The 214,190-nt window shown below is 43.6% G+C and overlaps 1 protein-coding gene, 1 long non-coding RNA gene and 1 other non-coding gene across 3 annotated transcripts; 2 read left to right on the top strand and 1 right to left on the bottom strand.

Annotated features, from left to right (window-relative positions):
• Nucleotides 1-58,512: 58,512 nt before the first annotated feature.
• Nucleotides 58,513-211,505, bottom strand: Parva (parvin alpha). The gene is made up of 13 exons (XM_076846900.2): nucleotides 211,248-211,505; nucleotides 114,512-114,601; nucleotides 114,358-114,428; nucleotides 110,751-110,853; nucleotides 89,721-89,861; nucleotides 84,263-84,378; nucleotides 80,276-80,334; nucleotides 77,897-77,916; nucleotides 76,728-76,789; nucleotides 76,152-76,220; nucleotides 73,712-73,813; nucleotides 72,956-73,028; nucleotides 58,513-60,592 (listed from the first exon to the last, which is right to left on the bottom strand). Exons 1-13 carry the CDS (start codon nucleotides 211,381-211,383, stop codon nucleotides 60,516-60,518), a joined length of 1,119 nt encoding a protein of 372 aa, XP_076703015.1. The 5' UTR covers nucleotides 211,384-211,505; the 3' UTR covers nucleotides 58,513-60,515.
• On the top strand, nucleotides 85,732-85,804 carry Trnat-agu (transfer RNA threonine (anticodon AGU)). Its single transcript has one exon. It is a non-coding gene; the product is annotated as a tRNA-Thr (tRNA).
• LOC143392806 (uncharacterized) lies at nucleotides 210,897-213,809 on the top strand. The gene is made up of 2 exons (XR_013090412.2): nucleotides 210,897-211,093; nucleotides 213,362-213,809. It is a non-coding gene; the product is annotated as an uncharacterized LOC143392806 (long non-coding RNA).
• Nucleotides 213,810-214,190: the final 381 nt, after the last annotated feature.

Raw genomic sequence — 214,190 nt, 5'->3', positions numbered from 1 at the left:
AAGAGATTTATATAGCTCACAGTTTGGGAGATTGAAAGTCCAAGCAGCATGACTCAGGATCTGGAAAGTATCCCCCCTTGGCCACATCACCTTATGGCAGATGGCATTGGTAGAAACATGAGTGAGGAGGAAATCACATCTCCAAACAGGAAGCCACTAAGATTGGAGTCCTACAGTTGCTTCCAAGGGTACAAGCCCAATGACCTAAGAATCTCCCACCATACCCATTTCCTAAAGGTCCTGAATACCTCTCAATACCATCACTCTGGGACCCTAGCTCCCAACACATGAAACTTTGTGGAAAAAACACATCCAAACATGACATCCATCTTTGCTGCCTGAGAATTAAGTTGATACAAAGAAAGTAGAGACATAAGATGAAAAAAGGCAGGTTTCTGAAAACATTGTTTGAAACCTGGATCTTCCTGGACCTGAAAGTGTATATTTTTGGGAACTTTCACTCACATGAGCCAGTGATCCCATATTTTGGCTGTAGGTATTTTGAGCAATATGCATCTCAGCTGAAATGGAATTTTAGGTGGCTGTCTAACATCACGAGGATAGAGCATGACTTACTGAATCAGTCCTCCGTGGATGGACAGTTCAGTTGTTTCAAGTTTCTGCTTTCATACAGCACCTGGGGTGGGTGGAGATGAGGGGAGCAGAGGAGGAGGGTGAGTAGATGGGAGGGCCTGCTGTTGGGGAGCAGCAAATCCATCCGGGGGCTACTTGGAGCCTGAATGGCTGAGCCCAGGTGAGCGGTTTGTTTCAGGAACTCTGTATTTGAAGAACTGGGAACCTCTGCTCCAGGGCAGAAGAATGGCCACCAAGGATGTAGGGGCTGTCCCATGTATCCCAGTCCTGGTGCCAGGTGACAGGAGAAAGCAGAGAGGCAGAGGGGTGAGGCAGCTGCCCTGCCTGTGTGCTCCCAGGATGGGCTCTGGTGATGCTCAGGATCGTGGCCTGGCCTCAAGCCCTCTCCTCGTTCTTTCTTACGTACCACATCACAGCCCTCTGCAAAGGTGACCTGTGGACCCTGCCTTAGTTTGGGCTATTCTAACAATACCATAGACTGGGTGACTTACAAACGACAGACATGTATTGCTCACAGTTTGGGAGGCTGGAATTCTCAGATATGAATACAGCATGGTGAGGTCCCTTATGGGTTGAATCCTTATATGGAAGAAGGTGACAACGCTCTCTGAGGTCCCTTTTATCAGGGCACAAATTGTCTTCTTGAGGACACCCATACTCATGACCTAATCACCTCCCCGAAACTCTACTTCCGCATGTCATCACAATAGAATTAGGATTTGAACATATGGATTTTGGTGGGATGCAAATATTCAGTCCATGGTAGACCCTGGAAACACACATAGCAAAAAAGTCTGAATATAAAGCTCTCAAGTAAAGCCCTGCTATTATCAAGGTTCATTTGGAAAGTGAGACAGTATCCTGGAGAGAGAAGAAGGTCTCAGCATGATCCAGGGTCAAAAAGATCTCAACAACTGAACTAGATCAAATCTCTCAGGAAGTTATTTCTCATGCCTCAGTTTTGAATCTATAAAATGGGGAGAACAAGAACTTCCTCTAGTTTGTCGTGAGGATTAAATGTGCTCATTTGGGGCAGCATGACACATGATAAGAGACAGTGGTAACGGATGTTATTTTCCTGAGCCTTTGCTCATTCATGCAGCCATGTCCCAAAATTCACAGGACCAGAGAAGTCTAGAACAGTCTTGAATTCAAGACTTCTGATTCTCTCATGACACTACACAGCCTTGACCGTTCATTCACAGCAGGCTCAGTGAAGGTAAAGTGGAGACTGATTTTCCTTTTTCCTTTCTCAAACATTCTGCCAATCCTGGTCTATTTAGAATAAGATCCTCACAGGCATTGACGGAACTCCATGTCTGGATTTCCTACCACAACCACCTGGTTTCCCAGAGCTTCCTGCCCAGGCTCCCCCTAGTGGCTACTGGGGAAAGGCACCCGGTGCCAACTGGGACAGGAAGCGTTGGTGCCCATGGGGAAGAGGGGTCAAGACACGGGGTGGCAGCTGTTTGTATTTACTAAGCCCAAGCAGAACAAACACTTCACAGAATGTACCCAGATTCTGAGGCAATCCTTCCCCAGGGGGAGAATGCACTCATTCTGCTCTAGGAGATTCTGGGGCCAAGAGGATAAACTGGTAGGGGACAGAGCTGAGGCCTCCCAGGAGGAAAATGGCTTAAGGAACAGGGCAGAGGTCAAGGCCTTTAAGGACCCTGCTCCGTGTAAAGTAGCTCATCCACATCCCTTTGGGGGGGGGGTGGGTCATAGTGCCACAGTGTTTATCTGACTTGACTGAGAACATTCTTGTCCAATCTGAACCTGTCCCTGGAGACTGCTCCTGAGCTCTGTGCAGCCTGTACCTATGTTGGTCACCCAGATGCCAGTCTTTCAGAACCCTGTCCCTAATAGATGTCAGAGGACGCCTATGCCCTGTCATAGCCAGTACACCCTGTGAGCTAGATTCTTTCATTTTCCCTGTCTTAGGGATAAGGAGACTGTAATTCAGAGATCCCGACTCTCCTGCCAAGGATCACATGCACGCTGGCATGGAAGCTCCCTACTTCTGAGAACTTCAAAGCCTGTTTTCTTTCCACCAGGCTACCCCGTACTGAACACAGCAACTGTTTGTTACCTACAGACGCCATCAATCACAGAACCGAAGAAAAAGCTTGGAGTCACAGCAGAAGGCAAAAGCCTCATTGTCCACAATTCTGCTTGTATCTCCTTTCCCTAATTCTTACCCGTCTCCCTCTGTCCCTCCCTGCCTCTGTCTTTATGGTTTGTTCTACAAGCCTGCCTTTTATCTGAGAACCACTGCCAAGCCACAGCTTCCTGTGTTTTGTCTTATTATCCAGGGAAGAAAGTAGTGTCTGCTGGCCTGATCTGTAACTTGGGGCCATAATTACTTCTGGACTGTTTGGGTCCAAAGGACTGGCTACCCATCTCCAAGAAATACCACAACTTTCTGTCTTTCATCTCTTTAATGGAAGTTAAATAGAGAGAAGTGACATTACTGGAGCCAAACTAAGTATCATATTCTGAGTGTGTGTGTGTGTGTGTGTGTGTATGTATATATACATACACACACACACATACATATATGTATATATATGCACATATATATTTGTACAAATCATATATATACATATATATATTGTATAAATTACATATCTATAAGTTAATTTTAAGGTAGGCAAATTCTTAGTATACAGAAAACTAAGGATCTGGGAGATGAAGTGATCTGACCAAGGTTGCATTTCTGAGATAGGAGAGCTGAGATTTGAACCTGGTTTGTCTGACTACGCGTCTATCATCCACTTCCTGTGATTATTCTTTCTCCTCGTTTTCAGTTTTTCTTTTCAAATCATTTCTGGTTAGATAATACTAACTTACAGTAAAGGGTACCCATTTTAAGTGTGCCGTGTGAATTTAGATCCTTGCCATCAGTACTGTAATCAAAATACAAAATATTTCCATTACCCTAAAAATTCCCCTTATGCCTCTGTGTGGTCAGTTCCACACATTCCTCTAACCCCCCAAATCAGGTAACTGCTGACCTGATTTCCATTATTTAATTTTGAGTTTTCTAGAATTTCATATAAATGAAATAATACAACATGTACACTTTGAGTCTGGGCTCTTTGGTTAAGTATAATTTTTTGCAATTTGTCAACGTTGATGCATATATTGGTGGGTTTGTTCCTTCATTATTGCTCAGTAGTATTCCTTGATGTCCATATACAATAATTTGCTTATTCTTTCTTTAATCCTTTGGGTGGACATTTATGTGGTTTCCAGTTTAGAACTGTTGTGAAAAATCCTGTTGTGAACATTTTTGTATACTTTGTTTAAGCATATGCTTTATTTTCTATAAATGAGTCTGTATTTTGTATGCAAAGTATAATATTTTGAGAAACTGATCCATTGGGTTTTTTTTAATATTTATTTTTTGGTTTTAGGTGGATACAATATCTTTATTTTATTTTTATGTGGTGCTGAGGCTTGAACCCAGTGCCTCATGCATGCTAAGTGAGCGCTCTATCTCTTGAGCCACAACCCCAACCCCATGCCCCACTGTTTTCCCAAGTGGTACTATCCTGTATTCCTAGTGGTGCTGGTGGAATTGCAGTTGCTATACATCCTTGTCAACACTTAGTATCATTGGTGTTTTAAATTTCAGCCTTAACACATAAATTTTAGTTTATATGTAGTGGTTTCTCACTATGGTATTACTTTGTGTTCCCCTGAACATTAGTGATGTCCAGCCTGATTTTCACGTGTTTATTGGCTACACATATATCTTCTTTTTGTGAAACGACTATTTTACTCATATAAAAAAAAATTGGGCCATTTAAATTTTTCTGAATGATTTTTAGGAATTTTTTCTATTCCTTGTCAGATGAATGTGTATGTGTCTGTGTATATAAATTCTACATAGATATATCTAAATGTATATGCACATGAATAATTGTGCATCTATACATTATACACATTTGAAATTTGCTTTCATGTTTAAGAACCATGTTTTTTAAAGACCAGAGGTTTCTAGTTTTGAGTAAGTGCATTTTATTAATTTTATTCTTTTGTGCTTAATATATTTTGTAGGGGAGGGAGAGGATCATCAAAGACTTTGATGATTCCAAGTTTGCAAATTTTTCTCGTGTCTAGAAGTTTAATCATTTTAACCTCTTTGTTACAGCCCTGACAATTTTGGAGTTAATTTTTGTGTATGTTTGAGTTAAGGGTTGAGGTCATAGATTTCCAATGGAATATGCAGTTGTTCCAATGCTTGGGAACATGCTAGACGTATGTTCTACCACCGAGCCACATCCCCAGTCCTTTTAATTTTATTTGGGACAGGGTTTCACTAACTTGTCCAGGCTGGCTATGAATTTACAATCCTTTTGCCTGAGCTAGGATCAAAAGCTTGTGCCACTGAGCCCAGTGCTTAACAGAAAATCTTGAAACCAGGTAGTCTAAGTCCTCAAACATAGTTATTTTCCAAATTTCTTTGACTATCCTATGTTCTTTTGTTAATTTTGGAATAAACACATCAATACCCAATATGAAACAAAATTTAATATTGTTACTCTTCCCAAATTAATTTATATTTTTACTCAATCTCCAAATCTCAGAGATTTGGAAATAAATTTGGGAAGAGTAACAATATTAAATTTATTCTTAAGTAGTTCCTCTTTTGAATATTTTTATAAATGATATTTTAGTTCCTTTTCTAAATATTTATTGCTAATATATACAAATATAATTGATTTTTGTATGTTGGGGTCTTGTGTCCTACATTCATGTTAACCTATTTGTTCTTGTAGGAAGACTTTTGAGACTTTCTAGGTATAATCATGTCATCTATGATTAGACATAGCTTTGCTTCTTTCTTTCTAAATTGTATGCCCTTGGTTTATTTAAGATATCTAATATACTTCCTTATTCCAAATTTTATGGGGAAAATATTCAGTTTTTCACCATTAAATATGTTGTTTTTCTCCTTCTCCTTCCTCCTCTTCCTCTTTTCCTCCTCCTTCATATGAAAGAAGTTCCTTCTCCTAATTTGCTGAGTTTTTTAAATTGATTTTATTTTTTAAATACACAACAGCAGAATGCATTACAATTCTTATTACACATACACAGCACAATTTTTCATATCTTTGCATATAAAGTATGTTCACACCAATTCATGTCTTTATACATGTACTTTTTTTGCATTACAATTCTTCACATATATACCACAATTTTTCATATCTCTGGTTGTATATAAAGTATGGTGACACCCAATTTGTGTCTTCATACATGTACTTTGGATAATGATGTCCATTATCCACTTTCCTTGCTAATCCCCTGCACCCTCCCTTTCCCTCCCACCCCTCTTCTCTATCTAGAATTCATCTATTTCTCCCATGCTCACCCTCCCTACCCCACTGTGAGTCAGCCTCCTTATGTCAGAGGAAACATTCGGCATTTGTTTTTTGGGATTGGCTGACTTCACTTAGCAGTTTTTAATCATAAATGGAGTTTAAGTATTGTGACACTTTTCCTACATCTACAGAAGTGTACCATATCCTACTAATAAATTAATTAATAGATTTTACCAATAGAAAGCCAAACTTGTATTCTAGAAGTATGCCCCACTTGATTATGATTTACTTTCCTTTAAAAAAAATTGTGGATAAAATTTGCTACTTGATTTTGAAGGATTTTGTATCTATGTTCATAAAGGACAGTGGTCTATAGTTTTGTTTTCTTGTAATGTCATTGAAATATTTTGTTATCATTTTCTATTTTCTGAGAGAACTTGGGTAGGTTTTTGTATTATATCTTCTTGAAATTTTGAACATTGAATGTGGAATCCACCAGGGAAGCCAACTGACCCCTGAAATATCTTTGTGTGAAGATGTTTAATTATAAATTCAATTTATTGAATAGGAAATAGGTCTATTTGGAGTTTCTATTTCTTCTTGAGTCAGTTTGGTAAGTTATGTTCTTTTAGGGAACTTTTCCATTTTATCTAAGTTTTCTCATCTGTTGACATTGTTTTTCATATTTCCTTATTATCCTTTTAATAGCTGAAGTATCTATAGTGATGTTTCCTCTTTAATTCCTGATATTAGTAATTGGTCTACTTTTTTATTTTTGAGAAGTCTAGAGTTTTATTAATTTTATTGATCATTTTAAAGAAGCAGGTTTTGCTTTCAGTGATTTTTGCCTATTACTCATTTGCTTTTGTTATTGTTTTCTGCTCATAGTTACATTATTTCTTTCCTTCTACACATTTTGGATATAATTTGTTCTCCTTTTTCTAGTTTCTTAAGTGGAAGCTTAGGTCATTGACTCCATGCTGTGCTATTTGATTCAGATTTACATTTTGCCTGCTTCATCTTTGATAGCCAGTGTGAGGTTAAATGCTTTCCCCATTATTCACTTATTGATTATTTTGGAGCATGTCCTATTTTCTCAAATATAGTCTGTTTAGATAACTTAAATAGAACCTCACCTTATTATTATTATTTGTGCTGTACAAATGCTAACATGGTGTTCTCTAGTTTCTGGGTATTAAAATAATAAACAACATTTTATTGTGTTTTCAAGCACCAGATTTATATATGCAAAGAACAGCGTACCTAAGATGAATTGGGTTTAATATTTCTAGTTGATCACCAAAAACCAGCTCAGACATCTCTTCTTGGAAGGAGAGTCTACAGCTAGAGACACATTCTGTTTTGACTATCATTCATTCCATTTTCTTAGCCTTGTGTGTATTGCTATTGTTGCAACTATGTTACATCATAATATTTTTTAAAACTAGCTCATAGGTCTGTCTTTGCTATGGTAGCCTTAGTTTTTCAACAAGAGGAACCAGGTCTTGTTCCTTGGTGCCTAGTACAATGCCTCCCACTTAGAAATCATTCAGTAACTGTTTGCTGGGCGAATGAGAGTACAAAGGCCTTTCTCTGCCCCTGGAGTCTGGTGAAAAATTCAGAACATATGCAACAATCTGTGCATGCTGTTGTGCTATATTTCGGGGAATAAACATGCAGGCCTATTGTGTTTTTAAAATGCTTCTTAAATGGAAAAATATTCAGCATATGTTGTAAGTTACTGCTCTTACTCAGAGTGGGGTCCGGAATCAATCAATGTCTAGGACCCAACAGCAAGTGGATAACACCACCACTCATCCTTCACTCTTCCGTTTATCTTGAAAGAAGAAGAACAACAACAAAATGGTTTAAGCCAAACTAACCTCTCCTGTCTTTGTTCCCAGAAATGCAGCCTTGACTTCACAAAGAAAAAAGGGGCTGCAACTCCACGACTTCAGAAATACTGAATTCAGAGCACTTACATAATAGGAAATATCCCTAAACCCCAGCCAGATCAATTTGTTCCCCCTCCCCAGGGCTGTTATCACAGTGCCCCTGCCAAAGCTCTCCACAAGTCTTCATAATCTCTTACATGCTTGGTTCTCAGTGGAGTTTTCCAAGCACTTTCCTACCCATTATCTTTTCTAATCGTCACAACAGCTGCGATGTGTTCCAGAGGGCACTGAATAAAGGAAAGAGAGCCAGCTCTGGAGCCAGGCAGCACCGATTCAGCTCCTGCTCTGCCACGTACTGGTGCGTGGCGGTGGGTGAATGTCTTCAGCTCACCAAGCCTTGGTTTTCTCATTTGGAAAAGAGGGAATGGTGATGTTTACCTCAAAGACTTCTGGGTAAAAGCATTGATCACCATGTCTGACACAGGGCAGGTGCTTGATACATGGTAGGCATCGTTGTATTGTTTTCATGTTTATTAACACTGTAATTATTGGGGGGGGGGGGTCCTGCAGCATTTTAGGGTAAGGTTAGATGAGGTGTAGTAGTGCAGTCAAATAATGCGGATGGACAACCTGTATGTTGCCAATCAAATGCTTTCCGGGATAGCATCTTCTGGAAGCAAGGTGTTTTAGTCAGCTTTTTCACTGCTGTGAGTAAAAGCTGACCAGAACAATTTTAGAGGAGGAAAAGGTTATTTGAGGGCTCACAGTTTCAGAGGTCTCAGTCCATAGATAGCAGACTCCATTCCTCAGGGCTCAAGGTGAGGCTGGATGTGGTGGAGAGGGAAGTGGCTCACGTGATGATCAGGCAGCAGAGACAGAGATTTCCACTTGCCAGATACAAATATATACCCCAAAGCTATGCCTCAAAACCCCACTTCCTCCAGCTATACCCCACCTGCCTTCAATTACCGCTCAATTAATTCCATCAGGTGATTAATTCACTGCTTGAGTTAAGGCTCCCATAACCCAATCATTTCTTCTGTAAACCTTTTTGCGTTGTCTCACACATGAGCTTTTGGGGCACACCTTACATCAAGCCATAACACAAGGGTAGGAGGGATTTACAAAACAAAAACACACACAAAAATATACCTACATGGGCGTAGTGGTGCACACCTGTAATCCCAGAAACTTGGGAGGCTAAGGCAGGAGGATTGTGAGTTCAAAACCAGCCTCAGCAACTTAGTGAGGTCCTAAGCAAGACCCTGTCTCTAAATAAAATATAAAAAGAGCTGGGGATGTGGCTCAGGGATTAAGGACCACTGGGTTCAATTCCCTGGTAGTGGGTTGAGGGAAGACAAAAAGAAAAAAAAATCCCAAAACCCCAAATCTAAATGGAACAAAAACAGGCTCTTTCATTTAAATATTGCTGGAGAGCAACTGTCTCCATCCTGGAATCAGTAGAGGTGTCACTGCTTGAAGTGGTTGCTTTGGAGACTTTGGTATTCGTTTATGCATTCCAGTGAATAATAACTTAAGAAAATTGAACTGGCACCTATGTTGTGCTGGATGCAAACATTAGAGAGGTAAACACATAAACCAGTCATGGACACAGATCTTTGCTCTGTACAAAAGAGCACTGAGGACAGAGCCACTAACTCTGCCGGAAGAACTGGAAGAGGTCCCACAGAAACCTCTTGAAGGGTAAGGTCAGATTTTCCTCCAACGGTGTCAGCTCCAGCTCTTAGAGATGTGATGAGGCTTTGTGAGCTCAGTTGTGGGAAGTGAAGTTACCGAGACCTCCACCCCCAGGTACATGTTCATTCTCTAGTTAGAACTTCGTGAGAATCCATGCTGTGTTGCCCCCAGGAGCTGAGGAATCTTGAATGAGGGGCTCAGTGCTCACCTTTTTACTCTATTTTGCAGATTTTAAGGGATCAACACTTAATTTGCTATCTTCCCCATTTAGGTTTGGAACTAATTGAGAGGGCAGAAGTTTGATAGGTATGAAAATGTCAGCTTAGTATGACTGAAACAGCATAGAAAACTTTCATGCTTAGAAACGATGGGCTTCCGAATCATGTACCCAGCATTAACCATCCCCAGGAGGGACAGGCAGAAGTGGAAACTGTAGGTCTCTCAGCAATAAGTGTGACTGAGCCTAGTGAGCAGACCAGAGCACATTCTTTCTCTAGGCAGGCGGCTCAAGGGATGACCCAAGAGGTGGCTGAGCCAAGTGTGGCTGGTTTCCTCTTCCCAAGTAACCAATGGGATGAGGGACTCTTCCCAGGGAAAACGCGAAGGTAAGAAAAAACTAAGGGGCTGGGGATGTGGCTCAAGCGGTAGCGCGCTCGCCTGGAATGCGTGCGGCCTGGGTTCGATCCTCAGCACCACATACAAGGCGGGGATGTTGTGCCCGCCGATAACTAAAAAAAAAAAATAAATAAATATTAAAAAAAAAAAAGGATTCTCTCATGAGGTGACATATGCCTAGTACTAAGCACAGGGCCTGTTCATAGGAAATACTTTCTGGCAATAATTAGCAGGACCCTATATGTTGTTGGAGGTCCTCTCATCAACATAGCCTTGAAGCCATGAAATATACACACTGGAGGGGATGGGAGGGTGGCGAAGTGTCAGAGCACTCACCTAGCACGTGTGAGGCTCTGGGTTCGATCCTCAGCACCACCTAAAAATAAAATAAAGATATTTTGTCCAGTTACAACTAAAAAATAAAAATAATTAAATAAAAAGAAATACACACACTGAAGGCTAGAGAGAAGATCCTATGCCAAAGACTTCAGGGAATTTCCTCCAGCCCTTCCATAGATCTACCCATTTTGGGTGACTACTATGGTTTAGACGTGAGGTGTTCCCCAAAAGCGTATGTGTGAGACAATGCAAGAATGTTCAGAGGTGAAATTATTGGGTTATGAGAACCTTAGCCTAATCAGTGCATTACTGATGGGGATTAACTGTAGGCAAGTAGGGTGGTGACATGCCTTTCAGGTATACATTTTGTCTCTGGTGAGCGTAACACTCTCTCTGCTTCCTGGATTGTCATATCCTGAGCTAGCTGCTGTTCTCCCCACCTCTCCGCCATGATATCAGATCTGCCTCACCTTGGGCCCAGAGCAATGGAGTCAGAAGTCTATGGACGGAGACTTCTGAAGCCATGAGCACCGAGTAAACATTTCCTTCTCTAAAATCCTTACTGTCTGGTCTTTTGGTCCCAGCAGCAAAAGAGCTCACTAAAACAGTAACATTCTTCTTTCTTTAGAAAGCATGCAACCCCTTTTAGGAAAGTAGGGCTTTAAACTGATCAGAAATATCCACAAACATCATGTAACTACATCCCTACATTCATTGTGGGGTGTCATCTTTTGAGCTTGATAGAAGTGGTCTTCACCCTTCAGTTTCATAAATTCTACTTTGCACACAATCAGAAACTGCAGTTTTCAGGATATGTGATGCATTACATCCTGAAGTGAGTAGCTATCTAAGGAAAGACATCCTGGTAGAAACGGTAGGTTTCCAAGGAAAGCACAATAGATAGGGGCATTGATGGAGGAAAAGGCAGGAGAAAAGGATGTGGTCTTTTTATGCTCCATCTGACAAGAGCACTAAATGCATCTGACCCAAACATAGCAAGAGGAGGTTCACTGGAACCCAATGCAGTCAACTGAGATGATTGTCTGCCCAGCCCAGGCCTAGACTGAACACATCCACTCCTACTATAAATCAAAATTTTAAAGAATACTTTAGCACCCAAGGGGGCAGGGAGAGAAACCAAGGAGATCCCATGGCCTCTATTTGTTGGCATAAATTGGGTTCTGTTCAAAGACAAGTCAACAGTAAATGAGTGCCCTATAAAAAATTACTGTGGCATAAAGAAGATGGGAAATTATTGTCTAGGCTCAGGGGAAAAATGTAACTCTCAAAAGTACTCACTACAAAGTCGAACTCTTTGAAGACATTTGCTTGTTGTTTTCAGTAAGAAACTGCCAAAAAACTTCTAGAACTCATAACTGAATTCAACAAAGTAGCAGAGTATAAAATTAACACCATAAATGCATTGCATTCCTATACATAGGTGCTGAATCAACTGAAAGAAAAATTAGGAAAACTACCCCATTGAGAAATAGCCTCAAGAAAATAAAATATTTGGGAATCAATTTAACAAAAGAGGTGAAAAGACTTCTACAATAAAAACTACAGAACTCTTAGAAGATGAAAAGATCCTTAGAAGATGGAAAGATCTTCCATGTTCTTGGATAGGCAGAATTAATATTGTCAAAATGGCAATGCTACCAAAATCACTCTATAGATGTAATGCGATTCCTATTAAGGCTCTGATGATGATCTTCATAGAAATACAAAAAGCAGCCATGAAATTCATTTGGAATAAGAGGCCCAGAATAGCCAAAGCAATCCTCAGCAACAAAATTGTAGCAGGAGGCATCACAGCATCAGACCTTAAATTATACTACAGAGCTATAGTAAAAAAAAAAAAAAAAAAGTGGTATGGTACTGGCACCCAAAACAGACCTGAAGACCATTCTTCAGAATAGAAGACACAGAGACAAACTCACATAAATACAGTTATCTCATACTAGACAAAGGCACCATAAACATACCTTGGAGAAAAGATGACCTTTTCAACAAATTGGTGCTGGGAAAGCCAGAAATCTATATGTAATAAAATTAAATTAGATCCGTATCTCTCACCCTGCACAAAACTCAATTCAAAAGTGGATCAAGGGGGCTGGGGTTTTGGCTCAGTGGCAGAGTGCTTGCCTAAATGCATGAGGCACCGGGTTCAATCCCGGGCACCACATAAAAATAAACAAAGGTATTGTGTCAGTCTACAACTATTAAAAAAAAAATCAGTGAATCAAGGACATAGTCATTAGACCAGAGATCCTGAGCATACTAGAAGAAAAAGTAGGCCTAGTTCTCCATCATGTCGGCTTAGGAACCAAATTCCTCAACAAGACTCTGAAAGCACAAAAAGTAAAATCAATAAATGAGATGGTATCAAACTAAAAAACTTCACAGCAAGGAAAAAAGATCATGAAGAGTCTACAGAATGGGAGAAAATCTTTGCCACCTGCATCTCAGATAAAGCATTAATCTCCAGGTTATATAAAGAACTCAAAAAACTTAACACCAAAAACAAACAAACAAACAAAAAACCCCAAATAACCCAATCAACAAATGGACAAAGAAACTGAAGAGACACTTCACAGAAGATGAAATACGAATGGTCAACAAATACATGAAAAATGTTCAACATCACTAGCAATTAGAGAAATGCAAATTAAAACTACACTGAGGTTTCATCTCACACTAGTCAGAATGGCAATTATCAATAATACAAGTAACAATTGTTGGTGAGGATGGGGGGAAAAGGCACTTGCATACATTGCTGGTGGGACTGCAAATTGGTGCAACCATTCTGGAAAGCAGTATTGGAGATTCCTCAGAAAACTTGGAACCACCATTTGACCCAGTTGCCCATCTCTTCAGCACATACCCAAAGGATGTGTGATGTGACACAGCCACATCAATGTTGAGAACAGCTCAACTCACAATAGCTAAACTATGGAACCAACCTAAGTGTGCTTCAACAGATGAATGGATAAAGAAAATGTGGTACATATACACAATGGGATATTACTCAGCCATAAAGAAGAATAAAATAATGTATTTGCTGGCAAAGGATGAAACTGGAGGCACTTATGCTAAATGAAATAAGCCAGTCCCCCCAAAATCAAAAGCTGAATGTTCTGATATGCGTATGCTGAACTCACAATAGGCATGGGGGGAGCATGGAGTTTCTCTGGATTGGACAGGCGTGAATTGGGGAAGGGAGGAGAGATGGGAATGAGAAAGACTACTTGGACATGACTTTCCTATGTTCATATATGAATACATGACTGGTGTAACTCAACAACATGGACAATCACAATAATGGGAAGTTATATTCCTTATATGCACAATATGCCAAGCTACTTTCATGTACAACTAAAACAAAATTTTAAAAATTGCTATTTAAAAAAGATGTCATAGTCTCCCTGAAAAAGGATTCACATAAAACGGCGAGAGAGGAAGAGGAGCCCAGAGCCAACACCTAGAGCAGGACTCACATTCACATGGATGTGCACCATGATCTTATAAAACGGAAGTGTTCTGTAGGTGAAATTAAAACAGGATAAAGGTAAATACGCAAGTTTATTAAAACCTATGAGAGAAAAGGATAGTATTTGGAGATTAATATGGTTTGGTATGTTCCAGGTGACATTAGTATTTATTCCAAGTGACTGTTTTAAATTTTTGAGGACAACAAAGTTTTTATAAGAATCCATGCAACAAACCACAGGACCAAAAAAAAAAAAAAAAATATTATCAACAAAGGAACAAAAATCAGATTTCTCTTTGGCAACGCATCTGTAGTTTTGAAGGGGAAAAAAAAAAAATGTGACCCAAGAAATCAAGTGAGAGGGGAATTGAAATTCAAGAATGTTAAACTGTAACACAGTTGAATAGGTGATAAGCACGGAAAAACAGGTGAACGAATGAACATTAACTCAGCCTCCTGCTGGGAAAAAGAAATCACAGATAAACAGAGGGAACTTAACCCAAGCCATGTTACTTAGGGGAATGGTCTTCCTGAAGACACGAAGCAGGCGTTGATTTTCAAACTTTAATGTGTATTCAAATCACGTGGGATATTTTTACTTGTGGTGCTGGGGATTAAACCCAGGTCCTCATACGCATGCTAGGCAAGTACTTTACCACTGAGCTACTCCCCCACCTATGTGGGATTCTTTTTTCTTTTTTTAATACAGACTCAAATTTGATAGTTTGGGTGTGGGGCCTGAGATTCAGCATTTTTTTATTTTTTGGTATCAGGGATGGAACCCAGAGGTTCACTTAACCACTGAGCTACATCCCCAGCCCTTTTTATATTTTGAGACACGGTCTCCCTAAAGTGCTTAGGGCCTTGCTGAGTTGCTGAGGCTGGCTTTGAAGGTGTGATTCTCCCACCTCAGCTTTGCTGAGTTGCTGGATTACAGGTGTGCACCACCCGGTGAGATGCAGCGTTCCCAGAGAAAGTCTGTGCTAATGGTCCCTGAACTGTATTTTGAATAGTTGGGAGGTAGAAGAAGTTAGGGAAACCAGAGATTAGCAATAGCAGGAAGCCAAACCTTCCCTGAGGACTGAAGGAACTTGGGAAGAAGCTGTTTCAGGGCAGGGAAGGCTAGCTAGTCATGGGCCCAGGGCTTCCTGATGGGAGCGGGGCTGAGGTGGGGAGGGGGGCCTGTCTGCCAGGATCTGCAATCACAGTGGAGATAGAGTTGTTGCAGGAGGGAAAGCCCTTGGCTTCTCCTCCCTTCTAGCCGCTGATCTTCAAGTTTTTCCTACTACTCTATTTTTTCCTGTTTTTTTCCCCCCCTAGTCTCACTGGCTACCTGCTTCCTCTGGTAATGAGCTGGTCAATCAGGTTGATATTATTCTTTCTCTGGGTCACCCTTAAACACCTCCTTGCATTAATATGCTGAGCCATGAAGCTTGATCACAATGTCTCCCTCTAAATGTGTTCGGTCAAATGAATTCCAGGACCCACCCTCTCAGCAAGCGCTGGATGTGGGGAGTGAGTGGATGAGTGAGGGAGAAATACAAGACCAGTTTACGTTAATAACAAACGTAGGTTTTTCAAAGTGCTACTACACTAGGTAGCTCCTGTCTCTCAGTTTCTAGAACATACCAAGATCTTTCCCTTTCAAGGCCTTGGCAAAGGCTGAGCCCTTTCACAGATGCTCCCCCACCCCCCAGATCTCTGTGGCTGGTCAACTCCTGCTTATCATTTAGAGCTTGGCATTAATTTATTAACAGAAATCTCCCCTAAGACTCCGGGCTACAGAAGAGCTACCTAAAATAATTTCTCACAACACCGTTTTCTTGTTCTTTCTGGCACTGATCGCTAAATGAAATTATATATTAATGTAATTATGCTCTATGTCTTTGTCCCCACTAGACCATAAATTCCATGAGGGTAAAAATTAACGTCTACTTCATTAGATGCTGTATTTCCCATGCCTGGAAAACTAGATTAATAAACGCATGCACCTTTCCAACTCATTAGTATGAAAAAGCAGGTTGAGTAGTTTTGGTGGTTAATGAACATATTCCTGATTTTCATGTTTATGAATATCAAGATAATGGGATTTGGCATTTTGACATAATGGAAGGTACTTTGCTCTGGTAATGAGCTGGTCAATCAGGTTGATATTATTCTAAACTTTTGCAAGCTGCATCATACATGGAACCACATAAAAGTGGCCTTGTGAAACAGATAATGACAGCTACCCTTTGTTGAACACTTACCCCCTGCCAAGCACTGTGCTGTTTTATAGACGTTGTTTTATTTCATCTTCACAACCACCTAAGAGATGGTCGTTATTCCCATTTTACTAATGAGGACCTGAAACTCAGCGCAGTTGAATGATGACCTATAGCTCATAATGCAGTAAAGCAAAGACGAAGACCCGTGGTTTTCTGTGTGTGTCAATCAACTAACTTGTATTTATAAAAAACTAATTTCAAGTGTAATGTATTTTTCCCCCTTTTCTAACTCACAGGAAGAAGAGAAAGAAGACCCAAGTTGTAAATATCAGAAAATCTCCAGGGAATGTTCTTGCCTAGGTGGAAGGTAAGTTAAGCAGGGGTCCAAGGGTAGGGCAGCCCCTGGGAGGCCCAGCGTGGAGCGTGGGTATCCCCTAGCTGCAAGGACCCGACAGAGGTCTTTGAGGGAAGTTAAATGTGGATATGAGTCATAAGAAAGTTTGGGAGGTGGAATCCAGTGCTGCGCCAGCTCACAAGAGCTGACGGGTAAATTCTCAGGAGATTTGTAAATTGATTATTAGATGCGAGTCGTTATCATCATTTTTCTTTTTTGTGAGGCTGAGAATTGAACCCAGGACCTCACACATGCCTCCTCAGGGACTCTCCTACATCCCCAGCCCCAGATGCAGTCTTAAAAACTTAAAACCAGAATTTTATATTTAAAGCGAAGGTGACAAACACCCCAAACATGTCACTTCCTGATTATTGTATTACATTTCACTCTTATCTATGCTCTTGAGTTGTTTACGTCTGCTGAAACTGAAGGGTGAAAATTCTCTGCATTGGTATGCCCCTGTGCGTTGCTTTCCAGGGATGTCGCATGGGCAGCTTGAAATCGTCTATCGTGTAGTGTTTGCACCATGGAAATGGGCAAGGGTTGTGGATGTCCCCCACCCTCCTGAAAGCTGATGGTCACCATCAGCATACCACTGGTTTAATCCCTGGGGAAAGGGCCAAGTTCAGACTGGTATGTCAAAGGCCAGATTAAAATATCAGTGGCCTGGGGTTGTTTTCCTCTGTTATTTGGGACAGCTAGCTGTCAAGGGGTTGAAGAATAGGGTTTGATATATTACAAATCGAAACATTAGAAAGGAGCTCTGAGCCTGCCAAGTAGACAGCATGAGCAAAGCTCACCCTCCTGAGATGAGAAACAATTTATGGACAAAAGGTTATCATTGAAGTCAAAAGGTGACAGATATATCTAAGGAATATCATGGGGATTTGACCCCTGTGTGAATCCTGTGACAGATGAATATGCGGCAATGGCAACAGAACAACATTGGAATGGTGGTGGTAAGAGGAAGAGAATGATCATGTTAGAAGCTCTGGAAAAAGCATAACTAATGGCTGTTCAATAGGGAAATCCGTGGCTCCTCTCCAAAAGAACTGTCTTACTATGATGTAAACATTCAGTCATATACATTTTCATGTTAAACTTTGTTAAATTAATTTTTTAATAGTAAAAAAAAAATTGGCATAGGTATCCTTTGGTTCAAAAAAGATGCTGATGGGCTGGAGTTGTGGCTCAGTGGTAGAGCACTTGCCTCATATGTATGAGGTGCTGGGTTGGATCCTCAGCACCACATAAAAATAAATCAATAAAATAAAGGTATAAAAATTTTAGAAAAAAAATGCCTGAAATGTTAAAAGACGCTAATGAGAATGTAGTTATAAAGTTGAAATTAGATATCATTAACATAAATTTAATTGGTAAAATTTTTAGGGAACAAGGAAGGGCTGGGGATGTAGCTCAGGGGCACAGCACTTGCCCAGCAGGTGCGAACACCCGAGTTCAATCCCCAGCACTGAAAACAACAATGACAAAAAACATCAAATTGTTTTAGGGACTAGTGATCTTATTAGTATATTAAGTTGTTACAGATGGGATTATGGGACTATTTTTTTTTTAATCTTTTTGATCTAACTGAACTTGGAGGTGATATGTGAGGTTTGATTGATGTTTATCCATTTGACACTTGCCCCTCCTGCTCCCAACTTGTTACTACTTTGTCCCGGGCTATACAAAACTCTTAAGATGTTTGTGAAATTTTTGGAAGGTTTATGGCTTTTTGCTTTATTTGGAAGAGGGTCTGGGATGTTGTCTACAGAAGCTGAGAATTATTCACAAGAGGTAAAAAGCTAACTGTGAATGGGATGTGATAGTGGGATTATAGTTAGTCACTGTCAACACCAGTATTTTGGCTGTGCTTGTATGGAAGGTTTTTCTCAAGAACTTTAGTTGGCTTTTGAAATCTGATTCTCAGCAACCCACGCAATATGGCGAAAGAGAATGAAACTTTATGGAGTCGTTCAGTTTGAATCACTTGGATGAAGCTGGCTAGCCTGGATACCTAGTGCATTTTTTTCTGGCATAGCTTTTCTGGTTGTTTAAAAGTGTTACTTATTTTAACGAATTACAAAGTAATATGTGCTTATTGTAAAAACTCTCATAACATAGGCTATGAATATCTTACAGACTCAAGAGCTCGAAATCCTGGAGGTAGCACCCCATAAATAAAAGTTTATGTAAGGTTCCAGAATTTTTCTACTGATATGCACTTAACACATACAAATATGAAAATTAAATGAGATTATATTGCTCTCAACCTGCCTTTTTCACTGTTTAAAAATGGTATGATGTGAAAATTCAGAAGGTGTTATAAATGGAGGTGTACATTTTAATAAATTATAATTAAGTGATCGTTGGTGCAATCTCTACCCAGGCTAAGAAACTGTTACAGCAAATCCTTCCCTATTTTCTTTAAGGCCATTGTGATTATTCTTGGCCCTTTGTATACATTTATCCCCCACACACAAAATTCCCACCCAAAGACATTGCTGGAGCTTTGATTAGGGTGGCATTGCATCTATAGACCAGTGTGAGGAGAAATGACATCATTGTGTGTTGAGTCTCATAGTCCATTAATGGAAGTTGTATCTTGATTTTGGAATTCTTATTCATTTCTCTTGTATAGTTTTTTCTAAGTGTATTACTGTAAGATTCATTTCTGGATATTTTTATGCTTTTAGAAGTAGCATTTGAACCAGGTGCATTGACACAGTTCTGTAATCCTGATCCTTAGGAGGCTGAGGCATGAGGATTACAAGTTTAAGGCCAGACTGGGCAACTTAGCAAGACCCTAAAAATAAAAAGGGCTGGGCTTGTAGCTCTGTGATAGTGTCTCTATGTTCAATACCTAGTACTAAAAGGGGAGAAAAAAGATTTGTATTTTTGTGATTTGTTGCCTGTAAGTAAAAATACAATTAAGGTTTGTTGACTGCCTTTGCAATCAGCAACATTTTATTAATTCAAGCATATTATTTCTAATTTATCTGTAGGTTTCAAAATTTTTCTATACACACAATCATAAAACCTGAGTAATATCAGTTTTGCTTTTGTTTGTCATCATGCATAGTCTGGGATTTCTAGTATAATAGAGGTGATAATAATGGGGCAGTCTTTTCTTACTCCCTGCTATGGTTAGATTGAGTGTCCCCTAAAGACCCATGTGTTCAAAGGCGTGATCCCCAGGGTGGTGTTGATGGAAAGTGGTGAAGGTGTGCCATTGTGGGATGTTCTTGGGAGCATGACTTTGAAGGAGATTATGGGACCGCAGTCTCTTCTTCCTCTCTGCTTCTTGGCTCATGATGTGCCACCATCATCAGAGGCCCAATGACTTGAGGCTATTTTATGTTGAACTGGAATCTCCAGAAGCACAAGACAAAATAAGTTTTTTTTTTCTTTATAAGTTAAATGTCTTGGATATTTTGTTATAGTGATGAAAAGCTGACTAATACACTCCCAATCCCCAAAATAATGTTCCCTAGTTCAATCACAAGTATAATGTTTGCTGTTAGTTTTTTGTCTCTGTATTACATTCTGTAAGATTGATGATTTCTTTATGTTTGAATCCTAACTTCATGAGTAACTAGCTGATTGATCTTTAGTAAGTTTCTTTACCTCTCTGCTCATTGGTGTTCTCATCTTGTATTTAAAACAAGATGCTTAGAGAAGTGCCCCCAAAGGAATGTCCTACTTTAGATTCTATAATAAATACACAACTGGGACTAAGATTAACTGCTGATGTTTTAGGTAAGAGGTGCAAGCCTAGGCCAACAGGAATGAGTGAAAAAGGAAAAGAAGACAGGGAGTTGTGGGAGGGACGCAGGGATAAGCCTTACTGTGCTGGCCGGACAGCTGTCTTGGATTAGTCACACAGCCATAACCAGCTGCTCAGCAGGTGAGTCATTCATCCACAAAGTCTCCCCAGAGACAGCAGGATCATCTGGGTCTCAGCACCTTCCGTGGCAGGAGAGAGATTTGGGTTCCCCTGGGTTTTGTCTATCGCTGGTCAGCATTTGCCTCAATGGGAGTTAAGGTTCCCTCAGCTCTGGAGTGTGGTGGACAGTGGCCGGTAGTCAGTCCTATACCCTGTGGAGGGGTGTTTCACCTGCGAGTGGAGATCATGGAGGGAGCAGAGACTTGAGGTGGCTGCTGCCCTTTGGTTGAGGTGGTGAGTGAGGCCAAGCCAATGGCTGCAGGTGAGGCTGAGAGGACCTGAGGAGGTGCATAAGGGAGGTCAGCTCATGAGGCTCCCCACAGGACTCACCTCCTGGGGGTTGTGCTGTCAAGTAAATACTTGTACTTAAACAAGAGGCTTAGAGAAGTACCCCATATGGAGCAAGCTCTCGGATGCTATTAGCTGAAAGGCAATTCAATTTATAATCTTTTTTTTTTTTTCCAGTAGACACTGATCTTTGTGAAATGCTTAAAAAAGTCTTCCCCACTCAGCTATTATAAAAATAGAATCCATCTGGATTTTATTTGGGTATAAGAAGTGAGGTCAGAATCATGCTTTATGTTTTTCCAAATGATTTGACACCGGTCCAAACACCACGTATTGAATATTTCATATTTTTTTTTCTTTTTGCTTTGAAATTTGATTTATAATGCATCAAGTTTACATACTTATTCGCTAATTTATGAACTTTTCTGTTCTGTTGATATATCTATAAATTCTATTGTACTGTCGTAAGCATCGTAGCTTTATGATAATAAAGCATTTAGGGAAGTGTTTCCATTTCTCGTTCCTCTTCTTCTGTAGAGGATTTTCTTGGCCTTTTTCACATTTTTGATTTGACATGAAGTTAAGAATCATTTCATGTTTCTTCTAAAAAAAAAAAAAATCCTACTGGGATTTCAATTATGAAAACATTGACTTTATGGTTTAAATTTGGAAAAATTTACACGAGTGAAATAAATATTTATTCAAGATTTAATATTTATTGATAGAATTTTTATAGTTTCCTATAAGTACCAAGTATTTCTTTTTATATTATTTCCATATAACTTAGGACTCTCTATGGTTCTGAATGAAATGCTTTCTTCTATCTTTATTTTACTTGGCTATTGTTTGTCTAGCAGGAATCTATTACTTTATTTTTAATTTAAAAAATTTAATGGAGTTATATTTATAGTATTGTACCCACTTCAAAAGTACAATTCAGTGACTTTTAGTAACATGGCTAAATGGTACAACTATCCCACATATTAGCTTTAGAATATTTTTTCATTATCTGATAAGATCTTTCATGCCTCTCTGCAGTTAATCCCAGTTCCCATTCTTCTTCTCAGGTCAATGGCAATCTACATTCTGTATAGATTTTCTGAACAATTCATGTAAATGGAGTCTTACAATGTGTAGTCTCAGTGTCTGGCTTTCTTTAGCATGTCTTTCAAGGTTCATCTGTGACGTGGCATGTGTTAGTATTTCTTTTACTGATGAATAATAGCATTCAGTGTGTGGTTATACCACATTTTGTCTCTCCATTCATCGAGGATGGATATTTAGACTGTTTTCAGTTTTTGAACTATGATGGTTAATGTTACTGTGAACATTCATATGAAGTCTGTGTGGACATGTTCTCATTTCTCTTGGGTAGCTACTTAGAAGTAGAATTGTTAAGTTGTATGGCAGTTTTTACATTTAATTTTTAGAGAAACTGCCATACTGGATTCCAAATGGTTATTCAATTTTTACTTTCCCATCAGCAATGCGTGAAGGTTCTCCATGGACTTAAAAACATTTGTTTTGTAGATCACTTGTTTATGGTATACACTGTTTTACTACCTAATTGTTTTTCTGTTGATGTTCACATTAGTTATATGCTCTTATTGGAAGTGACAGCATTCCAACTCAAACTAGCTTAGGAGAAAAAAAATTGTGTTGGTTGATATAACTCAAAAGAACAAATGAAAAGTTAACATACTTAACTAGAATTGAGGAACTTAAAAAGAGAATTAGGAGGTCTCTCCTTTGACTGTGCTTCTTAATTGTGAACATCTTGACAAATAATGCCTAATGATGACACAGTTTTTGTTCTTTGACTTCTTTATATAATGGATCATGTCGATCAATCTCTTGTTATCATGCCATCCTCGAATCTCTGAAATAAGCCCCATTTGGCCATATTTTACTGCTGTTTTTTATACTGCTGAATTTTTTGCTAATGTTTTGTTTTAAATTTTTCTTTCTAAATATGTACCACCTAACATGGTCTTTTTTTGTTTTGTACATCTTCAACCAGTTTGGTTATTAAAATGCTTATTAAAATTAGTTGAAGTTTCTAGACTTAATGCATCATGGAATAATGTCAATAGCATTATAAGAATTCATCTGATAGCTTAGCTAAAGCTCATTTCTAAACCCACTTGAACTCTTGCAATTTTCAGTGGTAGATTTCTTGTTATTTTTCAATGGTTTTAATAATTGGTTTATTCAACCTTACTGCTTCTTAGGTTAATGTCAGTAATTTTAATCTTGTTAGGAAATTATTTTCTGTAGGTTTTACCATTTGTGGCTATAGAGTAGGATGTGATTCTCTTTTACTCTTTATTAGTTTAGTTAGGATTGGTTAAGAAATCTATAGTTCTGCCTAAAATATAATGGAATTTGTTTCTTTGCGTCATCTTCTACTCTTGATGTTATCCAATGATAAAAGATTTGCCATGTTGCTGTATATAAATTCTATTACATTTATTTCCATTTCCCTGATTATAAGTGAAGGTCAAAGCATCTTCAGGAGTCGATCAGACATTATGTTTTTCTGTCATTGTCCAACATATATTTACAACCTTTGCCAGCCTTAACAATTTATTTGTGACTTCTGGTGCCGGCCAAGAAGAACAAAGTCCATGGTTGTCTGTCTTTCTCACAGAGTACTACTGGTAGTTCTGGATGGAATTTGGAAACATACAAATCACCTGAAGATGCTAATAGTAGTCAGGTTGGGAGGTAAGTCAAATCTTGCAGAACAACCTGATTAAGAATGAATTTCCTGGTTTTGTTTCCTTCTTTATCTCCCAGCTTTGACCCAAGGGTAGCCCCAGCTGCAGGACGATAACAGTTACAGACAGCAAAAACGCAGAGACAATCTATTCCTTGTGACTTAAGTCTAAAGAGGAGATCTTGGCAAGCCACGGGAGGGTCCGGGGTTCTTCCTTTTTCATCTCTTTCCCCCTCCTGGTTCCTCCCCAAGGATAGTCCCGCTTACAAAGCCGCTCTGCTGTAGCAGTGGTGGCACAGATACTTACAGGTCTCTCTCTGACCTGGAAGAAGTTTCCGGGGGTCTAGGAGAGGCACAGACTTCCTCCATTTTCTCTCATCTTTTCACTCTGGGTGTGGCCCCAGTCATGTAAAATTGCATGAAAACTCAGGAGGTTAAAAGAGAGAAACTTGTATTTCTGGTCAAAGAAACAAAGAAAGGTAGGATCTTGGCTCCTAGAAAGGGTAGAGGAGGAATTCCGAGAGAGAAGAGAAGTAGGGAAGAGCATCTGCTAGTTACCCAGCCCATGTCATCCCTCAGAGGACCCAAAGAAGGAGAGCACGGGATCTGAACTACCATGTAATCCACAGCCCAGGTTCCGGATTAATATAAGAGTGGAACAGGCCTGGAGCAAGCACAATAGAGCATAGCAAAGTCTTTAAAATTCAGTGAACATGAGAGGCACAGTCTGAGGAGATGAAGCTGCATGCACAGTTTGAATTGAACAGGTTTACTGCCAGAACCCTCCTTCTCCAGGGTTGTTTCTAGTGAGTTATCTTTGTTCCCCCTTTTGTTCCAGATCTGAGTGTTTAAAAAAAAAAAATTGGCTACTCCTAAATTTTTTCTTTATCATTGGCTTTGGACAATTTGACTACCATGGGCCCTGGTATGATATTCTTCCTGTTTTTGGTGCTTAGAATTTGTTAAGATTCTTGGATCTGTGGAAATTAGATCCAACTGAGAAATTCAGAAAAAAATTATAGCCACTATTTTTTCAAATGTTTTTTCTGCTTCTGTGTTTTTTCTTCATAGATTTCATTATGAGTATTTTAGGCCACTTGAAGTTTTCTCATGACTTGCATTTTTAAGAAGTTCTTTTTCCCTTTTTAAAAAAAGATGATTATTACACCTTCAGGTTCATCATTTTTTTTTTTTCTTCTTCAAAATCTAATATGCCAGGCTGGGGTTGTGGCTCAGAAGTAGAGCACTCATTTAGCATGTGTGAGACACTGGTTCAATCCTCAACACCACATAAAAATAAAATAAAGATATTGTGTCCACCTATAACTAAAAAATAAATATTTTAAAAAGATCTAATTTGCCATTAGTGCTTTCCAATGTGTTGTCCCACCCATCATAGATTTTTTTTTTCCCTTTGGAAGTTTTATTTTGTTATTTCTTTATAGCCTCCACATCTCTAGCTTTTTAAAGACATGTGGCTTATAGTTATAGTAACTGGTTTAATGATTCTGCTTGCTATATTGTCAGTTATGGTTTGGTTTCAATTTACTTATTTTGTATTATTACAAATTGTATTTATCTCATTTTTGGTATTTGGAAAGTTTTGGTCAGATGCCAGACATTGTGAATTTTTCTTTAATGATGCTGAATATTTTTGTGTTCCTATAAAATGTTCTTACCCCTCATTCTGAATTAAGTCCACTTAGTTAAAACAGTTTGGTCTTTTCAGGTTTTGCTTTAAGATTTTTTTAAGCAAGCCAGGTATAGTGGAACCTGTCTGTAATTCCAGCTACTCAGGAGGCGGAGGCAGGAGGATTCCAAGTTCAAGGCCAGCCTGGGAAACCCTGTCTCAAAATAAAAATAAAAAGAACTGGGACTGCAGCTCAGTGGTAGAGCACCCCTGGATTAAATCCCCAGTACCAAAAAAAAAAAAAAAAAAAGTTATATTAGGCAAATCTAGAATAGTCCTCAGCAGTAAACTAATTAAATATTCTCCACTATTGAGGTTAAGACTCCACTATTGAGGCAAGTCTTAGAATCAAGGCATTTCAATCTGTTAGGAACAGGAACCATACCTCACTGTGTGTGAGATGAAGCAGTGTTACTTCTAAATCTTCTAGGCGGTTCTTTCCCCAACCTTTGCTAGTTTTCTCATACGCATGTGCTTATCGTACCCAGCTGGATTCTCAGGTTTCCCCGAGAATGTTTCAGACACTGGACATCGTTGATGTCCTCAGATAACACGGAGGGTGTAAACTCAAAGTCCCAACCTACAGATGGTGATGGTCCATGTGTTCAAATTGCCAAAAGAGGCTTTTCCTTTTTTTCAACCCAGAACCTAAGAAACAACAGACAACCTTCCTCATAATCTTGTGCACTGATCCCTGCCCCACCTGGGAAGGTGCCAGGCCTCAGGTTCAGCTCCCAGCACTACATGTGCCTTTTCTGTCCTCACGTGGGAGTGGAAATCTGAATCCCTAGCTTACTGAAACTTGTGTTTCTTCCCTTACTGTAGAAATTTCACAGTTTCCATATTTATTATTCTGATTTTCAGATTATCCTTCATTTCTAAGACATGGAAATGTCTCCTTGTTTCTTATTGTATTAGCTAGTTAATTTAAAACTGTATATGTATGTAGATAGATACATATATAATTTATGTATAAATAATTTTACATAAAGAAATAGATACAGAAAAAGTAGATATTGAAAGATTTTATACATATTTACAAAAAGAGATGAAATATATAGCATAAACTATATTTTATACATTTTTATATTATTACATATACACATACATTTATATTTATTAAAATGACTTGTTCAGGGTTGTATGCTGCCTCCTTTAGGTGTACAAACCACATATGATTCTTGTTAGAAAGAAGTGTGAGGGTGAGATTATTATTATGTTTTTGAATGAACTTCTTGTTCTTGAATTTCCTGTTATTTTGTAGCAGTATGATGCTGTTCATACCTATATACACGTGTGTGTGTGTACACACACTCACACGCGCACACACACACACACACACACAGTCCAAAGGGGCTTTCAGTGATGAGGATCCAGGCTATATGTGCTATCATATCTGTCTGATGTGGGACTTAGCTAGCTGCTAAGTCTTCTTCCAGCCTCATTCCTGAGTTTGATCAATTCCTACAATAGGTGACTGTGGTTATTAATTTCTTAATAATCCTTTCTTTGGATTTTTATGCATATGCAGTCAAGGGCATATAATGTTTTTCCTCTCTCATTTATACATAGGGGACAGAAAGCCTTTTTTTTTTTTTTTGCATCTTGCTTTTCACTTAAGTATATAACATGGTGATCTTTTCATGTCAATCCATAGAGCTTTTTCATGTGTTTTTGCAACTGAGGTTTTCCCTTGTATGAATAGCCATGTTTTATTTAATCCTGATTTTATTGACAGACATTCTAATTTGGGCTACTGACAATAATTTTGCAAAAAACAACTCTGTCCATTGGTCACTTTGCATGTGCCCAACTACATAATGAATCTCAAGGAGTGAATTTCTGGGTCAAAGTTTATGCCCATTTGAATTCTGGTAATTATGGCTAGTCTGTCTTCTAGAGATTGCAACAATTAAAACCCCTGATAAAAATGGGTTAAAGGACATGTTTTCTCATGGAAACCTCACACTTTTCCAAAATTTGGAGGGATTTTGCCAGTCTGATGAGTGAGAAATAATATCCAACTAGAGCTTTAATTTGTATTACTCAATTTTTGTGTGTGCATGTGTGGTGCTGGGGATCAAATCCAGGGCCTTGTGCATGCGAGGCAAGCACTCTACCAACTGAGCTATATCCCAGCCCTGTATTACTCTTCTTATAAATAAAGTTGGGCATCTTATCATATGTTGTATGAGTTGTTCATTTTTTTCTGTGCCTTCTTCATATCTTGTCTTTGGTTTTTCTACTGGAATTTTAGGCTTTTCTTATCCATGTCTAGAGCATTTAATATCCTAGGAAGATTATACCTCTGCTCTTATATAAATTGAAAATATTTTCTTGATTTGTTGTTTATCTTTTGCTATTTTGATTACTTAATAAATTCAATTGGACTTTAGTTATAATGTTTTTGTTTTTTTTTTTTTTGCCTTGAAGAATTAATTTTGCTTTTTCACTCAAGTCAAATTTAACAACTTTCATTTGTGGTTTTTGGATTTTGTTTCAATTAAAAGTCTCCTCTGTTCCGGGGTCACAAAAAAAACTCTCTACTATTTGCTCGACTCTTTTATTTTTCCAGATTTGAGCATTTGGAATCTATTCCAGTACACCAAACGGGGGACAATTCTAACTATAGTCTATCATCACTATTCACAGATTCTGTATTTACAAAATTACCTATTTGCTAAAATTTATTTATCACCCCAATTCAATACCTGTGGCACCTCAGATGGATGAGGAGTGGCGTGCCTGTTGTCTAGGTTACCAGCTGAAGCTGAGCCGGGCTCCACAGTTGTGTTTCAGCTTTTGTTCTTTAAGCCAGTGTCCTTTTCACAGTGCATTTAGTACCACATTTTTCACATCTTCATGCTGTTCATTGGTGCCCAAGCCTAGTGCTGGAGTGCTATCTTGTATTCTTAACCAGAAGCAGGCTTGGATGTGCCTTACAGAAAAACGTAATAGTAAACTTTGTTCAGGCACAAGTTATAGAGGGGTTGGCAAGAGTTTGATGTGAATGAATCAACAATACATATCAAATAAGATGCCTTTGAACACACCCAAAACAAGATTCTGCGTTGATCAGTTGATGACACTGTTGTGACCAGAGGCTCAAAGAAACCTAGCCCTGCCTTTTCCTAGTGGCCACAGTTCAGCATCCACTAATTCTGTATTTGAGAAAAACTGTTAATGAGAGCAGACTATGTTTTCCTAAGGTAGCTTCCTGGTACCATCCCTGAGATAGCCCATTTTCCCCACTGATGGGAGGTGTCACCTCCATCCTACCCTACGGGCTTCCTTCTTGCTCCATTCCACTGACCAGTGTGTGAATTCATGCACAGAGACTACAGCGCCTTAATTACTGAGGCTTTATAAAAAATTTAAAAATCTGCTGAGTTCAGTTCCTTGCCCGTGTCTTTTAGTTTAAAAAGTTTCCCTGGATATTTCTGTTATGATTTCCCATATAAACTTCAGAATCACCTTGTCTTGTTCTGAAAAACTCCTTGGTATTTTTCTTGAGTTAATTTACTAATTAACGGAGGGCTAATTGACATTTTTATGACATGAGGTTTTCTACTCATGACTGTGGTTTGTCTTTCTACTCAGTCAAATCTTCTTTTGGGTCCTTCAGGAGGGTTTAAAATTTCTTCCTATAGGATTTGGAAATTCCTTTAGTAATATCATCACTTAAACTACTATTTCTGTGAGACTCATTGAACTCTACAGGGCTGTACAGAGGAAGGGGGAAAAGCATGTATGTTCTGAGCCTAGTTAATTAGAGCATATTTTCGCATGAAAATTTAAGGAGGGAGAAACATGAACAAACCAGTTGTTATATGGAACTGAGGGAATGACAGATTAATGGAACACAGGAAAGGCTTCACGGGTTGGTTCATTTATTTTAACTAACGCTTCCAGCATTGCACTGTGTCAGGCACTGTTTTGAAGTAGTTTTAAGTTATTATATTAGTTCATTTAGTCTCACAACAACCCCATGAGATAGGTATGTCATCACTGTCACCCCCATGTTACAGATGAGGAAACTGAGATACCAGTGACCTGAGGTTGCACAGCTGGTTTCTTTGGAGTTGGGAGAGGAGCTGGGATTCAGACACAGCAGATTGGCTTCAGGGCCAGGCTCTTTATATTTATATGTTTATAAATATACAAAGACAAAGACACACATATACATACAAACATATATATAATCTTCAATTCTAATTGACACACGGTGTTGTTCATATTTGTGGGGTACAGTGTGTCATTTCAATACAGGTATACGATGTACAATCATCAGCTCTGGATAATTTGCATATTCATCACTTGAAGCATTTATGACTTCTTTGTTTTGGCAACATTCAAAATCCCCTCTACTATTTTGAAATATTCAGTTAATTGTTGTCAACTGCAATTATTGCACTGTGCTACAGAACACTAGGAATTATTCCTCCCATCCAACTGTACCCTCATCAACCCATTAACCGTCCTCTCTCCTTCCCTCCCTCCCCTACACCCTTTCCCAGGCTCTGGTGAACCACTGTTTAACCACATGTTAGCTCTCACCTGTAAGTGAAGACATGCCGTGTTTGTCATTCTGTGCCTGATCTATTTCTCTTAACTTGATGTCCTCCAATTCCATCCATATTGCTGCAAATGACATGCTCTTGACCACATGTGTTATATGAAAGACAATTGGGAAGGGGCAAAATGGAGTACTATAGCCCCAAATATTAAAATATCAAAATGGGTAACTTGTAGGGGAAAAAATGAGATTATTTATTATTTGGGAAGGATCTAATTGTGTCACTGGCACTGTGGAGACTGGAACTGGACTTGAATATAGTAACCGAAGAGGCACTTTATTTAAAAAGGAAACAGTCCCCGAGAAGGGACAAGGATGGCAGACCACATGGCCATGGGAGACACTGAATGATGCCATCCTGACCCAACGAGAGAAAAGGCACAGGTGGCATGCATGGCCACCATGGGCAATCTTCTCTCTGGTCCTTTCCCCAAACCTCAGGTCTCTGTTGATAGCAATCATGATTGACAAGCAGCTTTGGACGTGACTTCATCTTCAGGAATGCTAAGACACAACTTGAAAAAATTCAACTCTGTTAAGTCCAATCACAAAGAGTGGCTAGTTTAATAGGATTGGAAGGAAGTTACACACACACACACACACAGCGCCATATAGCTTTAGAAATGATTTAGTTAAGTGACTTCATCATCTCATTTCATTAGACATCAGAGTAGTCAGATGTGTACCCTAGAATTTAGGGTGAGAGATTATAAAAGGTAAAAAAAATAACATCAGCGTAATTCTGTAGGTTGAAACTGTGGGAAGCATCTAAAAAGACTGAAAAGAGACGAGGGAGATAGTTGACATTAATTATGTGCTGACTGAGCCTTGTGCTTCATGTATGTATTGTGGCACACAGGAATAGATGAACAGGACCATGAAGCAAGATGGAAAATCTAGAAATAGACTCTTGTATTCATGGAAATTTAATATATGAGAAACGACACATCACAGAATAGTGATGAGAACACTGGGTTTCCATGAGAGCCCAAGTTATACCTACCCCAAAATAGATTCCAGATAGAATATAGAATTAAACATAAAAGTAAAACATTTAGTGGGGAAAAAAATGGAATATTGTGGACTGGAAAGGCCACAAAACTCAGAAACCATATGTAGAAAAAAAAAAAAAGGATGACTTTGATCACATTAAATTTTTTTCCAATGGTGAAATCAACGAGGCTTTTTGCCACATTTATAAAGTAAATAATCAATAATTAAAAAAAAAAACAAAGAGCCCAGTAGGAAAAAAAATGGGAAAAGAAAATGAACAGGAAATTCATAGGAAAAATACAAATGGCTAGTGATCAATGGAAAGAAGCTCAAAGTTTCCCTTAAGCAGAGGATATAAACGAACAATAAAATATTTTTAATTCAAGTTTAAATAAAGATACTTTTTAAACCTATGTTTTAAAGCCTGATAATAACCATTATTGGCCAAGGTCTTGAGAAGCAGGTACTCCCCAACACTGCCAGGGTGAATTAAATTGACGTCGTATTTTTTTGGAGTGAAATGTTCTTTCCTTCTGACATCACAGTTCAATTTCAAGACACTCATTCAAACAAAGGAGCACAGGGAGACGAAACTGGTCTTTGGAGCAGGGTTGCTTTCTTGTCATTCTCTGCTCCAGATCATGCAAGCTCACTCTTTTGCAGTTCTGTCATCTGAAAACACCCATTTCTGATAGCTGATGTATGAAGTAAGTTAAAACGTACAGAGCGCTTAGATCTGCATCTGTATCATAGTGTGCACTGATGGTAACCGTTATGCCAACACAACGGAGCTAGAGTGTTCACTATAGTATTGTTTATAATGGTCAAAAAATTTTATGGGCATTAACCCAAATCATTGCTTTAGTGGGGTAAGTGTAAATAAATACTATTGAAGACCATGTAGTCATGTATTCTTGAGAATCGTGTCATTCATCAGTTTATTTATTTAGCTTAGAAACTTAATAAAGTTTCTCCTCCAGGTTAGGCTATGTCTCAGTGCTGGAGATGCAGCGGTAGATAGAAAGGAATCTTACTAGAAAGGAAAATGTTCCAAGAAATATTAAGAAGGCAGTTGCAAAACAATGTGCATAGAATGAGTCTGTTACTGATGAAAACTAACGGCCATACCATCATGGGCATGTGGCATGTCAAGAAAAATATTTGGCAAGAGACTCAATACCCACTGTGCCTGATTTCTCCTGACACTGAGATTGGGCTGTATCTTACCATCAATGGTGTTTCATGTTAGACAAAATGTGGCATTCACTGGCAAGGTTAGCTTGGAGGGAGGATGTATGATCAGGTAAGTACGATGAGACCCTTCCATGTTTTCATATTTGTATGTTGTTTGACACTTTGCTGTGAGAATGTGCCTGTGGCTGACTTGTGTAAGAATGCCCTCAGGAGCTAAGGCGAGGGGCTCTCGGGCACGTCTGGTGCCTCATGGTGCTTTTCTCTCTAATTTTGTTTCTGTTTACCTGCTTAGTTCCTTCTTCTCCCTCTTTAGAGGGACTTCAGGCTTCTCTATTTTAGGATAGAAGATGGCCACCCACTGTGACCAAGTCATATCTGTTTAGTTCAGGGGAACAGCAGGGACAACTAACACCTGTGAATCCCAAATCTGTGCTCCTGGGGGAGAGAATCTGACTCATTCTATTTGGGTCAGGTGTCGGCTCCTGGTCAATTGGCTGATTTTTTTCTTTTTCTTTTTTTTGGGAGGAGGGTACTGGGGATTAAACCCAGGGGTGCTGTATAGCCATGGCTCTTTTTATTTTTTATTTTCAGGTAGGGTCTCCATAAATTGCTTGGGCTAGTCTCAAATTTGTGATCCTCCTGCCTCAGCCTGTGGAGTAGCTGGGGTCACAGGTGAATGAGACAGCTCCGTGTCACCTAATCCCCTCTGTCCTTTCCGTTCAACTCTCTAGGCTTTGGTGTCCTGGGGTAACAACAAAAGCAGGATGACCCTTCCCGCCCTAAGAAACTACAGTTTGTCCCCCAAATGGTCCCCCCACGTAGGTTTCTCAGACTGCCTTGCTAGGCTTGGAGGATTTAACTAGTTTTGCTGTCAAGGGCATTAATTAGGCACAACTTCACAAACCAAATCAACAACCTAGTGGCTCCTCTCTCCATCTTTGGAGATGGAATGTAAATGTGTCTTTTTGCAAACACTGAGGATAAGATTTGAAATGGAGAGAAAAAATAAACTCCCCAGCTCCAAATGGCCTCGGCGTAATGGCACTAGATAAAACAGTCTTAACCAGAGTCGCAGAGTCAGTGTCTAAAAAGTTTACAATTCCCAGGTGCCATTGCCACCTAGTGGGAAGGTGAATCAGAATAAGGGGTTGCAAAGTGGGGAGCACTCTCAGGATGATTGGCATAGGAGGTGTCTTGCCCCAGCCCCGGGTCTGAGTGGTTGGAAAATTCTAGGCTCAAGCTTTTCTCTTCCTTTCCCTTCCCTCTTTCTTTCTTTCTCTTTTTCCTTCCTTCCTTTTTGAGGTCCTGGGGATGAACCCCAAGGCCTTGTGCATGCTGGGTGAGCACTCCCTCACTCAGTTACACCCCAGCTTAAACTGCTTTTTAAAAGTGGTTACAAAGAAACTTACAAGAGCTCTTAAGGGGAAGATGGGCAAAGATCATGGTTTCTAATTTTAACCTGAAAATTCACCCCTGTCACCATCCTCGCCATCCATCCTAGCCTTTCCTAAAAGCTGAAGAGCGTTGTAATGCAGAATCCTAACGCGCTCACCTGGTTTCCAAAGCACCTTTGAAACTGTAAGAGGAAGTACTTGAGGAAAATGAGAAATGCTGGAGGACACTTTCACAGGGAATGACAGAGAGCGCTGGGGAGGGAAGGTGAAAGGAAGAGGGGCTAGGCAAATTCCTGTCATTTTCTTGAGTATGAGATCTAAAGGAAAGAGTGGGAAGGTGAGTTGGAGGAGTAGATTCCTCTGTGAGAGGCTTTTGGTGGACTCCCAGCCAGTGTCCTGTAGTGGTCTGTATAGTTCAAGGCCTGGCCATCTGTAAGAAGGTTCAGGACAGTGCCGGGTCCTGTCCCATCCTAGATTTGAGCTGGCCCTCTGCGGAGCATCGTTGGGCCAAAGAGGCTCCATGCATTTTTCCAGGACTTTGGATCATTTGCAGTTTGCCCCATAACTCCCACACATTTGCTTCTTAATGTCCCAAAGCTCTCATTGCTGCAATGTTCCCATAGGAATGTGGCCGCCTGCCAAGCGACCTCATGTGCATTCCATTCATCTCCTTGGCTGGGAGGCAGGGGAAAGCCAAGTTGGCTGGTTGCTTAACTCTTTGGGTCCCAAAATTCTCCCTGAAAGGAATCACCAGGCTTCTTGGACTTTTTCCATAAACACAAAGTAAAAGGTAAAGGAAGGTAAAACAAAACAGAAATATTTATTTATTCCTAGGATCCGATCTGAAAAAAACAACTATTTTTAAAGGTAGCCCTAATAACAACTACATTCTTTGGTTTGTTATGAAATCTTCCTCTAGGAGAAGGGTGTTTTGAAGTAAAGAGGCTTTGTGAGGTGTGACTAAAAGCAATGTGACTATTTTTTTTTTCCTCCAAGTGAGCGCGTCATAATACAGCCATCCAAAGGAAGGTGGTGGCTTCCAAGTAATCTCACTGGGCTCTTGCCCGGCAATCCAAGATGCCCCAACGCCCGTGCGATGCCTTTAAGGGAATCACTGGCCAGTTGCTCATTGTTTTCTCTCTGTTTGTCATTCATTCAGCATATCTTCAGCACCTCCCTTGTGCCAAGCACTCTGTTGGTCCTTGAGGATAAAGCATTGATGAAGATTCGGTCACATTGAGGGTTTGATCCTGGGGCTTCCTGGGGGCCAGTGGAAAAAGTTAGCCCCACCTGGGTTTGAATCTCAGCGCAGCCTGATGTGGATTGTGTAACCTCAGGCAAGTTTCCTAGACTCTCTGACTCATAGGATCCTTGTTTCTAAACTGGAGATGGTAAAATCAACTTCCTAGGATTGCTTTGAGGAGAAAATCAGATGAAATATGTAGTTGGTAGCCTTCACCAGAGGGGGATCCAGATAAATGCCCAGCACGTGAGAGCTCTTAGGATTATAATCATTCCAGTTATATAGCTTGTTTGACCCTTTTTTTTTTTTAATTTTCCTGATTAGATTCTGAATGTACTTTCTGAAAAATCATTGCTTTATTGTGTGTATGGGTGACATTAAGTATGAGACTGAAGGTGTTAAAAAATTAGTTGACAATGAAATCTTTTTAATTTTTAAAGGAACCTCTGTACTGTTTTCCATGATGGTTGTACTAATTTGCATTCCACCAACAGTGTGCAAGGAAAAACCTTTTCTCCACACCCTTTCTCACCAACACTGCCTGTCTTTTTCATAGTAACCATCCTGACAAACGTGAGGTGGTACCTCGTTGTTTTTTGGTTTGTATTTCTCTGATGATTAGTAATATTGAGCATCTTTTTAAAAATGCACCTGTTGCCATTTGTAGATTTTAAAAATCTCTCTCGGTACCTTTGCACTTTGGGATCATATTATTTGGGCACTTTTGGACATTGAATTGTATGAGCTCCTTACATATTTTGGATATTTGCTCCTCATCAGATATATAGTTTGAAAATATTTTTTCCCGTTCCTGTAGGTTGTCTTTTAATTTTGGTGATGGTCTCCTTGCTCTGCAGAAGCATTTTAGTTTGATGTAGTTGCACTTATATATTTTCATACTTGTTGCTTGTTCTTTTGGTGTTGTATCCAAAAAATGTCATTGCCAAGACCATTGTCAAGGAATTTCTCCCTAGGCTTTATTCTAGAACTTTTGTGGTTTCAGACCTTATATATATATGTCTTTGATTCATGAATTTTTGTTAGTGTTGTAAGATGAGGGTCCAAGTTTACTCTTTTGTATTTGGATATCCACTTTTCCCAACACCATTAATTGAAGGCCATCCTTTCCCTATTACATATTTTTAACACCTTTGTCAGCCATTAGTCTACTGTATAAGCTGGGGTTTGATTCTGGGTTCTCGGTTCTGCTCCATCAGTCCTTACATCCTTGTATGCCAGGTCCACACTGCTGTGATTACTCTAGCTGAGAAACACACTTTGAAATCAGGAAGTGTGATGCCTCCAGATTTATTCTTCCTTTTCAGGATTGTTTTGGCATCAAACAAAGACCCTAGTCAGGGTCTTTGGTTTTCATGAGGATTTTAGGAATGCTGTTTCTATTTCTATGGAAGATGCCATTGGAGTTTTGATAGGGATTTCCTTGAAGTTGAGTAGTCCCTAGAGTGGATGTATCATAATTGACTTAGCCACTCTTCTATAAATGAATATTTAAAGCATGTCTAATCACTGGCCATGATAACAATGTGGCAAGGACTATGTTAGTCAGCTTTGTGTTACTGTGACAGAATAGCTGAGAAAGTCAACTCAGATGAGGAAAGATTTATTTTGGCTTATGATTTCAGAGGTAGCAGTCCATGGTCACTGGATCTATTGTTTCTGGGCCTGTGGTGAGGCAGAACGTCACAGTGCGGATGGCAGGATGGAGCAAAGTTGCTCAGCTCATAGTGGCCAAGAGGCCTGGACAGAGAGTGCTTTTATAACAAAACCCCTCCTTGCAAGCATGCTTGGCTGCAAACCTATCAGTGGACGAATCCATTCATGAGGTCAAAGCCCTCAGGCTCCAATCTCCTCCCAGGGCCCCACCTCTGGACACTGCTGTACCGTGGATCAGGCCTTCAACACGTGAGCCTCTGGGGGACCGTGCAAATCCAAACCCTGATAGAGACCTTTCTTGTTCTTATCTTCTACCACTTCCTGTCCAAGAAAAATAGCAAACCCAAGAAATACAATAAGCTCTTTGTAGCTGTTCCTGGAAATGTCGTTGGAATAAGGTGACTGCTTGGAAACTGAAAAATCCCTGATGTGATTGGCTGCATCCTAGATGTTTTCTCAAAAAGCTTCTCCCTATTCTACTGCTAGGCTACTTATGTCGCCCCCAGAAGCCACCTATTTGAAAGGTGCAAGGTCTATGTAACAATATTATAAAAATGGTGGTATTATAGTTCTAGGCATAGCTGTCTCGAAACCCTTCTAAGATGTAGAATAAATGGACACGTGTGTGTGTGTGTGTGTGTGTGTGTGTGTGTGTGTATGTGTTTGGCAGCAAAGAGTCAAGGATGCAGAGATTCCAGACAGCCACTCTAGAAGCATCTGTTAAGAAGATTCACACTCTAATTTGCTGCCACAGCTTGAAACAGTGAAATGTATTAAAATGTGCCACATCGGTTAACATGGGTTCAATTAGACGAAGGTTGCCAATTTGGAAGGAGGGCAGATGGCCCTTGGTGGCTGTCTCTGCCGAAGCACGAGCCTGCTCAGGCTGTTCACGGAGCTGTTAGGGGAAACTTATACGTGAGATTCCGGTGCCATCCAAACACAAATAAGACCCAAGGATTAGCTTTCCCGGATGAATAATTATTCCCGAATCACGAGCAAGGCACACGTGGAAAGGAGGCAGGGGAATGGAAGTCTTTCTAAGAAGTTCCTGCTGTCAGAGGCGCAGATCCTCAAATGAGCTCTGTGCAAATGAAAACCGGTCTCAACATCACTTGGAGCCAAAGAAAATTCATGGTTGAGGTTGAAAAAATGTCAGATAAATAGTTTCTCCTTGCCTCTCAGCAGGCCCCAGCTATCACTGCAATCCAGATCTGGCCCCTAGGCGGTTCTGGCAGGTCTAGTTGGGACCAGCTGCTGTGGGGGAATTGGTGATTCCAGGTTGCCCTCGACTCTGGGCTGAGCCAAAGGCAGTGTGGGTTCAAGCATCCTGCTTCCTTCATTGCCTCTTAGCCCAGTCCCTCCTTGACTTCTAAGCCTCTGATTTTTTTAAATTATTTTTTTGTACCAGGAATTGAACCCAGAAGCACTTTACCACTGAACTATATCTGCAGCCCTTTTTGTTTTTTAATTTTGAATCTGTTTTTTTTTTTTTTAAGTTGCTCAGGTTGGTCTCTAACTTGTGATCCTCCTGCCTCAGGCTCCTGAGCAACTGGGATTACAGGTGTGCACCACTCTATCTGACTTGAAGTTTTTGTGTTTTAACCTCAAGGGTCAGGAGAAACCTTCCCAGGTACATTCAACAGGGAAGTACTCATGCTGTCTTGGGGTTCGGGTTTCTGGGTACTGTGTCACAGGCCATGGAGAAACCTGCAGTGTGACTCGCTGGGGTTTAGGGAGAGAGGCTTACTATGTTTTTGTAATGCCTTTAACATAGACATCCTGGGATGGATGGGCCTCCGTGCTTAGCCCTCCCAACCCACTGTGACTATGGGGTGCCAAAAAAAAAATGACAGAAGGATGTTTTTAGGGCACAAAGCCTCAACCCAGAGTCGGGCAATGGACTCTGAGCAGAATCAGTCTCAGCAGCCTCCAATACCCGAGCCCCACGCATGGCCAGAGGGACACTTCTGAGCAGAGCTGGCCAACGGATGTCTTTGGATTTTGCCTGTGGCTCACCCCGGGGCAACTCCAGAAGGTCTAGCGGCAGAAACAGAGGCCTGGCATTTACAAGGGTGGAAGTGCTGGATTCTGGAAACCACTCACCAGTGATCCTGACCTGGGGAAAATCCATTATGAAGAATGCCGAGAGATAGAGAAGAAGCATCGCACACCTGCTCCATGACCCTGGGCTCTCCCTGGAAGAAGGCTCCCTTCAAGGGACGGGAGACACTTTCATCATTGAATTATTTCAATGGAAACTTAACGCCCAGCATTCTGATAGTCCAGAGCAGCTGAAAAAGATGCAGCTGCCCGAGTTCGACTCTCTCAGTAGGAAAGTCTCCGCTGAGCGGAGTGGGACAGTGACTTTGGAGACCTACATATCCACGTACTGGCTTCGTGTTGGACTTTATTTATGATCTGGGGCCGCCGGCAGGGTGAGAGACATTCAGAACATGATTTGCAGGGGAACCGTGGCTCTGAGTTACATGGACCTGAATTTGCTTTTGGTGTGACACTAATGAGCTCTGTGACTGTGGGCAAGTTCCTTCTCCCCGCATGTCACTTTCTTGTCTGACAATGGAATACAAGTAATTATCTTGAATCTTGACACAAACATCACATATTTTTCAAAATTCCAAATGCCTTAGTGGGCTAAGTGTTAGTGAATAGTGATAAGAAAATATAGAAAAAAAATAGATAATGTAAAAATAGTGATAACCAGAAGGTTCCAGGTTGTAGAGATGCTGGATTTTTTTCATCTTTGTGACTCTAGCACCCCAAAAACTTCTCAGCACATAGTAGGCCACCCCTTAATGTTTGCTGCATTGAGCACAGCATGTGTGTAAATAATTGTTTCAGATACTCCTGGTGTTAGAGAAGCAAATGAGAGACCAGTAAGTACAGCAGATAAGAAACCAAGTCAATTAGCGCTTCTGAGCCTTGGTTTCTCCACCCATAAAATGGAGAAAAGAGACACTGCTGGGATCAGTGATAGCTGGTCGGCTACTTTTTCTTAAGGTTTGGGCCAGGTAAGTCAGAACGTGTTCTGCCCTTTTTCCTGATTGCCGTGGTTGAGCCCTGCTTGGGTGTAGGGACCAGGTCTTCCCCCTGTCCTGCAGGGGCAAATCTTCATTACCCCATTAGTCAGTCTGGTGATGTCATTCCCTTTGCCTGACATTGGTTTAGGACAGTGACCATGAAGCTCTGTTCTGGACAAAGAGACATGAGGATTGCTAAAGGTTGCCAAGAATGATTTTGTTGCTTTAAACATGAGGAAGAAGATGACCTATAGGAGGGAGAGATGCACACAAAACATTGCACACAAAACATTATTTCCTTTATCACTGGCTATTAGTGAGGATACCTGTGATGGCTGGAAATGAGCAGCTGTATTGAGCCTATGTGGACCAGCCCTCTAAGAATAGAAGAGCTGAAAGTTAGAAGGAACCTGAATCCTTGATGACATCACCGAGCTTCTGAATTAACCTGCCCTGGAATTCTTATTATGGAGGTGATTTTTTCCTTACGGTTTGGGCCAGGTAAGTTAAAACGTCGACTTTCGTACATGAAGGCAACCCACACAATACACTGGTTCTCCGCCTTATGTCTCCTGGGAAGCAGGACAAATCGTCTTCCAGGAATATTATAGGAGGAATTCTTGCCTGTTGTGGTTTGAATGAGTGTCCCCAAAGGTTTACGTAAACAGACTTGGTCCCTGGGGTGGTGGTATGGGGAGGTAGAGCCTAGGGGGTGGTCTCTAGGTCACTGGAGGCATGCTCTCCAAGGGGATCTTGAGGCCTAGTCCCTCACTTTACTGCTTTCCTCCTTCCTGGCTCAAGATGTGAGTACCCACTCTTTTGTGTGCTTTTGCCTTGACAAGTCACCCTAAGCCAGTGGGGTCACCTGATCTTGGACTTGAACTTTCATAACCAAGAGCCAAAATAAACTTCTCTTCACTTGATCAATAGCCTGTCTCGGGTATTTTGTTACAGTGGTGAAGAACTGACTAATACACCACCTGTGGGAAATGCAGTAGATCCTTTCAAACTTTGGTGTTTTCTGCTCTGAGTTATTCATAGAGCAGCTCCATTGGAGGGAGCTCCTTAGGGGAAGGCCAGGCAGCATGGAGAACTGGAAATAGTGAAGGATGTAGAGACAGAAATCCTGAGTTTGGTCCTGGCAATTCCTTTCAAGTCTTGCAGCTTTCCCCCAAACACATGTCCTCCCGTGGTTTCAAGCTTCTTATCTGCAAAATGGGGATAAAAGCAGTCCCCCTGCCTTAGGAGAAGGATCAAAGGAAAAAACGTTGAAGTGCTTTACAGTGTGTACCCCTAGTCATAAATAATTACTCTAAAGAAAACCCATGAAGCTAAACAAGAGCAGGAAAGTAAGCTTTTTGTGTATCTTGCTGGATACAGAGATAAAATACATGGATATTTGTTGGAACGCGATTTGGGGGCAGCGGAGGTCCTCTCTAGGGGACATTTCATGACCTCTCTCCTGTCAGCTTTGCCAAACAGCACGGCTCTTTCTAGGTCGTTCTACAGAATAGCAGCTGAGAACAGAGGGGAAAGGCCGCGGAGTCCCTTGGACAGTGACCTGCTGCTACCCACTATTAATAGCCTGCAAATCCTTGGAGTGGAGCCGGCAGAGGGGTCAGAGCACTGCCTGATATGGTCTGCAGAACCCTGGCGGGCCTCGGATTTCTGCCTGTTCAGGATTTTGTTGGCCTGCTGGGCTGGGCCTGCTGAGCTGCCTCCTGCCGAGACCCAAACCTGAACTGCTGGTCAGGTTCACGGTCAGTGAGCATTAGCTGACCTCTTTCTGGATCTTCAGGCCACACAAGTGGCCTTGACACACATTATCTCACTGCACCCTTGCCACAGTGAGCAAAGCCGTTGTGCAGAAACAGAACCCAGCTCACGGGCATTGGGGGTTGGGGCGCAATCAGCCTGTGTCCAAGGTTAGTGTCCTGACATTTGTATTCCATCCAGAAATCTGGGAGCCTTTGGGACCTCCAACAAGGTCACTTAAGTCTCTTGATCATGCCAGAAAGAATAGTAAGGGGACCACGTGGGTGAACTGTGCTGGAGAGCACTGACCCATGGCTGGCAGCTGGGCTCTGAGCCTGTGGGCAGACTCTGGTGTGGAGTGTTGCTGCCTGGGGGCTCCAGGAGCTGTGGGAGCGGGCAGGGCCTCTTCTCCTCTCTTTGCATGGTCACACCTGACCTCATCAATTCTGGGCTTAGAGAAATCATCTGGGCCTGGTATCCAGAGAGGGGCAAGTCTCCAGGACACCATCTTTGCAGACAAAGAGTAGGAAGTGAGCAGCTTGAACGATTGGCTTATACTGAGAACCAGGCTCATTAAGTTGATGGTGAGGGTCTTCCTGGGTTGGCTCCCCTTATTGCCGGTACCTGGAGAGCGCCTGTAGGGCTAAGAGAAGGGTGTGCTGGGAGTGACTGATCCCAGCTCTGCAGGGAGCTTATCTGCAAAATGGGGATAAAAGCAGTCCCTGCCTTAGGAGAAGGATCAAAGGAAAAAACGTTGAAGTGCTTTATAGTGTGTATCCTTAGTCATAAATAAATGACCCAGCCCACCCTGCGTCCCCTGCACGCTGGTGGGGATGGGGAGTCTTGTCCTCCTGGCTCAGGCAGGATTCCTCTCCTTCAGCTCCTGTTGTCCCCAGCCTCTCATGCATGGCTCAAGTGTCTCTGGGCAGCTCCCTCTATGGATACGCAGGGGATTTTCAGTCTCTGCAGTGGCTGAGTAGTCCTGGTGAGTTAATTACCATGGAGGTCACATCTGTCTAATCCACCTGCCCTACCTCAAGGCCCCAGAAAAAATTTTCTCCCTGTGATCCTGGCCCCAGAGTTTTGAGGTCTGGATGTCAATTGGTGTGAGTCCTCTCCTGCTCCAGGGTTGGGATGGATGAGCTCTTCCCTGTCTTTGATGGAGAGAGTCTTCTCTCCACTGTGGCTTCTCCATTGTGCTGCAGCAGCCTCGGCGTGGGCAACGCCTGGCATTGCTGTCTGACCACGCCACCCTCTTACCTGCTGCCCCTGCTCCTGCTGAGTCCTCATGGTGATTCTGTGAAGTGGAGACATCATCCTTCCTATTCTGTACTCTCAAAGGAGACTCAAGCAGAGGCTGCACCCAAGTCAGGGCTGGAAACCAGTCTGGAACTGCTGGCTCTGCATCCGGGGCTTTCCTCAGTGCCCAATTCATGTCCTTCAGTCAGCTAGTGAGGAGCCGGGCCCTCACCCAGGGCACAGCACACACTCAGGGGCTTCCTTCTGCACCTGTCCTAACCACCGGGGCACCTGCTTGCCCAGACACTGTAGATCAGCTGCCACGGGGACCTGGGGTTTTGTCTGGGATGTGCTTTGGAACAGAGTCTGGGCCATCTCTGTATGGTGACATCGGGTCACGTTAGTCTCGTGGTCCCTGTCTTCAGCCCTCTGGTGTTCTTTCAGCCCTTCCCTGGTCCTCTTCTAGGGGGCCTGGCTTCATGATTGCCCCCCTCCTGAGGAGATGTCCCCTAAGGAAGTTGGTTCCAACTGTGGTGACTTCTCATGCTCCAGTTCACACTGAGCTCTGCTGCATCTCTAGGCTGGGTCTGTTGGGCTCCCCCGACATGCAGAACCCTGCTCGGTCCTTCTTTCCAGTGTTTTACTTACTGAGAATCCCAAAGGGACTTCAGACCATTCCCCTGCTCCTAGGGCTTGAACCTCCTGCAGATTCTTAGAGCCTTTGGGGAGGTGAGCCTGACAGACACTGTTCTTTTTGGATGGAGAAATGTTTGCAGAGGGGTGTTTGGCTCTGCAGTTCCACTTGCAGACTTTCTCCACTCCTCCAGGGTCTCAGGAGGCTGACCTATGGACAGCAATAGCTGGGTGCCCTGGCCTCTGGCTTTCCCCTGAAGGGACTGGCCAGAAATGGAGGGTTGGAGAAGGTCAGGGGTGTTTCTGACCCTGTTCCCTCCCCATCTAGCAGCAGAGAGTAGGTTCCTCCACAAAGTCACAGCTCCTGTCCTCTGGCCCTTTCTTGTAGCTATTGATCTTGGATTTAATCACAGTCCTCTGCCTCTGGCAGGGTACCAGCTGCCCATGGCTGTGATCCCCTGGGGCCATATCATCTCTTTGCGCGAAGTCCCTTAACCCAGTCCCTGCTTTGAAAATAGCCCTTCCGTTGCATTAACAGTCTCATTGTTAATTTTTCTCCGCCTGTTTTAGTGGTCTGTCCATTTCCTGCAGGGACTGGACTAAGACAGAGGTGAAGTGGCCTGCCCAAGGTCCCCCAGCACCTGGGAGCTGGCTCTTGAACACAAATCTCGGGACTCCTTTTCCAGTGATCACCTGGGACCAGCCCCAGGCTCCAGCCTGAACACTTTTGCCCAGATCTTTTGTCCGTCTGTCCTCAATCCTCTCCCAGGCTGAGCACCTTTATAACTTGTCTCTTGCAACATTCTTGGGGGTGTGCCATTGCCCACCCAGATTACTTTTCTGGGGACCAATGACTCTTGGCTCTTCTCAGGCACATATCACTGAGTGTCACAACACCCCTAATTATTTGCCTTGGCTGGCTCCACCTTCCCTGGAGCTAATACTGCTGGCCCCGAAGCAGGTCAGTCCTTCAGCCTAGGGGTTAGAGCCTTGAGGCCTTTTCTGCCTGGGGCTCAGCCCTGAACCCTGGGGACATCTCTGCAGCTTCAGATCAGCTGAACTCCTTGTCCACAGGTAGCAGGTGGTCAGAACCCCTACTTTCTGTCTGATGTTGGGTACCACGTCTGCCTCCAGGATCGTTTCTTGCCAGGCCCACTCCATCCAAACCTTGTCTGGGCTTCAGAAGCCCTGTGGCACCGCTCCCCTCATACCGTCCTCTGTGGCTGGGCACTGGTCCCAGACCTCTGATGCCAATGACAGGGGCAGAATGCTGGGACCTCCATCCACCACCAGTGGTCAGATTCTGGAGCATAAATACCGACATCCCCATGCCTAGCCCTTTGGAGGAGGAAGCCGAGAGCCGAGTTTGGGGTCAGAGCCTCAGTGGAGAAGTCTGGACCCACGGCCAGCAACAGGTCCTTTGGGGAACAGGAGGTCCAGGCAAGACCAAGGAGGCAGCAGCCCCAGCAGCTGGGAGGGAGAGAGACTGCTGCTTGGGTCCACGGCCTCTCAGGCCTCAGCACCAGGCTTGATGACATAACGGCCCTGGGTGCTGTGGTCACTGCAGGTTCCTATGACTCAGGAACAGCAGATGCAGAGCGCTTGCCGGTGGGAGCCTCATTACTAGAGACACCCAGTAGGTGCAGGGCTGTGGGGACGGGAGGTCTCTCCTCCTCCTTTCCCCCACTTCCTTTCTCTTGTCCCCTGGCTGGTGTACAGTAAGTTCTTCTTTATTTTTACATTAATTTTCATATTAGTGTTTTAAATGTACATGTTTATGGATGACAGCGTCATGATTCAATACATGAACACAGTGTGTGATGATCAAATCAGGGAAGTTAACGTTTCTTAAGCATTTTTAAAAAGTTTTGATTTAACACGTCATCATTATATTAGAAGTGAGATACAGAGTGATATTTCTATTTTTTTTTTTTTTTGTGGTGCTGGGGATATGGTGATATTTCAATCCACATATACACTAGGTACGGATCAAATCAGGGTAACTAATGTTTCCATCTCCGTGTTCTTGATCGTGACTTGGTGTTCGGAGCCCTGAGCCCCTCCCTCCTGATTATTCATAAAAACACAATGCATTGTGAACTGTATGTGTCCCCACACTGTCCTTATGCTCCTGTCTCCTCCTGGGCATCGTTCTGGAAGGTTCCTAGTGCCTCCCCCATGTGCCACATCTTAGACCATCCCAGTTCTGAGTTGTGTATAGAACATGAATGTGACACATTCCTGTCATCCCTGGGCACATACCTGGGAGTGGCAGGGCCTTGGGTTTCGGTCCTGTCTCTACGACCTCTGGGTCTCTACGACCTCTGGCGTGCCTGGGTGCTGGCCTCGGGCTGCCCCCGAAGAAGAGGTGGGAACTTGACTTGCTGAAGAGCAGCTCACCCAGGACACTCTTGGGGCAGGGCCTGAAGAGATGTGGGTGTGTGGTGTGCCACCCTCCCCAGAGGCCCTCCCCAGGGGGTTCCAACTGTACAGAGGTGCAGGGGACCCGACCCAAGCAGGTCTAGCATCATAAACAGACCAAAAGAGCCAGAAGCACTGTGGCTTCTGGAAGGACATGCGCTCAGGGCTGGAACGGATGTGGGCTGGCTTTTACCCGCTGCTGCCAAGCTGTGTGACCTCGGGCAGCTCCTTTATGACCCCTTAGAGCCTGTAAGAAATGAGGTCAGACCCACCGCACAGCGCGGTTGTGACCAGCAGGGAGCGGACGGCCTCTCACCAGGCCAGCAGTGCTATCGTCACTCCACGAAGGAGGAGACAAGGGGGTCAAGAGGCGCCTGATGCCAGTCTTGTCACTAATCAGCTCTGCCACCTGGGGTGAGCTGGGTCCCCCTGAGCGGTATGGGGCTGGATTCGATGGTGACTAAGCGCTCTGGGCACGAAGCCCCCAGGAATCTCGTTCCCTTTACTTGACATGCGGCCTTGTGTAGCGTCTCCAGAAAACAGGCTCTGAGATGGAGTCTGCCAGCAGGAGGTTATCGGGGCGTGAGCGTGGGAACACCTGTCAGGGTGCTGCAGACACCCGTTGGGGGCACCCGTCACAGCCACAGTGTCTGAATGACACAGAGAGACTAATGTGACACGAGGGTAAGACAGGCCAGCCGTTGGGTCCCAGGGAGGATGTGTGGACCTGTTACTAGGCTGGGTGGCTGATTTTAGCAGAGGCCCAGGACAGAGTGGGAGGCAGCTCTGGGAGAAGAGGAGAGAGGGAGTTAGAGAGGCCTGGCCCTGGGCAGGATTTGAGGGAGGTGGGGAACCTCTGCACCAGCCCTTTCTGCCTCTAGACCTCTCTAGAGTCCAGCCTCTGTCTGTTGGCTTCTGGGTTTTGAGCCTGGCCTGACCTGGCCTTTCCCAGTGCAGGAGAATTCAGAATGTGTCCATGAATACTTGTCTACTGCCTGGGGCTGCCAGAAATTTGGAAGGCAAAAGCTGAGGAATTCAAAGCATTTATGACTTAGCAGATCCCAAACGGCAGGCTTCTCCAAAGAGCCTTCTGGATTTCATTGTGGTTGCTCCTCCGCTCTTAGGACCCGGCCAAGTGCTCCCTGGGCCCACTCTTCAGAGCCATTCTCCGGCTGCAGGGGTCATACTAGACCTGCTTGGGTCCAGTCCCCCGCCACCTCTGTAAGGTTGGCTGGGCTGTGTGTGTGTGTGTGTGTTTGGTATCTTTGCCTCTGAGCCGCAAAGTAAGAAGCAGGGGAGCTGGAGTCCGGGGCTCTACGCCTTTGTGTTGGGTCACCTTGGCCCTGCCCTCAGCCTATCTGGTTTTGCTGGCTCATGTCTCACAGGGGTGTGGTGCTGCCCTCAGAACTCGGGGAAGGGGCTCCCCTGGGCAGATCAACATTCTACTAGATGTTTCCTTCACTCTCAATATGTAGTCTGAATGGTAGCTATGACCTTCTTATAGATTCTGCCTCCGTTCTCATCCCGGGCATGACAATTGTTCCCGGGGTGGGCATCCAGCACTTTTTTTTGGAGTCTTTTATTATTGATGTCCTATGATAGACAATGTGTACCCAATCACAATGACAAGTAGCTTTCCTGTAGTATTCCCACCTCCCTCCCACTCCCTGCAGACATCACTAGTCGATCTGCGGGAAAGGAGTGCTGGATGGATTAGTAGTGTCTGCCACAGGTGTGTGGGGGGCAGTGGGAAGGGTTCTGTCTGCCAGCCTGGTCTGACGTGTGCAGGAATGACGGGAACTGTGTGAGCTCAAGTGTGCAGTAGAGCTTTTGGGTTCACACTTGTGCTGATGTCCTTACTTGGTCCCCTTGAGGGCCACTGGGTTGGAGGATGGTCCTCCCACCTGGGGAGGACAGCTTCAGGGGGATGAGATGAGGGAGTGACACCTTCAGACCCAGCAGCCCAGTGCTCACCATGCCCCCTCTCGTCCTCACTGTGGGTAGAGCGAGGCTCAGAGAAGGCAGCTTGCCCTCTGTCGCACAGTGGCCAGTGCCGGGGCTGGAGCCCAGGCTCCCTGCTTCTCAATGAGAGGTGCAGGGTGTGGCTGTGCCTATAAAGTATTTCTTACTCTCCTCCCAGGACTTCTCCTGAGTCCACCTTCCAGCTGCCTGACTCACTCCCAGTTTCCACGCTGGGAAGTCAGAGGGGAAGGTGGTGGTTGCGTGCGAATCGCTTTATTTTTGCCCTGAGGACTCCATTTTGAAATGTGATCTCAGAGGGCTGTTGGGGACATGCACAGATGCCACATCCTTAGCTTTTCAAACAGCACTTAGACAGAGGCTGGTGGGAGTAAACCTGAGTCAAGAACTGAGGAATCAGAGACCCTCGGTGACACAGGGGTCTGCCAAGGAGCTGTGTGTCCCTAGGCAGAGCTCGGGGCCCGCAGGGACCATGTCAGGATTATCATCATCTTATTTTTCCAGTCCCCCATTGCTGACTTCAACCAGATGGGCTAGCTGGGCAGACCAGGGGCAGTCCTGCAATTAGAGATTCGGAGTGTGGCTGATGGCCGCAACCTCTTCCTTTGTGCTCATGTCCAGCTTATGGACCTGAACTCCTGCCTTGGTGGCCTGCAGGGCACTTCCCCAGCAGGCTCTGAAGGCCCTGATTCTGACTAGTCCCCTTCCTGAGGTCCCAGAGCAGGCCGGCCCCTGTGTGAAGGTGCCACTTCCCTGCTCTCCAGCCTGGCTTGCTACCTGTGGCCCCACCTGCTGGGCTCCTCCTCCTTCCCACCCCCTCCTCCTACACCTTCCTGAACTGTGTCCCGCCTGCTGTGAGACCCCAGTGAGCCAGGCCTCTTCCCCGGGGCCAGCACTGGTCCATGGGGTCACTGCTGGGCCCCTTCCCCCAGCCGCCCAGACCCCGGCTCTTCCTTCCCCACCAGCTCTAGCCCAGAAGCTCAGCACAGCCTTCCATCCTGCTCTCTGTGCAAGGGAGGCCTGAGCCCCAGGCGATGGCGGCTACCTCTGTGTGGGAGGGGAGGCCAGGTTCCTTCCGGTGCTCAGCGCCAGGCCTCTTCTCAGCATTCCCCAAATAGCCAGGTGTTTGGCCAGAAAAGGCCCAGAGTGCACCCTGGGAGCCTTTTCGAGTTTTGTTACATTTTGGAAATTCAATTTCAGAGTTTCTGACAGCCAGGGAAGGATAGCCTCCCCACACCTCCCCTCTGCTTGGCATGAACCAAGAAATACAGGATACATAAATTCAAGGGGAAACAGAGTTTCAGCTTTTAATTTTTTTGGAAACAATAGCGGTGGTTTTTAACAGAACACTGATTCGCTGACACTGGTCTTAATCTCCCTCCAGCCTGTGTGGCCTGGGGGAGAAGAGAGTTAAAGGAACATGAATATTGCAGGGTGTTGTGGGTGGAGAGAATGAATACTTCAGAGTCAGAGCTGAGTTTGAGTCCTACCTGGGAACCTCTGGGAACCTCTGTTTCCTCTTCTATATAGTAGGGATAACAATAGCATCTACCTGACAGGTTAGTATCTACCCGATAGGTTGTCATGATGTCCATAGGAGGCACTTGCCTGGCAGCAGGTTGGAGTTCATAGTCTTCCCTTTACTGCTGGCTGTCATCACTGAATCACTACTTCCTGAGCAGAAAGGGGCTGGGGGTTATCCTTCACAGGAGGGAGTGTCATTCCTCTCCTTATAACATCTGGTTTCAGGACAAGGCTGCCTCAGGGGGATTAGCAGGTCCTAGCAGGGATCATGGTTTCAGAGGATCAACACCCTACAAAAGTTCGGGAGGCAATACGGACAGTTCCATGTGGAGTTGAACTGGGAAGGTTAGAAGAAGCTAGCAAGGCTTGAGGTCACCAGTGCATGAGCACATGGGATTGCGAGCATCTCTCTCTTATTTTTTGGTACTGGGGCTTGAATCCAGGGGCACTTCACCACTGAGCTACACCTCCAGTTATTTTTATTTTTATTTTTATTTTAATTTTGAGAACAGAGTCTTGCTAAATTGCTGAGGCTGGCCTCATACTTGAGATCCTCCTGCTTCAGCCTCCCAAATCGCTGTGATTACAGGCCATGGCATCTGGCTAGCAGCACATCTATCTGTCTTGTTTGCTCTGCAGGGTGTGGCATCAGAGGAGATATGTAGATATTTATTGAATGATGATGAATAAATGAATCAATGACAACCTAATCAGTTCAGAGCCTGGCCACTCTAGGAATTCCTTTGGAAAGCCAGGCAGAGGGAACAGATGCTAGCAGGAGGTGAAGGTTCTCCAGCAAACAGAAAGGTTCATCTGGATGGGAAGAGTGAGTGACGGGTCAGGTAGGCTGGACCTGGATTCTGGAGGCTGTGAGCGGCCTAGGGATTCTGGTCTGTGGATGTAGAAGGCCATAACGTCCTAAGAAAGCTATATGTGTACCACTCTGGAAAGCAGTATGGAGATTCCTCAGAAAACTAGGATAACCATTTGACCCAGTTATCCCACTCCTCAGTTTATACTTTTTTTTTTAATCTTTTTTTTTATAAGAGAGAGAGAGAATTTTTTAATATTTATTTTTTTAAGTTTTTCGTTGTTTGTATGTGGTGCTGAGGATCGAACCCGGGCCGCACGCATGCCAGGCAAGCGCGCTACTGCTTGAGCCACATCCCCAGCCCCTCCTCAGTTTATATTTAAAGGACTTAAAATCAGAATACAACAGTGATGCAGCCACTTCAATGTTAAGCAGCTCAATTCACCATAGCTGACTATAGAACCAACCTAGATGCCTTTCAACAGATGAACAGATAAAGAAACCCTCTGCTACATATACACAATGGAATAATACTTAGCCATGAAGAAGAATGAAATTTTGGCATTTGCCAGTAAATGGATGAAACTAGAGACTATTATGCTAAGAGAAAGAAGCCAATTCCCCCAACCAAAGACTAAGTGTCTTCTCTGATAGGGGGATGTTTATTCACAGTAGTGGGGCGGGGGGCTAGCGAAGAATAGAGGTACCTTGGATTAGACGGGAGGGTGGGAGAGAAGGAAGGAAGGGGAGAAGAGGAGGCATAAGGGTAGGAATCAGAAATTACTCTATGTGCATGTATGATTACCCGATCTGTGTAACTCTGCATCATGTACAACCAGAAGAATGAGAAGTTCTGCTCCATTTATTTATGATGTATCAAAATGCATTCTACTGCCATGAATATGTAATTAGAGCAAATAAAAAAAACTGTAAAAAAAAGTTAAAAGAAAGTGTTCAAATGGTTAGAACCGGAACTTGGGAGCCACAGTGCCAGGACTTAGAGCCCAACTCTGTCACTTAAAAAGCATGTGACCTGGATCCAGTCACTAAATCTCCCTGTGCCTTTTTTTTTTTTTTAAATCTATACAATGGGAATGATAGTACCTCCCCAGGACTGTTGCAAGGACTACCTGAGGTTATCTGTGTCCGGGGCCCTGTGAACGCTAAGGAGGCATCGCTGTGGGTGTTGTTAGGAAGGGGGGGGGCGAGGTAGGACCCGGGCTGTGCTCCAGAAAGTTTACATCTGGGAGCATGTGCATGTGGACCAGCCAAAGAGAAGAGTCCAGAGGCCAGCGCAACGTCCAGGCACGAGAGGGTGAGGCCGAAAAGAGAGGAAGGCCTGGGACTCAGTGCAAAGCAGGCAGCTCCTGAGAAAGCACACAATAGGCTTGGGGCACGGAGCGGAGCAGAAAATTCAGAACTTCCTTGTGGGAGAATGGGGTCCTAGTTAGAAAAAGATCTAGTCCATGCTTACATACTTATATCAAAGTGGATTCCACTGTCCTTTATCAGGGGAAGATCTACTCCATGCATGTGGCATCTTATCAAAATGGACTCTGCTGTCATGAATGAGTAAAAATGAGCGATTTTAAAAAATGAACTTCTTTGTGGGTCTGAGAAGGGGATGTTACAAAGAGAGGTAGGATTGGGAGGATCAAAACTCAGTGTGGGGTGTGTCAGCAGGGACCTACGGAAGCCTGCTTAGAGGATGCTGAGAGGCTGGAAATGCTCACCTGGGCTTGGGGGGGGGGATGGGGCTGGAGGGAGAGCAAGGAGTGGGACCAGGAGAGATGGGAGGGGAGCACATGCACAGGTAGGGGCTGCGGAGGGCAAAACTCCACCTGAGAAGCAAACCCAGCAGCAGCTGCGGGAGGGTGAGGGAAGCAGATGATTGTCATTAGTGTCTCTGAAACCATGGCAGCCAAGTTCCTGGAGAAAGGAGAGGAGAGCCATCCAGCAAGGCCAGATGCTGCGGAACCAGGCCATGGGGGCCACCTCCCTGCTCTGTGATGTTGCTGCCTGCGGCTCAGCTTTACAGGTGGAAATCCTCCTGTCCCCCACCAGCCCAGGACCAGCCCAGGGAATTGGGAGCCGAATCTTTAGAAAGCAATTGTAGCTTCTTTCAAACTAGAGGCAGCTTGCAGGGGGACCCCCCCCCCCAGAAGAGAGGGGAAAGGGAGGAAGTGGGAGCCCCAGGGATCCGAAGGCTTCCAGGGGAAAGTGGAACTTGGTATCTGCCAGTGTTTGCAGAAAAGGCTGGGGGAGGAGGGAGTTGGAGGAAGGCAGGTGGAGGAGGGGGCAGCCTGGAGTGAGGCAGTGAGAAGCCTCACGAGGTGCCCTGGGAAGAACATGGAACTTGGCGAAGGAAGAGGTGCAGAATAAGGGGCGGGAAGTGAGAAGATGGGCACGGGAAGCAGGAGGGGAAGAGGTCTTTGGGGAGATGAAGGTGATCCGCGAGAATGAGACAGGGCTCTCCGGAGTCGGATGGTCCTCGCTCCACGGCAATGGCAGGATGACCACGGAGCCGGCCAGCCCATGTCCACGCTGGGGTTTTCAGCAGTGATGCTGACCTGGGGAGTAAAAGTCGAAACACTTACAAGGAGTGGGGGGGACCAAGAAGTGAGTTTAGGGAGGCAAAAAAAAAAAAAAAAAAAGTTAGAGTGAGGACAAAGTTAGAATAGCTGGCAGTTGAGTCCAGGGTAGACTTGGGGTCTTTGATGGCTGTGGGGAGTCTGTGCCATAAAGACAAGGATTTTCCAGCCACAGATGAGACTTCAAAACATCATGGTGAGTGGTGTGGTTGACTGTTTAAGCCAGCATCAAAGCCAGTGCAGAGAGGTGTCCCTAAAGAGTGCACGGTGGCCGGGCTATTTTCTGAGAGCATGTAGCTGGCACCCTCCATGATATCTAGTGTCATCTCGTCATCGGTTGTTTCCAATGAGCTGTGTCCGTCGTCGTCATTAGGATGGAGGAATTATTTGGGAAGGGGCCCTGCATTTTCTGTTCCTATTTCTGTGCATAGAAATGGGTTGAACGTGGAGCAAGCATTCCATAATCATTCTGATGTGACGGCACGACTTGCTCAGGGGCGTTCTGATGGTGGCGAGCCCAGGGAGTGGACTGGAATTCTCCTCCCAGGGTGTACGGAGTCCCACTTCATTAGTGCAAGGTGGGCCCGTAGTGCCATGGGTGAGAACATTTCATGTGGCAACTGGCATCATCACGGTCAGATCAGGAGAGAAAGCTGTCTGTTGATAAATCACACTGAAAGTCCGCAGGTCAGAGAGTCCTTTGATCTGCCAGTGAAGACGTGAGGATGCTGAACTGTACAAACCCATGCTATCTGGAAGACCCCCGAGCTTGGTTTCTCACCAGCGATGACAGCCTTGGTCCTGGTTCTGGACAGTGTACGGTTCCGACGCAGGACAGTAGGGCGTTGTGGGAGTTGGTTGGGAGAAGCAGCGATGCACCAAGCATCGGCTCAGGTGAAGCTCAGAGAACACAACTGCCCACCAGCCCCCGGCAGGGATCAGAGAGCTCAGCACAGAGAAGGGAGAAGGAGGGAAGGGAGTCCATGGCCACCAGTAACCAAGCTTAGGGCACCGTTACTTGTCACTTCCTCACTGTTCATTATTTTAATCCAAATGTCCCCAGCTCAGTGAGCATTTATATTCTCCAATACCAAAACAAACATGGGCAGATGCGGTAACCACTGTAGGCTGAGCAAAGAAAGGCTTCCAGGAGCCGCTTTCAGAAATACTGACAAATATTTGTCAAGGGCAGACACTGTGTTTCTGCAGGTGGGTGGCAAGGCCATTGTCAAGGTTTCCAGGAAGACTTAGAACAGCCGGAGAGTTGTGCAGCCCCAACCCTGGCTCCCGTACCGAGTAAACGTGCAAGAGATTAAATATTTATCTATTGTCCTGTCCACCTCAATAAAACATCACACTCTTAAAGCGATTGCCTTAATGACGTTTGTGTGTCTTGGAATGCCGCCCTAGGCTAACCAATCTCATCTGAAGATGTGAAAACATGAAAATCAATAAAAAGAAATGAAAAGTCCGTTTCATTGACAAATGTTATTTATCTTAATCATCGGGGCCTCTCAGAATTTCCTAAATGCTGCTTTAAATGCCAGCATCAAAGCCAGTGCCCATGAGCATGTGGCTAAGATTTAGGGGCACTGAGGCAAGAATACAGACTGCTCAGGCTGTGGGGGCCACCAAGGAGAAGCATCCTCTGGGCCAGGCACCCACTGAACTGGTTTCCATCCAAGGAGCTCTCAAGTAGGGATTCCCAAGGATATTTATGGTATTCAAAACTCCCAGTAAAAATAATAAACCTACCTATGAAAGACACCGCACAAGGTACTCTGAAAGGTAAGTGACCCCCATTTGGTAGGCTTTATATAATGTGGTAGGCATTATAAAGATTATAAATAATGCTGATTAGTAATTAGCATGAACTTGGAAAATGAAACTATTGTTCCATATCCGGGAGGCTAACTGTCAGCCATCCCTGTTTGTGGGTTCTGCACCCATAGATTCAACCAACGGCTGGTTGAAAATATTCAGGGAAAAAAATCGCATCCATACGGCACAGGTAGAGACTTTTTTTTCCTTGTCATTCCCTAAACAATAGAACATAACAATTATTTGTATAATGTTTACATTTGTATAATGTTTACATTATAAGTAATCTAGAAATGATTTAAAGCATAGGGAGGATGTATGTAAGGTTATATGCAAATACTAGGTCATTTTTATATCAGGAACTTGAGCCTTTGCAGATTTTGGTACCTGAAGGTGGTCCTGGAGCCAACTCCCTGAGGATCCCCAGGGACCGCTGTGCTTTATCCTACACATTAGCCGGCCATGGGATCCACGTGGGGATGGAGCAGGGATCCTCCTCCTCACTGAGGAGGTTGGAGGCACTGGTCCCTGTGGATCGAGTTCTGTCCTGGTGATCTTCTTCTTTCCTTTGTTTCACATGCTCAGCTTCAACCAGTCTCTCAGGTTCCCTTAGCTCTTCTCAGAAGACAATATGTTGGGGACGGGGGTCAGGGATGGCCTGGAAGTTGCTGCCATCTCTGTAGCCTCAGGGGAGGTGGAGTGTGTCACTGAGACCAGGTTGGGGCTGTGGGCGGGCAGAAGCCTCATCTCCTCTCCTGGTCTCCTTTGCTGTTCAGCCATGACCATGGTCTGGAGACGAGGACAGTCCCAGACTATTTACATGGCCTTCCTTAGGGTCCTGACACAGTGGGAAGGTTTTAAGTGTAACTTCTCCCCATTTTTCTTATTATAAAAATCTGTACTTCTTCGAATTGTGATCTGATACCCCTTCTTCCCGGGTACTCGTTCTGCTGTTTCCTCCAGGGAACCAAGCCGCCTTCTCCTGTCTTGGGACACTCCCTCAGGCTGTGCCTTCAAATGGCCGGCTCTTCCATTGCGAGGGTCCAGGTATCATGTGTTATTTTTAAAATGTCAGTTTTCCAGAGATCTCTTTTGATCTCAAAAATCTAAATTAGATCGCTTTTTATAGTTTTGAGTACAGTGGTCCCTTTGTATCCACGGGGGACTGGTTCCAGGACCACAAGCAAGACATCTACATCTGCAGATGCTCAAGTCCCTCATATAAAACAGTGTGGTATTTGCATATTACCTGTATGCTCCTCCCCTATTCTTAAAATCATCTCTAGCTTTCTTATAATACCTAATATAATCTAGATGCTATGTGAATAGTAGTTATGCTATATATTTTAGGCAATGATGAAATAGTCTGGATGAGATCAGTAAAGATCCCATTAAAAAATTTTTTTCTTTTTCAATTCATGCTTGGTTGAGTCTGTGGATATGGAACCCATGGATAGAGGGCAGACTGTTCTCCTCCATAGGGGTAATTACAATTTGTAACTAACACTGATGGGTGTGTGTGTGTGTGTGTGTGTGTGTGTGTGTGTCCTCCTCTAGACTGTGAGCTCTCATTCAATACATACTTGCTGAATATATGGCTAACTGGTGGAATGGGTGAGTGCTACAGAGCACTCATCCTAGAAATTTCTCAGGGGTCAATGGGTTTCATGGTCAAACAAGTTTGGGTCTCAGTGTAGTCTGCCTTCTGTTAGGAGTGCTGACATTCACTAGTGTAGGAAACCCTGAAATGGGCTCCAGTTAGAAACAACAAAAAAGTATAAGCTAGTTTAATTTTCTTAGCTTTATGTTCCCAAACTTGCTGAGTGTGACATTTTCACCTACTGTCTATTAATATCCTACTGAATGTACTTTAGGAGATGCTGCACTGGCCGCTTCCTACCTGGGAAGCTACAAATTCTCAAGATGGTCAGGTGTGGTTCTAGGGTGGCTCCTTCTGCATGCAGCATCCTCACAGCTGCATGGCTGTCCTGAACACACGTGCACATAGTCAGATGTTTCACTACCATGGCAGGAAGGCCAGGGCGTCGGCAAGTTTTAGAGCTGGGCTTATATTTGGGATAAGGAAATAAAAAAAAAAAAAACAGTAGAAACCCTGCATATAACCTTTGCAATTACGACAGCGCACAACTCCTAGCAACCCATCTTTTGCTAAGACTGAATCTGCAAGTATTTGGGATGCGGGTGTGTGGAAATAGGACCCTTAAGGGTGAGCAAGACAACCTACTGATCAGCACTGCATCTCAATGCAGTTCTCTTGTTCTTAGTATTTGCAGCAACTCTTTTGAATTTTTCAATAGACCTAAGTGACTTTTATGGAGGAAATTTTCGTAATATTGGAATTAGTAGAAATTTTAGGATATGTCCCTCTTGCATGACTAGGACATGCTATAAAGGTAGGATTCCAATAGTGAGGCAGTATTAAAGGTAGTGGATCTCAAATTATTTTTAATCACCCCCCTTCCTTGGGGCAAAACTGACCTACTGACTCCATCTAGTCTTATTTTCCGGTGGAAAAATAAATTAGTGCTAATTTGGGGGGAGTGGATTATGTATGCATTTGCTTTAGCACTGGAGTAGAATGATTCCTATTGGAACCACAATGTATACATGTTGTAGAATCTACTTGTTGGAAAATTATAGCCCTAGAATACTGTTGATGCAAATAAGCTTCAATATATTCTAGAGGGTTAACCAAGGACCCACAACAAAATAAACTGATAATGATAAGCTAAGCTAACAGTCATTCATAATTAAAAAGCTCTGATGGCAGCAGTTGAAACTTGCAGCTAACTCAAGGCCACGTTGCTGATGTGCTGATAAAGCAACCTTCTCCCAGGTTTTGGAAATGTCAACTCTATAGCTGCACATGTGAAATTGGAGCCTTTTTCGGGAGCAGACAAGCACTGAGGGCTGGCGGCTGGACATCACAGCAAGGGCTAGTAATGTGCAAAAACACATTAAAAACTTTGCAAGTGTTCCCATGTGTTTTAATCAAATTGCACACAACGGGGCTGGAGGTGTAGCTCAGTGGTTGATCATGGGTTTAGATTGACTAAGACCTAAGTTTGATCCCCAGCATGTCCCACACCCAGAAAAAAGTTGTGCACAATTTGCCATAATGTGCCCAAATAGGACTTTAGAAAACAACACATTCAGTTCAAGGCCTTCTCCTCCTTTGGCTAGGGTTTTTCATTCCTAACTGAAATGGACTAGATGTGCATTTAGATTTACAAAGCGCTCAGATTGTCATTTTAAAATGCAAGAGGATCTTATTTATTTATTTATTTATTTATGGTAACAGGGATTGAACCCAGGGAGGTTTAACCACTGAGCTACATCCCCAGTACTTTTGTTATTTATCTGTCTCTCTCTCTCTCTTTCTCTCTCTCTATTTATGTATTTTGAGACAGGATCTCGCAGAGTTGCTAAGGTTGGCTTTGAATTTTACGATCTTCCTGCCTCAGCTTCCCAAGTTGCTGGGATTATAGGGCGATTTCTTCTAATGCCCTGTATAAAACAATCTCTAAGGTAGACTATGAAGTGAAAAAAAGCAATGGGTATGACAGTATGTCTAAGAGGCTATTTATATTTTTAAAGAACCCAAAGATTTTATATGTATGTGCATGCTCCACGTACATGGATCATGTCTGAAGCATGCATGAAAAATGGCTCCAAACAGTTGTGTCCATGGAGGACCATAGCTGCTAGGAAAGAAGAGAACGGAGACTTGGGCTTTTTGTTAGATACCCGTTCATGATTTTTGAATCTTGTATATTTATGTATTAACTAATAAAAATAATGAATTTAAATTTAGAAAAGAGGGGAAAAACGACTCAGCCTACAGAGAACTCATGATCTTTTTCCTCTCACTGCTTTGGGGATGGAACCCAGGGCCTTGCATATGCTAGGCAAGTGCTCTACCACTGAGCTATACCCCACCCTCAGTTTCTTTTTTGTTTTTTAAGAGATGAAGGTTAAGTTTGGCTTCTTTTTTTTTTTTTTTTTTTAGTCCTGGGGATTGAACCCAGGGCCTTGTGCATGCTAAACATGTGTTCTACCACTGAGCTCCAGCTCCAATCCCTGGCTTATTTGTTTTCTGATGCTTCTTTTCCATGTCAAAACTATGGTCATGTCTTAAGTAGGAGATTCCAGAATCTAAAGGAACACATCTAAGTGAGATGTCAGGGTTAGAAAACCAGACCCAAGTCCTGGGATTCTGGGCTGAGTTGAAGATCTGCCCTGAAACACAGTTTTCTGATGCAATGCCTATTATTTAAAAATGTTGCAAGTGTTCCCATGTGTTTTCATACTGTATATATCTAAGACACAAAAAATGAAGGGCACTTGACATTTGCAACTTGAATATAAGGGGAAAATGACCAAAGAGGAGACAAAATTTGTACAGCAAAGCATGTTTAAATGAATGCATTCCTCTCGTTTCATCCTGCTTTAGCCTTGCACAGGGAGACAAGGCAATTATTTATCTTGATTTGCTACCTGAACTTTAAAAGAGAGCGACAGAAACATTATACTATTTAGTGCTTCCTAATGAAAAATACACTATCTCACTAGTTAAGTAAAAAAGAATTGTATTCTTGTACATAAATTGACACAGGACAGTACACTGCCTTTACGTCTTGAATGCTCATTATGCCGAGTAACAATTCTTTCTTAGAGCGAAATATCCAAAAAAAATACACAGTGTGACTAAATCTCCGGGTTGAGATTTAGTGGAGTAAGCTACAAGGAGAAAGGCTGCAGGAATATCTTGGGACAAGTGGGGTCCTGACTTCGGGTGGTGGAGAAAGAGATCACAGTGAACTCCTCAAACCCCAGGTGGGCTTGTGTGGTGGCGTGAAGCATGACAAGGCAGTCACAGACTTCTGGAGGAGGCCACACAGGCTGGTGTCTATCAGATGCATTTATGAAAATTGTATAATGACGATGTAATATCAGCACAGGTGATTACTGCAAGGCCTCAGTCAATTTAAGGGCACGAGGATTAAGTACCATAAACCACACGTCTCTGTCTCCGAAGGTATTTCCCTATATGCTACGTGTGCAAGCGTCTCCCCCTGCTTCGTGTTCCCCTTGCTCCTGCCCTGCTCTGGCCCCTTTCCTTTTCTGACAGGACCTAGCAGCAGCCCGGCATGAGCAGAGCTCTATAATTCAGTCCGGTTCACATAGAGGAGATACAAGTAACCACAAGCCCTTGAGTCACCCACGCAAGGAAACAGCTCTGCTTTGGTCTAAATGACTTACATTTTTCCTCGCCTGAATTAGCCAGTAATTACATGTGGGCAGTCTTAGCCAGAATGGTCTAAATGATCAATTAGAAGGCAAAAAGGAGTTCCTTTCTTTAAAGTTCAAGGGTCCCCGCTGAAGAGCCCTACTTCCCAAGCGCTGCTTACTCGGGCTTGCGCCCAGCTCTCTGCAGGGCCTGACTATATTGTACATTTGCCTAACGATAATGAATTGAGTACTTATTTTGCAGGAAAATATAGGGCATTTCCATTACATGCAATCAAGCAAAAAGGCTGCAAAATGTGCCACTCCATTAATTCTAAACAGAATCCTTCCCAAATGTCACTGTGAAACCAGAGTATGGGGTTATTATAAATCTGAAGGAATTAAGACTAATTTTCATTTGTACAAAGGATTTGAGGGACACGACTCCTGCCACACACACACACCATTAACTGGGTTAAATTCAATTTGTCAATTTCAGTGTGAATCACCAAGCCCTGACCTGGCCTGCCCCAGTGGTGAGATCAGTGCTTCCGGTCTTCTCTGAGGACTCAGGTGTGCGAGGGCGCATGCATGTGCACATTCGCTTTAGAATGCTCAGTGGGGGCACATGCCCAAAGAATGTGATGTAATTGATGAGTTATTAACAGACACGTTGTTCAGAGAGGAAAACCAAATGCCAACTTCTGGTGAGTCACTCGACCTCCAAGCTTCAGTCTCCTCATCTGTAAAGGGGGATTATAACATCTCCTCCAGTGGAGTTGTGAGGGCTAGTGAACTTGAACACGGGAGAGGACTTAGCGTGGGCCTAGCATAGTTTATACCCCCTAACAGGGACTGTGATCTGTGCATCTTCTGGGGACCATGCCTGAGCTGACTCCTGAAGCACCCACAGGGACGTGTGGGCCTGGCACCTGGCCAGGTCCACTCCCCCAGCTCACTGCTGGGTAGTCCCCAGGGCCTGGGAGGTCTGGCTTAGCCCACCAAGATACTGGTCATTTCCTTCCTGGTGTCCATTCCCACTATCTCTGGGCAGTCGCTGGGCTTGTGGAGAGCACACAGCAGGGCACGGGGACAAGCAGGGTAAGGCGGTTCCGAGGCTGGTCCAGTCTGCCGGCAGCAGGAGCTGCCGGGCGGCGGAGGCCCAGGCCTTCACTCCACGTTCCGGTACTTGGTGAAGAGGTTGTACAGCACTCGCAGCGTGGACTTCAGGTCACAGTTGACGATGTCTATGGAGAAAACAGAAAATGGCAACTGCCTCAGTGGGGGACATGCTCTAAGGTGACATTCACTGTCCTCTTTCAGCCACCACTCATCCCCATCTGCCCAGTATGGGGGTGGACCCTGGGGCCTGTGGGTGTGGAAGGAGGGACAGAGGGTGCAGTGGGAATTCAAGGCAGGGGACAGCGAGGGACAGGAACGGGGGCACAAGGGTCTCACCTCTCACTAAAATAAAGCAGCCCCAGAGCACGCAGGCTTCACCCTGGAAACATTTCTAGACAGGAGGGCTACTGGCCATGTCCCCTGAGTGTCCCTGTCCCCTCTGCCCTTGGCTACTGTGCCTACTTGGTGTGAGAAGAAGGGGACAGTGGGAAGGAGGTGGGGAGTCAGGCCCCAGGCTGCCCCTTCCTTGGCCAGGGAGGCCCCGGCAGGCAGGACGCAGGCAGGCAGTCCCACAGATGGGTTTGAGGCACTGGAGGGTAGCTGGAGTGGGAATGTCCTCTCAGGAGAGTTCCATCAGGGTTCCTGAGCTTCTAGGGAACCCCCTCTTTCCTTCCTTCCTGGGACAGAAGGCCACACTTGAATGATGACATAAAGCCGCAGGAGCTTGCCAGGTAAAGAATCTGGCCAAGAGCTCGGGGGCGGGGGCGTGTGGGGGGCTGTTACTGTGTCTTGCTAAACCTGAGGCTGCTCTGGAAAGCTGCAAATAGGTGAGTTTGGCAGGAGAGGTGGGTGTGAGGGCTGCATCCTGGGAGGTTTCCAATTACACACTATGGCGCTGAATGATTTTGGAAGCTAGAGATTGGATTCAGGCAGCTGCCAGGCTGGACACGACTCACTGACGTGTTTTGTAAAGTTTCTCCCCTCCCCATCCATCCACCCACCCATCTACCCATCCACCCACTCACCAACCTATCCACCCACCCACCCACCCATCCATCCATCTCCATCTTCTTTGGCTGCTCCTCTAACCCCTGCGGGTTCCTCCCCTGTCCTTCCCTCTGACAAGGTTCCTCCACTGTCCTCCCTCTGCATTCCCTTAGAGGATCATGCTGTAAAGAATTAAAGTAAATAAATAGAAAAGGAACTCTATTAGGAATGCATAGAACCTCCTTAGGCTCCCCTCACCTCAGAGCCCCCTCTGCCTGTTCCCACCCAGGCCAGATCCTGCTCATACACCAACCCTGCTCTGTCCCGGCTGAGCCCAAACTTACACTAAATTCTCTTGTTGAGAGGCCACAGGTGCCCAGGAACCTCCCGAGAGGCCCTGGGTTCACAGTTTCCCTGTTGGCTCTCATGCTGCTTCATCCACTGGTCTGAGCCTCCACCTGCAGCCCCACTGGCTACCAAGAGGAATCCCATGACCACTGGGCTGATTCCTATTCTCCCCTGACTGCTTGGTGTTGGTATTTCTTGAATTAAAAAAAATTTTTATGTGTTCTTTTTAGTTACACTTGACAGTAGAGTGTATTTTGACATGTCATACAGACATGGAGTACAACTTCCCATTCTTGTGGTTGTATATGATGTGGCGTTATACTGGTTGTGTATGCATATATGAACACAGGAAAGTTATGTCCGATTCTTTCTACTGTCTTTCCCATTCCCATTCCGGCTCCCTTCCCCACACTCTGCCCTGTCCAATCTGGTGAACTTTCCCTTCTTCCTCTTCCCCACCTCCTCCTACTGTAAGTAGTATTTGCATATTAGAACCTTTAGCCTTGTTTTTTTTGGGGGGAGGGGATTAGCTTATTTCACTTAGCATGATAGTCTCTACTTCTAGTCATTTACTGGCAATTGCCATAATTTCATTTTTCTTTATGGCTGAGTAATATTCCATTGTGTATATATACCACATTTTCTTTATCCATTCATCTGTTGAAGGGCACCTAGGTTGGTTCCATAGCTTAGCTATTGTGAATTGAATTGTTATGAACATTGATGTGGTTGCGTCACTATAGTTTGCTAATTTTAAGTCCTCTGGGTATATACTGAGGAGTGGGATAACTGGGTCAAGTAGTAGTTCCATACCTAATTATTTGAGGAATCTCCATAGTGCTTTCCAGAGTGGTTGTACCAATTTGCAGTCCCATCAGCAATGTATAGTGTGCCTCTTTCCCTATATCCTTCACCATCATATATTGTTACTTGTATTCTTGATAATTGCCATTCTGAATGGAGTGAGATCAAGTCTCAGTGTAGCTTTAATTTACATTTCTCTAATTGTTAGTGATGTTGAACATTTTTTAATATTTGTTGACCATTCACACTTCTTCTTCTGTGAAGTGTCTGTTCAGTTCCTTTGCACATTTGTTGATTGGGTTATTTGTTTTTTTTTTTTTTTTTTTTTTTGGTGTTAAGTTTTTTGAGTTCTTTATATATCCTGGAGATTAATGTTCTATCTGAGGTGCGTGTGGTAAAGATTTTCTCCCACTCTGTAGGTTCTCTCTTCACATTCTTGATTGTTTCCTTTGCTGTGAAGCTTTTTAGTTTGATACCATCCCATTTATTGATTTTACTTCTGGCACTCTAGAGTCTTGTTGAGGTATTTGGTTCCTAAGCCAACACAGGTAAAGAATTGGGCCTATTTTTTCTTCTAGTAGGTGCAAGGTCTCTTGGTCTCATGCCTAGGTCTTTTGATTCACATTTGAGTTTGAATTTTATGCAGGGTGAGAGATAGGGGTTCAATTTCATTCTACTACATATGGATTTCCGGTTTTCTCAGACTCATTTGTTGAAAAGGCTGTCTTTTCTCCAATGTACGCTATAGTGCCTGTGACTAGTATGAGGTAACTGTATTTATGTGGGTTTGTCTCTGTGTCTTCTATTCTGTACCATTGGTCTTATGTCTGTTTTGGTGTCAATACCAGGCCATTTTTGTTACTATTGCTCTGTGGTTCATTGAAGTTCTGGTATTGTGATACCTCCTGCTTCACTTTTCTCATGGAAGATTGCTTTGGCTATTATGGGCCTCTTATTTCTACAAAGAAATTTCATGACTGCTTTTTCTATTCCTATGAAGAACATCATTGGAACCTTAATAGGAATTGCATTTAATGTGTATAGCACTTTTGGTAGAATGGCCATTCTGACAATATTAATTCTGCCTATCCAAGAACAGGGAAGAACTTTCCATCTTCTAAGGTCTTCTTCAATTTCTTCCTTTAGAGTTCTGTATTTCACCTCTTTTGTTGGATTGATTCCCAAATATTTTTTGGAGGCAATTATGAATGGATAATCTTCCTAATTTCTTTTTCAGTAGATTCATCACTGATGTATGGGAACATAGTGTTAATTTTATATATCACTACTTTGCTGAACTCATTTATGAGTTCCAGAAGTTTTGAAGTAGAGTTTTTTGGGTCTTCTAAATATAGAATCATGTCATCATTAATTAGTGATAGTTTGATAGTTCTTCTTTTCCTATTTGTATCCCTTTCTTTCTTTTGTCTAATTGCTCTGGCTAGAGTTTCAAGGATGATGTTGAATAAATGTGGTAAAAGAGGGCATCCCTGTCTTGTTTCAGTTTTTAGAGGGAATGTTTTGAATTTTTCTCCATTTAGAATGATGTTGGCTTTGAGTTTAGCATTAATAGCTTTTACAGTGTTGAAGCATGTTCCTACAACCTCTAGTTTTTCTAGTGTTTTGAACATGAATGGATGCTGTATTTTGTCAAATGCTTTTCCTGCATCTTGAAATAATCATGTGATTCTTGTCTTTAAGTCTATTGATGTGAAGAATTTGTTTATTAATTTCCATATATTGAACCAACCTTGCATTCCTGGGATGAATTCTACTTGATCCTGGTGCACTATCTTTTAATATGTTTTTGTATGCAATTTGCCAGTATTTTATCAAGAATTTTTGCATCTATGTTCATCACGAATATTTATCTGAAATTTTACTTCCTTGATGTGTTTTTGTCTGGTTTTGGTATCAGGGTGATAATAGCTTCATAAAATAAATTTGGAAGAGTCCCCTCCTTTTCTATTTCATGTAATAACTCGAGGAAGATTGGAGTTAGCTCTCCTTTGAAGGACTGGTAGAACTTGGCCAAGAATCTGTCTGCTCCTGGGCTTTTCTTTCTTGGTAGGCTTTTGATGGTATCTTCAATTTCAGTGCTTAAAATTGATCTGTTTAAATTTTCTATGTCCTCCTGATTCAATTTGGTAGGTCATATGCCTCTAGAAATTTGTCAATGTCTTCAAGATTTTCTATTTTAGTATAGTATAAATTTTCAAAATATTTTTGGATTTTCATCTGTATTTCAATAGTGTCCATTATGATATTTCCCTTTTCATCATGAATTAGTATTTGAGTTTTCTCTTTCTCTTCATTAGCTCAGCTAAGAGTTTACGAATTTTATATATTTTTTCACAGAATCAACTTTTTGTTTGGTCAATTTTTTGGATTGTTTCTTTTGTTTCAATTTCAATGATTTTAGCTCTCATTTAAATTATTTCTTGTCTTATACTGCTTTTGGTGTTGACTTGTTCTTTTTCTAGGGTTTTGAGATGTAATGTTATTTATTTGTTGACTTTCTATGCTTTTCATGAGTGAGCTCAACACAATGAACTTTCCTTTTAGCACTGCCTTCATAGTGTCCCAGAGATTTTGATATGTTGTATCATTATTCTCATTTACCTCTAAGTAATTTTTATTTCATCCCTGATTTCTCCTGCTATCCATTGGTCATTCAATAGCATATTATTTAGTCTCCAGGTGTTAGATTAGCTTCTATTTTTTATTTTATCCTTGATTTCTAATTTCATTCCATTATTATCTGATAGAATGCAAGGTATTATTTCTTATTTTATATTTGCTCAGAATTGCTTTGTGGCCTAAGGTATGATCTACTTTAGAGAGGGATCCATGTGCTGCTGAGAAGAAAGTGTATTCACTCATTGATGGATAAAATATTCTACATATGTCCATTAAGTCTAAATTATTAATTGCATTTTTTAGTTCTACAGCTTCTTTTTTTAGTTTTTGTTTGGAGAATCTATCCAGTGGTGACAGAGGTGTGTTACAGTCAGGCAGTATTATTGTGTTGTGGTCAATTTGATTCTTAAAGTTAAGAAGAGTTTGCATCTTAATATACATAAATGCTCCATTGTTTGGGGCATAAATATTTACAACTGTACGTCTTGTTGATGCCCTTAAGCAGTATGAAATGTCCTTCTTTGTCCCTTTTGATTAACTTTGGCTTGAAGTCCATTTTATCTGATATGAGGATAGAAACCCCTGCTTGTTTATGAGATCCATGTGAGTGATATTTTTTTTTTTCTTCCATTTTGCCTTCAGTCTGTGGATGTCTTTGCCTATGAGGTAAGTCTCTTGGACACAGCATATTGTTGGCTCTTGTTTTTTTAATCCAATCTGCTGGTCTGAGTTTAGGCCATTGACATTCAATGTTACTATTGAGATATGATTTTTATGCCCTATCATTTTGATTTATTTCTGGTTTTTAATTTGAATGACTTTCTTCTTTGATTGAATATTCTTCTAGAGTATTTCCTCCATTTGCTGGTTTTCATTTCTATTTTACATTTATTCTTCATGAAATATTTTGTTGAGAATATTCTGTAGTGCAGGCTTTCTAGTTGTGAATTCTTTTTAGCTTTTGTTTATCATGGAAGGTTTTTACTTCATCATCAATTCTGAAGCTTAATTTTTCTGGGTACAGTATTCTTGGCTGGCATCCATTTTCTTTCAGAACTTGGTTTATATTATTCCAAGACCTCCTAGCTTTGAGGGTCTGAGCTGAGAAATCAGCTGAGATCCAGATTGGTTTCCCTCTAAATGTGACTTGTTTTACTCTGTCAGCCTTTAAAATTCTACCCATATTCTCTGTTAGGCATTTTCATAATAATGTGTCTCGGTGTGGGTCTGTTGTAATTTTTTATATTTGGGGTCCTATAAGCCTCCTGTATCTGAATTTCCATTTCATTCTTTATATTCGGGAATTTTTTTGATATTATTTCATTGAAAAGATTGTGCATTCCTTTGGTTTGCATCTTGAGCCTTCATCTATCTCAACAAATCTTAAACTTGGTCTTTTCAGGTTATCCCATGTTTATTGGAAATTCTATTCACGGTCTCTTAACATTTCTCCGTAGTCAACTTTATTTTCAAGATTATATGTTTTGTCTTCATTGACTGAAACTCTGTCTTCCAAGTGGTCTAAACTGTTGGTGGTGCTTTCCACTGAATTTTTAAATTTGGTTTATTGATTCCTTCATTTCAAGGGTTTCTGTTCAATGTTTTTTTCAGAATCTCTATCTCTTTATTGAAGTGATCTTTCACTTCCTGTGTTTTCTCCTGATATCACTCCTTCCATTGCTCTTTACAATGCATTTCTTAAATTTTATTCAAGTCAAACATTAGGAAGTGACTCTGGGGGTGGGGGAAACTGCTGTAAAGGCAGGGGGACAATAGTGAGCTCAGCAGGGGAGTGTGAAGGAGAAAGCAGAGGTGCATCAGAGTCCCTGCAGCAAGCTCCTGGCCAGGCTCCTCTGACCCTCTCCATTTAATTTCATCCAGTGCAGCCTGACCATCAGGCTGTGCAGTGTGAATGCTTCATAACCCAGGGCTCTCCTACAGACTACTGTGGCATAAAGGGTGTCCCTTGGAGTCGTGCAGCCCACAGCCATTTCCTTGAGGTCCAAATCTTCAACCATGGCTTTGCAGGTACAACCTGACCTGGTCTAGCTTTCCAGCTCATTCCCTGCCACACCCCTCCCCATTCACTGTGCACTGCTGCTACACTGGCTTCTATTCTCTGCCTCCCCTTGAACTGTGCTCAGTCTCTGCCCATGTGGTTACCATATCTAGGTCATTCTTCCACATGAGTTGGCTGCTGATCTTCCTGCAAACCTTGGCTCCAAGCACCAGTGCTTCAGGGAAGCCTTCCCCAAACACTGCCAGTGATGGCTCCCTGTTTCATATTTTTAGATCCCCATGGTCTTCCTTTCTAGTGCTCCCTCTGGTTCTCAGTCCATGACTTGTGTGCATATTTGAGCATTTGCCTCTGCCCCAGGCCTGGACTGTGAACTCCTTGAGCAGAGAGAGCCTTCCTCATTTGCTGGCATGCCTGGCCTGATGTGTGGCAGGAACAGACCCTGCAACAGGGCCACATGCTACCGAGAGGAAGAATAGGGGTGGGTTCTCAGGGTCATGGCCCTAGCAGGTGGCTTGGGAGAGAGCAAGGCCGTGAACAGGAGAAGATAAAGCATTAGCAGAGAAGCAGCAGGCAAAGAGGACAGAAGAAAATAAAAAACAGTGGAGGAGTTTGGGGCCTGAGGAAAGATGTAGATGGAGGCTGGAGGATTTGTTTTCATCAGACCCTTAAAAAAAATTTTTTTTTTTTAAATATTGCTGGGAATTGAACCCATGGCCTTATAGAGGCAAGCACTCTACCACTTGTCCACATCCTTAGCTTGTTTTACCTTTTAAAAGACAGGTGAATTCTGAGGCTGCTAGAGAAAGAAATATCCAAATGGAAGAACATTTCAAACTGGCCATTTTATTTAATATTAATGACTGTTAAGGTTTGGATACTACAATTCCATTACCTCTGTGTGACCCTGGTAATCTAAATCAGTTTTCTCACTGGTAAAACTGGGTAAAAACTTTATGAAAAACACCTGGAACATATTAAGGGTCCTTTAAATAGCAATTTCCTGCTTTCCCATTTTTTCCTCATGAATGGAGCTCTTATATACAGTGAGCATTGTGTGCTCTGCACAACTCCAGGGGTCACCATTCACATGGACTAGGCCCTGTTTCTTAGGAAATCCGAGTTTGATTCTTCACCATCACCACCTTTACCACCAGGTGGGCTGGGTAAAGGGGAGTCTTCAGTCAGAGATGTTGCTTATCTATTCTTCTCAAGAAAGCCAATAGCTGGCCTTCCACGCAGTCCCAGGCAGACGAGTAAAGGAGTATGAGACTGAGCTGCCTTAGCTGGGAGAAGGGTTCCTAGGACTGTATCGTGACTCCACAGTATATAAACAGCCTGCATAAAGCCCTGGTCTAATCAGTTGTCTGGTTAGCAACTGCTGATTGCCTCTGTGCTGGCCTGGGTCCCTCTCTGAGAGCAGAAAGGATGGTGGCTCCTTTCAGAGCCACCAAAGGCTATCTGGCTGGTTGGAGCAAAGAGACAAATCAGGCCCAAGGCAGCTCAAGGACAGAACAGCCTCTGGCCATCGACTCTGGCACCCACTGGCATTAGTGACTCTTTTTGATTGGCACATAATAATTGTATGTCATTATCAGGTACAGTGTGATGCTTTCATTCAGGTATATATTGTGCAATGATCAAATCAGGGCAACTAGCGGACTCATCACCTTAAATATTCATCATTTCTTTGTAGTGAGAACATTCAAAATCCTCTCTTGGAGCTATTTTGAAATGTACAATGCATTCTTAACTGTCTTCACTCTACTGTGCAAGGGAGTAGCAAGAACTGACTCCTCCTATCAAATAGTAACTTTATATCCCATGGCCAGCCTCTCTCCAGCCTGTCCTGGTAACTACCAATCTACTCTGGTAGCTATCAATCTACTCTGAATTTGTACAAGATCAGTGCTTTAAGGTTCCATATATGTGTGAAATCATGCAGTATTTACCTTTTTGTGCCTGGCTTATTTCACGTAACATAATGATCTCCAGGTCCATCCACGTTGCCACAAGTAACAGGATGTCATCCTTGCTACGGCTAACAGTATTCCGTGGTGTACGTGAAGTACATGTTCTTTATTCTTCCACTGATGGATGTGTAGGATATTTCCATTTCTTGGCTATCATGACTGGGAGTGTGGAAGTCTCTTCATCATACCAATTTCATTTCCTTTAGGTGTACACCCAGGAGTGGACCGCTGGCTCTCACAGCAGTTCTGTTTTGTTTTCTGAGGACCCTCCATACTGTATTCCAGGTGGCTGTACCAATTTACATTCCCACCAACAATGTCTAAGAGTGCTCTCATGGGTCTTCGTGGACTCGTCTCCTGTTGTGTGGACCCGTTCACCCGTGAATGGAATGGCAGCCCATGGGGCACACTAACTTCCTATTACTGCTGTAACACTACCGCAGATCTGGTGTCTTAAAATGACACCGATTTATTTTCTCAGTTTTAGGGATCCAAAGTCCAAGACTGGTCTCTGGGAGGCACTCAAAAGTGTCGTCATGGCTGGTTCCTTTGGAAGGCTCTAGTGGAGATGCCTGCAAACTCACTCCTCCCAGCGTTCAGGGGCAGCCTGCGTTCTTTGACTCGCAGCCCTCTTCCATCTTCAAAGCCAGCGTTGGTGGGCAAGCCTTTCTCAGGCCATGTCACTGACCCTTGCCTCCCTCTTCCGCTTACAAGCACTCTTGCAATTACACTGAGACGACTTAGATCACCTGGGACATTCTCCTCATCTCAGGATTTAATATCTGCAAACTTCCCTTTGCCACGTAGGGGAACTTATGAACAGATTCCAAGGTTAGGAAGTAGTTTATTTATTTTTTTTGGTGTGTGTGTGTGGGGGTGGATTATTTTGTCTACCACACAGGGTATTACAAATCTCCAACTACACTAGATAAAGACACAGAGGTTTCCAAAATGGTTGCATTGATTTGTATTCAGCAGTGACTGTGGCTCTGCATCTTTGCCAACACTTGGTATGACGAGAGTTTAAAATTTCTGTCACACTGCCTTCCAGGGAGATGGGGAAGGGAGGTGAATGGTTTCCACATTATCAGCCAGTGACCAAGTCCTCCCCAAGTCAGCTGACTGCCTGGAACCAGGCTACCACCATGTGCTTGGTTTTTAGCATCCTTTGCCAGTCTGCTTCCAGCTCCCATACTCCTTAAATTGTAGATATTCCGTTGGCCACTGGCTGTGCTATGGACCTCAGTCCTGCCTGGCGCTAGATGACTTCTGGGTCCCCACTGTCCTGCCAAGCTGGGTTTTAACAATATGACAAGTCTCCCTGAGTGGTGAGAGTGGAGGATGGCTATGCGTTTGAAGATACATGCAGCCCTAAATTAAAAGGCCCCAGCTTCATCCCAGTATTTTAGCTGCTCTGCTTGTCATGAACTTGGTACTTGCCTTGGCTTATGGTCATCAGATAACTAAACGGTTGTAAAGCCTGGGCAGTTGGAATCATCGAACATGCAGACCCAAGGCTTCCGGGGGAGTTCAAAGTCTAACGACATGGTAGAGAATGCATTTTCCTGACCTTGCACACATTTTGCATGAAACAGAGCTCCACCACAGCCAGTCGGATCCTGAGACATCCGTGAACAATCACCCACATTGGTACCTTCTGCAAAGTCTGCAGCCTTTACCATGAAATCTCACTCTCCAGGGAGAATCCCAGAAACTAGAGGGAATGCCGGGAGACACTTCTCACAAAGTACAACTTTATAAAACACCATTTCAATTCCCCTTTATGTGCTGCAAATTCTCAGCCTGGGCACCATGCCCAGTGTAACAACAAATAAAACAGATGTGTTTTTCCATTTGCATTGTTCAGGAAGTTTCATATTAAGTAGTGCACAAGATATGTCATCTCTATGCTGAAATATTCTTATAGATTGACTGACACTGGGAACATCATCTGTCCTGAGGGAAACAAATGCCTGAACACTCAAATACCAGAAAAAGTGTTTCCAATCTGTAATTGAGAAGTCTCAGATTAAGCAGTTCAAGAAAATGGCGGCAGAAGGAATGGTCAGCACTCTTCTGCTCTGTCTCTCCTACTCAGAAGCAGGGTATTCAGGGTCTGCTCCAAGATGCTGCGAGTCTTCCTAAAGGTGTTAGGATGTTGAGTGGCCTTGCTAGGGGCAGAACCCAGGGGTCACAAACCATGCTAGAGCTCCTCCCCTCGAGGTGAACAGAGGCTTAGGACCAGGTGGGAATGAACAAGAACAAGGGCTGACCTTGGTTGGTTGGAGCTGATCATTACCAAGGTCTGTCCCCAGGTCTGGCTTTGGCTCACTCCTCCATCTTAATTCCCACACATCAGAACCCTCCCCAATCCCTGTCATCTAGCCCAGCTGTCACCATCTCCATCCTACATTCCTCACTGCACCCAACCAAAGTGGTCTCATGGCCTCAATCCTTATAGCCTTAGCTATACCTCTTCCCTGGCAGATAAATATGGCTGTCATTCTATTTGGGTGACCAGGTGCATCTTTTCTCTGGTTGTCTATAAAAGCCTTGAGGTCAGAGATGGTCTTAACCCTCTTGACTATCGTGATAGGGTCTCTGGCCCCATAAGCCAGAGCCCAAACATTCTGTGTGGAGTTTTGGGGGAGAAACTCAGAGCAAAGGCAGCAATGGGATATGAGCACACAACCTCCGCTGGTCCCCTTGCTTTAAGTGGCCAGAAAAGTGCAAGCAAAGGGCCCAGGACCGGCCTTCTCAGGGTTCTAAATGGACATAATCAGACATTATCTGTGATGCAGCCTGGTAAAACACTGTAGTCAGTAAGGGCAGGAAAATAAACACCTGGACCAAGAAGACTGCTGAGAGAAATGTGCCTTCTGCACTCACAAACATACACACACACACACACACACACGGCCACATGGGAGCACACGGGAGCTGTGGGAGCATCTGTTCCTTTTGTACTCCCCCCGAGTCTCAACCAGCCAGCCCTCTGTATCCATAGGTTCTACTTCTGAGGAATCAACCAACTATGGCTCAAAAATCCTCAAAGGTTGCATCTATACCAAACGTGTATGGAGTTTTTTTTTTTTTTCCTTGCCATTATTCCCTAAATAATACTGTATGCCAACTGTTGGTTAGTAGTATAAGTAATTTAGAGATAATATAATGTGAAGGACATGAGCATCCTCAGAGTTTGGTATTCTTAGGGAGTCTTGCTACCAATCCTCCAGAGATACTAGGGGCCTACTCTATTTGCAATCCAAACCTCCAATTAAGCCTTATCCTGGGGCACAGTTGGAGCTGGCAAAGCTCCCCATCTGTTGGGACAGGGGAGGCAACAAGGGTCAGCACAGAGCTGTCTAAGCTCTTCCTTCATCCCCACTGTACCAGCAGGTCAGCACTCTGCAGGGATAGAAAAATCTGGAAATTTGGCATAGGGTAGTTCCTGCAGCAGCACTTCTACTTGGGCCCTGATCCCAGTTGTGGATTTCAGATTCTTTCTTCCTGTGGTCCTGTGTCTTGCGGTTCAGTGTCTTCAAGGCTGAGAGGCTATACCCAATCCTGCCTTCACCGGTAAACAGCACCACAGAAGCCTTCAGAAAAGAGACTCTTCCCCCTGCTACAAAATCTGAGCCTCTCCCTGAGTCCTGAATATTCGTGTGCAGGGAGATGGTTGCGCCCTGTGGTCACAAACCCAGAGAAGAGCCCATTACCTTCTGGCCGAGGTTTTGGCTTCTCTAAACCTCCATCCTGCATAAGCTCAAAGGCGAAGGAGACATTCAAGACCTGGAGAGAGAGAGGCAGGGTACACAGGGTACGTCTCAGTATGTGTCATCGCATTCTCATCCTAGACCCTGCGGGCTCCGAGACCTGCTCCCGGGAAGTGAAGGAGCTCAGCACTGTAGCAGAGGGGCAGAGGCTGAGCTAATCTGAAGCAGCAACATGGCTACAGAAGGGGCAGGCCACGTGGAGCGTGGGCGGCTGATCCTGCCTGCTGGTGGAGGAGCAGGCTCTTCCTTTCCTACTGTGCTCCTGTGTCAACTGTCAGGACTTCAATCTTGGTGATGTCACTGCACTTTTTGGGAAGGGTCAGATAATAACACAGGTTGAAAAGGCAGAGAAGGATCTCTGGACCAAATGCCTCTTATCTAGCAAGCAGGATGTGGCAGCTCACAAGAGGCTGTCTGAGCCAGGCTGGGCATGGGCCTCAGGTCTGACCGGCCTCACGGCCACCTCTCCTGTCACCTCTGGAGAGTGATGCAGCTGGACGTGCCCTTGGCAGGGGCTCGTGGCTAGAGGAAGGGAAGGTCTGTTTGGGATGCTCAGACTCTACATGTGGATCCTTCTCAGCTCAGCAGCTCGAGAATGGGCCTCACCTCCAACCATTGAAGACCCGACAGCCTAGTGAAGGGGAGGGCAAATCAGTTGGATGTGGGCTATGGGCTTCCCTTGATGCCCCTGCCCCTTACCTTCTGTTCAAAGCTGTCTGGGGTCAGGAAGAAGCTGTGCAGGGGCACAAAGTAGCCCTCTAGGAGCCCCATGAGAAGCACCAGGTACACTCCATCTGCAAACTGGAGGTAGAGAGCCAGGTGAGGGAAAGAGGCAGGTGAAGGAGAGAGTCAGATGATAGTGCTGACCCAAGTCTGCCCACCAAGCCCCATCCAGGGGGCTCATCAGCTGCCAAGTTATCTCACCCAAAGGCAACCTCCCCATGCAGACTGCGGGTGGGGGTGAGGGTGGTGGCCCAAGGCGGGCAGTCTGCTCTGTAGTGGCCTTCCCCAAAACTGGCTGGTCCAATACAGGAGCCACAGGCATAGATCCCCATCTTAGTTGACTGGCATTTACAGAGCACTAACAGCATACCCCTCCTGATTTGGGTGTGGGGCCTGGAGTCCATCAGGTGTGGCTCCTGCCCTTCAGAAGGTCACAGTCCCATGGGAGATTGCTGTGAAGGCTGTGTGGCAGCTGCCCTTAGAGACTGAGAAAGGCCACCCTCCTACTGAAGGTGGCAGAGAGGTCTTCTGGGAGGGGTACTGCCTGAGCAGAGATGCCAGGGATGAGGAGGAGCTTGGGTGGGTGGGGCACAGGAGACATGACAGCTGGTGATCAAGGTGAATAGCACTTGCTTTCTGAATGGAGAAAGAACTCTGGTGTCCTACAGGCCTGGGACTAACCCAGCTGACACATGCAAGGTGCTTTGAACTGCCTGGCACACGGGTGCTCCTAATAACTATTAACTACTGCCATTGTTGTCTGGGAAACAACAGCAACCAGGGCTGACTTCCTAGCTCTTGGTGGCAAAGCAAGAGGCTTAGAGCCTGGACCCTTCCCGGATGTAGTGGTCAGAGGGGTTGGGGAACCTGGTCCAGGGGATAAGAGCTTCCCAGGCTACGTCCTGCTCCAGGGAGGGCAAGGACTGTGTGCTGGGGGATCAGGGTGGGCTGTGGGGGCAGCGGGGGAGCAGGCTTAGGAAGGAGTTGGTGTTCTAGGTGGAGCTGTCTTGAGAAAGAGATCTGGGGCACATCTGATATTCTAGAACCTTTCAAAATGGGCTGGGCCAGCACATGCTCATGGGTGCCAACAACAGTTTCTGGGGTTTGCAAGAGGCCCAATTTCTTGGGATCACTGTAGGAAGACTAAGGTGTGGGAGTGTGGGCCAGGCCAGTGCATGTGCCCACTGAGCTCTGCAGGATGGCCAGCCTGGGCCTCTGCTCAGCCTCCACTGAGGGCTAGAGAACATGAGCCTGGTCCTGACCTAGGGTGGTGCCTCCCTGCTCCTACCTGCCACCTGAGGTGGGTAGGGTCTGAGTGTAGCTCATCTTATAGTACCCATGGTAGACAGGAGAGCAGATCTCAGAATCTCTGTCAAAATCCATGCCCTCTGGCTGGAAGCCAGTCAACTGGGCCTCATCCTTGTTGTGGCTGGAATAGGTTGAGGGTAAAAGAATTCAATCTGTGAACCCAGGAGGGACCCTGGGTTAGGGGAGGGGCAGCTCCTACACAGACTGCTCCCCACCTGGGATGGCTGGTTCTGCCTAATAGGTGGGAACAGTGCGGGAAACCTACAACAGACCCCAGAGCTCTGGGCTTGGCTCCCTGCCCTGGAACGCAGGTGAAAGTTCCAGAAACCTGTTCTAGCCCCCTTGAGGAAGCTTCATTTTTCTGAAGTGTTTCTTATTTCCTGAAAGAGTACACTAAGTTCTTTCCACATGGGAAGAACTCAGACTCAGCAATGGCCTTTACAGATAACGGGAGGTGGCGGCAAGAGGAAGCCGTACTTTAGAAGTTCACCTGGAAGGAGAGGATGTGGGGAGTCAGGGTACAATCCATTAAAGACGAGTATAGACAGTAGAAAAAGAACTCTCTAGTAGGTTCTAGTTGGGGAATCTGGTGGGCACCACTTTCACCAGGGGATTCCAGTCGCCACCAGTTGTGGGGCTAATGGACACAGGTGTCATCTCTGGAGGCACCAGGAGGCGCAGAGCATCACTTAGTGGGTACTGGTACAGAAAACACACCCTGAATCTCATCACGAGAAGAACAATCGAGGGGTATCCTATAGTTGCCTTCATCTGATAATGGTACTGTGGTCACCTAAGAGAATTTGTTTTAAGAGATGTATGTGAAATATTTAGGGGTACAAAGAGAGAAAAAGATGTGACCAAATATTAACAATAGGTGTGTCCAGGTGAAGAGCATACAGGTATTTGTTCTTGCAACTTCTCAAAATACAAAGCTGGGGAAAAAAAAAAAAATCCACAGAGCAATCCATCCAGTTCAGCCCTCTGAGGAGCACAAGTCCCCCATCATGTCTCAGCCTGGAAAACCCTCCTGGCCCAGCGAGGGGTACTTGGAACACTGTCTGGCAATCAGGGCCCTTCCCCCACCCACACCTGGGCTGTCACCCACCTGGGTTTCCAATTCTGTGACCTCCAGGTTCAGTTTATTCAGATGCTTGTTCACAAAAGTGATGAGTGTCTAAAAGAGAAGTGCAGGGACACTGAGATGCGAGGCCACCCCAGGACTTCCCGTGAAGATGGGCATCCTGTGCAAAGGCCCCAGGCCAGCAGGGAGAGGTACAAGTCCCTGCACAGCTCCCACATGATGCAGGGCTGAGAGGAACTGCTAAGTGCCAAGAGGCAGGACGACTGGTGGGGTGTCTGAGCCTGGGGGCGGGGGGAACAAGGGGAGTTGGGAAGGGGCCAGAGGCAAATGGTCCTGCTGGGTCCTTCCTCTGGCCTCTTCTTTGCAGCAGCTGCCTATGCCCAGGGAGACAGAGAAGTGTGCACAGGGAGCAGGGAGGCTGGGCTCAGTGTGGGGGGAAGACAGGGAGGGCATGCGATGGGAGAAGAAAGGGCCCGGATGAGGCACTAGTGAGGACAGCAGGTGAAAGACGTTGGGGGAAGCCACCAGCACCGCCACCACAGGAGAGGGTTTTCCTAATGTCGTGGGCATCCCACCTCCCCCGAGGCACCCCATTCCCACCTTTTTCACCACGTTGAGTTTGTCAGGCGCGTGGTCGAACAAGGTGTCAAAGGCATCGCGTTCTGAAAGAGGGAACCGTAATGTTGAGCACACGGTGGCTTCTTAGAGGGAAGGCCCAGCCAGGTTCCAGAGCCATGAGCCTTTGAGGGCTATCATCAGGAAGGCTCCGGGTTCAGGCTGTTCTGGGAACGTCTGCGCCTGTGGCTGAGCTGGGTTGATTGTTACCCTCAGGGCCTTTCCTGTGTGCGTCTACCCTGGTGTATACAGGGCCGAGCTGGGCGTGGGGGCTCTGCCAGGCTGTGACCTGGGATTAGTCGTATCATGATGTAGTCATGGTTCTACAGCGTTTCTGCAGCTATCTGAGGTAGAATGTTATCCACATATCAAATCATCCCACCCTCTAAGTTTCAAAAGCAGGACAGTCAGAAAAGCATTCGGGCAGAGGTCACAGACCAGAGGACGCGCGCCGGGGAAGCTCCAGGTTGGAACATGAATGCTTCCTCCTGAGGGATGTAGGTCATGTTAATTCTCTGCCTCAGTTTCCTCTTCTGTAAATGAACCTCCCCCAGTTGTCATGAGGACAGAAGTGCCCTAGAAACTCCAACGTGTTCCACCCATGCACAACAATGCATTGTTTTCAGCATGACTGAAACATTACGGAGTAGAACCCAGGGCAACCATCAGCATAATACTAATAACACGGCCGCCACGTACTCCCTGCATGGATTCTTACTGCCGCTTTCTCAGAACCCAGGGGTGAAATGATGGGAGGGGATCTGAGGCAGGCACCAGGAAGAGTCTCCAAGACAAACTTGGGCTGAGAGGTCTTGTGGCCCGAGGCCTGCCTTTTCGCTCCCCTCGACATCAAAGGGTCAACCTGAGAGGCTACAAAGGTGATCTCTGACGTTCACCAAATCAACAAACAAACCCAAGGTTCTGGGACATAGGGAAGGTTGAAGCTGCACTGAGAGAGCAGGGAGAGGGGACAGTCCCTAAGGGTGTTTGTATACCTCTTCCTATACTTCCTCACCACCACCCAGCAAGACTGCCTGAAGGCGCAGGGGCTGAGCAGATGTAGCCAGCAGTTGTTCTTCTCACCAGTTAGCTGCACCCCCCTCCCCCAACCAGTCTGCTGCAGACAGACACACGTCCAGTCTCAGGCAACTCACCATGCCTTCCGGAAAGAGCCCTGGAGGAAAAAGAGAAAGAAAGCAGGGTGACTATTCTCTTGACCCCTTAGGAGAGGCTAATCCTGGGAGAGGATCCAGACCCTCCCTGCCTGTTCATGGTTGAGGACTTCAAATAGCCTCCTTCCGCTGCATCTTATACTGCATTGTCTCCGCTTCCTGAGGCTTTACTCTTGTTACCACCTCCTTCCCCCCCCTCCCCCGCTACACTGACCTACTGGCAGGATGCTGCTTAAAGGACCATTTCTTGTCTTAACTAAAATCACATGACTGCCTGCAGTTACAAACAAACACTGGTCTCATGCAGAAGATTCCCAATGAGGAAATCTAAGGATTCTTAGGGGCAGAGATCAAGCCACCTCTGATGTGGAGGGTCACTGCCCAAGTTGCTGTGGGCAACTGCCTGGGGAGGTCAACCTTGTCTCTCCTGTCTGTCCTGTGATGCCCCCGAATTGCACCTGCCATTGATGCAGGATAAGTTTCTCTCAACAGGCCAGCAACTAGAATCACTTATAGCAGAGAAGCAGCAAAGTTTTAAAAGCATAATCATTAGAGATAGAAGACTTCGCCTTAAGTACCCCCCAAGCCATTTTGTTTTGTTGTGTGATCTTGATCGAGCAAGCTACTGAACTTCTCTGGGCTTCAAGTCTCTTATCTCTAAAATGAGAATAAAGGTAAATATATCAGTGGGGTATTGTGAGTGTTTAATATCTAGAAAAATTTTAGCATAATTCTTGGTGTACGGGAAATGCTCAAAACATTTTTAAAAATACACTTTTGGTTCTCATTAGGATTCTTACGATATTGGCTTATCCACCTGTGCATCTATCACCCACTAAATGACGATTTGTGAGCAGTATCTGGGAAAGAATAATGAACTTAGATAACTGCTGGAAAGATCAATGATACAATTTCCTTCATCACCTTTGGGCTTGGGCCTTTGGGCATATAACCATTGCTTCCCAGGTCTATTATGAACATCAGTAGGTACCAAAGGGCTTTAAGAGTTGCACTGTATTCTCATTACTGGGAGTTGTGCCGTATTTATGTACTGCGGAAGGTGTGGCAGAGAGAGGGAGAGGCCAGAGGAAGCACAACATGCAGCTGAGAGATGGTTCTGGAATCTGAAACATCACACTCCCTGACTCAGAAATTCTTTCTGCAGGCCATGCTTCTCTCTGGTTTGTCTTCCTCTTTTCCTGAAAATAACACAGTGACAGAAACAAACCCAGCCAGGGAGGGAGGTAGGACAGTGAGAATCTCCTTCCCAGCAGGCTTAACTCCTAGAAGCTCTGCCTCAGAACCAAGGCTGGCTTTCATGTGAGGCTTCACTACCATCACTGGCCCTTGGAGCACCTCTCCGTGAACCACAGACTGGGTCTCTAGGGAAGGGCCACTCTACATCTCTGCCCCTACCCTTGGCCTGAAATGCACCCGAGGCTTTTTAAAAAGACACACACACACACACACACACACACACACACACGTCTAGACATGCAGAGCCTCCAGCCATGGCTGGAGTGGGAGGGAGCTTGGGAGGTGTGGTCAGCTGCTTTCTGGGCAGGGGGTGCATAATTGCCAACGCACTGAACCTCACTATGCCTCTGGGTTAGGAAGTGCTCCCACTCAGAGATGAAGACATTGAGCTCAAGGGGTTCAGGGGCTCAAGTCAGGCTGGCTTAGAAGGCTCAGTTCTTTTCTCTCTGTTGCTCCTGTTCAAAGGGAACAGAGAGAAAAGCTGGGTATCAGGGACGGCTGGAGACCGACTTTGCCCAGCTCTGCTCAGGTCCTGTCCAATGATCCCAACCCATCCCATATAACAACCTGTTTTTTTCTGCTTAAGAACAAAGCTCTAGTTCCAAATAGCAATCCTTTTAAATGTCCTAATATTTCTAATTTCTAAAAGTAAACTGAAAAACAAATAACAAAAACCCAAAAGACAGTGCTAAGGTAGAGAGGGACTTTCTGGGTCATGGCATGTGACCAGATAAATCAGATTCAGAAGAGGAAGAAAAACGTCCTTTTGAAGGTTAACAATTTAAATTCCACCCCGTGTTTATGGCATGACGATTTCATGCTGGTTGGCTTTTTTTGGGTACACTTTTTCCTGGAGTGCCACAAAATTAGAATTTTTCAATCACTGCTAATTCCCCTCTCCCCACTTCCCCACCCAAGTTTGTACCTTAAGCATCAAGAGGCATGTTTTGAATGCATGGAAAAGGCTAAACTATAATCATTGGCTGCAGGCTAATCCCTCCTGCAATCCCAATAAATGAAAACTAAATATCAGCAAATGGATGAATTTCGGAGAAACATCTGTGTTCCATTACAGACTCGCTGGCAACAATGGTGTTGACATACTCTGTGTTACCAGTTATTTCCTCTTGGATTTGCCGAGACTGGAGGATTCCTTCTCGTTTCTGAAATGGGGGTGGGGAGAAGGGTTGGGAGGAGGAGAGAGAGAGAAAAAAAAAGGACTTTAGAAAAATACAGAAAAACTGATTAGCATTCCTGACACTGAGAAAGTTACTGCTCTTTAAGAAACACACCCAGAGAAGCAACAACGCTGGAAGTGAAAAGAGGTCCTGATTTTGGGGGGACTGGACTGTACCATTAGGATGTGAGTGCATTAGTGTGTAGTCCAAACAAGTAGGCTGTTTCTTGGATGAGGAGGCTTTCCTTTTCTTTATTGGAAGACGTTCTGCTGGAAGCAAACTGCCTCCTGGAGTACACAGTAAACCAAATGGAAATAAAGGCCAGGGTGTGTCTGCCCTCCAGCTGAGGCCACTCGGGGAAGCTGAGAAACACACTTCACTGCAGGGCTGTGAGGGGGAACCCAGGGCCAACTCCAGAATTCACACAGAGGCAGCGGGTTTGTTTGTTTGACTTTTTTAACCGATGAATAGGGGAGCTTTTAAGTAAGTCATCCGATCCTCCCCTAAGTATCAGGTTCACTCTTTGAGAAAAGGTTAAGCACCCTGGAGATTCGCTCCGTCCATCACCTGTCCACCCCTCTCCCATCAATTCATCCTCCTCTTTACCTACTGAACAGTGCCTTCTAGATATGAGGCCTTGTGCTGGAGGCCCAGTAAATACCGTGGAGCATATAATGGGATTTTAGGCCTTAAGAAACTTGGAGTAAGATGGGGGTGGGGAGGAGGGTCCCCCTCGATGGGCCTGGTTCATGCCCTGTGGATGGGGTCTCTTCTATTCTCCAAAGTGTTAATAAATGATGTGGTCACTCTATGCAGAGAGAAAGGGCTGGAGCAAGTATTTTCAGGTCAGAGGGTCAGGGAAATCTTGCGAGGGGAGGGTGTCCTGGAGCAAGAACTTTGAGGGAAGATGGGATTTGGCTGCACACTGGGGAGAGGTCATTCCAGTGGCAAGAATGACCCCAGCCAAAAGGCAGAGTTAGGACAGCACCAATGTGTTCCAGAGACTGACTGGAGGCGGGGGCGGGGTCAGTTGATGGGTAGCTTGGAGCACCTGTTTGGAGCGTTTAGCCCTCATCCTATGGACAAGGAACCAAGGAAGGGGCATCAGGAGGGAGAGTCCCTTTCCTGGGTCCCTAACACAGCCAGCAGGATACTCCAAGGACCTGGCCGTGGCATGGGATTGACAGCAGATTCATCTTCCCAAAGGCTGAGTGTTCAGAAGGGGCCTCTGGGCCTGGGGGAGAAGGGCCCTCGGCTGCCTTCTTGAGCCTCCTGCCAAAGCTTCCAGAGACGTCCCCTCCCCTTGCGTTCCCGTAGCCACAGACAGGAGGGCCCCTGCAGAAGGCTGTCACTTAGGGAAAGGCAGGGCTGGGTAAAGCAAGCATCCATCCGAATTAGATGAGGAAGAACGGACTATCAAAGCAAATAGGAAGTTAAGAAAGAAAAAAAGGTATTTAAAGGGAAACCAGGTGAAAATGAATCAGGACTTTATCCAAATTCAGTTTTAAAGTATCCAATTTTTGCACAGATCTAAGGGAGTGCTGTATCTTATGGGATCATTCACAGACCCAGAACCTCATCTTCAGGTCCATGAGGAATCAAACGCAAACGGAGAAGAAAAACGTGGGTTCAGCAGCCCCTCTCGCGGCACCCTGGCTCAGTGGCATCACACTCGTCCCCTAGAGAGCTCTCCCTACAGTTTGGCAGCGACTTTCTGCCAATGTGGAGTCCTGCTTGTTTGCCTGCTCTCCTGAAAAAGCAAAACACCCGGTAAAACCTGGCATGCACCGATGCTACTTGACGTATGAGTCCCCTCACCCCTGTGTCCTCCTGCTAACAAAACTGCCCATAGGAGAAAAGAAACCAACAGCAGCCTTCCGGTGGCCCATAACTGAGATCAAAGTAAGGCACGAGCAGTGGGGCCTGCAGAGAGCACTCTTTCAAAAGGAGCCCCTCTCCTTGCTCAAATCTTCAATTGTTCTTGGGTGTGTTTTTTTTCCCGTAATCCCAACTGGCAGATCTTATTATTTCTGTTAGAGGTCTGTTTATTCAAGCTGGTAAGAAAAATACTAAGATGTTCGATACATTAATGGATAGAGAATGGGGACGGACTGTCACAAAATGAAGTAAAAGGCCAGTTGGCATAAAAGTATTTATCTCCACTAGCCATGGAAGACCTCTGCATGAACAGAATGGCAGTATGCTTAGTTGTGAAAACCATTTTTTTCAATGTTAACGACATCTAGTCACCAAGGTACTCTTTTATGAATTACTCCAGGCAGCATGATTTTAAAAAACAGACTGGTTTTATTTTTAGAGCAGTTGCAGGGTTCACAGTGAAATGGAGAGGAAGGTGCAGGAACTGCCCCCTCATGGGACCTATCTTGTCCACTATGAACAACTTGCAGAACAGTGGGATACTGTTCAAAATGAGGAGCCTGTACCCCTACATCCATCTCATCCACAGTCCATGCTTTATGTTGGGGTTCACCTTGGTGCCGCCCTGCTCAATCTATTCATCCCTTCTTCCCCAGTGGTAGTTTTTAAAAACAGAGTGAGATGGGTTAGGATAACACAATGGAGATGGCCTGATTCTCTAAGAGGAAGCCTGTCCCAGGACACTCACAGCGTACATAAAATGTCAAGCACGAGGCCTGACACAGGCGAGGAGCTCCACAAACAAAGACAGTACCTGGTGGTCAGCTGCACTTCGGGTCTGAGCCACACAGCTTTCTGCTGGCTGCTGACAGCCCTGTCTGCTTCCTATCTGTGGTCTACCCCCTGCAGGCAGGGCCAAGGCGATATATTTCTATTATGCTCTCTTGATGCTTCATAGAGTTAAGTCCAGAAGATGTGGAAGAAATGCTTTTCCCTTACGGCCTGACTGATCAATTGCTTAGGAGCACAGTGGTGTCCTCCCCTCCTGCCAACATTTGATCCCCGAGAGAGTTCAGCTCAAAGTCCTTTTGTCCTGGACACTGGTCTGAGGAGGCAAAGTTTACCAGCCCTCAAGTCTCTCCCTCACTGAGGGAAGGCAGAGCTGCCATCTTGATCTCAATTCCAAGAACCCTGGCTAGTCCTGGACGTCCAGCGAGCTGCTTGTATGGGGAGCTCTCCCTTGTAGCATGTTTATTTGGAAAAGAACAGAAATGAGCAAACAAAATGATGACCTTTTGCTAAATGGGCATAAAGCTGGAAAATAAAATTGCATTTGAATACTTAACAGGGTTAGAAGCAGAGGGAGATAGTCCTGGGGAGCGAGCACACCCTCACTGTGGAAATTACACAGCCATATGCGAATGGAAATTCCATCCAACAATCTGGAAAAGATGACTTGAAGTCCCAGCTGTGCTTCACTGGGCAGTTGAGAAGCAGCAGTGCCTCCGGGACTGACCTGCCAGTGGGGTCTCTTACACACACACTCCCTTACGTGCACCACACCTGCCTCTCCCAATACCTGTCCGTCATTTGTTTAACTTAAATACACACACACACACACATATTCTCTGTGACATGTAGGGGACTCTGCACACTCCTGTACACAAATGCACATATAGCATGTGCACATAGGCATACATCCTTCTGACCCTACCACATACACTATATAAACATACCCAACACACACTCTTAGCTGCACATGGCACAAACCATTCCTTTACAAAACACGTATACCCCAGGCACACACCTCCCACAACACTATACTGCACACAAGCACATTTCCCCCTGTCCTTTGCACACTTGTTAGGGATAGTGCAGCATGCACTGGAAAGCTCCCCTGGGTGCCTCTCAACACACTTGCATCCGTCCAGCTGTACTTCCACCAATCTACCCAGCATGCCTTCACTGTCACAGGAACTCAGTCTCTACAACTCTTTAGTGGCACAGATGCTTGTGGTGGTGGTGTCCGTCTTACCTGGACCACGACCACTTGGATGGAAACATGGTCTGGGAGTCGGATTGGTGCTCGGAAATACTGAGACAGAGCAACCAGCAGATGCAAGATGGCCACCAGGCTCTTGGCGTGAACAGCTGAAATGGAAGAGGATTTAGAAATTAGGAGTCTCAGGTGCTAGGCAATAGAAGCAGAGATTCAAAATGCAGCAGTACCCTATCCAATGCTCCCTTAACCCTAAAGGTTAAGGGACACCCTTGGTCATCACATGCCTCACCCTGGAACCCTCAGTTTTTGGTCGTCTTGGATTGTATTATTGCTGGATGTCCAATGTGTCACCTATACTCTAATCCCAGGATCCCATCAGGACCCTGACAACTGCTGAGTTCTGAGCTCAGATCCGTCCCCGCAGCCCCATGTTCCTGTTTACTCCATTTGGATAACCATGAGCATGTCTGCTCTGCACCCTCTCCCTTCCCATGTGACTCTGAACTCTGGATTATCACCACTATCTCTGCCCCTAGGCTGAACATGAATCAGACCCTCAACAGATGGACACTAAGTCGGGAACCCCTCCTTTGTTCAGGACTTTGAAGATCCCTAGAGGAAGACATGAGGGCTATCCTGAGGCTGTTGCTGCTCTCTCAGTGCAGGCAATGCCCTGGGGGAGCAGCTGGAAGGGATGTTCATGACCCAGTAGGCGTCCAGACCTGCTGAGCCAGGTGCTGAACGGTAAGTCATTTCTACTAGGGAAGCCTGGCCCTATTGGGTTACAGTTTTCTCGGTAGAGGAGAAGAAAAGGACTGATTTGATGAGGTGCCTATAGGGTCAGGCTGCCTGCACCTTAAATTCTGACTTCATTAATTCTACCATCTATCTACTGGCTACCGACCTTGGGGTGGAGAGTATTTACGTAGATACACAAGTTGTAAGGATTTCCAAAGACAGATAAAGCTCCTGGAACACAGCAGGTACCCAGGAATGACAGGTATGTTTTTATTATAACTTATGTGAAAGTACCTGGCACCTCGGCAATTAAAACATGGTAGCTTTCTCCCCCACCTTTCTCATAAAAGGAAGACTCGCCAGATACTTTACCAGTCTTCATGGTCCTACCAGATTCGTGGCTCCTCATTACAGAGAACATTTAAGGGAAGAACCCAAAGTGCCCCTTTTGTGCACTTAGCATGCACTGAGGCATTATTCGGGGTCCTTCTGTCTTCCTTAAGAGCAATAAGTCTGCTTTAACAGCAGTTTTGAGAAATTACCAAGAAAGGAAATGATTCAGACATCCCTTTGGCATTCATTAGAGTTTCTGGTCATCAGTGCTATTTCAAAGAAGGCTTTCTGCCGACTCTGAGTGGCAGCTCAACATTTACTACCAAACAGTAGACAATGGCTCCAGACTCCCAGCCTTCCAGAAGGATTCAGTTCTGAGCATTGACTACCAAGTTTTACCTAGAGTTAAAACCTCAAAGAAGGCTACTGTCTGGAAATGTAACTCAGTGGTAGAGTGCTTGCCTAGTGTGCAAGAGACTCTGGGTTCAATCCCCAGCATTGCAAGAGACAAAAAAATAAAGCCAGGATATATGGCTGTATGGGGGCTGACCCATTGGTATGACATGGCCACTGAGGACCAAGACATAATATGGTCACTGAGGGACAGAGACAGGGTTTGCACTTCTGGTCATAACTCATGCCACCTACAGGCTTGACCCTGAGGGTTGTAAGCATATTTGCACATGTGCTTTTAATGACAAAACATTATGCTGGAAAAGTTGTGGGTGAAGAAGTTGTTCTTATCACCTGTGACATTATATGTCATCTAGACTGTCTTGGTGAGTGACAGAGCAATATCGAAAGCATCACACCCTTTCAATGAATGCTCTGCTCTCCTGGGAATTTTTTTTTCAAAAGAAAGAATCTGTGTCTGTCTTTCTGTCTCTTGTGCGCACGCGCACACACATACACAATGTAGACAAAGATGTTCACTACTGTGTAATGTATCATTAAAAACACAACTCTGAAAGACATTTATATCCAGTACAAGAGAATGGTTTTAATTTCTGTGGTTTCAGTTACCCACAGTCAACTGTGGTCCAAAAGTACTTAAAAAAAAATTCCAGAAATAAACAATCAGCGTAACATTGCACATCATTCTGAGTTGTGTGATGAATCTTGGGCTATGCTACTGTCCTGCCCAAGATGTGAATCAACCCTTGTCCAGTGTGTCCATACTGTATATGCTACTCACCCATCAGTCACTTGTAGCTATCTCAGTTATAAGATCGATTGTCTTGGCATCACAGTGCTTGTGTTAGTGTTCTTAATGATGGCCCCAAAGTGTAAGAATAGTGATGCTGGCCATTCAGATACGGCAAAGAGAAGATATGAAGTGTTTCCTTTAAGTGAAAAGGTAAAAGTTCTCAAGAAAAGTATATGCTGAGGTTGCTTAGATCTATGGTAAGAGTGAATGTTCTTTCTGTGAAATCGTGAAAAAGGATAAATAAATTCTTGTAAGTTTTCCTGTGGCACATCAAACCACAAAAGGTATGGCAACAGTGATGACAAATGCTTAGTTAACATGGAAAAGGCATTAAATTTGTGCATGTATAGGAAAAAAACACACATATAAGGTTTGGTACTATCTGTGGTTTCAGGCATCCAGTGGGGGTCTTGGAACATATCCTTCTTGGATAAGGGAGAGCTACTATTTTGATGTGTGTGTGTGTGTGTGTATGTTATTATGTATATATTATATACATTATATGTATATTATACACACACACATATAAAATATCATACACACAAATTACTTTTGCACAGACAGACACACACACTATTTGAAGGAGCACTACAGTGTTCACAGCGCCTAACCCTGGGTGGACAGCTTATGGGCCTGGATGTGCAGGCTTGGTACCCAGGGTCTGCAGTGGACTTTCTGGGTCTGACTCCTGGCTCCATTATTCATCACCCGTGTGACCCTAGTTAGCTACACTCCTTTAGCAATTATTATTGTACTTAATATGTGTCAGTCATTCTTCTTGGTTCCAGGGATATAGGAGTGAAGAATCAAAACCCCCCTGTCCTCATGAAGCTCATATTTATAATGTCTTAACCTCTCTATGCCTTGCTTTCCCCATCTGTGAAACAGGGGTAACAAGTTCTTACTTCAGAGGGTCGAGAGAGGAGTATTACAAGGATAACAATGCGAAGTATGAAGAAAAACACGAGGGACACATTGAGTGCCACAGCATGTAGTAGATGTTAATATCTAACTTTTTTCCAAATGACCTGGGTTTTCTAAATTTTCAATAATGAAAACTCAGAGCAAGTTGACTGCTTAAACAATTTAATGCGGTGTTATTCTGTTTCTCTTGCTTTTTCAGAATTGTGCTTTGGAGACTGGGACTTAGAAAGATTGTCTATTTCTCTGTATATTTATAAAATATGTGAGGGATGAGGGGAAAAAAGAAAGAAAGAAATCTGCTGTTATAAGTAGAAGAAAAGAAATCCCTAAACACTTAGATCAAAGAGCTTGGTAACCTAGCAGCCCCTTCCTGCCACCCTTGGCCTGAGCACAGTGACAACATGATGTCCCCAGATACACAGCTAGTGCTGGTTACAGTGAGGAGGGCTGGAGCCTTTCTCTCTTGGAGCCTGCAGGTTCCTTACGGAATGAACCAACCACCACCCCTTGTCTTCTGGAAGCCCTGAGGCGCCAGAAGTAGCTAGCCCCTGAGCCGGTCATTCCCTCTGACCTAGTAGTTCGTCTCTGTTCCAGAGACCAACCTATGGGGATAACTTAGGAAAAGCAAACAGAGACACAAGTTCAGACATTGAATTTGGCACTATCTGATTTTAGCAATAGGTTGGAAAACACTCTGATCAACAGCAACTTGGGGATTACTTAACTGTAGATCTACCCCAGCAGATAAAAGCATTGTCAAAATTATAACTGGGAAGACCACAAGGACACAAGAAATATATGTATGATAAAACATTAAGAAAAAACAACCACACAGTGGTTCCATGACTTAACCAAGTAAAAATATACATTGATGTGGCCAGTAGTGGGGGAAAAACAAAAGTAGCTAAAACAGGGTGGTAATATGAGTAATTATTTTTCTTGTGCACACTTCCCCGTAAGAAATTAAAGTAAGCACGAACCAAAACATTCATAGTCACTGAAGTCAGTTCTTAATGTGGCTTTAAAAAAAATTCCATCCTTTTATCTCAGTCTTTCCTAAATTGGGTGCCATGATAAATTAGAAGTGTTTATTTTGTTACAGGGGGACAGACAGACAGATGACCATAGGCAAGGGAGTGGTAAACAGGATTAAGCAAAGCTAAGTGGTTCTTTCTTCCAGGACTTCTCTAATGTTTGTCTCTACTGAGGATTTCTAAAACACAGATACATTCTCCAAACCAGGAACTCCACCCCCACGACCAACCAGCCCACCCTAATAACCCTCACCATCCTGAGGGTGGAGATACCAGCAAACAACATTCAGCCCTACCTGTTGTTTGTTTGTTTTTTAAGGGAGATCTCCATTTTAAGTTGTGTCAGTCAGATATAACCGAGTATAGTGCTAATACTTAAAGAGAAAATAGAGTCAAATCATTTTATTAATCTAAATTCTACTTTTAGGGAGAACAAAGCAACTTTGGACTCCCTCATAAGAAATAAGTTGTCATTGCTAGACTCTGCGATCTGCAGATTCAATGTGGATTCAGATATGGGCTCATCATGTCTATGTTAGACAGCAGGCCCTTAAGGCAGCCAAGGAATTAATGATTGACACTTTCTGAGATCCTTGAGCTATGCTGCCTGTGAAAGGCTGAATTTAAAACTCCTGTTCCAGGTCCTGTGACCTCAGATCCTCAGCTGTATCTTTGAAGGGGGTGTGGCTGGGCTTGGACTGTGGACAGACATGGCTGAGTCTTGTTCACTGCTTGTCGGCTGCACGGATGTGCAGACCCCAGGGTCCCAGAGACTCTGACACTGGAGAAGAGAGCTTTTTCAAGAGGCTGTGCTGGGTCTCAGATGTGGCTCAGCAAGTTTGTTCCCTTCTCCCAATCTCACGTGAGGTTTATACAGAAAAGCCTTTTATACCAAAGGGACACTGCATTTTGACATCCTTCCCACATTCCACCAGAGGTAATTCTGACAGATTCTCTAAGGAAAAGAACATCTCATTTAAAGATGGATGGGTTCACACTCAGGGCCTGCCAGTTTAGGGATGGCTTCCTGGTAGAGACCACAGTGTTATATAACAGGTCCCTTTCTTTTTATTTTTTCCTTTTTTAAAAAAATATGTTGTTTTTAGTTGTAAATGGTCATGATAACTATATTTTAATTATTTATTTTTATTTAGTGCTGAGGAAGGAACCCAGTGCCTTGCATGTGTCAGGAGAGCATTGTACCACCGAGTCACAACCCCAGCTCCAACAGGTCCCATTTCTTTGTTCAACTCACAGTCCACATTCCACTTGATGCTTCTGGGAGGAAGCTTCAGGGTTTCGTTGATCTTCTCCAAGACGGTCTGGAGCTTTTGCTTCTGCGCAATCTCTGACTGGGTAACCTCAGCGACATTTAGCTTCTCGCTCTCAAGTTTCTCTGGGTGAGAAGGGAAGAGAGAGCAGCTGTTATTCTGGGCTGCAGACAACCCTAATTCATGCACTTATTCACTCATTCACACACCCACTCACCAAAACAGGGGCCCCCAGTATCTTTGGGAATTGGTTCCGGGGTCCCCCTACACATACTAAAGCTCACAGTGCTCAGTCCCCTATATAAAATGGTATTATATATATATATATATATATATATATATATATATATATATTTTTTTTTTTTTTTTTTTTTTTAAAATTCTCGGCAGACACAACATCTTTGTATGTATGTGGTGCTGAGGATCAAACCTGGGCCGCATGCATGCCAGGCGAGTGCACTACCGCTTGAGCCACATCCCCAGCCCTAAAATGATATAATATTTGCATATAACCTGTGTACATCCTTTCATACATTTCAATCATCTCTAAGCTACTTATATTACCTAATAAAATGTAGATGCTATATGTTGTTACGCTGTGCCATTTGGGGATTAACAAGAAAAAAACATCTGTACATGTCCAGCATAGACATAATTTTTGTTGAATATTTTGGATCTACACTGAGTTGAACCTGCACAGATACAGAGGGCTAACTGTACTGGCACCTACCAGGGGAGGAATACTACTGCCCATCTGATGTTGGTACTAGTGGCAGCATTACTGTAAAGCCTTTTGACTGGGTCTTGAACACCCAGGACCACAGAAGTGGGGCACTTAACCTATTTTGTCATATGTGAACTCTTGTCCATCATTCTTGGGTGTCTCCCTTCTTTTCGATTCTGTCTTTTCCAAGGGTATCCCTGTGCCAACTGGACAGCCTCTCTGCTTCCCCTGGGCAGAATCAGTCGGGTCCTTATTCAAGACATTCTGTCCATTCCTGTACACGATGTACACATTTGATCATATCAATTGGATTTGAGCATCTTTTTCTTTAAGGCCCACCTGGAAGGTAACTTATTTGACATGTCATATTTCATCAGTTCTAAGACACACACTTTTCACATTATAATGTACCTAAAATCAGGTTGTATCTTAAAAGTGATGGCATCCTACAGCTGCTGCCAGCCAGGTGGAAGACATGAGAGTTATTACTGCCTCCACACAGGTGAACTTGGCTATAGCTCTTGAAATACATCACCTACTTCTAGAGTCACCTAATTCATCCTCCACAACTCATTCAGGATTGACAGAACTGACACTCTGAAATGAGTTTAAATGGCTTTCCTCTGTAGTTTTGAGTGCTGCCATACAAACAAATTAAACTTGACATCAGCGGTCCCTTTAGTCCTTACTGTATTTATTTTGAGCAACTGTAGCTTATACAAACCAAGTGCTCCTTGGGTAATTCTTTGAAGATGAGGTTGCCCACTGGGGAATGTCTGTGGTTCTGTGATTTATCAATCCTTTTCAGCTTTCCAATAGAACCATTTCAGGTGGTTCCCATCTATGATGCCTGAACAATTCTCTTTCTCTTCTTTGTTTAAGTCATCCTTCTTCATTCCTGAAGTTCCAGGGATTTAACAAGCATAGATCTAAATGTCTCTCTTGACTGGTAAATCTTGAAGAGAACCTGGCTGCCTTTCCCTTTTTCAGGCTAAATTCTTATTTTGGATCCTCTCCTACTAAAGAAACAGTAAGCTGTTCCCTGCCGCCCCCCCCCCCCCTTATTTTTAGATGATGTGACTCTCTGATAGACAGAAGCCAGTTGTTTTCTTTGTACACTGTAACTACCAGCACTGGGGAGAAGCTGCCTAAACACTGGGCTAAGAAACTTGAGAAGCCCTATATTGGCTTGGGGGAGAAGACCGCTGGGATAGATTAGCGATGACTTGTCTTGGGAGTGGGCCGGGTAGGCGGGGAGAGGAGGAGTGGCATGAGAGCCACTTATTTGCTGGCTTTGCTGTATTAACATCGTTGTCTATGAATTTTCATATTCATAAGCTTCTGTTGGCATTGGACTTAAGAGTGAAAGGCTTAGAGTTCTGTTTTCTAGGTCAACCATTTTTTCTTACACTGCTGTCCATTTCATTCTTACTCCTTTAAAAATTGGTGTGCCATAGTGAGAAATATACATTTGGTCTTCTCACCCACCCACTTCCTGCCACAGAGATTCTAAGAGCCCTGTGACTTCCTGGATGGAAGGCTGATGGAAGCACCTTTTCTTTTGTTGTGGTTGTTGTTTTGTTTGTGTTCCCCAGTTCCTGAAAGAGCTCTGGAGTGATGAAGGTTGCCAGGGGAACCAACCATGTGATTCAAGCACTGGTAGTTTCAGTCTACCTACATCTGGGGGTGGGAGAGCAGGGGATTGAGTCAATCCCCAGTGGCCAAAGCTTCAGGGTTGGTGAACACACCAAGGTGCTGGAGGGTGGTACACCCAGACAAGGATAAAGGCTCCCTGGCACTTCTGTCGTACCATACTCTGGGTATTCCTTTCATTCAGCTGTTCCTGAGTTTTATCTTTAGTAATAAACTAGTACCCTCAACTGCCTTCCTGGATTCTGTGAGCCACTTTAGCAAATTATTGAATCAGAGGAGGGATAATGGGGAGCTCTGGTCTACAGCCAGGTGGTCAGAAGTATGGGAGGCCCAGCCCAGACACGTGATTGCCATCAGAGGTGAGGAACTGAGCCCTTTAACCAGTGGAGGGCTGTACTCCTTTAGGGTAGTTAGTGACAGAATTAAATTGGAGTCCTCAGAGAATTGCTCGGTGTGGAAAACCCACTCATTTGGTGTCAGAAGTGTTGCAAGCATAGAGAAATCAATTGGGATTTCTCAGTTTCAACTTTACTTCTTACCTACTAGAGCATGCACTGTTTTTCTCTTTGTACCAATTTTTTATTTTTAACGAAACTATGATAGTCTAAATTAAATAACTAAAATTGTAATGCATTCTTCCTAGAATTCCATTTTTAGCATCTGCCATTGCTTATTTAGGAGAAGGGTTTTTAAGGCTTTGCTTTATTTCTTTTGCATTATAAAGATTTTAAAAAATTTAATTCTGCTTTTTTTCTACTTTAGTCATTATATTTTGGGTTTATCTTCTTGCTTTTAATTTTCGTTGGATATTTTATCTTAGACATTGATATTGGTATTAAGTGGATTTTCACAGAGAACATATCTCAAAGTAATCTGTATTAACAAACATATAGAAGAGTTCTTCATCTCCCTTTTTTAAAGAAGGAGATTCCCACTCCACATTATATATCCAATGGATTTAAAATCAGCATAATAAGTGATGTAGCCACATCAATGTTTATAGCTGCACAATTCACAATAGCTAAAGTATGGAGTTAACCTAAGTGCCCTTCAACAGATGAATGGAAATGTGGTATATATACGCAATGGAGTATTATTCAGCCATAAAGAATGACTTTATGATATTTGCCAATAAATGGATGTATCTGGAGACTGTCATGTTAAGTGAAAAAAGCCAATCCCCCCAAACCAAAGGTCAAAGCTAACCCACAAAAAGAGGGGGAGAAGAAGAATAGAAATTTAGTGGATTAGAAAAAGGAAAATGAGGGAAGGGAGGGGGATTGGAAAAGAAAAGACAGTGGAATGAATATGTAATATGTAATTTTTCTATGTACACACACACACACACACACACATACACACATACACACACATATATATATGAATACAGTGAAACTTATCATCGTGTACATCCGTAAGACTGGGGTCCTAATTAGAGTAAGATATTCCATGCTTATATAATTATATCAAAATGAACTCTACTGTCATGTGTAACAAAAAAGAACCAATTAAAAAATGAGATTATACTGTGTACATATTTTCACTACTGACTTTTCCCCACACAAATGTATCATGAGTATATTTCTGGGTCAATACACATGTATATATTCATTCTTTTAAAAAACTGCTTACTATGTCATAGGGCCTATTACATATTTAACCATTCCCTTGTAGAGGTATAGCTAAGTTATATCCCATTCTTCCTCTATTTGCAGTAAAATTGCAATAAACATCCTTTATGTATTGCTGATTATTGTTGGTAAAAATAGAAACTATTTCTTTACAGATTTTCTTCTCATATCTAGTCATCTTACCAAATCCTCTCATTAGTTCTTTTAGAGTCTTCAGCATTTTCTGGGTATGCACAAATAAGACAAAACAGTTACCTCTATTTTGCAAGCTTATGTCACTTATTTCAAAGTGACATCTCAAAATAAAAGATTTGAGAAGGTCTTGTGCTATTCCTATCTCTTTCTTTAAAATATTTAAACCTCAAACTTTAAGAGGCCCGCTCAAATACTTCTATAGTTAAATAACAATTTTATTTAATGCTACCGAGGATTTAAAGATAATTTCTTTTTCAAGACTCCCAGTTTCCCTCTTTTGTTCTTTTAGGCTAATATTAACTAGCTTTTCGAATTTTCTATGGCTGGAGTTTTATTCTTCTAGGAAACCATTCTTGCATGTTTTCACAGTTTTGCAAATTGCTCATAATTAGTTTTAGCTTCTTACAAAGTAGTAGGTATTTTTTCAAAATAGGAAACGATTTAGTAATTTTTCTCAGATTATTCTGTGACTATTTCAGTTGTCTTAATAACACTGTACTAATGTAATCACCCTTCAAAGAATTAGAATATGTAAAATAATACTCTTTCCAGTATGAATGACTCCTGAATTTCGATTTTTTTTTTTTTTTTTTTTTTTTGCTTAAAAACGGGGAACATTTGGTTAGAAAATTTAAATTGCATCAGAGAATTTGGTCTGTTGACTAATTTGTTGAAATTTGCTTCATGGACATAGTTAGATTCTGTATGAGTTCCATGTGCAGTTGAAAAGAAATACACACTCTGGTATTTCCTTTCCCACTCTGGTTTGTAGGTGTATTCTGTACTATATGCAGGCCAGATTTGGTTAATTACATTGTCCAAACTTTCTCTATCATTATGAACTTTTTCTTAACATATTAGGAGAAGTGTATTAAAGATCTACCACTGTGATAGTGGATTTGTCAAGCTCTTCTTGAAATAATGATTGGAATTTTTTTTGTTTTTATAAGTATCTTATAATTATACATAATAGTGGAATTCATTGTGATATATTCATACATGCACATAGCACAATTTCCTCTAATTCTCCAGTACTTTCCCTTTCCTCCTACTTCCCTTTCCCTCTTTCTCTACTTTCTTCTATTTATTTGTATGTATTTTTTTCCCTTGGTCCATTATAATTATACATAAAAATTGGATTTATTTTGGCATATTCACACATGCGTATAGGATGATTTGGGTCAATTTTTATTCCATAGTTGTTTTCCTGTACCTCCCTTCCTCCCTTGGTCTCCTACTTCTCTCCCTTCTGTTGTTGTGAGATATCACTTAAAAAAAAAAAAATTCCTTTTTGTCTCTCTAGTTTCTGCACATGAGGGGAGATGTTTGACCCATGACTTTGAGTCTGGCTTATTTCATTTAGCATGATGTTCTCCAGTTTCATCAATTTTCCTGCAACTGATGTAATTTAATTCTTATTTAAGGCTGCCATTGTGTATATGTACCACATTTTCTTTATCAATTCATCTGCTGACGTACAGTTCCATAACTTGGCTATTGTAAATTGTACTGCATTAAATATTGGAAAGCACACATCTCTATAGTGCTGATTTCAGTTCTTCTTGGTAATTACTGAGGAGTGAAATAACTGGGCCATATGGTAGATCCACATTCCTAGTCTTTTGAGGAATCTCCATACTGATTTTCACAGTTGTGCTAATTTGCAGACCCACTAGCAATGTATAAGCGTTCTTTTCTTGCCATATCCTCAACAGCATTTATTATTATTTGTATTCCTGATGGTTGCCATGCTAACTGGAATGATACAAAATCTCAATGTAGTTTTGATTTTAATTTCCCTGACTACTAAGGATACTGAACATTTTTCCATATGTTTGTTGGCCATTTCATTTCTTCTTTTGAGAAATATCTATTTAGTTTATTTGCCCATTTATTGACTGGGGTTTTTGTTCTCTTGGTGTTATTTTTATTTTTTTATTTTTTTTAGTTCTGTATGTATTCTGGGATAGGAAGAGTAACCGGCAAAGATTTTCTCCCAATCGACTCTTCCTTCATGTTTTTGTTTCCTTTGCTGTACGGGAAGCTTTTAAACTTGATGCCATCCCATTTATTGATTCTTAGTTTTATTTCTTGTGCTTTAAGGTTCTGGTTAAGTTCGTGCCTGTGCCAACAGGTTGGAGTGTTGACCCTGTTTTCTTCTCGCAGTTGTATAGTTATTGGTCTAATTCCTGGGTTGTCATTCACTTTGAGTTGGCTTTTGGGCAGGGTGGCAGATAGAGGTATAGTTTCATCCTACAAATTGTTATCCCACTTCCCAGCACCATTTGTTAAGAAGATTGTCTTCACTTCACTTTTATCACCCTTGCAAAAATGAGATGACCATATATATACCTGTGGGTTGGTCTCGTCTTCTGGTTTACTCCATTGGTCTTCATATCTGTTTTTATGCCAGTACAGGGCTGGTTTTGTTACTCTAGCCCTCTGGTATAATTTGAGGTTGGGTATTATGATGCCTTTAGCCTTGTTCTTGTTGCTCAGGATTGCTTTAGCTATTCTGGGTATTTTATTCTTCAATTGAATTTTAGGGACTGTTTTCTTTAGTTCTGGGAAGAATATCATTGGAATTTTGATGGGGAATGCACTGAATCTGTATATTGCTTTTGGTAGTATGACCATTTTAACAATATTAACTCAGCCTATCCAAGAACGTGGAAGTGCTTTCCATCTTCTAAATCTTCTTCAATGTCTTTCTTCAGTGTTTTATAATTTTCATTATAGAGGTCTTTCACCTCATTGATTAGAGTTATTTCCAGGTGGTCTTTTTTTTGTTGTTGTTATTGGTGTATAGGAAAGTTACTGATTTTTGTATGCTGATCTGCTACTTTACTGAATTTATCAACTCTCAAAGTCTTATGATGGAATTTTTTGGGTCTTCTAAGTATAGAATCATTTCATTGGCAAACAACAATAATTTGACTTCTTCTCCTGTTTGTATCCCTTTAATTTCCTGATCTTATCTAATTTCTCCATCTAAAATTTCAAGAACTATAATGAATAGGAGTGCTAAGTATGAACGTCTTTGACTTATTTCTGATTTTAGAAGAAATACTTTTAGTTTTTCCCCATTCCGTCGGATGTTGGCTTTGGGTTTGCCATATGTAGCTCTTGTGATGTTTAGCGGAGTTCCTTCTATCCCTAGTATTTTCAGAGCTATTAACATGGATGGGTGCTGAATTTTGTTGCTTTTTCTACATCTGTTGAGTTGATTATGTAAATTTTGTCCTATTTATGTGATGAGCTACATTTATTGATTCATGAATACTGAACTAACCTTATATTCCTGGAATAAAATCAACTGATCAAGGTTTACAAACTTCTTAATGTGTTTTTTTTTTTTAAATGTGAATTCCTAAAGTTTTATTAATGAATTTTGCATCTCTGTGCATCAGGGATATTGGTCTATACTTTTTTTCTTTGGATGTGTCCTTATCTGATCTTGGTATCAGGGTGATTCTGGCTTCATAGAATGAATTTGGGAGTGTTGACCTTTCTACTTCATGGAATAATTTGAGGAGGGTTGGTATTAGTTCATGGTTTTAAAAAATTTTTTATATATTTAATACAAAGAGGTGCACTTAAGTTAAATTTTCTGTATTTTTCTATTGATTTTAATTGTTTATCAATATACTCTCTGTAGTAAGACACTTTTTGTCTGAAAGGCAATTTTGCATTCTTTTAGTCAGTATTAGTCTAGCATGGATCATTACTTCCACCCTTTTTCTTTCTTTTTGTGTTCTCATTTATTAAAACTGTCTCTTGTATTTATAATTTAGCAATATTTTGTTGTGCTATTTAGTCTGATCATCTTTGTTCTTTAAGTGGATAAAGTCAATGGTTTTAATTGCAGATTCAACTCTACCAGCTTGTTTTGAACTTCCTAGTTATTTTGCTTTTCCAGTTCTTTCTCCCTTTGCCATCTTTGCCTTCTTTTGGATTAAGGTTTTTAGTCCTCATTCCTTTCTCTCCCTCACGGTGGCAAGGAGGCTACACATTCTTCCTACCATTTTACTGGCTACAATAAAAAAATTTATGCATTGTTCAAGTCTTAATTAGAATCTTTACTTACATGTTGAACAACACAACCCCCTCAGTTCACGCTGACTCTAATCACGTTTCCTCACTTATATGCTACAGTCATATGGAACTCTATTTTCATTTTTTAAGTTTAACAAATCAGACATTATTGTGATTATTTTATGTTTGTTCAGTTATGGCTTTTATCTACCCACCACAGTGATCTTTCCTTACTGTTTTTTTTTTTTTCTCCTAATTCATGTCACATCTTTCTTTTGGGCTCATCTTTCTTCCTCTTACTATACCTCCTTTTTTTTTTTTTTGTAGTGGGGATTGAACTCAAGGGTGCTTTAAACTGAGCTACATCCCCAGTCTTTTTTTTTTATTGGTTGTTCAAAACATTACAAAGCTCATGATATATCATCTTTCATACATTTGACTCAATTGGGTTATGAACTCCCATTTTTACCCCAAATACATATTGCAGAATCACATCGGTTACACACTCACCTTTTTACATCATGGCATATTAGTGACTGTTGTATTCTGCTACCTTTCCTATCCCCTACTATCCCGCCCTCCCCAGTCTTTTTTGAGATAGGGTCTCATTAAGTTTCTTAGGGACTCGCTAAGTTGCTGGGGCTGGCCTTGAACTTGAGATCCTCCTGCCTCAGCCTCCTACATTGCTGTGATTATAGGCATAAGCCACTGTGCCCAGCTCTATGTAATTCTTTGATTAATACTAGAAAATTCCCATTCATTATGTCTTTAAATATTTACCATACTCCATTTGCTCTCTCTTCTCCTTGTAGAATTCCAATTGGTAATAGGTTGGATATTGTTAGAATGAGGTCTATGTTTTAATTTTTCTTTCTCATTTTTTACTCTGTAGCTTGCTATATACTGCATTCTGGGTGATTTCTTCCAGCTCATTAATTCTTTCTTTGGCTGTGTCTAATCCACTGAGGTTTCTAATTTCATTATTAAATGTTTTTCCATTTGTAGAAATTATATTTGGTTCATTTTCACATTACCTGTTCAGTTTTGAAAGTTTCTTCTTCTTTTACTATCCTTTTAATAGGTTTTTAAAACAAGTCGAACAAGCTTATTGTGTATTATATTATTGAAGAACTTCTAATATAGTATTTGCGAGGTAACTATAGTTCAGCATTTCTGTTGCCATTGCTCATAGTGGCTTTCTACTCATGTCTTTGGTGATTCCTAATTTTGAGTTCGTTTTCCTTAGAGAAACTCCTTGAGGGTTCTTTGTTGCCTGGGTTTTGGGTTTAGAGCTCATTTGTCTTTAAAGGAAGGAAATATATTTCCTTTTGGTTTGGACCACTGGTGACCTGGGATGACTTTTAACTCTATTTCCAGCTTAGGACTTTAAAAAACCCCTCTTTTTTCATTAAAATATTTTTACTAGTGCATTATAGTTATACATATTCATGGGGTTCATTTTGACAATATTCATAAGTGCATATAATATAATTAGCTCCATTTCAATCCCCAGTACTAACACCTATCCTCCCTTTCTCCCTCCCTCAATTCCCTTTCTCTACTCTACTGGTCCTCTATTAATTTTTTAAGTGGTGTATTATAGTTATAGATAAAAGTGAAATTTATTGTGCTGTATTATACATGTACATGGAGTAGTCTAGTAAATTTCGTTCTGCAGTTCCTGCCCTTTCTCCTCTCTCCCCCTCAAACCTTTTCCTCTATTCCACCATACTCCCTTCTGTTTTCACAAGATCACCCTTTTAAAATTCCTTACTTCTCTCTGCATATGAGAGAAAACACTCAGTCCTTGACTTTCTGAGTCTGGCTTATTTCATTTAGCAAGATGTTCTCCAGTTCCATCCATATGCAAGCAAATGACATAATTTCATTCTTCTTTACACAAAATAAAATTTCATTGTGTGTGTGTGTGTGTGTATCTCACATTTTCTTTATCCATTCTTCCACTGAGGGACACCTAATCTGGTTCCATAACTTGGCTATTATGAATTGTGCTGCAATAAACAGTGGTATGCATTCATCACTACAGTATGCAGATTAAAGTACTTTGGGATGAATACCAAGGAGGAGATAGCTGGTCATATGATGGTTCCATTCCTAGTCTTTTGAGGAATCTGAATACTACTTTCCAAAGTGGTTATACTAATCTGTAGTCCCATCAACAATGTGAGTGTATCTTTCCCCCATAACCACCCCAGCATTCATTGTTATTTGTATTATTGATGATTTCTATTCTAACTGAACTGAGATAAAATCTCAGTGTATTTTTGATTTGCATTTTCCTAATTACTAACGATGTTGAACATATTTTCATATATTTATTGGCCATTTGCATTTCTTCTTTTGAGAAATGTCTATTTAATTAATTTGCCTATTTTTTTAATTAGGTTTTTTTTTTTTTTTTTGAGTTCTTTATATATTCTGGATAGTAATCTCCTGTTGGAAGAGTATCCAGCTCTGGACTTTTAATGCCACATTTGCAGTGTAAATCCTATCCCTAAATCCATGTGAATACAGACTTGGATAAAGAATTATCAGGGGCAGATTCTCCTTTTCTCCCCTTCTCTCCACTCTTTTTCTTTTTTGTTTCATTTACACCCAAGGCTGAGATAAACATTTACCCTTATTGCCTCTCTCTTTAAGACATGATTTTCTAGTCTCCCCACTGAAAGCGCTTTCCTTCAAAGACTGGCTTTATTCACTGGTCTCTGATCCAGTCCCCTTTCCTGCTTGGACTTGACTCAGGCTTTGTCTCCTGATGTGGATGTATAACCCATTACACCTCAGGCTGCAAACTATTAGGAATTAGCACTTATTCCATGGGATTTACACTTCCTTGTTGCTTTTGAAACCAGAGGAATTTCTTCCCCTTTCAAACCAGTTTAGTCATGGCATATGAAAATGTTTTTAAAGGCTTATCTGGCTTTTTAAAGTGTGCTCTACTAAGATTTGTCTGAACATCTAGTCATCGTAGTGTTGAAAATAGAAATCTGCTTTCATCTCTTATTACAATAACTGGAATCTCTAAGATACTTATGGATTCAGTCCTTATTTCTGACTCGTTCCTAATGCCATGTCTTTGATATGCCACTATTTAATATGCTCACTGTTAGGTTTTGTTTAATGGTCTTAACCATATCTAGTAGTTTCCTTTCCTTCCTGTTTTATTTGGGATAGCTGCTATTGAAATGTATCAAATATTATTTAATATCAACTGATAGATTAATTCAGTTTCACTCTAAAATATACTTGTCCTCAAGTACTTTTTATGAGCATGGAAAAAATCCAAGCTATTGGGCTGAGGCTGTGGCTCAGTGGTGGAGTGTTTTCCTAGCATACATAAGGCACTGGGTTCAATCCCCAGAACTACATTAAAAAACAACAACAACAAAAAAACTAAATAGACAAAATAAAGGTATTGTGTCCATCTACAACTAAAAACATTTTAAAAAAATCCAAGCCATGAAGATTGTTTATTCATTTCATTGCAGCCCCCACATCCCCTGGTCCCATTCCATAGAGAGAATTACCAGAGATAGTCTACACATACACACGTGTAAGTATAAAATATGTCCCTTACATACACACATATGCAGAGGGACATTACACAAGTGGTTCTGTGCCATGTTTCTTCTTTTTTTCTTTTGTTAAACAAACTTAGATATTTTAAGCTGGGTGTAGTGGTACATGCCTATAATCCCAGTGGCTTGGGAGACTGAGGCAAGAAGATCCCAAATTCAAGGCCAGCCTCAGCAATTTGGTGAGGCCCTAAGCAACTTAGCAAGACTCTGTCCCAAAATAAAAAATAAAAAGGGCTGGGAATGTAGTGATTAACTGAAATAAAATAAGGAACTTCTTTACAATTTACTGATAAAAGGAGAATAATAATAAGCTTTCATCTGGCTTTTGAGTTTTAGGGGGACAAGAAAACCCCTCCTACAGTCTAAGTGCAGCAATATATATTATCTTCGACAACTGTAGAACCGGTGAGAATTATAACAGGACCACCTTAGGGCAGTGCCACCCAACAGAACTTTGGCTGTGATGGAAATGTGCATTTCTTCACTGTTCAGTATGGCAGCCACTAGCCACATTTGGTTACTGAGAACCTGAAATGTAGCCAGTGTGATGGAGGAAATGGATTTTTAATTTTAATTACTTTCAACAGCTCCATGTGGCTAGGGTTATCCTATTGAACAGCTTGGCCACAGAGGCTTATAAGTCATCCTCCTGGTTTCATACAAAAGTGATCTGAGCTGCAGAGGTACGTGCTAGTAGTGGAACCAAGACTGGGAACTCAGATGTCTTGTCTGCCTCTTCATTCCTGTCTCCATTTTAGCTCCTTCAACCCAAGTACTTTTGGAAGCAACCCTCAAAGCCAGCGAGATCAAATTCTTCAAGAAGCTGTGCCTCCTGGGTTTTGTGGAGTCAGTGCCACTCAACACCTCCACATGGAGTCAGCCTGGTTTTTCTCTAGCTGCTCATGTCCTAGGACTTCTTAAGCCTCTCCCCACCCACATTGTGTCTCCTCTAGTCCAGCATCACTCCTGCCTCACAGGGAAATGCTTTGCTGGTGTTTCCTCCAGCGCCTCTACATAGCCTTCCTGCTGCTCCCAAGTTGTCTCCCTAAGGCCCCATTCCTCACCATGTCCCTTTGCTCACAAGCCATCAGGAGTTACCACTGCTCAGTCAATAGTCCACAACTCCTAATTTCTTGTCCTCTGTTAGGTGGGCAAGAGAAATTTATTTTAAATATTTAAATAAAATTTTTAATGGTTTTTAGATTTACTGCTAATGGCTTCCATTATATAGTGCATTTGGTCCTGGGTAACACTGTGCATGTAACAATTAACTAACTCCACACTTTTTTTTTTTTTGGACTCATTAGTTTTTTCCCTAGTGTCCTCTTCCTGTCCCAGGAAATGGTCCAGGATGCCACTGTTCTTCATGTCTCCTTAGGCTCTTCTAGTCTGTGAGCTTTTCAGACTTTCCTTGTTTTTTTGTGACCTTGCTATTTTGAGGAGTGTTTTTTTTTTTAATCATGGGTAGACTGGAGCTGTGGGTTTGGGGAAGAAACACTACAGAGGTGACGTCCCTTTTGTCATACCCTTCCCAGTCCCACTACTTCCCCACTCTAATCAGTGACAGCCAGTCACTCAAGGGAAGGGAATTATCTCTACCTCCTTGAAGGGGTCATTTCTACAGAAATTATTTAGAATGTTCTTGGAAGGAAGAGTTGTCTTTTTGCTCCCATTTACTTACAGAAGTATAGATTAAGGGTATTTACTTTGGACTTTGGGTTATAATTCTATTGTTATTCCTGCTCCCCACCTCATTCCAACTCTGGCCATTGGGAACTCTTGCACATTGGTCTTGGACATTTTCAACTAGTAGCCCCATAGATGTATGTTTTATTTATTTATTTCTCAGCACTTCCTTTTGGCACTTCAAGTGCTCCAGGCTCATATTCTGTAGTCCCTGCCCGGCCTTGGGATGAGCCATTTGAAGAAGCCCTAGTTCCTGTTATTGGAGGATGGTGTTAGGAACCAAGATTTAGGTGCTGAATCTCATCTTGGTTATGAGGCATCCATTCCACTCAGCTGACCCTGATGGGTCCCTGCCCACTTGCCCCTTGTCTTTTCAACATCCTCCCTCTACCCACAGTGGAGCAGCTGGGGCTACCCGGCAACTCTTGTAATACTGGCTAGAATGTTTTTCTCCTTCCTGATCTGTTGAAGTTCTCCTTCTGTAAGACTTTATTCAAAATAGGCCTCTTCCTGGAAGCCTTTCCCAGACACCTACTGGATTTCTCATAGCCCTTGGGGCAACCAGGTTGTGAGTTACCTCAAGACAGCACTATGCCATATGTACTTTTATATCCCTAAACTCAGCAGTGAGCGTGAGGCAAGGCAAATGGAGTTTGCTCAGTGAATATTACTTGACTAGGTTAAGAAAAGTGGGTATATCGGGGTGGGGGGAACCCACACACATAAACACAACAAAAATTCCTCCTATAGAAATTTTATGCCTAAGGGCCTTCTTGGTCTCATACCCAAAGATGTCCTATTTCAGTCATGTGCTATTGTGAAAACCAGAAGGAAGAACCTTGTCACCTTAGGACTCTCATCCCTCAAAACAGGTCTTGTCTGTTCTCAGCAGATGCACATATTCAAAGATTAGGATCAGTGGAAAAAAACACCATAAAGAAACTCACGTGGCCACCCAACTCAGGAAACCTCAATAAGGAGCAGGCTGTGGCTCATGTTCAAATGAACTGATTAATTAGGTTGTGTAGGCATATCCTGGAATTGCTTATTTCCTGTCTCTCTTACTTCATGTGTCGCCTACATGTTGGGGATACAAATATGAAGTAACCATGGTTAGGACTGTGTAACTGAGATACTGGGAAATGTCCCAACTTTGAGTGATTCTGTGACTTTCTTCTCTCATGGGCAAAGAAGAGCCTCTGAGGAAATAGAATGTTGCCTCTGTCAATCATCCCCAAAGCCTGTAATCCTGGGACAGGAATGAGACAATCTTTGGCATGGCGGAGGGAGGCACTTCCTCCACACTTAGGGGTTGGAAGCTCTTGTTCTGAGGGATGCAAAGGGCTGCATCCTGTAGAAGGATGGAGTGTGCATCCTGAAGAGGCTACCGGCTTGGCCCACAGCTGATGTCTTCTCAGTAACATGGAAAGTACATACAGATGGCTCACGTCAGGAGGAACAACCTCCACAGTGGGGGCTGTTGTACCCTCTGGACAATGTTGATGCCCCTTTCTAGAATTCTCTGGCCTTATCCACGTTTACCTGCAGCTGCAGATACCTTTTACACACTGCAGGGTTCCACCTCTAGCCCAAGGTTTGCTGTTCTGCTGTGATATGAGTGTAGCCTGGAGGTTTTAGTTCCTGCACGGGTAACCCTCAATCTCAAGGTGATGGGAGCCATGGATGAATGCTCTTGTCTCTCTGTCCTGGGAAGGGTGCTTTTAAGGTGTAATGTTACCTGGTTCCTCAGGGGGCCTGCGTTGCAAACAGAGCTGCCAACTCTATTCATGCACTCTTTTTTGGGGGGGGCGGGGTACTGGGGATTGAACTCAGGCATTCAACCACTATGCCACATCCCAGCCCTATTTTGTATTTTATTTAGAGACAGAGTGTCACTGAGTTGCTTAAGGTTTCACTAAGTTGCTGAGGCTGGCTTTGAACTTGGAATCCTCCTGTCTCAGCTTCCTGAGCTGCTGGGATTACAGGCATGCACCATTGTGCCCAGCTTGTTAATGCACTCTTAATGGGCATTTCTCTCTCCCCTTCTTATTACTTACTTGGTTATCTGTACTTTATTTGTATAGAGCTGGGGACTGAACCCAGGGTCTCATGCATGCTGGGCATGATCTCTATCACTGAGCTACATCCCTGATCCCTAGTTATCTGTCCTTTCTAAGATCCCCTTCCATGAAACTTCCTCCACCAGGTCCTTGTCTCAGCATCTGCTTTTGGAAAACCTAAATGAAGATCTGTTGTCAAGGAAAGTGAGTAGACCCAGAAAACATAAGCATTAATGGGGAAGCTAGATCTGGTAGCTAGGAAAGAAGGACTGAGGAGAGGTTATTCCCAGGGAGTCTACCAGAAATGCCTGGGGCTCTGAGAGGGCTGTTTTCCTATAAGCAGTCCAGACACTGCTGCTGAGCAAGGAGCCTCTGGCCACACAAAGGTCCAGCAGGTCTGATGCTGTTTCCCACAGGGCTCCTGACCAAAGCACACCCAGCTAATCCTGGTCAGCAGAGTCTAGGCACCGTCTCCAGGGTGCAAGCCTGTCCAGACTTTACCAACACACCGAGCACTCTCAGGCCCCTGCTCATTTTTTTAGGCCCCAAGCCTTCACTCCATGATGTCACCAATATGGCTTCCCGAACCACCTACCCCTGTCCTAATGTCTGAGGAGTATGTGCTCCCGGACTACCCCAGCCCCTAGGCCACTCCCATTATCTTCCAAGGGCTGGTGTTTCATAGTTTAATAATCTCACACTCCAGTCCCTCCTAGTTTTCATGCCCAACCAACTCGGTATAGAGGACACTCAAGCCCCAGGACATTGGAAACTGAATTCCTTCCTTCCTCCTCCTCCTCCTCCTCTTTTTTGTGGTAATGAGGTGCACTTTACCACCAATTATATTTGTGACAAGATCTTACTATGTTGCTCTCAGCAACTTGGGGGGCTGAGGCAAGAGAAAAAGACAGCCTCCACAACTTGCCGAGGCCCAAAGTAATTTAGCAAGACCCTATTTCAAGAATAAATAAACAAATAATAAAGGATGTGGCTCCATGGTTAGGCAACCCTGGGTTCAATCCCTGGTATCTCCCTGCCCCCGAAAAAGTAAATAATGATAGTATTAAATTATAACCCAAGGTATAAAATATCTTTATGTCTATCTTGATATAACTAAGTAGCTAAAAAAGTAAATAAATGGAATTTATTTATTTATTGCTTAGAGAAGAATTCCAATTAATAAATTTGGAAGAAATAAGGAAAAGAAAGAAATCACCATTAGAACACCATGTGATAACTGCAGCAGACACGCTGCACCAAAGGATGCTCAGATTAGTGGAAGAAGTTTAAGGAGAAACAGGTTATACTGCATGATCTCAAAGTATCTCTCCTCAGATGAATTAATTATTTAAAACAGTAACTTTATAGTGATGAACTGTGGCAGATAACACCGTAACCATGTGATTGAACATTGTGATAAGTCATATATATCCACATCACATTCTCCCTGACATGACGCACTAAGAAGGCTCCTCATTCTGTGGCATTCCTCCCCAAATGCATGATGTCAATCTAATCATGAGAAAATATCAGACGAGGGCTGGGGATGTGGCTCGGTAGAGCTCTTGCCTAGCACACATGAGGCTCTGGGTATCAGACAAATCTAAATTGGGTGCCATTCTATAAAGTAACTGACCAGTACTCTTTGAAAGTGCCAAAGTCATGAAAGACATGGGAGACTGAGAAACTGCCGTGGACTGAAGGGAGCTAAGGAGATTTGACACTAACAACAATGTAGGAATCTGGATTTGATCCTAGAACTAAAAGGATCTCACATGAAAAACTGGTGGAGTCTGTAATTTAGTTGAGTATGGTTCTAAGGTTTATTTCTTAATTTTGATATTAGTATGATGGGACATGAACATAGGGGAACTTGGGAGAAGAGCATATGGGAATTCTTTACTACATTTGCAAATCTAGGCCTAAAATTGTTTTCATCAGATTTTGAACTAAACAAAGTGACAAGTGTCTTATTAATTTAAGTATTAAGACAATTTGTGAAATATAAGTAAGATTTGGAAGTTAGAGTTACAAAGGGAGGAAACAGCGTGATACACAAAAAGGATTTTGCAACCAAAGAAGCTAAGAAAAATGAGAGGTTCTGCTGTAAGGTAGCCATAGTGGGGCTGGAGAATAACTGAGAGCTAACTACCTAGCAAGCCAGGCACTTTCCTAAGGGCTCTGCATACAAACTGAGACAAGGGGCGGGCTTGATGCACTGTCTGTGGGAATACAGTTGTCAGGGACACAGGAAAAGGAGCAATCCAGGATGACTCCTAAGTTTCCCATTTGAGCTACTGGCTGTGTGGTGGTAATACCATTCATCAAAGTGGAAAACAGAATGGATTTGGTGGGGAGGAGGAAGACAAGCAGCTCAGTTTGGGGCAAGTTGATCGCAAGCTAGCTGTGGAGCATCCGGGTGGGGATGAAGACAGAAAACAACCTCAACAGCTTCAAGGAGAATACTGTTCTGGAGATACAGACCTGAGAGTAATTACGGTAGAGGTGATGATGGCAACTATGAGAGTGGATGGAATTGCCCAGGAAGTGGATATGAAAGAAAAAAAGTGCAAAGATGGAAGACCAAGAAACCAACCATGACTAACAAGGAAGAGCACATGAAGATGGTAAAGAAGGTATCAGAGGTAGACAAGAACCATGAGGGTGTGAGGGTACAGGGGAAGGGATGAGATGTTCAGTCAAATGCCAGCAGACGAGGAAGTCTGAATTGGCACTGATGATCTTGGCAGGAAAAGTCAATGGAAAGATGGGGAGTCGGCCAGCTCTACTGAGGAAGGGGCTGGGTAGCAATGGGGAGGCAGAGGGAGTACAAGATGATCTTCTGAGAAACTTGGCTGGTGAAGAAGGGAGTTAGACAAATAGCCAGAGGGGAACCCAAGGTCATAAGGGTCCCTGACAACTCTGTCTTCAGATCAATTCCTGATCAGCTCCTGTGATCACAGCTTTCTTACTGTGAACTGGTTCTCTCCACCAGGATGTGAGGTTTGGAATGTGTATGTCCAGACTTAGACCCATATAGTCTAAACTGAAGTTTACAGAAGAAGAATGACCACTGTAGCCAACCCCCTTCTTGACACAAGAGTAGGAATCTGGATCCAATCTGGATGTGATCCCTGACTTGGGGCTGCACGGATGTGACGCTGGACTGCTCTGTAACCCTTCCTGGAGGCAAGATTACTCAAGATGACGTCCCATTACTCTGTGGCCACGCTGCATCCTTGCTTTGAAAGCCTAGCACAGAACATTTCAAGCCAGTTTCAGATCCTGATTAGAAACTTGCTGGAGGGGTTAGCAGCTGCAGTCACTGGGAGAGATGTTCAGTGAGGCTCCCAGCTTCCCCATGTCTACATGTGCCAAAGCTTTTTCATTTCCATTCTGCATTCAGTAGGAGTTTACAATCCTTAGATATTAACACTCATTAATATTGATGTTTGAGTACCAAATCTGTTTAGCTTCCTAGAAATTACTAGATTTTATATTAGCCATTCATTCATTCATTCAATACACATTGAATTACACTGATTAAGTGCTAGGCAACCTGAGAGTGCTGGAGAAGCCTGAATAAATAAAGAAGAAATGGCCTTAAGAGGCCCATATACATTTCTATCCATGGCTACAGACAATGTGGAAAGTCTTAAAACAAGGCATGGATATACACAGTCTATATACACAAACACGTGTGCACATTCAGATACATATTTATACAAGTTCAGTATCCCTTATCCAAAACACCTGGGACCAAAAGTGTTTCAGATTTGAGATATTTTGCAGGTTTTGGAATATTTGCATAAGGAGATGGGGATGGGACTCAAGTCTAAACATGAAATTCATTTATGGTTCATATACATTTGGGGTGCTTATACAAAAACTGAAGGGTAGTTTTATACCATATTTTAGTGCACCTGTATTTTGACCATGACTTATCACATGGGGTCAAGTATGGAATTTCCCACTTGTGCTGATACTCAAAAATTTTTGGATTTTGGAGCATTTCAGTTTTTGGATTGAGGATGCTCAACCTGCAGTATATACACATGTACATAAATAAACATGTGTATGTATTTATACATTCCTTCCTGTACATGTGGGGGATGAACACAGAAAAGCACATGACTATTTCTCTTAGCTGTGACCATATTATACAGGACATAAAAGGGAGGTACATGAGATAAGAAGGATGAGCAATGGTGGTTTGCTGGTAAATAAAGGAAGAAGAAGGGCCTCAGGCAGAAAGAAGAGCATGGGAAAATGTATCAGGGTGCGACTATGCATGACATCCGTGATAATGAAGCAAGGGTGAACACAGAAACTGTAAAACCAACAATGGTGACAGGCGCTCATCGGGCACTTGCTAGGTGTCAGGCATTCTTCTGAGAACTTGACGCAAATTGCCACTTTGCGGGAGCCATATGTGTGGGATTGGCCAGAAGTGAGGCTGCAAAGATGGCTGGGGCGTGATAGGTTCTGAGCGTGGGGCGAGGGGGTCTGGACGTACTCTGGCAGGAGAGAGAGGCACTGAGAGTTCTCAGTGAGATCAGAGCTGTGATCTAGGAAGGGCCCTCGGCTAGCTGTGTGGGCAAGGAACTGGAGGAGGTGATCTGGGAAGTGAAGACAAGAGTCTGGAAGCTTTTTCAATAGTTCAGAGCAAGTCAACCCTGTAAAAACGGCGAGAAGATGGGTTCAGGAGGCTTTTGAGCAAGAAGAAATGGCCCTGGCGATTCTTGCACATGGGGGAAGACTGGGAAGGAGGAGAGGAAGGAATTCTGCTCACTCAGAGAGGAAGAAGCATCTTTGGGAAAGTGGATGGACTCAGCTTAAGGTAGAAAGGGCTAGAGGGCAGCTGAGTATTGAAGTGTAGAACTGGAGAGGGAAGGTTTGGGCTGGAGGTGAAGGGAGGAATGGTGAGGGGACCCACCTCCATTCAAGTTGATTTGTTCTTTCTACCCTAAGATCTCCCTGAATTCCTCTTTCCTTCCCCTTTGGTCTTAGATTTTCATATCAATAGCCATGAGGTGACAGAGGACAACACATGTAGGCCCAAACAGCACAGGGACACAGTCCCACACACTGGCACCTAGCCCAGAGAGGGACACACAGAGAAATGCAAACATACAGGTATACAGACAACCATCCATGCGTACTATTCTAGACGACAGAGGGATACATTCTTGTCTGTGGATGACAAAGACACACACACACCCCTATACAGGTTCACAGACAACAAGGGGACATGCATGCACACTTCTGTAGATGACAGAGCGACACACAGAAGTGTGGGTCTATGGATGACAAAGGTCTAAAAACACAAACACGCATGAGAACATCTAAAGCCCTCATTTCGCTGTATGCATTCAAAGCCCATCTCTGCGACTCCACAGTCACCCACAGCAACACTCAGCTCTCCTCCTACCAAAGAGCTTCTGCAGGACTTGTCCATCATACAAATCTTCAGCCAGGTCTTTCACAATGATTCTTTCTCCAACCAACACATCATTAATCCAGTCAATTAATACCTACAGAGAAAGAGCAAGAATAAGAGAAAAGTCATGGGGTATTTTCTTGTAGATCAGCTTTCTTATCCTGGACAATTAAAATCTAAATGAACTTCAGATTTTAAAAGCAGAAGTATCCACCTGTGCAGACAGGCAGGTGTGGGTGGGAGCCCCTGGGGTTTTTCCCGTGTCAGCTTTCTGGGGATGACAGCACCAATGTCCCTGCTGATCTCTTCTTCCTTCTGTAAAGGCCAGCAATACTCTCACAGTGGGGGCTTCATGCCAGGCACAAGCATGGGCTCTGGAGTTATGCAAACCCCAGCTCCACCCGCTAACTGGATTGGGTACCACTGTCATCTACAGGTGTGTGTATGTGTACCGGCTTGTGAACATGTGCACAGGTATCTGCTCCTTCATGAACTATGGCACAGGTGCACATCGTCATCTGGGAACTTGTGTGTGCATCTGTATGATCTATGAATCTTCAGCAAGCTGGTGGTCTTCTCTGAGCCTCTGGTTTTCTATCTCTAAAACTGAGGATGAAAGAATCTTGTAGGTCAGGTGGTGGAAAAGAATGACTTATGACAAGGGTTGAATACTTGATTAAAAGCAGATCTTACTAATGTATAAGCACTCTCCCAATGACAGTGGGTGAGGCAATTCCTTCCTCTCTGTGCCCAGGAGGCTTTATCAGCATGGAAGGAAGCAGATTTGACCAGGTCACAGAGCTCATGGGGTGGAGACAGGAGTGGATCATACATAATGAAATTAACCAGTTTTAAGGATATAGGGATGAATTTTGGTCATTGCACACGGTTGCTTGACCCCCCCCACCACAGTCAAGATGAAGAACAGTTCCATCACCCTAAGTGCTGTGAGGGAGCTTGGTGGCTTCATAGTGCATCATTTTGTCTCAAGGAAGGATGATGGCAATTACTGAGCACCTCATATGGACCAGGCATAGCCTATATCCAATACCATAATACCCAATCTGTTCAAGAGAGCAGGGAACCAGTCAACCAAATGATTATAACATAAAAGGCTGTGATCCAAGAGGAGGGGAGTCTGTGGTGCCATCGGTGAGTACAGAAGCCCCACCAGGGCTGGGGATAGAAGCAGGAATGGGAGGAGGCTTCTAGAAAGGCTGGTGTTTGAGGACATTCTTAAGAGAAAACTAGAATCTCAAGGCGGGCAAAGTGTCTAGATCTAGGAAAATTGAACCTCTTCCTGGAAGCAAGAAGGTGGCCCCAGGTCAACAGTATAGCTAGCACCCCCCGATTCAGATCTTATGTGCATCTCCAATCTTCCTCTCCCTCAAACTGAGCCCAGATCTAGGTCTGGGATCAGTGCTGAAACCCTCTTGGAGGTCTCCGGGGCAAGCAGCAGCATTGCCCGTGCCAGCATGGTCAGTAGCCTCTGGCAGAAACAGATCAGAGCCAGACATTCTCCAGTACCTTTGCCCACACAGGCCCAGCACCTTGGAGAGGCTCAGTGACAGGCAAAACCTCAACCTGCAGCTGTTCCACCTTTTCCCTGCACAGCACAAGGGTTCCAGGTCCTACTGGGTAGCATCCATGGGTGCAGCACAGATACTAGCAAGAAAGGGCCAGACAACCAACATTCACATCTAGGCCACCCATGGGGCTGATTACAGCCCAGGATGTAAGGGGTTGTATGGGCCCAGCCCAGGCTACCTTATTTCTGTTAATTCCCTGGACTCTGGGGTAAGGCACAGACTTAGGTGAGAAACAGACAGAAGAGATATTTATATATCTCCCTTGAAAACATTGTCCTTAGTCCTCCAGTATCTTATGACATGACCCAAATCTCATGTGGTCTTGTTCCACTAATGAAGCCACAACCATGGGAATAACATTCCTGATTCTGTTTCTGAACAGCCTAGCTACTTTAGAGAGCCCTTCCGTCCATCCAGTGCTTATTAAATACTGCTGTTTGGGACATTCTGTGCTAGATCCTTGGGGTACAATGATGGGGAAAAAACAGAGTCTCTAACCCCAAGAAGCTCACCATTGGGTGAAGGAGAGAGAGAAGTGCCCGAGCAGCTGTACTATGGTGTGGAGACTAGGATGGAATTAGCACAGGGGCCACTGCAGCATACAGAGGCTGAGCCTTAGCACTGGCATTCAGAGGAGGCTTCCTGGAGGAAGTGGCTACGCTTTGACTTTCAAATGAAGAGCAGTTAGAGGCATCCAGGTGGAGGGAGCTGCACAAACAGAGGCCTGGAGATGGCAGTGCTGAAAGCAAGAATGGTCTGGTGTCCCCAGAGGCTGAAGAGCCAGCTAGAGCATGGACCAGAAATCTCACCTGCAGGACAGTGGACTTCATCCCACAGTTGATGGGAAACTATAGGCAGGCTCTGAGCAGGGAAAAGACAATGAATGACTCACTTTCTTTCTGTCTTACGGCTGCGTGGGGAAGTTGAAGAAAGGGCACAGGGCAGGGAATCAGGAAGGGGAAGAAATGGTTTGGAAAGGGTGACCACAAGCCAGCCACCATGCTAGGTGCTAGCATGCTAGGTATGTAGTGCACAGTATGTCGTTTACTCTCATTCATTTCTGCTTGAATTCCATTTCTGCCTCTCGGCTAGAACCACAAACCAACCACTTGGTTTTTCTGAGACTTAGTTTCCTCATTTGGAACATGGGGGTGATGCTAATTCATAATTCATAGAGCAATTTATCTATCTATCTATTTATTTCAGTGCTGGGGGCTTGAATCCAGGGCCTTATGCAAGCTAGGCAAGTGCTCTACCACTGAGCTACACCCTCAGTCTGACAGGGTGCTTTGGAGGGGCCTTTAGGAAACCAGTGGGAGGACTTTGTGAGTCCTCAGATCCTGACCACTGTGAGCTCACTTGTTTTGACTCCTCTGGTGCCTGGGACCAACACCATCCATTGAGTATCGCTGTTATGGTTTGGATATGAAGTGTCCCCCATAAGCTCACATATGAGACAATGCAGGAAGGCTTGGAGGAGAAACGATTGGGTGATAGACTTGACCTAATCAGTGAATTAACACTTGATGGGATTAACTGAGTGGTGGCTGGAGGAAATGGCTCATGGGGGGCATGGCTATGGGGTATATATTTTGTATCTGAGAGTGGAATCTCTCTCTCTTTGCTTCCTGGTCACCCTGTGAGCTGCTTCCCTCTGCCATATTCTTCCGCCATGTTGTTCTGCCTTACCTGGAGACCTGAGGAATAACGCCGGCTCTCTATGGATTGAGACCTTCGAAACCATGAACCCTTAAATAAACTTTTCCTTCTCTACAATTGTGCTGGTCGGATCTTTAGTTGCAGCAGCAAAAAAGCTGGCTAAAACACTTGCCATGCCCCTGTATTACCAGCTCAGATGTCCACCTACTGGACCATGAGCTGCCTGAGGGCAGGGAGCTGTGACCGAGCGTCCTCTCTGCAGTGGCCCATGGTCCCTGCATGGAACCAGTGGTCTGTAGATACCAGTTGAGTCTTGGAGGCCCCTAAAGCCCCTCCTAATTTCTTCTTACCTTCATCAGTTCCTGAAGTTTGGGGTCACTGCGTGAGTTTGGATCCACCATTGTCCGCACTTCGTTCTCCTCTATAACAAGAAAAGGAATTGAGTTGGGGTGGCTACGGTTGAGGGCACAGAGCTCCTCCAAAGAGACACGAGAGGCAGGTTACCCAGCATGGTGTCCTCAGGGTCCAGTTCAAAGGGAATGGGGCTGAGAGGCAGGTTGATGGCGTTCATTCCCTCCTCCTGAAGCTCCGACACTGGAAGACAAAAAAAAGAGCCTGGTCACGTTCCAGCTTATGGTGCGGGGGTTGATCTCTGCAATTCACGTGTGATGTTGATATTGAGGGGGAAAAATCCACTAAGTCTAGATGGCAGCTGTCACTCAGCTTGTGAGCCATTCATGGTTGCTCCCTGCTAAAAGAACCTAATTATCCTCTTATTCTCCCTTCTTCTGTCTGTCACCTCCTTCGCTTTCCTGAGACCTAAGAAGGTCTCACTACCTCTCAGAAAAGATTTCAGGAGAAACAGGTTCTTCTTAGGTCTCTGCCTTTTGCTGCCTGCCCTCTATCCAGGGCTTGCTGTCAGGGGCACAGTGGGTGCTAGGAACTGCTGCCTGGTGGCCGCGGTCACCAATTTCAGGCTACATTTATATTGTGAGCCTTTTCATCTTCAGGGCCTCTCTCCTGGCCTCTTTCCTAGCCTGGCTTCCCCAGGACATTCTTCTGCTCATACCCAGCACCAGACCCAGAGGCTGAGCAGGGTGGTCCCAGTTCCAGCCTCCTCCCTGGGCTCTGGCTCTCAGCTCTGAGGAATGGTAGGACACCTCATCTGTCTAACCCTGTCTCCTCAGCCAGAAAAGAAGAGTGCCACACTCACCAGGAAGTTCTTTTTAGACTTCCAATCCTAGAAATCTACAATTCCATTTCCTTCAAGAAACATTAACAAGGGTCAGTGACCACTAACGACATACCACGGAGCCTGGGTAAAAAACCCAATTCCCACCACCAAACCCATTGTGCAATGAGCATTTGCTGGGTGCTGACCTTGGATTACCCTCTCCCCCTCAAACGCTGTGACTTACATCCCTTACTTTGTGCCAATTAAGCACAGAAAGACCATTTTCTCTGAAGGCTTTGGGCACCAAGAGGTTCTTAAGGAGCTAATTCGGCCGCTGCCATCAACCTTAATGAAAGCCGCAGCCCATCTTTCCATTTTATTTTTTTTATTGACTCTGGCCTCCCTGATTGCCAGCATAGACTTGTAAGAACGCTTAAGCACAAGGCAGCCCTTTACAAAGAGTTCTTTCAATATCAGCAACTCACTGATGGCTGCGGCTGGACAGGGAATGAGCCCCCAGCAAAGAGAGTAAAACAGACCCTACCTTAAAGGGACTCGCACAGTAGGAAGCTGGTGTTTAGCCCCTCTGCGTGGGCCCTTGAGGTTGACATGGGACTTTCCCCCGTCACTGTCTTTGACTCTCCAAGTTCTAGACTCTCATCATCCCAGAATCCTCCTCCACAATACCCGGCATAAAAAATACAGGTGACACCTGTATTTAAAGCTTCAATGAGTCTGGAAATATAGGATTTCATTTGTTTTTTGGCTAAGTACAACTGCTTCCGTAGACGTTTCTAATTTCTTCTAACACCTCTAGATCTAGCAGTTTGTGCTCTTCTCCAGGCTGTTTCTCACAGAGAAGCACAGCTTTCATCACTGGACAGGCATTGCCAGGCATGTGACGGGCAGTGGCAGTAAAGTCATGTTTAAATAAAGCGGCAAGGGCTGGCTGCGAAGGAACCTGAGGCTGCTCTGGACCTTCTCTCCTCTAGCTACCCTCTCCCCTCAGTCTTCACTATCTTAAACAGTACACTCACTAACCACGTGTGCTACTTAAGGTTCTTTTCCTTTTCTTTTTTGCATTGCTAAGGATGAAACCCAGGGCCTTTTGTGCATGCTAGCCAAGCACTTTACCACTGAGTCACATCCCCAGATGATTCTTCTTAAATTTCAATGCAGTAAATATTCAGTTTCTTAGCTGTACCATCCCCCTTCGTTGTTTTTTTTTTTTTTTTTGGTACCGGGGATTAAACCCAAGGGTGCTCAACCATTAAGTCATATCCCAGCCCTTTTTAAAATATTTATTTAGATACAGGATCTCACTGAGTTGCTTAGGGCCTAAGTTGCTGAGGCTGGCTTTGAACTCACAATCTTCCTGCCTTAGTCTCCCAAGCCACTGGGATTACAGGTGTGTGCCACCATGCCCAGCTGTACCCACCCCATTTTAAGTGCTCAACAGTCCACACATGGTTGGTGCTACTCTCCTGGACAGCATAGATGAGAACATTTACAATATCACAGGAAGTTCAACAGGATGGTGAGGTCCTAGGGGATCATTTTATGCAATGATGAGGATATCCATATTTATTTCTCCAGTCCAGGCCTGAGCCCCTGATGGCTTAGGAACCTAATTGCTCACTCCATGTCTCTTCTTAGTCTCAACAGAGATCTCAAATTTAGACATCCACGTCCAAACTAGCAATTTCCAACATCCTTACACCACCGTATAGCACATAAACAGCCTGTTCCTCCCCTACTGAATACTCTTTGGTAGATGGCACCACGGTTTACACAATGGCTAGAGCCAAGACATTGTTGTTTACCTGTTGTCTCTAATACACTGGCAGGTTTTCCAGGGTCCACCTTCCAACCAGGACCTGGTTGCAGCCATTCCTCACCATCTCCCCCACCACCCTCCCGGTTCAAGCTGCAGTTATCTTCCATCTGGATCACCAGAACCACCTTCTAACCAGCCCATTACCTTCCACTTGCATCTCCCCCTCCCCATCTACTGGTCCCAGAGCTGCCAGAATGTTCTATAAAAATGTAAATAGAACTGTCTCCTTCTCCTGCTGAGAACTTTTCTGTGGCTTTTCATCATACTCAGAATAAATCCCGACTCTTTACCAAGACTTACAAGACCCCCTCATCAGCCCTCGCCTGCTCTCTCATGTCTCATTTTCTTCACAGAACTCATTACAGTCTGAAGTTATCATTATTGACACGTCTGCCATCTACTTTTCCCACAGCAGAATGTGAGCTGGGCAAGGACTGGCACTTCTTCTCTTCTGTTCACTATTAGATTTCCAAAGAGGTTACAAAGCAGTTAGGAGCCAGGCAAGATTCAAATCCAGGACCTTCCCCCCTACTAGCTGTATGACCTTGGCCAAGTTCATCAGCCTCTTGTGCCTCACTTTCCTCATCTGCAAAATGGGAGGGAGAATAATACTGTCCACCTTGTTGGGTTGCTGGGAAGATTAAATGAGTTAATGTGTACTCAGAAGAGTGCCTGATAAGAGCCATGTAAACACATGCTGCTGTTATTATTACTTAAAATAATGACTCAAGCATAGTAGGTACTCAAGAAATATTTGTTGGGTAAATAATCAAAAGTGTCAAGTCCATCCACCCTTCACCTGCACAGCTTGTGTGTGAAGGCAGAATTTGCCAAAGTAGTTTATGGGGTGGGAAGGATTTCACCCTTTCCCCAGGAAAAAAAAAAAAAAGTCACTTCTATATTTCAGCCTACACTGTGTGCGTGTGCACGTATGGGTGTATATTTCTGGGCAGCATTTCCAGCTTACATTTTGCAAAGGAAGAAAAGCTGCATCTGTCCCAAGACTGTTATGCAGCCAGAGTCAGTCTGTAAACATGCAGGTATTAAACATCTTGAAAGTGTGACTAGAAAAGCAATATTCACAGCCAGGTCTCCTAAAGGTGGGTCTAACAGGATCTCCTTTTACATGAAGATCATTATTAAGAATGTCTTCAGATGAAAAATCATAGCCAGAGCCCCGCCTCGCCCTGCCTCTTTAATTCAGTCTCACAGACACAGCAAACCCAAGAAGAAAGGCTGAGATATGTTTGCAATTGGAAATGTTTTTTTTTCAGGAAATGATTTGGTACAAGAACATCATTCCCATTCCATTAACTGCTGACTCGGAGCCAACTGTTTGTAAAAGTGAATATGCAAACTGCCCAGTTCAGGCCTGGTCCCCGCCTCATGGGGCCCTATTAGTGGCCACTTTGCCAAAACAGCCTGCCTGCTTTGGAGGTTTCGTTTCTATTAAACCAGAGCAGGGCCCAGCAGAAGCCCCGTGCCAATCCCTGCACTCGGAAAACAAAGAGCTGCGATTGAATTTTCTCGGCACAGAATACAAATATGATGTTTACCCCCTGAACCTCCTCTAACAATCTAAAACTAGGTCTGAATGCACAGCCTTCAGGGTCTCGCAGCACCATTAGTCATAACTTAATAAACAGCTTAAATGCTCAGCTCAAGGTCGGGCTCGGGAAGGCAGGGAGATTGCCTCAACCCCCAAAGTGGTCGCCCTGAGAAACAGGGCTTTTATTTTCTGGGAAGTGCAGCCTGATGAGGGGTCCGGCTGCCCGTCAGAAAGTATATGGATAGGTTTTGGATTCTGAAAGAGCTGTATTCAAATCCTGCTTCAAATTCAGATCCTTTAGCATCCCCAGGATCTATGTGACTCTACCTCCCTGAAATTCCATATAAAGCAATTCCCTCTACAACAAAAGAATAGCTGCTTTCCTCCTCAATCTTTATTTTCTCTATTGAAAGAAATCTCATTTGTTCCACATCCACCCCTCCATCCTATGCTCCACGGTGAGATCCTGAGTGCTTTAAACTAATGGTGGTCATCTCAATCCACGTGGAAGTGACTGGCTCCAGCCTTGTCATATGAAACAATTCCTGTCATGACAGGAATTGTCATAAGTGGTGAGGATTTCTGGGAGCTCTCAGGAGTAATGTTCCTCTATTGTAAAGACAAGCCCAAGGAAGAGAAGGCATCATTCCCTCTAATCATTATTCTATCAGGAAGTTATGACTGGATTTGATGCAGCTATTTTGTACCATGAGGTAAGTTAGGTCAAGGAGAAAGCTAATGTGCTGAAGTTGGCAGAGGATAAAGGAAGGAGGAAGAGGTCTATTCCTATGTACTTGCAGATACTGTTGAGTCACCCCAGTTCTGTATGTCTTGTTATAAGAGGTAAAATAAATTCCTTTATTGTTTAACCCAGAAAAGTAGGTGTTTTCTGAGGCTTGGAGCCCAACCGTCCTAACTGCTACATGAGGACACAAGGATTATGAAGTTGATGGGTAAACAGAATAAGTTGGCAATTAAAAGTAGTCCCCTGCCCTTTTTTTTCCCCAGAGTAGCTATAGGATTTCTTGTATTCCAGACTATGTCCAAAGATTCAACAACAGGAGGGGAAAAAAGTATGGAGAAAAGAATGGATAAAGGCTTCTAAAGGTTTAAAAAAAAAAAAAAAGTCCATTTATACAAATCCTGCAGGTTCATTCATTCAACCAATAAATAATGCTGAGGCAGACCCCATGCCTCCCCAGCATGGGGATGCAGCTGGAAGACTAGCCGTGATCCTGCCTCCATCTGCTCACAGGTGGTGGGAGAGGCAGGCCTGTGCACACATGAGCAGCATGCTGCACTTGGAGGGGACAGAGGGAAGCTAGAGAGCCGGGGTAGCTCAGGTGGAATGAGGCTAATTTTGGATAAGGAAGACTGGGAGGAATTCCCAGAAAGGGCAACATTTTGAGTTGGACCTTTAAACATGTAAATTTTCATCCAACACAGGTGCACCATGAAAGGCACCTCTGTGTAAAAAGAGCAAGATATGGGAAAGCAGGCAGGTGCTGAGAGTGTGGTGAGTACATTTGAGCAGAGGGGATCTAGGGGTGGGTGGGGGAAGGGGAAGAATTGAGGGGCAGATCATAGGGAGGATTCAGAGTTAAGATCTTGAATTCAATCACAATAAGAAAATAAAACAATGCTCAAAAACTAGAAATAATATGTAATTATAGCAAGGTTGCAGGATATAGGATTAATATACAAAAGTCATCTACTCCCTATTTATTAACAATGAGTGACTGGGGTTGAAAGTTAAAAGCAGATTATTTGCAGTAGGAAAAAAATGTGATTCTTAGGTATAAATCCAATAAAGTATGTACAGAATTGCTTTGCAAAGGATAAGAAAACCCTGATGAAAGATCAAGGAAGATCTAGATAAGTGGAAAGATATTCAATGGTCGTGAATTAGAAGACTTAAATATTATTAAGAAGTGAATTATTTTAAACTTCATGTGTTGATCTGATGCAATTTCAGTTAAATATCTAATAGTAAGCTATTTTGTGGATATCCACAAGCTGATTCTAAAGTTTATAAGGAAAAGCCATACAAAGTAGCCAACACATTCTTAAAAGGTAACAAAGTTGGAGAATTGATACTACCAGACTTCAAGGCTACTACAGATCCATGATGAATCAAAGCAGCATGGTATGGATGTCAGAATAGACACATAAGTCAATGGAATGTGGGAGAAAACTCTGAAACAGATCTACCACACACACACAGTTAACTCATCTTTGACAAAGGCACAAAGGCGGTTCAATGCAGAAGGGACAGTATTTTCAACAAAGGGTGCTGGAACAACTGGATGTCCATAGGCAGAAAAATCAACCTAGACACTCGTCAGACCATATGCCTTTCCTAAAACTTTAGACCTAAGTATAAAACACAACACTATAAACTTCTAAAAAAAATAGGAAAGAATCTATAATGACCTAGGGTTTGGCAATGAGTCTTTGGATACAAAAAGGAAAATCTATAAAAGAAATATTGATAAATCAGACTTTATTAAAAAGAAATTTTAAAAAATAGAGAAAATATTTGCAAGACACCTATCTGGTTAAACTTGGACACAAAATACACAAAGAACTCTTAGAACTGAGTAAGAAAACAACAACCAAACCACAAAATGGGCAAAAGATCTAAACATACATGTTACCCAAGAAGATGTTCAGTTGGCAAATATGCATGTCCGTTCTCTCATCATCATTTGTCATTAGGTAATGACAAAACAAAAAAGAGATATCACCACACACCTATTAGAATGGCTAAAATAAAAAACTGACCATACTAAATGCTGACAAGGAAATGAAGCAACAGAAATTCTCAGCTATTGCTGGTGAGAATATAAAACAGTTGCTCCGGAATACAGTTTGGTACTTTCTTGCAAAGCTTTAATCTTACCATCTAAGCCAGCAATTGTGCCCCTAGGTATTTATCCGACTGATTTAAAAATATTTTCACACAAATCCCTGCAAGTGAATACTTATAGCAGCTTTATTCATAATCACCAAAATTGGAAGCAACCAAGATATCTTTCAATAGATGAATGGATAAACTGTAGTATATTCACCTGATGAAATATTCAGTTGATGAAAGGAAATGATCTATAAATCTATGAAGAGACGTGGAAGAAACTTAACTACATATTCCTAAGTCAGAAAGGTTGGTTGGGAAAGATTATGTAATATATGATTCAATTATATGGCATTCTGCAAAAACTAAAAAGGTTGGTGGTTTCCAGGGACTTGGGAGAAAAGTTGAATAGGCAAAGTATAGAAGATTTTTTTCATGGTGGCGAAACTGTCCAGAATGATTCTGTGCAGCGAATACCTGAGATTATGCATCTGTTATCCCAATGAACTTTATAGCACAAGGAACAAACCTAAATGTAAGCAAATTTAAAACTCATTTAGAAGGCTGAGGGATGCAAAGATGGAAATCAGATTGTGGTAATAAAATTCAACTATCTGACAAATGTATGTGACTGCCTCTCTGTAGAGGGTGAGGGAATTGTGCTAACCTCTTTGAAATAAATGAGTAGAGTCTATAAAACCTAAAGGCAAAAGGACCTGCACCTAAACTTTGACCTCCAGTTGATAAAGTCATTTCCCATGTACACTGGAACTGAACAGCTAAATAAATGGATGGTGGATTGAAGGAGCCAGGTTTCTGAGTGTTAGAGTTGAGAAGTTATAGTAGGGAAGGCTGGGATGATCCATGTGAGAATGGATTAGAGTTGGAGACATCAGTAAAAACTCAAGTCTAGTCTAATATAGATACACATGATTTTTCTTGTATGCTCTGGCTGTGTTGGTGGAAAGGACCTAAAAGAAATGACACCTACTAGCAATGAACAAACCTGGAGCCCAGATCTTGGTTTCTAGTCTAATTCTCCAACAAAAGGAAACATTCTCTTTGGGTAAATGGCTAATTCTAGGACTGGAAATGTACAAGATAAGCCTGGAGCCAGTCAGAAGTACAAAAAAAAAAAAAAAAAAAAAGAAAGAGGGATGTCAAAGGGACATAAGAGTTGACTGAAAGAGTGAAATTTGGATCAATTTGAGCAACAAAAGAAAGTCATGTTGGATTACAGTTCATATTATAAGGTAAATATCCATGAATGCATAAATGAATGAATAAATGAATATACAATGGAGAAGAGACCAATATTTTACATAGGATTCTAGATAATTTATGCAGATCCTCTGCATTCAAAAGGGGTGTGTTGGGAGTGGGTTCTGCATTCACAGTAGCCAAGTTATAGAACCAGCCCAGCTGTCCATCAACAAATGAGCAGATAAAGAAAATGTGTACAACACCAGACCTTAAATTATACTAGAGAGAAATAGTAACAAAAACTGCATGGTGTTGGCATCAAAACAGACATAAAGACCAATGGAACAAAATAGAAGACATGGAGACAAACCCACATAAATACAGTTACCTAGTACAGTACCTAGTACCTTAGAGTATTAGACAAAGGCACCATAAACATACATTGGAAAAAAGATAGCCTCTTCAACAAATGGTGCTGGGGAAACTGGAAATCTATATGTAGCAGAATGAAATTTAACCCCTATCTCTCACCTGCACAAAACTCAACTCAAAGTAGATCAAGGACTCAGATATTAAACCAGAGACCTTGTACCTACTAGAAGAAAATGTTGGCCCAACTCTCCATAATGTCAGCTTGAAAACCAAATTCCTCAATAAGACTCCTAAAGTGAAAGAAGTAAAATCAAGAATCAATAAATGGGATAGTATCAAACTAAAATGCTTCTTCACAGCAAAGGAAACAATCAAGAACATGAAGAGAGAAACTACAGAATGGGAGAAAATCTTTGCCACCTGAACCTTAGATAGAGCATTAATCTCCAAGATACATAAAAAACTCAAAAAAATAACATCATAAAAACAAATAACCCAATCAATAAATGGGCAAAGGAACTGAACAGACACTTCACAGAAGAAGAAATACAGAATGGTCAATAAATACATGAAAAAAAATGTTCAACATCTCTAGCAATTAGAGAAATGCAAATTAAGACTACATTGAAATTCTATCTCCTTCCAATCAGAATAGCAATTATCAAGAATACAAGTAACAATAAATGTTGGTGAGAATGTGGGGGAAAAGGTATACTCATACGTTGCTGGTAGGATGCAAATTGGTGCAACCATTCTGGAAAGCAGTATGGAGATTCCTCAGAAAACTTGGAATGGAACCACCATTTGACCCAGTTATCACAATCCCCAGTATATACCCAAAGGACTTAAAATCATCATACTACAGTGACGCAGCCACATCAATGTTCCTAAGCAGCTCAATTCACAATAGCTAAGCTATGGAACCATTTTCCTAGGTACCCTTCAATAGATGACTGTATGAAGAAAATGTGGTACATAAACACAACGGGATATTACTCAGCCATAAAGAAGAATGAAATTATGGCATTTGCCAGTAAGTAGATGGAAGTGGAAACTATAATGCTAAGTAAAATAAGCCAATCCCCGAAAACCAAAGGCCAAATGTTCTTTCTGATATATGAATGCTAACACACAATAAGGGGGGTAGGTGGGGAGAAAAGAAGTTCAATGTATTAAACAAAATGAAATAAAGGGAAAGGAGGGAGATAGGAACAGGAATTGGACATAACTTTACTATGTCCATATATGAATACACAACCAGTGAAACTCCATATCATATTCAACCACAAGAACAGGATCTAATTAGAGTAAGTTATACTCCATGTATGTATAATATGTCAAAATACATTCCACTATCATGTGTATCTAAAAAGAACAATTTAAAAAAATTTTTAAAAGTTCTTAAATGACCAAAAAAGAGAGAAAAATGTGGTATATAGACATAATGGGGTTTTATTCAATCATAAAGAAGAATGAAGTTTTGTGGTTTGCAGGAAAATGGATGGAACTAGAGAACATCATACTAAGTGAGATAATCAGGCTAAGAGCATCAAGGGCTGTATGTTTTCTCTCATACACACAACGAGGGGAAAAAAGGGAGGGGGATCTCATGAAAATAGAAGCAAGACCCATAAAGTAGAAGAAGGGGATCTGGAAAGGAATGAAATATATGAAAAAAAAAATGTTCAACATCTCTAGCAACAGATGAATTCATGCTACATGCATGCTCACATATATCATAATAAATCCCACTACTGTGTGTTATTATAATGCACCAAGAAGAAAGGAACAGGCGGTGCGTGGTGACTTCCTTCTTTTCAGAATCCTGCGTGAAAAGGAGGGAAAACAGCATGACTTCATGGTGGAGAAACTTGACAAACACTACCTCGGCCAGGTGATCAAGGTCTACAGTCATACAGCTTGCTGACCTTGGGTACCCGTCAGAGGATGTGATGAAAATGGCACTTTACCTCAGTGGTCTTCCTTCCCGAAAGCCTAATCACGAGAAAAACAGACAAATCCCAGCAGGAGAGGATCCTAAAAGGTTCTTGACCTACATTTTTTCAAGACTCTCAAGGTTATCAAGAATAAGTCTGAGAAACTGTCACACCTAAGAAGATATGATGGCAAAATATAATGTGGGATCCTAGAACAGGAAGACCACATTAGGTAAAAACCAAAAACACCTGAATCAATTATGGACATTGGTTAGTAATCATGTATCTGTTTTTTCCAACATATATAAACCTTTGTGCACCCTACACCAAACACGGTAATATATCTATCTCAATGGTCATTAATTGTAATGGACATACTATACCACCCTAAGATGTTAACAAATGAGGACACTGGGTGTAGGCTCTATGGAAACTCTACTGTCTTTGCCATTTTTCTTAAGTCTAAAACCATATGGTGAAACTAGCGTTCTTTAAAAAAAAAAAAATCAACCTGAATTTGCTCTTTGGCAAAAAAATGTATAGTGTTCACAATGGAGGGATGATAGAGGGAAACATGTGATTTTATGGGACCCCCCCCCCTCCACCCTGCCGTCACCGGGGAGACAGTGGTAGTTTACCCATCGCTAGCTGATGCTGTAGGAGCACTTGGATGGGAAACAAAACACAGAGATCACTGCAAAGCCCAGCAGGGCTAGCTGTACTCATTCCCAAATGAGAACCCAGCTTTTCCAGGAAGAAAGTACACAGTTATCTCTTTCAAAAATTGCTTCCAGAGCTGAAAGGAGAAGAGAGAGCTTCCTCTTAACTTAAAGATGCTTGGCAGGATCCTTTCTACTTTCTTAGAGGGGGGTCTGACCCACCAGTAAAAACCATCCCTGGAAGTTTGGTGGTCTCCTCGATGGTTCCCTCTGGGAGTTCTCTATATCCATGGTCCCTGATAGGGGTCTCTAGGCAGGGGCTTTTGAATTGGTTTTGTATTGCTGTAGAAGCCGACTGTCAGAACTCTGATGGCTTAAAATGATACAGACACGATTATCCTTATGGATAGGTTAGAAGTGCGATATGGGTCTCACCAGGCTAAAGTCGAGGTGTCCGCAGGGCTGTGTTCCTTTCTGCAGGATTTAGGGGAGAATTCATTTTCTTTCCTTTTCTGCCTTCTACAGGTCGCCCACATTTCTTGGCGTGCGGTTCCCTTCCACCATCTTCCAAGCCAGCAGCGTGGGGGGGGGGAAGGTGTCAAGTCCTTCTCGCTCGTTCTCCCTTCGGCCTCCCTCCTCACCTTCAAGTCCCCTCTGATCACACTAGGCCCACCTGGATAACCCAGGATCACCTCCCTATTCTAGGGTCAGCTGCTTAGCAACTAGAATTCTGCCGGCAACCTTAACTCCCTTTGGACGTATAAGGTAGCATTCGCAGGTTCCAGGGATTAGGACGTGGATATCTTTCGGGGGAGGGCATTATGCTGCCAACAATAGCTTTTTCCGTTGAGGGCACAGGTTCTGTTCTTAACACCCTTCCCTACAACATGTGGCTTCACTTTTCCTCCATGTGAGATGGCCAAAAGAAAACGCAAATCCCAACCCCACCCACTCGGTCCCTGAAACAAGGACGTTTTATTGCTTTTAATGAAATAGATACTTGCTTCAGCAGCCATAATTGATGGTTTGGGAGCCAGTCCTGCACAGCCTCAGCAAACTTCCAGCGTCTTACCATACTCTGCTGTACCTGACACAGCTGTTCAGGCACCAGGGTGTCACCCCAGTCCTTGGAACGCAGCCAAAAAAAAAAAAATGTATATATATATATATATATATATATATATATATATATATATATATATATATATATATTAAAAAAAGGAAAAGGAGAGGCTGGTGTTGTGAATGGGAACTGACAGGAGGATCTATACTCCAGAGTCCTAGAGCTTCTATCAGAGTCTGTATTTTGGATGGTTTTATAGTCTCTGCAGAGTTGGATGTTTGCCAAGCAAACGGCCCCTGGGCTAATTCACTGATCAGCCAAGCACATGTTACAGCTGCCCTCCAATAGCTAGTAAGTGTGGAGAAAGATGGACGCACCATTGGTTGGCTCCAGGCAGTTACAATAATCTGAACGGAAATGTTGGTTGAGGTCTCCAGCAAGCCATGGGGTATGTTTAAACACTACACAGGCACACAGTCTAGGGGGACAAGATGTCACAGGGCACAAGAGACACTGGAGCAGGTGCTCCACCTCGGGCCTTTATCTTTGGGTACTGCCTGAGTAAGTTTTCTTTCTTATCTCATTCTCTGAGGCTCTTTGACCACATCCATGTCCTTCTTATTATTAATCCTGAATAGCCAGTCCTTTATCTTTGCAGTGGCTCCATGCTACTTAAAAAGCACCACATCAACTACAAGTCCACTTGAATTCCCAAGTGGTACCCTCCGTGGGAATCAATAGCTCTGAGAGTGCTGGTAAGCAAACACGGCACAGTTGGGTTCTGATTGGGTAAATCTGCAGGTGGGCTAATTCTGGATTTGTCTAAACATCAGGCAGTGGCTTATCCTGAAGGAGCACTCTTTTTTAGAAACTCCTTGTGTGAATAATGATGGTGGTAGTCAGAGAGCACCAAAGGTTATTTCCATTGGATTGGGCATGTAGATGTCATGTACACACACATACAAGGAACATTTAATATTCATAACAATTCCATAAGAATGTACAATTATCCCTATTTTACAGAGGAGAAAAATAAGGCCCAGAGAGGTCATATAATCTGATAGAGGCTACACAGTTAGAAAGTAGAGCTGAAACTGGATCCCAGGCCAGCTGGCTTGACAGTTCCTATCCTTAACACTATACTGTGCTGCCTAGTTTTATAGAACACCTTTCATTTTTATATAAAACATACTGTTCACTTGGTGAGGTAGATGAAATGCTCCTTGAACACAATCTGTACCTCTAAACCAGGCCTAAAAATACACATCACACCATTTTTGCAGACCACATTTTCTGTGAAGCTGTGGGAACATGTTACTTCTACCTTTCCACATAAAGCCAAGAGAAAGTTTAATGAGGAATAATCTTGCACAGCTAAGCTTGAGGGGTTATCTAGTTGCCGTTGCGGGGAGGGGGTTCGGGGGGTGGCTGGCCTTTGTGAGGTCAGGTTAAAGAGGAAGTGACGTTTGAGTAGCACTTTTGCTTGTATTAAATATAATTGGTTAATTGATTTCCCGCCTTCATAGAGAAGCGTGCTTATCTCCGAGAACTTTGGAAACCTAAAAAAACTGAGTGAAAATAATCCTACCGCTTAGAGATAAACTCCGCTAACATATTTTCTCACACATTTTTCTATGTTTTACACACACACACACACACACACACACACTTCTCTTTTAAACATACCGGGCACACACAGTTCTACAGCCTGCTTTTTTCACACCACATAATCTCATCACATATCCTTATGCCACCAAAATACCACTGAGTGTGGCCTTGCTCTCTGCTGAAGACGCACATGACTAACTCATTCCTCAGCTGTTGGACACTTAGGTGGTTTCCAGACTTGCAGGGAGGTGGCCAAGTCTGGAACTGGCCAGTTGGGAAGGGCTAGTGAGCACTCATGCCGGCAGACTAGCAAGTGTAGGAATGTGGGGCCTCTGGGGACCTGTGTGCATAACCCTGTGTCAGTCAGGACACATGCCCCACTCTTTCTCTTGAATGAAGAAGGAAGCTAAAGGTCTGGAAGAGTTCCATACCTTCTCTCAAAGGTCCCAAGAGGACTGTGCTGTCCATCTTCTTTCCCGTATGTCCTAGTTTGATGTCACTTGACATCAGGGAAGAAATCCCAAGAGAGGGGGTGAGGAGCAAAGAGAATGAGTCAGAGATCTCACTGAGCTGGTCTCCTATGGGTACCTGGGCTCAGTCTCTATGGAGGCCTCTTGGAGGAACTGCAGAAAGTGAAGAGACCTCTCCATTGGTTGAGGCTGCCCCTAGGCAGCTTCCTCTCTGTACTTCCAAGGTGCCCTGGATACAGGGTGAGGGGGTTTCAGAAGTTAAAGCCCCCTGGGCAGAAAAGTGGAGGTGTATGATTAAGGTGGGACCCTGCTGGGTGCCCAGCCCTGTCTATCACAGCCGGGCAGATACAGGTGGCCAAGGTAGGCCATGGGGTGCAAAAGTGTCTGCTATGCCATCCAGGGGCTCAGGGGCTCTCTCCCCAGAAGGAAAGCCATGGGCAATGGTGGAAGTTAAGAGAGTATTTTTTAGGAACAAATCTGGGGCAGAAATATGTTCTTTTCCTCTAAGGAAGAAGCAACAGGGGGGCTGGGGATGTGGCTCAAGCGGTAGCGCGCTCGCCTAGCATGCGTGCGGCCCGGGTTCGATCCTTAGCACCACATACAAAGATGTTGTGTTTGCCGAAAAAAACTAAAAGATAAATATTAAAAAATTCTCTTTCTCTTTCACTCTCTCTCTCTCTTTAAAAAAAGAAGCAGCAGCAGCAGCAACAGGGAACAGATTAGCTGCAGAATCCTGTTCCTTGTAACATGGTATCACACTAGTGCCACTCAAAAGTTACATTTCCTTGGCCCTGGCTCCCTGAAGCACTCTGAAGCTCCAGATTCTGAGGAGCTCAGGATCTAAGTCCTGTCAGGCAATATCGGGTAGCACTGGGCAAGCAGCTGGCTCTCAGAGCCTAGCAAGTTCCCAGGAAGCTTCTGGAGGCAGGGGAAGGGCTCTAACCTGTGCTGAGGTCCCGTGCTGGGCTTTCTGAGCATTGCTTCACCCTTTACAACCCTCTGGGGAAGGGACACCACCTTCCCGGGAACAGAGCTGAAATTTCATGATTAGCTCATCCCACTGTCATGTCACAGTGTGGAGGGAAGTTGGAACAGGGACTTGAAACGTGCACGCCCTCCTCCCTCCCACCTTCAAGCAACAAATGTGCACTTGATGCATATTACACACCATTTCTGGGAGCTCAAGGTCACATCTAGGCGGCATAGCTCCAGGTAGTGAAAGAGCACCATGGGAGCCCGGCACCTCCAGGAGGGACCAGAGAGGGCTCATGGCACAAGTGTTGGCAGAGCTTTTTGTGGACAGAGCTCTGTTCTTTTCTCCATCTCGCCCTCCATGGTGTGTGATTATACATCTGTGGGCATATCTGAAAAACACCTGTCTCCCCCATTATTCTCAGGGCTCCAAGAGGACCAAGGCCTTGCCCATCCCATCTGCCAGCACCGGACACACAATAAGTGCTTAATACGTATTTACTGAGTGAGTGAACAGGATGGCAACGCAGGCCCTGAGCTGTCCTCCCTTCCAGCAGAGTCGCTCAGCCAAACTATCAGCTCCACCTTCTACCTCAGAGCCACAGCATCAATGGCTGGTGGCTGGGGCTGTAAGAAGGGAAGCCAGGATGGGGAGGATGAGGAGTAGAGGCAGTAATAGAGAGAACAGAGAGGGCAAGCAGGTGCTGGTGCAGAGTGTGGGCATTCAGGACATCTGGTTTGAAGCATGTTTGATCCTCATTTAGACTTTCTCAGTACTAATCAGTCCTCTCCAAACCTGGAAATCCGTGGATTGTCACACTGGAAATGGCAAAAGGCTGCCCAAGAGCCCTTGCTACTCCTTTTTTTTTTTTTTTCCTTAACCAACAATCCATGTTGACAGCAAATCTGTACAGAGAGCCTATTAAAAGAAATTGTAGTAAATCAGAGACACGTTAACTGCTGTCTGGCATTCTGCTGATTGCCTGCCCAACACCTCCACCGCACCTTTATTTTGTACGGCCTTCCATCTGATTCAATTCAGTGCATAATTATCGAGTCCTGACTGCATGCACGGCAATGTGTCGGGAGCCTCATTCCAATTGCATCTTCCTGGCCTAGGGCATAATTTAGCTTATAGACAAAAATAAACAACAGGAGCATAGTGGGATGAAGGCCCAGGAAACTGTAAAGACCATTTCAAAGAACAGTTTACCTGCATGAGCAAGAGTGGGATAGCTGGCACCACACATCCATTCATGCATCTCAATATGTGCTTCACAGCATTGCTGAGCAACTTTTGTGGGCCAGGCACTATGCTAGGTCTGGGGTCCAGGGGATGAATAAGAACCTGTGCTGGCCTATCGCAGAGCATTCTGTGGGAGCCCATCTCAGCCCCCAGCTGAGTCTCACTCAGCTCATCTGGAAGTGGAAATCAGGGAGGACTTCTCTAAGGAGGTGGTCCTTCAGTTGCCTCTTAAGGTGGAGTGGGGTTCACCAGGTGTAGGGGGAGCAAGACACACAAAAAGGCTGGAGGGACACCAGAACAGGACCTATTTACAAGAAGATTGGCCATAGTGTAATGTAACTATGATATGTTGTCACAGAGTTAAACCAAGGTCACCCAAGCCAGAACATAAAAATTATGGGTTTAATCCCTAAAGCGACTGGGAACCAGAGGATAAGGAAAGCAGGGTTTTGCAAGTTTTGTAGGATGGCTGTGAAAAGGTTCCCTAATGGATCCATTCAGGCAGAAGACTTCATGGACAAGTATTTTCATGATAAGGCAGGTTAGCCTGGGCTTGGGAAGAAGGTAGACCTCGAATGAACCCCAGTTCCATTTCTTCCTTCCCCCACCCCCCCAAAATAAGAATCCTACCATGTACTCACAGGTCTGTAATGAAGCTTCCATGACAACACATATATAAAATGCCCAGCATGGGGGTGCATATCTCAGCAAGCACTCGGCAACTGTTTACCCTTTCACCACCTTCTCTCAAGGGAGAAGGGATGCGAGCCAGGAGAGATAGAGGGGCTGTCCAGAGATGGTTTCATGGAGGAAGACTGACTTGGCAAACCAGCCAAGCTCAAAAACAAAGTTGGAGACTTTAAGAAATTATCAATCCCCTTGTCTTGGATTTCAAATGGATGAAAAGTGACAGGATGGAGAAAGAAGAAATAGAAACAGCCCCCATGAGGTTCTAAAGGCACAGGGACATTTTGGAACAAGTGGCAGGATGAAAGTTCTTGAACAGGGTGGAGGGGAACATTTATGGGAGCCATGGAGCCTGGAAGGTGAGGGCCGTGGGGGGATGGATGGCTGTGTGGTTCTCTTGGGCCGAGGTGCCACTGATAGGGGGGCTATGGTTTGCATGCATTTTCCGAGGTGGACCAAGATGGGAAAAAAATCATGCTCCATACCCACAGCTCCTGGATGTGGTCTCTAAATAGGAATGCTATTTCCCACAAAAAGGAATCAAGGCTGATTCTAGATCTGAAATTATACAGAGCAGAGAACATATGAGCCTAGATCTTCTTATTGCCAGAAATCAAACAAATATGGACTTCTACCAAGTAGGACAGTATCAAAAGAGGTTTCCACTGGCCAAAGAGGGAAAACTTTAAGGATCAATAAAGATAATAACAGCAATGGACTGAAACATTGAATGGAACACATCAAATATATTTAAATCCATGATTTAGTAATGGCACTAAGAAAATAAAACACACCTCTGTGGTCACCTCTGGCAGACATTAGCAAACCCATTCAGGTCGAAACTTCTGGCTTACCACATCCCTAATGAGGGAAAGTTTATAATGCATTTCAGCTAATGAACAAGAATATCACCATTTGGAAATCCCTAACAAATTAGTTATCTAGGCACTGATAATCAAAGGCTCCTAATTTTACAAAAAGAGAATTGCAAGTACAGTCTTGCCCAAAAGACAAACTGCTTCAATCCTAGATCCACCCAGTGATTTCTGGGAAACAAAAGGACAGAGGAACATGTTAAATGACACCATCAACACACAATTAGCAGAATCTAGACTGTCAGAAATTCTACAGGTTTCTTTAGTGAACATATTTTAAGGAATACAACAGAGAGATGAGTGATTATCCATCAATTACAACATACAGGCCTTACTTTGATACTGATTCTAACAAACTGTAAAAATAATAAAAAGCAAACCATCAAAATTATTAGACTGAACACCTGAAATTGTTAAGTATTATTTTCTACATGTAATAGAGTTGTGTTTTTAAGAAATCCTTATTTTTAAGAGTTATAACTAAATACACATATAAAAATGATTTTAGATTTACTTTAAAATTATCTTCCAGAAGACAGGGTTGAATCAGAGGTGTCAATTAAACAAGATCAGCTATGGAGTGATCACTTTTGAAGGGGCTGATTGGTTCCTTGGGGAGTATTACAGTTTATTTTTTCTACCTTTGTATACATCAACATTTTCCATAGTCAAAAGTTCTTGATTTTTTTTCTTTTTTTTTTTTTTTTTTTTAGTGGCACATTCGAAATGGATTCTGGATGTCAGGAGCATTAAGTAAACTATAGCCTTGTTTTGTAAAATAAGGAAGCAGATCAGGGTAGGTAACTTTTCAGACCAAGAATAATGTTGGACTAAACTAAAAATAAAACTCCAACTACTATACCAGGCACCGATGAATATCCTTACATATAATGACTTCATTATCAAAATTCATAATAAATATCTACCAATAAATATCTACCAATGCCTTAGTTTATCAATTTCCTTTATTAAGAAAAGTTACTTAAAGTGCAATTTTTATAATAAAACTTATAAATATGTAGCAAATATTGGGGAAATATCCGTTTCTATCAGTCTTCACATAAATGTGTGTGAAACATGATGAAATGGCACTCAATGCTCCTCCACATGGTGGCCCACCACCTGCCTTCTCTGGGAGTCTGCTGCACTGGGCCCCCCAACCTAAGGCAAACGCTGGCTCTGCTCAGGTGCTTCCAGGGCTTAGTTGTAACCTCTGGATACCCCCAAAGTTTCCGTTTTCCTGAGTTGCCATCTTCTCAGGGACCTTCAACACAAATGCCTTCCTGGAAGGGGCAAGTGGGGGAATTTCTGGGGTAGAGGATGCTTATCTGCAATGAAAGCACACAGACCCCCGGGGAAGCCAAGTCTCTACACATCTTCAAGGAAACCCAAACTCCCTCATGCTGAATGTCCCTGAGGCCCTCATGTGACTGACATGGCTCACAGCTCCCTTTTCATTCCTTTATTAACTGAGTCTTTTCAGAACCTGGATCAGGGGCTCTGACTGATGTAACTTTTAACCTTTGCAGCCTGGCCTCACACGCAGAGGTGGGTTTTCAAACTGTGTTTAACCAGTGGGTAGAAACAAAGAGGAAAGTCTTGTCAAGAGCTAGGGTGTACATCAATCAAACTTGTTACAGTTCCCGTTTTAATCTGTTTCAGATTAGGTGGGAGAATGGGAAGAGCTGATTAAGCATTAAGATCATGAGCCCTTAAAGTGAGATATTTGTCCTTTCCATATTCCTGCCACCAGTGGTAATGCTGGACCCCTTCTCTGCCCCTGCTGTGGAGGAGAGCTGGCGGTTAGGTCTTAGGAAAAGCATTTAGTAGGCAACGGCTCACAAAGGCCAAATGTTTCTTTGTGCAGATTCACAGACCTTGCTGACGTTCATTGTTAAGTAGGAGCGGAGGATGACAAGCAATGAAGTTAGAGCCTTTCCTTCCCAGGTCTTTCACCCCTTTCTTTGTTCATCTCCCCTGCCCCGTACCCCAGCATCCTACACACATGTCACTCCACAACCACGTCTCACAACACAGCCAGGCGAACGCAGGTCAGGTGACTCTAAACAACCTTCTAAGGCAAGGGGCCAGAGGCACCACCTCAAAAATCTAACCCCAGGGATGAGCTAGCAGTCATCCAGGGTGCCAGGCACGCCCAGCTCTGTCCAGGCTCTGACCTACCTTTAGGGCAAAGTGCCCCGCAGCCCATGGTCTATGACTGCAGCCACAGTCATGGTCTCTTCTGCCCACAGCTGGTGTCTGCCTGTGGGATCCCACACCTCTCTGCTTTCAGGACAATCTTCAGAGGTCTGAAGGTCTGTGAAGCTACAGGATCTTTTCCACTGTTTCCTGAGGAGACTGCTGCCTGCTCAGTATGACTCTCAGCTCCGAGCATCAGTTGAGAACAAGTGGCTGCCTATATAATTTAATATGATGCCACTTGAGACTCACAGACCTGCTGCAGAGCAAGCAGGATTCTGCCTTGTGCCTCCTGGCAACCTGAAATCTGGTGAGCTTGCTTGCTTCTGCCCAGTCGGGGAATATACCTCAAGTGACCTGGCAGAGCAGGCAGGGGTGGGGTTGGGCTGGGAGCCACTAAGAAATGACTCTCATCTAGGGACCTCTGGAATTTCTTAGCCCACCCAAAGACTCATGGGGTCATGAGCATCTACTTAGGCAGAGGTCACAATGTGGGTATGGCTTCGTGAACCCAAGCAGCTCTGGGCACCAGAGTGGCTATGTTGTGCCCTCAAAGCCTTTCCTTAATTTTTGTAGGCAACCTGTCCTAACAGATAATAAAGATGAGCATGGCTACGTATACATTTGTAAGCACAAGTTTGTAATCTTAGATATGAGCTAAGGAAAAGAATAAAAATCTTGTTTTTGAATATTTACCACTGTGACCCTTGGGCTTTGCTGGCTGCTTGGTTTAATGCAAAGCCCTGCCAGGGGAGGCTCTGGTACTTGTCTGCCTGTTTCCACTTGCAGATGAAGCGAGGAGATGACCCAGCACTGGCACTGGGCTAAGTGGATCATTCAGACGCTGGGATCAGTTCATTTGCACTCTGATAGAGTATCCCTGGGGGACTGAGGACTGGTTACCAAGATGCTGGCTCTTAGGGATGTGGTCTGTCCTCCAGGATCCTACACCAAAGTCACCCTGGTCTAGGAATGGAGAGAGAATGAGCAAGGGGGCAAAAATGGTCTTGCTGAGAGTCAGTCCTAGGAAAAGTATGGACAGAAGGAGCCAGCAGGGGATTCTTACCTCCTGTTCCATCTGAATAAAGGTCAATAGTGGATGATACTAGAAGACAGTGCTACAGCTGTGCTCAAATGCACTCTAGAATCCAGGTACATTTCTAAGATGAGTACTTTTATGCACTTGTAGGATGGGTTGGAACTGATGACCACCCTCTCTAGTTGGTCGGTGGCTTCAAATGATGGATGAGGGAATTTGTTTTGTCAGAGTTGTGGGGAGGAGGTTGGTAGCATCAGGGTGCCATCTGGGGTACTTTTTCCTTTCCGAAAAAGAAAAAACTCCAAGCCCCCATAGACCCCCCCCCAAAAAAAGACCCCTAGAAGGAGAAATCCTGGAATGTAATTACTATGCCAGCTATGATCGCTGGAAAAGGGGACTCGTTTCATAACCACTGACCTCATGATTATCTAAGGAGCACAATATTCTTCATAATAGTCAATAGCTACAAGGCCCAAAGTATGCAAATTCTGCTGACATTTTTTGATTTACAATTATTAGATGACTGGCATTAAGTTGAGCCCTTCACAAACATTATCTCATTTAATCTATGGATAGAGAACTTACAAAAATGAATTTATGTCATACCTACTGCCTAATGCATTAGAGTATGTAAAAGAGGAATCTAGAAATAGCACTGTAGGACTGAACTAAAAGGTTCTGATTCACAGCAAAGGAAATTTAATTAAAGCATGTAATGTCAATTACTGTCATTCCTAATCATATTATACTTCCCCAGAAATAATACAGATATAAAAGTCTAGAGTTACCTGCATGTTTGATGTAAATAGCATAAAATTATCTAGGTTCTGAAAATGTCCAGATATCAGACAAGAAAAAAAGTACCTCTACCTAGCCTCCTGTGTCATCAAATTTTATTAAGTAGGGACATGAACATCCATCCCTCCTCTGGGAACAGGTTATAAAGACTTTCAAACATGCCTGAGAATCTGGGGTTTAACATGGTCCTGAGTTTTTAGCTACTAGACAGCAGATGCCTTGCTTGGCTTGAGATGCCTCAGGAGCTGTCAGAGAGCTCTCAGTGAGTCCCCATCAGTCTGGGGGTTCTGAATGGGGATAAGAGCCAGATCTTCTCATGGGATAGCTTTGAGGCCCAGTAGGGTAAAGGAACCACAAGAAAGCAATAGGGAAAAGAAAATGTAGCATATTGGTCAAGCCATAGCCAAGTCCCACTGGTTCATTCATGGGCACCCAACATCCGGACACTCCCATCTCTTTTCCTTTAATTATAGAGTAACTAAGAACTAAATAGTGGGTCACTATGAGGTGCAAGAAAGCAGCAACATCCTTGCATTCTTGGAATTACAATGCAGGGGAGACAAACATTAATTTAAAATTATACAAATTCATAAATGTAAGCCAAGTTCCACTGCATCCTAGTTTCTGTGTATCTGAGATGGGCATTAGAGAACACCTCTTCCCCCATGAGGTCATGGCAAAGATGAAATGAGTGAACACTTGTAAAGCTCTCAATGTAACTTTAAAAATTAATGAAAATTCTGTGACTACTAGTCCTATTTCTATTATTAAGGAATGACTTCCCCAGTTTGTGTGACATTGGGCAAGTTACTTAACTTTCTCATGTCTCAGTTTTCTCATGTCCAAGTTTTCCCATACTGATCAGTTTTAGTAAAATGAGATAACAATACTCCCTAATGAAAAAGATTAACTAAGTAAAAATGCAGAAAGGGTTTGGAACGCTGCCCGGCACACAGTAAGTGCTTGATAATGTTAGTTGCTAGTGGTGATTATTATTTTGCAAAAATCTGGAGAGTAGACTGTTTAGACATCACGTCAGCTCACAATGCACTTCCAGTCTAGCTCAGAGCTTCTCCACAGAGGCACTACTGACCTTGAGCCTGGACGATTTTTTGGCACAAGGAGGTGTCCTGTACATTGTAGGATGTTTCATAGCATCCCTGGTATCTACTCACTAAATGCTCATAGCAACCCCCTCTTCTTCCAGTCCTGACAACCAAAAAAAGTCTCCAGACATTGCCCCGTGGGCAACAAAATGGCCCCATAGAGAACTGCAAATCTGGCCAGCAAGTTGGAAGTTCCAAGAGGAAGAACAAAAAAGGAGAGTTAGAATCTGTGGTCTTGAGCAACAGAGCAACAGTAAGTGGGTGAAGGCAGCCAGGTGCCAGAAAGCCAGGGCAAGTGACTTAGAAGAGAGACTTCAATGGCACTCCATGACCATTTCAAATCTAAACCTCTTTTTATTGAGATTTGTAATCAAAACAAACTAAACATCATGACTAAACTCAAAGCAACTATAAAGCGTGGAATATAGTTTTCAGTTATGTACAGTTCCTCTCACCAAAATTCCAGTAAAGCTTTTTAGCTCAATGTCAACTTGCACTCATTTAGACAGGCTGGGAAGGAGATAGATTAAAAAATATATATATATAAAAAAAAAAGCAGGGAAAGGGAACCCCTCTATTACCCCTAAAGAACATTAGAGCAGTATCCACTGACATCTGTGGAGATGAGTCCAACTGTTACCCAAGTGGCAAGAGAGTCTGCCTTCAAGACACTCAGGTTCTGGCTCACCCTGGCTTCCAGCTGTTGTGACCCATGCCTTCCCCTCCCAACAACAGGGGCCAGCTGAGCCTCAGCAGTAACTTAGTCCTGCCTCACTTTCCAAGACCCATCTTGGCCTGAGGCTATGTTAGGCTCAGCAGCAGCAGTATCTGACTACAATAGTGCCTCATTCCAAAAGCAGACAGATGCCCAGCCCTGTCCATTACCCAGTCTCTTCTTGTGGAGCTCCTGCCGTGGCCCCCTGGATGAACTCCCGTCTAAGAACCTGCTGGACGTGGCAGCCCAGAGCTCTATGCAAGAACCTCTGCCCTGTGTCTGAGGCTGCTGAGTGCCTACCATCCCACCCTCAGTTCCTGCTGCTCCACTCTGTCTGCCCATGGGCACATCCTACCACTTTGGGGCTGTTGCTTGCTGCTGTTGCATTTTTGCACCGTGATCAGACACTGTGGTGCCCCATGCTGACAAGGCTGCATCTTCACCATGGACACATGGGCCAGCCATCTTAGTGCACTCCTCTCCTGGAGGAAGTCTGACCCACGTCCCTTCCTTCCTTCCTGCATCCCCTGCCCATTGTGAGTAACTGGCCATGCTGGAACATGACCACTGCAGATGCCAGGCTCTGAGTTTTGGTTATCTCTATTGTGTGGTAGTTAAGTCAGACTGCAGCGTTTCGCATGTGACTCAATCATAATATATCTACATTATAAACTACATTATAAACACTTCCCCTATGCAAGATGCTCTGGTAGGTGAGTGCAGGAGAGAACTGATGCTTACTGAAGGCTTCATTTGAACTCAATATTACTTTCTGTGCTTCACATGATTATTTAACTTTAACTCACAACATTTCCAAGAGGCAGGTATCATCATTCACATTTTTCATATCAGGAGACCAAGTCCAAAGAGCCAGAGGAACATCAGGTAGGCACTGAACAGTGGTCCCACCGCTTCAAACTTACGCCCACTTCCTGCACTGGAGAGGGCTTTTTGATGGCTAACTGCAATGCTAGAGTGTTTTTATCTTTTGTTCCTTCCTTCCATTTTTCCTTTTATAAATTTTGAGCATACGCATGGTATCTACCTCCAGAGCCAGTGACTGCACTTGGAGTGCTCATAAAAACCATCCTCAGCCTTCCCTCCCTGTTTTTTTTCTACTATTGAGAACTCAGAGGTCATACAAGATAAAATGTGGAATTCTACAAACTCCCTCAAGGGATCTGAATACAAATAAGTATAACTTCACAGGAACTGCTGTCCCAGGGAGCAAGATACCAATGGGACTTGGATTTTCCGGAAGGAAGTCAATGCCTCAAATAGACTGGCACGCTGTCTGCAGGGCTTGCGGCTCAGCATTGTGTTCCCAGGCACCACCGCCTTCCGCTCCCTGCAGAGGACACCAGGCATGCCAGAGATGGCCCACAGTGGGCTGCACGCCAGCCCTCCCTGGCTGCGTGCGTGTTTGTAAGAGGGACATGGGGTAGGTATTTGCAAAGTTCATATTTGCATAAAGAACTGTCTCCACCCACCTCCACTTTTATTTTTAGCGGATAAGTATTTAAGGTTTTTAAAATACCACAAAAACTATACATTAGAGATTGTATTGACTTTTCCCTGCAGTGAGAGGTGTCATTAGATTGGTCTTTACACAGATGGACCTGAAACAATTTTATAGTCAAGTATAAACAGCTATATAACATTATTGAGTTTAGTAGCTCGGAACCTTATCATCTATTACAGCCAGGTGCCAGAGCATTCCTGTGTCACCTCTAAGACAGAGCAGAGGCTCAGAGACAACCAAACAACATGGTGCTGGAAGCAGCTCTCCATCTACAGAAGCAGACAGAATTCACCTCTGATACTTATTCTACAGATCCATAGGAGTCATGGTCATATTCTTATATATCTCTAGTTTTAAGGAAAACTTGGCTCCAGTTAGATTGTCTGAAACCAACAATAATGAAACAATGGGCCAGAGACCACAGAACACAGACCACAGACTCAGAACTTGACCCTAGGAAACCAATCTACTGCAGAATTTAGATTCCTACCTGATTCATACAATTGGACAAGACTAGATTTCACAAGACCATGACCATTACTGCTATACAGTCTCATGGCATTCTTGTCTCTTGCCATTTAAAATGTATCCTTCCCAGGGCTGGGGCTGTGGCTCAGTGGTAGAGCACTTGCCTGGCATGTGTGAGGTACTGGGTTCGATTCTCAGCACCACATATAAATAAATAAAAAATAAAAGGTCTATCAAGAACTAAAAAAAAAAAAAAATGTATCCTTCCACATTTTTACAAAGTGAACTGATTGGATATTTTATAAATAAAATACTCATTTATTCCAACCCACATTTACACCATCGTACAACTGTTGGTCACTTGAGCTGTCTCATGTAGGTAAAATTAAATATTTATCTATGTACATATAGCTTAAATGCTATTTCCTTGGGATATACTCCCAAAAGTGTTATTGTTGAGTTAGAGTACAAGATTGTTTTTGTAATCTTTTTGCATACCATTAGACTGTTGTCTAGGAGGAAAAATAAAAAAATTTCTAGTGCCTTCTTCAATTACGAATGTATCCATAAAACTCTGCCCATGTTAGCTTTTATAACTTTTATTTATTACTGATAACGTAATAAGTTGACTTAACTTGCATTTATTAACTTACCTCCTCAGGATTTGTTTACAGTGAATATTTATCTTGTATGAATGGTCTACTCATATCTTTTGACCATCTGTCCACTAAAATCTTAATTGTGCCCTTTTAGGTTTTTATAAAACTCCCCCAAAGTATTTGGATATCAAGATTTTAGCTGTCAGGTTGATTGCAACTGTTTCCCCAATTCATTGCCTCTCTTTTCCCCTCTTTTTGATTTTCTTTGTACCCCCTAAAAGTTTTTTTCTTTTTTAATAAAAGTAATCGAACCCATCAAACTTGTCACTGATAATTTCTTCAATTGCTTCAATAGTCAGAAAATTGTCTTTCCTCAACAATTGGGATAAGTATACCATTAAAAAAATTAGCTCTTTAAACCATCTGGCATTTGTTGTGGTATAGGGATACAGTGACCATATTTTCTGAATCAAAAATTGGAACATGTGATCTGACAAATGCCAGTGTTCTTATGGGTGAAGTGGGACAGAATATTTGAAATTGAGACTGTGCTGGAAAATTGAGGACATATGGCCCCCATATGTATGGAGCAAGCTGTTATTTTAAAGGTACAGTGCCAGGCCCTGCTTTTCTCAGCTCCTGTCAACTTTAGGCAACAGAGGTTTTCAGCCGAAGTCTCACCCGTATCCTGAGACCAATCTCACTAGGGCAGGTGGGATGTCAGTAGGGGCAGTTTCACGAGACGGTAGGATCCAGAAATAGTTATGCTGCAGGAAGCTTAGTGTTGGCCCTCCAAACCCATCTCTGCTTTGCCCTCCCTGCTCAGGAATGGTGGCATCAATGGGCACACGTGTGCTCTGCCTTCAGAAAAAGTAGATCAAGAGAAAGCAGCCCAAGAAATCTGGGAGAGAGAGGGGCAGCCGGGTATTTATTTCCAAATCCCTTTGTAATGGGGTCATCATGAGTAAAGGCCATTGGTCCTGACTTTTGGGAGGTGCTCCCATTACCACTTTTCTTTATCTCTGGAATGAAGCACCATTCCCGTCCTTGTCCCTTCCAGCCTAAGAATGGTCACAGCTCCCCCATTGGTCCCCAGTCCCAACATGGAGTATTCAGTCCACTCCTTCATAACAAGCACTGCATTAAACTGCACTTAAGGTGTGCATTTTGATGTGCCATCCCAGCAGGGGCCCTGACTGACAAATCCCGTGTCCAGGCTGCCTCAGTGAACAGCATGTATGCAATCATGCTGTCAAACCCAAACGGTATCGCCAAGCTGGTTCTGGGCAAGTGATGGTTAAAAGCCTAGTTTCTTCTAGAAATAAAGCCCTCCCCCTAGCTCACAGCCCGCTTGACAACATTGCCAGCCCCTTCTTTGGAGGATGGGACCGCTCAACTCCACCCTCTGACTGCAGAATTGCTACACTCTGGGTAGACCTTCAGCACTGTGGGCCAGCTGCTCTACCACTTTGAAATCATGAATTTCCTCTCCTGGTTCTACCCCCATTCCAGCTGCTCTGTTTCCTAGGCCAGGACTGGGCTCCCAGCCAGCCTCAGGTTCATCTCAGTGGGAAGAGACACACAGCAGGCTATTGTCATCCATGGAGTCTGGTTCAGTCTTCATAAGCACTGGGTGCAAATCATCTGGGCCTCCTGTTCCTCATCCTCCACACCCATCCTTAGTGGCTGCCCATTTCTTCATGGCGCTGACTCGTGGTGCTCTTTGGAAGTGTGCAGTGCTTCTTCTCTCTACTGATTGACCTATGCCTCACAGTCCTGCTTGATGTCCTTCTGCATGTTCCCATAAACAACTTGGATTCTACTTTTGCCAACTCCTTACCACTCGGGCAACACTGATGTGCCCCCCTCTATGAGGAAATCACAAGCCAGGAGATACCAGGGAGAAGGAAATCCAGACCTGCCTCTGAAGCAGGTTTGGGACACACAGAGGACCTCAAAGTTCAGCTCACAGGTATCCACAGAGCCAGGCTCAGTACTGCCAAACCATGGCCAAGAGGAATGAGAGACTAAGGTAGAAAAAAGGGCACACAGACAACAAGCAAGTGGTGAGAGGGCTGGTAAGGCTTTGGAGAAGACACAGGGTACCACTTAGACCTTGGAGGTTGAAGAGAAGGAGCAAGTCCAGAAGCCAGGCTCAGGGCTGGGAATGGGCAGTGGTGACTACATCAAATCACTGCTAGGAAAAACAAATATGGTGCTACGCCTGCTTCCATCCAAGCCCCTGTGTGTTCCTGTCCCTTATCCACTAGGCTGCATTTCTGAATCCCCAGGGCCTAGAACATCTCTGAATCTTCAGGGCCTAGAGCAAGCATCAGTAAATACTTGTCAAATATAAAAATAAATGAATATACTTCACCTTCATGTTACCAAGAACCAAAAGTTCAGTCTTCTACCTTTGAAGCTACATTTGTGGTAAAAGCACTCTAGGGTGGTTGCTTTTAAGAAATCAATACAACAAGCATTCCTAAACACCTGGATGCAGCTTCCTAAGTTACCCCATGGCTTTTGGAACTTGCCTTTATTTTCACTTCTGCCTTCTATCCTCCTGAAGCTTCAGGGGCAGGTTCTTCCCCATCCCCCAGGTCCTCAAACTTGAGCTTGACCCCTGGTTTCTTGGTCAGCCTGGTGCACAGTTCATAAGGGCTCTGTCCCTGTGAGTGTGACAGTGTGCTATGTACATCTAAGTAGACCAGTTTTCTGTCTTGGGCCTAAGGCTTCTACCCTACACAGTGGCTCCCCCTCCCACCCCCCTTTAGAAGCAATCTCAAGCTCCTAGGGTTACACTTTACTGACTTTGAAAAGTGTCTCTCTGTATTTTATTTTTATTTTAGTTGTTGATGGACCTTTATTTTAATCATTTATTTATATGTGGTGCTGAGAATCGAACCCAGTACCTCACACATGTGAGGCAAGCACTCTACCACTGAGCCACAACCCCAGTCCCCTCTCTCAGTGTTTTTAATCTCTCTCTTGGGTTTCACATACCTATGTGTCAGACCCTAATCACCCACCATCCTGGGTCAGAGTCTCAATTCCATACTATTAGAAGGACGAATGCAATACAGTAACTTACATTTGCTTCAGGGTTGCTGTAGCTTGCACATGGATCTTATTTAATTCTGTAACAACCCTGCTAAGTAGGTATCAGGATCTCCATTGGACCCCGAGGCTCCAAAGAGTTAAGAAACTGGTTCTATAGCAACAACATGGGCACCATGCAAGACCCAGGACCCTTTATCCTCAGTCCCAGTCACCTCTGTCTCTATGCTACTGACTGGTCTACTCATCGCCTAACGGTTGGAGGTGCCTGGTGTGGGGGGTGCCCTTTTAACTCTGATTCTCTCATCTTACAATCCTTCAACCTGCAGGCAACTCTCCACAAAGCAAGCTTCTCCCCTCAACTCCCCCACCCACAGCTTACCACAAGCTATTCCCCGATACTCAACAGTTACTAGACATTTTTTGAAGCAAGGCAGTGAACTTGATAGTAATTCCGTACCTCCGATTTCCTGTAGTGCTGTGGAAAATTGCGTTACATCAGGCAAATGAAAGAACAAATGGCAGCAGGAGGGGGAAAAAAATCATAAAAATGTGGTCATTTTTGTTTCATCTTGCCTCCCTCAGCAGATTTGGTCGGTGACCTCTCTCTGAGTCATGAAAAGCCTTCAAAACTTGCTCTGATTTACATCTGTAGGAAACAGAGTTTACTCTGTTTTGCATTTTTCTTTTAGGTTTTTTTTTTTTTTCATCCCCAAACCATAGTTTATTCCTTTCTATATGGAATTTCTTGACAATACCTCAGGATGAAAATATACATACATAATAGCTTTTTGGCTTCATGGTGCGGATTAACCCAAACCACTCATTTCAGCCCAGGGCCTGAGGGCTGTTAGCCAGTCACCCCGGGTATATTCTGTGAGATTTAGCTGGGCCGTCTGTTTGGCGGTTAAGTCATGGGAAAGGCTCAGGATCACCAATGATCTCACTTGGAGAGTGCTCCTCATGGAAAAGCATTTTTTTTTTTTTTTAAGTTTTTCGACCAGAGAGTTTAGAGGCAAGGGGCTATTTTCATTATTTTCGGCATATGAAGCCTGGCAGATGGTCTAATCTTTCACATCTCTCTATTCTGAACTCTATTCCAGAAGAAAAATAAAGAACCACAATTTAGTAGAGGTCAGGAAGGCCAAGTTTATAACTTCAGTCCTCCCTCCACCCTGCCAAGGCTGGGGCCTCTGTGGAGTAAAGTCATTACTCTTTGGTTGTAAGCAAGAGAACTCCCCTCCCCTGAGCTAATTAAATAAAGAAGATACAAAAAAAAAAAAAAAAGACTATGGCAGGCAGAATCCTAAAATGGCTTAAGATTCCCTGCTCTAATCCCAGGTCCGTGACAGTGATGGGATGCCATGTCCTGGCTATGTTAGGTTGGTTACCTGGTGAAAGGGATTTTGCAGAGGTCATAAGGGGTGCCAGTTTTGATCTGGAGTTACTCAGAGGAGATTATCCAGTTAAGCTTAACCTAATCACAGGAGCCCTTAAGAGCGGAGCCTTCTCCTGCCCGCAGGCTCAGGTGAGACGAGTCCCTGCGCTGATGTCCTGTGGCTGACATGGAAAAGGCTGCAGGACAAGGGGTTGGGAGTGGCCTCTGATCAGAAAGAGTGGCCTCTGGCCCAAACCCAGCAAAATAACAGGGGACCCAGTCCCACAACTGCCAGGAACAGAACCGTGCCAATCACCTGAATGAGCTTGGAAGCAGCTTCTTCCCCAGCACCTCCAGATGAGACCCTTGAGCCTCCAACACTGGGCTTCCACCCTGAGGGCACCGCCAGGCCCACCTGGACTTCCAACCCTCACAAGAAATAATAAGTGGACGTTGTTTTAAATTGCCAAGTCTGTGACCATTTGTTGTGCAGCTACAGAAACAAACTGACTACAGACACCCCCAGACAAGTTCATGGGCATAGGAATCCAAATACAGTCAGGCCCCAGGGGGAAGGACAGAAGCCCCCAGGAAGCAAAACTTTCTCTCCGTCTCTCAGAAGACACCTGGACTCTTTTCCCCCAGCTTCTCTTTCGATCTTGACCAGCTTCCTATGCTTTCATGTGCCCACACATGGTTACTGGTCCTGTACCAACCTCACAGGGCCAGTAATTATCATTAACCAAAAAATTACTGCACCCTGAGTTCAAATTCCTAAGAGAGAAGCTGGCTGCCGGTCATTCATCCACCCAATAAATATTAACTGAGCGCATATAATGTGCTAAGAATTGTTCCAGGTGCTGGGGACACAGCAATGAACAAGAAAAAGTTTGTCATAGGAAGTTTATATTCTAGTGAAGGCGAGAGACAATGAAAACACAAACAAATACATATATTATGCCAGCAGTGACCGGTTTGAAAGGAAAACAGAGCAGGCCAAGGGAATACAAGGAAACAGGAAGTGCTATTTTTAAATAGGTGGTTGCAGGCCTCTGTAGGCAGGGGTGGGGCTGCAAGGAGAAAAGAACTAGAGATTTGAGCGAAGCCAAGGAGCCAGTTATGAAGATATACAGGGTAGGAACACTCAAAAAGGGGAAGCAGAAAGAGCAAAGGCTTTGGAGTGGAAATGTACTTGGCAGGTGAAGGGAACAGCAAGGAGGCTGTGGGGCTGGAGCAGAGGAAGCCAGAGAATGATAGGGAAAGAGGGGAGGCGGGGAGGGGGCCAATAGAATAGGGCCTACAGGCCACCGTGCGACTTTAGAAACCTTTAGGGAGTTGACTGCAAGGTTGCAGTGAGGATTTGCTGGTGTTCAGTCAGACATCCAAACCTGGTCTAAAACATGGTCTCTTCAGTTGAGCCGCTAGACGCCATCACTGTCTGCCAGGCCAACATCTACCCCCACTGTAGCTAAGACCAACTTGGGTTAACTCGTCCTCGCCTCAATGACCTCTAGTATGGAAGCCTGAGGGCTGAACCAAGAAGGGAGAAATCCATGAGTCATAATGGAAGGTCACTGGGAAACAGCATGTGTCTGTCCCAGAGGCTACTTCCTAGAAACAGTTGGGACCTCTTTCCATCTCTCCTGCCATGCAGCCTTGGGGAAGAATGAGCAGAACCACTGGTTCATTAAGCGTCAGAACAGGTGGTCTCCTCTGCCACATCTCCAAACCTGCCCACTCTCCATCCCAGACAGTCTTATTCATGCACTCTCTCTTTCTTAGGTCATCAGATCCCCCTGAAGACATGAGTCATCCTCAGTTCCTCAGTACCTACTCTAAACCCATTCTTCCTCTGAACCAGCTGAGCCAATCCCTAACCCTAAACCATCTCTTCCCTCCTTTTTTTTTTTTGGCATGCTGATATCCAAAATTTCCTAGAATTAATCCATCAAACATTTTTTGAGCACCAGCTTCATGGCACTGTGCAAGGCAGGGGGGATTCAAGCCCTGGGTTCAAACCCTAATTCTGCCACTGACTGGTTGCCTTAATTTGGACATATTTGGACCTTCCTGAGCCTCATCCATGAAATGGACACAATAATTCCTTCCATAAGAGGGCATTTAGGGGTAATGTAAGTAAAGTCTCTAGCAGGACGTACATCCTCAGTGAATTTTTGTGGAATAACTTAATGCATAATCAGCTTTGAAGAATATTTGGTGGATGGATACTGATGGAAAACTAGGATGAAAACAGCAGCAGCGGAGACAAGGTCAACAGAAGCAGAGTCCAGGCTGCCCTCTCTTCTCTTCCTCTCTCTCGCCTCCCCTGCACAGTCCCCACACAGGAGGCACTTCGGCCCCCACGTCTTCCCCACAGCTCTGACTCAGAGCGGAAGAATGCCTCCTCTTTCTTGAAGGAGATCTGGATGCCAAGCCCAGCCTCCGTGATCTTTATCTTCACCCCCACATACCATCCTCTCTACATCCACTCTCCAAGTCTGCTCTTTCCATTCAATTCAGCAAGCCTTTACTGTGCACCTATGGTGTACAAGGCAACGGGAGACAGAAATGACAATGGCTATGGCCTCCACTCCCAGAGCTCAGAACTTTGGGAGTGAACATAGAGATGGCCAGTTGACACACTGTGATAATGGTGGCAGTGGGGATATGTCCAGAGCACAGCAGCAACGGGAATACTGATGAACCTCTGGTAAGGCACAGGAGGTGGGGGCGAAGGAAGGGAGAGAGGCTTTTCCAAAGGAGGGCCACAGGAGGTGAGCTCTGCAGAATGGACAGGAACTGGCCTGGTGGGGCAGGGAAAGGACATCTTTCTTCCATGTCTCACCTCTCCTTTCTCAGAAAAGCTGTGCCACCTGTGCCTTTCTTATCCTTCCAGGAAGTGTTTCCCCAGCTAGTTGAAGTAAAGATCCAGTTTCTGTTTCTTATTTCTAAATCATTGCAGATTGACACATTGCAAAATCAAATAACCTATTAGAAAATCCTGAACTATTACAGTCCATAAAATACAAGCAAAGTGGTCACATGCTTAGATGTTGCAGCAATGTCAAGTTGCTGGAAAGTTTTTCCTCTGGTAATGACGGTTCTGCGACCTCATGAACATGCCAAAGCCCTGAACTGAGCACTTAAGGCTAAAATGAAAATGCAAAGGCTAAGATGAAAAAGTCTTATATTTTACCCCATACAAAAAAAAAGTTTTCCTTTCATTTAGAGACCTACCAGTAGAAATTCTAGAGTCATTTTAAAGTCATTTTTCTTGTTTTCATCTCCAATATTAAATTCTTCACCACTATCTTGAATTTTTTTCTTTTGAAATGGTTTGCATTTGTATCCTTGCCTTTCCATTTGAGCCCCACACTTCTTCAGATCAGGGTCTGATTCCTGCCACAGTGCCCTCCCTGCCCCATCCGCTAATAAAACATGCCTTCTTTATAAGGGAGAAAAACTAATCTTCCTAAAATGCCATCTCATTATATTCTCACTCAAATATGTTCAGTGGCTCCATGGGGCCTCTGGTATCAATTTTAGCTTCTCTACCTAATTGTCACAGAAGCCTGTATCATTTAGTACTTCCTTTATACAAAGGTGGCATTTCTATTCCAGGCAGCCAAAAGTCATCCACACCATTTGTCCCATTCACCCTGAACTATACCCATCCCTCCATCTCTAATTTTTTTTTTTTTTTTTTTGTATCAGGAATGAACCCAGGGATGTTTAAGCACTGAGCCACATCCCAGTCTTTTTAATTTTAAGATACAATTAGAGCCCCGCTAATTTGCTGAGGCTGGTTTTGAACTTGTGATCCTCTTGTCTCAGCTTCCCAAGCTGCTGGGATTACAGGCATATGCCACCACACCTGGCTTCCAAAATTCTTATTGTCCAATGTTACTGAGACCTTGATGAGAGACTTGTTACTGGATGGGCTCAGATTGTCGTATGTGGTTTCAATGATGCTGAGTTTTGGCAATTCTTTCTCAACTCTGATACTAGTGCATGCAGGCATGAGAAAAGGCTCATAAATAATTTTTGATGAGTTGGCAGGGTTGTCGGGTTTAAGACAATATCACCATACCAGCTCCACTAAATTATGTCTCTGTCTTCCCAATAAGTACATTATCTCCAATCCTAACGAAACAAAGATACTGTTATCTATTTTGCAAAGAAAAACAGAGGCATGTCAGGAGAAGACAGTTGCTCAAAGTCACCCGGTGGTGGGAGAAGAGTGGGCTTGGAATACAATGAGTAACTCCAGACCCCAGGCTGTTTCCACTGCAAAGCCAGCTTTTGAAATGACAGCTCCTTTCCAGGCTTCTGGAACCGCCCACCAGGCATCCCCAGTGGCCTGGGAGAATTTGAACATCCAACACAGCAGCTCAAACCCTCCTCTAATCCCACAGCTTGCTACTCAGAGCCAGGGACACTGACCCTTGCTATCATCACCAACATGAACACTTTTCAGTCCTGGGACTCAGGCCCATGACCTCAGAAGCACTGTTGAGTACTATCAGTCGCCTGGGGTGTTTCGCTTCTCATGTGTGTTGAACAAGGAGGATGTGTTCACAAGTAGCCTTTGGAATGGACAACCCTCTGCACTGTCCCCATATCACAGACCAGGATCTTGACTGGAGGGAGAAGAAAGAGGGCAGAGAGTGAAAATTAAGGGAGCAATAACTTGCAAAAAAAAAAAAAAAAAGAGAGAGAGAGAGAGAGAGAGAGAGAGAAAGAGAAAGCATTAGGGAAAATAGTACAAGCCAGGGGAGGGGAACCCTAAGAAACACCTGTCACAACTGCAGAAGAGGAGAGCTTCAAGAAAAAGACAGAAAAGAAGTTAAGTAAGAAAGAAAGGAAGAAAATCTGGAAATTGGGGGTCACACAGGTAATCTTGGCCAGAGCAATTTCAATGGGAGTGGGAGTCAGAGAGGCTGTATGATTGGCAGCAAAACACCAATGGCTACAGATGAGTTTTCAAAACATTTGCCGAGTATGGGGCGGGGAGGGGTGGGAGGGAGCTAAGAAGGGACTGGGGAGAGATGAAGACACTGCAAGTGGGTGATGTTAGATGCAGGGGTGGCATTTGGCAGACAGGGAGTAGGCTCAGGAAGAAAGCCTGCTGAGTTACTCCCGGTGGCAACTGCTCAGTGCCAGAAGTGAAGGGACAAAAGGGGTTGCAGGTGGTGAGGGGAAACCTAGGGTGCTACTCTAGCTAGGAGAACCAACAGGTGACCAAGCTGGATTGGAGGCCACTGAGGGTCTGGGAGGACAGGGAGTCAGGCACTAGAGGCTGAAGAGCAAGGCTTGTGGAGAACTGCAGAGTAGGAGAAACAGTGAAGTGGAAGGCGGTGGTCAGGGAGGACACGTGTTCAGAGGCAGCGAGACCCAGATGTGAGCCATGGGAGCAAAGCCACTGGTGCAGTGGCTGTGAAGGTCAGGGAGACCGAGAAAGTGAAGGAAGTGTGTGGCTGGTGGCTAAGTCAACAGGGTGGCTGTTGAATTCACAAGGAAGGAAAGAGGAGTGTTAGATGGAGACCCAGTGCTCAAGTCCTCAATGAGCACCAAGAACATTTGGGGACCCTGTCAGGCAGGTGTGGGTGCACCAGGCACCTCAGCTTCAAGGGAGAGTAGCTTCAAAGGGCATGGGGAGCCATCAGCTGGAGTGTGCATGGAAAGGCGGGGAAACCTGGGGAGACGGTGGCATCTGGGGTAAGGTCCAGGCTTTGAACAGGAGTGGGTTACAGATGCTGGATGTTAGGGAGTTTTTTTGGCAGCGGATCCAGAACTCCAGAGAGAGTGCCTGGTGATACAGATTAGTAGGGGGTTTGGCAGGAGGGGAGCCGAGTTGGATGGGAAGAAGACAGAAACTACATGTGATCAGGGGAGGAATCCCATCTCACGCTGGGTGCCACAAAGAGAGAAAGCAAGCCAGTAGCCCACCCCGAGAAACAGCGTCCACTGTCCAGGAGAGCCCACTGCTGTTTCAGTGGATACCTCTGACCCTCACTGCCTGCCGCAGACCTGAAAGCAGGAAGCAATCCCCTGGCTGTGGTTACTGGCAGAGGCAGCCAGTGCCACCAAGAAGGGCTGGAGGCAAAACTCCCTGACCTGTCAACAGAGGACAGAGCTGTGGAGGGAGGAGAAGCGGAAGTGAGAGAAGACAAAGGGACTTCATAAAGCTTAGGTTATCACTGTCCTCTGAGGGTTTAAGAAGGCCTTAATGCCTTCCTAATCCTAAAAAGCCTGCTGTAAAGGAGCTCGCAGGCCTGTCTCCACACGCTCCTTCCCAGGCTACCCAGGTCTGGGTAGTTGTTGCTTTTGTAAAGCTCAGAAATATAACAAGGGCCTAGTTCTAATGAATCTGGCCAGCCCTGCAGCTGAGATAGCAATCAAAGCAACAGGAATGCAGAATTTATCCATGCTCTTCAGACTCCAAAATGTTACTCCCTTCTTTGTTAGAGAATGCAAGGCCACAAAACTGCCCCATGGACGCGGGCCTCGCCGCCCCCTCCCCTGCCTTTCAAGCCCGGATGGAAAAACTGCTGATATGGTCTGATGTTTTAACTTGAGGGCACTTGGAAACTCAGAATTTGAGAGTGGGCCGCTCACAAGTCTCGGGCCAGCCTCCCTCGGATGGATGCACGCATAGAACGGCACGTGAAGGGTGCTCAGAGCTGAGCTCTGGAGTGGAAGGCGAGCTAGTTCTCGGCCTGCTTCACATTTTGCTCTTTATTTTTATCTGCGGGATCAGGCGTGTTGGAGAGAAAAGGAGAGGCCTGGTAACAACAGCTTCCTCGTCATTCTTGGTTACTTACATCTGTGGTCAATTTTCCACACTTTATTCCATAAAAGGTAAACGAGGCACGGTACTTGCAACAGGATAATCTAAACAATATGAACCCTGTTACTGTTAAAGACCATCTGGCTGATCACGCCCAGGCCCAGACTTTTAACTCCTTGAGGTAAGAAAGATGCCAAACCTAGAGAAGCCCAGGCCCTTCTCTGGTCTGACTTCAGAATCCTTTCCTCCCTTTTCAAGTCGATTAGACTAGTGCCTCTGAGGTCTCTGGCAATCTCAGGTTCTGTCTGATTCTAGGCTGGCTGCTGGTGAAACTCGGCAAGCTTTGTGAATGAGCAACTTTTTAAATGTTTTTACTAAATGCCTGTTCTCTTCTTTCTCTTTAAAAGGAAACATTAAAAGCTTAAAAAAAAAAATTCTATACACAACCCAAACTAAAATATTCTCAAGGGCTAGGGTTGTTTCCTTCGTTTCTGATTCTCCCACTTCAAGCCAAGGGATCATTTACATAATTTTAATTCCCAAAAGCAACTGGCACCAGTTGAAGCAGCAGCAAAGCCCATGCTTGCTTCTATTTGGGCTTACACATTTTCGGGCCATCTGTTATCCAAGAAAGTTGCAAACTCAAATAAGAGATTGGGAGTATTGCAAATCAGATGTTGTTTTTCATCCTTTGGGTGGGGAGCTAATGATAAAGAGATTCCGGGAAAGTTTCAGATGGGTAAGGTTCCCCAAATGGTTCCAAATGGAACGTGGCCTTTCTCAGAGGTGCAGCATTCCCACCTGCAGATGGAATTCAGCATTTGACCTGGAAGTTCAAGTGTAGTTTATTCTTCAAGTTAGCCATTAAGAACTCTAGCTCTCCCCAGCTCCCTCAATGAGGATTAAAACCATCAAAACAGTTCAAACTAATACACCTTGTAATTTTTAAAACCAGGCATCTCCCAGTGTCACATCTATAACACAGCCCTCATTTTGAGCCATGATTTTCTTTGTAACCACAGGGCATAAGCGTCAGCGTTCTGGGAATGGGTTTTCAGAGGTCATGGTAGAAAAGAAGCTCAAGTACAATGGCTGTTTCTGGCTTCCAAACAAGGCTGTCTAAATTCAACTGTGCTAGAACTTGGACTAAGTATCCCCTTTTAAAGATATTCTAGAAAACCCTGATGATCTAAACAGAGAAAGACAGCATGAAAGCCCTAATGGAAGACCAGCTGGCTCAAGATACACGTAATAGAATGTAAGATGTGGCTCTTAGTTTGTCAAACGAGTTTAAACTCCAGAGGTCCAGATGAGCAGTTGCTTTTTTTTTGTTTTCTTTTGTTGACTTGCCAAATAAGCTTCAACAGCCTTCCTTCCATCCACCCTGCAAGTTGTCTCTTCTGGATGCACAAGGAGGAGGAGTGTGGAGTTGAAGGAGTTAATGGTCACCAGCAGAGCCCTTGGGAGACATCATAGGCCATGATCATAAATCTCTTTCAAAGCGAGTTGGACTCATTCTACTTCAGCTCCCCAAATTCAGCATTCATCTTCAATTAGATACAAAGATATTCACGTCTATGTGTATTCTCTTCATTTCCCAACATATTTATCTCATGGAATGATAACTGGGAGATATTCCTGACCTAAATAGGCACATCCCTTTTTTAAAAGGGTTAACCAGGCTGAATAATTTAATTAGTAGGTCTTTTATTGGAATTTACTTTTACTATAAATTCTGAAACATCTGTGAGCAATATTTTTAGAGACAGGCAAGAAAAAATAATGAGGGGGTGGAAAAGACTCAATTATTCAACTGCAGTAGTAGTTTCACAACCTAAAACAAAGTAGGTAAAATTTCATGCTGATTGGAAATGTGATTTTATCATGATCCTATGATTGGATATTGATAGCATTACAGCCCCTTTCCCAGAGCCCCTTCCCTTTGCAGAAGGAGGTTCCATTTCTTTTATGATTTGCATGAAATGGACAGGGTAATCCAGATGAAAATTAGTATTCCCACCTCTATGAGGACCAAGGCTATAGCCCGAGCAGGGAAAGTGGGGACTGTCCAACAACTGCCATGTTTGTGTGATCGATTAGATTTGGAACCAACGGCAGAAGATGGGAAACAGTCCCAAAGAGCAAGAAACCACAGTGACTGAGCTCTGAAGGTGTCACAGGGAGGAGCAAACTGGGAAGAGCAATGGGTATCAGGGTGGGGCTCAAGGTGGCATCAGTCTCAGAGGCACCTGGACACAGGGCAGAGGGTGAGCTTCTAGAAGGCCCAACAGATGGTAATAGCCTAGCATGGGACAGGTGGCCTGCTAGGGTGGGTGAGAGCACAGAGACCTGTTTAAACCAACTGGGATGTGGGTGTGACTGAAGCCACCTGGGCATGGGTTGAGGACTGGAGATGCAGGGAGACACATCAGAGGAGGGGCCTTGGATTCTGGAGACCGGTGCCTGTTCTCTATTAAAAACAAGATGGTTCCCTCAGCTGTGAGGGGGCCTGAGCCTCTGGCTTAGTCTGGAGTGAGGGCTCAGTGTACAGGGTGGTCAGTGGCCCAAGCCCATGGCTGGAGGATATGAACAGAGGTGACAGAAATTTTGGCCAGTCAGACACCAGAGCAGGGTCTAGAAGCACCTGCCTATGCCTGATTTGGGGGGTGCCCAGTAGGGCTCTAGGAGGGGCAGGCTGCCTATAGAGGGTTGGGGGCTCTGGCAGGGGCACTGGGAATTGATTATTTATCAACCAGTACAAAAATAAACTGCTGTGAGTCAGCCCTGAGAGCTGGACAGACTGGCTACTCCCCTCCCAGCTGACGGTTTTTCCACATCTGTGTGAAAGGGATATTGCCTAAGAAAGGAAAATAAGGCTGAGGGTGGGGCCAGGAGGAGCTTGTTTTGGTCAAGTTTCTCAATAAATATTTGTTCTGCTGATAAAAGTGTGTGCATTTGCGATTAGGAAGTGTGCCTCTTTGTTCCTGTGGCATGATTGAAGGGAAAAAGGGGTTGCAAACTTCTCCAACCTGTCCGACAGGTTTGGATTTCTTTTAGGTGAGGTCAGGAGGGAGCTTTTGAAGAACACTTAGGGGTAATTCAGTGGACTGCTGCCTCAGAGATCTACTCAAAAATAGCCTCCATTGCAGCCATACAGGACCCTTCTTTGTTTCGGCAAAGAAAGATATAAGGAAATGAGAATGAACTGTAGTTATTAGTGAGTACGTTAAATAATTAGGGTAAGTAATGAAGTTTAGGCAAGACCCATGCCAAACCCACCTTCCCCGCCAGCATGCTCCATATCAGATTCAGGAAAGAAGTGAGCCTCTGTGTATGCAGGCAGTGCCAGCAGCTAAGACCTGCAGGTGCAGGAGTGGGAATGGCAAGGCGAGTAGAGGTACAGAGTTCTTCACCCAAAGAGGACACTTTTACCTTCATGAGTAATAAGGACAATGGGTGAGTCAAAGCCGGCTCCCAGCAGCTCAAATATCAAATGTTCAGAAATTCAGTAAGCCAGTTTTAAAACACAGCCATTATTAATACTTAAAATATTGACTTGCAAGTAAATAACTTATAGTAAGTAGCTCCCTCCCTTATCCATAAGGGATATGTTTATATTCTAAGACCTCCAGAGGATGCCTAAAACCACAGAGAGTACTAAACTCTGTAAGCAAGCACAGTATCCTGTGACAGTCAGTCTGATAACCAAGACATTTACTAAGTGCCTAATGAGTGGGTAATGTATACACCATGGATATTGTGGACAAAGGGGTGATTCATATCCTGGGAAGGGCAGAGCAAGATGGCACTAATTTCATCATGCTATGCAAAATGGCATGAATTGTTTATTGAAAACTTTCAGGAATTGTTTATTTTTGAAATTTTCCACTTAATACTTCATGGTTAACAGTAAGTACCTGAAAGAGTGGAAAGCAGAATTGCAGGAGGGGGGACACTACTGTGTGCTTTAAACAAAAATGTAATAGATACTCAAAACTCACCACTTACACTACTTTTATTATCAACTGTGATTGTGAGAGTATATTACTGTATCTACATGGGAGAAGGATCACATAGTGGTTTGTTACTGTACACCTCTTCCCATTGTACATCCAGAGAGACCACAAAATGGACAACAGTGGAAGTATTTACACCTTAGAAATTGGCACACACACACTGCAACATCAGGACTTGATTTCTTGCTGTGTTGATTACCTAGTCTCAAGAAAGTGAGGAGGAAATGTCAGGTCAGATTAAACTTAAAAGTGAGTCATGTCTGTAGCCACTACATTGCAAGTAACATTTAAAGAAAAGGAAATGACTCCTCCAGTATTGGAAAACAGAGAAGGTGCTCAAGCTCAGGTGAACAGTGATGCTCTAACCATAGTCAGGGCTGAAGCGGAAGGAGGTTTTAGTTTAATACATATCATGTGCATAAAGGTGAAAAGGAGCTGAGAGGATCACATATCAGATTTAATGACAATGTCTTGGGAAACAGTTTGTAGATTGGGATGAAACTCCCTTTGTCAGGTCGTGGCTAAAGGGCAACCATAGGTTAGCTATGGGAGCAAGAGCTCAACAGGAATCAACAAAAGCACTGTGAGAATCAACTTTCCACATAGAACTGACAATAAAGAGTACTGGATCATTTATTATTATTTGTGAATTCTGTGCTACTCATCTTTTATACCAGTAAAATGATAATAGATTCACATATGCATTCCATACATACTTTTTTTGAAGAAGTGGTTAAACATGAATTTAACATGTTCATGAATGAGGGTGCCAGCAAACGCATGCCTCTGGCAGAGGTTTCTTCTTTCAAAGGTATTTTTAAAACTCTGAACCTGATCAGATACTAGATTAATATACAACGTGCTTACCCTACCAACCCACCAGATTTACCTTTTCCTCAAATCCCTGGAGCTTCTCCCATTTTAATTCACTTAGCAAATAATACCCCTGTGCTTTTCAATTTACAATAGTTTTTACTGATGCCCCGTCTTGGTTTAGACAGAGGTCGTAGCAGAAGCTTTCTCTAAAACTTTTAAAGGTGCCTTGAGTAGACTAGGCACTCAAAAATGTATTCATTCAGTTAGTCAATTGGTCAACTTGCATCCAGAGACTGTTCTCTGAGCCAGACCCTGTGCCAACCAATGTGAAGACCCTGTGCCAATGGTCATGTGAAGGCCGGGAATTGCTGAGTTCTAAATACGTGCCACATGTTATGTCGGGGACACGGCATCACTGATACAAACACACACCAGTTCTGTGAATGTGAGACTGCCTATCCAAAGAAGGAACTCTGAGACTGTGCCTTGGACATCGGTTCTCAGGACCCAGCTTGACCTGGCTCAGTAATGGTGATGCACCCAGGTGTGCATGCAAGAGGCACCAAATAGGCTGAGTGTTTAGATATCCCTTCTCTGTCTCTTCTCCAACTTTCCAACTACTTTCCTTCCTTTCTTTTGTATGAGGAATTCTATAAGAAAAAGGAAAATGGAATAGTTTGCACATGGTATATAAAAGCAAGAATGCTAGCAGGGCGCAGTGGTGTACGCCTGTAACCCCAGCAGCTCGGGAGGCTGAGGCAGGAGAATCCTGAGTTCAAAGCCAGCCTCAGCAATGGCAAGGAGCTAAACAACTCAGTGAGACTCTGTCTCTAAATAAAATACAAAATAGGGATGGGGCTGTAGCTCAGTAGTTGAATGCCCGAGTTCAATCCCCAGTACTAAAAAAAAAAAAAAAAAAAAAAAAAAAAAAGCAAGAATGCTTTCCTAAGACTTCCACTCTGGTGGTGCCAATGCACATAGCTGAAGACTCCACCTAGACCCAACTTTTCTGCCTGCCTTTGGCCATTGCTCTGGAAACTGCCCTGTCCCCTCCTAGAGAACATTTAAAAGGGCTGCCCCACCAGCTGGCAGGGAACCCTGTCTTAACTGTTAAACTTTCCACAGCTGGTGAGACTTCTAGAATAGGGGAGGCTTGGAGAAGAGGGACACGGGGTGGTTTGGGGTGGGGTGGAGGATCTGCTTTTCTGGTTCTGCAGTTCTTCTGCCCATGTCACTGTACAAATTTCCAGGGCGCATGCCCTGCAAACTGGCCACAGCTTCCTTCCTGAGACCCTGATGGCAATTCATTTCTAACCACCAATCCTTCACCTTTCTCAAGAGAACAAAAGTGAGTAACATGGTAGCTATATTGGAAGTTTTAGCCTCAGGGCCTATATCTGCCAACAAATGGTTTGTTTCAACTTTATCTCACCCTGTTGATGAGCCACCTGACAAATTTTTCTAGACAACCAAATTTTTATGCTTTTAGCCCAAACTCACTTTAAAAAATGAGTCTAAAATAGGTTGAGCCCATTCTTGTCTTCATCAGCAAGGAAAGCTGAGCATAACCAGCCCTTTACCACAACTCCTGCAAGGCCATCTTCACTGCTGGTAACTGCTGGTTTGAGCCAAAATAATGATGTATTCACGTTGATGGTTTTATTTTTCTGTTTCAGGAAGGGATTTGAGCAGGGTCATGAAGAGTGATCAGACTTGAACAGGCAGGGAGGAAAGCTAAAGAGTAGGCCACACAGAGGGCAGTAGATCTCACATCAGATTTAATGGCAATAAATTGTTGACCAATTTCATTATCTCATGCTATCTGAGTATCTGTTCCAGCTTGCTTAGCTAATGCAGCGAGGAGCTATAAATAATGTTCCATACAAATGACAAAATTTTTAATAATAATTATATTTCCTTTCTCATTCAGTTTTTCTACTGTATTAATTAAAATGAAAAAGCTTGTCTTATTAGTTGGATTCTTCATTTCTGATGCTGCTTTTATTTCCTTTTGCATGCTGTGCTTTAGCTTATTATTTTCTTTTCTAAATTCTTTAAAATGCAACTTTGAAGCCTTTTATTTTAGATTAAATGGACCACACATATTCATTCCCACATATATTTCTCTGACCGCTGGCTGCCCCAGAATATCCACTTCTCTCCAATCAGCAGCCCTGGTCCAAGCTGTGACCTCTCACCTGTTACCTGGGCTGCTGACAGAGCCTCCTAGCTTGTCTGCCGGTTCCTACAAACGCCCAGCCCCACCAACTACACAGGGGCCACAGGATCTTGTGATAAGGCCAGGCAGTGGCCAGACTGCAGACTCAGGAGGTTCAAGACAACCTGGATACATCCTGGGCCCTTCACAAACACACTGTGTGACCCTAGACTAGCTGCTAATCATCTCTCAGCCTTGATTTCCTCAACTGGGAAATGGGCATATTAACAGTACTTAAGGCGTGCGGCTGATCTGTGTATGAAAGGAGATAGTTGATGTTTATCGCTTGGACCATAACTAAGCACATAAGGCAACTTAGAAAAATGTCGGAAGCCATTCTCACACGTGACTGGGTGACTCCCGGTTAGGGTCTGAGGCGCTCTGGCTGTGTCGGAGCTTTCCCGGCCCTCTCCTGATGAGAGAACCTGTCCGTGTGGGGGTGTAACTGACCACTGACCCCGGAGGCCCAATCACTGACCCTGACCTTGGAGTGCAGCCCCCCCTTCAACCTTCATTGGATGGAATTATCCCCTGAATTTCTTGCTCCCCAATAAAAGGCTACTCCCTGGCGTGCTCTCTCTCTCTCTCTCCTGCTAGCCCTGAGTAATCCTTGCTGCCCTGCCGGGCGGTTAGAGGAGGGAACCAGAGAGGGGAGCCGTCTCGGACCTGGTCATAGAAAAAGGTAACTGAGTCTGTGTGTTTATTTCGATCTCACTAGCTAACTTTTATGCCAAGAACCTCATTAATGAAACCATTGCGCTGGCCGCATGGTAGAGAAAAACCTTAAAAACTATATATCCGATTGCTTAAAACCCAAATGCCCAGCCCTGGACCGTAAGGGTCCTTGGGATCAGGACCTGCCTCATCCCAGACCACTGCCTGCTTACTCACCAGGCCCCAGTCACACACTGGCATTTGGTTGTTTCTCAAAACCACTAAGCAATTTCACACCTCAGGACCTTTGCATGGGTAGTTTCCTGACTTGATTCTTAGCTTTGCTTCATTAATGACCCATTCTTCAGTTCTCAGCTTAAATGTCACTCCCTAATCTGACAGAGGTCCTGTTCAAAGTCCAGGCTAACATTAGTTATACATGATATTCTCTTTCTTTTATAGCACTTGGCACAATCTGTAATTATATATTTGTTCATCTACTTGTTTGAGTCCAGTCTCCCTGTTAGGCTGTGAACACCATGAAGCCAGGGAAGAAGTTAACTTTGTTCAACCCCCTACCACCCACAACTAGCACAGGTGAGGCACTCGAGTACACCTTCTGCTGAAAGAATGGGGATGGACGGCTGAAGCAACCAGCCTGGAAGATGGGTGTGGTCCCCTGGGGAAACCCTCTGCCTTTTTCTCCAAACAGCTTATACTGGTTTACTAAAGATAATAAAAACTGACTTTGGCCACAGAGTCTCCTGATTTTGCCTAGAAATGAACTGAGAATGATTAATCCGCCAACATATTTATCCAATAAGTATTTTTTAACGTCTGCCACATACTTTGCACTGTATAGTGGATGGTGCTTGCTGAACAAAACAAATAGAAGACCTGAAACTCCCTCGGCCCCACCCCTACGGGGATGTCAGACACATGAGATGCACATAATGACATAGGAGGTAATTAGATAATATGATAAGGCTAGGATAGTTATTGGCCAAAATGAAAGACACGCTTAAGGAGAATATAAAAAGGCAAGCAGGGAGACCTCACTTGGGGAGAATCATAAAGACAGGAATGCTGGGCGGGTCCTCGGGATGAGTGAGTGGAAGAAAAAAGGGGCATCCTCTACAAAGTGCTGAGAGAGAGGGCTGAGCTGGTAGGACTCATGTTGGAAAATACAGTGGAGAAAACCAAAAGGTAGAGAGGCAGCCTTGAAGAATCCAAGAAAAGGGGGCTATAAGAATTCCCATCCTCTGATGGCCAATATTGTATTCTTCCTGACATTCAGCACTTGGCCTAATGTTTTATAGATGGTTTTTATTCAGTAGTGCTTGTTGAACTAAATAAATTGGTAAAAAATTTAAACCATGAGTAGGCTCATGTCAAAGGAACTGTTAGAGAAAAATTCTATCCCCTCCAAATACTTCTAAAGAAAGTCCCTAATGGATTCTCCGAATTTTCAAATACTAGTTACATAAATGGCTGTAAGATGTCGACAAGATTATATGTTACGCTGGATTATAAATAGGAAGCAAATAAGATCTTGATCTAAAACACCTCACGAGGAAACACCGAAGGAGAGAGAGTGTAAATTATAGGCTTGTCTTATTAAAAAATATAGTTTAAAAATCATAAATAAAATTCCTTATAAAGGAAAGGGAACTATTTTGAAAATAGTGATCCTAAACAGATAGTGCTAGCTCCACAGAGGGAAATGATCAGGGTAGTTCAAAACTTTGACAGAAAAAAATATTTTTAAATATAAGAATTATTAGCCAAGTGTGGTGGCACACGCCTATAATCCCAGCAACTTGGGAGGCTAAGGCAGGAGGATCGAGAGTTCAAAGCCAGCCTCAGCAACAATGAGGCACTAAGTAACTCAGTGAGACCCCGTCTCTAAATAAAATACAAAATTGGGCTGGGGATGTGGCTCAGTGGTTAAATGCCCCTGGGTTCAATCCCTGGTAACTGCCCTCCCAACAAAAAGAATTATTTTGGTGGATACTGACAAAGCTATCAATAACATTTCAACATTAAATCTTTTGTTGTTGCAGTGTTGGAAGTCAACATTAATTCTTTATAAGAATGTTTCAAAACCAGAAAGGAGACTATTCTATAAGATAAAGAAAATTATAGATTTAAATTTGAGCTTTAATATTATTCTTAATGTATGTCTGGGTCCATTTTCTGTTGCTATAACAGAACATGGCAGACTGAGTAATTTATAAAGAAAAGAAATTTCTTCCCATAGTTCCAGAGGCTGGGAAATCCAGGATGAAGGTGCTGACATCTGGCGAGGGCCTTCTTGCTGGATCAGAACATGGAGGAGTGTTTCATATGGCAGGAGGGCAGGTGGGTACTCGGCTGCACTGCCTCTTATTACAAAACCACTACTCACATCATGGGGTGGGGGCACCATCTAATCCTAATTATGTCCAAATAACCACCTCCAAATACCATCGACATATGATTTGGAGAGTAATTTTCTGATGGGAAAAAAAATTCTGAGATGAACTAAATTACAAGGGCCAGTGGATGGCGAGGAAGAGAGAGGAGAAAAGTTAACCAGCTAACAGCTTCCAGGCAAACCAGCAAAACACTGTGTCACATTCCTTGAACGTGTGTTGAAATGCTGACTTACATTCCATCATGGTGACCACCAGGCACCATCCTGCCCTCTTGAAACTTTCTGGGCTATTAACCCCAACCAATCCCAAAGCCAGCCCTGCTTCACATTATCCCACCCTTCTTATCTACAGCCCGCTCAATGTAAACAACGGAGGCTTTCCTTCTCCAGATTTTCACTGTGAAAACACTCTCAGCTCTGGGTCTAGCAGATGTCTTTCCAAGGGCTCTCGAGCCCGGCTGCTGCTGGTGGTAGTTGTGAGAACTTGTCCCGGCACCTGGTCCCTTCCTGGCTAGAATCTGAAACAGTTCAATAAACACTTGATTTCAAAGTCTCCCCAGTCTTAAGAGTTTGGGCTTAACATTTACATCATATGAATTTGGGGGACTGTAGCAAACATTTCATAAGAAGTCCTAGAGCAGGGCTAACCGTTGGGACTTTTTGTAATAATGGAAATAATTATTTTTGTACAACTGGACAAAACTTCAATAAATCATAAGTGGCTATTAGTTACCTTGATAGACAACCTAATCTTAGTGTTTCACTTTGCAATAGAAAATACTTCAGGATAAGACGAAAAAGAAAGGGACAATAAATATAAGAAAGGCAGTAATAGGGGCTGGGGATGTGGCTCAAGTGGTAGAGCGCTCACCTGGCATGCATGGGGCACTGGGTTCAATCCTCAGCACCACATAAAAAATAAAATAAAGATGTTGGGCCCACCGAAAACTAAAAAATAAATATTAAAAAATTTTCTCTTTCTTTCTCTCTCAAAAAGAGAAAGAAAGAAAGAAAGAAAGAAAGGAAGAAAGGAAGGAAGGAAGGAAGGAAGGAAGAAAGAAAGAAAGAAAGGCAGTAATAGAACTTCATTTTTGTTTAGATGATCCAGTTAGGTAAACAAAAAATGAAAAGTCAACCCAATGTATGCCCATGATACAAAGTTAGAAAAGGCAATAAATGGTGCTATTCTCAATTCTGAGGGGGAAAAATGAGAATTTATATAGCTAAATAAGATATTTAGTAAGATAAAAAATTATAATTGGAGCCGGGCATGGTGGCTATGTCTGAAATCCCAGCATCCTAGGAGGCTGAGGCAGGAGGAATGCAAGTTCAAAGTCAGCCTCAGCAACTTAACAAGGCCCTAAGCAACTTAGCAAGATCCTATCTCAAAATAAAAATTTGAAAAACATAAAAAAAAAAAAAAGAAAAGGGCTGGGGATGTAGCCCAATGGTTAAGCATCCCTGGGGTCAGTCCCTGATATAAAATATACATATAAAATGGAAAAAATAAAAGAACCCCTAAGTAAACAAAGTTATATTCATTGCTCCTAATTTAGAAAATTCACGGTAATGTCAGTAACATTAGTCCATAAAGCAAAAATAGATTAACATAATAACAATTACATTCCTGCTAGGATACTCTAGGATGTGATAAATCACTAGCAAAATTAATAAGGAAAAATAAATACACAATAATACCAAAGAAGATTGGAGGAGGATGTAATAATCAAATTTTAAGACATATTATAAAGTGATCTTCATCAAAACTGAATTTTGCTGGATCAAGGCCAGGACAAAGACTCTAATAAAATAGTGATTCCAGAGATAGATTTAAACACTTATAAGTCCTTAGGATATAGCAAACAAAACACAACTAAGGTTCACAGTAATGGATGGAGGAATTAGAACTTAATAAATGCTGGTAGAACAAGCTGATATCAATATAAAGAAAAGTATATTATGTCCATAACTCACCTAGTATGATAATCCTTTCCAAATTGGTCAATGAACTAATTAAACACAAAAAGCAATAAAAAAAGAAAGGACAGTATATTTATCCCAGCTGTAGCAAAGAGATAAATTCATGACTGTTAAAAACAGAATAGTATCATAAGGGTCATGGTAGGTGGATTTAAATATTTTAAAGAATATTTAAAGCCTCCTTAATAAAAAGTAACAAAACAAATACAAGGGGAGTAAAATAGCATTTTAAAATTATGACAAATATAATGGATAGTTATAATCCAAAATAGCAATAAAATCTTGTATTATGACACATACATGTGTCATCATCGGTCACGTGACCCTATTTGACAAATGGCTCAGGAGTGAAGAGAGAAAAGCAGGAAAGAGAAGGACACGACCAAGTGGTAACCCTGCAGCAGCACTTCACCTATGCACGATGCACACTGGGAAAGGTCCCTGAAAATCCAACACGAGGAGTTTAGTCACACTAAATAACTGAAGAAGCATGAACCGAAGGGTCCTCAACTTAGGCTTTTTTTTTTTTTTTTTTGACATTGCCTTGGTGCCAAAACCGTATTTGGAATGTTGAATCTCGATCCCTTCCTAGGCTAGTGACATGTACTACGACTGATATTCTCCAGCGATGCTAAGCAGCCCCAAACAAGCCACACTCCACAGCATACTGCGCTGCCCAGCTAGGATTTCTGGGTTAGGGTATTCATGCCCTTCAACTTTCTCTGCTTTCAGTTTAGATGGGAAGATCAGGATGTAACCCCACCACCATCCCAGAAGCATCTGTGACTGTTTACCTATTTTTAAACAGTAAGAGGCTCAATGACAGAACAGCACTGAGCAGAGCGGCTGGGGAACACACCTCCGCCACTGCTGGGCTCTGTCCTGCGAGGGCCACTGCCTGCTGGCTACGTGACAATAAGCCATAGATCTATAAAACCATCCTGGTCTTTTGATCCTTAATTCCCCTTTGGAGACTATATCCCAAGGAGATGCTCAACAGAGAGACAGACAGACAGAAAAGTAGGCAATGTTATCAGTTTCTAACTGAATCTAAAGAAGAACTAGAATTCAATCAGTCTAAATGTCCAACCACAGCAGAAAGGGTTAAGTGAATCCGGTACAATTCAATGGGATTCGGTGAAGTTATTAAAAACCGCAAATGATCATGTGAATAGATATATGAATATGAAACAATTTTAAATACAACAACCCCCCGCCCAAAAAAAAAGGAGAGCGCTGCAAAACAGATCAAACGAAACATAGAAGATGACAATCATGAGTCAAGGCCCATTCCTGGTGACATCCTCCCACATGTGGGGAGAAGTCAAGTTAAAGCATCAGAAACTAGCACAGATATGGGCTGAGGTTTTAAATTCTTCCAGTAGATCTCAAACTGACCAATCAAGAATGCTCCCGGCTTTATCTATTCTGATATTTCTAGAGCTCAGATCATTTAATTCCAGAAAACCATAATCAGAACAAGATAGGATTAGCCCCAGTATTTTTTGAAAACATCCTTTTGGTTTTTCCTTTCATTGTGTGGATTAAGGAATGGAGCGTACAAACATCTGCAATTTCAGCTCAAGACTCTAAGCCATTGTTTCCCAGTGAAACACATAAACGACTAAAAGTACAACGGGAGCGCTGCCAGTGAGAGTCTGGTTTGTGGGCAGTCCTTGTAAGAATCACCAATCTGACCACTGAGCATGACCTGGGCAGTTATGAGACACCAGGTAGGCAGTGGCTACATGCCCGTTGGACATCCTAAGACCATGTGAGGTCCATTTCAGCAACACTGTGCCCTGCAATTACCACCAAGGTGTGATCATGAATTAAAATATTTTGGCAGTAGATAATGAATTAATTTTGTAAAAAAAAATTTTGCAGTATTGGCAATTGAACGCAGGGTCTTTACATGCTAGGCAAGCATTCTATCACTGAGATACCTCCTCAGCCCTTTTTACTTTGAAGCAGGGCCTGGAGCTTGCATTCCTCCTAAGTGTTCTGTGTAGTTGGAATTATAAGTGTGTACCACACACCTGGCTAAGCTATGACCATTTTTCCAGGGGTGAGGTGTATCAGGAATTGAACTTAGGGGCACTCAACCACTGCACCACTTCCCCAGCCCTATTTTGTATTTTATTTAGAGACAGGGCCTCACTGAGTTGCTTAGCACCTCAATGTTGCTGAGGCTGGCTTTGAACTCATGATCCTCCTGCTTCAGCCTCCCAAGACGCTGGGATTATAAGCATGCATCACTGCATCTGGCTAAGCTACGACATTTTTAAGAGGCAGATTTAAAGAGAAAAATAATATTTTGCAGGGATTCTTCTGGAATTTAGAGTCCCAGAGAAAGAAATTGAAAAATGGGATTGAGGTCATCACCTTGTAAACTCTCCATTGATTCCTGTGGCTTTAATGACCAGCAACTCCTTTTGGCACCACCAGCCTAAAGTCGAGTCGCATGTCTTCACTTGGGTTTCCTCAGAATATCAATATCTCAAGACTCATTACCCCCAGCTCTAGATATTTTCTTCCTTCCTTTCGTTTCTGATACTGAGGATTAAACCCAGGGGCACTTAACCACTGAGCCACATCCCCAGCCCTTTGTTATATTTTAATTAGAGACAGGGATTCACTGCCTCACTAATCTCTGAGACTGGCTTTGAACTCATGATCCTCCTGCCTCAGCCTCCCAAATTGCTGAGATTATAGGCATGTGCCACTGGGCCCAGTATCCCCCGTCCTTTTTATTTTTCATTTTGAGACAAGGTTTCACTGAGTTGCTTAGGCCCTCACTAAGTTGCTGAGGCTAGCCTTGAATGTGCAATCCTCCTACTGCAGCCTCCCAAGCCAATGGGATTACAGGTATGCATCACCATGCCTAGCTCTAAATTTTTTCACAATTTAATAATTTGAATGCACTGTCTACACCTCCAAATAGAACAAAGGGCTCAAATTTAAGCTTCCTTGTTCCTGTTTGGTATACCTGGGAGACATCTCATTTATGAAGTTGCCATTCAAATTAAATACATTAAAAAAAAATGGTGTTTTTTCAAAATACTTCAAATCCGTACTGTCAGTTGTAGATTTGTGGAACCAGGGTCTCCAAAAGGAGAGTGAATGATCTATAAAAGTTTGTTAGTCATTTTTACCTTTTTTTTTTTTTCAGTTGAAAGCGAGCAGTACTGGAGATAAAGCCCAGAGTCTCACACACACTAGGCAAGTACTCTACCACTAAGATGCACCCCAAGATTTTCAGTTATTTTTAGAAGAGTCTCCCAAAACTTATCCTTTTACTCCCAGGAATAAAGTGCTCCTTCCTGCCTAGACCCATGGAAACTCAAAGACTTCAAGAAATGCATTTTGTAAACTAGCTCCATATATATTTGGAACATCTGACTAGTGTATGCAATTGTAGAAATAATAATATCCTAGAGTTAACATTTGCCTGCCCCCCTCCAAAATGTATCTTTCCCTATAATGATGGGAGACATTCTGAACAGCAGTGACTGTGAACCTTAGAAGTATGTCTGCCAGCAGTTACCTAGGTATTGCCATATTCCCCATGGAAATAACCTAAGAAAAATTCACCTTGATCTCACGGAGCGCTAGCCTCCACTCATAAGAGACCTATGATAAGGTGGCCGTAGGTAAAAGCACTGCCCTTCTCTCAATCTCAGATTCACACCTATAACATGATAGCAGGCAAGATCACTTCTAATAGAACCTTTTCCTGCACTGAAAGCAGGGTATCTAAAATAGTCAAGAGAAATTTCCTCCAAAAGATCTGTTTTCTTCCCCAATCCCTTAGCTGGCTCAGACTGAGTCTCAGAATGCAGGCTGTCACTGTCCCCTAAGGGTAGACTTGCTCCTCATCTCACTAGCCCCACTGGTGCTGGGCCAGGGAACTCTGCCCTTGGTAATCTACATCCTGGCTTCTCCTTCCCCCGAGTAACCACATGTACACACAATCTCGGGAAAGAAAGACCCTTAGCCAGTTTCCTGGTCTAATCAGAAAAATTGGTAAGCTCTGTTGTCTATCAGTTAAACTCATGGTAACATCCCCATCCTTCTCTCTAAAGAAATGCATGGTCTATGTTCTGCAAGTTAGGATGGTAGAATTTTAAGAATTAAAAAAAAAAAAAAAAAAAAAAAAAAGAGCTGAGCACGGTGGTGCACGCCTTGTAATCCCAAAAGCTTGGGAGGCTCAGGCAGGAAAGTCCCAAGTTCAAAGCCAGCCTCAGCAAAAGTGAGGCACTGAGCAACTCAAGTCAGACCCTGTCTCTAAATAAAATACAAAATAGGGTTGGGGATGTGGCTCAGTGGTGGAGTGCCCCTGAGTTCAATCCCCAGTACGCCTCTCCCCAAAAATAAGAATTAAAAAAAAAAAGAAAATTCTTAGTTTTTATTCTTTACTCTCCTTTGTCGCCAAAACTATCCAATCACTGATGGTTAGAAATAGAGACCCTACAAAATTCTATGACAAAGGTTGATTATTTTGCTGGCAGAGTCTCAATTCCAGCTCTGCTGAGGATGGAAACCTTGGGTGGCCTTGTTTTGTACCACACAACCCCATACTCTGCTGTCCAGATAAGATTGCCAAGCAACAGGCTTGCCTGTAGCTGATCACGAGGCGTGGCCCTTAAAGATGAGCAGAGCCAATCAGATAATTTCTCCTAGGATTCTGACTTAGAAAATATCAAGACAATGAGGTGGCGGGCAATGGAGTTACTGCGGAAATGTCTGGAGGCCGATGGGTACGGGGAGAGGCCTTGATGTGCAAGATGAAGGCAGAATTTTTTGTCAAGATGGCAGAAGCAGAATTGGAGAAAAAAGATGGAGCAGAAGCTGGGGACACCGTCCAGGAGCCAGACAACAGGGCAGAGCCACTTCAGTGGTGGCACATCAGACTGAAAATGCACAAACTCCCACCTCCAGGAGGCCCCTCCGGCTGCCTTGGATCATGAGCCTCCTTCTAGCCCCTTCCTCATTAAGATCCAGTTCTCCTTTGGTAGCTACCCAATCCTTGGTCTGACCATTCTACTTCTTCAGTTATTGCCTACGTTCATTTTTTAAAAAAATATTTTTAGTTTTTAGTTGTAGATGGGCACAATAACATTTATTTTATGTATTTGTTTGTTTTTATGTGGTGCTGAGGATCAAACCCTGTGTCTCACATCTGCTAGGCAGGCACTCGACCACTGAGCCCCTAAATTCATTCTTAAAACAGACCTCCACTCCTTGAATCATCTGAATAAGACTCTGCCTCTCTGAAACATCAGTTAGGTGTGGGCTTTGTTGCTGGATGAGGATGTGAGGAGCCCTAGAGGCAGAGCAGCTTCCAGCACAGCCAGGCTGTGGTGGCCTGTGGCTGCCTGGACGATCCCCAGGCAAGGCTGCTGTTGAGGCTTGCTTGCCTCAGACACTCGACTTCCCCTGCCTTTCGGGAGTTTGTAGCAACAACCGGCCAGGGTCTTTCCTACCAAGCTGCAGTTCTCTCCGTTTTTTAAGAAAATAACAGAGATTTCTTCCCTTGTTCCTCACATCCCTCTCCTGGGTTTCCTTCCTCTGCTCTGGCTGTGGGGATTCATTGTTCCCGGACCCCCTGACAGGGATGGATGAAAGGGACTAAAAATTCAGCTCTGCAGTCATTTCCTTGGGTTTCTGAAAAGCCCTCCCTCTCTCTTAATTAACAGCCTCAGCTTCCTCCCTTCAGGCCCTTTCTTCTATACATTGCAAAATCCATTTTATCCCAGTCAGTAGAATCTCCCTCTTCCCCAGCTGGGAGAATTGGTCAACCTCACCCATCAAATTTCAACCAAATAATTCCTTCCCCTAACACACGCCACCTCTTCCCCCTTGGACGGTCCAGGGCTCATCTTTCCCATCTTCTCATTTTTTATTATTTGGACTCTCTGGCTCTCAGCCCTTCAGAACCTTTCTTTGTCTGCCTCACATGATGTCTAGTAATATGGTCTTCTCAGGCTTTTTCTTTCAGTTTTGGGCTGGGATCCAATCTCAAATTGCCTTCCCTCAGTTACACTTTCTTACTTTTTTTTTTCTTTATTAAGTCTTTCTGAACTGCCCAGCACTGGCTTCTGCCTTCATATCTTACTTTTCCAAACAAAATGGATAAAAATTTGCTGCTTTCCTCATTTTCTTCTACTATAAGTCACCTTGAAAAATCTCCTCGGTCAGATCATCAACAAAACCCAGGCAACAAACACACAAACAGGTGGACCGAACACCATCAAAATTAAAAATCTCAGTACATCAAAGGACCCAATCAACAGAATGAAAAGATAACCCAGAGATGGGAGAAAATTTGTATTTGCAAATCATATATTAGATAAGGAGTTAATATTGGAATATGGAAAGAATTCTTACAACTCAACCATAAAAAAAGCAATCCAATTTTAAGCAGGGCAAAGGACTTGAATAGACACTTTTTCCATATAAGATACCCAAATGACCAATTGATAACAATTAGTACATGAAAAGATGCTCCAGTCACAGGTCATCAGGGTGATATGAGTCAAGACCACAATGAGACCCCACCTCACCTCATGTTCAGCAGAATGGCAACTATCAAAAAAGAAAAAATAAGTACTGGGGAGGATGTGGAGGAACTGGAACCCTTCTACCCTGGTGTGGGAAAGTAAAATGAGGCAACTGCTATGAGAAAAACAGTATGGTCATTTCTCAAAAAACAAAACAAAACAAAAAAAAAAACCTAGAATCACCCACGTGATCTGGCAAGGGGAGGTACACACTCAAAAGGATGAAAGAGGGACGCAGAGATTTTGTATGTCCCCGTACACAGCAGCATTACTAATCATAGCCCGAAGGTGGACATGACCCAAGTGCCCATCTGCAGATGAGTGGATAAACAAAATGTGGTAAATATGTACAACGAAATATTATTCAGCTTTATTTTTCTAAAATAGGAAATTCTGGTGCATGATACAGAAACAAGCCCATCATAAAAAGACAAATACTATATGGTTCCACTTATATGAGGTATCTACAATGCTCAGATTCACAGAGACAGAAAGTAGGAACATTAGTTGCCAGGGTTGTGGGCAGGAGGAACGGGAAGTGTTGTTTAATGGGTATGGCGTTTCTGTTTTGCAAGATGAAAAGAGTTCTGGAGGCTGGCTGCACGACAATCTGAATGCACTTAAAACTACTGAGCTACATTTTAACAGTAAAAAATGATTACGATGGTAAATTTTAAAATATGTGTATTTCATAGCTATTTTTCTTTTTTGTTCTTTCTTCTTTTTTTTTTTTTTTTTTAAGAACCCCTTGGTCACAACCTGGCTACTTCACAAATTCAACCACTTAATACATTGGGCAAGTTATTTCATCTCTCCATGGTTCAATTTCCTCATCTGTAAATGAAACTAGTACCGACCTCAAAAGCCACTTTGGAGATTAACTGAATGAAACATGCAAAGCGTTTATAAGACTGCCAGGCACAATCATCAGTAGGTAGTTATCAGAGAGATAAGGATTAGGACTGGCAATGTGCATGGCACCATCAGAAGGACTTCCTGTGTAGAGGCAAACCGTCTCCGACCCCCACCTCTGCTCTCTAGAAAGCTGAAATTTTACAGATGAGGAAACAGAAGCTCAGAGAGTTTGGGGTCACAAAGTCAGTGGGTGGCAGGATAAAGATTAGATTTGGCTTCAGTGATGTGCAATTGCCTGATAAAGAAGCATGAAATCATCACACAGACCCCAGATCGAGTCAGAACTGGATCTTGTGTCCCCCCCATGAACTGGGGGATGGGGAGGCTGTGGTAGGGATGGCTGAGAAGCTCGGCTCTGCTCCAGGCCAACAACCCACCAGCTAAAGAATCCCAACTGTTTTCCTCCTCCTCCCACACCCATCCTGCCTCAGGGATGGGACCAGCTGGATCCAACAAAGAGAACACCAGCTGAGAGCTCTATCCAGAGGTCACCACCGCCAGGAGAAGATGGGAGAGCAAGGCTGAGAGAGGAGATGGCAGCGGCCTGTGGGCAGGGCATCTGTCATGGAGAACAAAAACCCAGGTAGGTGGCCTGAGCTCCAATTACCAGCTCCCACCTTGGACTTTCACTGGGACACTGGCCCCTGCTGATTTGGACTTTGGTTCTCATTCTCCTCAGGGCCGGAGGAAGTGCCAGCAGAAACCTTCTAATGACTGGCAGTTTGGTTTATTTTCTTTGCAATAAATGATTTCTCCTACCTATACCCCTCCAAGTTGTTTAAAATCCCCATACTGGCCTCAAGGGGCCATGGTCACTTCCTTTCAGAAGGTGACAGAGGTAGGGGTTTAGTCCAGAGGAAAGGGTACCCTGCAAGGGCTGCCATCTGCCCACAGGTGCCTTGCCCTGGGAGCTGCCCCCTGAAAGGCCATCTGCAAGCTCTAGAACACCCAGTTCAGGCTGCAAGCAAGACCAAAGGCTTGGTGGCACCGGGGGTCCTGGGACAAAAGTGATCCAGAAACAGACTTTGACATTTGGGCAAAGCTTTTTCTCCTAAACTTGGGTGGGGCACTGTAAACCCAAATTGAACTTGGGCTCTTTTCTGTGGAAAAGGCTTAAATGAAATCTCTCTCAGAGTAAAACGTCTCTTTTCCTACTGAGTGCTTTTTTAATATTAAGCAAGTTATATAAACTCACAGGAGAAAATAAGTTAGGAAAATGCAGACAGAAAAGTTAGAATCACTCCAAATCCTACCTTCCAGATTTAATTACTCCCCTCATGCTTTAGGTATACATTTCCAGACTTTGGTTAATGCAAACATAAATATATATTTTAACATATGTACACATATAAATATATAAGTACTCTTTGAGAAAAAGTTTCAGGGGGCTCAGGGTGTGGTTCAGTGGTAGAGCGCTTGCCTAGCATGCGTGAGGCACTGGGTTCGATTCTCAGCACCACATTTAAATCAATAAAGTCTACTGATAACTGAAATTTAAAAAAAAAAAAAAACAGTTTCAGGTGATATACTATTAAACCATTGCACATCAATAATATAAAACTCCACTGTATTTTTAATGACATTATAGTATATTATGATGTACCATAATTTATTTGACCAGTTTCTTCTTATTAGACATACTTTATTTCAAGGTTCTCACAAATGTGAACAATGCTGTTATCTACACAGGGTTAACATCCTTGTCCAAATATTTCTTAAGAATAAATTCCCAAATGTGAAATGGGTGAATCATTATGTTTTTATAATAGGCATCAATCTCCCTAATCAACCTACTTCACTAATATTCAAGCTTCCTTAAAGAGACAGGTCTTGGTATTGTACTTATAATCTGAAGCAATCCTTGGCTTTTTTTTTTTTTTCTTTTTAATGCAGTTCTCCATCATAAGTAGTTAAAAAAAAAAAAAAACTCCTTAAGCTCCTTGTCTATGAGCTCATAAATGACTCACAGTGGCATTTAAAAGCTACACAATTTGTTTTGACTTTAGTAATCTGCTAAACAGAGACTCACATGACAGATGTACCGGGAAGGACAATTGCCATGCAAAATTTGTACAAGATTAGATTTAACTCCCCACTTTCTGAACGTCCCTCATCTTCTAAAGTTTTATTTTTCTGCCCTTTGCCCTCCTTCCTTCCATCTTTCCTTTCTCTCCTCCTCTTTTTTTTTTCTTTTCTTTTGAAAGGGGTTTCCCTGTTGCCCAGTCTGGCCTTGAACTGCTGGGTTCAAGTGATCTTCCCCCTCAGCCTCCTAAGTAGCTGGGACCACAGTGGTGCACCAAGATGCCAGCCTTTTTTTCTTCTAAAAATCACTTATTTCTTCTCCATGTCCTCCCTTTTCTTTCTCCCCTCCTTCCTTCCTCCTCGCCTCTTCCTGAAGCAATGGAGACCCTGCCTCAGGGCAGACAGTGTCGAGCTGGGTGAAGACCCAGCTGCACAGGGCGTGGGGGCTGCCTGTGGAGCCTTCCATCTTTGGCCTTAGGTTCTGCAGAAATGGGTTTGATTTCAAGTCTCCTGACTCATCCTCCTCTTTAATGATCCTGTAAAGGATCCATCTGTGTTTGGTGAGGTTCATGTCACTCGAGTTTCCACCAGAGGAGCTCTCTTCTGGACCCTGGGTAGTCTGGACACGGCCTCTGGCAATGGAACTGAAGTGAGATGAGGACCCGTGGACCCTGCTTTCTTAAAAGTTGCTGCGACCAGCCCTAATGCGGCCTTGAATTAATAATGTGAAACACATGCTCCGTCTGCCTGCTACGGGGTGACAAAGCCATTTATGTTCATAATGGCCACTATTATTCTACAGATGAAAATTTTTCTAAAGCCAGTCACACAGGCTAGTCAATCAGTTTCACCAAGGGGGAAAATTCCCCCTCAATCATTCCACTTAAGACCTCTTTGCCAAAAACAGTCAGTTCACCACGGCATTAAGATATTGAAAGGGAAAACAAATGGAAACTATAAACAGTTTTCCAAAGTTTTCCAACTTCTCACCTTTAATAAGGCAGACAAGGATTAGCACCAGCAGCAGAGTGGACAGGTTCTGTGCCTTTTTACAAAGATCCAGGGAGGACCTTGTGGGTTTCAGAGACCAAACAAATCCATTACAAGTCTTCTTCTTTAAGAAAAAAATAAAATAAATTGGGCTGAAAAAGTACTGTTATCAGCAAAACGCTAAATCTCTCTCTTTTTTTTTTTTCTAGCTGGTAGAAGCAGAAAGATATCTCTTTGATATCAGAGCAAATAAAATTTGAGTTATTGACTGCTCATGTTAATGCTGAATTTTACAGCCATCATATTTCAAAATGAAATTATTCTAACATCTATACCTTAAATTAAGATCTGTGATAATATATATTGCAGTCCAGAGAATGTCTTGGATTCAGATGATGTAAAAGCTGATTCCCCCTGAGAATAAACAATGGCTGTTGTTTCTCATCGACTAAAGATCTCCTAGTCCTCTCCAAATAAATCTGAGTATTGATGACATTAGGGAGTGCTGCCTGGTTATCAAAGCACATCTGGGGGTGGGGGAGGGGGGGGCAAGACGATGCCACTCAACAGGCCAAGTGGTTGGTGTGTCTTTGAGGCAGAGCTGTCAAAACACAGCTTCCTCCTGTGATTTACAATAAAGAAAGGCCTGTAGGAGACTTAGCACATGGCACACAAAACTTGATCCTCTGCATACCCCTTACCCTCCACCGCCAGGCTGGAATCCTAGTTTCAAGTTTCTCCTTCCACCTTGCTCCTGTGAGTCCTACAATGTTGGGGCAGGGGGTGGGGTGTAATTTACAGATTTTCACTTTCCATCTTTCCATGTCCATCTCTGTAGGTATAGCCGGCAGCGACTTGCCCAACGTGGACTAAGTCCTGAAATTCTCTACACTGCCCTTTCTACCTTCAACACATCACTCCATCAAGGTGTTTGGAAGGGAGGGGGCATTGGGGGTGGGAAGCCAGGGCTAAGCCAGCCTTCCCCACCCAGCTCCTGCCAGCCTTTGCAATGGCTGTCCCCTACTCTGTGGCACTACTTCTTTCTTGGAAGGAAAATGTCTTCTCATCCCCAAAGCCTCTGTGTCACAGGGCTTCCCAACTCTCACCAGGCCACCAATCAGATGTTAATTAACATTGACCTGGGGCAGCCACAGTCCAGGATTCCTTGCCTAAGGACCCCTGCAGATGTCCTCACAAGAGAATCCGTGTAAAGATCGAATTCCATTTGAAGAATTACTTTTCATAATCCTTTCCACTTCTAAGGACAACAAAAGCAAATATTTATAAGAGCTCATTTGAATATATCTTCAGTTTCCGAGTACAAACTGAGAAATTAAAAAAAAAAAAAGTGAAATTTCGGCGGCTGCAAGAATGTCTTTCTCCCCTTGCCAAGTGATATTCATATAAACAACAGTATGCAAAAAGAAAAAAGAAATCTCCAAATGTGTTCTAATCCAATCTTTCATTTACTCTTACAATTCTTTAATGCTTGCATTTTAATTGTAGTCTCAGAGCCTTAAATTCTTCCAGTGGTGCTAAAAGACAAAAGAATTTAAAGCATTATTTAATACTAACTTGGAGCAAAAGAGAAGGACTTTGGGGCCGCTAGAAAGAAATCTCATATTATAACCACTCAAACTGCTCAAAGCATGCATGAAACAAAGCAAATTGTGTTGAATCTTTGACTAGCAAAGTGGTCTGTCGTAAAATGTAAATACTTCCTAACTGGCATCTCTAGCTTTTTTTGTTTTAATTTAAAAACTGGAGTGTAATTATCTCTTATTTACTAGAGTCACAAACACTGCCAAAGGGAAAATAAACCACTTCTTTTGGGATGAAGTTGCTGACAAAGGTTTGACAAAGAAAAATAATTAATAGCTGCATGTTGGCACGGGGTGAGCCTCCAGCTCGGCTAAGTGACCTTGAGAACGTGCTAGGCTTGGCCACCGTCTGGCCCTTGGATTCCGGGGCCTGGCCAAGGGCAGGGTGCATGGCTGGCTCTGAGGTCCACCATTGCTTCGAGATGGACTCAGGCTATTGTGCAGGGCAGAGTCCAAGAGGTTTTTGAACACCCTTCTCAAGTCACCAATTTGTGCAGAAATTGCTTTGTGTTTTGGTTGTAAACTTTCTCCTATTTAAGAAAGCTGTCCATGGGCAGTTAATGTCTTTCAGCTGGGGGTGAGTGTTCTCCAAGTTTGGATCTGGGCTCCTCTGTTTAGAATTCTCATGCTAAAAAACCGTTGCAAGACATCCTTCAGGGCAGAGAGCCACGATGCCAGCCTCCTGGAGCCTGCTTGGGGCACCTCACCTGACCACATTGCCTCTGAGCATTGGGACCTGCTAGAGGAGTGGGCAAGATTACATGAGGCTGGGTTGAAACCCTTGGCAGGAAGAGTCTACCCCTTCAAAGGTGTAGGTTTTGAGGCTATCCTAACTTTGCTTTTATTGATCACAAAATTCTAGTGCTATCCCTCTGCATTCTAATTTGTGAATCATAAATGCGAGGAAGCTCATGGCCCTGAAAAGGGAAGATATTATTATGAAAAAAAAAAAAACAGGTTTACTTATCAGGCTTATTCATTTCCCTTCCCCTGGCATGGGTATGTTTTATGACTGGTGACTATGTTATATCCTTTTTATTTTATTTTTTTAGTACTAAGGATGGAATCCAGGGTTACTTTACCACTGAGCTACATCCTCAGCCCTTTTTGTTTTTTGAGACAGAGTCTCACTAAGTTGCTGAGGCTGGCCTTGAACCTGTGATCCTCCTGCCTCAGCTTCTCAAATTACTGAGATTACAGGTGTGTGCCACCATGCCTAGCTAAATCATATTCTTCTTATAGTATGTTTGGGTGACTGGAAAGAGTTCAGGTCCTGAAGCCAGAATCAGATTTGTGGCCTTGACAAGTCAGGTCAGCCTCAGTTTCTTCTCTATAAAAGGTAGATGATATCTTTGGAGGAGAACAGGCAGGGATTATGCAGGTCTAATTGCCCTTGTATGCCCAAAGGCAAATGCCTGGCACATGCAGATGCCTCCATCTCAATGCCTGGCATAGAGTAGGCATCCAATATACGAGAGCTATTGTTATTATTGCAACTAATAATATCAATGACAAAAACAAAACAATAAGTGCTATGGAGTCCAGGGAGCAATTCCTAATTCACACTCCACTATTTCAAATTGGCTCAGCTATTTTTCCCTCTTCATAGAAAAAGCCCTGAGATTTTGAATCCGACTTCTCAGTGGTAATCTTGGCTTTAGGAATATCCATTAAGGGTTTCTGATCCAAGGAGAACTATTCACCCTGAAGTAGAGGGAAACCAGGAAGTCCAAATGAAGTAAAGGTCTGCTCACATATACAAGGAGGTCATTCGCTCCTACAAATATTATTTCTTGGCTCTCTGTATCTTTTGTCCTTTTCTCTGTAGGCAGAGACCTTTGGGGTAAAGGACATTTGGGGCCCACACATGTTTGCAGAACAGGCTGGTACATCCTGTCCTTGCTACAGAGCCTAGCTCATCAGTGGCAAAACAGACCTCTCTTTTGACACACTTTCTTTTGAGGATTCTGCTGGACCAAGACTTGCTACTTGAGGCCACCCTGAGCCTGCCTCCTGGGCCAGCTGGTGAACTGCCTCCTGGAGCCCCCTGGCGGCCCTTCCCATAATCACATCATGTTCTCATACCCTTTGGGGCAGGGAGAAAACAACCTCGAACAACCCACTCAGCATCCTGAACCACTGTATACCCTATGTTCCAAGGATGAAAACAGTGTGGTTTGTGCTGAGACTGGCCATTGACCACACATCTCTCAAGTGCCTACTCTGTGCCAGGCGCACATGGCACAAGAAAGAGAGGAATATGATTCCGCTTCTGTTCTCAAGAAGCTTCCAGCATACAGGAGGCAGCATACAGGAGACTGAGAAGAACAGCACAAAGAGATGTGCCAAGGGAGCCCTGGGGACACTTCCAGTCAGCTCAGGGACAGTGGGAAAGAAATCAGGGAGGAGGTAAAGGTTCAACTGGATCTTGGACTTCTCCTTGAGACTTGAAGCGAGCCAGGCAGAGAAAGAAAGGGAGACGTCCCAGGGAGAGAAATCAATATGCTCCAAACTAGACTTATTAGGGGAAGGTCAGGGAGCTGGGGGAGCTCACGGTAGGCAAGCAGGAGAGAGGGGGCTGGTGACACCACAGGGGCTGGATGGAGGACCTTGTAGGCCACACCAGGGATCGTGGACTTGATCTTCTCCACTGGAGATTTTCCAAACCATACCTTAGGCTTCCTGTATATCTGTGATTCTAATTTCATGAATCCTGAGGCTAAGAGAAGGCTGTAGCAGGCCATGCATAATCCACTGACTTCAAATTTCAGTGCTCAACTGCAGACTACCCACGAAAGAAGAACAAATTCCAAGGGAGGGGCTGCCTACGAAGTACCTGACCAATCCTTTTAAAAAAGCATCAAAGTCATCAAAAAATAAGGAAAGTCTGAAAGTCTGTCACAGCCCAGAGAAGACTAAGAAGATGTGATGACCTAAGGTACAATAGTACCCTGGATGGGATCCTGGAGCAGAAAAAAGGACCTATAAGGTAAAAACGAAGCAAATCTGAATAAAGCATGGGCTTCAGTGAATGCTAGGTAGCAGTGTTGACACCTTAATTATAACAAGTGTGCCACAGCAGTGTATGGTATTAATAACCAGGGGAACCGAGTGCCTGGTATATGGGAACTTTGTACTATTGCTACATTTTTTATGTAAATCTTAAATTGTTGTAAAAACAGAGTCACCTTAAATTTTTCTTTGTTTATCCACATAGCCAAACTCTTATCACTCGTGGGCTTTGAGATAATTAAATGTTATAAACTAGAACTTAGAAAATTTAAGTATCCTCTGGTAACATTAGCCACCATTGGCTGGGCAGCTCTGCAAGGCTAGGCCTTCATGTTACCTATCACATTTACTTTGTGGCCGGTGGGCTAGGAACCCCATCCATTTGTTAGTGGATTTATCTGAGGTCATAAAAGGAAGGGGCAGAGCCTGGATTTGAGCGCCTCAGTCTGTGAGATGCAGAGTTCAGATGCTTAAAGATCACTCTGCACTTTTTAAAAAAATTTTTTTTTTGGAATTTTTACATGACAGTATAATGTATTTTGAAATATTATACATACATAGAATAAGTATAACTTGTTCCAATTAGGATCCACTTTTATTGCCTCCTGACTTTCTGTTTTACATACTAAGGTTCCATGTAAAATTGCATCAAAAAAGGAGGTTTTATGCTGATTTGATTTTATTTGTTTTAACATTTGAAGCCACAGACATAGATGGGGTGGGGGGTTGGGGTGGGGGGGGGGGCTGGTCCTTGGCAGTTTCCAGCAGAGAGGGACGGGCTTGGGAGTGAGTATTCTGGCAACTGCAGTGTGAACCAGGGACTAGTGTGGGCAAGGCACTCGGCCCTGCTGCTGAGATTTTCTAGATGTGTCCAAAGGGAGGAGGAGAAGCAACCAGAGAGGATGAACTTCCCTAAAAGGATAAAGCAAAAGCCCTTGCGCAGGCCCCCATCAGATCCAGCCTCCACCAACCACAACACAGGCATTGCTGGGCCCGAAACGTGCACCTGGAATAGCCTCCATGGACAGGCACTTAGTAAAGGGAAAGTAATGGCAGCGCAAGACAGAGCAGCTCTCCAGAACCCGCCGCCCCACACCTAGAAAGGCAGCTCTCAGAGGGGTGCTTCCTGTGGGCTGGGGTGAGCAGGGGTGCTTCACAGAGGAGGCCTGGGGGTTATTCCCTGAAGACTGAAACAGAGCAGACAGAGGGACTTTAGGCAGAGTGCAGGCCAACAAGAGGCACATCCCACTCCTGCCCCGGAGTCCCTGTGTGGGGGCCACCCAGCCAGAGGGTCCAGCTTGATAGCCCAATCTCTCACAAGCTCTGTAGCCTCCTCTGACCTCCCAGGCCAGTTAGAAGCAGAACACATTTCACCAGTGTGATTGACAGGCTGTGGTGTGTTACCTGGAGGCACATTTAGAATGTGGCACCCTTAGGGCTACAGAAAACACCAGCAAGTCCCCAAAAGCAACTGTGCCATCTTACATAGCCTAGCACCCAGGAGGCCCTGTACAATGGAGAGGCTGAAAAATTAGAGAGGCTGAAAAATTCATGGGTCACAGGCCACCCTGGAATGTCCTGGAATGTACTGAACTAGAGTTTAGAATGTCTGGTGCAGAAACCTTGTTTTCGTTTCCTATCGCTGCTGTAATAAATTACCACATACTTAGTGGCTTAAAACAACACGCACTTATTATTTCACAATTCTGGAGGTCAGAAGTCAAAGTGGGTCTGACCAGACTAAAAATCAAGATGTTGGCAGACGTGTTCCCTTCTATAAGACAGTTCCTTCCCTTGTCTTTTCCAGCTGCTAGTGGCTACCTGCATTGCTTGGTTGGTGGCCCCTTCCCCTATTTTCAAAGCCTGTCACTTGAACTTTCTTCCAGGGTCTCATCTCCCTCAGGCCCTTTCTTTTGCCCTCTCTTCCCTTTTTAAGGACCCCGTGAGTGTACAGGTCTTCCTAGGTAATTCAGGATCATTTCCCTATTTTATGGTCAGACCATCAGCAACCTTAAGTCTATTTGCACATTTAGTTCCCCTTTGCCATGGAAGGTAACATATTCTTAGGCTCCAGGCCTTAGGACATGAACATCTCTGGGCCCATTATTCAGCCTAAAACAAACACATTTTTTAAGGTAAAATACAGGAGGTGACCATTCTGTCTCCAAAATATGAAAGAAATAATTATCTCTTGCCAAGCACCTGCCGTGCATCAACCCTACGTACTGTACATACATTATCCTATCTAATATATTCAATACCAATGAGGCAAGCACTATCAACAGACCAGATCATGTCACTCACCTGCTAAAATCCCCTAAGGGCCTTCCATGGGTCCTTGGGAAAATTCCTGAAAGTCCCCATGGTATCCAGTCTTGGCCCAACTCCCAGCAGATCTCCCACCAGCCTCTCCCCATGCATGCTTCAGCCATGTGGGCCTCCCTGGGGTTCCTGGAACTTTCTGTCTGTGCCCGCTAACCTCTGCTCTGGAACATTCATCTCTAAGACCTTCATATAGCTGGTCCCACCTCATTATTCAGATCTCAGTTCAAATGTCCCAACCTCAAGGAGGCATCCTTTAGCCATCTCCTCTGAAGTCACCATCTCCCTCCCCATCAGGCCACTACTAGCTAAAATCCTAATAATTTGTTTTACACTGCCCACCTCACCCATGAGACCAGAGACACAGTCCTTCCTACTCAAGGGTATATCCCCAACTCCTCAAAAGAGGGCTTAGTGTATAGCAGGCACTCAATGAAGTTATTTCTTAAATGAACAAATCTAAACTGTGTAAATGGGGAAATGAAGTGATCTGGTCATATTTATAGAGTTAATCAACAGGGATTCCGACACCAGATGGACTCTACACTCCAACCTCTTTACCAGAGAATATGGCTGAGAGGTGAGGGATGTAAGCCTTGGTCCAGCCTTCCCATCAGTCCCTTGCTTAGTGGAGTGACAGAGCAGGCCCCAGTCAATCAGCAGGACCACTCAGTAGGGTCCGCATGCTCCACCAGGAGGACTGGGAGAAAAGAGAGGGCATGGCCACTGCAGACCTGGCATTGGTAACCAAGGTAGGGAAACCCATCCAAACCACGGACACCTGAGGCCAATGGCCCAGGGTTCACTCTGTGACAGGAAGGGCTGCACAGTGGGCACAATGGGGGCCACAGTAGTATCATTTAATAATTAGGGCTGGGCGGGGTGAGAGGGGTTGCGTGTGGTGACAACAGGAAAATGTCCAAGCAGAGGTGCAGACCCCTAGCATTGGCAGGAGGTATGTGACAGACAACCAGCAAAGGACGCATATTAGGAAGCAGAGGAAAGCAAAGTCAAGGTAGGGCCAGGTCTGGAAGCTGAGGAATTTATACATTATCTTTAAAAGGATGGGGAGTCATGGTAGGTTCTAGAGCAGGAGAAGAGCCTGTGTTTTAGGAAACAATACAGATTGGATGGGAGGAAGATCTCTTCCTTATCAGGCAGAGTAGGTGCCAAAAAGGCCTCCAACCTCAAAATACCTTCGCACCTCAAAGCCATCTGTCAGGCCTCTACTTCCTTGGGCTAAGCACTGCCTTTGTGCTAAGTCCTCAAGAGGACTGCGCCCATCCCGAGGGCTCTGCAGGGGGAACCAAACCCTTCCCGGCCTCCAGTGCACCAGGCTGCTTCCCTCTGGGCTGGGGATCACTTGAGCAGCTGGGGACACCTGGGAGGGTGTAAGAAGAGACCAAGAGGAGAAAATATGGGATTGTGACATGTAACTGGAGCCAGCGTAACCCCCTCCTCCCCGCCCCCCAAGTCAGTGTTTACAGTTTCCTGGCCTCAGAAAACAGCTTGCAAAGTTGGCTGGAAAGAATTTCTTTACTGAGCATGTTTTAAATGAAATATTTTAAAACATGCCACCATGGTTTATCTTCTCTCTGCTACAACTCCAAAAAAATAACAATGTCTAGTCCTATGGCCTCTCCGGAGCACCCACTCTGCATTTGATTCCTGCAGTAGAAAATCATATTTTTACATTTTTCCTGACGACATCCAAGGTAAAATTGAGACTTCAGAAATGAGCATTTAAAAAAGAAGAGGGTTCCAGCCTCCTAAGGAATCGATCTTTCCATATTCTAGTTATCAGATATACACGTTTTAAACATCAGAATTTTGGGGTCCACTTTGCTTTTGTGGGGAAATTAAAAAGATGCTGTCCTGTTTTTCTCCAGGCAAACGCTGCAGGGCCATTATTTTAATGTGTGACTGAGGCCACTGCATCATGGATTCCAGAGACTGAAAGCCCAACCAGGCTGACCACATGGAAGAACTCTCCAAATGTTCCCCACAGGGCCTCCGAAGAACCAAATATGGAGCATCGGCAAAGAGCCAGAATGCCAGCAGCAAGCAGGAGGCAAGGATGACAAGGAGCAACCCGGGAAGGCTTTGCCCCTTATCACCATATTCCTTCCAGCCTCTGCTGCAGATGAGAGAAACAAGACGCTGTGATCTGAATGTCCATGCCCATCCCCCACAATTCATTGTTAAAACCTCACCTCCAAGGCGGTGGCATGTAGAGGGGTGTCCAGGTCATGAGGGTGGAGCTCTCGTGAGTGGGATTATGCCCACACAAGAGACTCAAGAGAGATCCTTCCCACCTCACTCCAAGCAAGGACTCAGCTAGATGGCACCATCTGAGGACATGGCCCCTTATCAAACACAAGGGCTGCTGAGATCTTGATCTTGGACCACCCAGCCCCTCAAAACATAAAAAATTAATTTCTGGTGTTTATAAACCACCCAGTCTACGGCATTTTTGTTATAGTCGCCAGAACAGACTAAGATGCGGGAGAAGAAAGCAGAGAAGGGGTAAAAGCGCACATCAGGCCACCGTCCAAGCGCCACCCCACTGCAGGTGCCTCAGACATGGGCAGGCTGAGCTGGGAGCAGGCGAGATCATGGAATTGGGTGGAAAAGTTTTGATTTCAGACTGGACTGAACCTTTTTACCTATAAGAGAGTTATAATGACCTAGACAAGGCAGTTCTTCTTGCTGGAGGGGCCTGGAAAGTCGCAAGACCTGCCTAAGAGGCCACAGATGTTTTAAATTGTGCTGGGAAAAGAAAAACTAAAGCTTTCCCCAACTGAACATCTATAGAAGTCAGCCTATTCGATACATGTACTATAAAATAAAAACCAAACGAACAACAGACTGTCATGGCTTGGCTATCAAATTAGCAAAGATGAAAAGCAAACTAATGCCCAGTTCTGATGAGAACGTAGTAGGATGAGTCTCTCTTTACTTTGAATAAAGCTATAAATTGGTGAGAATTTTCTTGGCCAGTACCTCAAACTTAAACATATTTACAAGTCACCTGGGGATCTTGCTAAAATGCAGACTCTGACTCAGTGAAGAATCTGCATTTCCCACAACACAGGTACAATTGATGGTATCGGTGTAAGGGTCACACTTTGAGAAGCAATGTCCCAGAGAGAATTCAGCAATGTGTGCCAAAAGCTTAAAATCATCAGCTCTTCATACTTTTTGACCCAGCAATTCCATGCTAATGAATACATTCTAGGTGCCAATAAGGAATGCATAAAAAGAAGAGGCCTACAAAGATATTTATAACAATATTACATCTACAGTACAGACCAGATATACCCTCCATATCTAACAACATGGAAATTTCTAAGTAAGTCATGCTAAAGCCATTTAGTGAGACAGTACAGTCCTTTAAGTATCAAGCTCTCTTAGAATGTTTGGACCTGTGGAGAAAATGTTCATGACATGCAAAATTTAAAAAAAAAAATCAAAATACAAAATTAGAGGATGAATAACATTGAAAAAGCTTGGGTCCTATAATGGAATACACGGTATGACTAATTCTGTTCTTAAAATATTACATGTATGAACAATGAGGGAAATATCCAAATATTAACAGTATAAGATTATGACTGATTTTAAAATTTGTCTTTGTATTTAATAAGAGTTTTTCTAAATTTTCCCAAGAAGAGTGTGTGACTTTTATGATCAGGGAAAACATACTTACAATGTGATTTGCATTCAGTGAAGCAACTTCAAGGTCCATTCAAAGGCATTTTGTGTGATTTTAGGCAACCTGGAGAGGAGAAGCCCCTTCTTTACCATCTCACCTGCTACCCAACTCAGAAATCTTATTCTTGGCCTTTCCTCCAGCTGTGTCCAGCTCTGCTTTCTTTTTCCTCCCTTTCTGCCCCCTGTCTCTTCCCTCTTGCCCAAAAGAAAAAGCCTCTTCTCTCAAATTAAAAAGAAAAAACAAAAAACAGTTAGATGGGCAAGGCAGCAACTTTTATTATCCCTGTTTTATAAATGAGGAAACTGAGGCTACTAAGGTTTAAGAGAACAGCATCAAGATCCCCAGCTGGTAGTTGACATAGCCCAAATTCCTTTCTTGGTCAACTGTAACACTAGACACATGTGATTTTCATTACTGTCCCCATATGGACCGTGGGAGAACCATGTCAATTACATTACAGGGTCTTCTCCCCAGCCTCTCACGGCCGCCTTCAGTGACTGCAGACTGTGGGTCATTAGGCTCCAGGAAGGATGAGGACGGTTGGAATCAGGTGCCAGGTCCAAAGACGCTCAGGGCTGTGCCACGTGTCCAAAGCATACTGGCCGGGGCTCCTGATGACTCAAGCTCCACAGCTGGAAGTGAGGAAGGCCACCCACACTGCCACAAGGGGGGCCCAACTCAAGGCTCTTTCCACTCTCAGCCTCTCCAGTCCCTACCTAAGTATTGGCACAAGGCCCTGGCTCGCTGCCACCCCCAGGCCCACGAAGGACAGCCTCATTGCTAAAGATAGCAATGCCCACTGCTGGTCACTTCAAATTCTGCCTCTTGTGAACGCTGGATTGGCTCAAGCACCGAGGGCTTTCCCTCTTCCCTCCTCCTGGCCCTCCCAGACTGAGGTGTGTACTCTTGAGTCCCTTATGGGACTGGATCCCTTTCCTGGGGCCTTGGTACTCTCCTTCGTACTCTCAGGGACCTGGACCCCTTTGAACCAGCATTCTTACAACAAATGGGGTGATGTCCCCCAAATCATGAGCCCTTTACTCTCAAGCCCCCTGGAGCATCCTGCTGGAACCTGCCACCCTAAAAAAACTCAATAGTAATGCAGGCTGCAGTAATACCCACTGTTTGTGAATGAATGAATAGGCCACAAGACACCCCAGGCACACTACGAGGTGCTGGCAAGCTCCCTCTCCAACCAATTCCTGATGATAAAACAGGGCCATATTAAATGGTGAGTGAGCAGGGTAGCTGTGTGGGATGCATGTTTATAAGAAATGCTAAAATACTCATGGAAAAAAACTGGAAACATGGCACCAGTTAACTCAGGTTTCCACATACTGCTTCTTTCATAACTAATAAAATGTCTATAAATTGGTCCCACTTTTGCTAAAGAAGATAGTCTACTTGGTGAGAGGGGAGAGGAGGCTTAGTCCTCTTTGAAAGCTATTTCAGATGAATGTGTTTACACTGCCAAATGCTCAAGTTGTTAAGATATAACTAGAGGTCACACCACCAACTGAGAAGCCAGTCGGCTGAATTTGAAATCAACAGGTCTGAGTCAGCTGACATTTTGCAACCAAACTAACCCTAGACAGCAGAACTGTTTACTGAGAACAAGTGATATATTAGAGTAGCTAAATTCTAACCCCTTTACTATATTTCCTAAGATGTTGCTTACTGTAGAAAAATCACATGAAATAAACACACGTAATCCTGAAGAACCAGGCTTACTAGTCCAGTTAATATAAGTAGCAGTTTCTTCCCATCGATAAATATGGAACACACACCTCAAGTGTTTGGTTGTATACTCTCTGGGTCCCACTGCATCAGAACTCAATTGCACAGTAGAGGTGCTCAGGGCCCTGGCTGGACACAGGGAGGTCTGAGGGGATCTGACTGTCATTGTGCAGAATCCTCTGAGAATCAGCTCCCCAGATGGTCATTTAGGTTCCCACTGCCCACCAGGGGACTAACCAAGACCCCTGCTTGCCATCCTGGTAAACTTGAGTCCACGGATTCCAGTCTGCTCATGGCAAAACCAGAAAAGCAAGAGGCCCTCCCTCTCCTCCTACTGTTATGGCAAATAGAAATGGTGAATGGAGGTGGACAGAACTGGGTGAAATAGAAGGCAGAGTAGAGCAGGGGCCTTCCAACAAGGCCTTGGAAGAAGAAAAGTGGACCTCAGAGCAGCCCCAAGCTGGCCTTTGTGGAGGCAGGCAGCTGAGGTATATGCTAGCGGGGTTGATGATCTGTGCTTTAGCTAAAGGTTTAATGGGCAGAGCTGACGAGGGTTATAGAAAGAAACTGCAAACAACGTCCAGCTGTGCCAAATATGTTACAGAGAAATTACCACAGGGTCAGAGTTTTGGGGACTGAGCTGAGGTCCAGGAAGAAGATTCAACAACTCTGAATCACAAAATGAGAAAGGTGTCAGTGTGTGGTGTTGTCCCTGGACGTGGCTGTGTGGAATGTCTCGGCTCACAGAGCTGTCTTGATGTTGTATTGTAGCTAAAGGAAAAATTATTTTAAGTGCCATTAAAGACTGACCTGTAATCATGGTTTCCCAACCTGAATGCCCCCTAAAGATGGTGCTGGGCCACTGCACAGAGAGAAGAGTTGCATTTCCAAAGCTGCATGGCTGCAGCCAACCATTCCCCAAACTGACAAAACTATTTCAGAAATGTGAATGGGTAAGTAATTGCAAAATTTAATCCATTCAAACTGGCAAGTAATTCTTATAAGACAGGCCCAAATCACATAAAAGAGAGGGAAAGGAAAAAAGGAGAGAAAAAATATATATGGCTGAAGAAATCACTGGAAATACTCAAGCAAAGTCCTAGACCTTGCCCCACTGTGGATATCCAGTATCTGGTGTGAATTCAGATGGGGTTTTCAAAAGGAGAAGACCTTTGAGATCATTTTAGAGTAGGTCCTGATTCTGGCAGCAGAGAAAAAGGGAAGGACCTAGAGAGTGCAGGTAACATGCATCAATATGCACAGACCTTCTGGGCAGATTTACTTGGCCTACAATCTGAAGCAGTTTGAAATTGGTTCAAAGTAATAAATTTTTATTCTGGCACTCAACTGAGTTTGAAGCAGAAGATAGAAATGGTCCCATGCTCAGAAAATGTTTGACCTCACTGATCAAAGAAATTCAAATAAAAACTTTTTAAGGTTGTTCCCATTAAACAATCTATAAGACTAAATGCAGGGCTCATCTTCCAGCTCAGTGGTAGAACACTTACCTAGCATGCATGAGACACTGGGTTTGATCCTCGGCCACATAAAATAAAGATATTGTGTCTACCTATAATTAATATATATATACATATTTTTTTAAGAATAAATGCAGAAAGAGCTATTGTTAAAGAGGCCCTGGGGTAGACTACTAGGAGAATATCCTTCCTTTTAGAAAGTAATTTGATAATATCTATTAAGAAATTTAAAAGGCTTCATAATGTGTGACCCAGTAATTCCATTCTATGAAATCTACCCTATCAAAATCAACTTAAATATGAAAAAATATTCCTATAAAAATAATACTCCACTTTATTTTTTAAAACATTTTTATTAGTTGTTGACGAACCCTTATTTTATTTATTTATATGCAGTGCTGAAAATCGAACCCAGTGCCTCACACATGCTAGGCAGGGGGGGTCTACCATTGAGCCATAACCCCAGCCCACCACTTTATTTTTAAAATGGCAAATAACTGGAACATCTCTCAGCCTCACTATTAAGGGAATGGTTGGTAATCTATGGTACGTCTTCCAGCTGGAATAGCATTATTCTATCCTAGTCAGTAAAAATATACTCAAGAATCATTCATAGTAATTGTAATAAGAAATGTGGTGAGGAAAAAGAAATGTGTACACAGATTAAAATGACAAAAACAAAATATACAGGAAAAAATACTGGAAAGAAGTCAGCTGAAATGGTAACTGTCAAGTCAGCGTGACTCCGGGTATGACGTGCACACCAGCACCAGCCTGTGAATGGGGGGGTATGTGTTCGTGACAAGAGAAGGCAAGTGTACTAGAGTAAGCAGCTAGAAACTTCCAGCAATTTGACACTGCTTGACACCCACGCGCCTATACCAGGGAGTCATCTAGCTGAAGAGGGTACAGACCAGCTCGACCATTGTCAGATTCAAGTGGAAAGCTCCAAGTTCCACAGCTATGTGGTATCACACACAGGGCACCCAGGCTCACAAAGGGTGGGCCTTTGACAAACCAAGATTCAGAGAAAGGAAGTGATGGGCCCAGAGTCATCAGACTATTTGATCTGGAACGAACCGCCCTGGGAAAGACGTTCATACTCTTCTTCAATACATCTTTTAGGAGCCATGTAGGACCATGACAGATTGTCATGGTCCTACATGGCTCCTAAAAGAAAGACTGACATTTTGTTTTTTTAATGCAAGAAAAAAAGAGAAAAGTAACTATTCTTGACTGCTTTATCTTGTGCCTTTGTATGGAAATGTCCAAATATAGACTGAGAGGCAGAATGATATAATGGTTAGGAAAGCAGATTCTGGAACCAGTAATTTTGGTTCCAGTAATTTTGGTTTGAATGCTGGCTCCAACACCTACTAACTATGGGTTGGTTGTTCAATCTTTCTGTGCCTCAGTTTATTCATATATAAAAGGGGATAAAAGTAGAACCTATAGCTATTTATGCATAGGTTTATATTTAAACACACACACATATACACACATACATATAAACATATATATGATGTCTTAGAACACTTCCTCTTATAATTAAGTTCTATTATTACCAGTTATGTGAAAGGGTAGAGCCCTCTTCAAACACATTTCCCAGTATTTTCATTTGCAAAATGGGTTAAGAGGAGTGGTATAAGTAATAGTAATGATAACAAGTAATATTAAGTGCTTTATATATGCCAGGTTCTGTGTTAAGCACTAGACATGAACCTTAATTATTAGCAACGGTAGAGAAGGGTACTAAGTTCTTTTTATCCCCATTCTACAGATGGAAAAACCAAGATTCAGAGAAATGAAGTGATGAGCCCAGAGTCACCAGACTATTTGATCTGTCTTCCTCTAAGAAACTGGGCTAGGCACAGAGGACAGGGGTCTCTAGAGGATAGACTGCAAGCCTCTTAAGAGCAGAAATGCCCTGCATCTCATTCCAGGGGGAGTCAAGGTTGCCAGGCTATTCAAAAGACCAGGCCAAAAGCAAAGTCCAGGACTTGTTTTAGCCAGGGACCCACCTCACCTGGTCCCCTTGCCCTGACCAATAAACAGCCTCTGACCTTCTGGCAGGGGTGTGGCTTTCAGGGAGTTAGTTATGTCAGCCAGCAGGAGGCAACCCTTGGAATGTAAGGGAGGATGCTGGGGCTCATGAGTCATGGTTCCCCCACCCCTTGCCACAGCTCTGCATGTAATGTATTATCTTTGTCACTGGGATTTCTGCTCCTGGTTGGCTGGGAGTTGGTAAAACAATCATCCCTAAAAGGAAATTAGTGCGTTAGCAAGTCCCATCTCTCCCTGCCAAGTGACCTGGAGGCAGGAGGAGGGACACTGGCAAGGGCCCAGCTGCCTCCTGGCCTGGAGGGGCCCACGGGGGCAGGGAGGCCTATACTGGGCCACTGAACACTGAGCAGACCTCGGCTTCTTCTGTGACCTCCTCCTCCCAGTAGAGATCTGGGCCTTCTGCATCAAAGAGCGAGCCTTCCAGCAGAGTGTGAAGTTTCTAAATATTTATCCTGAAAGTTGAAGGAGGAAAATAAAATGCCTTCCCCCAGAAAATGGAAACAGAGGGCCTGGGAGAGGAAAGACGGTGAAGAACACATGGGATTTTGCCTTGAACTCCAGAACATTCTGATGGCACCAAGTGTGAAAGGCAGGAGCGTATAAATTTCTTGGCTAAAAAATTGAAGTTGAGGAGAAGCAGCACTTCCTACAAAATAAGAGATCAGGATAACTTTGAGTTTCCAGCCCACTTTAGGACTGAATTCTTTTTTTGGTGGGGGCGGGGACTGGGGATGAACCCAGGATTGCTTTACCACTGAGCTATATCCCCAGCACTTTTTATTTTTATTTTGAGACAGGGTCTCACTAAATTGTGGAGACTGATCTGAAACTTGTGACCCTCCAGCCTCAGCCTCCTGAGCTACTGGGATTACAGGCATGCACCACCACACTGGGCTCAAGCCTGAATTCTTAACAAGAAATAAGTGTTTAAAAATTTGCATCGGGCCTTTTCTTCCCTTGCATTTCCTTTTTGGAGACCAATTCGGTAATACCCAGCAAAGTTCAGACCTAACAAATTTTTGACTCAGTAATTCTGCCTCTAAGAATTTATTGTACAGATGAAATGGGTCAGAATGTTTTTGCTTGGCTGAATGCATGATTGATGCAGCATTGTTTGGAGTAGCCAAACATTTCAAAAAATATAAATGTTCATGGAGCGGGAACTGGCTAAACACTCGTATACAGAGTGGTACATCCACGCAATGCAGAAAGCAGCTTTATAAAGAAGGCAAGCTGGGTGAAGTGGCGCATGCCTGTAATCCCAGCAGCTCAGGAGGCTGAGGCAGGAGGATCACAAGTTCAAAGCCAGTCTCAGCAACAGAGAGGCACTATGCAACTCAGTGAGATCCTGACTCTAAATAAAAAATACAAAATAGGGCTGGGGATGGAGTGGTTGAGTGCTCCTCAGTTCAATCCCCAATACCCCGTCCAACCCCCCCCCCCAAAAAAAAAAATCCAAGTATATACACTTGCAATGCAGAGCTTTTCTGACACAGGGCTCCTGACTTTTCGGTTTATATTTCTGGCCTCTTAGCATTTTTTTCTTTTTAACCATGAACAGTTTTAGCTAGCTTAATCACCATATAAGTAATAGTACTGACCAGCTAAAGGTGCTATGAATAAGAGGAAAGTTCCACAAGACCAGACACAGCACCTGGGTGGGTGGAGCAGAGGTAAGTATTGCTGAAATGCCCCCGAGGGCCAGCACTGGACAGGGACCAGTTCCTTTCAAGACGACCTTGTGAGGTGGGTGCTAGTGAGGCCCCCATGCTGCAGATGAGGAGACTGAAGCAGAGATAAGATGATGAACTTGCCCCAGGTTGCAGAGCCACTGTTTCCTGGGACCAGAAACATCCCTCCCAGGCTTGTTTCTCAATACCCATTTGTTGACCAAATGAACAAACTATAAAAACTGCCAACACTTTTAAAGACTGTAAATTATTCCATAGTTACTATTGATTTACCATTGCTCATTATTATTGATGAATGAACACATGCTAATCAGAAAGGCCAGTGATGTCATAGTGGGTAAAGAATTTGACTTCAGTTTCAGTGAAGAAACTGAGACCCTTGTTCTACCATTTAATATCAAAGAGGCCTTGAGCAAATTCACTCCAACCCTCTGAGCCTCAGTTTCCTTAATTGAGGATGACAGGACCTCCCAGGGTTCCCGGACGGATTAAATGTGACACTGTATAGGAAAACCCTGAGGTGATTGACATATGTTGGACATGTGCACAGAAGGCAAAAGATGCTGGGGATGGAGCAAACTACACCCAGAATGTGACCGGGCAGACCCCTCCATTTTGCACCTGCTGTATTTTAAAAGTGAACTGAAAAACTTACATTCCCACATATTCCAATGATCTGGATGGGAAAGCAGAGTTTTAATTGTTCTGATCCTGCCTCTAGAATATTGATTTAAAACATTTAATACCATCTCCAAATGCCAGGCTTCATTTGCATCGGGTTGGAAGCCAGGCTGCTGAGCGCCGCTGTGGATTTTTATCAGACTAGAGAGGGCCAGCGGCCCACCTTCCTCCTGGCCCTCAGCCACTTGTGAGCTAGCTTCACCTAGGACTGAGGAGAACTGGCCCGCGGAGGGGCTGCCTCCAATGGATTTCACTGCTTAATTAAAGTGCAGCTGAGGCCTGGGCCACACTGTACCTTTCAGCAAGATATTTGTCACAGGTTGCACAGCTAGCTTTGCTGAGGCCATGTGGCCAGAGCCAGAGCCCCGACTTTAGCTGGTCTCCCCCTTGCCAAGGAAGACCGTGCTTCCGCCTCTGGGAGGCTCCAGGGCTCACCTTTAGGAGCCTAATTCTCCAGGCACTAAGTGCTTCCTCCTGGAGGATCTCAGAAAATTCAAAAAGTGGCCAGTGGCTAGAGTCCCCGAAGACCTGCTGGACAAAGCTGCTGACCCTCAGTGCTCACTGCCCTGAGCCTCCCATCACTGCATTTATTACAGGAGCCACACAAAAGTCTGCCCTCATCATTCACTAAAGTCTTCTTTTTTTTAATCATAATTAAAATGGAAAATTTCAAATGTATACCAAAGAAGAAAGAATAGCACAACCACCCTCCACACACCACTCCTCTCTACGACCACCACTCCTGCTGCCATGAAGGCCTCAACCCCCTACTCTGTACTGTTTGAAGCAAATCCTAGATATTTTATTATGTCATCCACAAACATTTTGGTGTCTCAAAAAGATAAGGAATTTTCTTTCTTTTTTTTTTTTCATTTTTTAAAATTATTCTTTTACATGACTGTAGACTTTATTTTGAAATGTTATACACACAGAGAATAAGCATAATTTGTTCAGTTAGAATCCCATTATTGTGGTTGTACATGATGTGGAGTTACATGGGTCGTGTATTTATGTACGAGGATAGAAAAATTATATCCAATTCATTCTGCTCTCTTTGCAATTACTGTCCCACCTCCCTTCCCTTCATTCCCCTTTGTCTAGTCCAATGATCTTCTAATCTTCCCCTCCTTTGTTGTGGGTTATCATCCACATATCAGAGAGAATATTCGGCATTTGGTGTTTTGGGATTGGCTTATTTCATTTAGCATGATAGCCTCCAGTTCCATCCATTTGCTGGCAAATGCCATAATTTCATTCTTCTTTATGGCTGAGTAATATTCTATTATGTGTGTGTGTGAGACACACACCACACACACACCACATTTTCTTTATCCTTTCATCTGTTGAAGGGCACCTAGGTTGGTTCCACAGCTTGGCTATTGTGAATTGAAATACTATAAACATCAATGTGGCTGCATCACTGTAGTATGCTGATTTTAAGTCCTTTGGATATAAACTAAGGAGTGGGATAACAGGATAATTCCATTCCAAGTTTTCTAAGGAATTTTCATACTGCTTTCCAGAGTGGCTGTACCAGCAATATATAAGTGAACCTCTTTCCCCACATCCTTGGCTAATATTTTTATTGTTGCTTATACAAAACAGACATGAATACTAATGGAGGAGATTAGAAGATACGAATTCAAACCCACATAAATACAATTTTCTCATACTAGACAAAGGTGCCATACACATATGGCACCTTTGGAGAAAAGATAGCCTCTTCAATAAATGGTGCTGGGAAAACTGGAAATCGATATGTAGTAGAATGAGAATCGAACCTCTATTTCTCACCTCACACAAATTTCAACTCAAAACGGATCAAGGACTTATGCATTAGACCACAGACTCTGGTGCCTACTAGAAGAAAAAGTAGGCCCAACATTCCTCTACGTCAGATTAGGAACTGACTTCCTCAATAAAACTCCTAATACATAAGAAATAAGATCAAGAATCAATAAATGGGATGGTATCAAACTAAAAATCTTCACAGGAAAGGAATTTTTTTATATAACCACTGCATCATTTCATGCCGTAAGTTAACAAGGGTCCTTTCATATCATCAGATCTCCCACGAGTCTTTACATTTTCCTGACTGTCTCATAAATTCCTTGTAGAACTGGATTTGTTTGAAGGGGACCCAAACAAGGTTCAGGCTACATTTTGGATTGCAACCACAGTGACTCTGCCTCTTTTTTCAATCCTATGTCCAAACCAGTGACACCTCTTAATAATGTGAATTTGGACATGGAACAAAACTCTCTGCCTTAGCTTCCTCTCCTGAAAATAAACAATGGGCACTCAAAGGGTTTCAGATTTTGAAGCATTTCGGATTTCAGAATGAAATCCTTGCAAATATTTCAAAATCCACAACACTCCCAAACCTGAGATATTGCTGGTTCCACGCATTTCAAATAAGGGATGGTCAACTATTATTATATGGAGGTAGCGTGAGGATAAAATGAAATAGAACATGTAAAAATGCTCAGAACAGTGCCTGGCAAACATTCGATTTAATAGTAGTTCTTACTGCTATTTTCTTTTTGAAACTCAGTGACTTCAGTGGCATCTAGGCAACCAAATACAGTTACATGTGGAAAGAAAACTCAGGAGAACCCTATGCCCCTCTCTGTGTTCTTTGAGCCATTCATCACAGTGAGGTAGGAGAGTATGCTGGTTAACAGCAAGTCTGGGGCCAGGCTGCCTGGGTTCAAATCCCATCTGTTCCACTTGCCAACAACGGCAAATAGATGCACATAGGAATTACCTTTCTCAGCCTCTCTGGCCCTGAAGGGTAGTCACATAGTTGAGTTCTGGCCAGTGGTAAGGGGCAAAAGTGATATGCACCACACCCAAGGCTGGCTCCCAAAACCTTGCCGTGCAGTCCTTGATCCCTTTTTCACCCACTGGCTGAGTGGAAAGCACTAAAAAGAATCTAGAAGGTGGCAGAGCCATAAGATGAAAGAGTGCTGGGTCCCAGAATGACCATGTGGAGGGCAATCCAATCAAGAACAATGCCATAGGTTCTGCTGGAAATAAGAAGTAAACTTTTATTACATTAAGCTTTGGAGTTGGGGGGGTTATCTGTTAACAGCAAGTGGTATTGCCTTAATTAGGACACTAGCCTTGACCTTGGTAAGTTACCTGACCTCTCTGTACTTTAGTTTCTTCATCTGTAGAGGGGATAATACATTTTTCATGGGGTTATCAGGAAAATTGAATAAGTTAATATATGTAAGGCACATTTACAGTTCCTGGCTCATAACACCACTGTATTATGATGCTTACACTGGACGCATTTGTGTTATTTTGCTTCCAGGCCATGAAATGAGCTATTTGTTCTGTCACATGCTCCCCACCATTGCCATCTGGTACCCCCACCAACAGCCCAAAGCAATGGGCCTACCCCATCTTAGACATGAACCCTCAAAACTATGAGAAAAAAAATAAACTTTTTAGAAAATAAATGTATCAGGTCAGGTATTTTGTTAGAGTAACAGGAAATTAACAGAGTATCAGAGTTCATTATCAAAATTTTCAACATGTCACAGATTTTACGCCTTTGGTATTTTCCTAGTATGACTTTTTAGCCTTTTTACTTTTTTCTTTTTTATACTTTTTTCTTTTTAATAATTTTGGGCAATAAATTGTATTCTAGGTAATTTCCAGGGGTATATGAGGACTTTACAAAAAATAAAAGGAAGAGATACCCTCAATATGCATCTTTCTGGGTTAATAGTCCAAGAGACATAAAAATCAGGATACAGATGTGCACTAAACCCTATGGTTAGATTACAAATGGCCAAAAGGCACTTGAAAAGATGCTCAAGGTTGGCCATCAGAGAAATACAATAAGAAGCAAAATGAGATATATTTAACCCACACTAGGATGGCTATTATCAAACAGGCAGGCTATAACAAATGTTGGTGAAGATGTGAAGAAATTGGACCCCTTGTGCATTGCTGGTGAGCATATAGACTGGTGCAGCTGCTTTAGAACATAGTGTGACAGCTCCTCAGAATGTCAAACATAGACTTACCATATGGCCCTGTATGGTCACTCCTAGATATCTTTACACATGAGAAATGAAAACACATGTGCACACAAAAACATACATGAAAATTCATAGTGCTTATTAGTAATAGCTGATTACTAATAATCTAAATGCCCATAAACGAATGAATGAATAAGCCAAATATCTATCTAACAGAATATTTTTCAGCCATCAAAAGACATAAGTACTGACACATGCTACAACCTGGATGAACCTTGAAAGTATTATGCTAAGTGAAAGAGGCCAGATATACAGAAGATCCCATATATTATGAGATTCCATTTATACAAAATGTCTAGAATAGGCAAATCCATAGAGACTGAAAGTAGATTAGTGGTTATTAGGAGTAGAGAATGGGTAGGGAAAGGGAAGTTAATGGATATGTGGTTTCTTTCTGTTGGATTACAAAAATGTTCCAAAATTGATTATGGTAATGTTTGCACACTGTGAACATATTAAATATCACTAAATTATGCCATTTAAATAGATGGATTATATCTCAATAAAGCTACTACATTAAAAAAAAAAAGTGCCCACTCCTCCGTATGGATCAGATCACCTTTCCTCTGGTCTTAAGCTTCCATCTGAAACCAGAGCACAATCCCATCTCATCAAAAGCCCTTGTGAACTACATGCCCTGTTAAAATCTGGATCCATCTCTGAGTACAAGAGACGATGCCAAGACCCACATATGCTAATGGGTCTGAAGTCAAAGCAAGAGGTCATGGCTGAGGTGCACCCATGAGCTATCAGTGCATCAGGTAGGCTCCCTTGAAAACTGATAACCCACTGATACCAACCCTGCATAAGCAGGCTTCCAGCCCCAGAGATCCAACCAGGGCTGAGTTCCCCCACCACACACACACACACACAGGAGCATACGCTAGACCATGAATCATATTTCCCAGAACTAGTAATGCTGAAAGGGCCGGGTAGTTAGGAGCCCGAATTACTTAAATTGATGTCACAGCATTTGAAAAGCTGACATTCAGGCCTTACAAACTGAATGACAATTGCCATCTATGCAATTCATGGCCCTGGACTCCTGTTTCCCACCTACTCTAACACCAATTTAAGCAATTCTGAACTTTGATCTCCGTGGCAGAATGTCTCAGATACATTGAAGTGTCAGGTCCCAATTGTGCTAACATCCACCCCTGACAGGGCCATTACAAGGTGTGAAATCTGGGTGCCCATCACCCCAGCCAGGTTCAGCACAGCAACAATCAGAAGGAACAAATCAATCTGCCTCTCCATAGTCATCATGGGAGCCTTGCAATTTGCCACAATGACAGCCATGGAGGAAATGCAGGGGCAGTATCATTCCATTCCACGGGACTTTGGGCTTGTGCTAAAAGTGCTACAGAGCCCAGTAAGACAGACCTGACAATCCTCAGCCAAGAGGCAGCTATAATTCCTTGCAAGGGGAGATTTCAGGACTTGCCTGTATTCTGAGAGTTGTTTTAAAATGGAATTGTGTTACTCTCCTCCTGTGTTATGCAGACAGCATCAAAACTGTCAGTTCCTGCTGCCCAGGCTTCTTACATGTCATTATTAACTACCTGTCATGTGCCGATCTGCCCTACCAGGGCTGGAAGCCTTATGGGTAAGTGGGAAAATTCTTCCTAAGTGAGAGCTACATTTATTTCCAAGTTGGAAATACAGGAAAATGGAGTGAGAAGGTCCAGAACCAGGGTCCCTCCATGAGCATCAACCTCCCCACCCACCTCTACTCTGTGCAGCCAGAAAGTCCTGATTCCAGAGTGAGACTGCAGCTGCCCTGCTCCTCACCTACTCAGTGAGGGTCCTAACCTGCCTACTAACTTCTGTCCCCACAAGTCAATCTGAGACCCCACCCTGGACAAAGATAAGTACCCCTGATTCAGGACTCAGGCACAATAGATGCCAATAACTCTGTCCAGAATCTCTGTACCTTGGCAACTTGGTGCCTACCTCAACAAACCTGATGTACACTACCCCCTAAATTTGGGAGTGGGACTACAGACTCCTCTTGGACTCCTCTCTCCTTCCCCCTCCTTACCAGAGCTCCCAGCAGGCCTTATGGCCAACGCCATGCTGGCCAAGACAAAAACCTCATGTGGAATAATTGTTTTGAATTGAAAAGTCAATGTAATTCTGCTACAATGGGCAGATTAATTATTCTATAAGGAACGTATTCTGGGAAAGTCTCTACTGAGCTCCTTGGAGTTCCTGGGAGCGCTGTGACCCGGGCTCTTGTCACTGTGGTAGCAGAAAGAGGCATCAGACTTGACCCTTTATAGCCGAACACCATCGCCCTCAAGAACTAAGCTGCGATTTCCTGCAGAGCTTCTTCGTTCAGGTCTCCTGGGAGTCAGGCTGTTTTCCACAGCAAAGAAGAAGGGAGTTGCCCCTGGATCTTAAAAAAGATAAGGGAATGAGTGAAGGATGGAATGATTCACGGATGGAACAAACGCCCTCCTCTCAGACACATCCCTCCCAGGGAGAATGTCCGCCTCCGAGTGAGTGGCTGGGGAAGCAGACCTGGAGGGGTTGGGTGTGGCAGGGAGGACTCCAGCTGGCTCAACTCCATCCTGCAAAGAACCGAGGCAACCTGATGACTGACTGGGCTGCAGGTGGAAGAAACTGAGCCCTGAAGCACCAGCCCGACCTATTCTGTCAAAAGCCAACTGCAACCCAGCAGGCTCTCTTCCTAAGCCTGTCCCGTCCCTTGTGTCCTCAGGGTCCAGAGGGGGCCCTCCTCTGGCTTCCAGACCCAGCCTAAAGCACCAGTTTGCCTGTGGGTTTCGCCCCAGCATGGCCCTAAATATGATAAGATCACCTTTTCTACAGCAGACTGGTCGACTGTCCTGGGATTACCTCACATGTAACTGCAGTTACCAGGGTGGGAAGGACAACAGTTCTGGTGTTGGGAGATGGAGAGGAAGTCAGAAGAGAAAGAGGGACTTAGACCAAATCTCACGTGGGCATAGCCCACACAGGAATGGCCAGAACTCACAGGACAGGGCATGGTGGCTGCAGCTCCCAGGGTAGCTCCTGGTTGCCTCTACCCAAGGCAGCCACACCCTGGGCTCTGTCAGAGGGGAGTGGACACCAGGGCAATACCTAGGGCCACAAACAAACAGAAGGATGGCCATAAGAGAAGGTTCTAAACTTAAGGGCTGCCTGTACTAGAGCCCTACGCTGAGCATGTTCCTGGGCAGGCTGGATATTACCTGTCCCCTGACCTGTCACCCTCCCACCTCATCTTCTGTGACTTGGTCCTGCCAGCCAATTGGAAACAAATGTCAGCCCTAACAACCTACCACAGACATCGCCAGACCCAATAGCAGTAATTTCTCCTGATGATCAGTTCTAACTATTGACGTAAACAAGCCACTGTAATCCCTTGGCCTTCCAATTGCATCCCTGGAGCTCTATCCAAAGGAAATGATTCTGAATTTTTTTAAAATGTTTTAGGCAGCATTATTTCTAGGAAGGAAAAAAAAAAAAAAAAAAAGAGGATCAAAAGAAATGGTTAATAAGCCAGTCACTTAATGGAATATTAGGTGCCTATAACAATTTTAATACAATTTATGATAACAAAAAATTAAGTTATAATAAAAGAAAAACAATGATAAAGAATTTTTATCTATAAAACATATATAGAAAAATCACAACTTTAAATAGGAGGAAAGTTAGAATAAAGAAAAAAAAAGAAAGAAGTCAAAATCTACTAGTGCTTGCCTTTGGGATCAGAACTTGGTATGATTATTTTGTCTACTTTTCCATAAATGCCATAACCATGCTTTAATTTTATAATGAGGAAGAACAAACTTATGCTAAGGGATTTGGTTAATTTTTTCTTTCTTTCAAGAGAATGTTCAATAACTAAGAATATTTCTGTGCAACTGATAAAGTTCACTGTTTGTTCCACCCACGACGTAACATTTTCCAAGGGCTGGTATAGAGTGAAGACAATGCCATTGGTCACTGAGTGGTTTACCAAGGCTTTGGCAGCCTGGCCTATTCCAAGCATAAAGAATTACCACTTAGTAAATGCCAACAGAACTAGATTTTAGATGAGTTCCACAATGAGCGACAGACACTTTATACAAACATTTATCCGAGGCCCGAATAAAAATTACACACCTGCAATTAACAAATTCGAAGAGAAGCTCACGGGAAGGATGGTATTGAGCCAGTCTCTCCTCTTAGTTAGTTTCCTTTTTGGGGAAGTGGGGGGCAGTTGTTTTTGTTTTGTCTTTTGTTTTCTGTGTTTGGGGCAGGATGGGCTTTCTTGCTGAACAGTGATGTCTGGTCCTGTTTCTGGCTGACTTTCAGTGGCCTTAGCTATGCACTTTAGTGAGGACACAAGGTGAGATGAGCAGGACAGGGTGGGAGAGGGGAATGGGGCAGGATTCAGGGGATTTCAAGGCATTCTGAATCTCTCTAGTAGAGTGTTGGTCTGCACATGTCTCTTGACAGTGAGCTGTTTCATCTTCATCCTTCTTCATTTAAGCTTTCCATCGTGAATTTGTGCGAAGCCATTTCTGCAAAGCAAGCTTTCTTGGCCTCTATATACCATCTCATCCCTACCCAGACCAGAGGCCTCCTTGCAGATTCGTTGCCATTGGCTACTCAGTCGGCACCCACAGATTCTCAAGCCCAAACCTCTTGTTCCAGTGGTCCTTGTGTGTTAGCCAAATTAATGACTGGCTGATGATGTCTTTCCATATGAAGAAAAGAGATTCCTGGACAGTAGGATGAGGCAGTCTTATTAAGTTATATAACACACACACACACACACACACACACACACACTCTCTCTCTCTCTCTCAGGGGAGGTTGGCAAAAGTTGAGACCTAAATGGAGGTCAATGACCAGAAGAGCCACCTGAAGTTAGAACAGAGTTTGGAGCAACCTGGGGATTCCCTCAATGAGAATAAGACACCTACGGATGATCCAGGCAGTCAAGAAACATTTTACAGAGTACTTGTTAAGTATCAGGTGCTAAACTTTGCATGTGGGATACAAATGTGGGCACAGCAAACACAACTCCTGCCCCCACAGCATCTGCAGGGGAAATGAAAGGGAAGGCTGAGGTTCAGGGCACCAGGCAAGGACACTTGTCTTTAAGCAAAGCCCTCATTTGGATTTCCTATTGATTTCAGGCTGTCAAAAGTGAAAACTTTACATCTACTTTTAAAGTATTTTACTTTTATTTTTTAAAGTGTTTTATTGTTGGAATTGTTATAGGGCTTTCCCCAAATGTTGCTTTTTTCCAAGAGAGTGAATGGAGATCTTAGATGCTTACAAATGTTTACATGAGGATTTCATCTCTCCTCCTGCCTAATGGCTAAAACATAATTATGAACTGTGCTTGTTAACCAAATAGAGATATTCCACGAGACAAGGAGACCAAGTCCTAATATGGAGGTGTCCTTGGGCCAGGGCCCACTTATCCTGGTATCCATCTCCTCCACCCGACACAGAGGTGCCTTCATTAGCGGAGGAAAGAAAGAGGTCTTTGTGATGATGTAATTCCCAGACCACCCTACATGGACAATAAAACTAAATTTGAGAGAAGCCTGGTGAAACAAGAGCTCAGAAATCATAGAAGAGCAGGGCTGCAAGGGCCCCAAGAGGTTATTTAACCTAATCCCCTAATATTAGAAATGGGTAAATAACAGCAGAAAGGGGAAGAGACTTGTCTAAAATTATACAACCAGTTAGTGGTGCGCTATTTCCACCAAGACAAAAATATGGGAAATACACTCCATAGAAATTCGTGTGTGTGTGTGTGTGTGCGTGTTAAACATCATAGTAGGAAGGAGGGGTCCAGGAAGAAGTCTCCCCATGGCATGTGACATGTACAGTGACAAGTGGCTGTAATGCAATGTGGCCAGTGGCACTACAGAGAAGGCACAAGGTGCTATGGGTCACCGAGAAGGAAGCATCCCACCCTTCCTGGGGACCCTATAGAAGACAGTATGAAGAAGGGGAGACCTGGGTTGGGTCTTAATGAAATAACAGAGTTTGTTTAACAGAGAAGGGAAGAAGGTCTAGCAATGGGGAAGAACAGGATGTTTGAGGGATCCATGGTGATTTGCTGGTGAACATGGAGATTTCTTAGAAGGAAAACAGAGGGAACTGGACACACAATGTAAAAGAGTAGTTGTGAAGGTCTTGAATGCTATGCCAAGAAGCCCATCTTGGGGAGATGTAAACTTTGTTTTCAAAAACAACATATTGGCAAAAGGCTGAAGGACCAGGTTGAACACCAATGGGCCAGAGACAGGGAAACCAGGTGGGTGGATACTGCAATACTTCAGGTAGAAAATGAAGAGGGTAGAATTTTTAAAATAAACAAGTAATCTAAAAGAAGACAAAAGGGTACTTATGAGGCCTGAATTAGAACAGCAACATTTAGAAGGCAGAGTCAGCAAGTTTCACGAGAGATGGCTGGATGTGGGAGATGAATGGAGCTAACCCCTGCCCCGGGGCCACGTCCAGCCTGCTGTCCACTTTACACAGCCTCAGCCCGAGGATGGCTTTCCCAGTTTCTAAATGGCTGGAAAAAAATCAAAGGAGACACATGAAAATTATGTGAAATTCAAATTTAAGTGTCCATAATTACACTTGGTTGGTGTGTCTGTCATCCAGGGTGACAAGGCAGCACTGGATGGCCGTAACTGAGGACATTAAGAAAGTTTGTGACCTCTGAAATAGAAGATGTCCACAATGTGTCAGCCTTAGGCTGACAGCAGAAGAGCTGGAGCAGATTTGGGCAAGTGGGACAAATTATAATTCCACTGAAGGCATGCTGAGTTTAGAATCCCATGACACATCTGAGACTGTGGGAAGACATCCTAGGGCAGTGGGTGAAAGGTCAGGATCTGAGGCCAGGATTTGGGAACCGTCAATGGGAAGGTTGTGGTGAGGCTGTGGGAGCAGGTGGGACAGCCCAGGGAGAAAACCAGAGGGAGGGCAGGCAGGGTAGGCAGAAGGCCAGGAAATACAGCCAAGCGGCAAATAGAAGAAAAGAGGGGGACACAGGGAACAAATTCATGGTGGAAAAAGTCAAGGGAGGAGATGATTCTTTTTTTTTTTTTTTATTGCTGAAAATGCTTTTAAGGAAAAGAGGAGGTTGCTAAATGCCTTCATGAGCCCAAGTAGAATCAGAGTTGAAAAGGAGACAGGATTTTGGAGACCTCAACCAGAAGTCACCTAAATAGTGGCACTGAATCACTTCTCCAGTTGCCTTCCACACTCCACATTCTCCCCATTCTCCTCCTGTCACTCTGACTTCTGTCCTCTTGGATCTCTCTCACTGGTTCCTGCTCATCTATCAGCTTTTAAATGGAGAAAATTTACCTGGTTCACTCCTTAGACAGCTTCTATTCCCCAGCCCCTCACTGGAGATGGCACCCAGGGGTACTCTATCACTGAACTACACCTCCACTTCCTTTTATTATTATTATATTTTTTTAAACTTTGAGACCAGGTCTCTCCAGGTTGCCTAGAACTCCTGCCTCGATCTCCCCAGCAGCAGGGATTACAGGCATGCACGACCGCATCCTGCAAAAACTTCTTCTATTTTCTATTCATGCTCAATGGTCCCAGTGTTGGGGGTTTAAATACAGCTATGCACACCTATATCTCCAGACCCTCCCCTGATTTGCAGGACCAACTGCAAACTCATCACCTGTACTTGGAAGTACAACAGGTCCTTAACCAGATAGATCTAAAACCCAGCTCCATCTCTTCCTCCCCAAACCAGCCTGTCCGGCAGGATTCTCCATCACAGTTAAAATTAATTCCATCCTTCTGGGTGTTCAAACTCAAACCCCTGGAATCATTTTGATTCCACTCTCTCATTTTCCACCCAATCTTTCAGTAACTTCTATCTTCAGAATCTTCAAACTACTTCCAGAATTCAACGCTCACCCCTTCCACAGCTAGCACCCTGCTCCAGACCACCACTTTTGAGCCCCCTGACTCGTCTCCCTGCTTCCACCCCCGCTTGCTTTCAGTCACTGAACACTATCAGTGAGAGCCTGCTGAAACAGAAGTGAGGCCATGTCACTACTTTGTGAACTCTCCCAAGCCTTCCCATTTCCCTCTGAGCAGGGGCCCACGCCTTACGCTGGCTTCCAGGACCCTGCCCAATCTCACCCTCATTCGCTTGCTCTCTCCTCCAGTCATGGGGACCTCCTTGCTGATCCTTGATAACACACCAGGGCCACTCTTGGCTCAGGGTCTTTTGAATCTGCCACTCTATCCAACTGCAAAGTTCATATCCACAATGCAAAGACTCTCCCTCAATCCTGCAGGACTTGACTCAGGCACACCACAACCAGCGAGGCCTTTGCAAGCCATCCTATTTCAAACCCCCAACCACCCCTCTTCCCACAGCAATATTTCCTTTTTCCTGCCTTATTTTGTTCTAGAACACCAATCGCCACTCTGACAAAATACGCACATTTTACCAACTTATTGTTTTTTTTTTTTACAACGTTATTCTATTTATTTTTTTATGCAGTGCTGAGGACCAAACTCAAGGCGTCACACGTGCTAGGCCAGTGCTCTACCACTGAGCCACAACCCCAGCCCTACCAACTTGTTATTATATCTTTTCCATTAGAACGAAAGCTCCACAACAGGCATTTGTGTCTGTTTTCCTTTTCACACCCAATACAGTGCCTGGCAGAAGTAACTGGAGGGGAAAAAAAAAAATGGGAATACTGGAACGAAAAGGGATTAGGGGATGAGAAAGGAGAAGCAAGGACAGACAACCCTTTAGAGATCTCTGAGGTTTACCTGAAGAGGAAGCCAACATCAGGTTTTCTCTGAATGGGAAAGCAAGTTAACAAAATCAAATGTTAGAGAGAGCAACGAGAAAAAGACTGGGGATATGAGAAATGGAGCATCTGGCTATCCCCAGTCTGGGAGGAGGCTAAAAGGAAAGGAGAAGGGACCTCCTCAGAAGGGTCTGGGACAGGAAGAAAGCATGAAAGCAGAGCTGTAGATCTGGGCAGCACTGGACAGAGTGAAGGGAACATGAAGTCACTCAAACCTGACTCTCAATATTCTGTCTCAAAGTCCAGGAAGGACTTGAGTGACAAGGCCCTGGAGAAGGCACTTTGGAAAATGAGAGTGAAGTTGGGCAGGAAAGAAGCCTAGATTGCTGTGCAGTGCTGGGGACTTGCTCGTTCTACAGACCAAACATCCATTGCACGGATCAGGGAGTTTCCTCAGCAACGCTGGCCAGCCAGTCAGAATCCAGGGGTAGATGCTAGTATTGTTAAAAGAATTACGACTTTAAGGCTGGAGGTGTGGTTCAGGGCTTGCCTAGTACATGTGAGGCCTAGGTTTGATCCCAGAACTGAAATGAAATTTATTATCATCATTATTATTATTACATTAAAGCCCTCATTAGGTACTGAGCAAAATGCAAAACTCTCAAGAACATACTAAATGGGTAAAGACAGTGCCCACAGCTGCTGACCTAATTTGGGACACATTCAGCTGGCACTTAAGTCACGATGATGTCCTGAAAGAGCAAGTATTAGGGACACATCTGGAGGAAGAAAGATGAAAAGTGGCCCTCTGGCAAGTTGAGTCCAAGTGATCAGTCCAGGCGCCAACAAATAGAGACTGGAAACCCAGAGGAGAAGATCCACAGAGGAAAAACTAAAGCCACCTCCTACAACTCAGGAGAGTGGGCCTGGATCCTCTGAAATGCCAGAATGTGACACCTTGGCTAAGGGGAGGATCTGATTTGCAAAAAAAAGGCCCCTTTGTCTCTAAAGGGACCAAATAGTGCCTCACAGGTTCCACACAGTCTCGGGCTACTTGGCAAAATTTATAGAATTTATAAACTTTTCTGCAGTCCATAATAAAAAGACTATTTCAAATTCCAAAGACTCTTTAAAATTGAGTTCTCAATTTTATAAGCTACCATTATTTGTGCCACGCAATGTACATTACATGTTCTATCTCATTCTAGCCCAAACAACTTCCATGTAAAGATGCAATTTTTATTTTCATATCACAGGTGAAGAAACAAGTTTAGAGATTTGAGGGAACTTGTCCTAAGTTACAGCAATCAATAAGAGGCTAGAGCAGAAATCAACCCGAACACGTCTGATCTTAAAGACTATGCCTTGAATTACCAATTCTTTCTTGCCTAACACTACTTTTTCTTACCAAAATGCAAGAATCAGTATTTGTTTAAGGTATTTTTATATGAAGGTTGGGGATGTAGCTCAGTGATAAAGTGCTTGCCTAGCACGGGCAAGGCCCTGGGTTCCATTCCCAGCCCTGCAAAAAATAAACAAATTAAAAATAAAAATAGAGAAATAATGTATTCTTATGAGGCATAATTACTTTATGACATATGTATTAAATATCTATAGAAACATATATTTTATGTGAAATTATGGACCTAAAGAGTCTAACATGTATTATGTCTTTCCACTCTTTGCTTCTTATACTGAGGGAACACAGTAGGCATCAAATGAGTGAAAGGGAGTTGTTGGGCCCAGGAGAATCCTATGTCAAAGCACTGGGATAACTTGCAGACCTACGGATAACAGTGATCTTGAGGAATCATGAAAAATGAGAGGTTCTAGAACACTATGGGGAAAGTGGAAGAAGGCATAGTCATCAAAGCATAGATCTGTGAGCTTATGCAGGATGCCAAGCAAGAGCCAGCCTTACTGTTACTGCAGTGATGTTAATGAACCCTGGACAGGGACAGCCCTGATCACAGAGACCCAGCCCACACTAAGAACAGTCATTTCCCACCAGCCCCACTAATTTCTTGGACTGACTCATAGACCCACCCCCAGGCAGCAGCAAGCAGCTACAGCTGGGTGGTGGCTAGCCCCATTAGAAGCCATGAGCTATCCCATTCATCCATGTAAGACCTCTGTATTACCTAAAAGGCTGAATGACAGAATCAGGATATTACAGTTAAGTATAACAGGGAACAACACCAAGAAATAGGTATTATTGGACTGGAGATGTGGCTCAGTGGTAGAGCACTTGTCTAGCATGCACAAGACCCTGAGTTCAACCTTTAATACTAAAAGTAAAACAAAACAACAAAATGAAAAAAAAAAAAAGTATAACAGGGATAAAACAAAGACTTTGCACTTGGTTTCAAAAACCTAATTGAGTGAATCCATGATAGGGAAGGGCATGGATAAGAAGCAACAAATATAAAAATCCCTTTGACTAAGCTGATAACAGGTTCAATAAGAGATTGTGCTATATAGCTCCCAGAGTAAAGAAAAAGCACCCTTGGCTGCATTAATAGAATATTGTCTATGTTAGAATAAGGGAGGTGACAGCCCTATTCCATTCAGAGCTGGGTAGCTTTGACTACTGTACTATGTAGATGTCTGGGCAGCTCACTCTGACAGCATCTGCTAGGTATTCACCATCTCCCTCCACTTCCCTCTGTGGTCTATTCTTTGCTTATGAATACACAGGAGCTGGCCCCTACAAATTGCTGCACCCAAATTCCTTTGCCCTGGCAGCTTCCTACTAGGTTCAGCCTTGAATAGATTCATGGGCAAGAAGAAAGAAAACATGCCTTTTTTTGTACCATTCTCTCCCTCTTTCTGGCAGTAGCTATGTCCTTTTGCTATGACAGTCCTAATGAACAACCTCTCTTCCACAGCTCCAGCTTCTCACAGTTTCCAATTTGCTTCCCTCGTCCCTTCAGGCTTTGAGGTGGTAACAGCTTCCTCCTATTGCTAGCCCCTCAGCATCTCAGCATCCCTTTTGCTTCCTTTAACCTTCCCACAGCCCTATAAATAATCCCTTCACTAATTATTTTCAAAATCCCGACTAAGTCGGCCTTCTGTTTCCTGCAGGGACCCTGAAAGCAACTGAAGGGACAGGATGCCAGAATGCCTTAAGGTCATGTCTATGCAGAACAGCTCCAATAGGGAGGGGATGCCTGGCCTGGCCAAGGGAAGACTCCAGAAAGCACAGTCTATTTGAGAGGTTAACTGGACACTGTCAAACTTACCCTCCTGGTCCACAGAGAGTAGCAGGTACAGAAAAAAAAAAAAAAACATGTTTTGGCTAAATGGAAATTTTTCCCATAGTTGCTAAAGGTAGGGTGAGTCCTCAGTAATTCTGAGTTGCCCAGTCTGAAGCTGGATGAGGCCCTATTAGGAACCCTGTAAGAAAACATTAGAAATGCAGCCTAGAAAAGGGCTTTCCACGCCAAGATTTTATGACTTGCCACCAACTGTACACTAATAAAAGGTCTGCCAAAACACAGCGTACCCTGCTGATCCTTAGTTTCACTTTCTGTGGTTTTAGTTACCTGTGGTCCACTTCAGTCAGAAAATGTTAAATGGAAAATTCCAGAAAGAGTTCATAAATTTTAAATTGCACACCATGAGTGGAAAATTCCAACTACACAACTCATATGTTTGAAACTGTACACCATTCCAAATAGCATGAGGACATCTTGTGCCTGACCCCACCCCCTCCTGCCTGGGACATGAATCATCCCTTTGACCAGCGTATCCCCACTGCATATGCTACCCACCATTCGTCACTTAGTAGTCACCTTGGTTACTGGCTCAATTATTAGATCCACTGTCACAGTATTGCAGGACCTGTATTAAATTAACCCCCACCTAGTAGTCTAACTAAATCACGATGCCTATGTGACTGGTCTCATTTCATCTCATCACATGGACAGTGTATCTTCTCACACCATCATAAGAAGGGCGGGTAAATACAATAAGTCTTTTTGAGAAAGGCCACATTCATATAACTTGTATTACAAATATAAATAACTGTTCTATTTTAGTCATTATTGTTAACATCTTACTGTGCCTAGCTTATAGATTAAACTTTGTCAAGATATATATATATGAAAGACCAGTTGATATAGAGTTTGGTACTATCAATGATTTCAGGGATCCGCTGAGGGTCTTGGAACACATCACCTGTGGATAAGGGAGAACATGATAAAATTAAGGAAAATTTTGGGAATGTGTTTTGCTGCTTCTTACGTTTACCTAGGGAACAGAGGTCTAGTTTTTGGGTCCAGCTAATTCTCAACACCGAAATTGGTTTTTATGCTTTAAACAAAGTTAAGAACATGACTCATTTTACATCTCAACGTCACAGCTTTCAGAAGGGTTATTTCCAGTCCACTGAGCAATGTATTCAAAACTTTTTAACCTGGCAACCTCTACCCACGCATCTGTCAATCACTAGAATGCTTCTTGAGAAATGCGGCCTCATCTTCCAAATCAAAACCCAGGATGCAAATTCTACCCACAGGACAAAATTATCTTACATCCTGGGGAGGGGGAGAAGATTGCCTTAATTTCACCACGGTGGGGAAAAAAGAAACTGTGGTTTGTAAAGTCCCTGAATGTCTGAGTTCACAGCAGGGTCACGGCTCATGATGCCAAGTTTGTATCTAACCCGGGTATTCTCGAGTCAGAGTTTCAAGTTTATCATTTACTACCCCCGCGGTACCGCTAGGACAGTCAGTTCTTCACTCATTCATTCAACAAACATTTGATATTGATCAACTTCATTAACAGAGCCCTGGGGATGTACAAAACAGCCCAAGAGGCCAACGCTGCTTCGCTGCTGCAAGAGGACTTCAGCAAGTCCAAACGACCTGATTTTAAAGACCAATGAAGGCAAAGAGAGAGAATGACGGCGCCCGGAAAGTTTCAGTAGAAACTTGGTGAATGCCAGCCCTCGGGCGCTGGGAGGGCGGGGACACGGGCCCACAGGAGGACGCTGCCTACGGGATGGGGCTGGGTCCCGGCCCGAGCTCTGGGTCCTGCCGCCTCCCGAGGCCACGCGGCGCCCGCCCTCGGCCCAGCGGAGGCGTCCGCCTGGCCCCAAGCCCTGGAGAGCAGCATCCGGGAGGCGGCGGGAAGAGCGGCCTCCGAGACCCACCCGCGCAGGGCCGCAGTGCGGGGTGCGTCTAGCTCCCGCCGACTTCCAGGCAGCGCGCGCACGCCTCGCTGCGCGCCCCACCGCGCCGGGCACCCGCCGCGCGCTCCCGCCCAGCCCCGGCGCCCCGGCCCCCAGGCCCCCGGCCCCTGCAGGCCGTCGGGCTCCGCCGCACCTACCTTCCTTGGCTTTCTTCCTCCGGGCCAGGGTCCCTCCGAGTTTCCCCAAGAAGGAGTCATCTTTCTTGCGGGACGGGGGCGACTTGGGAGTGGGGGACTTGGGGACAGAGGGCGACTTCTGCGGGGAGGTAGCCATGGCGGCGGAGCGGGCAGCCGCGGGCCGAGCGGGACGCGGAGCTGGAGCTGGGCGGACGCGGCGGGCGGCGGCGGGACTGAGGCTGCGGCTTTCCAAACGGAAGCGGAATTATTCCAAGCATTTGAGGCAGCTCACGCTCGCCTTTCCCTTCCCTCGCTCCCTCCCTCGCGCCGCCCTCCGCCCTGGAAGGAGCTGCGCGCTGGGGCCCGCACCCTGGCCCGGCCTGCGCCCCTAGGCTGGCCGGAGCCGGGAGGATCCCCCGAATCTGCCCCATGCCGCAGGACATGTGGCCTTATCAGTTTGGGTGTAGGTGTAACTCTCCTGGCTGGAAGTGCTGGAACCTGGAAGACTGCACCCAGCACACATCCTAGCACAAATCAGGATCTGAACCAAACCAACTCTGTTACTCTGTCTCCCAGCTGCTTGGAGGCGCTTGTTCTTCTCCTGAATTGCTTCTTATAAAATTAGCCCAAGTCTTGACTTAATGAAACAAAGCAAGCCAGGTCCTTGAAGAAATACTGGAGTGGACCAAAATGTGTTTAGGCCCCATCAAACTGGGCATCACTAGTGTTACCTGGATTTATCCAGGGCCATCATCCTTCTCTTCTCCCATTCAAGAGAAGTTGGAAGTACATTAAGGTAGGGCCCAGGCTTATTCTTGCAGGACAACCATGTTTCTAGCAGCTCAATGGCTTGTACAAAGGAGGATCTTAAATGTTGGTGGGAACCGGCATGGGGAAAGCGCAACCATGGGCTCCTCAGACACCATCTCCCTTAGGGCAACTTATCCTGCCAAAGTAAAAGTGGTAGGGTGACCACCATGCTCACTTGGAATAACAGGGTTGTAGTCACACAAAACATGTTTCAAGAACTCGTACTGGAAATGATCCAAAGGCACACTGTATTGCATTTTCCCACCTTAAGTTCTCATCTGGGCTCTTGTTTTTGCCTCTCACAAACACACTTGGCAGCTGTGTTTCCTCCCCAGCCCTCAAGCTACAGTTGATTAAACCTGGGCCATCTCACCAAGAGCTCTAGGCTGAATAAACTGAATCAAGACTCTAAACTGGATCAACTATTGTCAGAAATTGAAAATTGGCAGGTGATCGTGCAGTCTAAAGTGGGGTACAGATTTTTAGCCACTGGCATGCTAATGAGTGGACAGAATGAAGGGAGCAAAGAAAAGTGTTCCTGAGCCCTTGGGTCTGATTGACTACCTGGACCTAAATCTCTCCCCAGCCCCCACTTGCAGTCCCTGCAGATCCAGCCCTTTTTTCCTTCTCAAGAGGCTTAGTGAAGCCTTCTAATAGCATACCAATTTAACCTGGCCTAATCAGCAAAGTGACAAGCAGCAATTCCTGAGTAGAACAAATATCTAACAAACAAGATGGTCAGTAGAACCTCAGCAGAGTATAGGTTCATTTTATTTTTGTTTGAGAGTCATAATTTTACCTTTTTTGAAAATTACCCTTTAATTGGTACCTCTTACCTAGCAGAAAGCAACAGAGTCAGGATGTCTGCTGACCTGGGAAAATGTCTACATCCCCTCCCTACAATCTTAGAGATGGTGGGAAGCTGCAATGAAATTATATTTTGATTACATCATTAATCGTTTTTGTCCAGGTTATCAGATACATGAGGACATCTTTGAAATCTGATCTCTATCCCCGGAAGCACTTCTTATTACAAGACATGCAGCACAATAGCTGTGTGGTCTTGGAAAAGTCCATTCCCTTTTCTGATCCTGCATTTCTTCCTCTATGGAATGAAGTGATTGGGACAGAATAGTGATTCTCAAACCTGACTGGACCTCACAATGCTCTGGGAGGTTACCTTGAACATTAAAAAGTCCATCTCCAGAAATTCTGATTCAATAAATCTGAGGATAAATCAAAGTATTTTAAAAAATAGATCACAGGGTGATTTCAGCACAGCTGGGATACTTCTGGTTCTAACATTCTATGGTTCTCTTTCACAGATTGCTGATATCTGCATGCAGGGCTTAGGTCCTAAATATGGCGTGATCAAGATTATCCACGGAGATCCCTTAAGTTGCTCACCAGTGCTCTTATGTATACAACTTTCCTAGCTAATTGTTATGATTTTCACTAAACTTTGAAAAACCACAGAGAAAAACTGAAAGGAAGAACAGAGTGTTCACTGTTGAAACCTGGCTCCCAGAAAACACCTGTAAAACAACCTGTGGAGAAGGCTGAGCTGTACTTCCTGTGCACGGTGATAAGGGGAGATCCTCCTTGGCAGACTACACAGCAACGGGAAAGGAAGACAAATTGGGATAAGCATCAGGTTTCAAAACTGGCCTTGCAACGGTTTGGCCAAGGATCATGATAAGATTGTTTAGGATCAGTGGACACAAGGTGAAGCTTTCAAAGAGTCTTAGAGAGTAAACAATCGTTTTAATGGTATCTATTGAAAAGTTTATGGATTTTATGTTGATTTCAGTGAGAACTGGGGGGAAGTTCTTGAACAATCAAATTATTTGCAAATTTTATCTCTCTGGTCAAGAGGTTTTTGGAATAAAGACAGAGGAATGATAAAGTCTATAAATGTAGGCAGTAAACTCCACGGATTTTAGTGGTTTCCCAGGTCTCAATATTATGCATATATCTTGCTTTCTAAAACATTTCTGCCTCTAAGATAATTATTAATCTCTTGAAAGGTTGATGGGAATGGATGGTGAATTGTAAATCTGTTTTACTTGAAGTGCAGTCCATAAACCCATGTTGATCCAGATCCTGTTATTGGTCTGCAAATATATAAATACAGAAATTGTGGTTTTAGAAACT

This window comes from Callospermophilus lateralis, chromosome 2 (genome assembly GCF_048772815.1).
Source record: "Callospermophilus lateralis isolate mCalLat2 chromosome 2, mCalLat2.hap1, whole genome shotgun sequence".
NCBI lineage: Eukaryota > Metazoa > Chordata > Mammalia > Rodentia > Sciuridae > Callospermophilus > Callospermophilus lateralis.
This window is presented reverse-complemented; position numbering and strand designations above follow the sequence as displayed.

Coding starts and splice junctions, on each gene's coding strand:
- Parva (XM_076846900.2), bottom strand. CDS start 211,383: ATGGCTACCTCCCCGCAGAAGTCGCCCTCTGTCCCCAAGTCCCCCACT. Junction 73,814..76,151: donor TCACAGAATTGGAAACCCAG/GTGGGTGACAGC, acceptor CTCTACCTCCAG/TTTGCAGATGGAGTGTACCT. Junction 73,029..73,711: donor CAGACAGCTTTGAACAGAAG/GTAAGGGGCAGG, acceptor CTCTCTCTCCAG/GTCTTGAATGTCTCCTTCGC.